Source organism: Scleropages formosus, chromosome 10 (genome assembly GCF_900964775.1).
Source record: "Scleropages formosus chromosome 10, fSclFor1.1, whole genome shotgun sequence".
Taxonomy (NCBI): domain Eukaryota; kingdom Metazoa; phylum Chordata; class Actinopteri; order Osteoglossiformes; family Osteoglossidae; genus Scleropages; species Scleropages formosus.
The window spans coordinates 27730184-28018541 of NC_041815.1; the positions used below are offsets into that span (position 1 = coordinate 27730184).

A 288358-nucleotide genomic window follows, 5' to 3' on the forward strand; every position below is an offset into this window, starting at 1 on the left:
GCTAAACAGACGGAGTCGGATTCGGATTCGGGACAGCTCAGAAGCTGTACGGGACCAGCGCTACCCGCTGTGCCGCTGTGCTCCATCCGCTTAGCTGTTTAATGGTCCCAAAAATGTCTCGGAAGCGTCCGGAAAAGCACGGGGAGAAGGTCGATTCGATGTCCCATCAGCAGACACACAGCACAGCAGCCATAGTCATTAAAACACCCCGTCCTGCCACATTAAGACGTGCCGGAGCACCGGAAAAACCGCACTCTGATAATTTATGGCACAGCTGACACTTATTACTTCTTATCTGCAACCAGGAAATGATGCAGAGTTGTGTGGCTCTTATCAGCAGCGCTTTTCATATCGGAGGGAAGAAGTCGCACAGATTTTAATGTCGGGGGAACACGTCCAGCTGCCGGAAATATGACCGAAAGAAGGCGGCAGCCCTCGGAACGCGAAAAGTTTTGGCGCGTCGCGATTTCGTGTTTCTGTCATAAAACTTTTATGGCTTTTTTACAATGGACATGTGGGGTGGGGGGGGTGTAGGACTTAGCGTGACGTTATGATATAATAAAATAAAGAATTCATTTGAGCCCTAGCGGTGTCTGCGGAGAGGGATCCTCCATCCCCCGCCGCGGTTAAATAGCAGCGCCCAGTGTTTGCACATGAAATATTAACAATTCAAATTAAGGGAAAATGTCGCGTCTAATTTCACAGCACTACATCTTTCCGAGTTTTACTTGCATTAATAACTTAGAGGTTCAACAGGGCTGATGGATTGTTTCTTATTAAATTCTCGTTATTTTATACGAGGAGCGGGGAAGGAGCGATACGTCGTGCCGGGGAAGCGCCGAGCGCCTATATTGCTTCGAGAGCCCCGACGTGGGCCGCGATGTAACGATCGCGATTTTTCCCTCCTTTTCCGTGAGCGACGGCGGAACGGCGGACGAGGCCACTTCGTCAACATCAGCCGTCGCGGTGCGGAGCGACACCTGGGCGCCTCCTTCCTTGTAATTATTCTTTATATGTGGCTAAATGAGCGTGGGTACGAAATCGGCGCGGTGAGGAAAAAGGATAACGGAACGGCTTTCGTTACCACATTACGTTGGCTGTGAGCTATTTGCTCCTCTCGCTATTAGCGCCGAACAATATGTACGGAACGGAAATGGAAATTGAGACGCGGAGCGATAAAGGTGTGCGGTGTTTTATGAAAGTATATGAGTCTCCCAGACCTGAACAAATGCAAAATTTGCGATATCGTTCCTCTCGGGGAGGCCACAGCCGCCGCCGCCGCCGCCGCGTTCGGTTTGTTAAGGAAATTTCATTACTGCGTTACGGCGCCGGTGACGGGCCCGGCAATAATGGAAAGACACAGGCGGGGAGATCGTTTCAACAGCCGAGATATTAAGGCTTTATGTGTGAAATAAGGTGAGGCGGCCGACCTACTTCCCCCCCAACGCACACACACACACCTGCCAATACAACACCATTGCTCACGTTTCCAGCATCGTGACGGTTGCAGGGAGAAGCATATGGTCTTCAGTGGAACAGGACTTTAAGGCTCTTGAAGCTCTAGTTACATTTTTTGAGTTTCTGATTTTTTTTTTTTTTGACACATTCTGACACCTTGACAGTTTTTTTTTTTTTTTTTTTTTTTGAGAAGGGGGAGCTAAACAGGAAATTGAGGTACATGTTACACATTGAGGGGACCACGACGGTGCAGTGGGTTTGGCCGGTACCTGCTCTCTGGTGAGTCTGGGGTTTGAGTTCCTCTTAGGGTACCTTGCGATGGACTGGCGTCCCGTCCTGGGCGTGTCCTCCCACCCTTGTGCCTTGTGTTGCCGGGATAGGCCCTGGCCTGCCTCGACTCGATCCTGCTTGGGACAAGCGGTATCAGACTGTGTGTGTGTGTGTGTGTGTGTGTGTGTGTGTGTGTGTGTTATGCCATGATACACTGAGAATGGCCTCTAAATGGGAAGACTGTGGTTGAAGAAGTGTCCACATGGCACCTCTGGTCCTTCTCTTATGTTAATTTGTGCTGGCACCGTTCCATGGGATGGATGGATGGATGGATAGATAGATAGATAGATAGGGCACAGGTTTAAATTTTACCTCCTGCTGTAGTACCCCAAAGCTAGGGCCATACCCTAAATTTCTGTTGTGAAAATGCCCAGCTGTGTATCTTAACACGTCATTTTGGAGAAAAGCATTAGCTAAATCAATAAATATGAAAATAGATAGATACATACATGCATAGACGGATAAAAGCATTATTGATCCAGAAGTGACCTCCATAAGGTTGCATCAGTACACATGCACAGTGCGCCATGTAATATAGCGGTCGCTGGTAGTATAGTGATAGGATCTGCTGCCTTTGGCTCGAGATACTACAGGTTTGAATCCCACCTCTAGCTGTAGTTCCCTTGAGGAAAATACTTACCCTAAATTACTCCAGTAAAATTACCCAGCTGTATCACACACACACACACACACACACACATTTTCAGAACCGCTTGTCCCATACGGGGTCACGGGGAACCAGAGCCTACCCGGTAACACAGGGCGTAAGGCCGGAGGGGGAGGGGGACACACCCAGGACGGGACACCAGTCCGCCGCAAGGCACCCCAAGCGGGACTCGAACCCCAGACCCACCGGAGAGCAGGACTGCAGCCCAACCCACTGCGCCACCGCCACCACCACCGGCTGTATCAATGGGTAAATAATTGTAATATGGTGGTTCCTGGAAAAGGTAGCTATTGCAACTATAAGAGGTACAAATAAATCAGTAGCAAAGACAGATGAACTGAATGAGTCCATAGTTGGAGAAAGTCTCTGTGGACTGCAGTGTATGGACACAGTGAGACAGATCACTTGTCCTTACATAATACCATGCAGCTCTTTTACTGCATTTGGGGAAGTGCCCCCACATCCCTCTGAAATGCTGCAGCTCTCAGGCACCTTTCGCATATTATGCTTCTGAATTTGTAACTAATTTGTAAAATGCAACATCCATTATGCGTTGCTGCCCCCTTAGCTGAGGAATAGGTGGGATAATAAGTGCGCGAGAGAGAGACGGAACGAGTATCACAGCTTCAGCTGTCAGCAGAGTGTGTGCCTGGTCTCCTGGGGCGGAACGAGCCCACGCTGCAAATGCGAGGCTCTATGCCTGGTAAAGAATGATGGTTACCACACAGGGAGGCTGTTCAGTACAGAAGAAATTTTTACTATTATGGTCCTGGCCAAATATATCGGCACCTGTGCACTTTTTGCAAATAACTCCCAATTTTCTTTAAAAATAAGTTAAAACTGATCAAAGCAGCTGGTCTCCACATTTATTTATTTCCCTCTAAGTACGATGGAACCATTGTTTTCGATTCAGAGCTTAATATGTCCTTTTTAATCAGAAAATAAGAAGAAACGGAATTGACTGAATTATTCACGCCCCGGACTCAATATTTTGTTGCAAAAGTAACTGCGGTCAAGCACTTCAAAGAGCCATTGATGAGTTTCCTACACCTCTGTACTACCAGTTCGACTCACTCTTGTGAAAACTTCTCCAGCTCTCTCATACTCGAAAGGTACGTTCTCCCAACTGCTGTACTCGCATCTCTTCAGGTGTTCAGTGGGATCTAGATCTGATTCCTTGCCGGGTAATTTTTACTGTATCAGTTCAGAGTAAGAACCTTGATCAAGGCTACTACAACGGGAGCGGGATTCGAACTGTGGACCCCCTTGAGACACGCCGTTGTTCTTCTCAGATGACCGAGGCGCCACATTGAGCCCAACAAGGGCTCCTAATGAACAACAGGAAATCCTATTAGGCAGATAAGACGAGTGTCCTCGTCCTGAAGAGCCCCCATCCACGGCGTCCCCGAGGAGCCTTTGTGAGCTCTCTCATATTTTAATGAAAATGAAGGCGGGCAAAAAGGGAATCTCCGGCAAATGTCACGAGTGTAAACGGCAGATAGATTTGTTCACCTCGCCAGTCTTTTCCTTCTCGCTCGGCTCACTTGCTGCACGGCGGCAGGCAGAAGGGCGCGACGCCGGAGCCGCGGCAATGCGTTTCCCCTGCTATGTGTGGAGGCCGGCCGTCGAACCCACGGCACATAATAGACGCCGGCGCCAGGTGCTGAAACTGTCTCACAATGCAGCTGTCGGCGAGCGCGAGGTTCCTGCGTTACCATGGTCCTTGGAAAGCTGGAGAGCGCTGCGGTTAAAAGGTAGTCGTGAAATAATGGGAACATAAAGCAAACACGGCCACTCAACTCGTCGACGGCTGTCGCCTTCAAGTAGCTCTCAAACGTTTTTCCTCGATGTTCGACACCCTGCGGCCTGCGAAAGGTGGATACTGTAGTGTACACACGGTAAAAGGCCTGACAGAGGAGTGTTGGAACCAATATCATGTATCGCTTCCTTTCTGCATGAAGGGACAGTGGGTAGTGTAATTGTTACGGCTGCTGCTTTCAAATCTCAAGGTTGCAGGTTTGATTCCCAACTCTGGCTGTCATACCCTTAAGCAAAGTACATACCCTAAATTGTTCCAGTGAAATTACCTACCTGGCTAAACGGGCACATAATTGTGGGCTTGTAATAACTGTAACCTTAACATTGTAAGTTGCTTTGGAGAAAAGCATCAGCGAAATGAATAAATGTGAAGTATTGACATCCCTACCTGTATAAACATACTTTATCTACTTACTTTTGTTATTCTTTATATCTATTTTGTCATTCTATATATGTCTGTAAATATATGAGACATGACATATGTACATACATACAGTATATCTCCATATGTATGTACATATTGTGTGTATGTACTGTATGCTGTATGCCATATGTATGTATTCATGTTGTATGCCACATGCTGCTGTAGCTGAGTCTAATTTCCCTTTTGGATTAATAAAGTTTCATTCATTCATTCATTAAGCTGATGCTCTTCCCCAAAATAATTTGCTGTGTATTGCAGTACAGTTGATCTATCTATCTAAGTTTATTCCAACCAATAGGAGGAAGATTTTGATTAGACCATGGCAGCTTTAATTAAGCGTAACTTCACATTAGTTCAGCATTTCATATTCACATATTCACATTTCTTATTCAAGAACACCAGGTTTTGATGGTATCGTATCTTCCCGTGTTGGTTGTTCCAGAAGCAATGTAGGATTCTTTCCATGTCGCACTGCGGTGAAATCTCATCAAAGGCGAAGTGATGCTGCGGCACCAGCGTTTGGTGATGGGCGCTATGCACTCGCTATGTAGGCCTCCTTTGAACCCGAGCAGAGCCTGGGATTACACAGCAGACGGTGTGTGCTGCCAAAGGCCTTAATTGAGCAGAACTCACCCCCTGCAGATGCTGCTGTTGCCGTGTTGCCAAATGGCTGTAAAAGCACAATGGAGAGGAGGAGCCAAGGCTGGACTTCGGCGTCTCCGGACCCCGGGAGCTTTTACTCCGGAAAGCGTAAAAGCAGGAGTAAACGCTGATCGACTTACACTAATCGACATGATGCACCTGCGAAGGACTGGTGTCCTGTCGAGGGTGTACCCCCTCTGGTCTTGCATCCAGTGATTCTGGGATAGGTCCCGGACCACCGCAACCCTGACCAGGATAAGCACTTACCAAAAGTGAATGAGTGAGTGAGTCGATGCACTTCAAAACTATTCTGACGTTTAATCGCGATGATGGAGAAGCCGCAGTGAGAAACTTTCTTAGGGAATGCTTAGAAATTGCGTGGGGGCCGCAGTGGGGCAGTGGGTTGGACCAGGTCCTGCTCCCCAGTGGGTCTGGGGTTCGAGTCCCGCTTGGGGTGCCTTGCGGCGGACTAGCATCCCATCCTGGGTGTATCCCTTCCCCCTCCGGCCTTACGCCCTGTGTTGCCCGGTAGGCTCCAGTTCCCCGCAACCCCGTATGGGACAAGCAGTTCTGAAAATGTGTGTGTGTGTGTGCGTGTGCGCTTAGAGATTCTGGAATGAAATTTAAAAAATTAAATAAAAATGGATTAAAAATAATTCATTTTGATGATTGAAATTCCTAAATTCCTATGCTTAATAATGAAGTTTCAGTTGCATTAAATTTCTGTTATATTTCTTTTTTCTATTTTTTTCCATCTTGCATAGACCCTAAAAATTTGGCAGGCCCTACGCACCGCACCCACGGTGTCTGATGGGGAATCCGGCACTGGGAGGAGCACGGTACCCGCTCAGCCTCTCCCCACCGGGAGCAGGAGGACAAAAAAGGGGCACTTGGAAAGCACCGGAGGCACGATGTCCTCCGTCAACAGGGGCCGACCGATTGGTCGGCGCGCGGCGGCGTCAACGCGTTTGGCGGGTTTTTCCTGCTGTTGCGAGACGAGACATTAAGTGCTTGTCTGCTGTCTGTGTGTCGCGTACGCGGAGCCCGGTGCCCGTTTTGAGACGCTCCGGGGCTCCGGGTCCGCTGTCGGCGACCGCACGGACAACACCTGCACACACAGCCTCTCTGTCTCAGAGGGAAACCCCTCCAGATGAACACTACAGGACACACTGAGGGGAGGTGGAAACGGACAGCAGGTGGCGCAGCAGTTAGAGATGCTGCCTTGCAATCATAGCACTTAGAGTGAACTGGTATAGTAAGAACCCTGCTGTATTTACACTGTTTCATTTTGTCAGGTTCACCCACAGTGTGTGAATGATGGAGAGGGTGTGTTCCACTGATGTATGGATGAGTGCCCAGTGTAACCAGTGTATCTAGCAGTGTAAGTCACCGCGGTGAAAAAGGTGTGTGGGCTGATACTACATAGAGTTTATTGGAAGTCACTTTGGAGCAAAGTGTCAGCTAAATACATAAATGTAAATATAAATGTTGTCGACGCTGTTCCCCACTTACCCTGGTTCCCCCATTTCCAGAGTTGGGTACTACTGTACTGTAGTAATTTTTACGGCAAGTATCTTGTTTAAGTGCATCAGGAGGTGGGATTTAAACTTGCAACATCTGGATTAAAAGGATGACTGCTGCTACTATACCACCCACTGCCCTTGTAGAAACACACACACACACACACATTTTCTGAACCGCTTGTCCCATATGGGGTCGCAGGGAACCGGAGTCTACCCGGCAACACAGGGCGTAAGGCCGGAGGGGGAGGGGACACACCCAGGACGGGACGCCAGTCCGTCGCAAGGCACCCCAAGCGGGGCTCGAACCCCAGACCCACCGGAGAGCAGGACCGCGGTCCAACCCACTGCGCCACCGCGCCCCCCCTTGTAGAAACATACACTGGAATCGCTTATAATGTGGTGAAGGGTTCCACCCCCCCCCCATTTTTTAAAATCTGTTTTAAATCAGAATTTATTAGAAAATATATGTATTTTTTAATTTGTGTAAATATTGTATTTTGTTGTAAATATTCTAAATGCTGTATATATATATTATTGTCATTGTGTGTAAATATGATGTTTGTAAATGTGATGCAACACAGACACACACTCAGGTATCTTGAACCCCGACGTTGTACCGGGTCTAAGGTGTTTATAGACGTCTTCCTTCGTTGGTGCAGCAGGTGGCATAGTGGTTAGCGTCATTGCCTTGCAGTGAAAAGGTTGCTGGGTTGAATCTGTGCCCCAGCTGTAGTAGTCTTGATCAAAGTTCTTACCCTAATTTAATGCAGTAAAAATCACTGTAAATCAGTTTGCAGTTATCTAATGTTGTAAGTTGGACAGAAACCAGAGCTCCATGGCAGTTATTAGTGATCGGAAAGGCGGAGTGAGCGCAGCCCCCTGTTGTCCTTTTTCCCATTTTGGAGGACAAATCTCATTGTGATCCTACCATCTTTATGATTCTTTACAGTTCACGATTTTGAAGAAATTGATCAATAAGTGCGATAAGTCGGCTATTACCATGCAATGGAGTGGCGTCCCATCCAGGGTGCACAGCTCCCCCCTCCCCAGTTTTGTGCCCACTGATTCCGGGATGGACTCCAGCCCACCGTGACCCTGTCGAGGACAAGCAGTTATGGAACGTGAGCAGGTGACGGCGAGTGGGTGCGACACGCCTGAATCCTACTGGATGGCGGGAGGAAGCTGAACGCTCAGGATCGTTTCCGCGGCTCTTCTCTGCAGGTGCAAAATTACAGGCGTCTTTGGCAACAGAGGCAGTCAGTTGCTCATCAGCAAGGCTTCTAATTCCCTAGTTATTGTGATATTGAATCCTCGTGATTACTGCTGCGTTCTGTTCCAGGAGTGCTCAAAGGCGTTCCGCACGTTCCGAAACTTTCGAAAAGAGTCAACGACGCTGTTACAAGAGAGACACTGTCGGCACTGGAGGATACTGGCTGCTGTCGGGACCGTTGCCCTCTAATTCTTCTCTTAATAGTATCAATTATTATTTTTATCTGACTGCTTTCTGTAAAGTCACTTTACTGTATTAGGTTTGTACACTAAGCTACTTTTTTATTTACCTATTCATGCAACAGGGTTAATATTTATGTCTATTTCGGGGTAAATACACTGGTCAAGGGTGCTACAGTAAGAGGCTGCAACCTTTGGGTCCAGCAGAAGGGGCTTTAACCCAGACACTATCAGTTGCCTTGCATAATTACATTCAAACACTCCTCTACTTACGTGAATTTGACTTACGTCAATCTGGATTTACGTAGAAAATTCCCGGCATACACATTATATACTGATAATAAAAACAGCGTTTTTATTTTACGCAAAGCATCTGAAATACATTAAGCGCAAGTCGGCGTAACCAGGCAAGGCAGGAAGCCGCATCTTCCCAGTTCTCGCGAGTTTTGGGCCGTGAACACATCTCCTCTCGTTAGCGTCGTGGTTTTTTTGCACATTTTTACGCTTTTCATTATTCGCAACGCCTGGTGGGAAACGCTCACTTGACGGAAAACGAGAACCGTCTCGCAACCGTACAGCAATCGATTTAGAGATGAAATTGAACATAATAAGGAAGCAAGAAGGTGGACAAAGATGATCCTGTAGCACAGATCCAGGTTTAGCCGTAACGACTGTGAATTCGATAGTGAAGGATGCTGCACGTATAAAGGAGCGGTGAAAGGAACGGCGAGCATGAAAACAACAATAATAACGAAGAAATGTCAAGGTGCAATAACTGAGATGGAAAAATTATTCACGTTATTATGTTGAACGGTGGGGGCGTGGAATCCGACATACGGAAATTTTGACTTACGTAAGGAGTTGAAGAGCGGTCTATTTGCGCAAGTCGAGGGGTGTCTGCGTAAGGACAGCTGGTACTGTAGTGGTAAGAGCTGCTGCCTTTGGACCCAAAGGTTGCAGGTTTCAATCCCACCCGTACCTCTAATACTCTTGAGCAAGGTACTTTTACCCAGCTGTGCAAATAGGTAAATAATTCAAAGTGGTTTTGGAGAAATTTGTGGACTAAAGTGACTTAATATAAAGATTTGTATGCAGCGACTCCATCGCCCAACCCTGAAAGGGTGAGAAAAATACCACGGTTCAGGATAATTTGCATGGTTTTATCGAAACGCAGTATCAGAAGGGAAAGGGTTGTGGGGTCCAGTCCTTGACGATCTTACAGGCGATACTGTGTTTTATCAAGCTACGTCATCAACTCTGCTGCATTCGAGTGTGATTTTGTTCTCGGCTGAGCCCCCCTCACCTGGCTGGGGGTCCTTTTCAATTAGACTGAATGAACCTGATGGTTGTTTGCATTTTTTTCCCCGAGAATTTCAACCCCGAGTTCCTTATGGGGGGGCTTTTATTCAGTTTATTCACGGTGACATTTCCACTGGCGGGTAGATTCGCGCTTGATGTCTGCGCTGCGAGTTAAATGATGTCTTGTGCGTTCTCTCGGCCTGTCTGTCAAAAACAGAAAACATTTTGAAAAAAGGCGTCAGCGCAAAGATCTGAGATCGTTCGAATAATTAGGTCTCGTCGGCCCGTACTTTCCGACACTGATTTCGCTCGAGGTGTTTAGAAGTGCAGCGGCGGCGAGACAAAGAGCAGAACCAAGTGGATTACTCAGCATCCATGTGAGCAGGATGTCATGGGAAATGAAATGAATTAAGGCGCACGGGGATGGGGTGGGGGGGAAGACAAAGCGAGGGCTTTACCGGGCCTCGAATTCCCACCCCCTCCTGACCGCATTTTCCCCGTAACCGCAGTACCGGGGACCTCTTCGTCTGTGCGCTCGCTTTAAATGTCACTTGGAACAACAATTACATTCACATTTATTCATTCGGCACAATGTTTCCTTACCTACGGTGATTATTAACTAGTTACGGGAGGACGTTCGGGTTAGTTGGTTAGGGGTGGTGGGTTGGGGGTTATCGTTAGTGTTTTAGGGTTAGGTGGTTACAGATAGTGCTTTAGGGTTAAGGGTTATGATTAGGGTTAGTGGGTTAAGGTCAGGGTTAGGGTTAGTGAGATAGGCTTAGGGTTAATGCTTTAGGTTGTTAGGGTTATATGGTTATGCTTAGGGTTTGGATTAGAGGGTAGAGTTAAATGGTTAGGGTTAGTGGGTTAGCTGGTTAGGGTTAGTGAGATAGGGTTAGGGTTAATGGTTTATGTGGTGAAGGTTAGTGTGTTAGGACTATGTGGTTAGTGCTATGCTTCATACTTTCATACTCGTTATAGAGCAGATGACAAATTATGACATCATAGCTGTTAGACAAACAGCTCATGAAGGAACTTGGTTGAAACACGTTCATATTTGGTGCAAATTAAATTGCTCCCACTTTACTAAGTCTGAAAGTTCTGTCCCAGTCATTTTTCCCATTATGATGCCCTCAGTTCATCTGAAACACCAAGGCACCTCCGGCGGTTCCGGAAACTTGACCGGTGCACACGCACTACTAAAACTGACCAAAAACATTTTCGGTAAGTAAATGCGAGAGGTGTCGCCGAGGGAGAGGAGCGCGGGGGGTCGAGGGTCACGCAGATGAGTGGCCCCAGTGTGTGCCGGAGCTCAGGGGCCCCGAGGACACCCTGGAGGACAAGGAGGATGCCGACTGGGTCCTAGAGCTCTAACTATTATGACTCCGAGCTCCACGGCCCCAGAGGACATTGGGATGCGAGAGGAGGGGGCGGGGGGGGGGGGGTCTCAGGCGTCGGGGAGGAGCAGACGGTTCGGAAGCAGCCGTTGTTGTGTGTCTGTTTACTCCCTAAAGACGCTTCTCCGTTTCGTGGGCCGGGAGTCTCCAGGTGAAGGCATGGGAGCCGCAGGCGGGAGGTAAACGCAGCCGGTGTTTCATTACCTCTGAACGGGTGGGAGGGGAACAGCCGGGCGCCGCTTCTCGTGGGACACTGCTGGGGAGGCCCAGGAGGACCTCTTACCGGAACGCGTCTCAGGATTCTGTGTTTACACCCGTGTGCCTTCGGTGAGGCTCCCGGTGCCGAGGAAGCGAAGGTAGCGGCGCCTGCGTGTGCACAACGTCACCGCGGAGGGTCTCGTCTTCCTGTCCCACCTTCCTTATTGTGGTGGTCTGCCTGCTAGAAGTCTTCTGCTTTTTCATTAGGTGCCCTGGGTTTGAGTCAATTTAGCGGTTCCACAAGAGGCCCTAGGAAAACAACAAATAGGTGGCAGAGCACCTATAGATAGGAAACAGCTGTAGGGCTGAGGGACAGAGTCACCTAATGGGTAGTTCTGGTGCCTAGATGTGGACATGGGTTCAAATCCCACTCGGCCTATGTGGAGTTTGCAGGCTCTCCCAGTGTTTGCTTGGGTTTCCTCCCGCAGCGCAAAGACATGTGTTTCAGATGAACTGGTGACTCTAAATTGCCGTGCGTGTGTGTGTGTGTCTGTGTGTGTGTGGTTACTCTGTGGCTCACTGTTGTCCCATCCATTGTTAGCTGCCCCACACTCAACACTTCCAGGATAGACTCTGGACCACCGTGACCCTGCGCTGGAGAAGCACTTACTGATAATGGATAGACGAATGGATGATAGTTCAGACCTTCACGCTTGGGGAGCTGCAGGCAGGTGTTCGTATGAGGTATGAAACCCATAACCTCTGTGCCGCACCCTGGTAATACCGCAATAATGTCACCTTTAATGGGGAACTGCACAGTGATGCGTTTTCATCCTGCTTTGTAAGCAGAGTTCGGCAATAGCGGAGGATCCTGAGGCCCTTCTCCGGCACGCGCTCGGTTTAATGAGGGCGACGCGGAGCTCGTGGAGCCGCCGCAATCAAAGGCACGGCGACCCACCTGATGTCTCGTCCCCGGGCGCAAGCCGCGCCAAACCGAGCAGCCGAGTGCCGGCCCCACCGGTGGCAGGATTTCAAGTGGCGGCTTATGCAACCGCCGGAGCGGCGTAATCACCACCAGAGAAATGGGAAACGGAAGCGAGCTCGCGAGCGCGCACACACACACCGCACACACACACACACACACACACACACCACACACACACACACACCACACACACACACACACACACAGAGTCACGCAGACCCCTGAAGAAGTCTCTACTTTCTACTGTTCCACCTCTACTCCTTCCCGCACTCTTGCATCACACCTTGTCTCTCTCCGTCTGACACACACACACACACGCACACACAGAGGTGTCGGGACTGTCGTCATCGCGTCCCATCGAAACAAAGCACACGTCGCTCGTCTGTCTTCGCCTCCTACTCTGGCGCTCGACAGGGGAGCAAACAGGATGTTGACTCGGATGAGCGAGGAGACCTTCGAGGAGGGCGTGTGTGTGCGCGGCTGCGGCGCCGACGCCTCGCGACACACTCCGTGATGATCCCTCCCATCTCCCGTCGCTGCGGATCCATGACAGCAGGTGCTGTGGACGAGGGATGCGAGAGATGGAGAGACAGAGAGAAAGTAAGGCAAGGAGAACCTGTCATACAGGCCTTTTTATGGAGGCACCAGAAGTTAATAAACTCATTTTGCAGGCGAATTTGACCAATATTAGTGAGGGGTTGGTGGGGGGGGGTTTAAGTAGGAGAAAAAGGCAAATAGAATGACTCAAAGAGTCCAGTTCCGTAATGCATCTGTAAAGATCATCTCCCTTATGATCTCACAATTCAGAATTTTAGTGGATAAAATTACTTTACAGAATCCACATGTATAGCTTTTTAAGACTGTATTAAAAATACTTTTTCAAGTTTAAGAGGGCCCAAACAATCCCCACAGTGAAAAACAGTGTCCAGGGATGCAACCTCCCTCAGTGGGAGTGGGAATACGAAGGAATGACCTCCCTCTGTTACTCAGAACTGCTGAATCCCTCTCAATCTTCAGGAAGGGTTTCAAAACACATCTCTCTCAGACTCACTTCTCCCCTGATCCCCAGTGTGCTTGATGAATGTGTCCTATAATACACACACACACACACATTTTCAGAACCGCTCGTCCCATATGGGGTCACGGGGAACCGGAGCCTACCCGGTAACACAGGGCGTAAGGCCAGAAGGGGGAGGGGACACACCCAGGACGGGACGCCAGTCCGTCACAAGGCACCCCAAGCGGGACTCGAACCCCAGACCCACCGGAAAGCAGGACTGTGGTCCAACCCACTGCGCCACCGCACTCCCCTTCGTGTCCTATAATATCTTTGTTTTTTTTTTTTTTTAACCCTTATGGAGCTACTCATGCAATGTTGCAATGAGAAGCAGCCAGGTTTGAATCCCTGTTCTCACTGTAATACTCTTGAGTAAAGGTCTCCTCTCTGTAGTTTTACCCCCCTCCCCCATCCATTCCTTCTCTCCTTCAGGTGTAAAATAAATATATTCATATGCGTTTTTAATTAGAAATTCCCCTACAACTGCCAATTCAGAATTTGACTTTATAGCCCCCCAGGTACTAATAGATCATCCGGCTCTATGAAGGGGCTGAGGCTTTGAGTGCGGTTTCTTTTTCATTTCACACTCGTTAAAACCCAAAAAGCATCATGCATGTTGACAAAAGTGAACAATGTGTTTTAAAAACCTGGGCTGCTGTGTATCTCCAGTCACATGTTACTGCCCTTTGGATATTAACTCTCGTGTAATCTGGGTAATTATGGTAAAGTAAAATCCTATCATGTATTTGAAGTTGCTTACTTTGTTACATGGTAATGTTACAATGTTGCTACCAATATTTTTACCATTTACACAGCAGGGTATTCTTACTCTATCAATTCAGGGTGAGCAGGGCTCTTGGATACAACCTTGATGGACTCTACTGCAATAGAAGATGGCATTGAAACACAGTTACTTTGAGTGCCAAGTGGTTAACCACTATGCCACCTGCTGGCCCAGGCAGACATTACCAAGGAAGTTGGTAACCATGAACAAATACTGTGTGTATGGTATAGTACTGTATTTATTTAGTAAATAAATACATGTACTGTGGAGCAAAGAGCAGAGAAACGTGGTGGACGGGCACAGAATTTCAGAACGGACGTTCTCTAGGAGGTGTTCAAAGCCAGGTTGGACCCTGGACGGCCTTTCTTTGTGATGGAGAGTGTCATCCCCGCACCCTGGTGTCTCCACGAAGGAGAACGTGGTAGAGGAACGTTCCTTCTGCCTTCTCCCTCTAGAAGGTAGCAACAGAGATCCGGCTCTGTGTGAATCTCAGCCCACAGGCCGTCCCCGAGATGCAGGTATCGTCCCCATGGTGCGGCTGTTCCTTTCCTCTCTGACCTGGGCTCTCGGGAGCGCAGCTGGTGTTTTAGCAGCTACGTGAATAATGGTGTTCGCTCACACCTCAACACACACCTTCTCACACGCATCACCAGATGTTCGCTCTTCACATCGTTATGTCGGCCTCGCTCACTCATCTGGCGTCAATAATTTATGTCCATTTGTGAAGCGCACCTCAACTGCTGTGCCACGATGTGCGCGGTTTCCATGTCGTCGGTACGAAATCATGGACGGTCTCCTTTCGCACTGAACGCGGTTAAGGGTCCTGCGAACCCCAGTGACTCGCCGTTCCCTATTTCTTTCTCACGCTGCCATAAAATGTCACACAGCACACACTGTACACTGTCAGTAAATATCCTGATGCTTTTCTCCAAAGTGCCTTAAAATTATTTACCCGTGTGGGTAATTTTAATGGACCAATTTAGGGTAAGTACCTTGTTCAAAGGTACTACAGCTGGAGGTGGGACTGGAACCTGTGACCTTTGAGTCAAAAGGCAGCAGCTTTAACTGCTAAACTACCAGGAATCCTGTACATATACAGTATGTACATGTATGGAAATGTAAAAAATATTTGTAAAAATATGGAATGCAAGAATATGTTAACAATACGTTGACAAATATGCGAAATATGAAATCCCAGAAATATAATAACAAATGACCTTCTTTAAGGTGGCGGAACCATGATTAAGTGTTGATGAAGTGACCAGCTGACAGTGAAGGAGAGGAAAATGTAAACTCCTGATTGACCTTAAACTGGAGAAAATAAACCTTCCGGGTGGCGGGAGGAGGGGAGAACATCCAATAGGACTGACCGAGACTGGCTGTGTCGCTGTTGTGTGTGTGTGTGTGTGTGTGTGTGTGTGTGTGTGTGTGTGCAGGTGTGTTTGCTCATTCCCCAAGCTCCTCCGCATCTCATCCTTGGTCCCTCCAGCTGGTGGAGTGCAAGACAAACCCCAGATGATCCGTTGCGAGGCCCCGCGAAGGTAATGAACAGACGGAACACCTTCAAAGTGCCACAACTGGCGGAAAAAGTGTATCCGCCATCCCTACGGATCAACCCCAAAGTAAAATGGCAAAAAAACCGAGGAGCGGGATGAGTTACTGTACCGCGTTCCGCTAACTCGGCCTTGAACGCATTCCAGGCTCGATGCAAGAAGCCAACGTGCTCGCGATGAACATTTCCATCACAAAGTTTACAGCAACACAATCAGCCACAAGACGGATCTCTGCCTTCCGGAAGGAAAAATCTGGACGCTTGCAAAAGTGTCCACAACAGTTTCCTTATGGCAGCGACCTATAGCCTAATTCCGTCATTAACATGTGTTTATTAAACAAATTTCCTAAATTACGTCTCATTCAGCCACCACCTCCTATTGCACTGCTTTGTTTACCGTCCGGAACCTGCATTATGACATTTTGCAATCACTGCAATTCACTTCCTCATGCGCTTCAATCAGAATGCGGCATAAACTGTTTAAAAGGAGCTGACGTGTTTAATTCCGTTTTCAGAAATATTGCGTTGAATTGACACGTTTCGGCATTATTCTCGCCCCGGACCGTTATGAGGCACACTATGGATGGAAATTCATACAAGACGCTCGTTTTGTTCCCAACGAAGGCTGGTGGAGCCACGTCGAAACCTCCTGGAAGTCATCTGGATTAGAAACGGCACTGAAGGCATTTCTGTAACGTCCGGTCGTCGCCGTGAAAAGGGTCACTCGCCAAGACATGTATCTGTTGTAGTTTTTTTCTATGGGGAAATGTTACACCTCTGCATCTGATGTTCGAGGCTTCCGTTCTATATGGTGTCAGGCAGCAGCTGGAGTAGAAATAAGCACAGGTGGAAACGCCATGAATCATCCCTGTTCGAACGAGAGACATTGAAAGCTGCACAAACGCCCGGGCGCCTACAAGGACCACTCGCTGGGGTAGCCTTGAACGCAGCGTCTGTGAATTAACTCATTTTAGCTGTAAAGAAGACAGGGGGAGAAATCGTGTCTTCGGAGACAAAGGGGCGTTTTAATTAAGCGACGGCGCTGTAAATTGAGTTATGCGTGCGGACAGGGGGGATGAAAGAGACTGAGACTTTGGTAAATAAGACCTGGACTGGCGGCGGGTGCCGAAGTAGGTCATCCCTCGCAGTGTGGGTGGGGGGTTCCAAGACGGCGGCGGTGTCGGCTGCTCGGGAGCCAGGAGCGCACAATTAAACACCTCAGTCGTGGGTTTCGCCCAGCTCCCCAGGTGCCCCGCGACCATTGGTTGCTCCGGCGACTGGCAGGTTAGTAGGCCAGTAGGAGCCCATGGGGCGAACGACGGGCGTTATCTACACCGGCGCAGGGCGCTTCCCCGAGCCCGGCAACATCCTCCAAGCAAGGTCTGGGATCGGGAACATTTTCATAGCCTAACACACTTACAGTACCTGCGTGAAGAAACACGTCCACTGAGGAGCCTGTTAACACGTGACCTGCTCCTTTATATCCCCAACCGCCCGGCCGTTGGGAGTCGCCGACCCTCCTTCTGGAAAGAGCTGAACCGTGTACTGAGAGGCATATGAAATGTATTGTAATGGCAACAGCGGCTCTTTCAGAACTGAAACACACCCTTAGAGTCTTTCCTTTTTTTTTATATATAGGTGCCTTTCACAGTTTTCCTCCTGCAGTCAGGTTATTTACTCTGGAAGGGATTTGAATGAATGAGACACACTAAGCGTGCACCTATTTCTCCCTATTTGAATGCAGCGGACTCCAGAATTAAGAAGCTCGCCGCTTGCTCGCTGACGAGAAGAAGGGAAGGAGGAGTTCACATGTACATATAGATGTATGTGGGGGGGCTTAGAACCACAGCTGACCTACTACTGCAGCAGGTGGTGCTGTGTGTGGAGCCCCTACCCTTCATTCAACACACTTGGGTTCTCACCCCACTTCTTACTGTACTGTCAATGTAGGTATTTTCCATAATTTGTTTCAGTAAAAACAGCCCAGATGTTAAACAGGGTAAACAAGTGTAAGTTGCATGATGTTGTACATCTGTTTGGGGAAAAGCATCAAGTAATTAAATTCAAATGAATTTTTTCCTCATTGATTGGAAACCTTCACCCCAACTACCTTCTTTTCATGAGGTTCTCACCCCTCTTTCAGCCTTGACCTTCAGTGTGGGGAAGGTGGCCATGTTGGAGACAGGTAAGGAGAATGGTTGTTGCTGTGGTCTTGCAGTGGAAGAACCTCAGTTCAGGTTGTAGCGCTGGACTGAGATTTGTTGAACTCAAAAGCAGCCTTTATCTACAAGGTTCCAGGACCAGAACATGGTTTGTGTTAAAGGTAACCATGACATATAGAGTTGGATTTCGGAACTGTGGTCCTTGGTTACTCTCTTTCTCTCATGACATTTCTTCATTTAGCTGATACTTTTCTCCACACCAAATTCTTGATAATTATGAACCACTTTCGGAGGGGTGGGCAGTGACTGTCCTGCTTGTATCTCTTGTTCAGTGCTCTGTGTCATAGTTGAGAACAGCACTCTATAACAATAATCTGAAATATTGATTTATACATCTGGGCAAATTTTACCTGTTCAGTCCATGACAAGGACATTGATCAAGGGTACTGCAGGAGGCTGGTTCCAAACCCGGGTCTTTTCGATTACAAGGCAGCAGCTCAAATCACTACCCTACCTGCTACCCTGTAGGCAAAGGTGAATAGTAAGAATATTGGGAGCTATGGCGACTAGACGTGTGTTTCTTTGTTTGCACTGAGGGGTGTGTTTGTGTGGAGATGCATGGTACCCAGGTGCAGGTGAGTTACCATCTCCTTCCCCTTATATGACGTACCCTCCCTCTGCTGTGCTACCCTTGATCATGGTACTTACCCTGAAGTGAAACAGTACAAGTACCATGCTGTATGAAAGGGTAAGTCACAAGCGCCACATTGTAAGTTATTTTTTAGAGAAGAGCATCACTTAAATGAGAATTTTTAGAGACAGTTGGTATTGTAGTGGTTAGGGCAGTAGATCCGAAGGTAAAGGTTCAATCCCCACTGCTGGCTATAGTACCCTTAAGCAAAGGACTTACCGTAAATCCAGCAAAAATTACCCTGTTGTATGAATGGGTAAATAATTGTAACCTTAACTTTGTAAATTGCTCTAGAGAAAGACATCTGCTAAATGAATAATAACAATGAAATGTCAACGTTCACTAAACATATGAGATTGTAAAGCTTTCTTTCTGCTATTTGTTTAACAAGACTGTTCTCTTCTCTATTATTATGCCTGAGCTGAGGAACAAATGACATTTTCAAAGCCGTGCAGAAATCCAGATTATGCCATGAGCTTCCAAACGCTTCCCCACCACTCTACCCGCCACCGTCGCGGTACCACTATCTCACACATGGCAGAGGCGCGTGTGAGGCCGAGTCACCAGCTGGGCTTTGCCATTCCCTCCCAGTTTGCGGCACGCGCTCCGAAAATAACACATCGAGCGCACATCTGCGTTTTCGGAAAACAGCGCAGGAAACCTTTGAACCGCACGGCAGCTTATGGTCCTATGAATGTAGGGTGGGTGCGTTTTTCCTCTTGGTGCCGCTCTCCATGATTGACGGACAGTGTCTCGACCTGTCCTGGCAGCTGTGTGCAAGCGCTGCTGCTGACAAATGGGGGCTCTGTGACCTCCCGCAATTAGAGATTATGATTACTTCCGCTCGGCTTCGCCGGTGCGCCGGACCGTGGAGCCGACCAAGCGGCCCTTCAAAGGCAGTGTTCCCAAGTGGGAGGGGGAGTGATGAGGAGCTGGGGGCCACGCCACTGCTTTTACTCCCAAATTCTCAGTTCTTCTCATGTGGCCGTTTACTTTATAGGCCGGTAATAATTCATAACACCCTCTCTCGTACAGGCACTATATGTCTTCCTCTCTCTTTCCATCTGTTTCACTCTACAGCTCTTTTTGTCTCCCTCTCTCACACGGAGTCTGCAGGGCTGTGTTTGGCCTCAGGATTACGCAGAGGCCAAGTAAATTAAATGTGAGCCTGTGATATCTGCATCAGACCAGACAAATTCAGGTAACGTCCGTTTTTGAACGTCTATCACCGTCACTGGAAGTGCACATAGGACCAGGACCAGGACTGCCCAATTCTGGCAATTTTATTTTTATTTTTACTTAGTTAGTCTTTTTTCTAGGCATTCTTGTGCTTGATGTAATTTGGCCATGTTTCCAGTGTCTTTTCTCCTGGGGTGGGGGCTGGTGCAGGGTTTGTGTGTTTTGGATGAAGGAAAGGTGTTACCCTCATTCTCTCCATCCTCACGGAGTTCTTACAAATCCGTCTCCGACAAAGTCCCTGCTATGGCAACTGAGAGCAAACAGGACATTTATGGGTGATCGGGGGTAGAGTGGGATTTGTACCACACTCCCAGAGACTGGATAAGGGACAGACAGGCTTGCAAATAACAACATGGTACTTCTTTGCTGTAAAACCAGGGAAATCAACAAATGCTTGCATCTAGTTTGTAGCTGCGGATCTAAGCTGCATTTAGCAGCTCCCTTTATGTGTTTTGTGTTTCTGTAATAATAATAATAATAATAATAGTAATAATAATAATACACATAATACACATAATAATAATAATACATATAATGGCCTAGCTGTCATCCCACTGTCATGAAGCACCTGGGACATTATATGCAGTATTAATATGTAGCATTTTGATTAGTTACTATTATGGTCACTATTTTCCCTACAAAAGTTCCTTCCTTTGTCAAGGTACCGAAATAATTTCTAATTACAAATAATTTAGGAAAAATGCCCTGTTTAAATTTAGAAGTGTCTCTGAAAATCAGTTTTTATATCCAGACACTTTGAACGTTCTGTAAAAGGCAGCCTGGGAACTCAGTGATGAAGTAAATGATGAAGGATAGCATGTAGTTTAGCAAGTTCAGAAGTGTTACAAGTGGGTCTGGTGGAGACTGCCAGAGCAAACTTAATCACTGGTTTAAAACATGACTGTCGAGGAGGATGCTCACATGGCCTTGATTGAAGACGGCTGCTTAAATTCTGGGTCTGCTCTAGAAACCCAGACCCAACCCACAGAAACCCGGAATGCCGATCTTATTCTCCCACATACAGGTAGTTCCCGAGTTACGAACGTCTGACTTAAGTACAACCCGTAGTTACGAACCACCCCCCGTAAACCCTATTATATTAAAAATTCGAGTTACGTGCAATGATTCGTAATAACAAACAGCACTACTTTGCAATGCACATCAGAACATTGCGTGTCTACAGCGGTTCGTCGGCTCGTGAACCCGAGGTAGGACTAACGCTCCCTTCTTTTCAGTCGGCCCAGGTTGCTGTTAACAGTGTATCGTGTGTCACTGTATTTGGAGTTAATTTTTTTGTTTTTACCCTCCTAACCATGGCACCAAAGTGTAAATGTGACGCAAGTGATGGTGACGCATCAAAGAAAAGGAAAACGATCACGACTGGAACTAAAGTGGACATAAAGAAGTGATCGGAAAAAGGTGAAAAACCAGCGAACATTGGAGAAGTGAACTTTAAAGTACAGTACAGTAACGTACGGTAAAGTACACACACACATTCTCTCTCCTCCTCTCTCTTTCTCTCTCTGTTATAAATACTGTAGTTACATTGATTATTATTATTATTATTATTATAGAGATATTTTATTGTATCCAGTGTTTCTTCAATGTTTTTATGCATAGAAAGGTATACAACACAATATACTATATACTAAGACATCTGACTAACTGATGTTAGACACGAAATGAGCCTAACTGTTCAGACTTACGTACAAATCCAACTGTCCCTGACGGAGTCCCTGGAACTCGTTCATAATCCAGGGACTCCATCAGGCACAGTTGACAGAGTTCATTATATTTCGCTTCAAGGATGACAAGGAATACCCAACTGGTCATACAACATGCCAAAAGAGCTAAAGAAAAGGCGCTTGGTCCGAAGATGTTGCTATGGATGCTCCTGAAAAATATTGTTTTTGGCCTCCCAGCTCTGCTTCCTGTCGTACCAGTGCGCCGTTACACCTTGTCGTACGGATGAAAGAAATATCTAGCCAAATGAGCCATGTGAATGTTATGAAAGAAACGTCCAGCCAAATGAGCTGGAAGCTCAGGTCACAAAGCTGGATGCAGTCAATGCCAAACTAAAGAAGTTTCCATGTTCCGTTGTAACTATGGAAACATAAGTTAGTGACTTAACCGACTGTGTGAAGAGTGTTGACGGCTGGATTGCCGAGGCTGAATTTGGGGTTTCTGCTATCGAGAATTTAGATAAATCGCAAGCGGAATCAATAGCCACCCTGGAGCGAAAACAAGTTGTACCAACTGAAAGTGAACGAAGTTGAATATAAAAATCGTTGCAGTGGTTTTAAAAAATGTTAGTTTTGCATGAGAACTTTGAAGGGAATATTCCACTCAAACCATTTCTGCAGGTGAACTGCCGTCACCGTTGAGTCGGCCAGCTTATCCGCTTTCAGATGAGATGGACTTTGCGCGTGCACCTGACCAGAACGTCTCACGCTGAGGTCGTACAGTGGCTTCCGTGTTCCTCCGGTGAAGATGACGCGAGAAAAGCCGCAACGAGAGAACAAGACATTGGGATTCAAGTTTCCGGTCTGCAGCTCTACCTCAATTAACCTGCCGGTGTCCAGCAAAGACAAAGCAAATCCAACAAAGTGTCTAAAACTTTCATCCAGCACAGTATTTACCATGGTTTTCACCTTATCCCACCAGACTTAGGTGTTTGACAAAGAGATTTGACTGTTGGACAGTCTGGCATCAGAGATCGTCTTTCTAGAAACTTTAGAGTTTTAAGAAAGTTTCATATAAGGTTCATAGTATTGGAAAGATCTGAATTTCTTTGTTGCTTTTGCTGGTGTTCCATATTTATATCCTCTGTTGTGCTTTTAACTTGTTAGGTGGTTTGTACTTTTCAGTTTTTATTGTGTTTGTGTTGGGTTCTCGGTTCAGCTGGAGATAATGGGGAGCAGTAAGAGGTTGGAGTAATCTCCACCTGGCACCCATAAATCACAACAATGAATGACAGCTTTCTTTGGTGGGGGAATTGCTGTCGGGGTTCTTGTTCGTAGCTTAGTTTTTTCTCTTTGGGTTTTAAATACTCTCTTGTTTCTCTTCTGCTGTCTACATCATTTGCCTACTTGTTTCTGTTTATTATATACATATGTGTGTATGTATGTATATATTGTATATGTGTGTATACACACACATACTATATAGTGTATATATAATTTTTTTTTAAATATGACAGACCGTAGTCTCACAAATACATCACCATTTTACATACCATGCGCATATATTGTCATAATTCATATGCATGTCATAATCATAAACTGATTTTTACTTCAATGTGATACCAGCATAATTAGGAGTTACGTTCACTTCCCTTTGTTTTGCTTTGTCATTAAAAGTACAGCCTTTTTTATTGATGGGAATATCCTTTGTATCCTTCGTTCACAGAATTTACTTTATTCTGGGACATCTTTACAGGGTATTTCCAGTCACATCCTCAGTGTCCTTTAAGCGCAAGGCCTCTCCATGCACTTTCAGCAACTTGTGCTACAGCAGCTCTTCTGAGGGGGATGTGGTGGCACAGATGGTTTGGCCGAGGCCTGCTCGCTGGTGGGTCTGGGGTTTGAGTCCTGCTTGGGGTTCCTTGCGATGGACTGGCATCCCATCCTTGGTGTGTCCCCTCCCCCGCTAGCCTTATGCCCTGTGTTGCGGGGTTAGGCCGTGACCCTGCTTGGGACAAGCAGTTTCAGACAGTGTGTGTGTGTGTGTGTGTGTGTGTGAGTAGCTCTTCTATGGGATGGGACCAGACAGTATAACCTTCTCTCCCCATGCGCATCAGTGAGCCTTGGGTGCCCGTGACCCGGGCGCTGGTTCACCGGTTGTCCTTCCTTGGACCACTTCTGGTAGATACTAATCACTGCATACCGGGAACACTCCAGAAGACCTGCTGTTTTGGAGATGCTCTGACCCAGTCATCTAGCCATCACAATTTAGTCCCTGTCAAATTCGCTCAGATCCTTACACTTGAACATTTCTCCTGCTTCCAACACATCAAACTGAAGAACCGACCGGTCGCTTGCCGCCTAATATATCCCACCCCTTGACGGGTTCCATTGTAACGACACAATCAATGTTATTCACTTCCCCTCTCAGTGGTTTTAATGTTGTGGCTGATCAGTGTATAATGTTAGAATGTGACAGATACCAGTTTACTGGACTGACATTCATTCAGCTACTCAAAGCACTGTAAATATAAAGGTTCATCTATACCCTCCAGTCGACACCAGAAGTTCCATCGATAAATGTGTGTTTGACTCAAGAGTCGAAAGAAAAGTTCCGTTTCAATCTGTAGGGTAAGGTCACAACTTTGGACCTTGGAACAGCTGCCTGGCCACTAACTATTAGACCCTGATAACTATTGTGCCCTTTGAGTTACATTTTACACTTGGTTTCTATTTGCATTTGTTTCACCAGCTCCTGCTTCATCGCAAAAAGACGCCTCTTTCACACAGTGTTTTAGCAGTAAAGAGAACCAGCACAGATTGTCAGAAGCTCCAAACTCACAGGAGCACAACATGAACATGAAACAACGGAGAGGAAGTTTTTAAAGGTCGCACGGAGCGGTGAAAACACGCAAAGGGCTCATTTTCCGCAATTACAGGGCTGTATTTGCCTTTTCGCCGGAATAAGGTAACAATGAAAAACAGAGTCAAGTGGTTCGTAGCAAATGAGTCACTTGGAATCATGCAGACCTGCTTCCTTTTCAGATCTGCGATACCACAGTCAAATGTATATTTTGGGTTTCTAAATTAGCGAAGCTCTCGTGGCGCAGCAGGTGGCGCAGCGATTATGGCCGTAATCCCACTTGACCGCGGTACTTCCTCTGAATTGGTACAGTAAGAGTACTTTGTCAAGTAACTGGCAAGTAACTGTGAAGGGCAACAGGTAGTATAGTGGTGAGCGCTATGGCTTCAGCTTCAAACATCAAGGGTTTGAATCCTAGGAAAAATTAACCCCCCCCCCCCCCTTATATAAATAGGCGGAACATTATTAGTTGCTTTGGAGAAAAGGTAAACGGTAGTTATGTTGGAGACAGGGGTCAGTTAAATAGAAATTAATACCGATTATGAGTCACTCCTGTATGCTTTAAAAAAAAGGAAATATACAGTAATACTGTCCTCCGTCAAGATCGCTGCTCACTGTCTGCACTCTTCGGGAAACAGCTCGACACGAAAAGTCTGCTATAAGGGAGTGAGTTCTGGACGGTGTCCACGGCCCCTTTGTTTCAGTCGACAATCCATGTTACTGTGCTGTATACACTGTACCCACTGCTATTATAGGAGCATGATCTATTAATAAGGAACAGCTATACGACTATAACGATCTAAAATGTCAATCTGGAAACCAGTAGTGTTCTAAGTGGTTGTGTAATGACCAAAGCCATTGCTTTGGAGTTGAGGGGCGTGGGTTTGAATCTCCACTTCTACTTGATGCACCTTGGTGGCACAGCGAGTACTGCTGGTGCCTCACAGAGTCTGGGGGGTGTGAGAGGACATGGGTTTGATCCCCACTCAGTCTGTGTGGAGTTTGCATGTTCTCCTGTGTCTGTGTGGGTTTCCTCTGGGTGCTCTGGTTTCCTCCCACACTCCAAAGACATGCAGTTCAGGTTCATCCACATCAGTTTAATAACAGTTCATCCACATATACCTGGGTTCTGGAATGAACAAACACTATATATAAAACATATTTTTACATTTAGCGAACACTTTTTCAACTCACAGTGTTAAGAGCTACAATTATTTGCCCATTAATATAGCTGCGTAATTTCTCTGCACTGGAGCAGTTTCGGAGTAAGTACTTTGATCTAGGCAGTTAGAGCAGGAAGTGAGATTCGAACCTGTGACCCTTCTAAAGCAACGGCTCTAACCATTCCACTTTCAGCTACCCTCCCGCAGAATTTTAAAAAAGGCAAAGTGGAACAAAAATTTAAATTTTAAATTTGTTTTTCTTTAATTTTATTCACCTACTCAGTTCATTTGACTCTGTTTCTTCGCAGTACATTTTATTGTTTTTAAATAAAACGTTATTTACATTTAATAAGATTCCTATCATGCCGAAATGATGCTAAACACAATTTTTTTTTTTTTAATTTAAATATGTGACTTATTGCAATAACCAATATAGTTTTTAGTTTCGACTCGTGATCTCCAAGAGAAGTGTGAAGCTTTCCCTTAATAATAAGGCCGCGATCCTCCCCGTTAGAGCAGCTGCTCGTCTCTCTCCTTATTGTCACAGCAGTCGCTTTGATTGTTATATGAACAATGGCTCCAATAATCTCCTGTATGTTGTTTCCAAAATAAACAGAGCGGTTCCTGAAACCTGCGTATGGCACCAGTTTGAAGCGCCCAGCAGTTGACCTTGGGGTCATCTCTCTCTCAATACCTGACGGAATGCAACCGTTTCACCCATCAGCAAAATACATCTATGTAGCTGGACCAGGTAATGAGGATCTGGAAGAAGGAAGAAGACATAATGTGAACAATTAATAATGTCCACGCCTGAGGGTATCTTTAAAAGAAGTAATTCTTGTATTAATATTTAAAAAAAAAAAAAAAAAAAAAAAAAAAAGCACTTCGAGGTGAATTTCGGATTTGGTTCATTCTGCAGAGGGATTTTTACATTTGGGTTTATTCATTCTCCAAAACAAAGTGCATCTCAGAGAACAATACAAGAGCGCGCTCCACCAACAGATGGAGAGATTTGGATGCAGACGAATGTGATTCTGGAATACAGTCCGTTTGTCTCATACCGCCAAATAAACCAGCAGACATTGCAGAGCTTCTGTTCTGTTCTTTTCTTCAAAACACATAACATGGTATATATTTATGGAGCATATTGAAAATGATGCAAGCAGATGAGTTTTGATCCCATTCTTGAATGTTGAGAGGGATTCAGCAACTCTGAGGAGAGGAGGGAGATCATTCCATTGCAGTGGAACGAGAAAAGCTTGGCGCTTTAGATTTCGGCGTGTTGGCTTTGCAGGAGGCCGAGATCTCAGTAACCGTCCGGCATTTCCAGCTGCCGTACCCCCCGATCCCAGTCCACCGGTCATGCAGGTGACCCAGTCGGCGATCCATTTGCCTGTAGCAGCCATTCGAGGCCCGGAAATCACCGGAACTGGGTGGCAAAAGGCAGCTGAAGGAAGGTCAGGTGGCACAGTGAGTAGCGTTGCTGTCTCACAGCACCTGGGTGGCACGAGAAGACGTTGGTTTGATCCCTACTCAGTCTGTGTGGAGTTTGCATGTTCTCCCTGTGTTTGTGTGGGTTTCCTCTGGGTGCTCTGGTTTCCTCCCACAATCCAAAGACATGCTGTTGAGGTTCACCCAGAGAGTGTGTGTGTTCCACTGATGTATGGATGGGTGACCCAGTGTAAGTAGTGTATCTAGCAGTGTAAGTCACCGTGGTGAATAAGGTGTGTGGGCTGATAACACTACATAGAGTTCATTGGAAGTTGCTTTGGAGAAAAGTGTCTGTTAAATAAATAAATGTAAGGTTGAGTAGATTGTCCCATCCTGGCGAACAAACAATGATTTGGAATGCGTGCCCACATGTGCGCTCCGCACCACGTTCATTCTTAAATAGCAGAGTAACAGGGCCAGATAATGAATGCTGATAGAAGCAAGTGAGCTGTGGACGACAATAATAAAATACCATTATGTCAATTCTCTCCTCTCCTTGTGTCAGCAAATTGCTTCGGCGCAGCTCACGCGCACTTTCTGAAATCCGTCGGCGATTGTGATGCAACGCACTCTTCGAGTCAAGGGTACAAGCATCTGAGTTCTCCAAATCACCGTCACTTTTCTTTATATTCGGGAGCTTAATCAGTTTTGAGCAAAAGTGACCTGAAGCTCGTCAGAGAAATTGCATTTTGTTCCCCTCCGCGTTGCCATTTGCATCCAGGACTTCGCCGAGTGCCTCTCCGCATGTCATTGGCCGCATTAGTGGTGTGCTTGAAGGGCGTTGAGCAGGGCGTCCGCTAAGAGACTAACGGCAACGGCAGCCCAACAAACAGGGAAACGACGACAGGCCGGAGGAAGCGGAACTGGAAACAAAATGCCGGTGTCGCAAGGCTTTGTCGAAATGTGTCCGCAATACCGTTCCTAACAAATTCAGACCACCACTGAGGATATTTTTTTTTTGGATTTATACACACTATCTGAAACCACTTGTCCTGAGCAGGGTCACGATGAGCCGGAGCCCAACGCAGGGCTCAAGGACAGAGGGGGAGGGGACACACCCAAGACAGGACGCCAGTCTATCGCAAGATGCCCTCAGCGGGACTCGAACCCGGATCTGCCAAAGAGCAGGACCTGGCCAAGCCTGCTGTGCCACCACCCCTCCAGTTTTTTGGACTTAACCTCTAGCTGAACTTCACAAGTTATATTTTCTGAAACGCGACACGAGGCGAACGCGATGTTAATGGTGTCCTCTGATGGCAGCCAGGTCCCGTTTCCCATGGTGATTAAAAAACTGCCCGCAAGACGTCTTTCCAAAGGCCACTCGCACACTTCCCGAAGGAGGGCTGTGAGAAAAGGGCTTCTGCTTCTTCTTTGAGCTCTGAGCAGCGGCTGTTTTTTCTTCTAATTTTCATTAAACTCTTCCATTTCTAGAATGGTATTTTTTACATTTGCTTCTCCATCTTAAGAGGAAGGATTAGAAACCGTGCAAAAAAAAAAAAAAAAAAAACTCCAGATACGGCACACGGGGCAGAGCGACACAACCGTTTTTACTCCGCTTTCTCACATTTTATCTCGTCTTTATATTTTGCATTTTGGAATTAATGACAGATCAGACGAGAAGTGGATCAAAACAATATAGAGAGAAGCAACACTGTGAGAAAAGGCAGATACAAACAGATATGCGGTACAGCACGAGGGCCAAAGGTTACCGTATTTAGAAGGTTTTTAATCGTTTTTAACATTACTGACCTTAATGCTTTTGAACTGAAAAGTGCAGGGAAAATGATATATATTATAGGCAGCAGATACAATTATTAACATTTATGTTAATATCTTTGTTCATGGTGACTTGCAATGTTAGGCAACTTTCGGAAAAGTTACTCATTTGTACAGCAGGGTAATTTTTACTGTATAAATTCAGTGTAAGTATCTTGATCAAGGGTGCTACAGCACACTAGGGGATCGAACCCTTGACTTCCAGCAATTAAACCAACAGCTCCTTACTACTGTTCCGCCTGTCTTTCCCACACATCACATGGCATGGCGGCACAGCGAGTAGCACTGGTGCCGTGCGGTTTGGCTATAAGTTCATCTTTATCTCAGTTTGCATGGAGTTACCATGTTCCCCATGTGTTCGCACAGGTTTTTTCCTTCACTCTGAAGACATGTACGGAAGATGGGCAGAGTAAATCACTTCGGAACCCCCCCTTTACCATGCACTAACAGCTCTTACCTTATTACACACTTTAACTGTCACTAATGCATATATTTGCTCCAATACATGTATTATTCATAACTGACACACACACACACACACACATTGTCTAAAACCGTTTATCCCAAGTGGGGTCGCAGCGAGCCAGAGCCTAACCTGGCAGCACAGGGCGCAAGGCTGGAGGGGGAGGGGATACACCCAGGACGGGATGCCAGTCCATCACAAGGCACCCAAGTTGGACTCGAACTCCAGACCCACCAGAGAGCAGGACCCGGCCAGGCCCGCCATACCACCGCACTGCCGTGCCCCCCCTTAACTGAGACAACATGATAAAAATACACCCCTTTAAACCAGTTTTGGGAATTAATTTACACAGCTACCATAATGTTGGGTGAATATGACATGGGACAAAAAGAACTTCCATAAAGATTATTTAATGTCTATAAATAAAGCAAGATGCTGTATATTCTTTGCTATAGATGAAAGGAAGTCGAGCAGAGATTTCAGAATTCAACACACAGCTGCTCGACACACAAACACACACACACACACACACACACACTCCTGTGAAGACAGACTTGTGCGTGCCCTGCTCTCTGTACAGGTATGTGTGTTATGTAGATGTGTGTGCCGACGTGAACTCGGCTGTGGCTTTAATTCATGTTTGCCCTAAAAAAGGGAAGGAATGCAAGAAGAAATCTGCAGGAATGGGTGACGATATGACTCCGAGTGACCGCACCCCCCCCCCCCCCCAACGTTTACACAGCTCTCCCAAATTAAATGGCGCTTAAAATTGTACTATTTTAGGCAAATTGTTATATTTTAAGCAACAGTTTACATATTCATATTCCAGGTCCTTGCAAGGCACTTTTGTGGAAATGAGACTATTACCCACAATGCACTTGTTTAAAACATGCACACACACTTATCGTTGATCTTTTCCATTTTGTCACACTGCATCCAAAGCCCCAGTGTGACCATGTGATCTGATGGTAGAAAGAAAATCCAAGGAGCAGCTGGAACTGCTGGGTAACTTTGCAGGAATTTAAAACTGACAATGAAAACCGTACTTAGAAGGTGCGCGAAGGACAAAAAGCACAGCGCCCTGTTTGTGCGTTCAGGCCTCATGGGAAGTTGGGCCTCAACTTCAATGAGCCCGAATTGGAAGCTCTGCTCAGTTCTGCACCAGGAAAAATTATTTTACACTTTCCTTGTCAGCAAGCTGTGTATGAAATGTAAGTTTTTCGAAAGTATTTTAAAATGCACTCACTGTTTAATAAGGCTAACAATAGAAGTTGCCTTGGGAAAATGAGTCACATGAATGAATGAATACAAATACAACATTTTTAGTGCAGAGTAAAAATAGAATAGGGCATATTATATTAATGTCCTATTATATAGCCTATTAAAAATAGAGCATATAATAAATAAATAAAGGTGTCGGCGCAGCAGACAGAAACAGTGCTTATGAGATGCACGTGCACACACCTTTATGCCTTTTTCGTGTTTGTGTGTGTGTATCTGTGTGTGTGTGGACACACTACGTCATTCGGACCCGAACCCCGAACCCCGCGCTCCGCACTCCCGTTCGTCCGCGCTCCGGTAGGCTGCGCTGTGCGCGCCCGCTGCACTCACACATACGCACACACTCACACTCACACGCTCGCTCGCTCGCTCGCGCGCGCGCGCACACACACGCTGCCTCACGCGCTCTGCACCGGAGCGGTGCGCCACAGGCGGCGCGCGCATTTGTCGCGAGGACGGGACGGAGCGGACTGCTGCGCGTGCTTTGCTTGCTCGCTCGCTGCTCGCGACTGCTGCTGCACAGATCCTCGCGCGCACCCAACTTCCATGGATACTTAAAAGTGGCTGTGTTTTTTTTTTTTTTTTTTTTTTGTGCACAGAACGGACACGAGGACTGAGCTGCAGCACTGCGGGAGGTACGTGTCTGTGGGAGCGGGTTCGAGGGTTCCGTTGTGAACGCGCCGTTTGGTTCGACAGGGAGCCCTGGCTTCTTCTGCGAGAATCATCATGCACGCGGCTCGCGCGCAGCCAGGGACTGAGCGACCAGCTCGCGTGCACACGCCGCGTGTGGCGGGACGGGGACGGGAGGGCGAGGTTCGAACCCCAGCGCGGTCCGCGCAGGGGTTCGGCTTCGGCGCCTGGATGCGGGGGTGGGCAGTACCGAAACCCACCTCCTCCCCCCGCCCCACACGTGCTTTAACGCGTGAAATTGACAGGCAGGTGTGACGAGTGCGGAGCTCGCGCTTCTGTGATCGCCGCATCTTTAGTTTGAAAAAAACCACCGGAGGCTCTTTGGTTTCGTTACGGAATCAAAGTTGTTGTTTGGTGTTACGCGGGTTGATACTCTCACTCACGGCGTGCCGCGCGCGTGTCTGCGTGTCGCTGTCGGTGTGTGTGTCCGTGTGCTCGCTCGGCGACACATCACATCCCGCCGGGTCGGGCACGTTTCAAACTCGTCCCACAAGGAAAGGACCGCTCGGCACGCGGCGGGGTCCAGTGGTGGTCCGGAGACCCGGGGGGGTCCGAATGCCGGAGAACGGACGGGGACGCCGGACGGGGACCGACCGGCCCGCTGAGGAGCGACGGCAGCTGCCGGTCGGGGACGCGCTTCGGCTGTCGTCTCGCTTGTCGCGGTGTGGCGCGCACGGACTGACGGACGGACGGACGGACGATCACTACTCCGCGCAGGAAGGACAAAGACGGAAGATTTCCAAGTGGTTCGAGCGGCTCGGTTCTGCCGGTTCCGTTGCCGAGGAACGCGGCTGTGCGACGACGATGGACGCGGTTCGGCGCAGAAGTGAGCGGCCCGACAGAATAAAGTCGCAGGCGGTGCTGATGCGCGACGAAGCGCGAGACGGTGCCGGATCGACGCGAACATGTGCGGAACCGAGAGCTCCTCTCTGATGTAATTATTGCGCATCGGTGCCAGTCGGGTGTACGGCAGCTTCAAACGGCGCGCGCGTACACACACACACACACACACACGCACGCACGCACGCGCGGTGTATGTATGTCCACTGCGCTTGAAGGTCTGGATATTTACCCAACTTAAAGCACTGGTCGCGTACAGTGAATCACTGATCCAGTCCAGTATTGATACTGTACATCAGCGCTCCATTCCAGTGCGCCACAGCTGTGTGTGTGTGTGTGTGTGTGTGGGGTTCACTGATCCCACATTGTGACTGGTTCATTGCAGTAAAACACTGCTCTGATTCAGTGTCACCAGTTAATTGCAGTGAAGGCAGTGGTCTGATACAGTGTGTCACTGGTTTGTCACAGTGATCTGCTGCAGTTTGTCACTGGACTGATACAGTGAATCACTGCTCCTTCACAGTAAATGCATGGGTTCAGTGTGTCGATGCACTGGAAGTGCACGCAGCGACACACTGCCGGGCTCTAACACACCGGGAACAGAAACTCCGGTGAGTTCGGACCTTCTGAAACACGGAAAACCCTCACGCCGGCCGGTTCTTTGGCGTTGGGCCCACGGCTCGTCGAACGCACAGTTCGCCGACTCCCGGCGGCGCAGTGACTCCGAAGCGCCGCTTTCCAGTTTGTTTTGTTAATTTTTTGTTTGCAGATGTGTTCTTTAGTATCTGGCGCACTTTGGGGACGAGAACACACCTGTTCACACTGTGGACTCGCCGACTGCACTGGGGCATTGTGGGGCTTTTTCATTGATTCTCCTCACCGTCCGTCACGACGCGCCTGCCTGCCAAACAGCTGTCTGCTCATTATTATTATGTTACTGACACTGGAGTAAGAATGTCCCCCCCCTGCCCCCCACTGCCCCTCCCCCACCTGATGTGTAGTCTGGTATTTGCCTCCATCAGATGCGACTGGAGTACACATGTGGCGGGGGGGGGGCTCATGCCTAGGCTTGTATCCCTGCGCTATTGATTCCTAGGCACAGCCTTCCTGACCCCCTCTCCAGACAGGTGACCCCCGCCCCCCCAACCCAAGAGGCACTGACGGGAGGGGGTTGTCAGGAGGCTCAGAATCCACCTCTGTTTTTTTAAACCTCTCTGACGTTGGTGTTTGTGTGGCTGCTTTCCCCACGATCGTGGCCGGGGGGTGTTTTCGGTGAGGGCTTGTTGACCGGCTCTCCCGACCATCCGCACGGGGAGCTCAGCGCTGCCCCCACCCCCCTGGGAGGAGTTCCTGCACCTCTGTGGCAGGGAACCAGGCGGCTGCTCACGATGATGCTTCAGCCATCCCGTCTATTAAAGAAAACACCAAACAAGGGCTTGTTTTTTTTTTTTGTTCTCCAACACGGTTTTTGTACAAATTAATCGGAGCCTTCTGTGTGGCCATCGAGCGGCGTCCCGACGCACTTCGCCGGCGACACACCGCAGCCTAATGAGGGACTATTAGCAGCGCAGGGCTGCGTCTGACGGGTTTCACTCGACTTCCAGGTCTTTAAAAGGGCCGCAGCTGCGCGTCTTGCGGCCGCCGACGTTGACGGAAATGCAGCAGGGCTTGTAATTTCATTATGAACAGGTTGTTGAGTTAATGTTTCTATGGTGTAAAACAGCCCGAGCGGAGATTTTACCTGCGGCAGGAGGCGGGGCCTGAAGGCCGGGGGCGCTCAACAGGGAATGGGGGGACGGCACCGCGTTTACGTTCACTTTTACTTATTTGGCCGACACTGCTTGCAATTATTTACCCGTTAGAAATAAATCCAACTGGGAATTTTTTTTCCTCTAGGAGAACAAAGAAGTTGAATCCTGCGATGTCATGTTTTTATTCAGCCTTATAGTATCCCGTAATAGCGACTGTCTTGTTAATTTGGTCTTTGTCCATTGCGGATAGTTCCGGAAGGCAGCTGGGTGAGGTTGAGGGGGACTCCCTTCTAAACGACACCCCGCTCTGTCCCTGGGTGCGTGACGCTGAACGCGGCTGACAGTTGACGGGTATCGATTCTGCTTTCGGGTGCAGAATGTATGTCCATAATGTCCATAAGCACGGTCGACCCTGGGTCACGAGGTCAAAGCTGGGGGACACCCTGGGGATGTCTGAGTGTGATGTGCCAGTCCCACGGCCCCATTCACCGCGTGTTGGTTTTCCCGTGGGCATGCAACTTATTACAGTGAGAAAAATATAGAAAAATTTGGAGAATATACATCTCTCTCTTTTGGAATGTATTCATGCTTTTATTCAGATTTTGTTTTTATATATTCATTATCGGGGGGGTGCGGTGGCGCAGTGGGTTGGACCACAGTCCTGCTGTCCGGTGGGTCTGGGGTTCGAGTCCCGCTTGGGGTGCCTTGCGACGGACTGGCGTCCCGCCCTGGGTGTGTCCCCTCCCCCTCCGGCCTTACGCCCTGTGTTGCTGGGTAGGCTCCGGTTCCCCGTGACCCCGTATGGGACAAGCGGCTCTGGAAATGTGTGTGTATTCATTATCGAAGAGTCAAGACACTTTTCTGACTTTTTATCATTTATTTCCACCCATCTGTTATTAAATTGTGAATCGCATGTCCAGCGTAGGATTGTGGTGGTCCAGAGTCTAGGGTGTGAGGTTCCCTGGATGCAGCAACAAAGCAGTCACTCACACACACAACAGGGCAGTCCACCTGAAACACATGTCTTTGGGCTATGGGAGGAAACCAGAGCACTTGGAGGAAACCTATGCAAACTCCACACAGACTGAGCTGAATTCAAACCCTCAGGACAGAAGTGGTGAGGCACCAGTGCTACCCACTGTGCCACCATGCTGCCTTTCTCCAATTATTTGCATATTCGGAACATGTGCGCACAGAACGGCACACGCCATATGAGAACATGGCCCAGCGGAGGGAGGGAGCACATTGCGTTCTCCCGCTTCATCAAAGCAATCATATTTTCCGCACAACCAATAATCAACTTTGCTTTCAGTACAAAGAAACATTTGAAGGGTTGTGATTTTCTGCCGCAATGTCTTCTCTGTGTGTGTGTGTGTGTGTGTGTGTGTGTGTGTGTGTGTGTGCGCGTGCATATGTGTGAGTGCGCTGCTACTTCGAACGGCACCATGAAAGACAGCGTCTCCAAATGCCATCTCTCTTTGCGGCTCTCGTAACGCTTTAATCTCTGCCGTTTGTGCACCGAGCGGCAATTTGCAGGCCCAGAGACGTTAAAAACGGCAATTCGCTGTATAAAAAGTAATTTTTGAAAAAAGTGTCGTTTTGCTGAGAAAGTGCTGCTCTGGGATAAAATTAAATAAAATAAAGTAATAATAATAATAAAAGGTACTGCTTTGGGGAGTAGACCCAGTGGATTTGCGATTAGAGAGACGTGTCCATTGGTCCCTCCCTCTCCGATGGATCTTGTTGCCTGGTGTTCAACGCAGGGGGACGGGGATCGGGCTTGGGGGGAGGGGGATCATTACATACTTGACGACCGGTCAATAGCTCGTTAGAACAGGATCTGATTAGCTTCCCGACTGGCAGTAATTTAGCTTTAAACAGCGGTGAAATAGTGACCCGGAGCTCGCGGACGCCTCCCTCTGCAGATGGGCTCCTGTCACGAGACATCGATCAGCTGTAAAAGTTCCAGTCAGAGACGGGACAGAGAGGATAAACGGGTCCATCGTTGCATCTCTGGGGCTTTAGTGGGGCAGCTTGTGGCATGTTGGTTAAAGCTGCCTCTGCTTGTGTTCCCAGGGGGTCACTGGTTCAAATCCCCCCTCCAGCTGTAGTAACCTTGAGCGACCTACCCTAACTTGCTCCAGTAAAATTACCCAGGTCTATAAATGGGTAAATCATTGTAGGTAGCATTGCAAGTCATTTTGGAGAAAAACATGAGATACATTTATTTATTTAAATGTTACATATTAATTTATCTGACACTTTTCTGCAAGGCAACTCACAGTGTAAGGACTGTACACTCAGCTGCTTGCACTGATTTACCCATCTACACAGCAGGGTAATTTTTACTCTATCAATTCAAGGTAAGTACATTGATCGAGGGCACTACACTGGGAGCGGGAATACACACCCAGGTCACGGAGGCGACGTTAACCACTGCGCCCCCTGCTGCACAAATGCTTAACTGTGTGCGAAACAAGAGGCTCCGTTGGGGGTTAAATTTATTCATTTCGCTGAGACTTTTCTCCAAAGTTACTTAAAATGTTAAGGCACTTAATTATGTACCCATTTATACAGCTGTGTAAGTTTACTGGAGAAATCTGGGGTAAGTACCTTGTTCAAGGGTACTACAGCCGCAGGTGGGATTCAAACCTGCAACCTTATGGTCCAATGGCAGCAGCTCTAACCACTAAATGACCACCTGTCAAGAAGGGTTACTTAGACCCTCGGTGCAGGAGTTACTCTGTCGCACCCACGGCCGACAGTCTGTAGATGGGGGGGGGGGTTGTGATACGGCGCTGCCACACTGCGGAGACGCCGTTCCCTCACCTCGTCACGGCAGCAGCTGCACCTTGAGCTGATTATGTTTGTTTGAGTGGGCACAGGATTGGGCGTCTGCCCGGGTAGCTGGAGCTGAATAAACAGCGGACGGCCGGGGGGGGCCCGGTGAGGGGGGAGGGTCTCTGCGGCGTGCCGGAACGCCACTGTTTATTTGAACGGTAATTGGTTTAGGGCAATATTATTGTAGGGTTAGGCTGCAAGTCCCATCAAGTGCGCACCAACCACCCCCCCCAACCCCCCATCGATGGTAATCTCGCCGGCATCTCGGAAATATCGTTAAGAAGGGAATAAAAGTAAAAGAGACATTTTTCTGCGCTCTTGTCATTCCTCTCCCGCTTTGCACATTCAAGCCTGTCAGAAAGGCACTGATTAGTTCTGTTGACTGAAAATACAAAGACGGCACAAAAGGCGAAAGTTTCTCCACGCAGGCGGCGCTCGTGAACGGTGGATGTTACCGCGGTGAAACTAGAGGCGGTCAGAAGAGTCTCACCGCTTTCTTTTTTTATTTATCCAAAATTTTTCTCCAAAGGTGTTCAGCCAGTTACTGTGATTTACTCTTTTACACAGGCAGGTAACTTTAACATGATTACATTCATCCGTTCGGGTGCTGCTTTTCTCCAGCGCAACTTTCACTGTCAACGTACTTATTATTTACCCCTTTATACACTCAGGTAATTTAGGGTAAATGACTTCATTGATTCTGCTCTAGTTGGGATTTGAACCTGCAAGCTTTGGGCCCACATCAGCAGCTGTAACCACTACGGTACCAGGTGTCCCGTTTACTCATCGCTACAGGCCGGTAACATAAACATCATTAATTGAGGGTAATTACCTTAATTAAGGGTACAAGAGCAGGTGGTGGGATTTGAACCTAGGTCATTTTATCAGCAGGCAAGGTCTTGAACCATTGCACCAGCTGCTGTCACATGTTTCCCTACTGCTTAAATATGCATTGGACACTTACTTCTATTTGATGACTCACAATTTCCATATTTATATCGCAAATATGGAAGCGCATCCTTGTGTCTGGAGAGGACCTGGGGCTTGAGGTGTTATCTGGACCCTGGGTCAAACAAGGGGACTCGAACCCTGGTGTCTTGATCTCAACCTGACAGCTCTAACCACTGCACCACCTGCTGCCACACCTGAGTATGAGGATATTCGTGGTTAGGGGCGCCACGCATTCTCGCTCTCGAACTGCTACTCAAATTGGGGAGAAGCAACAAGTTGAGCCGAGCGTGTGATAGATGGGCTCTTGCAGCCATATCCATTACCATCCAAGGACGGAAGTGCTGGGAAAAAACGCGGGTGGGGAGGGGGAAGAGAGCAATGAATCAACCCCAACGGGAGGGCGTCGGGTCCCAGCCGTCCTCTCGATAGACTCCCACCCGGGGGGCCCCTCGCACCCATACATCATTCCCTTTATTGGAAAGAACAAATCAGGTTAGGGTTTCCTTTCCAGGTATGAAGCTGCTGATACACCGGTGATTCTGCAGTCCCTCCCCAGAGCAGCTCCTCGTTCGATCAAATCTCCTTTGATGTCGACACCGGGGGACTGATCTCTACGTGCAGCTGTGAGGAAAAAAGCCCGGAAAACGAAGGTCCGCAGTCTTGAACGTGTTGGAACCGAGCTTGGATGATGGGGAAATTTTTTACAATTTATTAATCTTTTATCTGAATCTCATCCAAGGTGGATATTTGGTTTACTGACCTACTCTTGTCAATAATGGTAATTCTTACTGTATCGAGTCCCTCGATCAAGGGTGCGACAGCCGGAGGTGGGATTCAGTCGTTAGAAAATACATTCCTTGGGTTCTAAAAGGGATTTGAACACAGTACCTTCAACTGCAGGGGAAAGTTGTCTGGATGAGGGAGTTTGGTAAGAGGGGGAATAGGAACAGCAGGCAGAAACTCGAATCCCGAACTCTGGTCTCCGGTGCCTCTCTATCTCTTAGTCGAGGAAAAACGTTCTCGCTATCAAAGAGGCTTCGGTTGGGGAGTCATGGCAACCAGGTGTCTGTTGATAGCAACAGTGTGTCGGTGTTGGGGACGTATAGTAAACAGGTGTTGGTGTGAGGACTGCTGGTGTGTGTATGCTCCATTCTGTATCCTCTCCCTGTCTCTCTCTGTCTCTCATACACACGCACGCACGCACGCATGCACAATGCCAACAACAACTGAGCAGCAGCTCAAAGCTGCCTTGACCCTTATTGGCTCCTGGAACAGCGGTGCCAGGTATGATCCAGGAGGTGTCAACACAAGCTTAACAAGGTTGTTAACCAGGACAGAGGGAGCCACGTGGATCGGAAAGTGGCGCGTGGTGCAAGTGCCCCCCCCCCCGAACTACTGCGGAAACTTCTTACGGTTAGAAAGCGAGGGCGATGTCGGAAAAGCGTTAGAAAGCCCCCCTTGGTGGCTCTGAAAGCCTCCGCGCTTCCTTTTTAATTCCGGCTGGGGACGTTCGGCAAATGTCAGCTGGGCGAAGGACGGCGGACCATCAAGCCGCGGCGAGGCCGGGGATGAAGAATTGCGACAGACAAGATTTAAGAAATGAATAATGAAATGGGGCGATAAGTCAGCTGAGCGGGAGATGTGAAGTGTCTCCATACTCCAAATGATGGGCTTCGCTCTGGGCCCCCCCCCCCGGGTGTGGGGGCTCGGCTGTTGGGCACAACAAAGCAAGAACCGGTCCGGCATCCATAAGGGGTTAACATACACACACACGACAAAAACATACATAAAGGTCAGGAGAAGGGGGGGATAACGTTAATTTTATGTTTTTTTTTTGTGTAATTAGGGTTCAGCCCCTCACCCTAAGTGATAACATATGAATGTTGTATTGGCACAGGACACACGTATATAATTTACATTTATTAATTTTTAACGACTGAAAATGCTCTGAAAAGAACACTTGTGTTCCAGACTCAAGTTTAAGGGACCAAACGGCTATAAGCGATTTACCGTATTCACCTACAGCCCCTTTCAGATGAAACCTCACCGACAGAGCTGCACTATTTCACACACGCGGTCCAGCGATGTGTCGTACCGTGTTTGCATAATTAACGTAAGGCACCAGATCTTAAGCAAGTTTTTTTTTTTTAAATCCAATATTTCAGTTTATTTCCCGATTTTAGCCAAATGCGGCACCAATGACTTTCGGCACCCCTATGAAACCGCTCTCGCTGGATTCTCAGACTCCGCAAACCTGGAGGAACCAAGAAAGACAAAAAAAAAAAGAATCACAACTGTAACGTCCCCATATTGAGTCAGATTTTCCCAGTTATGATCCATTACTCAGGATTGTTTGTCTGCTGGTCCAGAGTCTATCCTGGAAGCACAGGGCACGAGGCCGGGGTCACCCTGGATGAGACACCAGTTTGTCACGGGACAATCTCACACACACACACACTGCAGGCAATTTAAAGTCACCTGCCTGTCTTTGGGCTGTGGGAGGAGCCACGAGGCTCCGGCGCTACCTGCTGCGCCACCATGCAGCCCCTTTTCTCTCGATTAGCCGTCTCAGATTTGTCTACCTGCTCAACTTCACGCCTTCCGAAGGTTCCGGTTTCATCTTCGGTCGCCATGACAGCAAAGAGTTGGGCTGCCGTTGCGGTGCTGGGTGCCATTTGGGTGGGAGTTGGGGGGAGTGGGGGGGTGCGGAGCCTGTTAAATTACCTCCCGGTGAAGCGGCTCACCTCCTGGAGAATTGCGTCTGAGTGCGGGCCAGCGCATTACCCAGCGCTCCGGGCGCCCATTACTCACACCCCCTCCCCCCCCCAAGTAGGGTCTCCCCCCTTATCTGATCTCCCCAGGCGGATTTTTCCGGAGAACAAGAAGCTTGAGCAGCTCTCCAGGTGAAGGCGAACAGCGCGGGCGCATTGTACTCTGGTAAATCACGCCTCGGTGTTTTTACCTCCGAGTCCCATTCGATGATGGACAAAAATAAGAAAATAACTATAATCCCCTTGCAGTGAAACTAAATTCAAAAACAAGATTATTCTTTCTTTTATTGGGGGGGCAGATGAAAAGCTTTAATAAACCATTACGGTGATGCTTTTGAGAAAGCGGAGCGTTGGAGTTTGACGCACAAAAAAAAACACCCCCCCACAATCGATACCCTTCCCTTCGCTGCTTACAATAACTTTGAAGACCATATTTTCGCCCAGAAATATGTTTTTGAAAATTAGCGTTCTGTGATTGCTCTCGTGTATCGATTTCGGCTGCTTTTGTGCTTCAGACACCGGTGAGTCGTTCGGGCCTCTTTGTTTCGTGGGGCTTTGCTGCGGCTGCCTGGCTCCTATGTGTGTGTGTGCGTGTGCGTGTGCGTGTGTGTCTACACGCTCGACGGCAGCTCCAGTATGAAAGTGGAGGGGGTCCACACACACACACTGTCCTGTGCGTGAGCCCTCTTCAGAGCAATAGAAGTTGAGGGACTTGCAGTGTGATGTTTGTACACTTTTACACTGATTTACCCGTTTATACAGCAGGGTAATTTTTACTTAGTTTTCAATAATTTTGGTAATTTTTTTCCCCACGTTTGAATGGCTGTATCTCAAAACTGTGCATAACAATTTATAATCTCAACGTTCATTACTTCTGTTTTCATTCTTTATTCAATAAAAACCATCATCTGCATTGACTACAATCCATACAGTAAAAATCCATTTAATAAACTCAACAAATATATATATATATAAATATGCGGTATGCCTTCAAATTAGAATCCATACTCCGAAGGCATTTAGATCTATAAAACCGGTTTAGAAGGAAACTTGCCATGGTAACTCCACCGCTCCGGACGGGTGGTCCCCTCACCTGGTCCTAGGGTACCAGTAGTACCGCCCTTTAATTACATTTATTTATTTTTATTCGTTTATTTATTGAACTCGACATATTTCTAAAGCAGTTTATAATATTAATGTACTCGGTCATGTGCCCATTTATACAGCTGGTTATCTTTTACTCTATTAATTCAAATACCCTAGTAAAGGGTACTATAGTAGGGGGTGGGATTTGAACCTGTGGCCTCCAAGCGCAAAGGCTATGGCACTAACTAGTACAGTGTCCACTTATCCTTCAATTGCGTGTGTTACGGTGCAGGGCGTCATACGGTTTGTGCAGTGACAGCTGCGTTGGACGTACCCTCCTATGGACAGGAGGTCGCTGCGGTGGGTGTTCGAACCCGGCGCCTGCAGGCGCTTGGAGTGAAAGTGTCGCAGAAGTTGATAAACGCGAAGAAGCGAAAGTTCTGGGGCCGCGTTTGCGTGCGAGATCCACACGGCTGTTCCGCACAGCTGTCGGAGGGAATTCGGCTGGCAGCTCTTCCTGTTTGGCTTGGTCACCTTTCGCTGGGCGGTGCTGTTCCGCAGGGCGCAACGCTTCTTGGATCCCGACCGCCAGATGGACCCGAACCCGTTTTCGGAGGGGGGCGTTCCAACACCCAGCCGAGAGGCGAACCCTGGGGCGGGGCGGGCCTCAGGATGCGGGCGGCGGAGGGAAGCTTCGCTTCATTTGAGTTTGAACCACGAGCTGCGCCGACCTCGAAACAAACGTTGCGTCAACACTGAAAGTGTTTTTTACCGCGAATTTAAATTTCTATTTATTTATTTGTTGTTGTGGAAGTGGGGGGGCTGTCACTTTGGCAGAACATTTCCATTTTTCTCTTGGAAGGCATTTCACTTGAAGAGTTGGACTCATCGCAGCGCTTTCTAGATGTACTTTTACCCTGGAAAGGAAAAGTTTATTTTTTTTTTACCCCCCTCGTTAACATTTCATGGTCCCGCAGCCAGGAGGATCTGTGTGTGGGGAGGGTGTCTCCGCCGATCATCCCGCCTTTACATTTATTCCTTAATCTGGTTTAAGATCATTGACCATTTTAGGTCAGTTTCACTGTATCGATTTAAGTTCCTTGATCAAGGGTTCCACAGTAGGGAGTGGGATTCAACCCTACATCCTTCAGAAAGGATGGCAGCTCTAACCCCTAGGTTACCGGCTCCTCCACGTTTCAGGTGCTCTGTAATTGAAGTTCCCCCCCTGGAAGGAAGCAGAATGCAGGGAGTGGCGGTGCGGGGTCGGGGGGGGCGTGGACCGCCCGGGCCCGGTCGTTGCCGATGTTGTCCGACCGCAGCCAAGGTGGATGAAATGCGGCACCGCTTGGTGCTCAGAATCGACCGAAAGGCCACGTCTCCGTCCCGTGTTGTTTTTGGATGCAGCATCAATCTTTTTTCTGGCTGGGCTGCTCCTTCTCGGGCTTTGGCAGACCTGCTGTGTGTGTGTGTGTGCGCGCGCGCGCGTGTGTGTGTGCGCGTGCGTCCGTGCGCGAGAATCCAGGAAGACGACCTCTGTACTCGCACAGTTCAAACCTGGGCACCGTCCCCAGAGAGGAGAGGCCCCGCTGTCCTGGTAACCGAACAAACGTCTCCCGGATTGTTTTTATTCCCACGAGGCCTCAAGACGCCACGGTCACTCTTCGGCATCTCCATGACATCACCGTCTCTTGGCTGCGCTATTGGCTGCCCTGAGAAATTCAAAAACCTATAAAATAGAAAAAAAAATCCCCACATCTGTCTGAGTGACTGACTTTAGAGCGGAGCTGTCAGTTAATATTGAGTTTAATATTTTATTTCTGGGTTTAATAACTGCTTTACTGTGTGGGGCTCAGTAACTGACGACCGCGGTCCGATACGACGGAGCGGCGTCACGCGTGTTTTACTTACTCCTTGGTGTGATCGTAGAAAGTCCCCCTTGTTTGGTGCATGAGCCACAATACCATGGTATGAGTTGTTTGACCTGCCAAAACCGTTTCCCGTATCTTCAACCCTCGTCCGTATCCGTCAACTTTCTGTAGCCACTTGGGTCCAGTTTTTGGTTCCGTTTACGGCCGAGAAGACGGTCAAAGGACCTGCACCTCGGTACCTACAGGACTTACGCTCTTTACACCCCAAGAAAAGTGCCGTCTTCCTCCACATCTGGCCACTTGGTGTTCCCACACACAAGAGTCCAGAATCTTATGTTTCCTCAGTTTTGGGTTCCATCCCTCTGTCCCTCAGCGCTGCTGAATCCTTGTCACCGTTGAAAAATGCTCTCGGAACACATCAGATCCTGATCTTTTCGTCGCTTTGGAGTAAAGCGCCTGCGTAAATATAATTGTACTTGGGACTCACAAATCGGCTTAACCGCACTCGCTGCCGGTCACGTTCGGCAAGGGTCTGTGTGGGCCGGGGGCCGGGGGCCGCGCCATCTCCGATTTCGCCTTTTCTCCGCTCTGGAAAACGAGAGGCACTAAAAGCGAGCGATGCGAAGGATCTTTGCGAGGAGAGCAGACGGGCGCGGCTGCTAATGAGCTTTGCTCTTTGTCACCGGAAGGTTCTGGGCGCAGACGGCTGGAGTCCGAGTGACTTGATACACGGAGACGTTGTGTGATTACTTTTCAAGCGGGGGGAGGGGAAGAAAAGGGCACTCTTTCACCGGGAGCGACTCGCAGCCGTATCGACGAGAAAAACCGCGCCTTGACGGATGGTCGCGACTGAAGTTTGGCGCTGAAGGCCCGGCCCATGAATTAGGTGTTGGGGAACCGTGAAAAATGACTTAGCAATTGTTGGAAGCAGTCGCCATTTGATTTCTTTTTGGAGGTTCTCGCATCTGCAATCCGCTCCTCTCGCCGGCGGGGTCGTGGGGTCGAGGCCCAGGCGGGTTGCTTGTTTGGGTTGCCCCGGGGTGACCTCCATCGGCCCGTTTCTGTGTGGTTGAGTGAGGTCACCAGACTCACGACAGGGCTCCTCTGTTGGAACCGATACCCATCACGGTCAACCCCCCCCAACCACCACTACTACCACGTGGCCCCAGAGGTGGAGCTCTTACCAAGCACTGTCAGGTCCGCATGTCCTACATCTCCCAATTCGCTCAGCCGTCACGCCCACATCTCCCCGATGGATCCGGTCATCGGCGGCACCGTCCCGAGTGGGGTCGCTACACAACCGCCCCCGGCGCGGAACCAAAGCCATCGCTCCACGCTGCTGGCTGCCCCTGAACTTCCAGCACATCAAGTCAAGCGCTGCGAGAGGTGGTTTTATTCGAGAGACGGCGCGGCGAGAGGAGATCAATGTTGGGATTATGAATATATTAAAAATATCTTTATCTCTGTGGACTCGACGTTTCAAATGTTCAGAAATGAATTCTCTGGACGTTTTCTCTAAGCTCGAATACATCAACGGCTCCGGGATGCATTATGCATGATTGCGTTGGAAGTGACGGAATGGGGGTTGCGCAAACCCCACGCGGTCATCGGCGGGGGGGGGGTGGGGTGGGGGGATCGGGGGCGGTTCCTCGCGGTGATGGAGTGGAATGCAGCAGAGCCATTGAGCCACTCGCAGCTGCTGGCGTCCGTCACTCAGCGCTTAATCCGGTCGGTTTGGCGGTCAGAGGGCGGTCCCGGTCGAGACACGCAGCATCTGTGGTCGGCAGCAGGAGCTGAAACCCTTCAGGAATCACCTGGGGGTTTACAGCGTTTTACTTTTACTCTCCGTTTCTGTATCATGATATAAGTTTCCAAGATGATCGGTGCTGTAGGTCATTGCTTTTCGGCTCTTCGCACCACAAACACACGTTCATAAGTCGTTTTGTTCTTAAATCCAGAGTCACGGTCAGTAAAACTTTAGTAATCCAGCCGTTCATTCGTTTAGTCAAGGATTTGCTTCTATGTATAAATATAGTAGAAAAAGACAGTAGGAATCATGATGTTAATATCTCACTGAAAAATGTTACTACATTTTGAGCTGCATTTAAATCAACAAGAAATTGAAATGAATTAAAATAAAAACACCCCGTCTCCACAAACGTGCGCATCGCCCCTCATCGCCTTATTGATCACCAACACTGAGAACACGAGACGCAATCGGTGAACACCGTGGAAGGGAGTTGAATGAAGGCGGCTCCACGCTCCCGTTTCTCTGCGTTTCTACCCCATGGGCTCAGCAGCTAAACAGAGGCTGCGTTCGCTCCGCCGCAGAGGGAAATTTTCAAAAATCGGTAAATGAGGAAAATGCAACGAAAAATAATAATAATAAAAAAAAAACTAACATTTTTTTTGTCTTTGAACATTTCTCGCGTTACCCTTCGTAACACGAGGATCCGGAATAGAGATGTAACTGCTAATGGAGCTCAGCTGCTCAGCTACAGAACTTCATCTGAGCTCTGGGAACCCTAGTAATCCTGGCTCTCCATCTCTTATGCGCCGGTAAACGGTGGCGGCGCTGATTCTCCTCCTGACCTGTCTGATCACGTCCCGTTATTGATCTATTGGCTCTGTGGCTGGAGCGCAGTGATGGGTTGATCTCCCAACTGGTTTTTAAACACGGCGAGGCTGCGTGCTGAGTAAGGCGCGTGACTGAAGAGAGTTAACTCCACGCCCGGCGTTGTCCGTCCTGTTATTCGCATACATTGAATTACCGAAGACGCGGTCAAGTCGGCGAGATTGAAGAGCTCGAGCGTGGCCTGTTCCGCCGAGTTCACCGCGGTGTAAATGAAATGCAAATGTCATTATTTTTGCATTGGGGGATTTCGCTGCCTTGTGGACACGTATTGTTTTTTTTCTAATCTCTGGTGTGATGCATGTGAACGTCCATCGACAGTGATGACCGCGGTGGTCGACCTTTGCGACCGAGGTTGATGTTTGACATCCGGGGTGGACCGTGAGTGTTTTCCCAGCATGCTGTTCTCGTTTCCTCACCTGGCCTCTGTCCGTCACCCGTAAGCCAGTCCCGCGGTCCTGCTCCGGGAGCGAGTTGCGGGGGGGGGGAAGGGGGGACTGCGGTCGCGGTATCGCCTCTCCGTGTTTCAACGGTCGGCGCCGCAGCTGCCATTGTGCCGTCAGCTCACCTTTCAGTTCAACGCAGGAGACACTTCTACTTTGGAAAGCCTTTAATCGCAGGATTCCTCCCGTCCCGACCCTTAATCCGCCTCTCGGAGGAGTTGGCCGATCGCCGCCCGCACCCGTATCAACCCAACATCCATCCTTGCCGCAGCGACCGAGCCCCGCTGAGATATTGTTCAATTCCCCTAAACTTCCTCGGCCCCATAAATACCCGGGTGTCTTCCCGCAGGCCCGTGTGTGGTCGTGACGTTGGGCCGACACTCTCCGTTATTTAGTGTTATTGCAGTTGGCGCGGGGCTCCTCGCGCCTCCCGGGGCCCCCGGTCCTCGCCGTCCGGTGGGAGAGCTCGACTTGACAGGGTGCCAGGACAGCACTATTTATAACAAGGAGCCTCGTTCCAGAGAAAAGAACCGCTGGTGCATTTTATGGAAAAAGACGGCGAGAAAAAAGAGAAATGTAACGGCTGTTCTGGAGCCAACCGCCACCCCCCCCGAAAAAAAAAAAAAAAATTAGATTTATGAACAGCACTGGATCGCAGCAATGTGGAGTCAATAACAGTACAGCCATTCCTCGACTTACGACGACCTCATCCCCTCGATATTGCGCTCGCGTCCGGACACCTCCGACCGAACGCTCCACGTGCTGCGCGACACCATCGACCGTCCCCGTGTCTTAACGTTCGGGCCCCGATCACGGTTCGGGTGTCCGTTTCGCTCACGACCCTTTGCGCTCCTGCTTCCTTTCAAATTACGTTTTATTTAAAATAGCGAGCGGCTGAAAAGGTGGGTGTTCCGGTGGTTCTGGAAAGAAAAAGCAGAAGACAATATTTAGAAATGAAATAAAAAGGGAGCGTGAAACCGTAATGCTTTACTGTATTATAATTCTATATGAGTTTTAATTATTCACTTGGCAACTGCTTTTCTCCAAAGAGACTTACAATGCTTAGGTAACAGTATTTTACCCATTTATACAGCTGGATAATTTTACTGGAGCAATTTAGGGTAGGTACCTTGCTTAACGATACTGGAGCAGCTGGTAGTGTGGTGGTTAGAGCAGCTGCCCTTGGGTATTTAATTATTATAAAATATTAGAAAATATTACAATATTAGAAATATGACAAAATATTACAAAATTATATATAATGATTATACATTAGAAAATATTACAAATATTACATTGCAGTGGTATAGCGGGTTTGGCCAGGTCCCGCTCTCTGGTGGGTCTGGGGTTTGAGTCCTGCTTGGTACGCCTTGCGATGGACTGGCACGGACTGGCACGGACTGGCACTGCCATGACCCTGCATGGGACAAGTGGCTTCGGGCAGTGTGTGTGTGTGTGTGTGTGTGTATATTATAAAATGTAGCATTGTTAATATGTTATTTAGTGCACACACACAATGTCTACAACTGCTTGTCCCAAGCAGGGTCTCAGTGAACCAGAGCCTAACCCAGCAGCTCAGGGCACAAGGTCAAGGGGAGTGGGGCCAAACACCAGACAGGACACCAGCCCACCCCAAGGCACCCCCATCAGGGATCAAACCCCAGACCCACCGCACAAGAGGACCTGACCAAAACCCACCGCACCACCAAACTCCCCGACATGCTTGTTACGTAATTGTTTATTTATTTTTATGGTTCATATAATGATGTATAAGGGGATTTTTGACTGTCCTACCCTGAGGATCACCTGTGCACCGAATCTGCACATAGACACAAAATGATGAAAAAGGTCAAAAGGTTACAGTATTTCAAGTATAAGCATGAGACAGTAGAGGATGTTTCAGAGGGTGTCCCAATATTTTTCAACTCAAATGATAATTTAAGTGGAAGGAAATTATTCCGTTTTATTTGAATTTCATTTATTTATTTATGGGGGGCACGGTGGTGCAGTGGGTTGGACTGGGTCCTGCTCTCCGGTGGGTCTGGGGTTCGAGTCCCGCTTGGGGTGCCTTGCGGTGGACTGGCATCCTGGCATCCTTTCCTGGGTGTGTCCCCTCCCCCTCCAGCCTTTCGCCTGTGTTGCCGGGCTAGGCTCCGGCTCCCCGCAACCCTGTATGGGGCAAGCGGTTTCCGATGGTGTGTGCGTGCGTGTTATTTATTTATTTGTTTTTTTATGTTCCGAACAGGTAGAATTACCCAACATGGCAGCCCATTAGTGGCGTGCGCTTGGGTGTTTCCGCACGCGGGATTACACCCCTCCGCTCCGGAACGAATAAATTTGGAGAGCTTCTGCCTGTGCTCCCCGCACAGCACACCTGGTGTAATGCGGCACGTAAACCCGGCCGAGTGCGATTTCGGCGCCTGGTTACCGCGCCCCGTTTCTTCCGGCGACTTGGTTTCGCTCACATTATTGTGCGGCGGCCAGCGCTTAATTGGAGTCACCGTTACTAATGTCAGTGCCGCTCGGCGGCTTTGCGCAGCGTCAAATGAGGCCGATCCGGAGAGGGAAACAAACGGCAAGCACAAGGGCGGGGTGCCGGGTTCGAGCTAATCCTGGAACAGGTGTTTCTCCGGACCCTGCTGGTCTCCTTCTCATAGATCCTGTTGCGTGCTGAAGGTTTTTGGATGTTTTCATCTAAAGCATTTGGACAGTGAGCCAGCAGGTGGCACGATGGTTGAAGCCATCAGTTTTGGACTCAAAGGTCACGGGTTCGAACTTCACCTCCTGCTAGAATAGCCTTCGCTAAGGCACTTACCCTCAGTTGCTACAGCTGCATAAATGGAGTTAAAAAAAAAAAAATCTTCTCGTTGGAAGTCCCTTTGGAGGGAAGTGTCCTCTAAACGAATAACCGTGAATGTACACACGTCTCCGCCCCTAAAGGCGCCTTCTGCTACGAAGGAAGCAGGCGGCCGAGGCCGTTTCTCATGACCGTCGTCTCCTCGCCGCACGCAGTTAACATCCCTCTCTTACACACTTGCAACTGAAATTACGATCTCTTACACCCATATAATTAAGATCTCGCTCGTTTTATTTTAAAACCATTTTGCTGCGCGGAATTTGTCCCGAAGCCTTTATGGAGACATAACGCAACACTTAACGTATAATGGATTTTAAAAAAGCAACCCTAAGGTTCACGCCCAAGGGCTGCAGACTTAAATACTTCCGTTTTATCCGGTTCGGTACATTCTTCCCCATCCTTGTGCTTATACATCTTGTAAGTGTTACATTAAGCTCTTACATCTTTTATTTTAACCTGCTGCATCGACACAGAAGCTCTGCTCGGTCACATAAATTAACATCTGTGTATGCGCACTGAGCAGCAGGTGGCGCAGTGGTTAGAGTTGCCACCTTGCACCTGAAGGATCCGGGTTCGACTTCCTGCTCCTGCCGTAGTACCTTTGATCAAGGTGCTCACCCTGAATTGATGCAGTAAAAATTACCCTGCTGTATACATGGGTAAGTCACCGTAAGTAGCTTAACACTGTAAATCGCCTTGGAGAAACGCGTCAGATAAATTAATAGTAATTAAATAATTAACTTTTCTTGTCTGGAGCTGACAGACGTCTGTTTTTTTTTTTTTTTAATTTTTAATTTTATTTTTTCAGCTTTTTTCCTAGTGTCCTCGCTGTATAGGAGGAGGAAAGCGAAGCATATGGGCATGCTGGCGGGATGGTCGCGCAGTGGGCTGCCACCCTCGGGCGATGCCAGCAACACGAGCTTAATCTGCAAGCGAGCAGACTTCTGCTAGCTTTAAATACTCCGGCACCCGCCTGGGCGCCAAACGCGGCCTCTTCAGCAGCTCGGCGAGCATCGAACCCGCGCCGCAAGAAGGTCTTTCCTATATGCTTCTCGACAGGCCTGGGAAGAAGCCGCGTGCGTCTCCCTAGTAGAGGGTACGGAACTCAGTCCGTCGCTGCAGCCTGCAAATAGTTTATAGACGGGTACAGTAGGCGGGAAGGAAGAGCGGAGGGGAAGGTTCGAGAGGATGACCGATAGCCGGGAGGCAGAGGCGTGGGACTGTGCGGTTTGACGACAGCTGGCGAATGTACACGGTGATTGAACAGGCAGCAGATGGTTTGTGGATCTGTGCTCACGCATCCCCGTCATTCGGTCTCCAAGTGTCTCGTCTTTCATGTACCTGGTGCGCGGTTATTGATGTTCTCATCGTTATTTGGTCCAGATTGTCATCTATTCGGTTGCTGCGCCCTGTCCCAGCCGCGCGACTTTCAGTCTCAAACGGTGCGCCGGTAGCACATTTGAAATTGTGCCGCGCAGCTGTGAGACGCAGTGCATTGTGGGAACAGTGTACCCGTGCTCTCAGCTCTCACAAGTCCCACAGTAAGGTTACTTCATAAACTCATGCTTTCAAAGATAAATTTCTGCCTTTTTTGTAAAGTACACGAGAAAGAGAGATGAAATACAGTGAAATTAAATGAAAATTCATTGTTATGGAGGAAAATCTCATATAATATGGTGAGGAAGCTGTTTAGATACAGGCCCGTTTTTGCTACGACATCCATGTGTGTGATTCGAAGAAGCATCACGGAGGCGACAGAGTAAAAGAATGATTTTTTAAATTATTTTGAGGGGAAAGCTATGAAAAAGTTAAACTGCGCCATTTTTATTGCATTACAATACTTTTTCCCTTGTTATATTTGGTGTCATTTAGGGTGATATGGAGTTTATTTGGGATGGAGTCGGGACTAATTGTAACTTAGCTGTTAAAAAAAAAAAAACAAGCTGAAATAATGGAAGTAATTTCTTTTGTTTTTTAGTTTTTAGTCAGTTTTAATGAATGGGAGCAGTTAATGAGGGACAGGTGTACCGTGGTAAGGATGACGAAGGCTGATGATGCCACGGATGCTGTGGTCGTGACAGGGTCTTGGATCCTCTTCATCGTTGTCAGCAACCCAGTCTTCATGAAAACAGAACAAAACGAAAATGTACAAACTCCGTCGAATTGAGGACAATGCTCATTTTTACGAGCCTGCTTTTCACCAAGGCTTTGTCTTCAGGCGTCTCGCGCAAAGACGGAAATATTTTACGGGCCAATAAAAGACACTCGCCCAGGTGTGCCTGTGAAATTACACGGTCAGGAATAGGGGGTTGTTTTCTCCCGCTCTTCTTGGAACGGAAACCCCGGCTTTTCGAATTCCTTGGCGTCATCCGCAAGCACGGCGCATTCCGGCACCCTTAGCCGCACCGGGGCGTCGCGCAGCGAAAGCGGCGCTCGTCTTTTTTTGAATTTGTGGCCGCCCTGAGATGCATAAAATAAACTCTTCCTGTGGACCTTACAGGTGCGTCTTTTCCAGCGTGCACCTTGTCTCCAGTTGTCAGCTTTGTAAATTATTACCAAGGGCAAACCGTCCTCGGCTCCGGCGTGATCCGTAGGCCTTCACCTTTCGTAAAAGGATAATTGCAAAAATATTCAGTGTTTAATTTCCACGCTTGCTGTTGTTTTTTTTGCAACCGTGGTTGACTGGAGCTTGAAGATCCGTCCACCTCGGGTTCACGGTTCGTCTCGGCAGACGTCGCAACTGTTGCGATAAGGCGGTCCGTAGCTGGTGGCTGGGAAAGAACAAGCCGTTCTATTAGTGTCCATTAACCCTCCGCTCACCGTTATCATAGTGTCTTCTGGGTCTGAGGACCTTCCGCATGTATAAAGTCAGCATCATTTACGTTTATTTATTTAGCCAAAATTTTCTCCCTTATAATTATCAACCCATTTGTAAAGCTTTTACTGTACCAGCTGTATGTATGGCATGGTGGCACAGCGAGTGGCACTGCTGTCTTGCAATGCCTGGGTGGTGTGAGAGGATGTGGGTTTGATCCCCACTCAGTGTGGAGTTCGCATGTCCTCTGCGTGGGTTTCCTCCGGGTGCTCTGGTTTCCTCCCATACTCCATAGACATGCTGCTCAGGTTCCCCCATAATGCGTGAGAGAGAGTGTGTGTGTTCCACTGATGCACAGATGAGTGACCCAGTGTAAGTAGTGTATCTAGCAGTGTAAGTCACCGTGGTGAATAAGGTGTGTGGGCTCATAATACTACATAGAGTTCACTGGAGTTGCTTTGGACAAAAGCATCTGCTAAATAAATGTAAGTACCCTAATACCCTGCTGAAGGGTACTGCAGCAGCAGGTGGGATTTCCATCAAGTGCGAGATGTCGACTGTAACCACTACACCACCAACTGACCGGCAGGCAGAAATTCCCGGTTTTAATAGTGTTGCTTTAATTTATTTAAAACGAAAAGAAGCGTCACGAACTTTTAATTCCTCTTCCAGCCTGAAAATGGCATCATTACACATTAAGCCACAGCTCTATGGGGATAAATGCTGTCGACCACCTATTGAAAATGTCCTACGTGCGGACATATTCCCTCGAATCTCATCCGGCATTACTAGCTAGTAATCCGCTAATTCATCCAGCGCCGCGTGATCCCCTTGTCTTGCCAAGCCTTGCGGAGACTCGGAGAGGACCGGCGACGAACTGGCGGACCGGCAGCTTTAACCCCGTCGCTGAAGGAGAGGGACACTTTGGGTCTCCCCGTTGCTCGCTCTACTCTTCGAATGGCTCCCGTTGACCGCACGCGGTCAGTAGGACCTAGTTCCGCTGCGTTCGTCTCCCTGCACGCTCCTGGGTACGACCTCGACCTTTTCGTGCTGCTTTGGCTGCCGGATGAAGCCGTTATGTTTTCCTCTCGCCGCTCGAATTGTTCCTCGGGCCCGAGCCAAGAGCGCCAGAGCCGTTTGTCTCATCAGTCGCTGTAAACCTCTGGGATTCGGGAGACTTGCTGTTGACTTAGCAGGACCGCCGAGTACCTTCGCCAGGCATTACTCTGTGACACAGACACGTCTGTAACCCGAAACGTGCTACAAACGGTCAGACCGCTTTTAAATACGTACTTTGTCATTATTTGCTCGTTCTGCTCATCCCTTTGTCAAAACTTACAACGTGAGCTTTGTGCGCTAAGACACTTACATCGATTTACCCATTTTTTCCAGCAGGTAATTCTTATTGTATTAATTCTCGGTAGGGGGCGTGGTGGTACAGTGGGTTGGACCGGGTCCTGCTCTCCGGTGGGTCTGGGGTTCGAGTCCCGCTTGGGGTATCTTGCGACAGATTGGCATCCCGTCCTGAGTATGTCCCCTCCCCCTCCGGCCTTACGCCCTGAGTTGCCGGGTTAGGTTCCGGTTACCCGTGACCCCGTATGGGACGAGCAGTTCAGACAGTGTGTGTGTGTATGTGTGTGTGTGTGTGTGTGTGTGTGTGTGTCTATACCTTGATTGAGGGTACTACAGCAGGAGGTGGGATTCGAACCTGGGTCATTCAATGGCCTGCTGTCCTGTTATGCCCCGCTCATTAAATGTCCATTTGTTGGGCCCCATGTTTGTATCTGAATATGTATTTGTGTGATGATTCACATTTTACGTTGCATATACGGAAGCTTTTAGGACCGCCCCCCCCCCCCCCCGGCCCAGTTGGCAGCGAACTGCTGGGAGACGCGTCCCCCGCACCCTTCGGTTTGCATTTTTAATGAGCGGTAATGACCCCGGCTCGTCCTCGCGTCTGGAGAGGATTGGGGTTTGAGGTGTTGTCTCGATCCCGGAGCCATTGAAACGTTTTCGCCCTCCAGCACCCGGTGAGATGATGCATTTTTAATGGGGGGGATTTTCAGGACATCTGACGTCCCGCGGACAGACCGGAGCTCTCCGTCCCCTCGGGGCTTCCGACGGCCCCTCCGCAGCTTTATTGATCAGGGAGGGGATGGAGAGATGGAGGGAGCTCTCTTTATACGGGCCGACGCGGTCGCCACGACTCCAGGGCGCCACCCGCGAGCGAATCCATCGCCTCCGTTTCACGACGGACTCCGGAAGGCCTCGCCAGCTCCGGCTGCGACGCGTCTCTCTCTCTCTCTCCCGCTTTGCTCTTCCTTCTCGCCGGCTTCTCTTCTGTTTGCGCCGCTGCGTCATACACGGGAAGGTTAACTCTGTCTGTCTGCGCGGCCTCCGCGTGATGCGTCGTTGCGCCTGCAACGAAAAAGCGCCAAAGCGCAAGATGTCTGCGGCGCCGTCTCACCGCGCGTCTTTGTTTCGCCGCCTTTGATCTGCGGCGCGGCCCCGGGAATGTCATGAATTATTAAAACGCATTCTTCGTTTGTCGGGGAAAAATAAACAAAATCCCAACAAGCCAAGATATTTGCCACTTTTAAATGTTATCCGATTATCGCCGTCATCCTCTTTAAACAAACAAACTGGCGGAATTGGCAAAGCGCGACTGGGTGGCGAACGGAATGATAATGAATTTGCACAATGTGCGTGAGGCCAGAAGATGGACGCGCGTGCGAAGAAGGCGCCGCGCGTGCTTGTTTCACGCTGACGACACGGATAACGTCTCTCGACGTGTTCTGAACGCGCCCCGTTGTTTACGCGTTTCATCATCATCCCTGCGTGTGTTTCATCACTCCGGCTTTTCTTTTGTTGTGCAGCCCCTTCTCGGCATTCTGACCCGATAAAGGTTCATTCCGGTGAAATCGCATCAGCACCAGCACCAGCAAGGAGCACGAGCGAGATTACAAGATATCTACTCTTGGGGACTGTGGGACTCTGGGTGACACAGTGTAACGCTGATTTCGGCTGCGGCTCCACACCTCGTCTGCTCCGATTTTGTGTGTGTGTGTGTGTGTGGGCGGCACGGTGGCACAGCAGACGTGGGTTTGATCCCTGCTCAGTCCGTGTGGAGCTTGCATGTTCTCCCCCTGTCTGTGTGGGTTTCCTCTGGGTGCTCTGGTTTCCTCCCACACTCCAAAGACATGCAGTTCAGGTTCCCCAATAGTGTGTGAGTGACAGAGAGAGAGTGTTTTTCACTGATGTATGGATGAGTGACCCCTTGTAAGTAGTGTATCTAGCAGTGTAAGTCACCGCGGTGAATAAGGTGTGTGGGCTGATGACACTACACAGAGTTCCTTGGAAGTCACTTTGGATAAAAGTGTCTGTTAAATAAATAAATGTAAATTGTATGTGTGTGTTTTTCCCCTTCACTTCCTCTCCTTTGTGGCCCTGAACGCCGCGCACCACCCTGCTGACCGTCGCTCCCCGTTTGCCCTCGCCATGTGACTGTGGTGCGATGGAGCATTAGCATCTGAATCACCCGGGGACCATTAAGATGCGGTTGCTATTGACAGCCAACCGCTTTACATCGCTGCTCATTATGAGTTCTTGTGCCATTAGATTATTAACCCCCAACAACCTTGAGAAGGACGTTGCTTCTCGCCGCCGCTCCTTGTTCTCTCGCTACCACCTGGGGCACTTGATAGTGTGCTAAGGTCAAAAGGCACAGTGATGCATACATCCTTGTGGAAATATATTTCCAGGACCAGACAGGAGAGCATCACTGACCTTTCCCACCCTGGACATCACGTGTTCCACTTCCTCCCCTCTGGGAAGTGTTGCAGGACCCAGACAGCAAGACAGCTTTTTCTCTCAAGTCATGTCCCTCACCCACCTCCGAAGTGCACTTCACAACCCAAATTCACTCTCAGACGGACATTAAGATTGTTCTGGTTTGTCCAGCTCCTAAACTAGAAATGTACAGTTAAGACTTTGCACTGGTAACATACTGTCGTTATATCCTAATGTATTTTTATAGCGTCACCTCTGTTTACATTCATTCATTTCGCAGCCCCAGGTCTTCAAAGTAAATCACCTGTCACATCTGTTTATTTAGTGCTGGTGCTATTTTCACTTGTTTTCTCATACAGCTCGTGTGTCGATACACACACCTCCCTGTGAATAATTGCACTGTTTGTATGGTATTAATTGTGTTCTCTTCAAATTTACATGACTTTTATTTAGGAAATGCTTTTGTCCAAAGCGACTTCCAATGAGCTCTATGTAGTGTTATCAGCCAACACACCTTATTTACCATGGTGACTTATACTGCTAGATACACTACTTACACTGGGTCACTCATCCACACAAGAATGGAACACACTCTCTCTCTCTCTGTCACTCACACACTATGGGGGAACCTGAAGAGCATGTCTTTGGACTGTGGGAGGAAACCAGAGCACCCAGAGGAAACCCACGCAGACACAGAAGAATGTGCAAACTCCACACAGACTGAGTGGGGATAGAGCCCACATCCTCTCGCACCACCCAGGCGCTGTGAGACAGCAGTGCTATTTGCTGTGCCACCTCCCATGTATAGTCTTAGTGCTACTTTCACTTCTATTCTCATATAGCTTATGTATATGGATACACACCCCAGTAAATAATTACACTGTTTGTATAGTATTTGTTATGTTCTCTTCAAGTTTAGTCATTTTACACTTACTCTGTTATGTTAATGTTTTCTTTTTTTCTGTGCTGTTAAGTGTCGGAATGAGCACCCGCCAAGTTGAATACCTTGTACGTGTGAAACTACTTAGCCGAGTATTATCTTGTATGTGGGTATAAACGTCTCCTTAAATCCATTCAGCAGGGTGTCTGTATTCAACATTATGTATTCTATAATGCATTATCGTCTAAAAGCATAAAATCATAGTTTAATTCATTGCAAAGGACATCCAATAATTAAAAGAAGAGCTGATATTAGAATGTTTTTTTTTTTTTTTTTTTACTTTATTGCCGCCTCTTAATGCAAAGCTGTGTTGCTTTCCTTCGCTGCTCACCGCAGTAATGGACAGCACTTAAACGTTGCTTATGATCTGATGAGCGCTCAAGCCATTTTAAAATGTCAGCAGTAGTAAAGATTTACGGTCGGATGGATTAGAGCCGTACTATTGACCCGGGCGCCGTCGATACCGCGCACACCACTGAGTCAGTCCTCAGGTTAGAGTGCGCCACGCAGCTCTTTGTTTATGCCGAGGAGTTGTGCCGCATCTCGAGCGAATGAGTCATTACACACAACCTCCCTTTAAAGCCTAAATGAATTGCCAAATAAGTTTGCAAATTGAATTACAACCCTTCAGTACAAGTGGGTAATTAATATGTAAACAAAAGCGTGAAGACAGTCACACTGGATAGGAGCATCTAACAAGGACATAAATAATGAAGTAAAAAGGAGAAAGAGAAATTGAGGTGTACAACTGTAGGGCGGCAGGTAACCAAGTAGCTGTTGCTTCGCCATCGAAAAACCCAATTACATTTATTCATTTAGCTGACTCTTTTCTCCAACGCGACTTACAATGTTGAGGTTACAATCATTTACCCATTTATACAGCTGGGTAATTTTACTGGAGCAATTTAGGGTAAGTACCTTGCTCAAGGGTACGACAGCTGAAGGTGAGGATCGCACCGGTGACCTTTAGATCCAAAAGCCTTAGCTCTAAAGCCAAACCCAAGCCAAAAAACCCTGCTCTTCTGTAGTACCCTTGAGCAAGGTACCTACAATGAATTGATAAAGTACCAACATGCTACTGTATCAATAGGTAAATTACTGTCAAGTTCATTATCTATCATTGGAAGCAACCTTGGACAAAGACATAAATAAATTGGCAGGACATAACAGGACGGGGCAGAACGGAAGCATCAAGCAACAGGTTCTAAATAAAATGTTAAAACACAAAAACATTTAGGGTGGGGGGGGGTCATCACCTTTTAAATAGTGTGAAACAAAGCAGGAATCGTGCAATTTAAATGGGGTAAAAGAGAAACAAAGCGCAGCAAAGCTTTGCCTCGTTCCGTTCGGTTACTCCGTAATCGTCAGACCAGCCGCCTCCCGTTTGGGTTCTGATGGTGCCTTGACAAGAGGCAGCTGGTCTTCACTGCTTTTGTTATCTGAGAGAAATGGCGCAGGTCTGTGATGGAGACGCTTCTCGCCACATCCAGCCCATCTGCACGCCTGGGATCAGCCTCCAACCAGCTCGTGCAACGTTTATCCAGCCGTGACGTGAAAAAACGACCAGCGTTTTCTCCCTGTGGTTGTGCCAGGGCCTTCTGGTTCTCCCGGGTTCACCGCAAACGTTCTCCCATATGGTACAACTGTTCTATAAATACCGCACACCCCATTAGAGATGTGAATCATCTGCCAAGTGCAGTGCCTGCTCCATATAGGGGATGCTGTAGCTTGACATATGTTCATCACATATGGTATTGGGGGGGGTGGGGGAAAGGGTGGTCAGATGAAAACTTCTGAGCGCTCGGCAGCACCGGGGAATTTTCTTGGTGCTTACGCTGACAATGAAGGGTACGATGGTACAGCATGTAAAAAAATACAGAAAGCGCCCGGGAGAATTGAAAGCCTGTACAATGCCACCAGTTCACTTTCAGCCTGATTTAAATCCCAGCAGTAGTAGTTAAGACTTGGGTGGGAGGGTTTGGGAGCTTGCAGTGCTTGGCGGCTCGGTCGAGTCCTCTCCAAGTGTTAGACGTCGGTGTAGAATTACCCTTTGCAGGGTTTGCAGACGTTTTCCCGCACGAGTCAATTTTAACTGCAGTAGATCGTTTCTCACGAGGCCAATTCATAAGCGCATTCTTTAAAGTATGGATACAGAGCCTTTGATAAAAAGATGCGTGCGCATCCACGGGGTTCTGACACCCTCAGAAGTCGGCTTTTGTGAAAGGGATGAAGGGGTTTTCTTATCCAGCCGTCCGTTTTTTGGTGCAGTGCTTTGCATGCGCCGCTCAAGCTGACTACGGATGAGACGCTCGCGCGGTACGCAGGGTTGGATCGACCAATCGGAGCGAAGACGACCGTGAAGCAGCCAATGGGAAAATAAGGAATGGGGACGCGCAAAGCAAAGAAAGAGTTTGCCGTCATTGAGTCAGATCATCCGGCAGCAGCTGGAAGAAGGATGTGGAGCTCGATAAAAGGCTTCTGCTCTACGGCTTAGTCGTTTTCCCACGATCTCAGATGTTATTCCTGCTACATTTATATTTGCACGTTTGCTGAGTTGATTTACTGCGGTATAACTGATGTTTAGACCTGGGACAAATCATGGAAAGCCACATCCGACACAGAGTAAGGAAATTGCTAGAAGCGGGGCTGGAAGTGCACTGTGCGAAAACGTGGAATCCTCAGGAGAACGGCTCTCCAGCGACTGAGCACACAGTTACCGTTAAATATCGTTTTAGCGATTTTTAGGAAGTGCGAAAACCGGCTTGTACTGGCACGCCACCCGACAGCCTTGTCTCACATTAGAGGGGATGCTGAGTCCCTCTGGACGTCGGGCTGACATTGTGGAGTCCGTCAAGGTTGTGCGGCACGCGTGAGGGGACCTCCGTCGCCGGGAACGCGAACGGGCATCGAGCTGTAATTCGTTCTCGGCTGGAGAAAAGAGCGAATCCCCTGATCAAAGTGGAAGCTCGCTTTGAGATGCTGCGAAGCGTTCGCCGCTGCCTCAAGTGCCGGGATTTGTCCTTGAAACTCGAGTATCACATTTTTCCTGAAATGTGAAAGCTTTTTATTTTTTTTTGTCTATTTTTTTTCCTTCCCAGGCCCAGATTTTGTTCAGAATTCATGTCTGCTCCCTTATTTTTTTCCCCAGTTAAGAACAAACACGCAATCCATAATCCTTTTATCGGGGAGATATATATATATATATATATATATATATAAATCTCTGCCTCCGCATGAATCATAATGCTGCTCAGAGCTTCCAGTCACGGTGCGGTTCTGCACACACGGCCCGTCTCGGACCGGTGGCGTTCTGTGGGCAGGACCCTTTGCAGAACCATTGGTGCGTCTTTGCACCGTGTTATCGCCCTCCATGCAACTTCACTCCATGGCTCTAGGGTTCCTTCCGTACCACAGAATAGTCCGGAACATCCGGAAAGACGCAACATATTCACAAACTTTTACATTTCTTCTTGTATTGAACGCCTTTCTCCAAAGCAGCTGACAACTGAGAAAAAAACCAAAGAGCGTTTCGCCAACAGAACGAGTTATAGATGCAAACGTGATTATGGAAGCACAGTCACTTTGTGCAATTTTACAGTTGTTGCTGACAGATGCTACACAAGTAACTGCCTGTAGCATTAATAGGAAATGACGGCGATTGTCACAGATGGTGTGAAGCACATTTATTTGAAGAGACCGTTCTTGAATATTAGGAGGGATTCAGTAGCTCTGAGGGGCAGGGGGAGTTCATTCCACCACATCAGAACCAAACCTGAGAACCCACAGGCTTTGTGAGTGGGCCAAAGTGAGCGGAGGTGGAGGAGCATAGCGCTCTTGCTCATTTGGGTCTTGTAGGTGTATCACATAGAGACATTAGATCTGCGAGCGGAAGACATGGTCCAAACATCAGTGTCTCGCAGGCTTTAAAAACACGTCTTTTTCCTTCCTCGCGCACAGCGGTGCATTTGCAACCTCTGCTAATAGCCACGTTTCAGCGACAGGTCATTTACCCCCCTTGTATTCCCTAAGGGAAAGTGGTATTTTAAACAAGGGACGGGTTCAAATTTTCCATGCAGCGCCGTGCTGCAATTTTGTGACCACAAGCACAGCCTCACGAATCGTGATTGCTGGAAAAGTGCACGGAACAAGGCCGACAAGAAACGGCTGCCGTTTGTTACAACCGTGCAGCAAATGAGTCCGCTGCCTCGATTTTCTTTTGTCCTCAGTCTCGTGTGTGTCTTATAGCTCAGCGTGAGAGCGGACGCGTCTGGCCGATGATTTAGGGATAAGAGCAGCCAGGTGTGTGGGGGCGGGAAGTGTGTGTGTGTGTTATATGAGGGGACTTAACGGGGCACTGGCCAGAATCAGACGGGGATTGACTGACAGCATGCCACACGGCTCTCACGAACGCACCCGTTGCACGCTGGGCGGAAAGGAGGTGAAGACATTTAGCTGTGATTGACAGCCCAGCTGGTGGAGGGTGGGGGGGACCGGAGCAGTGGGGGTTGGAGGGGTGGCGGTAATTGGAAATTCATCGGCCATAAATCTTGCAGTACTTATCACGAGAAACGAAAGCAAGAGAAGAAGAAAAAACAGACTGAATGGGGGGGGATTGGTCAAGTGTAGATTGGATTAACCCTTTCGTTGCATTTGGGTTTCGAAGATCTGACTTTGCTTGTTTAGCTGCAACTTCGATCTAAAGTGACGTACAATGTTAAGCTACTCGTATATGCATTTTCCAGCTGGGTCGTTTTTACCGTATCCGTTCAGGGTAAAGTACCTTGATTAAGGGTACTACAGCAGGAGGTAGGATTCAAACCTAGCTGAATCCTGTTTCCCGACCGTTTCGCTGCCTCACTGACACTCCTTCCTGGTGAATGTAACTACATATGTAGAACTCCGATAAAGCCCATAATGACAAAACCATTCGTGCTGCGTGAATGCACAATCGGTTTCACGGTGCTCTCGTGCGGCCGAGCGCTTGAAATTCTCAACGACAGTTAATACTCCAGCCGTCCGTTTTATTTGCATTCCCGTGCGAGTGTTTCTGACCGCTGACCACGGGGCTTATTTTTCTTGTCGATCCTAAAGAATGCGTCCATGTATTCCTGAACAATGTGAAGTTTGTGAAGCTCTGAATGGGCATAGATTTCGGATGCGGGGCGTTGGGTAAGCCGTGTGGAAGTTCACCGTACTGCGACGGGCCGCCGGCACTTGGACCAGGGACGCAGAGCCACAGCTCCGGGCGGTAGCAGAAAGGCCGGTTTTGTGGAAACCCAAGGTAATATTAGATGCCCTGGCTCCAAATAGACGCGGATGCAAACCCATGCAGCTGAATCAGCAGGACTGAAATTACAGAGGAACGCCCGCTTGTTTACCGACAGCGGCAATAAAGGGAGGGTGGATCCGTGCGCGGCAAGAAAGGAGCGGTAATCTGACCCGGCGGGGGCACAGCCAGCGGTGCGGGCTCTCAGGCAGGGAGGGGGTCATGCACTTGGAGGACCCCCCTCTCCCCCTCTCCCCCCCTCCTGCAAGGGTAGCATCCAGTGTGGTTTAACCCCAGCTGCTCTATGGTGAATACACCCCAGGGGGTTTGAAATGTGTGAGCTCCAATCACATGTTAGCGTTCACAAGTTGCTGCTTATCACTTTCATGTGGAAGTTTTTTCCTCCTGGGAGTGATAACAATAGATCCCTACTGCGGTAATTTGACACCTATTTATACCTGAAAGATGAGGACGAGGCGCTCGTTATAACAACGGGGTTAGATTACGGCTTTCCCACTGCTTCAGTGTCGATCGTGTGGGCAGTGGATGTGTGTGAGTGTGAGGGAGAGCGAGAGAGAAAACCCACTGTGCAGTGTACTGGCTCCTCAATTTACAGTGATACTTAGGACCGGAAGTCTGTCTGTAACTCATTTTGTTCATAACTCTAAAAATCCACTTTACCACATGTTCACACTCAGTAGAAGGTTAACAATACATACACGTTAACATTACTATGCAGGTGTTCCTTCATTCATTCGTTGGTCAGCCTCTGTAAAAATCTCGGATAATGCTATTATCAATAAAAAATACTTTGCAAAATTCTTTAATATTTTTCTAGACTTTAAAATTAAAACCAATTTAAAATGACAGTAAATACGTCATCTCCCCAAACTCCTTTTCGGTGGTGATCGATTCAACCCATAAACACGTGCAACGCTCCTCATCTTGTTATTGATCACTGACACCGAGGGGAAGACCACACACAAGCCGTAAACACTGTGGAAGTGAGTTGACTTAAGGCGGTCCCGCACTCCTTTTCTTTTTCCATGTTCTTTACTTCCACCTTCCTGCTTGGAGGGCAAGCTTAGGTCTCGTTCGCTGCGTTACAAATTTCCAATAAAAGGCAGATGAAGAAAATGAAACTAAATATATGAACTGGAAGAGATTTGTATCTTCAGAAAGTTGGAACTCAAGGAGCCAGCGTGTAGGGCTGTGTCAGTGTGCAGTATGGCTGCGTGAACATAGTGGACGGGGATGTATGAGCGTGTGCCGTGTGTGACGAGCAGCGGCCCGTTGGCGTGACTGCACAGTGTGCGCGTGAGCAGCGTTCCTCTCCCACCCCATACGCCCTGGCGCCCCTCCATCCGAAGCAAAAGAGCACCGCCGCTCCGCTGACAGATTGACTCCCAGCCCTTACTGTCATTCGTATCCATAGGTCTCGCTGCAGTGATTATCTTCTCACCCCTACACCCCCCCACATACGCACACACCTCCCGCCGGCAGCTTCCCAGTCTCGTCTAACAAACCCCGCAGGATCGAGCTGCGGAGCTGCCTCATTATCGCTTCCTTTGGAAAGCGTGTAAAAGTCTTCTTCTGAGGGAGCGGGTGGCGACGGCTACTCTCTCGCTCCATCCCGCCATAATTCCCCCCCCCCCACCGCCCACACCCCCCTTTCCCGAACCCTTCCTCTGAGCATCAGCGCTCTGGTTAAAGAGAACTACACCGGGGGACGGTGGAATAGCGGGAGCCGATGCCGCCCGCTGCTCCCCTATGCATGATTGTGCACTTCTTCATACTCTAATTAGAGCCAGAGATACCTTAATGTCACGGTTAGGGGGAAGAATCAAAGGTGCCCAGGTTGCGAGTGCTGAACACACACAGACTCACGTGCTCTCACATGTACGCCGGGTGGGTGGAAATCCAAGAGACGGAGGAGACCCCAGGGTTGTGAGCTCCTCAGTTCGCGTCCCCGCGAACAACACCTTTAAGTGTTCGGGGCCTTTATTCTAACTGCCATGTTTGTAAATGGGCTCCTCTGCCCCGCCGCCCCCCAGTGTCATTATCACATCTTTATAGCCCAGTTTAAACACAGTCCAGAAGAATGAACGTGCAATTAAAGGGCGAGTGCGGTTCCTGAGGGCCGCCCGCTGTTCCTCACGTGCAGTTTTTTTTTTAAAATGTTATTCTTATTTAACTAGGGATGTTGAGCAGGTCCGCAGGGCTGTCTCTGTGTGTGTGTGTGTGTGTGTGTGTGTGTGTTGTGCCTGTTTTATAGCCCTTTGCATTTCTTCAAAGCTGCGCTGAAGGGCGGCGCTGCCGGTGAGATCATCCAAGCGGACCGTATTTTCATAACGGCGTGTGGGAATGTGTAGGTATCAGTCGATATAATTTAATAAATAAATGCATGACCCCCCCCTTCTCCTTCACTAATGGAATGAGGCGAAGGAGGGGCTCCCGAGGGACCAATCGGACGGTGGCCGAACCCGGGGCCTCGCAGGGCGTTCCACGCCGGCTTCTCTAACAATCGGACACAAAGGATGATTCCCTTGCTGTGTCCCACGTGCTTTCACAGGCAGGCTGCTACGGGTGGGGGGGGGAGTCCCCGCAGGCCGTTATGGATGCAAGACCGCCCTCCCCGCTCCAGTCCCCCCCACGCAACCTCTGAAACCCCGTTTCCCCGGGCAGCTGTGTGAAGTGCCGTTGGTCTGCACATCGTGTCAGCATTGTTCCAGCACTCATTCCTTATGTATGTCACATCGGCCCCCCCCAGCAGCCCACCCCACTCCCTCTCCCTCTCCCTCGCCTTCCCACTTCTCCGCACTCTGCCCTTCCCCCCTCCTCTTATCTGAGAGGGGGATTGGCTCTGTTCGCTCCCGGCCGCGCTGCTGCAGAGCCAAATTAAAAGACTTGAAACAAACCAAGTGCGGCGCAGCTCCTACTTTGTGTGGAGTTTTTCTCTCTCTCTCTCTCTCTCTCTCTCTCTCTATCTTGCTCACTCGCTCCATCTCCCCGTGCTCCCCGGCACATTTCATTCGAGCGGCACAGGGTACGACGGTTAGCGCTGATCTTGGCAGCCGCTCCGAATTTGTTTTCCGTCCCCCCCGCCCCCGGTTTTTAATTTTCCTCCCCCACCAAGTGCACGTCGCCCCTCTTGAACCCGTGCCGCCACGGAGCGGGCTTACCGTGCTGTCCGAGCCTCCTGTCTGCGGAAGTGCAAGTTCTCCCGTAGGAGCGTGGTGTGCGTGAGAGTGTGTTTGGGAGAGAGGGAGCGCATCGTGTGCCGAGGGGCTGCAGTTTGTCGCCGGTGTCAACGGTGGGATCGCACGTTCGCCATGCGGCCGCTGGCGTCTCGGAGTCCGGATTCCAGTGAATTTCTCTCCCTGCCGGAGGTAAGCATCCCTGTCCGCTCGGTCTCCACGGCGCCGTCTGCATGCCGTGACATTTTTAATTTGCTTCACGCGATGCAGGAGCCCGGTTCTTCCTCCCGCCCCGCCATCGCCGAGACCCTTCCGTAAGCCCTCGCTCCTGTGACAAACAGTTGTTCTGTCACACTGTTAGGCCATTGTTTCTTTCTACTGTAAAGAAACTTTTTTGCGTTTCCGTGGCTCCGCCCCCTCTAACCACCCCCTGCCCCCCGCTGTGGAGTTTGAATACATCCGCCAGGTGACCCGCATTGGTAAGGGTTAAAGTTAAGCCTTGGTTAGTTAGGCACTGGTAAGAGTTAGTTGTGCATTGTAAGGATTACAGTGTAGCACTGGTAAGGGTCAAGGTAGGGATTAGGGTTAAGTGTTAAGGGTATGGGGTTGGGGTTAGGGTTAGGCATTGTTTGGGGTTAAGAGTTTGAGTAAGAGTTAGGGGTTAGGGTTAGGCATTGGTAAGAGTTTGGCAATGTTTAGGGTTAGTGTTAAGGGTTGGGTTAGGGTTAGGGCTAGTCATCTGCAGGACTAAAGGTTAGGGTTAGGTTCAGGTGGGTTCTGATGTGTACACCTTGTTGGAAGTTTGATTCCATCAATTCCTGCCCATATCCTATCGGCATCTCCTTTCAGACTCCGGCCCGACGGGGACTCTTCAAGTTCCACCCGGTTGAAGGGCACTTGCGTAAGCCGAAATCGGCACTTAATTAATAATTCCTTTATCGATTTGAGCTCAGGCCTCCTGAAGAGTTTAAACTGTATGTTTCTGACTTCTTTGGTGCAGCTCTACAGCTGTTTGTGTCTACAAGCTCATGCATTATGCATGTCCTTCGCAAAGCCCCTTAGAGCTGCTCTTCGCGTGTTACTTTCAGATTGCCCGTGTTTACCGCATTTTCTGCTCCCTGTGATAAGCTGCCCTATCAATGCCTCGGTGACCGACACCAAACGGCATTTGCTTAACCTTGCGGCGAGTCCCCTCCCCGCCTCGAGGAAACGCCTGTGAGAATGGGGTGTCGCGACTCGTTCAAATGTGAACGGGGTTCCCCTTACGCGCTTATCAATGGCGCCCAGATAAGCGTGAGGAACGGGCTGAATGTCGGCTGATAGCCTAATCAGATCTCCTAGTCCACGGGACCCGAGTAGGACGCACTCGCCGGGTTCTTTTCACGCTGGCAATCTGGGGGATTTGCCCGCAATCAGTTCGCGGTGATTTGCATCTCGATGCTCGGCGGCATCATGGGAAGGTCAGGTGTCGCATCTAGGAGCCCAGACCACAGTGTGTCCCTAGTTGAAATGGATAGCCCCGCGTCCCGGTCGGCTGTGTCCACATATGTCGATGTACTAGGACCACCATGATGACCGCCGCTCGGAGGCCACGCACTCCTTCATTCACATCTATTTACTTTCTGTCCACTTCTTCTTTTTCTCATTGTTTCCAAGAGGCTCATCGTGGAGGTTTTTCTGGACCAAATTAGACCGCGCTAGACTCTGCTGTCCTGTGTTGGACCATGTTGCACTACATTAGACCGTGCTATGCCATGGTGGACCATATTAAGCCATGTTGGGTCACGTTAGACCGCACTGGGCTGTGTTAGACCGTGTTAGGTCTCGTTGGACCACGTTAAATCATGACCATGTTAGATCATGCTGGACTGTGTTACACAATGTCCGACCATTGTTGGCCCTGCTGGACCGTGTGGGCCTCGTGGCACCACGTTGGCCACATTGGACCGTGTTAGAGACCATGTTATTCAACCATGCTGAACCAAACTACTGAGATGTTCACCTCATCTATATCAGAGCCTTTTTCTCCCTTTCCATCTTTAAAGCAAAAATCTGGCCATGAATCCCGTGTAGCGGTGAACCGTGGGGATGCGGTCCAGAACGCTTCCTTAACAGCAAAGCTCCACAACAACACGTCCCATATCGCACAATTATGGAGGTTCTGCCGGGTCAGAATTAATGCGCCGGGTACCTCGGTCCTCATTGTTGTCCGCTCATGTTTCCACATAAAAACAGAGGATCCCGTACAAACGCCATGCGAAACGGATTAATTATCTCTGACGCATCGGGCCTTTCACGCGGGGCTGGGAGAGTGTCGCTGACGGCTCTGAAAAACGCATTTGTGTCATTTAGGGCTGCGAGTAAAATAAATAAATAAAGTAAAATAAAAACACACGCCGGAGCGCTGGTGTGAACGCGGGCCGTGGGCGGGTGTAGGAGAAACTCAAAAATCATCCCTTTCATCTCGATGAATATGCACTCCCGATGCGCACGCTGGCTCCGGTGTGTGCGCGCGCGCGCCGCTTCGGACAGCTGTGTGTACATTTCCATAATATTCTCAGAAAAAATGCGCGCTGTGCATTTCAAACAGGACTGACTAAACATGTTTCGTCGCTGCGGTGGGAGAGTTGGCGAAGGAGAGTACGAGCGATGCGAGGCATGCGGCTCGGCCAAAGGCTGCGCTAAGTGACGAAAGTTGGATGTTAGGTTCGAAATGGTTTGGCGGGGCTAGGGGCTCGGGGGGGGGGGGGGGGGGGGCACCAGGGCTTTTGAACCCGCATTAGCATGATAATGAGGGCTGATCTGGAGACGGTACAGCGGTGTAGGGGAACAACCTTGGGGGAGGGGCTGGGGTGACCTCAGTGGGGGAGGGGCCTTCGGGGCAGCCTGGGAAAAGACACCGTCAGGTGGAGGAGATGGCGGGGAAGATTTTCAGGGTGTCGGACGCCTCTGATTCCTTGAGTTGTTCTTTGTGTCGCTTCACCTGCTCAGAAACCAGTGTAAAATTGGCCAAATTTACCCCATTTTTCTGCGTCTATCGCTCTGATGTTGTGATAGCGCTGGTGTGTCCGGATGGATGGATGATGCAAGAATAATCACTGGATACAAATAATGTAATAAGTACCACTGACAGCTCAGTACCACCTTTTACCACACTAGAGCTTCATGAGCATTGGCTGGAATGACCTCAAGTGGCCCCCTCCGCAAACGGACCAGTGTGTTGCCAAGGGTTTCCTTGTTCTCGGGCTGCCGTGCAGCAGGTGCAAGTCATTGTCCACCTTTGGAGATGATCAGCAGGTACATCCCTCAGCTGTCCGGTCTTTCTGGCAGGCCTGGTTTTGCCAGCGCCGAGACGCACACGGAGCCCGGCTGTTACACGGCGAGCTCCGTAGGAACGCGGTCCTCGAATGTGTTGACGGCGACTGACTGTGACGGAGGGGAACGCGGATACGCCTGTGACTGACACCCTCACTTGCCCTGCCTGATCCTCCCCAATACGCCCAGACACCCCAAGGAGGAGGAACGACGAAGCTGGTGCTGAAATGGTGTTTGAAAAAGAGTGTAAAACCAGGAATCGCCCTCCCCTTCCCCATTATGAACGGTATGGTAATCGTAGCACAATCATGGTATGATTATCATTTTATTACGACCAAATGGGCTCAGCGAACATCTGTCTTTGCAACGTTTTTTGTGATCCGGCTATTAATCAATTGCGCTCCCTTTAGCCAGTGTTTCATCAATGGATATTCAGTTTTTCATTGTCTTTCCCTTATTTTGAGTGTTATTATTGCACTCATAATCCTCATATTACCCGAAATACCTTTTTTTATTGTGGTGACCATTTTATTACTGGCCTCAGCTGGCATGTTCACGCTGATGAAGACAACTTGCCGAAACGCATTCGGGTTATGCAAATTAGTGTTGATTTGTTCTCGCAGTAATTTGCAGCAGCTCTGGCCACTGCTCCACCTGGTGGTCCACACATTACCGTAGTATGTTGTTGAAAATATGCGATGCTCTGCTGTTCCTCCTTCCGTCGCCTCCTGCTCTTTGTATCGGTCTCCTCGCGGACGAAGAAGATCGTTTTGTTGGCTCTTATCGGGAACAGGACTTCCCAGCGTGACTCGCGTTGTGTCCTCAGCCGCGCCAGAACGGTGGGGGGTGGGGTAGAAACCCGGGTGGGAACTGTAGCCCAAAGACAGAAGGGTCAGGGAGTGCCGTCTCTGGCAGGACTTCCCAAGGACACGCGCGTCCTCTTGTCTCAGACGTTTTATTTGTCCGCTTTGCTTTGTCTGGACGTCAGCTGTTACCCGACGTCTGCGAAGCCCTCGTGGGCTTTCGGATACACAGTAATGGTCTGGAATGTGCTGGCTTTGGAAAAAAAAAAAAAAAGCATAAATCTTAATTTGTAGCCGTGCTCTAACTTGTAGCACTTTCTTTTCTGCAGAAAATACAGACGTGACGAATTCACCGTGTGCATTTGTTTTGCTCCGAGCGATACCTCTGCGCAAGGCGCCTTGCAATGTTGCACCACCTTTGCAATTATTTGCCCATATATGCAGGTGGGTGATTTTTTGCTGCATCACTTAATGTTACTTTGGTCATGAGAACTACAGCAGGAGGAAGGAACGGCCTTAACATCAGTGCATCCAGCTGCTCATTGTTCTTTCACAACTTTACGTTTGCACGTACAGTATTCATTTATCAGACGCTGTTCCCCAAAGCGATGAACATCTCATAGAAAATACAATGTGTTCGTTACATGAGCAGGAAGAGACACTTAGATCCAGACGCGTGATTCTTAAGTGCAGTTAGTTTGTTTCTTTCCACCGTATGAACCAACGTTCATCACACGAGTAGCTGCATGAAACTCAAAATACTGATGATTCCCGATCACATTCCTAGTAGCTTTTTTTTGAGATACATATAAACATTTACGTTACATTACAGGAGTAGCTGTGTAAAGGATCGATCCGGGGATGATCTTAAATGTATGGTGCATGAACATTTACACCTTACATGAGCTTAAGAGATGATGGGCGAAGTGAGTCTGGAAGAGGTGAGTTTTCAGATCCTTTTTAAACGTGGACAGAGATTCAGCAGTTCTGAGTGAGAGGGGGAGGTCGTTCCACCACATCGGAGCCAGAACCGAGAACCTTCGTGCTTTACCTACCGGATTCCTAAATACCCTACGAAACATGAATTGCGAAAGCACGTCGACTCTTAATGCGCAGCAAATGTAACAATTACACGTTTGTCACTTTCTGCGTAACCTCCGGCACACATCGCCGAATTAAAAGCGTTTGCGGTGAAACGGCGTTCTCTCGGGGTTTTCCGTTCAGGCGCTCTTTTAATTTCGCCGCGATGACTCTTTTAAAATATGCGTGACATTTTGACCCCGCAGTTCCTCGCCGATGAAAGGTGCCGTTTTTGCGCGGAAAGCGCTGTATTACCTTATCAAACGTAACTCATTAGGCCACTTTAACGGCGGTCCCCCTGGGGGCCGTCGAGGGCCGTGCGTTAATTTTGGGCTCCGACACCTTTCATTAGCGTGTCTTGTACAGTGCTTATGGAGGTGTTTCCGTTTGCACCTTTAAAGCGTTTAAGCTCCAAGCAGGGTCCTTTCAGGGACACTGTGGTAATTACCTCATTCTTTGAGTCTTAAGTGTGACTAGGGGAAATGATACGGTAAACTTCCCACCCGTCACACCCTGTAGATATGGCTGGGGTGCTCCTCAGGGGTTCGATTCATACGGGTTTTAGATTATTCTTGAATTAGTGCTTTTGTGACACTTGACAGGCCAGGTGAGATGGTATCTCTGTTTATATATACAGTTATTCATCTGGTTGATGCTTTTCTCCAAAGCGAGTTTCAGTGTTAGGCTTTTTACACTAGCCTAATAGCGTAAATATTTTTACAGTCATAATCTCTAATCCAACCCTAGTGTTACATTTACATTTATTCATTTATGTGACACTATGGTAATGTGACTTACAAAATGAAGCCGCTTGTGGTTATTTACTCATTCATACAGCTGGTCGCGTAGTGGTTCGAGCTTTTGCCTTTGCCTTTGCCTCTAAATGTTGCAAGTTTGAGCCCCACCTGCGGCTTTAGTACTCTTGAGCAAGGTACTTACCCTAAATTTTTCCAGTAAAGTTACCCTGCTGTGTAAATGGGTAAATAATCGTAACCTTAAAACTGTCAAGTCGCTTTGGAGGAAAGCATCAGATAAATGTAAATGTGAAAAAAAGACAAACTCGGCACTATTAGCACTCGAGCAGAAAGGTGTCAGTCAGTTATCGCTCGAGGACACCGAACTAGGGTCCCTGGCGTTGCGTTGAGAAGCTTGTCGGAAGAATTCTGTTCTCTCCACCGAGGCTGCGAGAAAAGTCCACGCTGATGCAACGTCGGCAAGGATTTTTTTTTTGTAGAGATACGCAAAATAATGTAAGTAATATCCGGAGGCAAACTTGTTGGAGTTTAATGCTGAGTGACATGCTTTAGACACAACACGGGCGTCCGTGGAATGAACATCAGACACTCAATGTGGTGCTGTGGCCCCAGAAGTCGCACGTGCGTATAGCGCCGTGATGTGGGCTCCAGACCCTGTGAAGGGGTTTGCCTTTCAGATGGGCTCCTCGGAGACTCATTTCTGTGGTTTCCACCCTCAGGGGTGCAGGCATGCAGCACGTGTCCAGACACACAGGAGACAGGCGTGGACTGGTGCTGCGGAGATGCAGGCCTGAGAATCATCCAGCCAAGGACTGGATCACAGTGACCGTCCGGCGAAGTTGGACACCAGGCAAGGTCCACATCCTATGGTAGCCAAGTCAGTCCACCCCCATTAGGGGGTGTCTCCTCACTGGTGGAAGTTTGATCGTTTGCAGCAGGGGGAGGCTCAAAGCTGAGGAAGAAGACAGCACCCAAAGCCTTGTATGTGTGTGTGTGTGTGTGTGTGTGTGTGTGTGTGTGTGTGTGTGTGTGTGTGTGAGAGAGAGAGAGAGAAGAGTCAGGCAGTGCTTTGGCTCCGCCAGGTGAATCCAAAGCCGAGCCAAAAATGCGCATCTTCAACACGGTACGGGTGCAGCAGGCGGACGGCAGCTCTGGCCAAGCGCCGTCCGGACATCAGCGTCCGTCATAAAGTTACAACTCATGTATTATGGAGAACGTTCTTCCTTCGCATAACTCGGCGTGAAGGATCTTTTGAACTCGCCATCATTTTTAAAGCAATTTTTTCTCCCGGGGGGATGTTCTCCAGACCTTTGCGTCTGTGAGCGGCATACAAACCAGGGCCTAGAGGAGCGTGAGATAGGCAGGAGACGGACTTCATTAGTCTCCCGTGTTTGTCCAGCGGACCCCTATGCGTGAAGAGAGTGTTTATTCGGGCTGCCGCAGGATCGCGAGACCAAGGGACGACACTTCATTTCCGAAGTTAAGACCCTCTAACAGATGCCTTTTTGATACGACTGCGGGTTCCTCGCACTGCTTAGAGTAAAACCCAGACACCACCGTAGACCCTCATCTCTGTGCTCCTGCTTGCAAGGGCAGAGAAACTGCGGATGGATGACATCACGAACCGGCGAAAATATCATTTAATATGCCCATCGGCTAATTGGGCTAATTAGTACCAGTACAGCCGAACCAAGGAAACAAGCCAAGTAGTAAATTCTCATTAAAACCAAATTACTTGCTCCCTTTGTTATTTGCATTTGCTGTCTAATGCAGAGTTATTAATGTGTTTTTCTATGCCAGACAATAATACCAGTAGTGTTTTTTTTTTTTTTTTTTCTTCACCTGGAAGGAGACATTCTCTGCTCTCAGTGTCTGTCCACTTCACACTTCAGTTACGAGCCCGTCGTAAACGTTCGTTCATTTTCATGTCGAAAGTGCGCGGTCCTTCACATATGCATGGAACACAATGGGGAAAGTATCATGTATTCGGAACGTAATCATTTTTGAAGAGAAAAAATGCATTACTCATGGAATTTATTGTGAAATACACTACTTCGAACATGGTGAAGTGCTCTCGGCATTGTTCTAACTGTAATTGAAACTGACTTTAAAAAAGAAAAAAGGCATGGTTTTATTGTAGGGTTCCGATTTAGCTGCGGGTATGAAAAAGCACGTTATATTTGGACGCTTGAGGACAGTTACTAAAGGGGGGCGGGACGCTGTTCTCCTCCAGGCTGTTATTAGACGTGGACTCAAACACGGGAGGCTTTGCCAGTGGAAACAAGGGATCATCGTACGGTGACCGTCGTGGGTTTCCTCTATCTCTCCAAGATGGCATTTACCGTACCGTGGCTTCTCTGGGCTCCGGGAAGCGTACATATTTGTGGCCATTTATTTTCGAGTTGCCTTCGCTGTTTGGAGATAGAGGAAAAAAGTGCAACATTTGATTTCCAGTGCTGAACATGACCGAGATGATGTGCGTATGAATGTTTGCATTTGGCTGGACTCGTACCCGCGTGCTGCTTTGAACTCCCGTTGTGTCGTAACCGTTAGTATTTCGGGATGTTAGCCGTTTGTTGCGCTCAAATTGCTGTTGTGACATTTTGCATTTCCAGCCACCAGCCATACAATTATCATGTTCCTTCCTAGCGAGTTTCTGGTTTTTCTCCACCGTGCAATTGTAGCGTCATTTATAAGCGGCCCGCAGAAGTGATCTCACTGCCCCCGGTTGCTCGGCTACGTGACAAACCCAGCGCCACGATCCGTCTTATTGATTGAATGAATAATTAGTGGCTTGTCAGTCGCCAAGTTGAAAGGCCAAGTTCCGACCCGCGGTGCGTTTTTTAAACCATGCGGGATCACTGTATTGTCCTGTTGTCAACCCCTCCGTGACAGTCTCTCCCGCTCTCTTTGTTTCAGGATGGAGGAATGATGGCATGGCTGTGAAGATGGGCCCACGGGCAGGCATGCAGACCTTCCTCCTTTGCCTGGCCCTCCTGCTCCTCCGCATCCTCTCCTGCTGCTGCCAAGTCCTGCAGGAGCCCGGAGGTTCCCTTCCTCGGTTCCTCTTCACACACCCCCTCTACAATGCCACTGTGTACGAGAACTCTGCGGCGCGCACCTACGCCACGAGCAAGGTGAAAATGGGGATTACGCTCATGCACCGCTCGTGGGACATCAAGTACAGGATTACCTCGGGGGACGAGGAGGGCTTTTTCAAAGCAGAGGAGTTTGTCCTGGGAGACTTCTGCTTCTTGCGCATTAGGACTAAAGGCGGGAACTCGGCCATCTTGAACCGAGAGATACAGGATAGCTACCTGCTTACTGTGAAGGCGTCCGTGAAGGGCGACTCCCTGGAGACGTGGACGAAAGTGAATATACAAGTTCTGGACATGAACGACCTCAGGCCTTTGTTTTCGCCCACCACGTACTCCGTGACCATTCCCGAGAGCACGCCTCTGAGGACCAGCATCGCCCAGGTCACAGCCACCGATGCGGACATCGGCTCCAATGGGGAGTTCTACTACTTCTTCAAAGAAAAAGTGGAGCTCTTTGCTGTCCACCCCACGAGCGGGGTGATCTCCCTCAGCGGAAAGCTGAACACGGAAGACCAGAGCAGGTATGACCTGGAGATCCTGGCCGTGGACCGGGGAATGAAACTCTATGGTAACAATGGCGTGAGCAGCACCGCCAAACTCTTCATCCATGTGGAGCGCATCAACGAGCACGCGCCAGTGCTAAACGTGGTCACCCATGTGCCATCCTTTCTGGATAAAGATCCCGTCTATGCGGTGGTCACTGTCGAGGACCTGGATGAGGGACTGAACGGTGATATAGAGTCTGTGTCTATTGTGGCAGGGGATCCTTTGGAACAGTTTATTCTGGATAGGTCCCCTGAAGGCAATGAATATCAGCTCAAAGCGTCAGAACCCATAGACTGGGATAATTTCCCTTATGGGTGCAATCTCACTCTCCAGGCCAAAGATAGGGGTTCCCCTCAGAAGTTCTCAGCAGTCAAGATAGTACATGTGTTGGTGAAAAGACCCCAGCCCGTAGAGGTGAAGTTCGAAAAGGCAATGTATGAAATTAAGCTCAGTGAGATTTCTCCCCCTGGCACCATAGTCGAGGCTGTGAAAATTTTCCCAGAACCTGATGATGCGGAGTACGTTCTGAGTCCAACGGCAGATGCCGTATATTTCAACATGAACACCTTGACTGGTGTGATCGCCACAGCTCGTCAGTTTACAGGTGTAAACCAGGAGGTATTTGAGCTTGAAGTCGTTGAGGTAGACAGTAAGCTGAGGGCAAACGTTCGTGTCACTATCGAGGACGCCAATAATAATACCCCCATGTTCACCCAGCCTTCCTACGAGGTGTTCGTCAACGAGAGCATTGCCATCGGGACGAACATCCTCACAGTGTCCGCCGTAGACGGCGACAGAGGAGAAAATGGCTACATAACGTACAGCATCGCCAGCCTGCAGCCTCTGCCATTCAAAATCAACCAGTTTTCTGGTGTCATAAGCACAACGGCAGAGCTTGACTTTGAGTCGTCGTCTGAGAGTTACGTGTTCGTTGTCAGGGCCTCCGACTGGGGCTCCCCGTACAGGCGCGAGAACGAAGTCAATGTCACGGTCCACTTGGAGAATGTGAACGACAACCAGCCGCTGTTTGAGAAAATTGCCTGTCAGGGGGTGATCTCCCGTGATTTTCCCATCGGGGAGGTGATCACCACCATGTCTGCTATAGACATAGATGAACTGGAGCTGGTGAAGTACAAGATTCTCTCCGGAAACGAGCGCGGCTTCTTTGATCTTAACCCCGACTCTGGGGTTCTGACTTTGCGTAGGTCTCTCGCAACTGCCAATCCGAAGAACGGCGTTTTCAGCCTGAAAATAACTGCCACAGATGGTGAGAACTTCTCAGACTCCATGTTTGTTAACATTTCTGTTGTCCACACAAAGGCACCTTCTAAGAGCTTCAACTGTAAAGAAACGAGGGTGGCGCAAAAGCTGGCAGAAAAGCTGCTGAAGAAGGCCAAAGCTAACAGCAAACCCAAAATCGAGGAAGGATTCATAGATCTCTTTTCCGTCAACAGACAAACTCCTCAGTTTGACAGGTCTTTCCCTGCTGAGATAACAGTGCGAGAGGACCTTAAGGTAGGAGCAAGTGTGTTCAAAGTGAAAGCGGATGATGGTGACACCGGCTTCAATGGTCAGATTGTCTACTCCATCGCTGATGGTAACAAAGATAGCTGTTTTAATATAGATATGGTAACCGGCCTCATAACTGTGTTCCTTCCAATGGACCGCGAGAAGACCGACAGGTACCTTCTTAATGTCACCATTTATGACCTGGGCCTGCCTCAGAAGTCCAGCTGGCGCTTGCTGACCGTATTCGTGGAGGATGCGAACGACAACACGCCACAGTTTCTTCAGGAAAGCTACAGAACGGTGGTGCTGGAAAACACAGCCATCGGGACGGAAGTGATTCAAGTGGAAGCCACGGATAAGGATTTGGGACTCAACGGTGAGATTTATTACACTCTGCTGACAAGCACAACTCAGTTTGGAATTAACAGCACAAATGGAATTATTTATGTTGCCGGGCAGCTCGACAGGGAATTTATATCGACTTTTACCCTCAAAGTTGAGGCTCGCGATAAGGCCGAGAAAGGGAACCAAAGGTTTTCGGTGGCTACTCTGAGGATATCTCTGGAGGATGTCAACGACTGTGCCCCGACCTTTATTCCTAGCTATTACAACGCACGTGTCCTGGAGGATCTTCCCGTGGGCACCATTGTTGCTTGGCTGGAGATTCAGGATCCAGACCTGGGACTTGGTGGCCAGGTCAGATACTCGCTTATGAACGACTACAACGGGAAGTTCGAGGTGGACAAAGCCAGCGGCGTGATCAGGCTCACCAAAGAGCTGGATTACGAGACGCAGCAGTTCTACAACCTAACCGTACGTGCCAAGGACAAGGGTCGCCCGGTCTCCCTCACGTCCGTCTCATTCGTGGAGGTGGAGGTCGTGGATGTCAACGAGAACCTGTACGCCCCCTACTTCTCCGATTTTGCCCTTACCAGCTCCGTGAAGGAGAACTCGCGGATCGGAACGAGCGTCCTCCGCGTCACCGCCAAAGACGACGACACCGGGCGCGATGGAGACATCCAGTATTCCATCCGGGATGGAAGTGGCTTGGGGCGGTTCTCCATCGATGAAGAAACAGGTAAGCGCTTTTGGGACGAAGTTGCTGTTAAAGCTAGATTTTGGTTTGTCTGTGTGTTTACTACACGAACAAAAGGTCAACGGCATTCGCTGAATGCATTTAGCTCTCTTGTTCTTTGCTAGTGGGCTGTGAAAGAGCAGTTTGAGTCGGACATCCTCTGCCTTACGAGTTCCAAAGAGCTGCATACGCTGGATCGCTGCCTAACAGATGACAAAGAATCTAATTGTAGGACGGGGGCCGAAGGACATTTGTTCTTAAGAAGGTTTAAGCTATGATTTACAAGCTTAGTTTTGCTCCGAGAGAGCCGGGTGGCAGATTGAATTACTACTCCGGGGCTCCTTATTCGCGTTTAGTGCAGTTGTCGTGTCATTCCTCCTTGACCCAGACTTTTGACTTCTGCTTCCCGTGTTGGCGGCAGCATCCTCTCCTGCTAATCTGCTGGGGGGAGAGTTTGAGGGCTTGTGTTGCGTTGCGCTCTGCTGAGACTCTCTGCCATTTCTTCGCATGATGCAAGTCGGTCTGCAGGTCCCAGTCCACAAAGCCCTGCTAAAGAATTTATCTCGCGATCGCGATGGGGAAATTCGGTGCTTGACAATGGAGGATGAGTTCACGATCAAAGCATCACATTACACACCCATCACGCTGCATAAGCTCGTGCTGGAAATGGAGTAGAATGTAAAAAGATCCTTAGACGGGGAAAAAAAAAAATTAAATAGCTATTAAATAGCGTTGCTGTTAGAACAGTGTATCAGATGGCACAGTAAATTATCTTGACATGATGAAATTACCCTCAGATAGACTGCGAGGTGCATTGCCTGCCAGTGTGATTTTTTCATCCTGCGTGGGATTTTAAGGCGTCGGGAATGAGCGTGGAGACGGTGACCCTCTCGGACACCTTTCCGCTGACGACGTCCCCGACAATGCGGAATGGACACAAGCGGAGTCACGTTTCTGTTCGACACCGCAACCTCGCTGTCAGCGTCCAGCTCCTGAAGAGCTATTACAGCGAGTCGTACTGTAGCTCTAAACAGTGCTAAAAGCTTGCCAGGGGACGAGGGCTAAAAGCGAAATGGCGTGCTCCATTAACTGCAAGTGAGAGGCTCTAATAAAGAAAAAGAAGCTGCGTTTAGAGAGGAGCGCTGCTCGGGGGATAAGCCACGTTGGATGTGGCGTGTCGCAACGCCCATGCCAACTGTGGAGAACAGAAAATGTCGTACAACTCTGGATGTCGGTGCCTCCATGGTGTTCCTTCTCGGTGCTCGCTGGTGCTCGCACGTGGCCAACCTAGACCCCTGGGTCTCGTGCATTTCTGATTTGCTTCATCGACACGTTCCGGGCAGTGAAGAAGCTCTAAAAATTCTCATAATGCAGAGTTGTTGCACTGCAGTTAACTTTTGAAATAAGCTCCTTTATGTCTGCCCACCTCCCACTCCTATAAAGTAGGAAAAGTTGTGTTAATTATATCTTCCTCCTGCTGACTCTGAGTCATGATGCATCCAGCAGAAGGGAAACGGAGCATTTTCTATGCAAGGCAGTCATGTTTCAGTGGTTGGGGGTGATGTCTCTAGATGGATAAGAGCTACTGTGATCGAGGTAATAATGGTTCGCGTCGCCTCGCTTGGTCCGTATTGTGGACTGAGGCTACCTTGTCAACCTGACTGAAGACGCCTCCCATGCTACTTGGGTTAGGAACATGCTTTCTTCATCTCGGACCTGCAACCATCTGCTGCAATGCAAGGAAATTGTAAGTGGGGGTGGCCTTCAATAATCTGTATGATTTTACAAAACATGTAGCACCCCGCCACTGAAGTTCTCCCTGTAAGTGATGGGAGGCGCCCCGTGCCGTCTCCCCATCCAGCAGCTACAGTCAAGGGATGTTCGTAATTTATGACTCTTGTTAGCTGTGAGCTGGTCGTTCCCATAAATCAAATGGGCTACGATGAAATGTTGAACACAGTTATGACCCAAAAACCGTTGTCGCCGTTGCGGCTGAACCGGCTTCAGGAAACACGGGTGTTGGTTTACCTGATGGCAAAGTGTGCACGGGCCAGTGGAATTAAATGGGAGTCATACCTCAACCTCCGCTGGCTGTCGCGGAGACGCTGCGGTGCAGCGGGAGTCGCTCGGCTCCGTCCGCAAGAAGCCCTACGGAGCGTACCGCACTGAACTCTGAAATCTGAGTTACATTTCTTCCTTCAGCCAGTTGAGGTAAAACTAATCATTTGTTTGTTTCTGATTAATATTAAGGGTGACATGGTGGGACAGTGAGTAGCATTGCTGTCTCACAACATCTGGGTGGTGCGAGAGGACGTAGGTTCGATACCCGCTCAGTGGAGTTTGCATGTTTTCCCCATGTCTGCGTGGATTTCCCCTCACAGTTCAAAGACATGCCATTCAGGTTCACTGGCAGTGTGTGAGCGACAGAGAGAGTGTGTGTGTTCCACTGGTGTATGGATGAGTGACCCAGTGTAAGTAGTGTATCTAGCAGCGTAAGTCACCGCGGTAAATAAGGTGTGTGGGTTGGTAACGCTATGTAGAGTTCACTGGAAGTTGATTTGGAGAAAAGCGTCTGCTTAATAAATCAATGTAAATATTATGAGTGGGATTGCCCTGCAATTTACTGCTTCTGGGATAGACTCTGGACTTCCACAACCCTGCACTGGGAAAGCGGCTATTAATAACAGGTGGATGGCTGGACGATATTAATAATAAGAAATTATTGTGGTGTAACAGGCATTTCATTGTGAGATTCAATTCTCACACCTGTGCCGCTGTAGCGTTTTGCTGGCAAAACGTCATCGTTCGCTCCCGTGACGAGCGACCTTAGCCCTGTTTTGCTTATCTCCGCGACGTAGGTTGGTTGGGTTTCTTTTTACACACGCAGAATGATGAGCGCGCCTCTGATGTTCCTCCTGGAATGAAGCTGATGTGGGAAATGTGACGTTGTCGATGCGAAAGATGGCCAACGCCTCCCTGCGCTCCAGTGACCCCCCCCCCCCCCCCCCCCCCTTCAGAAAACCTGCTGTTTTCCAGTGTCTTGCAAAACAAAACCTCCCCGCTGTAACCGTTTGGCTGGCTTTCCGGGCGCGTTAAAAGGAGCTTTTTGATGGCGGCTTCCCCTTCAGATGCTCCGCAAGTCGCACAGGCTCTTAATGCGGCACCCTGCCTCCCCTAATGCATAAACAGGAAGCACTTGGAAGTCAGAACGTTTAATCTCAATGTCACCTTCCTTGGGAAAAAAAGGTGAACACGAATTCGAGAAAAAAGGAACGAGGCGATTCGGCTGTTCGGGGCAATTCGGCTCCGGCTGTTTTGTCTTCTTTTACCAAAGGAGTACAGGCTTTGCAGCAAAAATCCCAGCACCGGTGGAACGGAGGACCCTCCTGAAAAGAGGAAAGGCCAAGAGATGAGTGCACTGAACTCATGTCGTCAACAAGTGCATCTGTTGTTGCCCTGCTGCGCTTGAGTTACGTTAAATCGGCCTTGTTTGCCGAAGGTCGAGGTTCGAAGAACGAATTACTTTCTGGTTAACGGTGGGCCGGGATGACGTTGTTATAATGTCATGGGTTCGACCGTTGCTGTTGAAGGCTGCGAAATGCTCCTTGTGCGTCTTTCCCTGGCGAGTGAGGTATCGGCTCCAGCCGACCCGTTTTGTGTGCGTGTGTGTCTGAATGTGTCTTGGGTCTCCCCTGAGAATAGTATGTTGTCAGCTCACATCAGACAAGGCAGAGTTGCTCGTCGGCCCGTCCGTAATAAAGAGCTCTGCCCAGACAGCGGGTCGACGCCCACATCTCGACCGTCGGGTCAGCCATCGCCCTTCTACCGCGTCCCTGCCGCCATTCCGAAAGCGAGGTTAAAAACGCGCTGAACCGGGCCGGCCGGGCGCCGCTCCGCCGCTGCCTACGTGCTGACAATAACATTTTTGTCGTAATGCCCCGAAAATGTGCAGTTTCTCATGAATATTGTGAAAGTGTAATAAGTTCGGTGGGGACTGCTGCCGAGGGAGATGAAGTGATAATTCTCCCATTTTAGTGCTGCATTCATAAAGAAGTGGCAGCCTGTCTCGGCGCTTTCGTCCGCAGTGTAGCCCCAACGTACGGCCCCCGCCACGCCATTATTACAAGGTGACTGCCAGTCCGTTGTTACAGTATTACCAGCTATTTTCATAAGTGTACAGTATTTTACACTGATCACATTCATTGCACTGCCGTAATGGGAGTTTACCGTCATCATCATTATCATCATCATTAATAATAATAATAACAATAATAATAATAACTTGCTTACTTTGTCAGAGAGGACTTAAAATGCCAGGAAATAAACTTTAAAATGATTTGCTTATTTATACCGCAACTGTTTCTCACTGTATCAGCCGTACCTTTGTGAAGGTACCTTTATTAAGGGTACTACAGTAGGAGAACTCGAACCTGGGACCTTCATATTATTACTTATTGTAGCAGCCCAAACACTACACTTCATGCAGCCCGAAAGATAAGACTGAGGCTGAGGGGAGGTATGATCACTCAAGTTCTCACTCCAAAGCTGAGATACAGAAAGGATGCATTATTAACCGCAATTTTCTGTATTATTAACCATAATTTGATGCCTGTGTCCAAGACAACATTGGGGGTTATATAATCAACTTTGCAGTAATTTATCTACTTATATAGTAGGGCTATTCATACTGTAACAGGGTAAGGACCTCGATTGAGGGGGATTAAATCCAGGACCGCGGACTGAAAAGCAGCAGGGAAAGTGCAGCTGTGGCTCTCATTTTTTTACCACGACTGTACACCCTTTTAGCCACGGGCCCAGAGGACAGAGCGTCGGCTCCGCTGTCGGGTCAATGCTGACGTTTTGAGCGGGTCGTATCGATGCATTGAGATAAATGGTTTAACATGGAGGCATCTGTTAAAAGCCGCAGCGCCTGTGTGTGCGTGATTGATCCGCGTTCGTCCCGCTCTATCTGACTCGCTGATCTCTCCATTGACCAACTCTTCATTAGCCGGAGAAGGAAAGACACTGTCACCTTGCCCTCTTTCCACGGATCGTATCCGCAGGTGTTCTTCAGAAAGGGAGATGGACAGCATGGTTTTCATCATTTCAATCAGTCCCAATGTTCAGTTATTATTATTATTATTATTATTAACCACTATTTATCAGGCAGCTCGCAATGTCTGTGCACTAAGCTACTTACATCGATTTACCCATTTACGTGGCTGGGTAATTTTTACTGTGTCAGTTCAGAGTAAGCCCTTCAGCGACTGCAGCAGTGGGATTTGAACCCGGGTCCTGCGATCGCAAAGTAATATTCGGAGTCACGACACCACCTGCTGCCCCGTTATTGATTGCAGTTAAATTTAGCATCTTATTTCTACCATCACTTTATCATTCATTTATTCGTTCAGAAGACACTTAATTTATCAGCTTGTCGGAGGAAGGTATCGATTGGCTTTTCTGGTCCATACTATGGAGGAATTCTGTGATCGGTTCTGTTTTCCGGTATCCGTGCGGCGGCACAGCTCTTGGTATTATGTAAAGCGTAGCCCTTCCGAAATATTGCCTTTGAGAAGTGACGAGCGGAGCCCACAGCAGCAGACTTGGGGGTCTCGCAGTTCCCGTGTCGAAGGGCCGAGCGCTTCTGCACTTCTGCTTTTATCGGGTGACCTACGTGTTGCCGCGTGGCGTTCTGCCTCCTGCCGTCTGTCGCCCCCCGCGTGACCCGCGTTCACGGCGGGAGGGTGCGAGACGACGGAGAAGAGCCACCAACCCCCCACCCCCTTCCAGGGGCCCGATCTTCACGCGGGCACAGCTGCTCCTCCAGTGACTCCCACCGAAGGTCACATTAGATTTACCAGGATTCACCTCCTTGTGTTTAGACGGTTTGCGGGAAAGTAACAGGATCCGCTAAATCCGCAAATTTCCAAATATATGCTTTATACTAGTTTCCTGCGCAGAACAAAATAGGCTCCGTAATGACAGGCTGCGGCCGAGCCTGCGCGGCGGCGGCGGGGCCGCTGCTTTTTTTTCGGCTCGGGGTTGGAGCGCTTTGCGAGGAGATGTGGTGTGTAATTCTGCGAGGGTGAGTTACACTGCAGAAACCAATTAGGATTAAAGGGAGCCCATTTGAATGGCCTCTCCGCTCGCAGCCGAGGTACTTGCCTGTAATTGCCCGCAACGCGGCGCGGCCCAAATCTCCGGTTTAAACCTTTAAACGCCGCATTCGGGACAAGGAGAAGGACGGCTGACCGCCGTGAAGAGGAAGGCCTCGCGTCTCGCCGCGGTCGGAGCCGAAGGCGAGAACGTCCTTCCAGTTCGGACCGAGACGGGACCTCCCAGTATCTGTCCTTTTCCGTTCTGTTTCTTATTATTATTATTATTATTATTATTGTCCATCCATCCATCAACAACCGCTTGTCCCGCGCGGCGTCGCGGTGAACCGAAGCCTAACTCGGCAACATAGGGTGCGGGGCCGTAGGGGGAGGGGACACACCCAGGAGGGGATGCTAGTCCATCATAGGGTACCCCAGGCTGGACTCGAACCCCAGACCCTATTATTAGTTTTGTTGCCCTTATTATAATTCTTATTATTTGTTCATGTATATTCCTAAAGCTGCTGAATGACAAACTTCGAACCCTAGCTGATGCTTTTCTCAAAAGCAACTTATAAGACTTCTATACTGTGCTCCTTACATTGATTTACCCATTTATACAACAGGGTAGTTTTTTTCTGTATCCATTCAGGGTAAGTACTGTTGCTTGGGGTACTACAGCCAGAGGCAGGATTCAAAGCCGACTCCTTTCATTGTGCGAAAACAGCTGTAACTGCTATGTTTCAAGTGGTCCAAGCAGCGAGGGGAGTGGGATTTGAACCGATAACCTTTTGGGTGCAGAGGGTTATCGCAAACTGCTGCACCACGTTTCACACCAGTATGGTAAAAGCACCCGAGTGCCATCGGGGTTCCTTCGTAAGATGTGGTCACATCGTGTTTCTAGGGGTGTCGACTGGCACGGCGAGTCTTGGGGAAACACACGTCGCCCAACTCTGCCGCCGTTTCAGCGCTGATGGAAGCTGCTGCCCTTCTCAAGTGTAGATTTCTGCTTTTTAGGCAAATTTATTTAATCTTCATCTGAATGCCACACAAAGCATGGATTCTTCAGGGATGTTTTTTGTGTGCGGGTGCCTCTGGTTTTTCCTATTAGTCTCAGCTCATATTCTCTGGGAAATGTAATGAGCGTTAGCGGGGCTTCGCTGAGAGGTTTAACACGACTTTCTCAAAGTGCTTCTCATTTCTGTCAGTTATTGTCATGAGATGTTGCTCACGTTACATGCAGGCAGCAGGGGGCGTACCGGTTAGAGCCATTACTTTGTAACTGAAAGACAGCTTTTAATCCCACTCCCAACCCACAGGTACTTACCCTGAACTAATACAGTACAAATTACCCTACTGTAATGTGTAAATCATTGTAAATAGCCTATTGTACAAACCTCACATTAGAAGTAGCTTTGGAGGAAACTCATCGACGGAGAGCTGATAGTGTAGAGGTTAGAACTGCTGCCTTGGGATTCAGAGATTGTAGGGTTGAATCCCCCCTCCAGCTGTAGTACCATTGAGCAACGATCTTACCCTGAAGTGCTCCGGTAAAAGTTACCCAGCTGAGTAAATAATTTTAAATAGCTAAACGAAGAAATATAAATAAAATACATTTTGGAAAGACAAGATGAGAAATAGGGCGATTGCAAAAACCCAAGAAAACTTGCACTCCTTTATCGCCGTGTTTCCTGCCACTAAGTGCAGCTATTAAGTGCATCGTCCATGAGCTGAGACCTTCGACCTTTGCTCTTTCTGCGGCACCCACCTATCTAGGGCGATCCAGAAGAGCGACAGCCGAAGGGGGTTATTACAGAGGTCAAAGGTCAAAGGACCCAGACGCGGAAAAGGCCTGCAAAGGCTAACACCGCAGCACGTAAATTTCAACACCTCCCCTCATTCTTACACGGAAATAAAGTGAGACTTTAATTTGCGAATTGTTCACATAATGAACAGCGAGGTAATATAACGCGCCTCTCTTTTAAATGGGAAAGCGAGACGCGGAGAACGAGTTACAAATAGCGCGGTATTAAAACCGCCGCGAAACAGCCGGTTGAAACTCGGCACAAAAAGGGACAAATTAGAATTGTAAAGGAAAGGAAATGATAAAAGGGCGTAATTAGTGCTGAGCAGAGGATCCTTCTTTCATTCGGAACATAAGGACGGGAAAAAAAACATGTAAAGATGGTCTCCGTGTTATGAAAGCGGTACCTGCGAGAAGAATGTTCACGTAATTGTAAGAAGGCTGGTTTTCCTGTGGCTATTGATCAGAATGACTAAGTTGATTTTCTTACCCTTGAGACGTTCCCCGTTCCCCTTTTAAATTAAACCGCTGCAGAACAGACACTGAATCTTTTCATTTCACGTGACTGAACATTGAGAAAATGATCCTGTGTACCGCGGTTAGAAATAAAGATGGAAGTTCAAATGTCTGGAAGGATTCTGCTCTTTTGTTTAACTTATTTTACATACCTTTATGTTTCAGATCTGCAGCAATTTTTTGTTTTTTTGGACTATTCATCTGATACCTCTGTCCAGGACAACGTTGTTGGGTTTGTACCCAAAGCTACTTACCGTGGTTTGCCTATTTATAGTTTCTAACATACTAATACTGTACTTTGATTAAGGGGCACTATAGCAGGAGGTGGGATTTGAACCCATGTTAAGGTGTGAAGCAATGGCACTATTTGCTGGTTTACCCACCGCACCGGGATCGATGAATGCTGGAGGGCACCTCTTGGTAGCTGACTGATTATGTTCTAGATACTCGGCGAAGGCGTGACGCCTCGGTGCTACTTTACGATGCACACCGGAAGGCCTGACGACAGGTGGCTGGTTTGGGAGGGTGCGGAGGAACACCGGACTTGGGTTCGACCCAGTGGGTCGTTGCATGGACAGCTTTGAATAGGCCCGTTTACGTGGCGCTCCTACTCCGCTCCAGGGGAAACGAATGGCGAACGAGCGGCCGTACATCTCCAGGAGGGGCGTCAGGGCAGCGCGGGGACGAGCAGAGCCAATTGGTTGGAAAATAACTTGCACTTTCGCAGCACATTCCCTCCATTTTTTTTTTTTTTTTAAATTGACCAAATTATAGAGGCCAGTACAAGACAAAACATGTTTGTTACTTTGGTGTTTGTGGTCATGCTCTAAATGTACACTTTTAAAGACAGGGCGGCACATGGCATTCATGAAAAGTGTATCTGCAGCTCGGAAGAAATCCAGTCCAATGAATTTTCTTCATTGCAACAACAGACAATAACAGTGAAGCCAATTAAAATGATATGTAGTTGAAAAAGGACCATTGTACGGGAATGCTCATAAGGACTCCAGCTTCCCCCCCCACACACCTCGACACCCACAAACACACACACACATCACCTTCGACTAGTTTTTTAAAAAAAAAAAAACGGTCCTTGGAATTGATGCATAGTCTTGTTTACCTAAGTGAAGCCTCTAATTGACGAAAAACAAACATGGCTTTTTAATTTATCTTCATTAGATTCCTCCAAAAAAAAAGTTTACTGATAGTTACTTAACAAATGAATTCGGCGTGTTCATTAGAAGTCTAAAAGACTTAATTTTTTTCCCCCGAATCCTGACCGTTAGGGTCGAGACGTGGACGTCTAAAGGGATCTTTGTCCCACAGCGAAGTGTTAATCAAAAGGAGCAACTTGGAGAACAGATGATTTTCAGTGCATAGTGTAGCGGAGTCCAATTATTGAGCCTCTGACTGAGTCGTGCGCATCGAGCAGCGTCTCGTCTCCGGAGGCCACGGCTGCTCTGCAGCGGAGCAGAATGAGCACAGGAGGCAGCGCTCGGCACACAGTCCGAAGGCGGAGAGCTGCATTCCCACTGCAGTCTTACTGCGGTCCCTCGAAAACGCCTCTAGGATCCCACTGCATTCCGACTGCATACTCTCTTCATTCATACTACAGTCCCTCTGTATTCCCAGCTCATTCCCATTGTCATCCTGCTGAATCCCCACTCTAATCCCACTACATTCCCATTGCATTCTCAGGTCATTCCCCCTACAGTCTCACTGCATTCCCACTGTATTCTTATTACGTTCCCTCTTCATTCCCCATCTGATCCTTGTGCATTCCCAGCTCATCCCTGATACATTCCAATTATAATCCCACTGCATTACCAAAATCATTCCCACTGAATCCTCACTGTATTCTTACTACATTCCCCATCTGATCCTTGTGCATTCCCAGCTCATTCCCATTGCATTCCCACTACATTCCCATCATAATCTCACTGCATTACCAAAATCATTCCCACTGAATCCTCACTGTATTCTTACTACATTCCCCATCTGATCCTTGTGCATTCCCAGCTCATTCCCATTGCATTCCCACTACATTCCCATCATAATCTCACTGCATTACCAAAATCATTCCCACTGAATCCTCACTGTATTCTTACTACATTCCCCATCTGATCCTTGTGCATTCCCAGCTCATTCCCATTGCATTCCCACTACATTCCCATCATAATCTCACTGCATTACCAAAGTCATTCCCACTGAATCCCCACTGTAATGTTACCGTCTTCCCACTGCATTTCCAGGTCATTTCCATTACATTCCCACTGTATTGTCACTGAATCCTCTTCACAGTCCTGCTGAATCCCCACTAATCCCACTGCATTCCCGTTGCATTTGCACTGTAATGCCAGTTCATTGCAGGGTAACATTAATATCTGCAGCTAATAATTTTTTTTTTTTTGCAACTCCATATTTGAGACTTTCTGGTGATCTTGGGTTTGGCAGCGCTCACAAATACACGTCAAAAATCCCTTCCTGTGAAACACTGCAGAACTTGGTCTGAGGGCCCAGTTTCTGCTGCTTCTAACAACAAGGAGAGGATGGAGTTGTGCAGCTCAGATGTTCCTCACCCACGGGATGCTCATCCTGCGCGGTACTTCATTCGGAGACACGTCTCGCAGGACGGGCTGTTGACAGACACTTGGCGGGTGGCGCACGTGTGAGATGCGACCGGCAGGGAAAAGGGGCTGCGCCGGGCGCTGACACCTATTCAGCTACCGAGAGCATCCCTTCTGCGCGGGTCGCAATCGGCACGCTGTCTCCGCAGTCGAGTGCTGAATCGCCCGGCGCCACATCGTCAACATCTCACTCAGTTTACTCACATTTAATGTAGTTCAGCTCTTACTGGGGTAAAGAGGGGGATGTTCATTTTCATTCTCCTCATCTCTCGTTTGCTTGGGTTCAGAGAAGGACTCCACTGGAAGGCCTGTGAGTATAGAGAGCTGAATCCTCTTCTTCATGCTACTCTGTCCTAGGAGGTGTGATGAGCATTAATTTTATTTTAATTTTAATTACACATGTAGTTGTGTTTGGGGCCGGATTCAGCCTGCATGGGAACATGAGATGCTCTTCTGAGAAAGTCTCACGGTGGGATGAAGACCTGTCACCGCCTGAGTTTTGAGCTTCTCGAATTCCTGCTCCCATCTACCCGTTTCCTCCCACGGAGGATCTTCCTCACTGCGGGGTCTGGTGGGAAGAGCGGGGCCCTGTCGGACGCCCGCGAGCCAGCGAGAGAGCGGGCCGCCAGCCCTCGGCCGCCCTGCTGACTCCCAGCTTTTCCTGCCAGACCGAAGTTCTCTGTGGGCCAAAGCCCTGGAGCTCGGCGTCCGTCAGCAGGAATGCCCACATCCCCCCGTCTGGCTGTGGCCACGCCGCACCGGGGGGGGCCGTGGTTCCGGCGGCCTGTCTGTCTCCGCCACCCCAAAAGTCCACATTCAGGGGAAAGAACACGGACCGATGGTTTAGTATTTGGAAAACAAACATGCATTTCCCGTAAATCACACACAGCCCAACAGTATTAACACATCCGCTCGGACGTATGTTACGTGCTGTATGATGTACTGCTTGGGCTGCCTTGCGGTGGACTGGGGTTCCGTCCTGGGTGCCCCCCCTCCCAACCAACCCCCAAGCCCTGCACCCTGTGCTGCCGGGTTAGGCTCTGATTCGCAAGGACCACTGGTTTCAGATTGCGTGTGGTGTGTGTGTGCGTGTGTGCGTGTGTGTGTGTGTGTGTGTGTGTGTGTGTGTGTGCGTGTGTGCGTGTGTGTGTGTGTGTGTGTGAAAAGCAATAGGTGTATGCACATATTGAAGAGTTTTACCTGCCTGATGTACTTTTTTGACATATTGCTGGATTGACAAGAAAGAAATTTTTTCACATTTTTCTATAGAATGAACTTGCACTTAAACATGAAATACAGGAAAAACACAGACAACTGATATATGAATATGTAGCATTAAGTAACCTGTTTGATGAACAGTTTTTTTTTAACTAGTTACTGGATTATAACACTAAAATTACACAGATACGTAAACTATACATATGTAAAACAATTCAAGGACTGATACATATAGAAATATATTGCCTGCCTGATGCTCTTTCCTTTTCCAGTTCAGTGGATTTTAAAGGAAACTTTCTTCACATTCTTTCTTTTGAATAAACTCGCACCCTTATACATAAGAGGCGATAACACAAACTCAGCTAAACTGATATGATCTTTGAGACATGGAAGTGACCGACTCAACTGCTTATCTCTTCCTGGTAGGAAAAAAAAGTGCTTTTTATGTATAAATCAACTGAACAGATTCCAGTCACATCTGTGCCTCTTCCCACCTAATTGCCTCTCCTTGGGCATTTCACCTTTGTGACGGGAGGGGGGGTGCCTCCTTGCTGGGCCCACATGCGTTAGCCGTGTGTCTTCTGCGTGCGTTTGCGGTGTCGCGGACACGCCCCGAGGGAGCCCTAGGCCCCATGCCATGCCTTGTCTCCCAGGCTCCTGGTGCGTTCGAGGCTATCGCTTACTGCCCCGCTCTCTGAATGCACGTTTTTGCATAATAAAAGCTGCTCTTTTTAAAAATGTGTTTTGAACGAGGCGATCGCCCGTTTCCTTTTCTTATTTATGCCGGCTCCGAGGTTTCTGCGTCAGTCTCGGCCTGGATTAGGCTCTGGGGAGAGAAAAGGCCGCCGGTTTGACTGACAGCTCCTTTCTGGCGCTGCCATTCGATACGCCCTTCTTCCGTCAAACCCCCTCATCCAGTGACATGGGCCGCCTGTTTCAGGCCCCGCCTCCGCGCCGTTAGCCGCTCGTGTTGTTTTAGACGCTCGTTGCGTCGAGGCACATTGGCCGTGTTGTTCGTACTTAGTGGGAAGCGCATTTTGGGACTGCGCCATTATTTCAGAGACGAAGGCAACAATTTATTTAAATGTCATCCCATTGTTCTCGTGTGAAAACCCCTGCTGGGGGGTGATTTTACCTTCTCTGGTAAAACTTATTAAGGCCTCGCACACTGTATTGCAGAATTGCACACGGTATTATTATTATTATTATTATTATTACCAAGCATAATAATTATAATAATAATAAAATTTTACACAATGCTTTTCTCCAAAGTGACATACCGAGTTCAGGTACTTAGTTATTTTGGCTCCAGTGTGATGGAATGACCTCCTTCTGTCCCTCAGAGCTGCTGAATCCCTCTTAGCATTCACTAAGGGTCTCAAAACACATCTTTTTCAGACCCACTTCTCTCTTGATCTGTTTGATCCATAAGCCTTCATTAAAAAAAATGTTTCTCCATCAGTTCTACATACAGCTAATTCCTGATGCTTCTTGACTTTGGCCCCATGTGGTGGAATGATCTCCCTGTGTCACTAAGTGTTGCTGAATCCCTCATAGAACAAAAGGCATATAGTCTCAAAACAGATCTCTTTTAGATCTACTTGTCCCCTAATCTCCTGTCTGCTCCATAAACTTTCCATAAATTTTCTGCTAATATTGAAAAAACATATATATATTAAAAACTTGCTTCTTATGAATTCTATATACTGCTACCTGTGTAATATGTGTTGGTAAACAGTGGTTTGGAGCTAAATGGCTGTACTTGGACAATCACACGTCTCTATCTATGTCTCTCCATCCAGCGTAATGATTTATACACCAGGGTAATTGTCACTGTATTAATTCAGGTTAAGTTATTTGATCAGGGTTACTACAGCAGGGGTGGGATTTAAACCTGGGTCCTTTTATTGCAAAGCAGTATCTCTAACTGCTGCGCCACCTGCTGCTTTGCTGAGGGGCACCACAAGGTCACATGTTTTGTGTAAAAAGATGTGGGCTTCCTGAACTCTTCATGAGGCACAACCCGAGGTCATGAGCACCCCCCCCCCAACATCCCTGCATGTCGGTTTCCTGTCTTCGCTTAATGAGAGAGCATGCCGTGCCACTGGAAGGCAATACGGGCTCTTCTTGAAATAGCAGAGGACGGTTTGGTGCACCGATGAGCTCGGATCAGAACGAGTGGACCTGGAACCGTTAAGGGGGTGGGGGTTGTCCCAGCTCCTCTGGAGACACATTGTAGGGCTACTGGGGTCCAGCTCGGCGGAGGGGCTACGGTACAGCCCCTTTGGGTTTGGGATTTTGTTTTTGCCTCGGTGCAAACCGCCGCCACTGGTTAATGACAACCAGTGCGCCAGCGCTCTTGTAAAGCTGTGATTTTCTTCTCCGCTTCTGGATGATGTCAGCGAATTTTGGCCGTCGGGCCGAAAAAAGATATTTTTTTAAAAATGTATATCTGCGTGGGTTGTGTGTGTATGGAGGAGGGCGGTGGGGGGTGTGTGTATCACATTCAAAACGGAGGGAAAGGAGTCCGTTGGTCCACGTTTTGAAAGTTACTGGAAATGATTACCCGCCGCCTTTGTTGAAGTTGCTAGGATACGGCTCGACGTGGAGGAATGTTCCCTTCGGAGAAACGGCTCTGTGCGCCCCCCCCCATCTTATGTTTAGCTCATGAGCTGTGTGCTAAACAAACACTGAGTGCCTTTTTCTCACCCCCCCCAGAACCCCTCCCCCCACCTCTCCCACCACCACTCATCCCCCGACCTCCCGAAAGCCGTCTTCTAAGCAGAGGCAGCCACAAATCGTCACGGTGTCCGCATCCGAGCGCTGGCTCCCGCGCCAAGCGAGGCGCCGCCGGCCGTCCCCTCCCCCTCCCCGTCCCCATCCCCGTCCCCATCCCCGTCCCCATTTGCAGAGTCCGCACAGAAGTAATTTCGAGTTTGACTTCCTGCTGAAAAGCTGCCGTTCAGCACCGGAGAGCTGCCATCTTTCTGGGAGGGTGGTTGGACTTAATTACTGCGTACGATAACTGCAGTGTGCTATTTCGAACCCGGAGCCTTGCGTTTTACCGCTAACTGCAGGGCCACTGTTATGTCTGTGCATATTTTCCATATTTTGTGGCAGTCCCTGCGGTGTATTTATCTGTCATTATAATTTTTAAAAAAGAACAGCAATTAAAAAAAAAAAACTTTTTTGTTTGTTTGCTCGGTTGGGTTTTCTGCATGTGCTCTTAACCCCTCGCGACATGACAGCCGCATTCAACAGTGGGAGAAAACACGGATACGAATGCAAATGCTGCTCAGAGATGAGTGACAGGGCGAGAATGACTCTGCAGGTGGTCTCACAGAAAAGGCTGGTGGGATACGATGTCGATGACATGGAGAGAAGAACCAGAATATCATGTTGTGGTTTAGGGACCCTGGGAGGGTCGGGGGGTTGATGGAAGACAGAACGCTGCATGTTTGCCGCACCCCTTTCATTAGAGACACCCCCACTGTTGCCTCGGCTGACGCCCCAAGTCAATAATACCTTCCACACTTGTTCAGTAGAAATGTTGTGCTTAACTTATGGGTTCAGTACCTGGGCCACCAGGTGGCGTGGTGGTTAGTGCTCTTACATTACAATCAAAGGACCCATGAACATGGGGCTTGTAAATCAGTATAGCAGGGGGACAAGCCATCTATCTCACTGGTCAGTTCTCTTTTTAGGGCATAGCCAATTAGTGTAGCCAGCTCAAAGATCCAGTAGAAATGCTGTGTTTTTTCCCATTGATCCAGTAGACAGGTTGAAATTTTCTCTTCAGTCCGGTAGACTGAGTTTACTTTCTTTATTGGTCCATTTAAAATGTTTTTTCTTCCTCATTGGTTGCACAGAAAAACTGTTTGTTTTTTGTTTGTCTGGTAGAATTGTTGTGGTTTCCTTACTCATCCAGTTGAATAGAAGTGTGTGTCTTTCTCATTGGCCCAGTTGTAATCTTGTGCCTTCCTCATTGGTCCAGCAGAAAAGTTGTGCTTCCCCATTGGTCCAGTGGAAAGGCTGTGATTGATGTGGTGGAAATGCGTTCTTCATCGGTCCAGCAGCGTTCCAGGGATTAATCCGCCGCAGTTTCTCAAGATTCCGTTCTGCACTTCCCAGTGAATTTTAAAATCCACGTAAAAAGTAATAAACCCATGTCTGTGTGCAGAAACACCAGACCACTGGCTGTTCCAGGCCTTGCGTATTACACACTGAAACATTTGTTGTTTGCATAAAACATTACCACCACCTCTGATGGTTTCCGCATTTTGTGGAACGGCAGTTTGCGCATATTAAAGATGTTGGGCCATTTCGCCTCTTAATCAAGGAATGGGACAGAGACACTTTTCCTAGGGCTTTGGGTTAATTTGATCTTGTAGGCCACGTTGGTTGATAATCATAATGATGAAATGCATTATCGGCATGAATCAACCATAATTTGATCACCGGGCGCAGCTTCACATGTGCCGCAGCCCGTAATTAGCGCAAGCACACGCAACGGGTCGGGGGTCCACCCGGTCCGGAGCGGAGGGGCGGTTCAAAGAAGGCCGCCAATAGCGGGAGGCCCGGACGCAGACAACCCCCATCTCCAAGTGGGCGGATCTGATTTATCTGCGACCACACGGAGAGCGGGTGGAGTGGCCTGGCTCGTAAATCACCGGGAGGATCCATCTCTCACAGCTCGACTGGCCACCGTCCCCCCGCCACGAAGGAGGACTGTGTACAGATGTCAGCCAGAGATAAGGACCCGGCCTTGGGGGACGTATACGACGAGTGTGTCCCAGTGTGTACATCTTCATCTGCTGGTGCAGACAGATACACTCAGAGGAGCTCAACGCTGGAAGGAATTAAGCTGGTCGTTTTTAACGGCCGCGTTATATAAATACGATGAGGTTAGTTATTTAAACACGGTCAAATGAAAACGAATGAAATGTGTCGTTTGCCCGTGTGAGACACGCCAGGATTGACCCAGCTGAGAGGGGCAGTGGCCATAAAATATTTATTAACTATTATTTATCGGAAACCTTTGTTACGGTGACTTACAACATGACGCTTGGACTCTAAGCTACTTACATTAATGTAGCCGTTTATACAGCAGGGTAACTTTTACTGTCAGTTCAGGATAAGTACCTTCATCAGGAAGAGGGATTTAAACCCAGGTTTTTAGACTGCAAGGTGTGGACTTTAACTAAAACACCACCTGCTGCCATAATCCTCTAATTGTAACTCGGCGTTCTTGATGTGGGAAGGCTCTTAGTGTAGTTAGAAAAAAGACAAACACTGTAAATATGGCATTCTGATGTAAAGTATGTTTCTCTCAGTGTATCTAAGCATAGTAGAAAATTGGGTACAACACAGAGGTCGCAGGGGTCACGGGGTCGAAGGTCACAGTGCAGTAGGTCTATTTCTGCAGCAGGACTCCACTCATAGCTGTGTTTCGGTTCCTCCAGGACCCTGACCTGCCGCCCCGTCTTCGCCAAACAGCCCCCCACCCCTGTAACTGAAAAAAACACAGGGGGCCAGACTGCGCTCATCCTGCCCCCGCAACCGGCACGTCACTCCTTTTAAAGTCAGCCTGTCAGCGGCGAACTGCGACGGGTGTAAATCAGACGAGCCGTTGGTCCAAACCCACGGGTGCCCCACAGAAATATGGTTGCGCTGGAACTGCTGTGATTGTTTACTCAGACGTGGAGTGAGAGGTGGGTACCGGTGCCAGGCAATGTTTTTTCAGTCACCTGCCTCTCTTTTGGAAGGACATGTGCCTCTAACCAGAAGGTTGTAAGTTCATGTCCCACAGGGGTGTTTGTTTTTTTGTACCCCTGAGAAGTCCTTGTCCTGAAACACTGGAAGCCTTTCTGGTTGCTTGATTCAGCATCCCAGTTCTGTATATTCAATCATATACAAGTTTGAGGTTTTTGCTTGAATGGTAGGTGATCAGTATTTTGATGCACTGTTCCACCTACTGGCGCAGCGGGTTGGACCGAGTCCTGCTCTCTGGTGGGTCTGGGGTTCGAGTCCTGCTTGTGTCGCCTTGCGACGGACTGGCGTCCCATCCTGGGTGTGTCCAGTCCAGGGTAAGTACTATGATCATGGATATTACAGAAGAAGCGAGGATTCAAACCTGGGTCCTTCAAGTGCAAGTGAGTGGCTCTAACCACTGCGCCACCCGCTGGTTTTGCAATTTCTGTATTAATCCATGCAACTCTGTCTTACAAACTGTAAGCAGATATCAGTGAATATGCAGGTCTTTATATATTGCATTTTTTCTTAGCTAGTCATAGAATTGACCTTTAATCAGGTTGATTGTCTCTGTTGAAGTGGGGTGGGAGGATTTTTTTGACCGTATAGCTAGTATATTTCCATTTATTCGTTTATCTGATCCTTTTCTCCAAAACAACATATAATGTTAAGCTAATTACCGTGTTTGCACAGCTAAGTAACTTTTACTGTAACAATGCAAGGTACTTAATGCTGTAGTAAAATTACCCAGCTGTATAAATGGGTCGATAATTGTTGGTAGCTTAACACTGTAAGTCGCTTTGGAGAAGTGGCAGCTAAGTGAATACATGTATAGTGCCTTTTTCAAAGTATTTCATAATATTTTTTCATATTTCAATGCGATCTTTATCTGTGACTTAGCTCATGATGGGACAAAGCCTTTGGAGCCTCACTCCTTAAATAGAATAACAAGCTAAAGATTTCTTGAGGAAACAAACTGGCACATGTAATTCATTCTCCTGATGTCAGATGCTTTTTGTAATTCAAATAAAAATGAGGAGCGCGGAGACCTCGCTTCTGTTACTTTCTGATCCTAATTAAATTAACCATTTCATGGCCGGGGGCTCGGAGCGACGAGGTGTGGCCTTTCGAAAGGCCTAAATTAATTAAAGGGACACGGTCCAGTACTCCAGTCCTGCATTCTTCTGTCATATTTTCTTCCTGGGCTGTAAATTAACCTCTTTGAGCTGTGGAAATGACTACAGGATTTTAAGCATAAATTTGCAGCCGGGGGAGGGGGAGAGTCGATTCAGACCCGTTCGGCTTGCACTCAGATGAAAAGGGAAAAATTGAGAGCTTAAACTCATCGCTTTGGAAGTCTGTCTGGCAGATACTCTCACTGGGCAAGCACGACTTTGCGAGGGTGACTCACACGGAGCACGATGGCCAACTTCCCTTCGATATTTATGGCGGTGCCTTTGCCAGCCAGGCCTAATGTAGACTTTAAAAGGGTCGATGTGTAACCGAGGTTGTCTTTGTTTATCGAAGAGGGATCACTGGTTTACTGGCTCGAGCGAGGTTGCCGTTAATGGTTATTAAGCAAAGTTTGCCTTTTCGCTCGAATGTTAACTGCCATAACGAACCAATTTCTTTACATTTTTTCCCTTTATTTTGCGGCCACTGGAGGTGATTACCTCATTGAAGGTGGTTTTGCAAATGAAAGCTGGGGAAAATAAACAAGTCTCATTCGGATATTTTCTCCATTCGTATTGTGGTTTTTTTTCCTTGGCTGCTCCATATTTCCTCGGGCTGTAGGTATGGTGGTAGGTGTGTCAATCGTGGCCCTGATCCACCGGTGGATCAGCCATGTCCTTGACTACTGTCATCCTCAAGATAACATCAGGACTCTGGATGCTGACCCTCTTACTGACTGGGATAAGATAAGACTCCCTCCGCAAGGCCAGTCCACCTGCTCTTACCCATCTTCCATTGAGTGTCGCTCCCCCCCCCCCCCGTTTTCTGTAACTCTTGTGGAGAAGATGAGTCGATTATCTAGTGCTGTCATGTCTTGCACTTGAAAACAAGAGGAGTGAAAACAGTCTGCCGCTGTGATGAAATAACACACACAGGCATGTGTAATTGCTGTCTTTTTCAACTTGGTACCTTGTGTGGGGATCAAGACACCAAGAGTAGGAAGCCTATATGAATGCGGTAACCGTTGCCAATGGACACGGGAGGCGAGAGCAGAGATGTCTTGGAGGGCCGACAAAAGTTGCAGGCCTGCGGAAAGGGGCCGAGCTTTGAGTGTTTGTTGTTAAAACTCTATAATCTGGATGGTGGGCCCAAGAAACGCGTCAACATCAAGCGAAGCTTGTTGGCTGAATGAAATGGGCTCCAGACGCAAACCCGAAAGATTTGGGCTTCAGCAAAAGGAGAATTAAGACCAGGATTACGGGTGAATCGTGACTGGGATCCCGGTCTGCTTACAGTAAAGAAACACGCATGTGTGACACTCCGCGGTAAACCATTCCCTCGATGTTGTTGTCGAGTCCAATTCTGTGGGCAGTGAGTCTGAGTCTGGGTCACGAGTCACTATGGATCATCGCCCAAGTTATTACATTTAAGAAGGATTATAAAAAGTTTCACATTGAAACTTGTCAAATTGTAAAAAAAAAAAAAAAAAAAAACATATAGACAACTTTAATAGAGCATTTTTTCCAGCTGTGTGTAACGTCTCTCTGAGCTGAGCTTCTGATAACTCCTGCTCTTTAAACTGACAGGCTTCAGAAACATTTCACTTTAATGTAGAACGTGGTACCGCAATATTAATGAATCAGTGTAAATTAACTGTATATTTACCCGACACATTTCTCCAAAGCAACTGGGAATTTTTTACCCAGCTGAGCAATTTCACTGGCTCAATCTAGGGTAAGTACCTGGCTCTAGGGTGCTACAGCTGGAGGTGGGATTCAAGCCTGCAACCTTACGGTCCAAAGCTGGTAGCTTTAACCAGTACACTAGCAGCTGCTGCACTAGTTACTCCTAATACAAGTCACCTTTCAGCCTTTCTGTGCAATATGTGCTGCTGAGGTCTTCTCACAGCCTTTTTTTGGTCACCTTGGAGGAGTACATCTAACAAATAAATATTTTATTAAGATCAGCACTCATATGGTTGTTTAAACAGTGCAGTTTTCAATACTGAACTCAGTATCAATCTTTTAAAAAACCTTGCCACTCATTATTTTTTATGTCTGATTCTTCAAAGAAAGAGCAAACCAAGTTGGACCGGAGACTGCGTAACAGACACAAATGCCACAGCACTTCTAGTCCTACACAAATCCTTTTATGCTGTTTTTTTAGTGCCTGGCTATGTGATTTCCGCTCACAAATGAGATCATCTATGCGGTGAGCTGTTTGTTGATAATCCCTCGACTGGAATCGACTGTGTTACCTACTGACTCGGGAGCGTGAGCGTTCACACTCCGTCGGATGGCAGGCCTCCTGCTAACCGCTTAATAGCCACACTTTTCTAACATTTTTAACCCCTTTGTTGCCTGATTTTATTTCTCAACAATTCTCCCTCATTTCTTTGGAAACGAGGAGTGAGCTGCTCTGTGAAGAATCACAGAATGTCCAAGTTTTCCCAACACATGTAGCTAAACACCCCTCCCCATGACATCTCCACGTTAGCTCCACGTTAGCCCAGCGTTAGCATCGTGTTAGCTCTTTGTTAGCCTTATGTTAATCCCATGTTAGCTCCTTGTTAGCCCAGTGTTAACCTTGTGTTTGTCTAGTCCCCCTTTTTAGTGTGGTATTGGACCCGTGTTAGCCTTGTGTCTGCCCCATTTTAATCCCTTGTTAGCGCTGTCTTAGCCCTGCGTTAGCCGCATGTTAGTGCCTTGTTAGAACTGTGTTAGCCCTGTATTTGCCCCGTGTTTGTCCCACGTTACCCCTTGTTAGTGCTGTCCCTCTACTCGCCTCATATTAGCACCTTGTTAGTGCTGTTGTTAGCCCCAGGTTAATCCCATTTTACAGTACAGAAGAAAGCAATGGTAAACTTTTTCTATACCCTTTACAACTGTGAAAACCACCAGAGTGGTTGGCATGAGTCAGCTTTCCCTTGTTAGGCCCGTGTTGCCTTATTGTAAACTCCCTGTTAGCCCTGTGATAGACTTGCTTTCGCCCCTTGCTGGCACCATGTTAGCTCCTTGTCAGCTATATGTTAGCCCATGCTAGGTTCACGTTAGCTGCACTGTGGCCTGGTGTTAGCCCCATGTTAGCCCCGTGTTAGCTCAGTGTTAGCCCAGCGGCACTCCCTTTGTTCCGAATCTGCTTCGTGTCAGCTTTGACAAGACTGTTTCAAGTGGAGACAGTGAGTTTGGGAAGTCTTATATGGGTTTGCTCATAACATTAAGTACGGTGCCGATGATACGCCAGGGCATTCATCAAGTTTGCACAGGCGTATCGTGAACAAAATGTGGCAGTCATAAAACAGGCCTGAGTGTTGCTGCATTGCTCCCAGAACTTTACGGAAGACTTAAGTGCATCGTGATTTTCTGTCAAAATACAGACATTCGCAGTGATCCATTATTCATCACAGACACAAAGCATGAAAAAGCAGACGTCTTGCAGTTCCTGTACAGCGGGAAATCATCTCATTAACTCGTTTCCAGTTCATATAGATGGTCCTGGTCCTGTTCTTTCAAAACAGGTGTCTAGAAACATCTGGAATAATGCATCAGCAGCATTGGTCTTCACTGAATTTCATTACGCTTTCATGTGTTGACCTGCACTTGTTTGAATAAATAACGAATAATTAGCTAAAGCAACAGGAGCAACAGTTTTGTGGGACCGTGGTTAGGCAAACAGACCCTGTGACCCGGAGCTTGTTTATTCAGACCCACAGAGGGTTTATCCTTGGGGAAGGCCCTGAAACAACGTGTATACAGGCCCAAGGATCCTGCCGTCCATATGGGCAACTCGTAGGTAATTAAATAATATCAGGCCTTGCAATACTTAGTTTAGCAGTCACGTATGATGACTTTACAAGCATATGGATACAGGAATGGCAAACAGAGCTGGTATGTTATGAATGGGTAATAACCCTGAATTAAGAATAGGGAAAGAAAAGTGGGTGGCATGGAGACACAGCGAGTAGCGCTGCTGTCTCACAGCACCTGGGTGGAACGAGAGGGGTTCAGGCCCCACTCAGTCTGCGTAGAGTCTGCATGTTTGCCGTGTCCATGTGGGTTTCCTCCCACAGTCCAAAGACATGCTGTTCAGGTTCCCCCATAGTGTGTGAGTGACAGAGAGAGTGTGTGTGTTCCACTGATGTATGGATGAGTGACCCAGTGTAAGTAGTGTACCTAGCAGTGTAAGTCACCATGGTGAATAAGGTGTGTGGGCTGATAACACTACATAGAGTTCATTTGAAGTTGCTTTGGAGAAAAGCGTCTGCTAAATACAGGTGGTCCCCAATTTACGATGGTTCAACTTGTGTTTTTTTCGACTTTATGATGGTGAGCTGGCAATAGACATTCAGTAGAAACCATACTTCGAATTTTGAATTTTGATTTTTTTCCCAGGCAAGCGATATGTGGACCAATACTATCTCGTGATTCTGGGCAGCGGCAGTGAGCCGCATCACCCATTCTGTCACGCAGAGGTGTGTATTAGGTATACTTAATGCATTTTTGACTTATGATGGGTTTCGGAAAATGTAACCCCATCGTAAATCGGGGCCCGCCTCTAAATAAATGTAAATGTAGAACAGAATAAAACCTGACATTATCCGAGCATCTGTACCATACTTTGATGCTCATCTAGAGCTCATCAGTGCGGTGTAAGCACCTGTTTCTTGTTAGCGCTGCTCGCAACTCAGCACTCTGTCTAATTTCATTAATAAATATATACGCATTTTACCATCTCCCAGTATTTTTGGCCCTGCACTGTAATAAGTGTCTCCATTCCTGAGAGCCGGTAAGAAAAAAAGGAAATAGAGGCGGCAAAAAAAGTGAACGCACGCAAACTGTTCCCTGGTCTTGAATGACAAATTAGACGCTGGGGATAAACAGCTGACTGTGGCATAAGAAGTGGTTTTAATCTGTCATTCACCCGCTGACAATGAGGACAAATAGGTGCATCTCCTGCGAAGCTGGAAGGAAAAAAAAAAAGCCTTTTTGTGCTCTTATCACTTGGACAGACACCAGTGCCTCTATAACGGTGGTGTCGTTTTACTTAGCCTCGCTGATATTTATGGCTCAAGGTGGTGGTCCCTGTAACTGCACCAAAATGTTCAAAATGTTTGCGTTTGGAGATGAATTATTGCTTAGAACAAGGCTGGGCTGCCCTTCAGGTGTCCTTTTTTTTGTTTGTAGCCGAGTCGCAGTGCTGCTAAAGGTCAGCGGTGTAGGCACTTAATAGGACTATGCCTTCATCCACTGCCAGGTGCTGGACTCGGTTTTACGGTTGAAGCGTCGCGCGAGGTTTGCCAAAAACAGTGGCGACATGATTATAAATATTTGCAGTTAATTTCCTCATCTTCATATCGATCTCCCGCTCCGTTCCAGTTTGCTGTGTAAGGCAGTGTGTTGCAATGCGGGTTGCGATCGTTAGAGGAAGCACTCTTGAAGTTAATTGATCGCGGTGAGTCAATAGGCTTTTCGGAGCAAGAATGGCACACGTTACACTGAGCTGCCGGTCCTGAGATACTCGGCTTTCTTCACGAACAGGAAATAGAGGATCACGTGCAACAGAAGGATCATTAGGAAGAAATCTCCCCGCAGCCCCTCTCCTGCTTTCCGAAAAAAAGACCTTGTTCGGTTCGAAAATCAAGGCATGAGATTCGTCAGCAAACCTTAATTGGACTTAATAGATTTCCTTGTTCCGGCACAGAATTGGATTGAGGAGGCAATCGGAGACTTTACGGCAACCGTGGGGGTTCTTCGAAATGGATGCTGATTGCCTGATGATTAGGGGAAAAAACGGCAAAACGAATACCTGGTTTTGAAGCCATGAACTAATCAGGTCTCACTGGCCAGTACTGGTGTTTGTGGTCTTTGGGCTTGATTTCAGGCCTTTTAGCGAGGGCCTGGGGTACAAGGCGCTCCATAGAGGAATGATGGGCTGTGCTGATTAGTTTACCTTACAGTCTTCCCCTAGCCCCAGCACTACCGACTTCACCTCGCTGTTATGAGCATCTGATACGGTCCGAATGTTGCCCAGTCAGCTCCGCGCCTATGTTCTGGGCACCAGGGATGCTTTAACCGTTAAACATGGTGTGGAACTGACATGGGCACTTGGCTGATCTCCAGCCGAAACGAGAGTTTGAAGAGGTGTTTTTATGTTCTGGTGTTGGTGCGATTTGGCTCCGCTCTTCGTCTCAAAGCCGGAACGCACTGGCGCAGCCTCTGTAACTTGTTTTACCCTACTGAATGCTTCCCTCATAACTTCAACCCAGTGACAACAGACAAGGTACACCCTTTCTTCATATAATGGGGTCCTGTACACTGAAAAGCAGCTTGTGAAATATGTATAATTTTTCATTGAATGGTTTATCGTTCAGTACAAGGACATTCTGTGATCCTGGTAGTGTGGTAATTTTACATCCACATGTATTTTTCTCACTCCCTACAATGTGTTTGACTCTCTAAACCACACGGGTGCTATGCCTTGTCCATAACAAAATGAATTACAGTATATACTTACTGCATCCAGTCACATGACATTCTCAACTAATCACAGAATAGATTACGGTAAACCTAAGTCACATTTAAATAGATTCAATACAATTTTTTACAAATACACTGTATAATCCTATAACTATTAATTCTGCCATTTAAATGATGTAAACAGCTTTTGCAATAATGTTACACTGCCGTAAATCAACTTTTTACTCTTCATTAAATAAATTACTTTATGATTCAGAGTCTGAAGGTGACGCTGACAGTCCAAAAATTTTTCACTCCCCTGCAAAATTCATGTTATCAGTTTTAATAATTTGGATAATAAGTGATTTTTCAAAAATATTGTCACAAATATTTAATAGAATTTAATAATTCTATAAAATATGTTGATGTTATCATTGTCACGCATAAAAATACCTTTTATTTTGGTTCATTTTTCATTTTAAGTGACATAATGATATTTTAACCAAGTAGTCACGGGAAATTGTCAAGTGGGGTGATTTCATGCAATGGAATAACACCATTGGCTGAGGGCTGGGTGTACTAATAAAATCGTAAAGTAAAAATTAGATGTACACTACAATCTATTAGGCCTACTGCAGCAGTGCAGCTCAGTTTAATTATTATTACTGCAGTATGACAGGTGTTCATACTCATACATTCTGGTATTTTATGCTAATATATTTAAACTGCTGCTCATCTAGCAGACAGACAGTGATGAACTCTTCAGATAATTTTTATCTTGGTGACAGGTCTTCATGTACTGCACGCTGGCACTTCCTTATCAGCTCGGCACTCCCACACGCCCACCCGCAAAAACACTACCTGGAAAACTAGCATGATATTAATTTGGAGCTGATGTGACGTGAGATTAATGTCGGCTTGCGGACCCTTTTATGAGGGAGCCGGATGCCTCGGCTCGGTGGGTCTTCCGCCTTCCCGAAGTCAGTAGGTGTGACCTTTGTGCAAATGGCACCCCAGGAATGGGCTGCTTTGGGGGGCCGCGTTGCACGACCCCCCCACCTTTCCCACCGTGTCTGAAATTAATTGTGGCTTTTAAAATGTATTTTTAATGAATACTTTGTGCTTCTGTATGTACATTGGGGGTGGGCTTGTGAAGACACCCTCCCTGTTACCCCCTGGCTCAGTCCTTCTTCTTAAACCTCCCACGGACACCCAGTGGTCTCCATCCCGTCTCCATCTGCGCTTCCCCTCTCTCCTGGAGCCCCGATTAGCTGGGAGGACAGCAGAGGTGTGAGCAGGTGTGTGCAGGGCAGGGGTGGTGGACGGCTTCCCAGAGTTCCTTGGTCTGTTCTGTCGCTGGTCCAAGGGGCGCCGCTGCAAATATGCAGAAGTCCTGCTGGATGCAAGTAACTCCCTGACTGCCGTTTTCAAAGCGATAATCAACCATCGCAGCGTTACCGTATCCAGGTGTTTAGATAATAATGTCGAGGAAAAGGGATTGTGTCTCCACTTTTAATTTGTTTTGAAAAAATGTAGGCTTTGCTTTAAAAAAAAGGGAAGGGAAAGGAAAGCTCATATCAAGAGAAGAACAGTATACATGTGATGCACCGCATTTGGCTCGAGCCGCCGATGCGTAGAACTGTGGTTCCGGTTTTCGGAGGGCGTTTCCTTGGCTTTTCGTGGGTCTGACAGGCACCGAGAAGGGCTGTCTACACCGCATACAGTTTTATTTCCCAGGAGACTGTCAAAGTTTGAAAAAAGGAAAGAGAAGCATTTGGTTGTTACAGTGAGCGGCAGGTGAAAAGCAGAGCGGCCTGCAGAGCTTGGAGGCCGGTTTCCTGAACACTTACGGCTGCTTTTGTTCTTTATGAACTCGAAAGGGGGGTAATTGAGTGTGAGAGCTTTACGAGGCCGGTCCCTGCACATGCCCCTGCTTCCGTCTTAAATTTCCTTCAGGTGCGGAGACGCCGTCCGATCCGGCGCGCAGATTTCCGCAACAATCGCTCGCGACTCAGATGTCATTCCCATCCGTGGCTCCGGAGGGGGCGGTGTTTTGCCCGCCGGGTTTTCCCTGCAGAGTTTCACCCCGTGACATCATGCAGAAATGCAAACTGGGATTTCACTCTCTGGCCTGCATCGGTAGGCAAATAGAAGGTCAAGTTGTTTTGGCGCTGTCACAAACCAAAGGGTATAGTTGGTCTCCGTTGAGAAGCATCTGTCCTGAGTCTTATAAATAACCCAGAGCTGGAATCACTAATAAGCAGCCGGCATGAGCGCCGCGGTGTCTGCTGAGCTTCTTCGCAGGTCACCCAGCTGCTTGCCGGATGACAAAAGACCTGTTTGTGGATGTGTGTGGGGAAAATGCCTGGTGCCGAGCTGGGATTGTGCAGAGATAGTGGAGAGGCATGCCTGTGATGTTTACTTTGTGTTCCCCTACAGGGTCTCGTAGGAGCCGTCAGTTATCTCAGCTGGCGTGGCGGTAATAAATGCCGCAAAGGTGCGGCGGCATCGGCCACATGGGTCGTGGAGAATGTCGAAGTTACCGTTTTGAAGGGGAGCTCACGAATTCAAACAGCGGTCTTTCACACGTCTGCACCGCAAGCCACGTGCAGCAGACCTTGGAGCGTGCTCACGTGACCGTGTGAAGTCTAGCCGTGAAGTGGCTGCCCGGCCGAGGAGATAAGAATCCTTGGCCCGGAACCAGAAACTCTACCGCAAACTCCTGCCAGCGTGGCAGGTGATTAAGGAGCTGGGCATGTCCATTCTCATTAGTCCAAGGCTTGGCCGTTGTCCTCTAACACCTTCGCTCCTTGACACACATCTCCATCCCCCTCCAGATGTTGTTCTGCCTTAATTTGGACCTCATCTCACCCGTTCGCTGCAAATAGATCAGTCAACTTGCTGCCCTCGCCCTGTATTTTGCAGGCTTTGTGTAAAAACACGAGTAGACGCGACTTTGCTCGACCTTCTGTGAGCGAGGTGGTGCGGCACCCACAGAACTTGCATGGGTGGTCACCAGATTTGGGAAATCTGGCAAATTCCACTGAGGAAAAGCCCCTCGGATCGGCAGCGCGTTCTGGCAGCCCTGCTGAACTGGCTGTTTTTCTGAGGCTCCCTGAGTGGTCAGATAAACTTCGCAAGGCTTCCAACGCTTGGTGTGCTGCACTCTTCATTAATACCTCCTGAAGGTGCCAGGCCTTCCCAAGGGAATAAATTAAGGTGAACGATACAAATGTTACAGGATCTGGTAACAGATTGTAGCTTACAGGCTTTGAAAGGGGTTTTGTTACAGTTTTTATCTGGGTTTTATTTATTGTGTGTTGAAATGACCCGTAATTGCTCGACGCGGTCAGTTTAAGGGGCATCCCGATTGTGCGTGTGTCAAACGGGCGCACTGATCCGATTGACGGTGCCGTTTGACACACAGCTACGGTTTATTTGCGATCATCCAAATGGTCAGAACTTATTTTTCAGTAGCAAACGGACAGAGGACCTCCGCGGCAGGGGCGGGAGGGACGGGTTATTTAAGGCACACGATGACCAAGCGACTGCCCTGAAAGCGGGTGGACCTTTGGGGGGTGACAGAGTCGGGGCCCCAGGTCAGCAAGTGGCTGCACGCATCACGCCATCATCCTTCTTGCTTTGCCCATCGCCAGCAACGTACCCTTATGGTTAACGATAATTACACCCTTCTCAGAGCACGCTTAGTGTGTGAGTGTGTGAGCTGAGCTGGGGAGGTAAACTCAACACCCTCGAGCTCAGGCTGCCCCCCGGAACAGGGCTACGAGGAGTAGGACAGAAGCCGGGACTGCGGTCATTAGACCCGATTCTTGTCATTGCCGCCTGGCATTGTCCACACAACAGAGAGGATTATTATGGGTTTTTCCCCTTAAATCTTCTTAGCAGATTGTCCTTTGCTCCATAATGCCATGAGTTCATTTCCAACAAAGGCACATGGAGGAACGACAGCGCTCGCTATCGGCGTTCACTCGGATTGAATTTGACTCGTTGTTTCTCCTCCGCGGTGCAGTTCGGTGACGTGCGCGAGACCGCCTCAACTCCACCAGGTGTGAGTACCGTGCCGTGTGCAGGCCTAATGGGAACCGAGGGCCGTTTGGCCCGATGCGTATCCGCGCTGTCTGTGTTAGCACCATAACCCCCGCATTCTGATTTGCATGTGTAGTAGTTTCTCTAACATTCCCCCCGGAGCAATGTGCCCCTTCATTATCCCGCATGACATGACATCGTTTTGGGTCTGTGGTGATAATGAGTGGCCCAGCTAACCTGCACTTTCCTGTCTACCACAGTCGGGTGACATTCAAAGACCCTTCAGTCCCCTGATGCCGCCGTTATATCTGAAATCATAATCCAACCCTGAATATTGACTACATGTTTATACACCCTTCGCTAAAAGCTTAACTGTGGGCTGCATGTTGTAGCCTTCCAACCTGAAGCTCCTTGGTTCAAATCCCATTCCTGCTGTACCATTGATCAAGGTACTCACCCTAAATTGATTCGGTAGGAATAAATTGCTGTATGAAGTGGTAAATCGGTGTATGTCTGCTAATCCAACGTTTGAAGACATCTTTGTCAGGGGTCTCAACTAAATTAAGTTTAACATTAATTAAGGAATAAGGCATGGAGCACCAGTGGTGCTGACTGAAGTCACAGGCTGAAACATGTTGTAAAAGCGCTTATAATAGTAAATATCCAGCTGTGCTTGTGGATTAAGTAAGAACTACGATATGTCCACTGGTTTGGATAGAAGGGCAGTAGGGTGTGCAGTTGTTAGGGTATCTAGAACTCACACACATACACTGCCTGAACCGCTTGTCCCATACGGGGTTGCAGGGAGCCGGAGCCTAACCGGCAACACAGGGCAAAAGGCCGGAGGGGACACATCCAGGCAGTTGCAAAGCACCCCAAGCAGGACTTGAACCCCAAACCTACTGGAGAGCAGGACCCAGCCTAACCCTCTGCACCACTGCACTCCCCTAGAACTGATACCGTTAAAAAAAAAATTACCCAGCGTTATAAATGGGTAAATCAGTGTAAGGGTTATTATCTAATATTGTGAGACATTTTAGACATAAGAGTCAGATAAATAAGGTATAATAATAACATCTGAGAATCCTGACTCAGATGTTCATGCGTCCCAACATCAGGAGTTGGCCTGTGCTATAAAACGCTGCCAGTTCGAATCCGTCTGCGCCGCCGTAACACGGGAAGCTGGACCGAGCGAGCCAGAACTCAGCACTTTTTGGGGTTGAATCAGCGCCTGCAGATGAACGTAAGGAGATGGCGTAGATTGGAGAGCTCACCCAGCGGTAAATCACATAAATGAAACATCTGATGAAGTCGCGAGGCGATAAAGTCAGCTGTTTTTACACTGTTTCAAACTCAGTGAGCGTGAACCCGATATCCGCTTGTCGAGCAGCATTGCACCGGCACAGGATATTGAGACAATATTTATTTTTAATTCTACACACTCCATCTCTCTGTATCACAGCAGGCAGATAATTTGGAGGCTTTACAATAAACGGTGTAGCCACAAAAATCTGCATGTGTTCTGGCAGGAGAAGGTGTTCACACCAGTAAAGCCCAGGCCTTTCATTTCACCCTGTTTCACATTTGATTCTGCAAATTTAGATTGGTTACTGAAAAGGGGCCTGAAACCAATTCAGTGCACTCAGGAAGATTAATCCTATTAGTTGCTGAGAAATACGTTTCCTGCACTCCTGATTTTTAAACCTGTGTTTGATTTTGCGTGATGTTACTGGGAGCTCTGGGGTTTTGCTGTGAGTGCTGCGATATCGGATCCCGCAGTTGAACCATTTATTGGCATTGGACTTGTGACAGCAGAGGATTGAGAGGGTTTGTTCTGAACCACTCTTTAGTCCATTGCCTGACATGTACATTTATTTACTTAGCAGACACTTTTCTCCAAAGCAACTTCCAGTGAACTCTATGTAGTATCAGCCCACACACCTTATCCACTGCGGTGACTTACACTGCTAGATACACTACTTTCACTCATCCATACATCAGTGGAACACACACACTCTCTCGGTCACTCACACGCTATGGGGGAACCTGAACAGCATGTCTTTGGACTGTGGGAGGAAACCAGAGCACCTGGACAAACCCCCCCCCAGATACAGAAAGAACATAAACTCCACACAGACTGAGTGGGGATCGAACGCATGTCCTCTCGCACCACCCAGATGCTGTGAGACAGCAGCGCTATTCACTGTGCCACTGCTTTACACCAATGTAGTAGTGAAGTATACCGTGGTAATTCAGAGAAAAATCTGACAGCAGTAAAGCTACTAAAACACCAAATACACTGAAAAAAGACAATACATAACCACTTGAGTATATTAGTACACTCATGTTGCCATCAGACCTCCGCTAAAAAAACTTTGCATCAAAATGTATTAAGAGTAGGGGGTTGCGGGGGTGCAGTGGGTTTGGCCAGGTCCCGCTCTCTGGCAGGTCTGGGATTCGAGTCTTGCTTGGGGCGCCTTGCAATGGACTGGCATCCTGTCTTGGTTGCGTACCTTCTCATTCTAGCCTTGCGCCCTGTGTTGCCGGGTTAGGCTCCGGTTTGCCGCGACCCCCCTCAGGATAGGCAGCTTCAAACAGAGTGATTGTGTGTGTGCGCATATTGAGAGTTATTCAATCAGAAAATAAAACACTCAGACTTTACACTCTAAGACTTCTAATAAAAGTAGGAATACCCTATAAACAAAGCAACAGCAAGAGGTGAACATAGAGTGGAACAGCAGACCCCTTCATGGTGAGTAACACAATATTGCAGTGGAATACTGCAGACAGATATTCAAAATAACCCAGCTCTGTAACAGAAAACATTATTTGCACAGCAACAATTAACACAGCGCATAAAAAATGTTTGTTAAATTTCACAAAAACCACAATGCCATGCAGCAAGGGATGATGGGAACACTCCACCCACACTGCTGCTTCATTATTAGGGCATTCTACCAATGCACGACAACAAGAAGGACATTACACACACACACACACACACTTTCAGAACTGCTTGTCCCATACGGGGTCACAGGGAACCGGAGCCTAACCCGGTAACACAGGGCGTAAGGCTGGAGGGGGAGGGGACACACCCAGGACGGGACACCAGTCCGTCGCAAGGCACCCCAAGCAGGACTTGAACCCCAGACCCACCGGAGAGCAGGATTGCAGTCCAACCCACTGCGCCACCGCACCCCCCAAGAAGGACATTATTTACCTTAAAATGATCTCTTTCTTCTGTTTTTCCATCTTGTGGTCAGTTGTTGCCTTTGGACATACGGCCATTTACCGCCGTTATCGGAAGAGCCGTTTTCTCTCCTTCCGGCACTAATTACAAGTGCTGGAATCCTTCACGGGACACTAATTAGCGTAAACCTTGAGAATTCAGTGGTCTTTCAGGGCCGGCTGAACCTTTCTAAATAAATCCATACCATGTGTCTGGACAGGGGTGGGAAAAGGACAGCAAGGCGCTTTTAATGATATAAACATGGTTTCTCTTCAGTTTCGTCTCCGTTTATATCTCCCAGCGGATAACGAGGGTATAAAGGGCAAAGCGGCCGTAAACCAGGAAGCCTAATGGTTACGGTGACGGCCACAGTCGGCATGGGAGCCCCTAAATTTTGCTCTGTTTTGGATGTTTTTAGTCTGTTACAAGCTCATTTTAAATGCAGCACTACATCGCCCACTGATGACTGTCAAAGGTCATCAGTTGTGCAGCGCAGGGGTCTTTACAAACCAGAGGAGCACTGTGCTCCTCCACCTCTGCCTGGTGGTTCTACCTGCGACGGGTCCAAAAACGAACATGCAGTTTTTACTCGGTTTTGGCACCCACTGTGGTGGAATGAACTCCCTCTGCCCCTCAGAGCTGCTGAATCCCCTTCAACATTCAAAAACGTATCAAACGCATCTCTTTGAGAGCCACTTCTCTCCTGATCTCCTGACATCTCCAAGAACAAGTTCAACACCATCTGCTTTGATTACCTATGTATTTGCTGTTTTAACGTTCCTTGTATAGGAGCTGCTGGAGAGACGGGAAGCAGCAACATGGTGGTGCCAGACAAATAGTTATGTGTCTGTGTCTAAAGCTCTATGCTGGTTGTTGATACACTTTTGCTGGCATGGTGAGAGCATCAGGTGAGCTTCACCAAACAGAGTCATCTCCTGAAACATCTGATAAAGGTTCCGTCCGCCTTCCTCTGATTCAGTTTGTGTGTTCGCATCTCCGAGAATCACCTGTGCTTTGATCGGCCTTGTTTGCGGCAAAGATCCTTGCCTTCCGGAAGATTCCTGGCGTGGTCGGGCCAGCCATAGACGCGGAAGGGACACGGACGCCACGTTCCGAGGTCCTGCGATGGCGAGGCAGGCCTCGCTCCACGGTTCCTTCTCTGCACCGCGGTAGAGAGGCTCTGGGAGGGAGACGCTGCGGCAGGGCGCTGTGCGTCTCCGTATCTAGGTCATCCGCATGCTGAGGCTTCGCGGTTAAAAAAAGAAAAAAATAAATAACTAAATAAAATTCTCTATCTTTTTTCCTTCAGGTTTCCTGACTTTTGACATGACTGCATAGAACGGAAGCGCTGGTTATTTCCCTCCGAAATCCTGGCTTTATAGCGCATTTCGGGAGCAGAAATGTAATTTCATACACAGACGTGCTTCATGTTTACTTTTCCCTCGCTGAAATGGTCCTAAAGGAACATGTGCCGCGGAATAATAATTAGTATTTAACATGGAGCCACAAAAGGCGCATTCCTCAGGAATAACGGTCGCGCCATGAAACACCCCCGACACGGTGTCCTCTCTCGGTATGATGTTCCGTGGCTTCGCACCTCCGTACACACGAGCGTTATTAATAATTCATGGTGCGAGGAGCTGCGTGTCGGCGCCCCACGCCACTCCGCGCTTCTCCGGCACAGCCCAGGGGTCCGTGTCGGGTCCCGTCCGGATGCGCCTCTTCATTCAAACCGCAGGCAGTCCGGCGAGCGTAAGCATGGTAAAACAGGGTTTTTTTCAGGTGGAAGCGGTGTCGGGCACAAGCGCAGTCGTAGGTATAAAAGGTGTATCGTCTCGGAGCGAGCGTCGACTGGGATTCAACGGCAAGGCAGTGGGTTCATCTGTTTGCAGAAGGCCTGCACCCCCCCCCACACACACACACACACACACACTCACACTCGCGGCACTACCCTGGAGCTCTGTTGCTCAGCGGCTTTCGCATTGCGACTGGGGGGAACCTAAGAAAACTGCTGAGATGCGGAGAGAGTCGACTCATCTCTGCTAGCGCCCCCCAGGGGATCGCGAAGGGGATGCGACGCTGCACCTGCTGTCCGTGTTCGTTTCGAGAGCCCTCCGCTAGGAGAGTTTCCTCCTCCTTTTATTTGGGGTAGGGGTAAGGGGTGGGGCCCGGAGGGGGCTCATTCTCCCCCGTTCCCTCTAGGGGGCGCTCTGGTTGCCGCATGAGCGGGGGTGCATCAGCGACATGGCGACCCTCACCGCGTTGTAAATGGGTCACCCAGCGAGCGGCACGCGCCCCGGACTTCCTACGGGTCGCCTCGGGGCGACATCCGCCCTAATGAGGCTGGAGTGGAGGCCAGCAGGGCGGCGAACTAGTGCTCAACGGGGCCGGTGGGGCTGCTGCTCGGGAACCCACAATGCACCGCTACGCGCAACAGGCCCGCAGTGCTCCACTGTACGTCGCAGGTCTGTAATGCCCCGGTCTACACCGCCGACCCACGGTACACCACTGCGCAGGACAGGCTCCCGGCACACCACTGTTCAGGGCAGGTCCACCACCCACAATGTTTTTTTTTTTTCTTCACTTCAAGTTAAATGCCAGTAAACCATAAATGTTGAATAAAATCTGTTAAAAATGCTTCTCCTGACCCACAATTTTTTCCCCCCAGTTTCCTCTTTATTGGTGTATCATGTTCCCTTTTTTGTCCTTCATTAACTTAGCAATTAAAAATAATAGGTAAAATCAGGGTAAAAGTGCTTTCCTCATATATTTCCAAGATGTAATACCGTCATTATTGCGAAGGACCGTCCCGCACTTGTATCTGAGACCGTTTCGCTTCTATAAACCCAAAAGGACCATTTTGAGTCCACGCTCAGTCCGCCTCAATACATTCATTGAGAAACATTAATACCCACAATAATCCCGGAATAAATCTATAGCCCCAAAAATCTCACATTAGCGCGTAATGCGATCTCACGATTTGCACATTCCCACACGCTCACATTAACTCCTTATTCTTTAAACAGAAGGAGCACGACGCATCTCGCTGCGTGGGTCTGGACCGCAGCGCGCCGCCCTACACGGTTGACCCACAATGCACCGCTCTGCCAGACAGACCCACAATGCATCACCGCATTCTTCAGGCCTGGAAAGCTGCCCTTTGTCTTTTAAATATCTCATAATCTCTGCTGCTCAGTGGCAAACTGCAGTGGAGTGTAGCCTGTGGTGAGCAACGTGCGCGCGCGCACACACACACACACACGCACGCGGGGCGACTCCCACTGGGCCGAACTGCAAACTAGTTTTATAACTTAAGATATTTTTCACTTTCCATAACTTGAGTGCATATTTCAAGCCGAAGGATCTTACGTCTTTTGGAACGGTGAGGAGTGACTGCGATGCTGCAAAGCCCGGCTCAGGCCTCGCGGTACCGTTGGTCACCGTAGCAACCCGTAGCGACACGTCTCAGTTAATACCCCGTTTTTCTCATTCGTTCAGCGCTTTCTGTTTGCCGTTTAATTTTGAACATCTCTCGCACATAAACACCCGAGGCTTTTCCCCCCGTATGAAATCTATATTCATTAGACAAGCCTGAGTTGAGTCTTTCTTGACTAATATCGAACCTTGACGTGACTAATATCGCTCATTATTGCTGCCTCGGTAATTTATGGGCGCCGTTGGCAGCAGCGGCAACGGCAAAGTTAATCTTCCCCCATTGAGCGCGAGGCCTCGAGGGCCGGGCTCCTCTCGCCGCTCCCTCGGACGGCCCCGCGTTAATGGCCGCCCCGACTGGCATCGGCGGCGCCACAATGGGGCCGTTGTTCTCGACGAGCCGGTCGCCTTCTCCTCACCTCCCGGCTTTCCGTTTCTGTCTTTTACAGCAGTGTGGGGGAGCGCTGGCCGAGGCGTGCCAAGCGCGTTTGCCAGTTTGGACTCGTTCGGTCTGGCTCAGGTCCGGGCGGCTCAGCGCGCAGCGCTCCTCGCTGCCCCGGGGGCAACTTGACCTCGACGGGACGTGTTTACTGTGGCAATACCCCACGCGGGGGACCACCGGGCATCACAGACCTCTCCTCTGGTGTTATCAGCAACTTAAAAGCCCCTTTGACATTCACTGGTTTATTTCGTCTTCTGCCGTGTTCTGGCCTTGGAAATCGCACACAGTGCAGCCTGCGATTTTTAGGACCATGAAAGATAGATTTAAAAAAAAAAAATCTCCGGTAACTTTATTAGGGGAAGGATGGCCAGGGTAAACGAGGTACTCGACTCCGAAGTAATCCCTGTTCAGACCCTTCTGATCATGTTGCCAACGAAAGCAGGCGGAATCTAGACAGCGGTGCTGAAATATTGGAGACTTCATTATGATTAATTATTATTTCTTTAATGGGGGGTGCGGTGGCGCAGTGGGTTGGACCACGGTCCTGCTTTCCAGTGGGTCTGGGGTTCGAGTCCCGCTTGGGGTGCCTTGCGGCGGACTGGCGTCCCGTCCTGGGTGTGTCCCTTCCCCCTCCGGCCTTACGCCCTGTGTTACCGGGTAGGCTCCGGTTCCCCGTGACCCTGTATGGGACAAGCGGTTCTGAAAATGTGTGTGTGTGTGTGTGTATTATTTCTTTATTTTTCTCATGGTTTTACTCAGCAACTTACAAGATGAGGTTTGCACACTAAGCCACTTCTTGTGATTGACGCATTTACACGGCAGGGTAATTTTTACTGTATCAGTTTAGGGTGAGTACCTACAGTAGATCAAGGATACTAGAGCAGGAGTGAGGCTTCAAACCCGGGTCCTTTGGTTACAAGGAGATGCTGATTAATAGTGTTTCTGCCCCCTTCCCTGTCCACCAGGTGTCATCTACACAACAGACATCCTTGACCGCGAGACCAAGGACTCTTACTGGCTGACGGTGTACGCCACGGATCATGGCGTGGTGCCTCTCTACACAGCCATCGAGGTCTACATCCAGGTGGAGGACGTGAACGACAACGCACCGCTCACCTCGGAACCCGTCTACCACCCGTCCGTCATGGAGAACTCGCCCAAGGACGTCTCCGTCGTCCAGATCCAGGCCCAAGATCCGGATGCCACAGCGACCGGCGACCGCCTCAGCTACCGCATCTCCAGCGGGAACCCACAGAACTTCTTCGCCATCCACTCCAAGACAGGTGAGGGTACTGGCAGCCTGCCTGCGACAGTCTGCGTGGTTCAAACCGGAGGACCGCTCCTCGCCTTCGTCGATCAGGGTAATGATGTAGAGTGGAAGCCGCCATTCAGAATGATGGATGGCAGCCGTTGCCCCGAGTTCATCTTCACCAAGAGGCCCCCGGGTCCTCATCTGCTTTAGTGGTGGTGCTCGTTGAATTAACAGCTCATCCTTTGACCTTGATGGAGGTTGGAGGAGGAATCGCCCTTGAAACCAATACACTTACCCCCCGTTATCCGGTCCTATTTCGTTCCTAAAAATTATTTTCGTCCTATTCGTTCCAAACCCATCCCAAGTTCACCCCAAAGTCATCCTAAATGACATCATAAGTATAAAGCTGTATTACACATTATAACTGAATAAACAATTAATAACATTGTGTGTATGTATATACTGTATATACAGTATGTATATATATATATATATATATACAAATATGCTTTGCTTAACAACGAGCATATGTTCTAAGAAACATGTCGTTCCGTGATTCTGTCGTTGTGCGAACATCATGGAGTGTACTTATACAAACCTAGATGGTATAGCCTCGATCATAGAGTGTACTTGTACAACAGCTCCATTAGAATCTTATGGGACCACTGTCGTATATGCGGCGGTCAGTTGTTAAGGGAAACATGGATAAGCGCCACATGACTGTATATATATATATATATATATATATATATATATATATATGCATGCATATATGTGTATATATGTTATATACAGACACAGGTGGTCCCCAATTTGCGATGGTTCGACTTGCGATTTTTTCAACTTACAGTGGTCAGCTGGCAATAGACATTCAGTAGTAACCGTACTTAAAATTTTTAATCTCTGTTGTTTCCCGGGCAAGAAATAAGTGGAGCGATACTCTCTCGGGAAGCTGGGCAGCGGCATCGATCCTCATCTCCCGGTCTGTCACACAGAGGTGTGTATTAGGTGTATTAAGTGCAATTTCAACTTACGATATTTTCAGCTTATGATGGGTTTCGGGGAACATAACCCCATCATTAATAGGGGACCACCTGTACATAGATATATGTACAGTATATATATGTAAAATAAAATTTAAAGAATAACTATTTCAAGTAAACTTTTGGGTATGTGTCACATTCAGATAAATAATTATAAAATTAAAGCTTAGCGGTGCAAACCAGAGGATGCGGACACAAACTCGTGAATATGCAAGCGAGACCACAGGGTGCCAGAATCCATGTGAGAGCATGGGTACACTGTTCCCACAATGCAGTGCGTCTCGCAGTCTCTCTCATACAGCCGCTTGGCGAGGCTTTTTAATACGGTCTCATTTTATTGCTGGATCGAATGTCGCAGACTGGATAAATGACAGTCTGGACTGAGTAACGATGATTGTTATTAATAATCACAGACTGGAAAAGTGAAAAATCGGATGTTGGGATGTCGAATATCGGGCCGAGTGTACATGTTCAGATTTTCACTGCTGTATCACACGCTGCTTGTGCTCATTCACATCCCGAGCGAGACACACCGGCCAGAGCCCCATAAAGGGCTCAGGGAAAAGCAACATTTATTGTTAACTGTTTTGGCATGAACGTATACATCATTCGTTCTAGATAATTAAAACCACTTCATTTCTCCACTAATAATCAACAACCGACAGAGATATGAGCCTTGGCGTGTTTCGGAGCGCCTTCGTGTGAAAGCGATCCAAGTTTCGCAAACATATGTTACAGCTCAGCGCGGCACGCCTGTTAATTTAAGTGCCGTTTAATGGCCGCGGCCGCAGAAGCGGGAAAGTTTCTTCGCGAGGAAGTAAACCTCCAAGATTTCTTGTTCCTCTTTCGCGTGTTTCGTCTATTTCATGTGTTTCGACGCATTGATTGTATGTGTTTAGCCAAAAGGCGGCTCCGCATTTGGACTGCGAGAGACAGGCGCCTCTCGCTAGCAGGCGGCCGAGGAGCGGGGCGACTCCTTCGGCTACCCGTCTTCAACCTTCTCCTCCGCCAATGCAAGACAGCTACTCGTCGTCTCACCTCCGAGTTTTGCCTCACCCAGGCGGTACGGTTAACAAGTCAAAGTTCGCCGTTTATCTGTTTGTGACGAAACCTGATGAACTTTCCAGAGCTCAAGGCCCATGGATCCATGAGACAAAGATCGGTTGCCTCTGGTTTTTACTCGTACCGGGGGCCCATTGCCACAGCCGGCTGTTTACGTGCGTCGGTGAACTCCTTGTTTCGGGACTCACACGGCGAACAAACGAGGACACGTGTTGGACATTATCGTGCCACATGTCCATTCCAAGACACACCATTCCAAAGTGTTGTTATGTTACCGTGACAACGAGCCCCTCCCTGTCTTCCATGTCTTTGTGTCACGTGTCCCCACGTCCATGCCGGTGTCCTTCTGAATTAGTGTCCGGCGTTTATCACGTCATCGCAGTTCCCGTGCAACTCCCTGGCTCCTTATTCCTCGTTTCCCAATCAGACTCCTCAGCCAGTGCTTGCTGAATATTTCATTCTCAAAGGCTCGTTCCATTATGAAATTTTTATTAGTAACTGTTTAGTTCATCTGCTTCCAGCCTGAGTTATTCTGCACACTGCAGGGAAGCGGAGAAAAAGCGCTACCACGGGGCGTCCTGAGCTCCAGGAGCCCCCAGGAGCCCCCAGCCAGGTGCTGCCCACCAATCGCCTTTCGGTGAAATTTCTCTTTGGAGAAAGCGACGTACATCTCATGAAAAATACAGTGTGTTCATTACATTAGGAGAAAGAGAGAATTAGTTTCTGACGTGTCATACTTAAGTACAGTTAGTTTGTTTCTTTCCATCATATGAACCAATGTTCATCACACGAGTAGCTGTATAAAACTTTATCCAAATATCGGCAATTCCTGATCACCTTCCTAGTAATATATATATAAACATTATATAATAATGTAAATGTTACATTATATAGTTTACATTTATTTATTTAGCAGACACTTTTCCAAAGTGACTTCCAATGGATACTATGTAGTGTCATCAGCCCGCACACCGTATTCACCGTGGTGACTTACACTGCTAAATACACTACTTTACAAAGGGTCACTCATATACAGACACACACATTGTCTGAAACCGCTCATCCCAAGCGGGGTTGCAGCAAACCGGAGCCTAACCTGGCAACACAAGGCGCAAGGCTGGAGGAGGAGGAGACACACCCAGGACGGGACGCCAGTCCGTCGCAAGACACCCCAAGCGGGACTCAAACCCCACACCCACCAGAGAGCAGGCCACCACACCCTCCTTGTCACTCATATGGTGTATATTATATTATTATAATGTAGTAATATATTATAGAATAATATATGATGCTGGGGTGCGGTGGCGCAGTGGGTTGGACCACAGTCCTGCTCTCCAGTGGGTCTGGGGTTCGAATCCTGCTTGGGGTGCCTTGCGGCGGACTGGCGTCCCGTCCTGGGTGTGTCCCCTTCCCCCTCCGGCCTTACGCCCTGTGTTGCCGGGTAGGCTCCGGTTCCCCGTGACCCCGTATGGGACAGGCGGTTCTGAAAATGTGTGTGTGTGTGTAATATATGATGCTTATGAAGAATACCAACAAAGAATATGAAGATACTGATAGTGTTTTATTGAATCATTCTTAAATGCATTTTGATTTTATGGAGTCATCTACTATTTTCTGAAAAATTGAAACCTGTAGCAGTTTGTGACTTGTATCTACCCTCCCAGCCCACAGATGGCAGTAAAGAGCACCCAAACTGAATAGTGTGGGATCACCTTGATTCAAATTATCTACAGTGTTTCCGCTTGTGATGCGTCACTGACTGGCGTCGTTCATGTCGGTGACATTCTTATTTTCAGTCAACTGAAATCAGTTTGAATTTTGATGTGGCTCAAATTTAACAAAATACTAACGAAAAAAGTCTTACAAAATATTGTTGATTAGTAAAGCTATATCTGAGATTTTTACAAAATCAAACCCGAATATAAATTAGTTGTCCTCTGTATTATTAAGTGTTACTATTGTTATTGTTATTAACTCTTGTTTGTGAATTTCTTTGAATTATTGAATTACAGTCATGCACCACTTAACGACGTTTCGCTTAACGACTGACCCCATATACGACGGTGGTTTAGATTATAAAAATAATAAGATTATAATGGAGCAAAAAAATTTTTATCGACTGGCGACATCGTAGCTCAATGTATTACTCTTCTCTTCGTGGTGGTGCTGCTGTAAACCTACTGTACTCGTATAAAAGTATATGCAATTATGCAATTATGTACAGTTTGTTATACTTGATAATAATAATAAACACCTATGTTACTGATTTATGTATTTACCATACTATACTTTTTATTGTTATTTTACAGTGTACTCTTTCTACTTACAAAAAAACTTTACCGTAGAACAGAATGTTGCGTTACGTCAGCAACAGCGTCATAAATCTTGTGTTTACCGCATCTCTTGACTGCACCAAGGCTATACTATCTAGGTTTGTATAAGTACGTTTTATGATCGAGGCTATACCATCTAGCTTTGTATAAGTACACTCTGTGATATTCGCACAACGACGAAATCACCCAACGACGTATCTCTCAGAATGTATCCCCGTTGTTAAGCGACGCATGTCTGTAATTATATTCTGGTCCCTGTCATGTTGAGAAGCCGAGGACCCAGCAAATATGAAAATATATATTACATACTGTATGAGTTTCACTGGGTTCGCTGAATTTTTATCACGATCACCACCACAGTTCAGCTTTGTGGCAAAGCTCCAGTGTCTTCAGCTCGTCAAAATTATGCCAATTTCAATTCCCGCTCTACTTTTTCATCTTCTGACCTCTCCGTAGCACAACTTTGTGCGTTCAAAGGTGGAAGCGGACCGTTTAGCGCTGGCTCCGAAATAAAGGCAGGTCCCGCGGCCCGGTGCGGCCGAAATAAAACCCGTGGGTCAGCACATAAAGAGCCCGTCGGACTGCAGATGTGGCTTTGAGCTTTTACATATTCCCGTCCTTTCTGTTCCCTCTCCGAATTAGTATGGCCGCAAGCGCCTTGCCGCACTATCTGTAATACGCCATTCGGCCTGAAAAGTGGAAATTGCTTTTTGCCTTGTAAAAAAAAGGGACGGTGGGGATCTCAACTGGCGGTGAGCCGTTGTGACGGTCAGCCGACGCCTCTCACAGCTCCGAGGCCTGTAATTAGGAGTAAGTAATTGCTCGTCGTCTGTGTTTACATAATAAGACGGTAATAAGGTTAAACCGCTCCGTTATTAGGTGATCTGGCTCTGTTTTCACTTTTTAAAGATGGCAGCGCTTTAATTAGTAGTTTCCCCAGTTTTACCCCAGTGACTGAAAGAGCGGGTGTGGAGAGAGATAATGACTGGGGCGAAGGCAGGGGGTTCCAGAATGTTCCGGAACGGCCTCATCTGTGGATGGATTGACTTGGGCGGAATGGCAGGGGTTGGTGGGAGTCTCTGGCTATAATCCTTATGTTGGGTCTGATTTTTCCTGAAAAGAGAAATGCATTGTGGCTAAGAAAATGTTTTCCAAGCAAGAGTGCTATGCTGCATCTTTTGGAGCTGCTTGGTGGTCCTGCTCACAAGGGTCCAGAATCCAAACTTTATACATTTACATTTATTTAGCAGATGCTTTTCTCCAAAGCGACTTCCAACAAACTCTTTGTAGCATTATCAGCCCACACACCTTATTCACCAAGGTGACTTACACTGCTAGATATAGGTTCTCAGTTTTCTTTTGCTGTGCTAGAATGAGCTCCCTGTGTCCCTCAGAGCTGCTGAATCCCTGCCATATTTCTTTGAGAGCCACTTCCCTCCTGGTCTCCTGACAGCTCCCTAGATGAGTCCAACACCATCTGCTATGATTATCAATGTATTTTATACTTGAATGTCAATTCTATAGGAGCTACTGGAGGGATTTGAACCGGCAATGTGCTGGAATCTGACACACAGTCCAGTGTCTGTGTCTAAAGCTCTTTGTCGGTTGCTATCGATGCACTTTTAAAGTTCACTCTGACTGTACGTCACTTTGAAGAACAGGGTCTGAAAGATGAATAAATGTGAATGTTTCACAGCTGCTGTCAGACTTGGAACAGTTGCTGCTCTCCAACTCTGCAAGGATCCTTTCCTTACCCACAATGCACTGGTCATACAGTGCATCAGCGGCAATATAAATGGCTACAGAAATGCATCCGTAAAAATTGTGATCGTCTGCCTGTTGAGATGTGCTGTTGCCCATTGGCCGAGTGACGGGGGGGTGAAACGTTTTGCAGTTCTTATATTTTTGTTTTGTGTTGCTTTGTAGCGCCACTCTTATTTGGGGTCTGGAACTCTTCTGGTCGTGAACAGAAAGCCACCTGGGGTCTGGAAACGTCTGCCATCGATCAGTGTGTGTCCGCACCGTTGGCTGTGTTTTAATTAGCCTGGCAGGCACACGGAGTGGACTCGGGGTCGGCTGCACCTCGGCTCCGCCGTGGCCCCGCACCGCTGTTATTACCGTAATCTGACACCGTTCGGGAGCGGCTGAGTAAACTGGGAGCTGCAGGCGAACCGGGCCACGGCCGTGTTCATTAACCGCGGTCGCAGATCACGGAAACGCATTGTGGAATGACCGCGCGGGGGCCGGCGTGCTGCGACAGATCGGTTACCGTCCGCTGGTTCGTACCCCTCTCACCCCCGAGAAGAGGGTGGGGGTCTTTCACAAAAACCAGACGCACGGCGTCTAGCATTTCTTCCAAACCGGACTTAAATCTCTCTCTCTCTCTCTCACACACACACACACACACACACACACACACACACACACACACACACACACACACACGCAGTGACTTTCATCGGGAAATTTAATCAGAAACTTCTGTCACGCAATAAAGACTCCGGCGTTGATGAATGTGCCCACATGGCACCCCGGCCGTTGGGTCCACATGCCGAGTAATTAACCTCCATTTCCAGCCCCCCACCCTTGGCTGGGGGGGGCAGGGTAATTCCATCACTATGCCCCCCCCCCCCCCCACCCGTCGCTCACACAGATAGACCCTCTCATTAATGCCAGCCGTGGCAGGGCCTTTAGATGTGTGAGATGTGCACCACAGCATCACAGTGAGGTCAGCGGATTCACACACACACACACACACACACACACACACACACACACACACACACACACACACGGGATACATCTGCAGGGAATAGAACTCCTCCAGTTATACTCTTTATCTTTTTGCGAGTAATTTGTACCACTTAGAGCCGAGTCCAAGGGCCGTGTTTTGATGGGCTGAGGCCCTCGGGAGGAGGGGCTCACACCCGTGTCAGGGCTCCACACCAGCTCATCGCCTCGCGCGCTTGGGATTGATGGCTCCGCTTATTCGTTAATTGCGCCCGGGCAGCCAGAGCATCTTGTTTGTGCTCCGTGGGTCGGAATCGTGGGCTGAGCAGGAGCTCTGGTTTTCCACAGAGGATGCTGATGCTGCACCGCATCCAGGCACGGTTGCCCACGGTTACCTATGAGCGGAGTGGGTACCTCTTCAAGTGGGTTTATTGTTTGTGTTTACATTCATTGAGCTGACACTTTTATGAAGAAAAATCTTCTTACCCTGCTAAGATACTTACACTGATTTCACCTTTTGAACAGCTGGGTTTAATTTTTACTCCATCAGTGCAGGGGAAGTACTACATTTACATTTGCTCATTTATCTGGTACTTTTCTGCAAACATACAATCTTTAGCTTCTCACAACTTTCTATGAATTTATACAGCTGGGTAATTTTACTCGAACAACATAGGGTAAGTTCCTTGCTCAAGGGTATTTCAGTTGGAGGTGGGATTTGATCCTGCGACCGTTGACGCAAAAGGCACCACCGCTAACTACTATGCTACCATCTGTCCCTCTGGTCAAAGGTACTGCATCAGGAGGTGGGATTTGATCCTGGAACTTAAAACACCTTAAAATACCTACCCCCTTAGCAAAGTATGGCACTGCCGCACTACTCTCTTGAAACAGCAGGTGGTGCAGCGGTGAAGGAGCCGGGCTTCACTTATCCATAAGAAGGCAGCAGGCGACAAGGTAAACACCACGGTGAAATGACAGGTGCAGTGCGCCCACCGCCAATTCGGGGGCCGCGGGTTGGAGCGTGATTAGGGGAGCAGGGTATATGTGCGGTAAAGGTGGAATGCCCCCCAGCTGTTCTCCCTTTCGCTGTTTAATATCACCGCGGCGCCATATTTCTCCACCATGGCCTAATCCTCATGAAATTCGCCCTCAGAGCCTCTCTCTCTCATTACTGGGGGCGTGCGAGGAGCGTAAAGGGCACGGGAAGGGAAAAAACAACCCCGTCTCCAGCTTCATTACCAGGCAGGATCAGGATTACATCCTGCTGGTTTGGTTCCGGGAGCGAGGGCGTAATTGACACTTTAAGTTTAATAAATTACCCAGCGCTGTTTGTGTTGATTGACAGAGCGGTGCCTTAACCGCCCTTCCGGCTCCTGATTCGCTCTACTGCCCCCCCCACGATCCCCCACCACCCGTTGACTCCAAACATGTGAGAGCCTCTTCTCTTTCTACACCGGAAGGGAGGACAATTGTACAGAAGAAGTGTTGAACGCTGCTTATTTTATCCAATTGTTTTTATTGTTATTATTTATTAATTTATTTAATTCATTTGACATTTTTCACCAAAGCGATGCGAAAGGCTACGTTTGCACATTAGGGTGCTTACACTGATTTTCCCAGTTTATACCGCTGTATCTGGCTAAATGAAGTGGGGGTGGCAGGTGACGTACTGGTTAGATCCGACTGATTCGGGCCCTGAAGGATGTAGGTTCAAGTGCCGCCTCCTGTTGGAGTACCCTTGATGAAGGTGCTTACTCTGATTTGGTACAGTAAAAGCACTGTAAGACACTTTGGAGAAAGATGTCAGCTAAATTAATACTGCATCAAGGGCTTTATAGCAGCTTTGGGGATTTGAACCCAGGCCCTTCTTGTGAAAGGTAAAGGCTCTGATCACCTCACCATCTGTTAGTCCACGTTTACACAACTGCTACAGTTCCCAAACCACACCTATCGTGTTGAGATTTTGACTGGGCCTGTCCAGATGAAGATGATGATGATGATGATGATGATGATGATGATGTGTTAACCATCAGGAAGGATGCAGTGTCAGATCCCTTTGGTCCCCCCAACCTTCCTGTTCGGTTCAGTACCTTGTGTTTGGTGCTGGTGGAGAGACGGCCGTTGCAAGAGCTCGCCTGTGTGTATCGATGCGCTTCTCAAGGCAGCTGTTGGCCAGCGCATTGTGGAATCGAACCCTGTGTGTGTGTGTATTTCTCTAGTTGCAATTGTTTGTATTTCCATCTATTTTTCTGTTGTCTGCGCATATTTATGTAAACAAATATGTGAGGGTTTTGCTTTAAGTGTGTTTTCATTTATCGGTGTGCCTGTTTCTCTGACACCGTGTGTATTTTTATCTGGTGCTGCGTGCATGTTTGGGTCTATTTCTTTTGTCGTATGTGTGTACTTGTGCACGTGTGTGTGTTTCTGGGTAATTGTGTGTATTTTTATGTCGTGATGTGTGTGTGTGTGTGTGTGTCTGTATGTGCCCATTGGGGCAAGACGTTAGATCCACCCTGTAATTACAGGCTAAGATTAATGTTCAGCAGGGCTCTGCGGGGAACTGCTTAAAATACACACCATGCTCCCCCACTCCTCCAGCGCCATCGTGCTGCCCCAGCCCTCCCCTCGGCCCCGCGGACCCGACGCCGCGGTTCGATCCCGCCGGGCCGTGGCGGGGGGGAGGAATGTTCGCCCGTCTCCTCCCACGTCTGCGTTTGGATCGATGACCCGGGGACACGTATGAAAACGTCCCGTTCCCCGCAATTTATGACCTCTTTTCCGCGCTGTTCGCCATGGAAACGGCGTTGGGACGCGACGCGATGCGACGCGTGCGAGGGGACCACGGCATCGGCCTGCAGGGGCCGCCCCGCGACCCCGCCCTGAAAGCCAACGAAGAGCCTCCCGTTTGCACACGCACATTCACACGCCCATCCTACAGATGCCAATTACGTCCACAGATGTTGACTGCGTTTCTCTTTTTTTCAGCAAAAAGGGATGAAATGATTGCAGGTTGGTTTTTCACTCCTGCAGAATCATCTCAAGAAACCCATAGCAGCCAGCAGGTGGCATAATCACTAGAGCTGCTATATCGCCATTGTTTATATGGCACTTTTCTCCAAAGCAACTTACAATTACTTACACAGCTGGGTAGTTTTACTGGAGCAATTTAGGGTAAGTACCTTATTCAAGGGTACTACAGTGAGGGAGGGATTTGAACCTGTGATCTCTTGGTTCATAACCAACAGTTCTAAACATTATACTACCAGCTTTCCCATGTGCGTTAGCAGGTCCTGGGTTTCAATCCGACATCCTGCTGTAGTACCCCTGATCATGGAGCTTACACTGAACTGACAGGGTATTACTACAGAAATTACCCTGCTGTATAAATGTAGTTAATAACTAAGTAGTTCAGTCGGTTTGGAGAAAAGTATCACATGAAGGAATAAATGTAAATGGAACACCTGACACCCTGACTGTGTGTGTTGGGTCACGTGACATGATGTGCACAGAGCTCAGTGTTTCCCACCTGCAGTCCAGCGTGGCACATGTGGGTCCCAGCTGCTCCATCACTCCATCTATGACTCTATGCCCCCCCCCAACTTCCACCTTAGCCACTTGTCGGTGGTGCAACCCATTAGCCCACCTACCCCCCGCGCTCGCCCTGCGGGTTAAATACGTCCCATTGTGGGCCGCAGCCGTGGCGTTGACGCCGACACCTCTGCCGCGGGTCTGTGTCCTCAAAGGCTTGTTGTCCGTGCAGCAGGACCGTCCTTCAGCCCCCAGGAGACACCTCGGCAGGTGCGGCGACCTGAAGCACGGAAGGTGGCGGAATCCCGGGCCGTCACATGGCTCCGGGTCGCCAGACCCACCCCCTCCGTTGTCCCCGCCGCCGCCGCCGCCTCTCCCTGTGCGCTCTGCAAGTAAATGGAGGTATAGCCGCCACCTTAATTCCCAGTTCATCTCTTTGAGCTGGGAAAGCTATCTATATGGTAATCAACAGTTCTCCCCCGGCTCGTCCGCGGCATCCGTCACCGACTCATTAAAACACGCCACTCTCGTTCGCCTCCGAGCCGCCACGCACTCCAAACATTGTTTGGATTAAAGCGCCGGGCTTCAGGTGCGGCTGCTCCTACCGGTACTTTGAAGGTTTGTCATGTAATAAGGAGGCTATGGACCGAGGTGGGGGGAGAAGTAATTAAATACAAAATATGCGCCTTCATAAGGCATGCAAATGTTGCTGAGTTTGGCGGGCGAAAGTGGGTTAACGTATTTCGTGGCGCACAAAGAAAATTATTTAAATCCATTCCCCGTTAAGCGCTCGGTCAAATTATCTTTTGTACAAATAGCCTCAATGCAGCTTCGCCGTTAATTGAGTTTACTGGTATTTTTTACGTTCACACCCATGGGAAAGAGCCGCGTGGCTGTGGGGAAAATATTGTTTCTGCAGATACATCCTATTTCTGTATGTATAGATATCGCCGTACGGAGGAAATACTTCTTGCCATTTGCGCTATTGTGGAAAATTTGCGGATTATTCTGGCGTGCTCAAACCCAGGCACAGATGGGGGGCCCGTCAGCGGTGTAAGGTTGCTGTAAGGTTAGCGCGCCCCTCCCCCGTTCCCATTTGTCCACAGGCTGCATGGTAACGTTGGCACAGCACCGTGGCCGAATTGGATCGGACTCGCGCTGGAGCGATGCCAGCGCGAGATCCGTCTCTTTCGACGGCGGGACCGGAGACGTGGTGCCAGCGAGCGCCGTTACTCGCGGCCGGGTTGACAGACCGGCTGACACGTCCTGCCGGACCCCTCGGGTTTTCTCCGTGGGCGCCTGGGTCAGGTGACCTCCAGGTTGCTATGCCCTTTGGCAGCCCCGATCAGGTGACCAGAAGGTCGCCATGGTGCTTGGTGGCATCTGTCAGGTGATCCACGAGTTGGCAGGGCGGCGGCGACTCCCGGCCCGTTGACTGACATTGTTATTAATTATCTGGTACCGTCCCTTGGGGTTCTCTGGAACCATGGGAAAATCTGCACGAATCCTGAGTTTTCGCTCTGGCACAGGGACCCATGTCGGAAGGTCATTGCGGCGGCTCCCGATGAGCGATCTGATCTTCGGAAGGTCAGTCAAGGCCCGTCCTGTCCTTCCAGAACTTCTTTCACCTTTTTTGTTTACCTGTGTCTAGAGTCCCACAGTCACGTTTACCGCCATGTGCACAGTCACCTCCCAGGCTCCTCTCCTAGCCATGCATGGCTCTGCCCCGTTTTTGCGCTCCGTCCTTCCTGGTGAAGGTGCCCACCATATTTCCAGCCACCATTTGCACCCGTATCATGAAGCGGGCGCCACTGATAAAGCCATTGATAGCAGCTGCGTCCCCCCGCACCATTTTGGGGCTGATTATCATATTCAGGCAATTAAGCACCTTTGACCTTGGCAGATGGTTGAGGGAATTAATGAGCACGCCGATGTGTTCGGCTCTCCCTTCGGAAAGGTTACGCACAAAGCACATGTTCCTTAAATGCCACTCCGGCTCAGGATGCAGACATCATATCGAGTCATAAAACCCGCCCGCACCAAGGATTCCCGAACCCGTGCCAAGGATTTCTCAGAGGCGTTGCTGCTGCCACATATGCTAGTTTTTTTTAATTAAAATTCCCGGAGACGGATGGTGGATGGCGGAACGGCGCAGCTCCGTGTCGTCCAGCACCCCGGTCAGCAGGGACTCGGAGATTGCGACTCCGCTCTATTTGCGGATATCGTGTTTCCCTCGCTGCGGTTTTTCGTGTTGGCGGTGCAGCGTGCGCCCATGCGCCTCGCCGGTAATTTACGCCTCTTCCACAGGCTGTTTTTCATCAACGAGCAGGAGCGCTCCGCTGTCAACGGCCCACCCCCCTTCTCCCCCGCCCCCGACGGCCTAAACAATATAGTTTGTCATTTTGAATTCAGATCAATCCCTTTACAGGATACCTTGAGGTGTCTCTTTGCCGTGATTTCGCATGTACCTTGGAATGGATTGCCCTCCACGTGCTGTTATTGCCGCTGGGTTGTTTTCCGCCGTTGAAGAGCCCCATGTCTCTTTTTGGCTCATGTCCCCCCCGCTGTCCCCCGATCTGAGGATTTTTCCGGGCGTATAAATATTGCAGGTTTGTTTTCTAAACATGACTCGGGGCGGAGGCCGCCCGGCGCTGTCGATTTGTTTTGATGCGCCAAGTTATTGTGGACCCCTCCCCGCCCGTCTGACAGCGAGTCGCTCCCACCGATGTCTCGTGCTCGGGGGCCGGCGGCTCGCTGCGATGGCCGCTGTTCGCTCACCGTGCTGACCCCTCGATCCATCTTCGTCCTTTTAATTGGCCCGGGTTCACACCAGCAGCTCTGGAAGGCAGTGGGCGGAGATTGATGGAGACTCTGCCGGCTTGGTCTCGGCAACCAAGAGTCTCAGATCCCCAAGGCTCCGCCCCATCTCCCCACCCCCTCAAATGCATTATTCTCTTTGGTTACAGCAAATTTGTGGCAGAAGGACCCCTTCTAGCTTGCTTCTTGTGCCAGAAGGAAAGCCCCAATCTTATAATGCAGGGGTGGGTTTGTGGAAAGGACGTCCTTCTCATTTCCATCCCACTGTCGTCTCCCAACCCACCCCCCTAGTAAAGTGGCGAGGGGGTGATTTACAAGGCGCTGGGGAGACCTTTTTAGGGATGCATCAACCTGTCAGCGGTCGATCCTAATGACACCTTACAGGATCCATTTATGCTCGGGGACATATCCCTGACATGTGGGCGTAGCGCTGTCCCACCGACAGCCCGCAGACGTCCCCTCCTCCTGTTGACCTTGTTTAAATAAGACAGGTCACCAGACAGGGCCTGGAAGCTGGAGGGGAGGTGAGCCTGAGCTTCTTCCTGTCAGCACGTTCGTCCCGCAGTTTAAGGTTTATGGCGACTCTCCGTCGAGAACCAAGTCAGCGCGGGACACGGATGCTCGGCCAGACAAACAGCATCGCATAATTTCAGCATTCAATAGCAGAAATGTAATTCTGCGAGCAAAATGGGTCTATAAGTGGCAGATAAATATGTGCAACCACCTACCCAGTGAGCACGAACACTTATGGCGACACATGACTGGAAAATTATGAAAAAATCTCTCTCAGTCTTAATAGTTCTGGCCTGTGGTTGAGGGGAAATAAGTCATTGTTTGTATGTGTACCACGCCATTCTGTGTCCTGTGCCCGCGTTTTTGTGTTTCTATCAGCCGGTGACTCTCGGTGGGCTGCAAGAGCCCGATAAGCGGGGGTCATAAAGAAGGCAGAAGGGAGGAATGGTGGAATGGCGATGCAGTTCGGAGTCGCGCGAGCCCCCGCACCAGCGGCCTGCCCACCAGCGAGGGGATTGATGTCAGCCAAGGATAGAGTCCTGCAGACACCGGGGGTAATAAACGGATTTGTCTCCCTGATTTGGGATTATCTCTGGAGTTCGCTGTCTCTGCCAGTAGACAGAGGTGTTCTGTGCGTGTTTTTGTGTGGGGGGGTGATAGCGGGTTTAGTCCTGGCCCTTCCCGGAGGAATGGCGGCACGTCATGAGCTCAACGGCGTCCCTTTCAATTGGTCTTTGGGCCTCATTGAAAAGCCTCGCCCACTTGAGCGTAAAGGTGGAGTGTGACTCCTGGGAGTAGGCGGGGTGGTGTTTGCGGTCAACATCTGGTTGAAGTTTGGACGTGTTCTCCCGTGGATTGACATGCTGTACCCCCGGCAAGTGACTGGCGCTGTGATTCCTGCGTGTTGGACCTGCATCCGGACTGCTCCTCTTTGAACAGTCCGCAGGCAACGCGAGCCTCATGTCCTCGGGTACGGTACTTTACCCCAACATCCTCATTAAAGTGCGACTGGAGGGGGTCCAGCGTGAGGATCGCCTGCTGCTCGGGCCCGTCTGGATCCCGTGTCAAGGTTCCGGCCGAGCACCGGCTCGACGTAAAGCGGAACTACGCAGAAATACTCCCGCTGTTCGAATCGCTCTGGGCAAAGACATCCGCAAAGCCGATAATGCTAAGCTAATAACTAATAATGCGTCTGTAATGTGTTTGTTCGTCTTCCAGCCGAGGAGCGCTCTGTTTGCTGTGGGCTGCTGCCGACGAGTTGCCGAGAAGATGCGGGCAAGGGGATGGGGCTGGTTCGGGGAGCGCCGGACGGATTCTTGCCTCGGGGTTTACAAAGCGAGGCTCGGTTTTTTACAGCATCAGCCGTAGGAGGCGGCTCAGGGCTCCCTGCTCTTTACGCGCTGCTTTAGGTACATCAGATGGACCGTTTACCGTAAACGCTCGCAGCACAAAGATACCATCCAGACTGACTCTAATTGCACCTGCCCTAGACTACCGTGTGAGGCTTTTACTTTAAGTGAATCCTATCGCTAATTTAGCCTCTTATCTGGCGGCCTTTTCCACTGATCACTCGAGGTTAAGTATCTTCTCTCCAAGCAGCGCCGGAAGGTGTCCAGGTTGGAGCCTGAGCCAGGGTTAGACGGCCTTCCAAGCGTGCCCGCTCCGCGATGAGAATATCGACGCTCCAACGGCAGATCCACGCACATGTTGCGCCCCAGGCACCGCCATCAGTTAGCACACTGGCGGCCAATTGAGTCCCTCGCAGCGCTCATCTTTTCACTTCGACTTGAGTCACGTGAGCAGAAATAGGCGTAAAACGTGAGCGACGTTTCACTGCCACATTTACATTTATTCATTTGTCTGAAACGCCAAGGTGACTTACAGTATGAGGTTTGTACACTAGGCGATTTTTACTGCATCAGTTCCAGGTAAAGTACCTCGATCGAGGGTACTATGGTAAGAACAGGGGGTTTGAACTCTGGACTTCCGGATTGCAAGGCAAGAATTCCATCCTCAGCACCTCCTGCTGTCTTTAGTGGCCTCGGTGGTACAGAGGTACAGTTACACTTTAATAATTATTAATCGTAATAATGTACCCCAAGCCTTCCATTTATCTTTTGTCGATTTATATGTCAAAGTTTGTGCTGTAATAGAGGTGGTGGACACTGCAAGGCGGTTGGCGAGGGCCGTAATGCTGTGTATGAGTGTGTACATAACAATAGGCAGCTTCCATATGCCAGAAAAGTCCAAAGTGATGCTCAATACCGAGCGTCTGGACCTGTGCGCCGGCCATGTTGGCGCTGATCTGAATACCGAAGAGCGCTGCAGGAAGAGAGGAAGAAGCGTCAAATATTGAAATGGGCTTGACATTTATTAGCTTATTTGCCGGGGTATTAATTTAATGGGAAAGGTCAAGAAGAGCAGCGAAGCTCTCCTCGTTCCTTCCCGGTTTCAGGCGGCACAATGGATGGATCGGGGACCATTTCGGTGCCCGTAAAAATAAAGGACATCGGTCCCTGCAGAAGGACGTACACGTTCCAGCCGCCCCTTATGAAGCAATCAAATTAACGACCGGAGAGAATGCTATACGTTCTCCGGCCTGTTATTGGTTCAAGCCCCATTGCATTCCAATTGCACGGAAAGCGTAAGCACGGGTGGCACCGAGAGGAGCGGCTCGTGCCGGGGTCGATCCGGGTCGGCCCTCGAGTCTCCCGTGGGGGTGGGGAACGGGGATGGAGCGTGGTGGCGGGGGTGGCGTGGTCCTGGCAGACCGCCAGAAACCCGTCAAGCGTGTTGTGAAGGTCGGGGGGAGGGCGGTGATCCATCTTGGAGGGGGGTTCTATGGATCCTGAGAAACTGCTCCTCCCCGGGGCTGCCTGCTCACCACTGAGACATTAGAGCCTGTTTCGCTCTGTGATGCAGACAGTACGCTACACCTACGGTGTGTGTTGTATGGTTTGCATATTGCTTGGTGATTAATGGACGTTGCGCGAGTACAGCAGGGCCGATTACTGTTCGCCTTATTATCGTTTCTAATTACCTGTAATTGCTCTTCTCGTGAAAACATAACTTTAGTTAAGCAAATAATTACCCGTCGAGCCGACACATGACCACGGGGCATTCCTGGCTCTGGGAGGTGTCAGCGCCCCCCCCTCCAGGCCCATAAACAGCAGAAACAAAAAATTTTTTATGTTTCCTTTGTTTCTGCAGTTTTTTTTGCCATGAAAATTTGATTTTGTGCCGTTTTTAAGATTCCAGCCCCCCCACCCCACAACAGTGTTCATATCCAGAACTGGGTTCGTTCTATAGTGCCCTATTTGTGCCACTTCCTGGGGGGGGATCCGGTCTGGCTTTATTGGCTCCATCCCCACAGAGTGATGGCCTTACCCCAACTCCTCCCCCCCAAGCTGATATCTGTAGTATGGCAGTGCACGTGCTGCTAATAAAATCCATCTTTCCGCAGCAGGAGACCGAAGGCGAAGGGGTGCATTTCAAAGGACCGGGAGCATCAAATTGATTTTCATGCCACTTTCCTTAATTGAAGTGGCGGCAGCAGCACAACTGGTGGAAAAGGAAAGACGTGAAGCGTAATGACTGTCCTGGGTTGTGTGATGTTGTCTTTGACAGGTGGTTTTCACCATGGTGATGTCCACCGGTATCAGCAAAATTTAAGACACGAGCAGATAGGGCAGCTTGACAGTGGTTGGGTAATTCAGGGGTCTGCAATGTACTTAAACGTGTTTGCGAATGTAGCGTGTTGATGTTTGCTGTGCAGAGCTCATGTTTCCCAGCCTCCGAGGCCTGTCAGCTTTGATTGACAGCTTCCGCGTAGTGACGATGGAGCATCGGGATGTTGGAGCGTCATTTTTGACAGATCAGTTGGCACAGTGTGGGCTTTACGGTTTGTAACCACACCGTTGTGGCAACCTGCATGGCTGTAAGAGTCATTTCACATGGAACGTTCTTCACTCGGAGACATGACCCATACCCTTCACGACCCACTGAGAACACAAATTGACGTGAGGGATTCTCAGCCTTGCCTCCTGCAACATTCAGCCTATTGGACTCACTTGCGAGAAGGGGGCATCTGCACAGGCCTCCATGGGGCACTCTGTCCTCCCTTTGCCATGTGTTCACATCTACATTTATTTATTTAGCAGACACTTCTCTCCAAAGCGACTTCCAATGAACTCTATGTAGTGTTATGAGCCCACACACCTTATTCACCACGGTGACTTACACTGCTAGGTACACTACTTACACTGGGTCACTCATCCGTACATCAGTGGAACACACTCTCTGTGTTACTCACACACATTTTGGGGGAACCTGAACAACATGTCTTTGGATTGTGGGAGGAAACCAGAGCGCCCGGAGGAAACCCACGCAGACACGCGGAGAACATGCAAACTCCACACAGACTGAGCGGGGATCAAACCCACATCCTGCCACACCAGGTGCTCTCAGACAGCAGCACTACTTGCTGTGCCACCGTGCCACCCATCCGTGTATTACACTCATCGCGTAAATCGAACACTTATGCCTTGTTTTCTTAAACGCCTCACAGCATGGGATCCACGAAGGAAGAGAACCGTGTTCGGTGGGAAGGAGACACCGTCCCACTGAACGTGGCCAAGTGCAGTCGCTCTCCCCTCTGTCGAGCAATAAATCAGCAGTGGTGCAATTAAAAGCGATCTCGTGTGTACAAACGCCCCCGGCTGCACTAATCAGCGGACGAGAGGCTCTTGACCGCCGCTCCAGATAGATCAGCTGGTTCAGGCTGCCGACGAAACTCTGCGGTCATTACGTCCCCTCTTGGGCAGCTTCGCAGTCGTACCTCAGAGCATCTGGCTTGGTCTCAAGCGCTTGAAAATAAACACAGGTGTTATTTTACCACTGTGTTCTCAGGCTGAATCGGTGTGGGATGTGGTTGAACATAGCGAAGTAGGGTGGGGCAGGGCAGGCATGTAGCTAATCCTCATAAGCCCCATTTGTGTTCTGCTCAGGTCACTGTTGAATTTGTTGACTCAGGGGGCAGCACCCACCTTGACCCCTTGACAGTCTATGGTTTGAATCCCTGCTCCAGTCTCCAAAGCGACTTACAAAGATTCACCCATTTATACAGGGTGGTAATCTTACTGGAGTGATTTCAGGTAGGTGTCTTGTTAATGACATTACAATCAGAGGTGGGACTGAAACCTACAACCTCTGGGTTCAAAGACAGCATTTCTAACCACACTACCAGCTGTCCCATGCCCATCAGCAGGTCCTGGGTTTCAATCCCACATCCTGCTGTAGTACCCTTGATCAAGACACTAACCTTGAACTGATACAGTAGAAATTACCCTCCTGTGTAAATCATGGTTTCTTTGAAGAAAAGTGTCAGCGCCATGAATGAAAAGCTAATTAAATAACTTTCGGGATGGTAAAAAACAGGCTTCAGGTTTCGGTAGTTATAGATGGATCCAAATTGTTTCTAGCCGGAGATCAACGGTATTTTAGATTACCCAAGCATTCGGAGCTACCCCCAGCCCTCCGTCTCTTCCCCCCAGATACACGAAACCAGGTCGCTTTCACATTCACAAATTAACCTGACGATCGACTCAACCACACCCCCACTCGCTCATCCTTGCGCTCGCCTACCCAACTCTACCCAACCATGTGCTTACCTACCCAACCAAACGCTCAACCGTGTGCTCAGGCTCCTAATCACGCACCCCGACACACAACCACATCCAAACACGCACTCATCCAGGCACCCACACGCCCACCCGAACGTACACCCACCCAACCACGCACCCTTACATGGAGCCACCCACTCAACCGCACGCCCGAAATTTGCTTCAGTTCCCAGGAAAATTAATGAGGAATGATGTGAATACCGCTAACTTCTCAGCCTGTCTTCTCGAGCCCTCTTTCAGCTTCAGCTTAAGAATATGAGAAAAGGTCAGTGTTTAATTTCATCCACACACCCCCTCTAAAGCCTGAGCTTCTCTCTGCGCTGTTCTCCTTATCCTTTCTGACTCTTATTGTTTCATGCGCTGAACAAAGTTATTATGTTGACGTAATGCTCGACACAAATGGCACGTTGACTTAAGTGAAACATTCGCCATCATCTTCTAGATTCTATTCCCAGCAGACCAGGAGATCTGGCGGAGGTCCGCTTGGGCTCCTTCCGCTGTGTTTCGGACAATCGGAGGACTCGAAATCGCACGCTAACCGGGCTCGTCTTGCTAAGGCGCTTCGAGGCGAGTTCTTCCGCGCGGCGGAATTCTTCCTCGGTCCTTCCAGATGGAACGGGATGCGGCGGAGAACATCGTGTGTGGCACTTCCCGTGCGGCCTGGAGAGAGGGCACCGGTTCTGCTGAGCGAAGCACGTCTCTGCGGTTGCGCGTAGCATCACTGCCTTCATCTCGAAAAAAAAAAAAAGCAGTAACAAACCAGGCGTATGAAAATGTTCATATCAGCCACACGTGTCAAAGAGTTCACGCTGGCATCCGCCCACGCTCCTTGTGCCTGCAGCTTTTCCCTTTTTTTTTAACGCCGAATGCTAATGTATCGGTGCGGAGATGTTCAGCTGTAAAAATAGAAAATGTAACTAGCAGCTCCAACTGCCTGGTGGTCGTTGCGTGAAGACGATGCGTGATTCCTGCCGAAAAGCACAACACGTCCCCATCTGCTTGCAAGGTGTTCGAGGGGAGTAGCGTGTTTCTCCTCCCTCGTCTGAAACCGACATTTCTGCAGTCTGAGTAATTAATGAATCCGTATTTATTATTGTATCAGCTTTCATTATTTGAGTCTTTTCAGGAGTGTTCAGAGTAGCTGGAAGGCACTACGGGTCATATGATATATGGTTTCACTTTCAGTACTTTAATATCCCTAAAGGAGCATTAGTACTTTGCGTGTGTGTGTGTGTGTGTGTGTGTGTGTGCGTGTGTGCGTGCGCGAACGTACAGTAAGTGATGTTTGAATCAAGGCCAATGCTTGGCCCCCTTTCCTCCCGCAGTCTAGACCTGCACTTAAATGGAATTCATTAAGTGCCACTTTACATTATAAATCACGGTAAACAGGAATAAGCCTCTAATTGCCTGTTTAAAAGGCGACGGACGCCCGTTGGAACACGTGCTCTGTGATGGAGGGTGGTTTCTCCTTCCAGGAGACATGTATTCCTCAAGGGCCCGAGAAAATTAGGCTTTAACAGCCGAAATGGAGCCGCTGTTTACCTAACGGAGGGGGGCGGGGGGCTCGTGGGATGACTACCTGTTTCTGCGGGAGAACGAGCGGCGGCCTGCATGAGCAGGGGTGTGGTGTGGGTGGGGTTGAGCGCTCCCTCTCCGAAATCCAACAGCCGGAAGTCACGCCCCGGACACGAAAATAACCCAACGTGCCGAACTCTGCTGGAAGCCGAAGGAGCCGAAACGCCACATAACAAACGAGTTCAAATTGGAAGCAGATTTTTCTGGAAGGTTCCCACCCGTTAGCGGCCTTCGACCGCCTGCTCTCCGGACGTCAAGTTTTCGGATTTATAAACCGTTTTCCCTCCCTTTTCACAGGTGCGCACATGAAAAGCACCGAGCCCTTTCCAGCCCCTCGTCTTCTCGCCGATTTTACTCTAATTCAGACTGACGTCTGTATCCCGGAACCCGAGCGCACAGATGGGCTTTATCGGAGCTGTCCAAAAAAACACATTTCTCCTTTAGCCCTTCAGCTCCTATTTTCTCCAACCGTGAGTTAAACCCTGATCGTGGCCTTTTACTCCCGGTACTTTGATGGACGTTCCTTTCGTGTTATTTCAATTGGTGCGCCATCAGTTGTGGTTGTTTTGATTTAAAGTGAGAGACGAATGTAAAAAAAAAAGAACGAAAAAAGCTAATGGAAAAATCGTGAGCGTCGTAGCAGATCGCTAGCAGAAACCCGGCCGTGTCTCAGTCCAGCAAGGGAGGAGTTAATGGAATCCGTTCACTCGCGGGGGTTTGTTCTACAGGCCGTTTCTTGTCCTCCAACATTGGAGTCGATTAACCTTGAGAGGAAGCGGGGCTGTGCTGAGACCGACAGGAATGTGTCTTTCCATCGTTTGGCTCCCGGCACCTTCAGGATACAAAGGCTGGCTTGGGTCCAAACAAGCCGAGTCCTGGTCCTCAGCATTTCGGGAGTTCCTGAGATGCATTCCTCTCGCAGCTCCTCTGCTTTCTCTCTAAATATCCGTCTTCGCTACAGTAAATCCTCCTCAAAATTTCATTTCGACGACTTTCTGTCAATAAGTGAACGTCACCCTGGCGTGACATTTGCATAAATTTTCTGCCTGAATTCTGACATTTCCAGTTGCATTTTCACAGAAGTGACTGTGTTTGACCTACTACTGCGGCGCACTTATCATTCTAAAGGTGACCCAAAATTTTAGGAAAGAGGGTAAAGTACTCCGTACCTGCGACTGCGTTTGTCTTGATTTATGCTTCTCGTTTATTTGTTTAGCTTTTCCCCAAAATGGTCTGCAGTCCTGAGCTACTGGTGCTAATTCATCCATTTATGGAGCTGGGTATTTTTTCCTGCATCAGTTCAAGGAAAGCACATGGATCGAGGGTACGACGACCAGAGCTGTGGAGCCGGTACACAAAACCTTCGACTCCGACTCCAGTAACCCGATACATGCTTCCGTCTCCCCGACTTCGACTCCACAGCACTACCCAAAAGTTGCACATTTTTTTGGGGGTCGGGTTATCTGGCAAATATAGGCCTAAACCTGTATTACACCTCTAATTTTTGCGGGTCAACTTATACGTCAGCATGTACTGTAAATTTTTACCAACTCCAATAACCCAATAATTGCTTCCAGCTCCAACTCCACAGCACCAACGGCAACAATAGAGGGGATTTGAACCCAGAGCCTTTCTAGCCAAAGGCAGGGGCTTTAATCGCTATACCGTCCGCAGCGCTTGGCCCACATGCTTCCACATACAGGGCATGCGGTCCTCCGGCGGTTCGACAGCATTTACGGAGACGTATTGGCCGTGCCAAATGGCCCGAATAGCGTTGCAATACATAACTGTGTCAAAAAGCGGGTGAAATTGGGCGCCGGCGATGCCGGATCAATTAGTATGCGTGGAGACGCGATGCACCGCTGATGACCATCTGGCTCCTACCAGCCCACGCTGCTTCTAGGCTTCTGTAATCATAGCGGTGGGAGTGTGGTTCTCTCCGGTCCACGGGGATCTGGAGGCCCCTCACCTCCAGCAAAGCAGGCGCTCCGGGTCCGAGTGACTTAGAGCACACCTGTGTCTCCGAATGGCCCCGGTGCGCAAGCGTTCAACCCACTCACCGCTTTGTTTACTCCCAGTCTGCTAAGTGTCCAAAGCGGTCGCATCCGCCGGCTCATGGTGTCAGTGCCCCCACCCAGCGCTCTGTGTAATCCATGATGGCACACAAGAACAACATCGAGCTCAGAGCAGGGTCCGCCAGCAGAGCATAGTGGCGGCTCAGGGTCCCCGTGAGGCATCGTGGGAGCGGAGTTGTCGGCAGGGAGAGTTATTAAAACGGGAGAGAGATGTCTCACACACACAGAGTGATGCCAGGAACCTGGCGGACATCCAGCAGCGTTTCTCACGCACCGTTTTTCCGCGGATGCTTCTAGAACAGGTGGTGACGGGGAGGGCACCACGTGTTTCTCGGCGCAGATTTAAAGGACGATGGCTCGTGGCTACATGGCGGACTCGTACCCGTCTGCTCGGCGGGGGGGAGTGAGGTGAATCTGCTCAGCAGCCTGTCTTAGTCTGAGCGGTTTCCCGAATAAAGCCGTCGGTTAAGTGTCGGTAAGGAGTAACAGACCTCGCCCGAGTCGCGGGGTCCTCCGGGAACGATCTGCCGCTGCGGTCACAGCGATTCGCTCTAATAGCTTAACTCGCTTTGATGGATTGTGCTAAACGCAGCAGCTTTTAGTGCTACGATCAGTCCACTTACTCATTTTCAAAAGTAAAAGGGAAAAAGGACCATTTTTTTGTTTTATTTTTAATTATTTTTAATTTCCTTCGTTGTCTATTTTCTAATATCCTTGTCTTCGGTGGAGAGAGAGTGCAACATGTATTGACATGCCCGGCCAATAGATGGCAGTAAAGAGCACTTGAACAGAAGTAAGTAAGTAAGTAAGTAAGTAAGTATGTGTGTGTGTGTGTGTGTGTGTGTGTGTGTGTGTGTGTGTGTGTGTGTGTGTGTGTGCGCCTCAATTCAACTCACTTCCACACTGTTTACAACTCTGGTTTTCCTTCGTGCTGGCGATCAATGACAAGATGGGGAAAATTGCACACGTTTATCACATGAATTGTTGAACAGATGGTGTTGAATAGAAGTTCCTGGACAGACTGTGTTTCCAGTCATTTTAGTTTTAAAAATGTAGCGCAAAGTAAGCGAATAAAAAATAAAATTTTGAAGTCCTGTTTACGTTTTGCTGTCGCTGCTCCCAAGATTTTTAGAGAAGCTGGGGCCAGCAGGTGGCGCAGTGGTTGCTGCTGCTGCTTTGCTTTCGAAGGTGCGGGATTGGAGTCTGCAGTAGCCACGAGCAAGGTACTTACCCTGAATTGCTAGGGTAAAAATTACCCTGGTGTGTAAATAGCGAAGCATTGCAAAATAACGAGGAACATCCATATTATATAAAATGTTATGTTGATTGATTGATAAGGTTTTACTCCGTCTGGGGGAGGTAAAGGGTACAAACGACGGAGTTACAAACAAAACAAATTTACAAACGCATTATGCTTGTAAGCAGAGGTTCGGCAGGCTGTGGACAGGCAGCGGCTCTGTATCCCGGCCAAAGAGAAGGATTTGCTGCGGGTGGGATGGCGGAAAACCCCTGGGAGGCCATTTGTGGTAAAGTGGACGTTTGACAGTGGACACGGAGCGTGTCCGTCCTCCCGGTCCCCCTGCCGCGCCGCACCTGTACAACATGAGATCGGAGCTGAGCGTCTGTCTGCTTCCACAACCCCGCAGGGCCCAATAGAGGATGGACCCGCCGTCCGCCGGCTCATTAGCTCACCGCGGACCCACACCGGACCTGCCGACACCGGGGCCGAGGGCCGCGGGGCTCCCCACCTGGACCCCCCCCACGCACCATCGTCTTTATTAAAGGCTGTGCGTCACCCCTGCTGTATGTAGCAGGACGCTTTCTCGCGTCTGGAGAGCAGAGAGCGTGAGGGGTGTGACCACAGGGGGTTTCAGCAGCGGGGGAGGCTGTCCGCAGGGGGTTAATGAAGAAGTCTCCGTGTTTGCGCGCAGCCTTTTTCCAAACGGAAACAGTCTTTGTTTCCTCTTTCTTTCAAGTCTCATAGGATCTTGACATTGCGGATCGGGGTCCCAGTTTGGAACGGTGGCCCGGGTCCAAGTGCCCCTGAGAGACCACAGGAGGGGTTGGAGGGGAGGGGGCTGTTTGACAGGCCCCCCCTGAATTGAGGCTCCTCCAGTGAAAGGGGGCAGCTGTGATTGATGTGCCCAGGAGCCCCCCCCCCCCTCACAAGGCGAGGGGGCTGGGAACAGCATGATGTCATCTTGGCCTGGTTAGGCCTAGCTTGGCCAAGCCCTTTTCACGTTGGACCACTGCCTGCCCCCCCGTTCCTCTTCCTCCCTCCCGCCAAGTGGATTTCACACATAAACAAACAAATAAATATGTGGGGGTGATTTGGCGACCAAAGGGGTCAACTATTAATCCTGCCAGGAACAGTGTTTTTGGGGTGTGAAAACAACGACCTTTCCTCCTCCTATTGGGGGTCCGAACTCCGACACAGATCTTTCCAAAGAAATGCAGCCAGAAAGTGGCGTAGTACTTAGAACATCACATTCCAGCAGAGGGTCCTGGGTTTGAATCCCACTTTCTGCTGTAGTTTCCTTAATTAGGGTACTTGCCCAGTAAAAATTACAATGCGGTGTAGATGGGTAAATCAGTGGGAAGCTGATTATCTAATCCTATGTTTTCTTAAAGAGTTAAAAGTAAAACCACTGTTTTTACCAGGGCACACTACACTAGTATCTGCAAATAGATTTTAGACGGGGGACGTTTTTTAAAAACGTAATGCAGTGAAATTCGTGGGTAGGAGATCGGGAGAGAAGTGGGTCCTGAAGAGATGGGTTTGAGACCCTTCTTTAACGGTGAGGGGATTCAGCAGCTCTGAGGGGCAAAGAGAGCTCATTCCACTACAATCAAAACTGGAAACGTGGACTACTGAGTGGGACCACCGATCGACTAGAGGTGGAGGAGCGTGGCGCTCTTGCTGGGAACCAATGAGTGATCAGGTGATCAGGTCCCGGAGATGTCAGAGAGGAGATCCGTTGATGGTCTTGCAGATTGTCGAGCATCAGAGCATCGTGATCTTCCCCGAATCGCATTTAATATCTGGTTCGTATTACATTTAGTCACTCTGTGTTATATTTTGAGCATAAATAAATGAATACACATGCTGTTTTTCCTTCTGTAACAGGAAATGATGGCAGATGCGAGTTTAGGGGGAGATTGATCACCGTCACGTTGGGAGTCGCGTCGCCCCGACACCGGAGGACGGCGTGTGGAGACAACCGCTGTCACTTTACACACATAATCTGTCTGACTCACACTGCGGAGATAAATTAGTTCTGGTACAGTTTAGCAGAACGGTTACGACTGGCCGCCTTGGCGCCGCCGAACGCCTTGCGGGGTTTGTTTCGACGCGCCTCCGTGAGATCAAAGTGCGTCCCGCCGCTACGCTCACCTGGTCGTGACGCCTTCGATGACTAAAGGGTACCAAAAACATGGTACGGCACCTCCGTGTCGGTTGTATTGACCTGTTCTGGCTGGATTCCCTTTCAGCTGCAGTCATCCCGCCCCCAGAAGTGTGGGGGCGGAGCTAACAAAGTCCCACCCTTTGGGGTTCTAGCGGAAGGGCGGTGGGTACTTTATCGCTCCGGTAAGCAGCGGGCCTTCGGACAGTCAGGCCCACGCGGGAACGCGGCTCGAGTGAATTCAATTGGCGAGATCCAATCTCCCGGGTAATGACTGCTGATTTACCCTATTCTTACTCCACTCACCACCTTGGAGAGAGACCTCGCGGCTGTTGTGTCGTCGGCCGGCCGGCTACACCCCATCGAGTCGATAGCGATTGCTTTTTAAGAGGCTGCGCCATGTGGTCAGTCACACAGAACCCGGTTACGGGGCATTTGGACCGCCTGATTTGCTGCAGTCAGTTTACCACGCTTATTTATTTTTTTCCTTCATTTCTTTTGTTCCGGTACCTTAACATTGGGTCCAATTCCAAGCGAGCTGATTGGTTGGGAGTGAAACCTTTAAGGGCAATTGTTGCATTTCGTGAAGGACTCAGGGGACAAATTGCCACTGTCTGGATGTTTTCTATCCCCACTGGAGTTTAGTGTCATACAGGGAAACATCACCTTATTTACCCAGAAGTCTTGGGTCTTTAATGTGTTTTTACCTTTATTTGTTTACATGGCATTGTTCTCCAAAGCAAATTAAATTGATTTACCCATTTACACAGCTGGGTAATTTTTACTGGAGCACTTCATAGCAAGTACCTTGATCAGTGCTATTCTACATTAAAGTGGGCTTTGAGCTTGTAACCTACAAGTCCAAAGCAGCAGTTCTAACCACTGCACCACCTGCTGCCCTTTTCCAGGATGTTCTCATGTTTGGACTCATCCAGGTGGTCAATTGAGAGTTAGAATTAGACAGCCATGCAGTGGGTGTGTTAATGAAGGTGACCCCCCCCCCCGAGGTGTGTTCCGTTCACACCATCAGCATCTGGGGCCCGTTGACTCGAAGAGCAGGAGGCGGATTCTCTGGGTAATTTTTACTGTGTCGCTTTAGGGTAAGTACCTTGGTTAAGGGCAGTGCAGCAGGGGCTAGAGTTGAAGCCCGGTCTTTTGAATGCAAGGCGGCAGCTCTAACCACCACGCCACCTGCTGCCACACACCGCACCTTGTTAGCTGTCAGTCGTTTTGACCGTGCTGCTGAAAGTAGGTCACTGGGAAGAGTGCGCCATCCCCTCCCTCCACCGGTTTCTCGTATCCTCTCGCCGAGCGGCATTGAGGCGGGATGCCGGAGTCCCCCCCCCCCGCCCCAGTGTCTCGCACCGTCCTTCAGGAGCCTTCGCACTGTGTCTCCCCCACATCAAGGGGAAGGTCTCCAGTTTGACCAGTGGCCAAAAATTTTCTCTGAGCTCCTTTTTCCCGCACCATCTGGTCAGACCCTCCTCCGACACGCCCGCTGGCGGCCCCCGCTCTCCCGGTTACTCTTTAATTATCTGCCCCCTATCATCTCCTTCGTGACCCAACACCCCTACGATGAGCTCTACCCACAATGCACTGTACCTTCAGCTCTTTCCTTTTGCTATTCCCCAGTGGGGTGGGGGTGGGGGGTCCTCACCAGACAGGGAGCTGAGGAGTTGTGAAACACATCCACAGGTCAAACCCGAAGCCTGGTCATCTGAGGAGCGACACGGGTGGCTTTTGGGATGTTTCTTTAGATCGCGGTGCAGTTTTTTTGCATTTTTTTATCCTTTCAATGGAGGGAAGGGAGAGATGAAAGAGATGTGCAAAAAGAAGATGTTTGTGTGTGTGTGTGTGTGTGTGCACAGAGAGAAGGAGAGTGTGGGCGGATTCTAATTAAGTATGCGGCGCTTGGGTGCTGCAGGCAAATTGGCCGCTGTTCTGAGAAGACGCAAAGATGGATCCTGGGAGAGGGACCGAGAGGAGGGGAGGCGCTCTGATGTGTATCTGTGTATCGCGCTGCGTCTCTGTTTGTCCATCGCTCTAGAAATGGCATAAAATGCAGCATCTCGAACCTGCACTGGCTTCTGTTTCTCTGACCTTGCTCTGTGTGTGAGAGAGACATGCTGAAAGGACACTTGGCATCACCACTGACCTCTGTGGGAGCGACACGTTTTGGGTCTTTTCGTTTGCAACGTCAAGGCCCACACCTGCCTGTAGGGGGCGCCGTTGCGGCGAAAGGTTAGCGGAAAGGGACGGCATGCGGTGAAGAACCCAAAGTTCAGGCAGCAGATTAGCTTGGAGTCGGCACCATGGCGAAAGCCCTTCCGGCAAAAACCCACAGTTCCCGGGTTCGGGTGGCGCGTTGCCGCTGAGGCCGTGTGCTGCAAGCGCTCAATGACATTTACGGTCCGCTCATCGTTATTTTAAGCGGGTATTTAAATTGAACACGGCGGAAGGAGGCGACCCCACACCCACCTGAGATGTAGAGAGAGATGCTTTCAGTCATGGAGTCTAGGACCTGAAGGAGGGAAAACTGAAAGTTGTGCTCTCTGTCTGCTTGGGGAAACTTCCAGGCTTTGGTGGTCCGCTTTGTTGGTTGGTTGTTGGGTCCTACCCGGTCGGCCCCTCAACACCTTTCCCGACGTCAGTTCGCAGCCAGCGACTTGAGTGATCACAGTGATGATAAAGGAGACTTTTACTGGGAGATTAATTAGCATGATAAAGTGCTTGTGTTGCCCAACGGCCACACACCTCAGGACGAGTCTTGATCGATACTCTTATGTTTTTTTATTTGTTTGTTCATTTCTTAATTTTTCTGACACTTGCAACAGGAGGTTTGTACGCTAAGCTACTTACACTGATTTACACCATTTAAACAGCTCGGTAATTTTCACTGTGTTAATCCTGAATTACTAGCTATGCCCCCGATTCAAAGGTACTATGTCATGGAGTGGGATTCGAACCCATGGCATCTGAATGCAGGGTGGGGGCTTTGATGGATGGATGGGTGGATGGATGGAAACTGTTAATTCCAGAGGCCATCTGTACAACATCAACAATGCCTCATATAACATACAACATACAACATACAACACACAACATACAGTGAGAGCAGGACGTGCCGCAATAAGGCGGGATGCGAAGGTACTTTATTACACTCCAGGGAAAATCACGCAAGCAGCTTAACACATGACAGCAAGGCGTGCATTTATAGTCAAGTAAATAACTAACAAAAAACATCAGATTACAAAACTAATAAGAAAATCGACATTTGCAAACAAGCAAGCAAATAAAAAATGTAATAAATTAATGCATTTTATATTAATTTAATAAATTCGTATAAAAAATAAACAAAAAATATAATTTCTCACCAGGCCTCATGCTGCACCCGCTTCACCCGTAAGTTAATGCGAACCTCAGCCCATCCAGTAGGTATTGGGGTCCATACATGGCGAGCTCTACTGTGTTGTGTGTTTGGGTAGAGGAGGAGACGGAGAGGTGTGTGCTGGAGAAGGTGTGTGTTAAATGTCGGAATGAGCCTGTTCCGCGATCCGTTCCCCGAATTCTCGACACCGCTGACTCTTGATTCTCGTTAATCGTGAGGTTCCCGTCCGGCGTCACGCAGAGCCGCTTGGCGCTGCGGTGCATCGATCCCGGGTACGGGGGTTTCGCTTGTCAACGGAAGGTGGAGGATGGAGACGTATTGACTGCTGGCCATGGGTGCCCCAGGCGGGAACCAGCAGAACGCAGCCCATGTCAGCCGCAGGAGCAGTTTAAGATGCGCTCCGGGGATGACGGGCCTCTCCCGTGAATCCGTTTCCTCATCTTCGTGTCTCATTTTTCTTCTTCTTCTTCTTCTCGCTTTGTGGGGATTTTCCAAATCCTTCCCTCTGACCAAAGGCTAAAAACCAAGTACTGGTTTCTTAAGCGTAGGAGGGTGGAGGGGGAGGGGCCTCAGGTGGTGGGGGAGGGGCCTCAGATTAAGGGGAGGGGCCTCTCTGAGGTGACCTGCCAATGGCCCCTGTCCATCTGTGCTGGAGATGTGAACTTTGTCACTTAACCCCACACCTGCTGCACTTCAGTGTTTTTTGATCATCGGCGCAGTGGTCACTTTGCACTCAAAAGACGCAGGTTCGCATCCCACCAGCTGCCCTTGTACCGTTGATCAAGGTACTGACCCTGAACCGACACAGTAAAAATTACCCAGCTGTATAGGTGGGGACACTGTAAAAAGGTCAGTGATCAGTGCAAGGTGTAGGTTTGTGGTTCCAATCCCTCTCCTGCTGTAGTACCCCTGATCAAGGTACTTTCTCTGAACCAACGCAGTAAAAATTATTCTGCTGTGTAAATGGGTAAATGAGGGTGAAAATCTTGGTGTCCAATCCTAAGTCAGCCAAATAAAGGCTCATCATAATACTTCAGAGGTGAGTGACAACACTGTTAGTTGATGCAGCAGGTGGCAGAGTGCTTAGAGCTGTTTCTTACAGTCAAAGGGCCTAGGTTCGAATCCCACTCCTGCTGTAGTACCCTTGATCAAAGGTATTTGCCCTGAATTGATACTGTAAAATTACCCCGTTATATAAATTAGAAAAAAGTGCAAAGTTCTGTATGTAGCATTATATTCCGCCTTGTTGAAAGGAATCGATCAATAACAATAATCGTTATTATTACAATAATAATAACATTCAAGAATGTTATTGGGTCTTTGTTTCATGATTTTAACAAACCACTTGCCAAAGTATAAATATGTATCATTTCTAAGATGTTTTTTCTTATTAATTTTTTCTTTTTAATCCTCGGACCCCCCTGTTTATCGCTCCAGATACATCAGGGACAGCTGGCAGTGGTTGGACCTGCTGCCTTTGTACCCCAAGGGTCGCAGGTTCGAATCCCACCTCCGGCTATAATTCCCTTGAGGAAGGTACATACCCTAGATTTGTCCAATGAAAATTACCCAGCTGTATCAATGAGTAAATAACAGTAAGTTGCTGTGGAGAAAAGTGTCAGATACACGTAATGGGTAAAGCAGGGGGCCTGGATTGTCAGAGTTCAACCTTCCCCTGTGTTGGACCAAGTCATCACGTGTCCCCATGTCCCTTCCGCTCGGATTCCATGACTGCGGCTCTTGTCTGTTTCTTTGGAGTTTGGGCCTTCGCTACGGGAGCGTTCATTATGCGGGTCGCGCTGGACGAATAATGGCCCTCGTCTCCGGGGGGGGGGGCGTCCCTTCGTTAGGATCCCAGTAATTGGCTTCTCTCTTCTGTTCCTGTGGCCTTCTGGGCATCGCCTGAATATTTATGCCCTGACTGACGGAGTCCCCCCCAAAAAAGGGAGAAAATTGCTGTTTTGTTATTCAAATGTTCCATCCTCCGTCATAAAAACAGTTTTTGCATCATTAAAATTCTCGCCCGCCGCCACTTCCTTCGTCCACGCGGCTCCGCATGACTGTTGTCCACTTCCCCCAGGACGCGTCGCACGCGTTGAGTTTGTGTGGCGTGTTCGAGCCACGCGGTCACATCGGCGACGACCCCGCGCGACACCCGACCGTCCGCTCGAGCGCCGCCGTTGCCCCTGGACGTCCCGCGTCCCCGTCTCCAAACGTGCGCTGCCTGTCTCACCGCACACAGTAATTACATTAATCCAAACAAGAGAGCTGTCAGATGTCTTTTGAAGGAGATGTGAGATGTTTTCACGTTCGGTCGTAATTACCTTGTTGGTATTTTCATTCACTCATAAAGTTTTTTCCCGTTGTTTGCCGTTCCTCGCACGTTTCCATGGCAACGGCTGATTTATGGACGCCGTACGCCGCGCACGAAAACGAGACGCTGATCTCGTTAGGCGGAAACTTGTTATCCGGTTTGTCTCCATTTGCCTCGCGCCGTCCAAATATCCCTCACGCTGTTCTTTTCTTCCTCCAGGTCTCATCACTACGACTTCCAGGAAGCTGGACCGGGAGCAGCAGGCCGAGCACGTTCTGGAGGTACGTTCTGGATCATCTGTGTGTCGGCGATGCCGGGGCAGTTTGGACACAATCAGTCCTTTTCCGCTCCCAAAAACGCAAAGTGTAAGCAGCGCTTAATGCTCGACTCTTGCTGTGTGGGCCAGCAGGTGGCGCAGCGGTTGGAGTCGCCACCTTCCAGTTGATGGGGGCCGGATGGAATCCCCTCTTGTTATTTATTTATCTCACACTTTTCTCCAGTGAAATTACAGTGTCAAGCTACTTGCACTGATTTACTTATTTACAGAGCAGGGTAATTTTTACTATATAATTTCAGGGAAAGTACCTTGATCGAGGGTACTGCAGCAGAAGGTGGAATTCGAACCCAAGTCCATTATGTGGAAGGCAGCAGCAGCTCTAACAACCGCATCAACCATTGTTTCGCTTCTTACTCTCCTTGCGCTCGACTGATACAATACATGTACATGTATAAGTGGGTAAATCAGTGTAAGGAGCTGAGTGTAAAAAGCTAAAAGAGAAAAAGTAATAAATGTAAATATTGTTAATAAGCTTGGAGCCACTTGGAAAATCAATACCGTCGGAACAGAGTCCCAACTCATTTCATTTACATATTTAACGGATGCTTTTCTCCAAAGCAACTTACCGTGTTAAGCTGCTTACACCGATTTACCCATTTATATAGCTGGGTAATTTTACTATATCAATCCGGAGTAAGTACCTTGACCAAGGATGCTACAGCTGGAGGTGGGATTCAAACCCGGGTCCTTTGAGTGACAGGCAGCACCGTGAGTCGTAGCGCCCCCTGCTGCCCGGTCCCGCTGCAGTACCCTTGATCAAGGCACTAACCGGAACGGATACAGTAAAAATTACCCTGGGTAAATGAGGAGTAAATAAACAGCGAGGTCCCTCACGACCATAGTGTTCCAAGAGATGTTCCTCAACATCAGATCACCTCCATCAAAGCATCTCTCCATTTTCTGTCCATGTGAATGACCCCCCCCCCCCCCTTTTGCGGGGCTGATGGCAAAGGGGTGCACTCGAGTCCCATTGGAAATACCGTGTTGTGGAGTGGTGGACGGATACTACACCCCCCAGCCCCCTCATGCCCCAGATTTTACCATTTCCTTCGACCGCCTCTACGGTCGCCGGCCACTTCTGCGAGATCGAACTCTTACGAAAATACACTTATCCATCCGCAGGTTTCCTCGAATTGATCGCACGTCTGATACATCGTTTCGCTGCGTCTGAGCGAAGTCCCCCCCCTGAAAAAAATCGATGTTGATGTCACGTCTCAGGCGCCGTTGTCAATGCACCTTGTTATTAACTCTGAATCGCCGATCGACTTCCCGACCCGCGCTCGTACCGCTCCACCGACGTACCGGTCGTGGGATGTCAGATGCGGAACCCCACTCCCAAACCGGTCCCGCCCCACACGTGACACATGGACATCGTTTACATTTTCCATTTACATGACACTTTACTCCAGAGCAGCTTAAAATAATTTATTAATTTATCCAGCTGCGTAAATTTTAGTGTCTCACTTTACTATGACAAGTACCTTGACCAAGGGTACGAGGACAGGAGGTGGGATTCAAACTCGCACCCTTAGGAGTGTATAGCAGTAGCTCTAACCACTGCGCCCCCTGCTGCCCCAACCAAGACAAAAACTTTTCTTTTCCTCACATGCCCAGTGAAATTGTGTGATTTAGCATAATAAAAAAATCAATTTTCATTTGTGCTGCATCTGCAATACAGATCAATAAAATAACAAGAATAAAGTAATGATGATTTTGTTGTCCCGTGCAGTAAAACATATCAATATTCTTAGAGAACATTTAATGGCCTTTGATTTTTTTTTTTTTTTTTCTCCATTCTTGGTCTGAATCTGCAGCCATCAGCAGCTGTTATTAGAACTCAATCAAAGTGATTTGAAGCTGGTCTTCCCTGTCATTGCCCTCCCTCCCTCCCTCGCCCCTCCCCCCCACGTCCCGTGTTTATATTTATTCATTTATCTGACACTCTTCTCCAAACGTACAACAGTGAGCGATTTACAGTGATTTACCCATTTATACAGCATGGTCATTTTTACTGGGTCAGTTCAGGGTAAGTATCTCGATCAAGGGTGCAACAGCAGGGGGTGGGGTTTAAATAATGTAGCAGCATTAACTGCTACACCACCTGCTGCCCTTGGTAGGTCTTACAGTGATTTGGAGGGATGTACATGCTAAGATATGCTAAATTAAGGTAATTTACGTTGTCAAGTATATATGTAAGCTGACATGTGAATTCTCCTTCACACATGTTCATCACAGACCAAAAATAGAAGGTTTTTTAAATTTTGAATAAGGTTCCATGAATAAATAATAAATAACCAGTGCAAACAGTATATTAACAATACAGTAAACGGCCCAGTCTGGTTAGAATGACCGACGCTCTTGTTTTATTCTCTTGAGTAACAAGGCAACCGACAGACCCTGCTGCACGTGCAGCCTGGGTTCGAGTGTCCCTCTGCCAAAGGAGCTTCACTCAGGAAACACGCAGAGCAAATTGAGGATAAGGTCAGGTGGAGGTAGGGGGTGCGGTGGTGCAGTGGGGACCGGGTCCTGCTCTCCAGTGGGTCTGGGGTTCAAGTCCCGCTTGGGGTGCCTTGCGACGAACTGGTGTCCCGTCCTGGGTGTGTCCTCTCCCCCTCCGGCCTTGCACCCTGTGTTGCCGGGTTAGGCTCCGGTTCCCTGCGACCCCGTATGGGACAAACGGTTCAGAGAATGTGTGTGTGTGTGTGTGTGTGTGTGTGTGTGTGTGTGTGTGTGTCAGGTGGAGATGTGGTTGAATGTTACACAGCTTTGGAGAGGAGTATGCCCAGCGAGCTGTACCCCATCAAACCCTGGTATTTATGACTCCAACCAGGTGGGGTTGGGGTCGGGGTTGGGGGTTCCAGAGATGAAGTGTGCATCATCCATCCTTAAGATGGGTGTTCAGACTTGTTTAGAACCAGCCTCACACTGGGTCACGTCACCAGTGTGGAACAGTAGAAGGGGGAAACATGGTCATTTTGTTCGTTGTACCGTGTGTGGTACAGGTTATGTACATTTACCTGACACTTCCCTCCAAAGCAGCATACTGCCTTGAGCTACAGTACTTACACTGATTTACACAGTTGGGTCATTTTTATTGTTTCACTTCAGGCTAAGCACCTTGGGTAGTACAACAAAAGCTGGGATTCAAACACAACTCTTTTCAGTGCAGGGCAGCAGCCTGAACCACAACACCACCCGTCCTGGAGCGAGAGATGGAGAAGGAGCAGAGAACGGAGTTTAGAGTCCTGATCCTTTTCAGCTTGTTCCAGCTCAGAGTTTGGGGAAAAAAAATTGTCACAGTGGGATAACAGGGGCGACACTATTGGTCACACGCACCTCCCCACTCATGGGTTCTGAACCAACTGTTGTCTCTTTAACCTTTACAAGGACCTGATTGTCCTCCACTTCTGGCCTCTTGGTGGTCCAGTTCACAAAGGGCCCAAAATCAATCATTTTTCTCGGGTTTGTCCCCAGTATGATAGAATGAATTCCCTGTGTCCCTCAGTGCTGCTGAATCCCTCCCACATTCCAGAATGGTGTTGAACCCATCTCTTTGAAAGTCACTTCTCTCCTGATCTCTCAACAGCTCCATAAATGAGGTCCAACACCATCTGCTATGATTATCTGTTTTTGATATTTGAATGTCACTTCTATAGGAGCTACTGGAGGGGTGTGAACCAACAACATGGTGGAATCAGACAAAGATCCAGTGTCTGTGTCTAAAGCTCTTTTTCAGTTGTTGATGCACTTTTGTTCACTGCGTTATATGACACTTTGGAGAAAAGATCTGCTAAATCAATAAATGTAAATTAGAGTCTGAATTAATTTTTCAGAGGAGTGTGATGGGAAAAGTTTAAGAGCTCAGTTTTGAGCACATTTCCTTCTGCTTTTATTCTCCTGGGACCGGTAGGACTTTGGATCAACCGTACATGAGAGTGCAGGAGAAAGAGGGTGACGGCTGATCCTTGTCAGACGTTCCTCTCAGGCCTCATTTTACACTCTTTAACTGGAGTGTTTTTCTTCTCACCCTCAAACACTGTGAGCTCCGTGTCTTTGTGTGTGTGTGTGTGTGTGTGTGTGTGTGTGTGGGGGGGGGGGGGGTCATCGCCCGTCCATTGGTGTTCCCGCCCCTCTCACATAATGGAGCAGCACGGGGGGCGGGAGGGCTGAGGAGTGTGGAGCCTTTAGAAATTCAAATCACAACAGTGAACTTTCCTCTGAGGCCCAATGCCGGGGAGACGAACCGCGGTTCGGCCGTTAAACTTCGGCAGAAGATCATCAAAAATTCATATTCCGTTTGGCTCCTGTTTTTCTTCTTTTTTTTTGTATTTCCTGGTCTACCAAGCGTATGATTTGACATATAAGCAAAGCTTCGTCTGCCGCATCTCCGCAGAGGAAATCGCCCGTGATAAACTCGGCGATGTCTTCGCTGACCCCGAATAATTACCACAAATTATGGGGTGTTTTGTATCTATTGAGCGCGGCGGAGAGCGTCGTAAACATGATCAATGTGCTTATCGTTATCGACGGCTGCTTATCGTTAAAGCTTCAGCTAACAGGCAGTAGAGGGTGCAGTGGTTAACGCCATCGGCTTTCAGCTGAAGGTCCTCAGTTCTAATCCCACCTCCTGCTGTAGAATGCTTGATCACAGTACTCACCCTGAATTGGTATGGTAAAAATTACCCTGCTGTATAAATGGTTAAATTAGTGAAATGGAGGAAAGTGTCTGAAAGTCTATGTATAATAATGACTAATAATTGGAAATTCCTGCTGCTTTGGCTGCAGAGTTGCGCCTCCTCCTGGCCACTGGGACCCTGGGAAAAGGGGTTCGAGTGGCACTGGGGACACAGGATCCCTCCACTAATGAGACCAACGATGAGAAGGAAATGAATCTAATTAGTCCTGTATTTGGCTGTATTTTTGCTGCCGCTCTGATCTCCTCTCGTTCCTTTATTCTTCCTCTTCTGGGTCCGAGGAGGAGGAGGAGGAGGAGGAGGAGGAGTGCGATCTCCCTCTCCACCTGTGGCTCCGACTGCGGTGCTCGGCCAAAGCTCGGTCCACTTCCAACCTCATCGTTTTTTATTGACACAAAATGAATAAAACGCTCTTTTATCTACGGGGAAGAGAGTTTTTAATTATTTATGCGTACTGTGCTTTCTCACTCCCGTGCCCTTGACTGTTTTCCCAGCTGTTTCCATGCTGTTCTCCTGTTCGGTGCTGGGCGCCGCCGTCTCTTTCTGGGATTAGACTCAAGGGTTGCATGTGTTTGACCGCACAGCCGGGTCACACACGCTCATCTGTTTGTGGACCGCTTCAAGCTTTGACCGCCACTGCCCGTGGGGATCACTGGAGGCCTGGTGCTGGGAGTACCGCTGGTCCACTTGGAAATCTGGGTTACTGTACCAGATCTGTATGTGTGTCACACCCGCGTGGGTGGTGGTACATTTGGAGCATTGGATTTTGTTTGACCGGAGGCCCTCGTCTTTGATTCTCGGGCGGGGCATCGATCCTATTTCCGAGCACCGTGCCGCACCGGGGCGTTAGCCACGGTGATGTAAGCCACATAAGTGGCCCTAAGTAATGGTGTCTGCTATGCAAATTAGAACAGTCGTGGAATGTGTGTGATATGCAAATGAGCAGTGCCATGGAACGTGCTTGTCATCAATGAGTCTGGCTTAATGTGTGTCCAGGCCTGCCGTTGTACCCTTGAGCTAGGAAAACAAATACCCAGTCATAGGCCTATAAATGCCACCCGTCTGATGCTCTGGATAAAGGCTGAGCAATATTGTTATATCCCACAATGCCCTTCTGGCACAGATTTCTCACAAACCGCGAGTGAGGAGCTGGGGCCGCAACCGTGGGCGGGCTCTAACGTTAAAGTGATGGCCAGGCGGCCAAATCCAGATTCTCGGAGCCTACGTGCTAGGAAAAGCTTCTTTGGCTGTGCTGAGAGCAGCAGGTGATCCTAAGGAGGTAACCACCCCCCCCGCCATAGCATTTAGTTCATATCTCTATTCTCTGTACATCCTCTATTCCTCCTTCTCAGGGGACCCCTGCTACCTGCCATCCATCGAGTGGGGAAGATGCTCCCTGTCTCCTGCACCATGCTGAGCGTGTGTGTGTGTGCGCGTGGAGTGCCGCCAGGCTGCTCTCAGCTCCTCTGAAGGCACACTTACAGCCAATTAGGCCCCCTTCTTCGTATCATTACCGTCTCCAGCGCTCCCCCTAATTTCAGATGCGTGTCTAATCATGATTAGCCAACACGCCTGCCGGCTCCTCAGAAGGAAGAAAAAAAAATTGGTATATAATTATATAATAATCGGCATTTTCCCTTCCCCCACTTTCACTGTTAGTCATAGGTAGACAGCGATTGAGATTTACATGTTTGTAACAATGGGTTCATTTGGGACGATGGTGGGGAGTAATTTGCTGTGTTCTTGATGCTCATGCGCACCAGAAGAACAGCAAGGCCTTATGGGCCAGCAGGTGGCGCAGTGATTAGAGTCTTAGCCTTCCTATTAAAGGACACAGATTTGAATCCCGACTCCTGCTGTCGTTCCCTCGATCAAGGCGCTTACCCTGATACGGTGAAATTTACCCTGCTGTATAAAATGTCAGAATAATAGTAATTAATAATAAAAGCAGAGCAATGCCTTCTGGGAAGCGGTGTGGGGTTGTTGACAGGGGGCGCTCTCGAGCCAACAGACAGCTGACGTTTGACCTGTTTCTGCAAACATGTTCATTATAACGGCTTCTTCTGGCACTGCAAGTTTGTTATGGAGCTCTGGGGTCAGTGAACCTGGGCTCAGCTCCTTAACCGCATCCCCGCAGCAGAGCGCAGCATGTCATGGGTTTACGACCCCCTCGTGTCCCATCGAGGAGTGGGACGGGATGGCTGGCGTGGGAGAGCGAGGGCCATTGTTCACTGCTATGTGCTGAGTTTGCCTGTGTGTGTGTGTGTGTGTGTGTGCGTTCCTGGTCCAGTACAGCTGTCACACAGCGGCTGTGTTCCCATCACTGCCACGTGACCTTCTGTTCCGGCACTTTCCCCTCTCAGCTGCTTTGTTGGGAGCAACCTTTAGGGAACAGTGCTGCCCCCTGTCGGACGTTGTGCCGACACGCCCGCGTTCCCTAGAGAACATCCCAGACGATGGCGCTCTGCCGCTGTGTTTCTGCTGGACACACAGCCCTTTGTTCGGCATCTTTACTGGGACGTAAAAGGTGCATAAACACACACCCAACACAATTTCCGGTGAGGCCAGTAGGTGGCGTGGTGGTTAAAGACACAGTCGTACGCTTGATGGAAGGAGGTTCAAACACCTGCTCCCGCTACAGTACTTTTTCGGATTGTTACAGTGAAAATTACCCAGCTGTGTAAATGGGTAAATCAGTGTAAACAGCTTAACGTTGTTGATTTAGAGAAAATAATTTAGGTTTCCGCTACCTTATGAAGATAATGCGTTCCTGAAAAACCCCTTTGTAAGGGGTATCATCATAACTCAAGTATGTTATTACCATTCCTTTAAATGGTAAAAGTTTTTCTGCAAGCCTGAAAAATTGGGACTATATATTCCTAAAAGTTACACAAAAGATGCTTAGAGAAGCATCTTTTATTGTGCGCAAAATTATGGAACAAAATCCCACTATATCACAGAGGCAGCCTCTGCGGACACTTTAAAAAGCTCCTAGAAACATATCTTTTTAATTCTGCTTTTGATCAACAGTTTATTTTATTTATTTATTCTTAATTTTATCTTATTTTTATTTACTAATTCTTTAATGTAATTCTCTCTTTGTGAAGTACTTTGAGCTGCAAACATTGTATGAAAGGTGCTATATTAATAGTTAATAATAATTATTATTATTATCCAAACATTTCTGCTAAAATCTCATTAAAATGGACAGTTACTTCAGTAGATATCATATACATAACAATCATAACAACATAAAAAGAAAGTTTCCCTTCATTGGTTACTCTGTATCTCCATATGTGTTCATTGCTACTCTATACTGTACCGTATCTCGGGGTACCGCTGTAAATGTAAATCCGGCCTGTCCACATGGAGTTAAGCGTCGCTCCATCTCAAGTTTTGAAAAATGAATATTAATTAATGTTGGGAAGTGCGGACAAAGTTGTGCGGGACCCTCGTTTCCCAGACGCTCCGGCGCATCTGTCAGCATCACATTGATGAATCATTAAAAGTTGGGCGCACGACTCTGTCATCACCGAGCAGCGCGCCGTCGCCACCAAACTAATTAGCTGTCAGAATACAGGAAATAAGATAAAAGGACGTCGAGCGTCGACTTTATAAATATGACAAGACGTTCCACTTGCCGGGAAAATGCATGGGAGGGGACTTTCCTCCTCTAATTAGTGACGATGCGGAACTGTGCTCCGAATAGCGAAGGGCGCCTCGAACGCTTTCCGTCTCCCCGACAGGTCACCGTGACAGACGGGGGTCCGGCCCCCAGGCACTCGACCGTGTGGGTCGTCGTGCACGTGCTGGACGAGAACGACAACAAGCCACAGTTCCCCGAGAAGGTGTACCAGATCAAGCTGCCGGAGCGCGACCGCAGGCGGAAGGGCGAGCCCATCTACCGGGTGTTCGCGTTCGACCGCGACCAGGGCTCCAACGCCGAGCTCTCCTACAGCATCGTGGACGGGAACGAGGACGCCAAGTTCTTCATCGACCCCAAGACCGCTGTGGTGTCCTCCAGGAAGCAGTTCACCGCGGGGAGCTACGACATCCTCACCGTACGTACCACCTCGGCGTCTCTCTCATTGGCCCGCTCGTCGAGGTGGGCGGAGCTTCTGGTTCCGCCCCTGGTCTGCTCGTGCGCCGAGATCGATCGCTCGTGCCGTACGAACATCCTGGGCCTTCTTTCCCCCGTTGAGTAGCGGGTGGACTTGTTGGACTTGTTCTGCTCACTGGAAGACCGAGCGGTCGCTACGAGCGCCACCGATGGCTCCGCTTGGGTCCGTGAGGCTTTCCGCCAGACTGGGAAACTTCTGTGGTCATATATTTGCTCCAATGGCGACTCGCACCGCATACGGAGCCGCTGCCATCTGTGGGATGAGTAATATCTCGACCGGAATATCACATCTCTGAGCACAGAGGCTGAAAAACACTTTGATAAGAAAGTGTCGCGGTTTCCATAAAAACACATCGAACATTAATTGAATTTCCGCCTCTGGTCTTTCCTCCCTGCTGATAGGGGCGGTATCGGTGTAACGCACTCCGTGGTGCGCTGCAGTTAATGATGCCACAGCCTCTTGGCTGCAGTTGTAACAGCCGCTCAGCCCGTCACCAGGTCAAACTGGGAACCGATGACCGCGGTTTTGACAAGTAAGCGGTTGACCATACGGTCGGGTAGCGGTCAGGATCCGGCAGCAGCGTACAGCTAGGGTCCCTCTTCAGTCCATTTCCTGGAAGAAGTGGGGTCACTTATGTCTTCTGTGGTCGGTTGAGGGTCTCGAATTGTCCAGGTTCACTCGATTCCCACACTCTTCCCAAACGACCCGCGACAACACGCCCCCCCGGGCCATGATGAAGTGGGTTCCAAAGGTCACGGTCAGATATCTCTTTAGGTCGACGTGCTGCATGTCCTTCCGCAGTCTCTCTCAGGTCAGTAGACTGAGTCTCAGCAGAACGACCAGAAAAGTATCCTCCTTTTTTTTTGACCGCAGATATAGCTGTGCCAAAACAACCCGGCCTGCGGTCGGGTCGACCTGATCGCTAGTAGCGGGAAATTAGCTAATCAATCATGAGTTGAGGTCGCTGAGACAAGTCTGGGGAGGTCTGCAGCTGGAGCTTTGTTGTTTAGTTTCTCCTCTGTGTTCAGCAAAGTGCATTTCTGCCTTAACCTTGAGCAAGATAATGAATCAGTCAATCAATCAGTCAGTTAATTAATCAAATCATTCATTCAATCAATAAGTTAATCAATCAGTTAATGACCAAATCAATCACTCAGTTGATCGATCAATCAATCATTTTATCAATCGGCTGATCAGCGACTCAGTAGATGATGTTATCCGCGTCCCTCAGATTAAAGGCACGGACAACGGACGCCCCCAGAAGTCCTCCACAGCCCGGCTGCACATCGAGTGGGTGCGCAAGCCGACGCCCTCGACGGCGCCCCTGCTGTTCGACGAGCCGTATTACAACTTCACCGTCATGGAGCACGACAAGGTGTCCGAGATTGTGGGCGTGGTCTCCATGCAGCAGAGCACCACGCCCCTTTGGTTTGACATCGTCGGTAAGTCCCCGCGGGAGGGCGCGTCTCCGTTAACCCCTCCCCCGGCCCCGCCCCCGTCCAGCTACAGAGCCCCGCCCCAGGTACTGTACTCACTGTGCATCGCCAGCCTGTGCCAGTGTCGCAGTCGCGCGCCACCATCCCATAACCAACATGGCACTCGAGCATGCGGCCGGTCCAGACTTCCGGAGGCTGAAAGGTACGCGAGCAAACGCACGTCGCCTTTAACATCTCCTTTCTCAGCAGACGCTCTCGTCCAGAGCATCCCACACGGACGCCGGGACTCGAACCTGCAACCTTCTGGTTTAAAGCACAGAAACAAGCTCCCAAGTGACCGTATTTCATTGCCATCTTTCAAAATAGTCATTATTTACTTGCATTTTATTTGCGAGCATACATTTAATGAAAACTCTGACTTTTTTTGGTGACTCTCCAGCATATGTCGGCAGCCGAGCAGACGGTGCTTGACGTCGTGTTGTGTGCGATGATCGTTTGGCCAGTTTTGCATCCTGCGCCGTCGCTCTAAAAAAGTTAATTTCCCAGAGGTGACGATGCGCAGTGAGTTGTCTGGTGCCGTGCCCAGCACTGGCTGTTTCATGCTTCTTTTATTAGTTTATATTGTTGTTTTTTTATTTTCGAGGAAGCATTGAAAGTGTGACCGGAGTGGCGATACCTTCTGCCTACGCTTTGGCCTCTCATGCTTGGTCGACCTCGTGTGAACCTTTTCGTTTCCTTCGCTCTTCTGCTCAGGCTTCACTTTTTCTTTTTTTTTGTTTCTCTCCTCGAGTCACCTCTCTCTCTCTTTCTTCCCCTCCCTCCCTCTCTCTCTCTCTCTCTCTCTCTCTCTCTTTCTCTCTCTCTCTCTCGTCCCGCTCTTCCCTCTCTCCTGTCAATGCTTCGCGCCTCGAAGGTGGCAAACCTTCCCGGGAGATGTTCTATATTCTGCAGACAGCTTGTGGCAGGAATTGTTCCACAGAAGGTATCTCAGTTCGACCCGAACTGCATCCACTTTTCCGTTTCCCATCCGCCCGCCTGTGCTTCCCTCATCCGCTTTGTGTTCAGTGCCGCTTGCTTTGCCCTTTGACCTTTGACAGGGAGACACCAGGTCAGTGACCCAGAGTGGGAATGTGACTGGCTGTTAGTCTGTTTGCGCTCCTTTCCTTCTGCAGTACCTTGTTACAAGGGGCCGTGTGTGTGCGCGTGTGTGTGTGTGTGTGCGTGTGTGTAAGGGCAGAGGGCATGAAAAAAATAACTGACTGCAGCAAAAAAGGTAATGTTTTGCCATTATATTCATAATCATAAAAACACATACAGTGGTGAGAGAGAGTTAAAACTGTATAAACCCGGGCAAAAACGAACATATTGATCGATGATTTAATGTCTTTGCTCGTAAAAGTGTATGAACCATTATAGGGGTCGTTTGGGGTCAAAATCATTAGTCTGTGAGAAACTGGGATTGCGTTTGGAACTTTGGTGGCCAAATAGTCTGGTATCTATCTATCTATCTATCTATCTATTGATCAATCGATCGATCTATCGATGGATAGATAGATCTGTCGATTGATCGGTCGATCGATTGCTGAGGAGCCTCCAGCATCTCAAGGTCATGAGTCCACCATAAATTTTACCATAAATGTTACAGCGAACCAGAGTGCAGAGCAGTGGATGTTGGTATCGAAGGAACCGCTTACCTCTGAAAAATGCTTCCTCCTGTCTCACATCTGCCAAGGACCATCTGGATTGCCGACAGAGCGAACGCCATGTTCCGGATTGTTCTGGCAAATTGCTTGAGAGAATGTGAGGGAATCCATCCGCGGGCTAAAGCGCAACACAACGTGGGTCATGAAGCACGACGGCGATCCCAAACACAAGTACTGCAAACCTACCGCAGGTGTTTTAAAGTCCAGGTCATAACTCATAGATGGCAGCCCAGAAATATCAATCTGCCGAGGTGGTTCTGTAAACAGGACCGGGCGACGTGACTCCCGGCCGATCGAGAGGAACGAGAAAATTTTGGGGCGAAGTCATGACCGCTTCGCCGAGGTGCCTTTAGTTACCAGATGTGGGGTTCATACACCTTTTCCAGCAAAGCCAGTAAACATTTCATTGCCGTGTTCCGTGTAAGAATGAAAGTGTACACGCTGGCTCCTCAATTTATGAACGCAGCTGATACCGGAAGTTTGTTTCTATCTCCAAAGTTCATCGTGGGATCACAACCAATGAAATATGAATAATACCGACATCCATTTATAGGCTGATTAGGCCCTGTAAAAGTCCGGGATACAGCTATGATAAATGCAGGTGCTGCAAAAGCTGAAAAATTGTGCATCAAAATGTGTGAAATGCGGAGCCAGTGTATTTTTTTTCAGATTTCTGTAATTCGTTACAGTTTAACAGCCAGTGGGACTTGAAACAAATTACGTTTTGGGTCAAATAAATGCAGATGTTAAAGAATTTGAACTTTCTCCTGTCACGTGCGAGTATACATGTTTACTAGAACATGGCATGGTTTTGTTTCATTTATTGTTGTGAATACGTTGTCAAATATTCATATATATAGTTACAGATATATATATAGAATAGAATAGAATATACTTTATTGTCCCATTTCTGGGAAATTTGTCTTGGACAACCATGACACAGCCAGTGCGCAACATTGGACTCACATAAACGATATATACCATATCGTACGATAAATAAGAAAAAATAAAACAATAATCGAAATATATTAAAAATCTACTGAATACCAATCTAAAATCTCAGTTTTGGAATTCTCTATTATCATGTAGCATTATGTGTATATACAAAGACTCCCCAGCATTACCGTAAGAGAGGATACGAGCTGATGAGGCCTTTTCCCGAGTAGAAGTTTCACCTCCAGCCCAGGGAATGCTGGGATGTGGCATCGCCAACAGCTCTCAGGCCTCCGCCGCGCGGCCCCCACCGCGGCGACACCCAATTAGCCAGCTCAGCGAATTAGCGTCGGCGTGGGAGGTGTGTGTGTTGCCGACAAGGATGGCGGCTCTGCGACGAAGCTGTTAATCAGCCCGGGGGGTCGTTGCGGTCGCCTGCGGGGGAGGCTGCTTATGACGGGCGACCAGGTGTTCGTGGGTAAACACGGGCAGGTGAGAGAGTTCGCCGCTAAAAGCCGTGATTAATTCCGAGCGCCTGGACCTGTCTGCGGGCTCCATTATTCTCCATCACAGAGCCATTAACCTCCGCTGCTTCCTGCCCGTTCCTCCCACCGCAGACGTTCGGATCTCGGCGGCAAACGAAAACACCTCCTTATCGGCCGCGCTCATAAAAGACTAATGTCTATATTCCATTTTTTTGTATTGAGAAGTGCTACGGCGCTGAGATGTGAGGTCAGAGCTGACCGTTGACATCGCCTCTTCGCCGTCCCCTTCGGGGTCTGCGCGGTCGATATCGGCCGTCGTTGAGCGTTCGCTTTGTCGGACGTCGCCGCCGACCGCCAGGGCGATGGAGAAGCCAGTTATTGCCACTTAGGGTGAATAATTAATGCGGGACTGAGAGAGGGAGACGTTGGACGGTCGCCCGCATCTCCGGGGCGTTATCCTCTGTCCAGCCTAATTGAATGTACTTGAAACACAAAGGGACCGCAGTGTTTCGGTACTTGGGCGTCGAGGGGATTCACCCGTATTGCGCAAATCCGGAGGCCTCGCAGAGTGATGCCGGGGGCGAGAGGGTGAGGCCTGTTTTTGCGCAATCGAGCGCAGGTACGAAAAGGTGCGTCTGCCAGCAGGGGGCAGCGGTCAGCCAGCGTGCGGGGGCACGCTTCTTCTGTCACGGTTGCGTCAACCATGTTGACCAGCTCGGGTCCATCAGGTGTCTGCAGGCCGACGGAATGGGAAAAGGGCCCTTTGAGGATTTGTTTGTTAAGCCATTTGAAAATTGTGTGCGCTGTGTGTGTGTGTGTGTGTGTGTGTTTGTTTGCTCCAGAGCAGACTTTCTCATCCCATCTCCGCCTCCGAATGCTGACGCGTTACTCTCCGCGTGATCTTCTTTAAAGGGAACTATGTAATTTTGACGTTCAGTGGAGAGTTTAATAGCTGCTTTGTCTGCAGTTTTGCTTCCCCCCCTCCCCCGGTAATTTACCGTGTTTACGTCGCGTGCCGAGCCGCCCTGCATCTCAGGGGAAGCTTCCTGCTGGAGTCGGGTCTGCTGTGCTCCGAACGGAGACCTCAGCCACACCTTGCGGCTCCCTGTTAAAACGAAGGTTCTGAAGGTCCTGGGTTTGAATCCCACCTCCTGCTGTAGTACCCTTGACCATTCAAAATTACCCAGGTGTATAGATGAGTAAATCAGTGTGAAATTAATTATGTAGCATTGCGAGTTCTTTTAAATAAAGGCAATAGCCAAATAATGTTTCTAATAATAATAATAATGATAAATTAATTACCTATCCAGTTCAAGTTCATGGGAGTTTGAGCCAACAACCTTCAGGTAACACATCCATTCTCTGTAGCCATGTTTTATTTTCTGGAGAACAGCACCTTCCCGATACACACAGCTCTGTGTGTGCGTGTGTGTTTGTGTGTGTCACTGACACCGGAGCCCCCTGGGGTCGACAGCAGAAGCACGGGGCGCAAGCCGCAACGCCGAGCAACGAGTCACACTCCCTTAATTCTGCTCGGCACCGTAATGAGCGGCGGCCCCGTAATTTACTTATTTAAATCAATTTGTGTTGCGAAAAGTGGCACCGCCGTTTAATTAAGTTTGGTCTTGGCGGTTTAATTTGGGAGACGGGCGCATTCTCGGCTGGAACTAAATTGACACACTCGCCGTTTTAATTGTTTCCTCGAAGGTTCCTTCACGGGTTCTCCGCCAGTTAATTGTCGCTGTAGATGGGAAATTAGCATAGGTGCTCGGTGTCTCGGGGGTGGGGCCACGGGGGGCCGGGGGGGTCTGAAACATCTTGATTACAGGCAGAAATGTAAGTTCATCACTGGAGAGGGAAAGCGGCTGACACACGTTGTATGCTCACGCACACACACGCACGCACATTCATGCACGCGTGTGTGTGTGAATAGGGACCTTGTGCCCTACAACAAGCCCCGCCCACTAGCTTTGGTACCTTCTTCCACTCTGGCTTCCGTGTCCTCAAATGATCCGCGACGCCCTCCTCCTTCTCCAAAGGAGACGGCAGTAATTCCAAGTCCTTCTGGAAAGTTCCCTGATTCCAGTGACCGCCCCCCCCCGTCGGTGTGCCGTTCGGGGGGGCACTTTTGTAATAACACATTCATCGCTTATCGCTCACGGTGCGGCCTGGCGGGTGTCACTCGAGGGCCGTACACGGACGTGCGGATGGCGGGTCGCGGGTTCCGACGCCCCGATGGGGGCGCTTGCAGCTGCGGTGTGACCACTTTGAATGTGGAAACATAAGAAGCTGGTTGCTGATAAGCCATTCTTTGAATTTTCGCACAAACTTGTGTTGCGTTTCTTTTTGTTTCCGGAATATTCCGCTATGGGGGGTGGGGGGTGAATTCAGTTTTAGACGGGTCTCCGGTGTGGGGGGGAGTGGAGTGGGACGCGAAGACAGCCTGCATATCAACACCTGCCGCTGAGTGTGTGTGTGCGCGTGTGTGTGTGTATGCATGTGTGCGTGCCCAGCTTTGCAAAGTCCAATTAGCACCTGCCTGCCGAGGAGTCTGCGGCAATCAGCGCAGGAAGCTCTTATGCATCATAGGTAGCGATAATGCGGCGTGGTGCGGAGACGCGGTGCAATCGGAGCCGCGGCGGGATGAGCGCCGATAAGGACCTAATAACGGCGCTGAAGAGGCTCGGATCCCCCTCTCCCATCAGATAGGGGGCGGGAGAGCGCGCGCGGTGACTAATGAAAGCGAGGGCCCGTATCTCCGCATTAGCGCGCCTTATCGGCGGCGGCAGCAGCGGCGCATAAATAAGCGGCGCGTCCCTGAGCATCTATCTGTCTCCCGTCATGCCGGGCAGGTGCCGAGAAAATTTATCGTCGAGCGGGGAAAGCCGTTCTTTGAATTTCATCGCGCCCTTTTATTGTGTTTGATTTTGTTTCCGGAATATTCCGCAGGGCAGGAGATTGATTCACTTCTAGATGGGTCTTTAGTGTGGGAGGAGGGGTCCACGTTGTGTTGTGTTTCTTATCGTTATTCCTCACCTCTGTGCCCCCTTCCCCTTTATTTTGCCCAGTGCATGCCCCCCGCCCCCCAGCGGAGCTTTATGTCTCCATATGTCTCGAACCCTGTCCCCATGTGTTGCCACCCTGTTCAGTTCTTTCCGCTCCATGGTGAGATACCCATCAGAGGGTGGGGATCCTGTAACCCCACCCTCTCCCCCCTATGGATTCACTGCCGCATGTACCGCCGCATGCCGAGAGTGCGAGATACCCCCCCACCCCTGCGGCTTTCGCCAACGTGTACCTGTCCGTCCTCGCGCAGGTGGGAACTACGAGAGCGCCTTCGACATCAAGAAGGGCGTGGGAACCATCGTGATCGCCAAGCCGCTGGACGCCGAGCAGAGGTCCTTCTACAACATGACCGTGGAAGTGACCGACGGCACCAACACGGCTTCCACTCAGGTACCTGCTGGCTCACCTGTGCACCCCTGGGTACCGCGGTACAGCCATATGGTCTCACCTATGGATGGTTGGATGGATGGATGGATGGATGGATGGATGGATGGATGGATGGATGGATGGACTGATAAACTGATAGACAGATAGAAAACCAGTAATGAAGACATTAAAAGTAAGAAAGTTGCATTGACAGCTGAGGGTCAAATGTATACTTTTGTCCAGAAGTGACATTATACCATGATACATGTGATCTTATGGGTCTCATCCTGTCTAATATTTTATTCATTTATTTGTGTCCAGACTGACTTACAGTGTTAGGTTTCTACACTGAACTACTTGCAGTGATTTACCCACTTATACAGTAGGGTAATTTTTAGGGTGGCACGACAGCAGGAGAGGGATTCGAACCTGGTTCCTTTTCTTGTAAAGCAGCTTCTCTAACCACTACGCCACCTGCTGTTCCCTACTGGCAGCTGTCCTGTGTCCCCGACCAAACCCCCCACCTCCTGCCGCATTTCTCACCGCGTTTGTCCTCTTAAATGCCAGCATTGTGCTCCATACCCTGTAATTTGTCTAAATGAATGCGGCCCTGTTGATGGAAGAAAGATCCGGAAGCTCTTACAGGAACACAAGACGCCTTTAAGAAATGGCCTTTCTGGACGACCCCCCCGGTGCCTCAGATCTCAGAGCAAACGTTCAATGTGTGCGATGCATGCGGTCGCTGGCTTTTATCACTGAACACGTCCAGCACCTTAACATGCGGGGGAGGGCGAATCGCAGCATGGACATCCTTCCTTTTTCTTCCTTTACACCTGTCAGGTCCATCTGCGGTCACGGACGATGGTCAACATTTGAGGGACGTTCTGCTTGAGGCTCTGGCTGGTTTTTGCTTTGATTCCGCATCCATGAGGACAGCAGTCAATCACAGGGCAGTCACACTCACACACACACACACACACACACACACACATGCACACACAATGGACAATTTAAAGTCAACAGTTCACCTTAAACACATGTCTTTGGACTGTGAGAGGAAACCAGAGCACCTGGAAAAATCCACACGAACATGGGGAGAACACGCAATTTTCACACAGACTGAGCTGGATTTCAATCCATGTATGAACCCACAGATCAGGAGCTGTGAGGCACCATGGCTACCCGCTGTGCCGCCCCAATTCCAGATTGGTTATCGACTGTGATCATCACGTCATTCCTTCTCCCTCCTCGACTGCTTGAGCTCAAGACCTCGTGAATCCCCGAGAAAATGCGTCACACTCCTCTGTGCAGTCGAGACAGGGTGCGAGCAGCAAGCAGACGCACCCCCCACCCCCTGGCCGTGCAGGCAGATAAACCCTCTGAACAGGAAGCGAACACAGGCTGGATGCTGAGAAGAGGCTTCCGGAAGATAAGGCCTCCTGTGGAAATGTGGGGCCTTCAGATGCTCAGAAGTTCCACCAAAGGCTCCGTCTCCTGGAGCGGCGCTGACCGGTGGACGGACGCTCAACAGGATGCGGTCGCGGTCCGGCTCTGCGGCCGTCCTCCTACCGCCTGCCGCAGTGCTGGACGCCAACCGATTGGGTTCGAGACCCCCGGCGGCGCGGTCCCTCCCGGCAGCCGCTCTGCGCCCTGCAGTCGGTCCAATTAAAGAAGGCACTTTTTGATCTCGAACCAGGAGGAAACAAAATGTGAAGAGAAAAGAAACTCGGAGCGGTAGAGTGAAGGAGTCATTCTGGAACCGTCACACTGCCGCTGTAATTCAGCATAAATATGAAACTTTTTAATGGGGGGCGCAACCGAGCCGGACCGGGTCCGAGCCCCTTCGCTTCTCCACTTCATTTCCGCTCTTTATTTCGTCCCCTCTTTTCTCCTCTTTCCTCCTCTCTCCTCCACCCCTTTCACTTTCTCACCCCCCCAATTTTCCCCATTTCTCTCTCTCTCTTTCCGCCACCCCCCTTTTCCTCATCTCTGCTTCTTTCTCTCTCCCTCCACCATCTCTCTCCCTTTCTCTCTCTTTCCCGTCTTTCTCTTCCCCATCTCTCTCTCACTTTCCTCCATCTCTCTTTTTCTTTTTCATTCCCCCCAATGTTTCTCTCTCCTTCATCTCTCTCTCCTCATTTTCCCATCTCTCTTTCTTTCCTCCATCTCTCTTTCTTTGTCTTGTTCCCCTAATCTCTCTTTCTCTTCCCTTTTCTCCATTTTTTCTCTCCTTCCCCATTCTCTCTCTCTCTTTCTCTCGTTTCCCAGTCTCTCTCACTCTCCCTCCTTTTCCCCATCTCTCTCTCTCTCTCTTTTTCTCCACCCCCCATCTCCACCCGCCCCCCACCGAAAGTCGGCAGGGCCCAAATCCGAGCGACGTCACTCGTCCCCCATGAAAGAGGAGCTGCTCCTCCTCGAGGCCCCGCAGGTGAAGGTGTGTACCGAGGAACCGGAGACGTGCGCCTCGCCACCCATCCCTCACGCCGCGCTCCACGACTAATTAATGCTCCGCGGACCTGCGTCGGACACAACGGCGCTTCATTAGCTCTCCTTGTCCTCCCTCGGCCGCCGAGCCTATTAATAAGCTGCAATAATTACCTTGGATTGCGGCGCACTTTTATTTCTAAAGATACATACTTATCAGCTCATTTCGGGTTATTTTTAAGTAAACATTGCTAATAGAAATAATGAGTCGTTATTAATGTCGGCAGCTACACGGCAAACGATCGCGATTATTCTAATGAGATCTGAAAACGTCTCCCGTGATCCGTGTTTGACGTCATGGGGAAGGGTGTCGGTACTTTCTGGAATTACACAGGAAGGTAGTCCTGCCCCCAGCACTGTTGGTGGTTTGGGTGGAGCCATCGTCCGACTTGAGACCACAGCACGGGTCCTCGTGGTCCGCTGTCTGCTCCTCTATCCTGTTTCTCCTCCTTCCATCTCTGCTGGCTTCCATCTGCAGATCTTTCCATCTTTACTTTGATCTGGACAAACTTACCTCTTCTCCTTCCATCCTCATGGCTTTTCATCTTCTTGTTCCTCTACCTTCATCTTCCACCTTCACCCTTTTCCATCTGCATCGTTTCCCTCCTTTACCAGCTTCAGAAATTCCCATCGTTCTTCATCTCCTTCCAGCTTCACCAGCTTCCTTCCGTGTGCCCCACTTTCCACCTGCACATCCTTCCATCTTCGCAAATTTTGCTCTTCTCCTTCTTCTTCTTCCATCTTTGCTTTCCGTCTTCCCCACTTTCCATCTGCACCACCTTCCATCTTCATGTTTCCATCTACACCTACTTGTATCTGCATGTCGTTCCACCCTCACACGTTTCCCTCTCCTCCATCTCCTTCAATCTTCATGACTTTTTATCATCACCTTCCTCCAGTTTCACCTTTCATCTTCACCTCTGCTCCACTTTCCATCTTCACAAGTTTCCATCTTCATCTCCTTCCACCAGCACCACCTTCTGTCCAAACTTCCTACCATTTGCACCACTGTCCATCTGCACCAGCTGGTTAACAAGCCTAGTTACCCTTTTGCCGGGCCTTGCCCAGAAACTCTTGGGTTCACTGACGGTCAATCCCTCAAACACACACAAGGAGCCACACACACACAGTGTCCAGACTTGGCATGTGATCACACGTGGCAATGGGTGAAACAGTGGGTGAATCATCATTTTGGAGCGGTGCAGAGGCGACTCCGTTCCCGATTTCGCGCTTAATTGGACCCGCCTCATTTCGTCTGAAACAAAAGAGATGTGGCGCCATTGTCTGCGGACATGAATCACCCGGTCGGTGGCCATTGTACATCTCCGTTTCATGGCGGCCAAGTGTGTTTGTGCCCGGCGAATGGGCATGTTGGCACCGTTGCCCTGTTTTCAGCAGCTTCCAGCTTGGAGCCAAAGCGCTTGCAGATGGAAGCCCTGCACGTCCTCGTTGTGGGAAATCCAACGTTTCCAAAAGCAGAAGATGACCGCTGTTTTGGTCATAAATTTAGCCTGGCGCGACACGCCAACGGTCAGACCCCGCTCCATATCCAGTGGAGCCGCTCTTGTGATGGGCGTTGGGAGGTCGTATGTCTTCATTCCTTACTTCGTTTGTCATTATTTCTTTTTCCCTGAACCAGTCAGTCTACTCAGCCACTCGGTCTTGCCTCCCATCTCCAGGATGCAGCTCAGTTATGTAAAAATCATGAATGATAAATTTGCAGATCCAGACGCCCACAGACGTGTTCTGGAATATTCCGCAGGAGGTGTGAATAGCACCAGATGCCCTCACAAGCTCTTCCTCATCCACTGAAGAATGTTTTGCTCCTCAGCAGGGTATTTATTACCTTCTAACCAAGCACACCCCCCCCCATTGTGATCCCCTCCAGGTGTACATCACGGTGCTGGACAACAACGACAACGGGCCCGTCTTCTCGCAGTCCACGTATGACGTCACCATCTCAGAGGACACTCCGCCCGATACCGAGGTGGTCCAGGTGGTGGCCACGGACCGGGACGAGAAGCACCGCCTCAGCTACTCGATCCACAGCACGATCGACCCGGCCAGCATGCGCAAGTTCCGCATGGACCCGGCCACCGGAACCATCTTCACCACCGAGAGGCTGGACCACGAGGCACGGACGCAGCACATCATCACGGTCATGGTTAGTGTGCACCATGGGGTCAACTTACAATGGAGAATCACTGTCGTTATAATAGTTTATTTTGTATTACAATTTATTTTCTCTTTTTGTGAAGGACTTTGAGCTGCACAGTTTGTATGAAAGGTGCTATATAAAGTTTATTATTATTATTATTATTATTATTTTTATTATTATTATTATTATTATGTCAGACCAAACTGTAGAAATATCCTGCAGGCCTTATGCAGTTTGCTTGAATATTTCATTATAAATTTTGGTATGTTCCCCTTCTATACACCTTATCTGTTCAATTAACAACCAAAATTTACTTTTTTTTACAAAGTTACATACTGCAAGTTGATTATTCTAAGAGTTTGAACATGCAATGTATTTTAATGCTCTTCTCCAAACCAGAAGCTCCGCCTACAGATATGTGGCTGATCCAAGTGTCTGCCTTTCCTCAACTAGAAAAAGTTAACGTCATAATTCTTGCATTTTCAAAGGTCTGGTCACGTTTTTGAAATGTGTTGCACGGTGCTGCATGACCATCCCTGCTTAATACCAGAACTTTTTGTCTTTGTGCTGTATTTACCAGCATAGTATCAGTATATATTTGTATTTTCTCTATATCTTGACTTCAGAACCAGAGGGGTTTCGCACCTTTTCAAGGGTTTGACAGCAGGTTCTTGGAATTCGACTTGCCAACAGTCTGGTTTCAAGCTAGTGTTAAATCACAGACCTTCCTTTTCCACAATGCAGCCCCATCTTGATTTAATAAAATACAAATTATTACTAACCTTCATCTGACACTTGATCTATCACTAACCGATATCTGACACTATTGATCAGGAGACTTGCAATGTTAGATGATTAATTTTACAGGGATTTGCCCATTTATACCGCAGGGTATCATTTAGGGTAAGTGCTTTGGTCAACGGGATTCAAACTTTGGACCTTCTCATTGCAAGGAGGATTGGTGAATAAGGTGTGTGGGCTGTTAACACTACATAGTATCCATTGGAAGTCACTTTGGAGAAAAATGTCTGCTAAATAAAAAAATGTAAATGTAAGGCGGCAGCTCGTATATTGAAAGAATGGTAGACACGTTCAACTAGCATAAGAATCCTGATAAGGGAGCTCAGAACCCCCTGGTACATATGTGCACTGGAGCAAAGATGGGAGAGCGCATGTGAGGTTACCAAAATACAGGCAGTCCTCGAGTTATGAACGTCCGACTTATGTACAACCCATAATTACGAACCATCCCCCGTAAAGCCTACTATATTAGAAATCTGAGTTACGTACAATGGTTTGTAATAACAAACGGCGCTACTTTCCTACGTGCATCAAAACGTTGCGCGTCTACAGCAGTTCATCGGCTCGTGAACCAGGGGTAGGACTAAGACTTCCTTCTTTTCAGTCGGACTGCGTTGCTGTTAAGTATCTCGTGTGTTACTGTATTTGGCTTTAATTTTTTTGTTTTACCCTCATAACCATGGCACGAAATTGTAAATGTGATGCAAGTGATCGTGATGCATGAAAGAAAAGGAAAATGATCATGATTGAAACTAAAGTGGAAATAATAAAGTGACCAGAAAAAGGTGAAACGCCAACGAACATTGGAAAAGGGAACATTAAAGTTTCTTTAATGGTTTTTATACCTACACTCACACACACACACATATTCTCTCTCTCTCTCTCTCCTCTTCCTCTCTATTATAAATACTGCAGTTACATTTATTATCTCTTTCTATGTTTCTCAATTCTAAATACTGCAGTTACACACACACACACACATTTTCAGAACCGCTTGTCCCATACGGGGTCACGGGGAACGGGAGCCTACCCGGCAACACAGGGCGTAAGGACAGAGGGGGAGGGGACACACCCAGGACAGGACGCCAGTCCATCACAAGGCACCCCAAGTGGGACTTGAACCCCACAACCCACCAGAAAGTAGGACCCGGTCCAACCCACTGCGCCCCCCCTTACATCATTACATTGTATTATTATTATTGTTACTGTATTGTTAGATTAAAGATGTTTTAGTGTATCCAGAAGTGTTTTTTTTTTTTAATGTTTTTTTATGCATAAAAAGGTACACAATATACTACATACTAAGACAAACATTTGACTAACTGATGTTAAATACCCATCATACCGAACTGTTCCGACTTACGTACAAATCCGACTTAAGGACAGACTGAGGAACGGAGCTCGTTCGTAATCCGGGGACTACCTGTAGTGATAGTTCTTGTAATGTGACGGATGTGTTTCGGCCCCATGCCTTCGTCAGCGTCAACAGCTGGTACCACACCAGCACCAACTGGCTTATCTGTGCCTACCTCCTAGCTACAGGTAAACGATTACTAATCCTTTTAAAAATTATGCAGTATAAATTAGACCCCGATAATGAGTTTTCACATTAATATCATTCCAGTTTCCCTGGATCATTTGTACTCGATCACAGAAGCCTGGCGTATCCACATGTCACCCGACTTGTTTTATTACCCTTATACCAGGCACGCAGTGGAAAAAACTGTTAGCTCATTAAATTCTGTGCTCCAACAAGAGGGGTCTGTCAGACTTTTTGTTCCATAGCCGATGGGGACAGTAATAAGTATGATAGAATCTGCAGTGATTAGCATCTTATATTGGAAAAAATGAGAAAAGCTCGTATTTGTCGAGTTTGGACCAACTTCTGGCTGATTAGCGTCTCGCCGAGACGGGAACGAAAAAACAATTACATGTGAAATGTGGTTGTGCAAATGGCTTTGCTGTTCATCTAATTGATTTTGCAGGGAGTAAACAGTGAGTCAGTTGCAAAAAAAAAGAAAAAAATTGTACTTTCTGTTTCAATGAAAGACTTCTTAAAACTCCAGACGTATATAAAGAATAGTGTGATTTTTTTTTTTTTTTTTTTTTCCCCCCTGTTTGTGTCATGAAGTTGGAATTAATAGAGCAGTTGACCAAATCATTTTATACCCCCGATACTTTATTTTTTAATACCGGGGTAAGGAGTACTGTAGTAAAATATTTATATACGCAGATGTTGGCGACAGTTTTATGAAGTGATCTAGAAGACCTCCACTCAAGCCATTATGGAAATGCGCAGCTATTTTCGTGCAAACTTTTCACATTATGCAGCACATAATCGCTTTTTTCCCCCTCCTTTATGGCTTTTCGTTCGGCGAAGCATTTCATTAAGTTGTTTTTCAAAGCCTCACGTGGGGGCGTAAATATCTATGTTAATAGGCTCCCGTATTCATCTGCTTAGTGAGGGAGCGAATCGCTGCCTGGAGAAGAGCGGCCTGTTCAAGGTGGCAGCTCGTCCCGTACGTCCAGGTTTGACACCACGCCCTCCCCTCTCCTCCCCTCTCCTCCCCTCCCTCCGATGACCAGGTGAAGGACCAGGAGTTCCCCTACCGCAGGAACCTGGCACGCGTTCTGCTCGATGTGGAGGATTCCAACGACCACGCTCCTTACTTCACCAGCACACTGTACGAGGGCTCCGTGTTCGAGTCCGCAGCGGTGGGCTCCGCTGTGCTCCAGGTCACGGCTCTGGACAAGGACAAGGGCGAGAACGCAGAGCTCCTTTACTCCATCGAGGCAGGTGAGATGGAAAGTGAAGCCTGGGAGGCGGCGCATGTTTATATTTCTAATAAAAAGAAATACTCTGTGAATATTACCAAGTTGTTATCATTTATTCGTTCATCTGTCGCTTTTCTCCAAAGCAACTTACACTAAGCTACTTACAGTGATTTACTCACTTTTATACCAGGGTATTTTTTACTGTATCCATGTAGGGTACAGTAGGAGGTGGGATTCAAACCTAGGGCTTCCAGATGCAAGGCAGCAGCTCTAACCACAGCTGCCACAGATATCAACTATAGCCAGAGCATGCCTGACTCCAACAATGTTCTACTAAGTACTTCTTACTTATTAAATGTCTGTGTTCTTTTTTTTCCCTTTAGGAAACACTGGGAACACTTTCAGAATAGAACCAGTTTTGGGCATCATCTCCGTCGCACGAGAACTGGACATCACAACCATCGGTCACTACGTCATCACAGTGAGAGTAATGGACAACGGCTCCCCTCCCTTGGCTGCGACCACCATGGTGCGCATCACCGTCACCCTGTCCGACAACTCGAGCCCCAAGTTCCTGCAGAAGGAGTACCAGGCGGAGGTCAACGAGAACGTGGCGGTGGGCACCTCCATCACCACAGTGAGTGCTGTCAGCCAGTCCACCTTGATTTATGACATAAAGCAGGGCAATGCTGAGAGGAGGTTCCGAATCAACCAGTACACAGGGGTTATAACAACTCAGAAAACCCTGGACTACGAAAGCACGCCCTCATACATCTTGATCGTCCAGGCGTCTAACATGGCGGGAATGGCCTCCAACGTCACCATCAACGTCCAGGTGGTGGACGAGAATGACAATCCTCCTGTTTTTCAGCAGCTTCATTACACTGGGAGCATCAGCGAGGCTGTACCTGTGAACAGTGTGGTTCTAAGTGCTGACAATAGCCCCCTGGTTATAAAAGCGACGGATGCTGACCGGAATCAGAATGCCCTCTTGGTGTACCAGATCGTGGAGGACACTGCCAAAATGTTTTTTACCATCGACTCCAGCACAGGGTCCATACGGACTATCGCCAGTCTAGACCATGAAACTATTGCTCATTTTAAGTTCCACGTGCATGTGAGAGACAGCGGAAAACCCCAGCTGACCGCTGAAAGCCCCACTGAGGTGTCCATCCAGGTGATTGACACCAACGACTCCCCTCCCAGGTTTTCCCAGGATCCTTATGAAGCCATCCTGCTGCTCCCTACCTACGTTGGAGTCGAGGTCCTCAAAGTTACAGCCACAGATCCTGACCTTAATGTTCCCACGGAACTGACCTACTCACTTGTGGACGGGAACTTGGAGCACTTCACCATAGACTCCTCCAGTGGCATCCTGACCGTGAAGAGCAACAACTTCTCCAAAGACCGTTTCAGATTTAACGTGAAGGTCTCTGATGGTAAATTTTCCAGCATGGCACTGATCACCGTGGTGGTCAAAGAGGCCATGGACAGTGGCCTATATTTCACACACAACCTGTATTCCACCTCCATTGAGGAGAACATCAAAAACATCACCAAGGTAGCAGTAGTCAACGCTGTGGGGCACCGCCTCAATGAGCCATTAAAGTACAGTCTGTTGAATGCTGGGACAAAGTTCAAAATCAAATCTACCTCTGGAGTTATAGAAACCACTGGGGTCCCATTTGACAGGGAAGAGCAGGAGTTTTATGAGCTGGTTGTGGAAGCGAGTCGAGAGCACGACCGCTTGAGAGTGGCGAGAGTGGTCGTGAAGGTCCAGGTGGAGGACATCAACGACAACGCCCCGGTGTTTGTCAATCTCCCGTACTACGCTGCCGTCCAAGTAGAGGCCGAGCCTGGGTCTTCCATTTTCCGAGTCTTAGCCGTGGATCGAGACAAAGGCATCAACGGGGAGGTGGCCTACTTTTTAAAAGATGATTACAGACATTTTGAGATCAACCGACTCACCGGCGAACTCCATCTGAAAAAAGCTTTCGAGTCCGACTTATCCAACGTAGAGTACGAGGTTGTTGTGTATGCTACAGACGGCGGCTATCCGCCCCTCTCGACCGCGGTTCGGTTTCCCATCACTGTGGTGAACAAAGCTATGCCTGTTTTTGACAAGTCCTTCTACGCAACATCGGTCAACGAAGATGTTGCGGTCCATACTCCAATTCTGGGCATAAACGCCACCAGCCCTGAGGGACAAGCCATTATATACACCATTGTGGACGGGGATCCGTCCTCGCAGTTTAGCATTGGGTTCGACACAGGCATCATCAGCGTCATTAACTCGTTAGACTATGAAATCACCTCATCGTTTAGGCTGATTGTGAGAGCGACGGACTACCTCACAGGAGCACGAGCAGAGGTCGACGTTGACATAACAGTCGTGGATGTGAACGACAACCCTCCCATGTTCGAGAAGATGTTCTACAAAGCCACCCTGTCGGAAACATCCATGATCGGCACCCCGGCTCTGCAGGTGGTGGCAAGGGACAAGGATTCAGAGAAAAACAACATTGTGCGGTACCAGATTTTCTCCAGCGTATACAACAGCACAGATTATTTTCACATAGACAGCAGCAGCGGGCTCATTTTGACAGCTCGCCTACTCGACCATGAACTCATTCAGGAGTACAATTTCATTGTCAGGGCGACCGATAATGGTTTCCCCCCGTTAAGCAGTCAGGTGTCTGTTACAGTTATTGTGAATGACATGAACGACAACTCCCCGGTATTCAACCAGCTGCTCTATGAGTCCTACGTAAGTGAACTCGCACCCAAAGGACACTTTGTGACCTGCGTCCAGGCATCGGATGCAGACAGTTCTGATTTTGACAAGCTTGAATACAGCATACTGTCTGGAAATGAGAAGATGAACTTTGTCATGGATGGAAAAACAGGGATCATCACCCTTTCCAATCACCGGAAGCACAGGATGGAGCCTGTGTACAGCCTCAACGTGTCCGTTTCGGACGGCGTGTTCACCAGCACTGCTCAGGTTCACATCAGAATCCTGGGTGCTAACCTCTACAGCCCTGTCTTTAGTCAGAATGTTTACGTCGCAGAAGTTCGGGAAAACGCTGCTGTGGGCTCCAAGGTAGTCCAGGTGAAAGCGACGGATGTGGACTCGGGACCTTTTGGCCGCATTGCCTACTCGTTTGTAAATGACCTTGGAAAGGACCAGTTCAGCATTGACAGCAATGGTCAGATCACGACTTTGGAGAAGCTGGACCGTGAGAATCCGGCAAATAAGGACATTGTTCTGACCGTTATGGCCCTGGATGGTGGTGGTAGGGCTTCCTATTGCACGGTAAGGGTGATTCTGGTGGACGAGAATGACAATGCTCCTCGGTTCAGAGCAGTGGAGTACAGGGCGAGTGTTAAATCTGATGTTGGCAAAGGATTTTTGGTCACCCAAATTCAGGCCTACGACTCAGATGATGGGGCCAATGCCAGGGTGACATACTCTCTTTACAGCGAGGCCCATGTCCCCGTGGTGGACATCCTAGAGATTGATCCGGACAATGGCTGGATGGTCACAAAGGGGAGCTTCAACCACCTTAAGAATACCATCTTGTCCTTTTTTGTGAAGGCCGTCGATGGTGGGATTCCGATGAAGCACTCCTTGGTGTCGGTGTACATCCATGTCTTGTCCCCTGAGAACCCCATCCCCTCCTTCACCCAGCCCCAGTTCTCCTTCACCATCCCAGAAGACACTCCCATTGGGGCAGCGTTGGGCTCCGTCCACCTGGCATCCGGTCACTCTGCTATGTTCAGCATCATCAGTGGAGAGACAGGGGAGAACAACCAGGATGCTGTCTTTGTGGTGGAAAAGGAGACTGGAGTAATCAAGCTGGACAAGCCCCTGGATCACGAAGCCATTGACACCTACCGCTTCAAGGTGTCTGCTATAATGAAGCAAGCACAAATAGACTCTGTTTCCATTGTGGACGTTGAGGTGAAGGTCCTGGATCTTAATGACAACAGGCCTTCATTTGAAACAAACTCTTACGAGGCAACTGTTATGGAAGGGATGCCCATCGGCACGAGAATTATACAAGTGAGAGCTTCAGATCCCGACTGGGGCGCCAACGGCCAAGTGACGTACGGCGTGGCACCCCCCCTGACCACGGAAGCTGAGCGATCCGCAGAGACATTCACCATTGACAGCAACACGGGCTGGATCTCCACCCTCAAAGAGCTCGACCATGAAGCGCACCCATCGTACAGCTTCGTCGTGGTGGCTTTGGACCTGGGTGAGGCGCTGTCGCTGTCCTCCACCACCACAGTGTCTGTAGTCATCAGAGATGTCAACGATAACCCGCCTGCCTTCGTGGAGGACTACTACAGGGGCCAGGTGAGGGAGAGCGACCCCCCTGGAGAAGTGGTGGCAGTGCTGCACACGCGAGACGTCGACAGCTCCGAAACCAATCGCCAAGTGAGCTACCACATCACAGGTAGGAGCTGTTTGGGTCCCCTTTATTGCTGCTTAGATGCTTAATAAAAGAAACGTGTTGTGCTCTGGCCTGAAAGCAGTAAAGTCAACGCCTGGGGGATGTATAAATAAATGAAATAATTTTTCTTCGCGCTTCAAACCCACAATATTGATTCATGCATCAGAAATCCTTCAGTGCAAATAATAATGGAAACAAAAAAACAATAAAAGCTTAATACAAATTTTTTTGTTACAAGGTTGAAAACTATTGAGCCTGCGACAGGAGATCTTTCGGATTTGGAAAAAATAATAATTTTATTTATTTATCTGCTGAAAGATCACGGGTCCCAGTATTATTCTTATAGCCAAAAGATACATTTTTGGATGCAATTTGAATGCTGTTGCAATTGCTGTTATTGTAGGGATAGCATTCCTTATATTTCTGGTTACGGTACATGAGGTACAGCCCAAGCTCAGATCGTTCTGGATTATTTGGAAACGGATTGAGAGATGGGGTGAAAGGCTTAGTACATGTTCTGAGGGATGATGGAGAGCCTATTTTCTGATAGTTAACTGACACTGCTCTCTTTTCTGTTAAATCTGCTGTATTTGCTGTGCTGCCTCTTGCTGGTTCACTGTGGGCAGGGTGGTAATTTACCTCCTTTTTCTATCTATTCAGAAAAATCCCAGCAGATGGGCATCAAACACATTTAAGCAGACTGGGGGGGGGGGTGGGGGTTATCTGTGTCAGGACCTGATTGTATGTCTTTATTGCGGGAGGATTCAAATTTTTATTCATACTGTATATGCGTTTTTTTTGTGTGTGTGTGTGTGTGCGTTGTGTACGCATTCTGCGCATAGTGTGTATTTTCCTTAGCAAGACTTCAAGGAGAATAGCTACTCCTGAGACACGAGCGAGGCATTGCTGGGAGACGGATGAATAAATAAACAATATGCATATGAAATAAGAGATTTAACTAAAAACTGTAAGTCGAGGACAAGGACTCATTAATAATTTATGAACGTGTGTAATGGTTTGGTATATTGCGCACATCACGCAAAAGTGATTAAGAAACACTTTGTACGGTTGCAATGACTTTAAACTGCTGACACATTTTTTACCATGCAAGGTAAGCATTTTTCAAAACATAGCATCCTTGACAGTTATTAAAAACGTAGAGCTGCAGACCCGTAGATAGGGAATATTTTCCGGAACCTTTTAAAACACAAGTCAACGCTCTGCATTTTATGAAAGCTGTCACAAATGATAAGTGTTTTTTTTTTTTTTCTCCTACGGGTTTTCATAAATATTCCTCATAAAGCTCATTTAACATGTGAGTCACAGGAGCTGGAAAGGTGGATGCTGACGCTGTGAAAAATCTGATGCATAACCGATGAGTCTTGGTCATAATTTTACTAACTTCACAAGTGCAGAAACTTTAAATTAGGGCTTTGATAAATTCGTAGGAAATGGGGATGTGTGTGGACGTGGAAAGAAGGACTGTCGGGAAATGGGAAAAGGCATCATTTTAGGGTTGCGTGGCGGTAGTGGAAGGCTGGGCTGCCGGGTTATATGGTTGTTATGCTACCGCACATTAGGTATCCACGGTGGCAGGAGACACAGATCCCTCGCCTTCTTTTTGAAGCACTCGGGTTCGAATTTTTGTAAAGTACTCGGTCACAAAAGCAAATTGCAGGCATCCGGACCGAGAGTTTCCCAGCCTTCCTTGGGGTCTCCGGGACCTGCGATTCTCCAGCCAGCCCAGTTACGGTTCGCTCCAGCTGTACTGGATATGCATCGCACTCTTCATTACTGTTGCCGTGAGCAGACAGAGATTTATGGCTCGTCCCGGCTGCTCCACCTGCATTGTTTCAGAGACTCCCGGCCTCGCGATTTGACAGCGAGTCACGGAACGATGACTGGGGAGCTGCCAGAATGTGTCACGAGTGCTTCGGTGTGCCAATAACCTGTTAGGAAGACAGAAGGAGATAAAAAGAAATAACCAAGAGAGTATTCTGAGGATGTTGAAACAACTGTCGCATTAAAAATTTAAGGGAAAAAAATAAATTTTTTTGTAGTACGTGCTGCTAATGAGCAGACTTTCAAATACAAAATGCCAAGGATTATGGGTAGAACTCCTACTGGTATAAGGGGCAGAGCTCCGATGTCTTAAACTGCCTAATGAGTACTAAACTTGTCTCACTAATAAGGAAAGAGAAGTTTGAGCAAAAGTAAAAGTAGGCAGAATGAACAAAAAGAAGCCTTATTTATTTCAAATAGCTGATTTAATGTGTTCCTAGCCACATGTTTACCAATTGTCACGTCTGAAATAGCTGTAGTGTGAAGACGCACCGATCCGAACACCCTTGATCCAGTTCACAGCTTGAGAGCATCTGATGCGTGGAGATCAGACTGTGGCGCAAAAACAACCAAGGGAGAACAAAATAGAAAGAACTCGGCTTCCTCTACGTTTACCGCCAGTTTTTCCGGAAGCTCTATCTGAACTGATATCCCCCGATTTTAAATCGAAGAGAGCGTCTCTTTACTGCTTTCCTGTTATCTGCTGAGAGGATGAAAAAAACCTCTTTATGCATTAATGGAGTTTGAAGACAAAAATCAGACGATCTCGATTTTTCACTAATTTCGAGAGATTTCAAAGCGTCCTCTAGCTAGCTACGGTTTCGCTACCGCACTTGGCATGCAAAATTGATAAACGGGAAAAACAAACAACTTGAGACACCCATAAATGATTCAGGGATTTTTAGAACCATTGTGGCTGAGCGCAGAAGGAGCAGGATCCGACGGCGGTGGCGGAAGCCTTTTTAGATCCGCTCGGTTTGCTTCGCAGCATATCGCATCGATACGTTACATATTAACCACTGACTGATTTCAATTACACAAAAAAAAAGAAAATTAAGTATTGAGATGAATGTGCCCTGCGCGCACACTTCTGGAGGGAGGGAAAACAATTAGGCCGCGCGGTTGCCGTACGTAACAGTTTATAAATTCTCGCTGATTTCCCCTGCGTGTGCCTTTCTGGGGAGGGAAAGTAATTTGACAATAAAAACGTTCCTCCTGACCCACCCTAACAGCTGCGCGGAACAGGCCTCGGAGAACGTATAGCGCTCGGTCGCTAATCCCTTACAGATGCCGGTAGTGGCACCTGGGTCTTATTCCGCCTTGAATGGAACTTGACACCGCAGAGCGCTAATCTCCTGTGGGACATGCCGCGGGTGGCCTACCTGTGACAGGTGCGTGCGGATTACTTCCTGGCTCCTTCTCTGTATCGGCGGCTCCTGTGATAGGGAGAGGTTAGGGTTGAGGTGGAGGAAGGGGCTAGGGTTCTGGAATAATCTGCGACGGACACTCCTAGCTGCTCTTAGGGTGGCGTGGCTCTGAAGAGTGGGCCTCTGTGTAGTACGGACCCCCGGCGGCGGATTTTGCGATGGCGTTCACCCGGGATAAAGCTCTCGGAGGCTGGCTGCCCCCCCAACCCCCCGAGGGTTTCTGTTTTCTCTAAACCCATCTCGCTTGCCGAGTCATGGACGTAGACAGCTCGTCTGTTCTAGTCGCTACACCCTTCATTTCCCTCTTTCTCTTTAGCCGCCTCTCTGGAGTAACGACCCCCCGCGACCCCGTTTCATTCTTTTGAAAACCCGTCTCCGTTGCCGCTGTTGTGTAATCACACATCCTTTTCATTCTCCGTGGCAGCGGACGCAGGGGCGATGAGGCCGTTGACCGAGTGAGGGGTTTTGAAGCGGTCAGTGGGAAAGGGGGCCTCTGCGCTTCCGCTTCCTCGGTTGAGCTCAAAGGCCCGTGGGATCGTACCCGTGCCGCATCACAATCTCTCCGTAACATTAATTACGCAACATCACAGAAATTTTATGTCAGTTCTTTTACATTCTCCATTCTGTTTTTTTAGATTAAACATACTTTTGGCGTTAGTTTGTACTTATGTCGGTTTTTAGAAAAATATTCCACATTTTTGAATTTAGCAGATTTTGGCAAATTTTGTAACCGGGTTCCAAGCACAGGATATTCCAGTATCCTTTAGGATCTGATACTTTCTAGAATGTTTTGGTACTTTCTAAGACATTCTATTGTCTTCTAGAATCTTCCAATGGATGTAAAGTACCAAACTTAAACTGACACTCTCGAAGAACTAGTGGTGTTTCTGTACTAATAAACTTTAACTAACAGTGCATAGGAACTTTGAAAAATTTTGTTGCGTTGTTATTTACATAGAACCTTTAAATAACTGTGTGTATAAATCAGTTGTTATTGGGAGGCAGCAGCTAGTGTAGGTGTTAGTGCCACTGCCTTGAAATCTGAAGGTCCTGAGTTCCAGTCCCAACTTGTGCTGTCATACCCTTGATCAAGGTATTTACCCAAAACTGATACAGTTAAAATGAAATGGGTAGACTGGGGTAAGTAGTACCTTACAGTTCATCAATTCATCTTGGAAAGAGGCCTTGGCTAAATAAGAAATAATAATGTAAAAGTTTGTGCTTCCAGGACAGTAACCCTAAAAATGAGTGAACGTCTTTATCTCCACATGACATTATCAGTATCTGATCCATACCTGTTTACCCAAGTTGTGCGAGGTACCATATGAGCAGGATTACTGGTAACGTGAGAAATAAGCCTCCGGTTAAACAGTGGACTTATGTGGCAGCGACCTGCCTGACCCTCATCTGGGGCTGTGTGGAATGTAAACTGCTGGCATTTTCGTTGCTTTCCTCTAAGCCAGGCGGGCCGAAATGTCACCCCGCGACACCGCTGTGTACGTTTTTCCCGTTGTTTTCGAAAGCCCCGCATCCATTGATGGCACTGAGGTCCAAGCATTTTGACATTACCAAGCAGGTGCGACATCCGTAGCGGGAGAGGGGGAGATGACAGGTGCGTAACGTGTGCCCCACCTTCCCTTCACCTCAGACCATCTGTCTGGTGGTCCGATGAATGACACAAAAAGGCGAGGGCGGTGGCATTTCCAAACAGCGTCCCTCATCCACCTTCCTCTTATCCCCTCTGTGGTTAATAGCGGCGCTTATCTCTGAACGCTTCGCCTTTTAAGGGAGCGAGGTGCCAGCATCAGCACCTGACAGGTCGGATCTCTTTCCTCCAGGACAGGGTGCGTGCAGCGCTAGTGCTGCCCACAGGTCCCCATAATCTCTCACCGGAGCCGTCCGGGACTAATGAAATTGTCTTGGCAGAGCGGCTTGTGGCGAATCGTGGTCCCACAGGAGAGAGCAAAGCGAAACATATGGTTCCCGACGTCCGCCCGGCCTCCGCAACCTGTTAAATTATCATGAAATCGGTTCAACGTGTGGTTGGCGTTGAGGGAGAGCGTGGCGCTTTTTAAACGCACGCATAATTCAAATCATATTGTTACTGAATCGGTGAAAATTAATCATACGGGAGAACAGGTGCTACTTAGATTTTTAATCACTGGGACAAATTTGGGGCTAAAGTTCAGAAACATTCTGGAACAAGGTTTACAGCCAACACTGTTACACTAACATTATTATTTTTAAGATTTTTTTCCTGGCTGCCTCCCGGAGAGTCTTGCATCACTCGGCTCTTGAAAGCCCTGGAACAAGAGGAAATGTGTCGGAGTGTTTCCTACCCCGCTGCGCGCACTGGGCGGGAAGTGTACATGGGCGCTATTTAAAAGCCGTTGCGCTCGCTCCACCGCAGTTCTCCCTAAGGTTCATTATTGTGGGGAAGTGCTGCAAAAAGCGAGGTCCTCAGGGGTGTAACTGCAGCCGTTAGAATCGGAAGGGCTCAGAGATGACAGCTACGCACTTAATAGTTTGACGGCGCCAATTACGCTACGGCCGTGGCCAGGGCAAACACGAAATGTCCCCAAGGGCTTCATGAGTGCGACTCATTTTCTCGCTTCCCTGGGAAAACAGAAAGGGGCAACTTCTGGTCCGAGTCCCACGTCAACACTTACTCCCTTTGATTAATCACGGTTATCTTAAGTTAAAGTTGGTTTTGGATCGAGTTTTCTTCAGTTGCGTCCTTTCCAGGGAGGAGCATTTAGCTGCACCGCGGTTGTGTTGATTTGGTCAGCTGTAGCAAAGTTATTGCTGCTTTTTCAACACCCGTTCCTGCTGGTTTGAAATGGCTCGGTAGTTGAAGTGAAAACACTTTTTTATGGTGCTGGGAATGTGTTTCAAACCGGGGCTGAAGCAGCAGTGTAGACACATGACTAGAAGGAGAGTAAAATGCTCAGGATGACAAATATGGGGCAAGTACCCCAATTCTCTTGTACAATACCACTGGGAGAGGAGCGCTAAAGCGGGCAGAGAGGCCCCGCTCTCTCCTTTCCAGCTGCGGTCTGCTCTTGCACTAAGCTACATGTTTGTTGACAGTGGTTTCATTGAGCAACACGACATAAATAACGGCAATGGCTAATTACCAAGGAGCAGTGCCGAGTTGGGCAGTTTTACAGCAGCTGATAAATCATTGTGTTCATTATGCGAACAACCTTAATTGATGGTTCAGCTGTTAATTTCAACACCAGCTCCAAACAGAACTTAGTTTACAATATTTCACTCTAATGACCTTTTGTTGTCACGCCCAGGCTCTGTCAGATCTCGCAAAAGTCAAGAAGTTGCTGTGATAAATATTGGACGTTCTCCGTATTGTGTGTGTAAGCTGTGTGTGTTTTCACTCTCGGCATGTTCGGTGTTATCAGAAGGACCCGCGCTGAATGGAAATCCACACTAAGGTGGCCGTGTGTGTGCGAGAGTCTAATTTCCACATACATTTGCTAACCTTCCCCACCAGGAGGAAACCCGAAGGGAGCGTTCGCCCTCGGACTGGTGCAGGGAGAATGGAAGATGTACGTAAAGCGGCCTCTGGATCGCGAGGAGCAGGACCTGTACCTCCTCAACATCACGGCCAGCGATGGGCTTTTTGTGACCACGGCAGTGGTTGAGGTGACCGTGACAGACACCAACGACAACAGCCCCGTGTGCGACCAGGTCAGCAGTCCATTCACCTTCCAACCTTTGCGACACCCTTGCTTCCTGGGTCTGGATTGCCTTTGTCCATTTTTATTTCTACCCAAATCAGCATCTGACTGCTAGCTCTTGGTGTTTGTTTTTTTTTTTTTTTTTGTTTTGAAACAGGCTCTATACACAGCATCATTCCCCGAAGACATTCCTCAGAACAAGGTTATTCTGACAGTTGGAGCCACTGATGTGGACATTGGGTCCAATGCAGAGATTCGGTATTCGCTGTCAGGCCCTGGAATTGACGACTTTTATATGGATGAAGACAGTGGTATGTACTGAGCTCTCAGTGTCTAGAAACCATCAGCTTATTAGTGTGGATCTCACTGCATAACCTTTTGATGATTTCTCAGTGGGGCAACTTGTACAGAGAGAAATTTAAAGTTCCAAGAACAGAGCCTTGTGGGACCCCATAATTTGCTTGAGGAAGGTTAGATGAGAAAGGAAAAAAAAAACCATCCTGTTTGCAGATATTCTGCTTGTTTAATAGATGGTCGTTCAATGAAAAGTTCGTGGATGGGACTGTCTAGATTTTTCAGTCTGAGTATAAAAATTTTATTATCAAGTGCACCATCACAAAAAGGTCTAGTCAGTAAAAAAGTACCACCTTCCCAAGGGCAACGTCCCTATTTGTCTAAAATTCAAATTAATTTTTTCAATCCCTGTTGTTTGAACTGCTTTTGTGAAACTGCTCTGTGGATTTTATAGAGTAAGTTTATATATTCTCTGTAAGTTTGTATATTCTCTGTTTCAAGCAAAGGTTCTGCCGCCCCAATATCGAGTCTTGCACAGTGCAGTGAATAAGCGATGTGGACTTGGTTCTAAATTGGATCATGAAGGGCATGTAGCACCTCATTTGCAAGTTTTATGGTATCTGGATCCAAAGAGCATGTAAAGGGTTTTTGAAATGCAGTATTGCTGCTATTTATGAATGTCACTCTGAAGGTCTTGAATAATGCAGTAATGGAGGTGTTAATGGAAGTCCTACTAAGATGATGATGTAAAGGGTGTTTATCTGCTCTTTATGTGGGAGCGGCGGAGGAGACCAGCTGGATGCTGCTGCTGCGACTAAGGGATGCTGGGCCTCAATGAATTGTGGCACCAGCTATTCTTTCATTGTTCTTTCGTTGGGGGACCTGGGGCTCATACACCCACACGGAGCGCATCTGCCGTGTGCTGAGCCAAACCGTTGCCGTTTTCCCCACCTCCCAGGTGAGCTCAAGACAGCCTCGCCCTTGGATCGAGAGAAGACCCCCAGGTACAAGCTGGTTGCCCAGGCAACAGATGGGGGTGGGCTCTTCTGCCGGATGGAGATCGCCCTGGAGCTCCTGGATGTCAACGATAACCCGCCGGCATTCTCGACCCACCGCTACACAGCCAGCGTGTACGAGAACACGGCCACCAAGGCCCTGCTGACCCGGCTACAAGCCATCGACCCGGACGAAGGTGGGTGGTCAACTCTGGAATCCCAACGCTGGCTAACTTTCGCACCACAGCAGCTCGATCTCGGGCACGTGGGTAAATGAACCAGCCACATTTCGAAAATCTGTGTCTTGGGGGAAGAGAGAAGGAGAAGAGAGCAAGTTTCACTTTTCATTTGTCATACATACGTCTGCGAGGTGACGGACACAGACGCGGAACCGTCTGGAAGAATGCGGCCAGTCCGACATCTTTTAAATGGATTTGTCATCCCTAGGAATGCTCTGTGATATCGCTGACATAATTTTACTTGAAAAACATGTTTCACCTGGATAGTAAAGGACCATAAATATGTGGCTGCATCATAAGAAATTCCCATCAATCACTGAGGCATCCGGTTTATCTTGGCAATGGTTGCGGTTCAGACTGAAATATAGAGCACCCTGGACAGTCCACCCCATAACATTGATTTGCCAATAATTGCGTTGTGTGGCAGAGCGCATTTCCAGCGCTGGCCTCTCGAAACGCAGCAGCACTTTGAACGTGATCCAAACCGCTACTTAAAGGAGAAGCACACGGGTTCAAGGCCGAGTGCTTCGGACACTGAAGAACTTGTGGACGCAATTAAATAGAGCTTAGCGTCTTCGGGGTTATTACACCGCGATGAGGCGAACGGCTGCCAAGTCATGCGCCGCCGTCCCGTCGGCACCTGGGCCACGTTCCTCCGCCGCAAGGTATTCCATTACCGCGGCATCCGTCGTCTCTCCACTCGCCTTCGTTTTAAATAGGGGGAAAGAAAGGGAGAAAAAAGAATGCATCCGGTACTCCTCGGAGCCCCCGGCGCAATTTAAAAGTGCGGTGACACACATTTCACAAGTCAGTAGTTTCCTCATGAAAATGTTCCCCTACAGCTAATGACATTGATGTAGCTGCTGCCGGAGACGGGGTTCCTGGGAGGCAGGGGGAAAGCGCCGCATCCCAGTTTTAAAAGTCTAATTTCAAACCGAAGCCGCGATGCCACTCTGAGCAGGGAACGAAACGTTGCCTCGTTCTTTCAGTAAAAAGGAGAAAGAAATCGCGCGCGACTCAGGGACAAGTCACCGTTGGCTGGTATGAATTGGGCAGCAAGGGTTGCAGTGGGTAAAACCCCAGAGCTCTGCCTTACATTGGGAAGCACAGTATAGCCGTCATTCCTGAAAAGTACCGTCCTAAGAAAGGTGTCGGCGGGAAATACGTTACGTTGAAACACACCGGGTGGAGCAGTGGTTCGAGCCACTTGCACTCGGAAGGTCTGGGGTTTGAATACCACACCCGATTATTGGAACCCTTGATCAAGGTACTTATCCTGATTTGATACAGTTAATATTTCCCTGCTGTTTAAATGCGCAAATTCTCGTCAGTAGGTTAGCGTACAAACCTAACACTGTAAGTTGCTGTGGTGTTTACAGTGTTTACCATCCTCTCACCGGTAAACAGCGAATCGTCAGGGTATTATTTAGTGCGTCTTTTCACAGTTTGCTTTTGTTCGTCTCCTTCAGGTGTGAACCGGAAGGTTCTCTACTCCCTCGTGGACTCGGCCAACGGCTTCTTCTCCATCGACAAGTCCTCCGGGATCGTGGTCTTGGAGCACGTCCTGGACCGAGAGCTGCAGTCGTCCTACAACATCACGGTGCGCGCCTCGGACCAGGGCGAGCGGGTCAAGCTGTCCTCTCTGGCGCACGTCACAATCACGGTGCTGGACATGAACGACAACCCGCCCGTGTTCGAGCGGCGCGACTACCTGGCCACCGTGCCGGAGGACGTGCTCCTGGGAACGGAGGTGCTGCGCGTCTACGCCGCCAGCAAGGACATCGGCACCAACGCCGAGATCTCGTACAGCATCCGCTCGGGCAACGAGCACGGAAAGTTCCACATCCACCCGCTGACAGGTGAGCCCCGCCGTCTTACCAAACTCATCGGGCTTGACGGTGTTATTAATTATTAGTAAGTAACCAGGAAATAGCTGCGGCTTTCATCTCTAGTTCTATATTCTCCCACTGAGTCGTTACACAACTGCTCCGAAACTGTCTGGCGTGAATTCCTTCGCAGGCGTCATCACCGTCTCCAAGGCGCTGGACTTTGAGACGTGCAGAGACTACTTCCTGACAGTGGAGGCAAGGGACGGGGGGACTCCGCCCCTCAGTGCCGTTACCACGGTGAACATCAACTTGACGGACGTCAACGACAACGCGCCGATGTTCAGCCGAGACGTGTACGCTGCCATTACCAGCGAGGACGCCACCATCGGGGAGTCTGTCGTCCAGGTGGCCTCATCGTTTGACCAGCAGTCATGTGATTATGTGGTCCAGGGGCAGCTTTCGAACAGCCGTTGCGCTTCATGACCAAATTACCAAGGAGGGATGCTACCTCATACCATTGATCGGTTGATCCACTGTATCATATACTTGTTTTTGTAAAAATCATTCTACATTATATGGAATCTTGTTATATGTAGTAAGTTTCATTTCAACAATTTTTTTTTTTAATAGTTCACCATTTTTAATAATGATTTTAGTCAGAGTTGCATGTTTGCAATTCACTTGAAATATTATAATACATATCATCTGAAACCGCTTGTCCCATACGGGGGGCGGGTCACGGGGAGCCAGAGCCCGTCCCAGCAACACAGGGCGCAAGGCCGGAGGGGGAGGGGACACACCCAGGACAGGATGCCAGTCTGCTGCAAGGCACCCCAAGCGGGACTCAAACCCCAGACCCACCGGAGAGCAGGACCCGGTTAAACCCGCTGCGCCATGGCACCCCGCTAATATTAAAATAGGTTTTTTTTTTAAACGAATTGTGGTTTCATTTTTATGATGCCCCACCAACTTTTTTCCTTTTTTTTAAATTTTGGAATATAGTGGAAATATTGTTTTGTGTTCATATCTCACGGCCTAATTAAGATCTAGGGACAGCAGGTGGCGTAGCAGAGTCAGTACATTTACATATACATTTATTCATTTAGCAGACACTTTCTCAGAAGGTCCTGGGTTTGAATCCCTGCCCCTGCTGTAGTGCCCTTGATCAGGGTACTGTGAGCAGACACAGTAAAAATTACTCTGCTCTATAAAGGGGTAAATGACTGTGTAGCCGCTTTGGAGAAAAGACAGAGAAATAATTCTCAAGAACTCGTCCTCGCTGGTTCACATTACAAACCTCTTTACTGTCATTTTCTGTTGAAAAGTGGTTCATTTCTTGTCGTCTCCGCGGCTCTTTCTGCAGGTGATGGCGGAAGACGTGGACAGCCAGGTGAACGGGCAGATTCTGTTTTCCATCGTGAGCGGAGATCGCGAGAACCAGTTCTTCATTGATCCGATCACGGGACTGATGAAGGTCAATAAGGAGCTGGACAGAGAGACGGTACGAGCCCCGCCCCTCTCGTCGAACGCTCAGACACCCACCTTGCGGAGCCTGGCAACAATGCGACTGTGGCGCCCGCCGCGCTCCCGCTCTTCGCTCGGTTCGCCGTCCTACAGATTCGCCCGTGCGGCCACTCGGGACCCGATCCACATCCGAGGCCTCTTTATTTCTGGAGTTAAAGTCAGAGTGTAAAGCTGGGTGTGAAGAATCAAAGGCCTCGCAGTAGAAGCGCTGTACTTATCAACAGAGAGCAGCTTATTTGCACAGAGGCTTATTTTGATGTAAGGTTATTTATGTATCCTTCTAATCATTTTTTAAAGCGCGCTTTCAGTATGCACCAATTTGTGTACTTTCCCGTAATTTAAAATAATTGTTAAACGTGAACAGAAGCACTTTGTTTGGATATGCACTCGCTGCTCCACTTGCAAACACAACTGGGACACAACTGGCCTGTTTGTAACTGAATCAAAGCTTTATAATAGACACCCCTCTTTTTTTACGTTATGTTCTGTAAAAATCTCAGATATAGTTGTGACGAGTAAAAAAAAAAATACTTTTTACGACTTTCTGATACTTTTATGAACTTTAATCTACGCTGAAATTAAAATAAAAATGGCTGAAAATAAGGATCCGTTGTCTATGCGAACCCCTAGTAAATCCAATTGTGGAATCAGTTATCCCATGAACACGTGTAATGTCCTTCATCTCGTTACTCATCACCAACACCTAGGAACACGAGACACCGGATGTAAAAAACGTGGAAATGAGTTGGATTGAGCCATCTGACATTTCTGTTTTTCTCTTTACTGCCATCTTGTGGCTCGGAGGGTAAATGCAGGTCACGTTTGCTCTGCGACAGGCCAATTTAAAAAGCAATAAATAAACTGGGGAACGTTTCTATCTCTGAAAATCGTACCTTGACCATTCATATCACTGAGCGCCATTGTATCGGTGACTTTGTAAAATCGCCAAGAACTAATTATAGCTGTGAATGGGAACAATAGCCCTGAAGTGGTATTAAGGAAGCTGTTCTTTCAGTCAGAGCACCGTGCCGAGCACAAAGAGAACGTGTCGCACGTGTGTCCGGACACTGCAATTAAGAACGGGAAGATTGATGGACAAAATCTCCCATGAGACGACACAACTATAATATCAAACAGCCGGCAGTGCTGAAATCCATTCTGATTGATTCAAAGAATTTTGCTGCCGGTTTGCTGGATTAAATTAGTCCGAATGCCTGTCAGACCACTGCAGTTTTTGCCTCTGGGCCGATCGTCCTTCCCGTTCTTTCCGGAAAGGTGTCCAGCTACTCATTGGCCGTGAGAGCGCTGGACAGCGGGTCGCCCGCCATGTCATCCACGGTGATGGTCAACATCGACGTCTCTGACATCAACGACAACCCGCCCACCTTCACCCCAGGGAATTACACTGCCGTCATCCAGGTCAGTCCGCTGCGTCAATGACCAATCGGCAGAGGCTCCGCCTCCTCACACTTCATTTACATCCAGTGGCTTGGAAGCTCTGTCTCTGTGCTGAACTTTTATATCCAGTCACACGCAGGCTTCGCTTCCACATTGCTTTTACATCCAGTCTCACACAGGCTCCTCATCTGGACTGTTCTTTTACTTCTGGTTGTATGCAGTCTCCACTTCCTGTTTGCTCCTTTATGTCCAGTCATGTGCATATGCTCCGCCTCCTCAATATGTCTGTGAATGTCTCCTCCACTTAAGATATGGTCAAAATATCCAGTCACTTGCAGGCTGCATTTCTTCTGTGTCATTACATCAGTTCATCTCTATGCTTTGTCTCGATTCTGTCTTTACATCCAGTCATCCGCTTGATCCACCTCCTCGCTGAATATTCATCCAATCATTTGCATGCTCCACCCCCTCACTGAATATTCATCCAATCATTTGCATGCTCCACCTCCTCACTGTATATTCATCCAATCATCTGCACATTCCCTCTCCTTGATGTTTTTACATCAGGTTTTAGAGGGCAGCTGGTAATAGCAGTTGTCTTTGGACTCAAAGGTCACAGGTTCAAATCCTGCCTTGAAACATTTTTCCCTTGAGCAAGGTACTTACTTTAAATGGCTCCAGTAAAATTTTCCAGCTGTTTAAGTGGGTAAATAATTGTATAGTTGCTTTGGAGAAAAGCTTTAGCTAAATGAATAAATGTAAATGTGCATCCAATCATCTTTATGCTCCACCTCCTCACTATATTTCTACCCAATAACCTGCGTGCTCCGCCTCTTGAATCTATTTACGTCCAATCAGCTGCATGCTCCGCCTCCTCACTGTATTTTCATCCAATCGCACTCGACTCTGCCTACTCTGTGTGTCTTTGAAGCCCGCTGCGCTCAAAGGTATTCACCTCCCTGCGGTTCAACAGCTATTCACGGGCCAGGCGTGTACATGTCAGAGCTTTAACAATGTGGGGGGTAAGGGAAGTTAATTTGTCTTCCAGCAGGGTGTCGAAAACCTCATAATCGACACGAGAAGCGCAGTTAACTGTCATGTCGCATAATGAAAAGGCTGAATTAAACACGGCGCACACGGAGGCAACAGCAACGTGAAACGCGCTCTGCAGATAAGCTGCTGCAGTGTAAATATATGTGTAACGCACACAGACGGCGCAGCAGAGAAGTAATACAAGAAAATACATCGGTACAGTTCCGCAGGCAAAGAATTAGCACGCCAGTCATTAAGCACCGTTCCAGCCCGGCCCGGTCTGCGAGAAACAAATTCCGAAAAATTTTTAATTCGCAAGGTTGTCAGAATAAGGGAAAAAAATGCAGCCATATGTGTTTTAGATGTTTTCGAAAAAGATGAGAGCAGGATTGTCCCATACTTGCATGTGTTTTGCTGTTAATTACCCTGTTATCTTTAAATAACCTGTGCTGTTATTTGGCAGAGTGATGCCGCCGTTGGCCGACCGTGTGCGCGACCGTGTGCGTTCGGCTGTGTTATGGCTTTTATGGGCCTTTTACTGCTCACTTGTGCGGGTGCGGTAAGGCAGCACTTATTCGGGACCGGAGGCTGTATGGCTGCAGATTCAGAAGCCGCGTTTCGTGTTTACAAGCTATCGGGGTGACTTAATAGGCAGGGGAGGTATTTTTATAAGACGAGCCTTTGGGCAAACAGCAACAGAAATATTATAGCTTGTGCTCTGGAGCAGATTTTGGGGGGTGGTGCTGAATGAGAAAGGCACGCGTTCCTTTGTGCGGAAAAACATACGTTCGTCTTGGCCCCCCCGTAGTAAAGCGAGCCCAGAATAAATGGCTCCATGTGGTTCCTCCCATATGGTACGAGAGGAGACGGCCTGAAGAATTATACAAAAATAAAACAGTGGCTCCTCAAACTTCGAAAAACAACTAGGACCAGAACACTGTTCGTAACTGATTTTGTTCATAACTCCAGTCACTTTTAATTCACAGTTGGTTAAAGATTATTAATACTGATCTCTGATTATTATCTTAGGCACACCTTAAATAGAAATAAAAGATTACACACACACACACACACACACACACATTTGCTGAAGCCGCTTGTCCCAAGCGGGGTCACGGCAAACCTGAGCCTAACTCGGCAACACAGGGCGTAAGGCCGGAGGGGGAGGGGACACACCCAGGATGGGACGCCAGTCCGTCGCAAGGCACCCCAAGCGGGACTGGAATCCCAGACCCTCCAGAGAGTGGGACCCAGTCAAACCCACTGTGCCACCGTACCCCCATTGAAAAAGATTAAATAAAATAAAAAAGAATACTTTACTTGGCTATTATTTTGCTCAAGTTACATTAAAGTTAAAACTAATTTAAAATTACTCAGTGAAAACTGTTTGTCCTCACTAACTCCTACTCCTTGTTAGTCGTTGACCGATCGCTCACATACACTTTCTGTTTGTCGCCACTTTCAGCTTCCCATAGTGTTTCCACTGTGGTATCCATGGTAACAGTACGCATTAGAATCAGTGACACTCACGAACAGTAGCCTTGAGCTGTAAACACTGTGGAAGAGAGTTGAATTAAGGCGGTGACTCACTCCTATAGTGTTTGGGTGATCTTCTCTGCCATGTGTCATAGGTTTGTGTGTTTAAAAAATTCATAAGTCGATGGTTGATAGCTTGAGAAGCCAGTGTAACCCTCTAATGGTATGTGGAAGTTGCACGGAGGAGCTCATGCTTTGCTCCGGAGGTTATTTGGTCGCTGCTACGACACTCTGTCTTGGTGTTTCCGTCACAGGAGAACAAGCCGGTGGGAACCAGCATCCTGCTGCTGTCCGTCACGGACAAGGACGCCTCCCACAACGGCGCCCCCTTCGAATTCAGCATCGTGTCGGGCAACGAGGGAAGCGAGTTTGCTCTGGACCAGACGGGCCTGCTCACCTCGAACCAGGTGTTCCGGAAGGACCTTGTCACGGAGTATGTGGTCCAGGTGCAGGTGAGGCCCCGTCCCGTTCCGCTGCTCCCCCACCCCACGGCTCGCCCGGCAGCGTCACGACGGGACAAGTCCCCCGGCTGAGCTCTGTCGGGCGCACCCTGGCCTGCTGAGTGACGCAGTCGGCGCCCCCTAGCGTGCAGGAGCCCCAAAAAAAGCACTTACGGCAGCTTACGGCACAGGCAGATCAGTCACAGTGTCATCCGCACTGCTGATGCCATTCAGCTGTCTCCTGTAATTACAAACAATTCTTAGTAATTGGGAACGCCGTGTAATTGCTATTAAAGTATTAAATGGGCGTAATTAAAATTCACGTTGTTTACAACTCACTTTATGCGCTCGTGTCTTCGGGAGCGAACGATAAGGAGGTGGCGGCGCTGCGGAGTTTGGAACGCAGCACAACGTCGAGGACGAAACCCTGCGGAGATCTGGGGGGGCGGGGTTTACAAACACGCCAGGAGATTAGAGAAGAATGGATGGGTAGTTTGTGAAGGATTATTTCAGCTGTTGTGGGAATGTAAAGAGCGGGAGGCGCTTTTGGGCCTGGGCCTCTACGCCTCCATGGGGATCGGCAGCAGTCGCCTCTGGGCTTATTCATATCCGTGGTTTTTGTAGTAATAATCATAATAGTAGTAATAATAATGATAATAATAATAAGAAGTAATTTCATGTAGTGTCTTTACAGCATCCTCTCAAAGCACTTTACATTAAAAAGAATGACATTTATGGTGCAATAATAACAAATTGACAAAAAACAGGAAAATAATTTATTGCTGTTATTGTTATTGTAACAGAATTAAAAATTCCATCTCTATATATACATTTACATTTATTCATTTATACATGATGCTTTTCTCCAAAGCAACTTACACTGTTAAGTTACTTACAATTATTTACCCGTTTATACAGTTGGGTAATTTAAGTGGAGCGATTTAGGGTAAGTACCTTGCTCAAGGGCACTACAGCTGGAGGTGGGATTTAAACCTGTGTTTTTTGGGTCTAAAGGCAGTGGCTTATCATGTTTTTAAGGATATAGTGCCTTTAAAAGTAGCAATTTACATATACATATAAATATATATATATATATATATATATGGGATACAATAATCGAATATATGTGCAAAATTTATTACTACTATTAATAATACCGATAGTTTCCATGTATAAAAATGCTATATTCCAAATCTAATCTTTGATTATTAGATTATTTTTATATATTAGAATTATTTTTACATATACAGTGCATTTAAAAGTAGCTTCTCAAGCACTTTACAGTAAAAAGACATGCATGTGGGTACAATAATAAGAAAAATGAGGATAAACAAAAATTGCAAAAATTGCATCTGCAAAACATCAACAAAATAAAGAAGAGGTGCACAGCGAAACAGTACAGTTAATACGTACGTTATTAATAAGGCCTCTGCTTCCTGTTGTGAGACACTCCCATTTTTACTGGCACCTGAGTCCTTGGGACGATGCATCTAGATGTTGCCATGGTTACCCCTCGTCTCCTCCTCCTCACATGCTGCGTTTGCCGCTCCTCCGAAGGCCAAGGACTCGGGGAAGCCGCGCCTGGCGTCCACGTGCTTCGTCTTCGTCCGCGTCATCGAGGAGAGCCTGCACAAGCCGGTGGTCTTCCCCCTGGAGGTCTACATCGTCACCATGGAGGACGAGTTCCCCGGCGGCGTCATCGGCCGCATCCACGCCACCGACCAGGACGTGTACGACGTGCTCTCTTTCAGCCACAAGTACCAGCAGAAGAGCCTCTTCAAAATCGGCCGGCAGGACGGCAAGATCATCGCGCTGGGCGGTCTGGACGCTGGCACCTACCAGCTCAACGTGACGGTGAGCGACGGGCGCTTCTCGGTGCCCGTGGACGTCGTGGTGCACGTGGAGCAGGCGACGGGCGAGATGCTGGCCAACGCCGTCACCGTGCGCTTCGAGAGCGTCGCGCCCGAGGACTTCGTGGGCCTGCACCTGCGCTCCTTCACGCGCGTGCTGCGCGCTGCGGTGGCGGCCCAGAAGCAGGACGCCCTGCGTGTGCTCAGCGTCCAGCCCGTGCCAGGAACCCCGCAGCTGGACCTGCTCTTCGCCGTGCAGGCGCCCGGCGGGGGCTTCTACAAGGCCGCCTACCTGACGCAGAAGCTGAGCGCCTCCCGCAGGCAGCTGGAGAGCGTGCTGCGCATCTCGGCCGTGCTGGACAAGAACTGCTCGGGTCTCGAGTGCCAGGAGCAGCAGTGCGAGCAGAACATCGTGCTGGACTCTCACACGCTCGCCACCTACAGCACGGCCAAGATCAGCTTCGTGTCGCCGCGCTTCCACCGGAACACGCGCTGCACGTGCAACGGTGAGTGGCGCACCCGCACGCATGCAAACACACGCAAAGGGCGGTTTTGGGTTCGTCGGTCGAACATGCGTCACTGCGCTGTGGGAGGAAACCAGAGCACCGGGCAGGAACGCGGAGAAAACGTGCGAACGCCACATGCAGGGTGAGCCGGATTCGAACCCCACGCTGGAACCCACTGCCCAGGACCTGTGAGGTACACACATGCTCCACAAAACCGGCGCCCCCACCTGTCACACCTAGCGATGGAGAACTGTTGTCTGTCCACTGGCGACACGGTGGTGTCGCTCATCACTGGTAGTCTCCCCCCCTTCAGACATTTACTTTTACGTCTCTTCATTTACCTGATGCTCTGTTCTCCAAAGTTGGACTGACGTCCCATCCCGAGCGTAACCCCTCCTGGCACAGCACCCAGGGATTCGAGGATAGGCTCTGGACCGCCATGACCCTAGTCACCAAAATGTGGATGTTTCCTCCAAAGTGATGAACACTTCCGAGTAAACTAAAGTGCATCAGCATCAGAAGATGAGATATAGATGCTGAGCTATAGATCATGAGACGTAGATGAGAAGATATAGATGAGGAGATAGTGAGTTACAAATGACGAGCTGTAGATGATGAGCTGTAGATGCCGACACAGGTTGTGGAACAGAACAGTTTTTGCCGGCGCACGTTACACACGTAGCTGCACATAGAATTGATAGGAAATAATGAGGTGATGGTGTCGTATGGTGCCATACAAGTTTATGGAGAGATGTTCTGAAAGAGATGGATTTGAGACCCTGCTTGAATGTCAGGAGGGATTCAGCAGCTCTGAGGGACAGAGGGAGTTCATTCTATCACATGGGGCCCGAAACTGAGAACCGATGGGCTTTCATTGTTGGACCCCTTGTGGTGGGACCACTAAGGGACCAGAGGAGGAGAAGAACAGCGCTCTTGCTGGGGAATAGGAGCGATCAGGTCCTGTAGGCATGGGGTCCTCATCCTTTCGGCTGCTCCTCGGCACCCCCTGTGGGTGTGTTGGGCACCTGGACGCACCTGCAGCCCGAATCAGATGGTCGCCTTGCTCACTTTTCCTTCCCACCATCTAAAGTGCTGGGCGCGAGCGCTCTCCAAGGTTAATTACCTTCCCCTGATCGATTTGCACATTTTCGTGGGATTAGAGGCTCCCCCGCCGTCGCCTTCCCAAGTCATCACTCTGGTCATTTGAAGATGGGGGGCGGGATCGTTTCGCTCCAGATTACCTACTTAACAGTGGTCCCAGCAACGCGGATCCAGACCCCCAGATGGTCGCGCTACTGCTGTACCAAATGGGGGGTATTATCTCCAGAATTTATGTTGCTGGCCCTGCACTCGTGGTGATGCTCTGGCCCCTCAGCTGCAGGGGGAGGTGGGCTTCACTCAAAAACGCACTCCCGTGCACATTAAACCGAGTTGGGATTAGTATTTAAGCCCAACCCCACAGCCATGCGGCCAAATATTTGCACGTCGGTGTTTGCGTGCATATTAAGTATGCAAATTCCCGTTGCTTATGCAGATTTTTAAACCGTACATTTGCCGCCTTCCATTACTGGCAGCTGTATTTTTCCGCTCCTGATTATACTGCCCAAAATTTTGGCTTCGACCATTTTAGCGGTGGTGTCCGTTTCAGATGGGCTATGAAGTGTGAGAGCGATCGATCGCAGGGAAGGGTATTGATCGATTCATCACCAGGGTGCGGAGTGGCGGCTTGCGGGGGGGGGGGGGATGGTTAAAGCTCTCTGGGGGGGCTGCGCAAGGCAAGTTGGTTTGTGATCAAATCACTCAGGACGAAAAGGTTCTTTCATTATAAAGAGCGAGGTGGCCTGGGGGTTGCGTAGGGGTTCGAGCCACTTTGGGATCAATCATGAACACAAGACCCCCTCATGTCCACTGCATGCTGATGATTTTTCAAGGCAACTTACAATGTGAGGTCAGGACACTAAGCCAATTACACTGATTTACCCATTTATAAAGCAGGGTGAGTTTGATTATATCACTTCAGGGTAAGTACCTTACTCAAGAGTACTAGAGCAGAAGGTGGGATTTGAACCTTTGTCCTTTGAATGTAAGGCAGTGGCACGAACCATTACGCCACCTGCTGTTATCCTTGCCTCTTTGCGTTTCACTGCGGTTCGCTGTCAGTGAGGTCATTTGACTGACCCTGGGAGTGCTTGCGATGAGTATGATGTTTAAAAAAAAAATCTTTTTTCAGGTATGCAGTTATTAAAATTCACCCTTTATTGTCACGACTCGGAGCAGCTAATTATTCATTGGTTATTTTGGTCACTGGGTAATACATCAGTTGTCTTTGTCGTACACTGGCTTTTCATATTACAAACAGATGCGTTCGGAATTTTCAAAAGATGTGACCGTTTTCCTGTTTATTTATCTACTATCTAAAATTTCTATTTGCTTTGGCTTGGATGTGACCTGCGTTTCGCCCCCGAGCCAAGAGGTGGCAGTAAAGAGCACCGACACCAAACGGGAATGTGGGGCCGCCTTAATTCAACTCACTTCCACGGTGTTTACAGCTCGTGTCTGGTCTTCCTGAGAGTCGATTAAAGCCTGACGTTAAGAAAAGTTAACTAAAAATACTAACTAAACGGTGGCCGTGTTTGTTTACCACAGTACGTGACTCAAGCTGTAAGGTCAAGAACAGTCAGAGCTGTGACTCCCAGCATGCCGCGGGCCTTCGGGTCGCAATGAAACCCATCGGCCGAGACCACCGCAGAGGGAGGGGCACCTTTCTTGTTCAGCGCTTTCATGCAGTTCCCGAGTGGCACATGTGGGAGAATGTGCCTGTTGGTGGGGCGGTACAGTGCCGCTTGACCGCGGGGAATTTTCCGCTCTTGACCATAGGCCTGTTTCCTGTATCGACCGTAGACCAGTTTCCCCTCTCAAACACAGATTTTCCCCTCTTGACAACAGTCCAGTTGCCCAGCTTGACCTTAAACCCCTCTCAACCGTGGGCCAGTTTTGTCTCAACCATACCGGTTGCTCTTCTCGACCACAAAATCCCTCCTCCGCCCTAAACCACAAAGTTTCCTTCTTAACCTCAAACCAGTATCCCGGTTCAACCGTAGACTAATTTTATTGCCACCTTCAAACCGGTTGCCCCGTTGCCGTTCTCATCCCCGCGCTGATGGAGCAGAACGTCGGCCCTGTTGCAGGACGACCGCTGCAAATCCAGGGGGCACCGCGCAGCTTTTGGTCGAGTTCTCTTTTAGCATGTGTGCAAAAACACGTCTGCGAGGGAATCCCAGCGGGCAGCAACCGTTCTTGCTCACGTTCGCTGTCAGCTGCAGGGCTCTTTATTTACATGACTCGCTCACGGTCACTCCCCGGTCAACCACACATCACAATTCTGAGAGATGAGGTCTCCCATGTGTGTGACCGTGATCTGTGTGCCTTGTCTGGACCAACCAATCACTCCTTCCTCCGTCTTCTCCTGGCCCGCTGTGGCATTCGCTGGCGCCCAGGGATTCCTCGCACCGAAGGGCCATTCAACGAAGAGACCCGGAAGGCACCGGGTTCACGACTCGATTCATCTCGAGTATCTGTGCTGCCATCTTGCTGATTTTAGTTTAAGGAAAGTTGTCGTGGCAACGGGAAGCTTCCCTGACGAGGGAGAATGGAGGGCGGAGGAGGTCATAGAGGGGTTAACAGGAAGCGCATCTCTCACCTACGCACACACAGACGCACACACACACATTATTCTGACACACACGCACGCTTCATTCTGGTTTCATAAAGTGGGAAATGTGGGCAAGCAGATGAAGGCAGTTACACAACTTATAATCAAATGTACAGTGAACTGCGTTGTGTCCTCAGAAGGTTACTGGTTCAAATCCCACTCCTGTACTCTAGTACCCTTGATCAAAGTACTTCAACTAGCAGAATAAAAATTACCCAGCTATATAAATGGGTAAATCACTGTAAGACACCTTAGATTGAAGAATAGAAAAATCAGATAAATAAATGTGACCAATAACAATAATAATAATAAATCTGATGGTGTTACACACTTACTAATCTGTCAACCAGGTGCCAGCTGCCCCTCGTCCCCGGAGCTGTGTGAGGACCAGCCCTGCCCGGGAGACATGCAGTGTGTGGGCACGGGGGCCACCTGGGGACCCTACATGTGCCAGTGCCCTCCGGGGAAGCTGGGGGAGTGTGCAGGTGAGTGGGCCGCTCTCTGGGTTCTGACCCGGCAACACCCAGTCGGCGCTCGAGCGTCGGCATCTCAGCCAACGGGTTAGGCGGCGTCGTCCACCGAGTGGATCTTCTCGTTAAAATTCGTTCATTTGGCAGCTCAAGATACAAACATCGGGTCACCTGAGTCCCGAGGGTGAAAAACACTCTTTTCGGTTAGAGTTAAATCTGCTTCCACATGACCGGACCCTCGGTCAAGCTGTTAAATATTTCAATTAAAATATCTATTTTTACAGCGGCTTACAAACATATCAGCTCTTAACATGTTAAATAAAGCTTTTATAAGAAAGAAATATTAATATCATGTCAAAATGTATAGGAATCACAGTCAATATGAGACATTGGAATGACTGGTCAATCACATGACCAGACTAATGGGCGGGGGGGGGGGGGGGGGGGGGGGGGGGGGGGGGGCTCAATGTTTCATACTTTTTTTAATAATTACTTTGACATTACAGTATAGTATGTGAATTAAAAAATCCATATATGATATTTGGGTACATGTGTGCAGGTGCCTTTCCTGACACAATAATAAAGTGGTTTGGATTTGATCGAATGCTGGTGACCGACCCCTGTGTGATCTTGTGTGTGTGTGTGTGTGTGTGTGTGTGTGTGTGTGTGTGTGTTTAAGGTCACACCTCTCTGAGCTTCTCGGGGAACAGCTACATAAAGTACCGCGTGTCGGACGGCAGCCGCAGCGGCGAGATGAAGCTGGGGATGCGCATCAGGACGCTGCAGAGCCGAGGGATCATCATGTACACGCGTGCCGAGCCGTGCACCATCCTCAAGGTGAAGTCGGGAAGTCGGAATGCCGCTCGTTCTCTCTCGCTAACCGGCAAAACACACTTCGTTAATACAGTATTATAATAGTAATATTCCAGGCGTCTCATTATCCTCCCGAGACTCGGCCAACCGCCGTTGTCCGCCGCAGAGGACGCATTTCATTAAGAGCATCTCCCAAACTCCACGAGCTGCAGTACTGAGCACTGATGTACTTTACAGAGGACATTCTCCGCTTTTAAATGATCTCACGTTTTTGGGGGGGAGCAGCTTGGATGACTTTCTAGAAACATGTTGACATTTGTTCATTTATCTGACACTTCTCTCAGAAGCGACTTGCAGCGTGCGGTGTCCGAAAAGGAAGGTACACCGTTCTTTGGAGGTTTCCCTGAAGCAAAGCACTGGAACACTTGAAGTGTGCAAAATAAAGAGTTTATTAAGAACGGTAGCTCGTGTCACAGACTCACTTCACACCGCGGAACCTCATCTGCGTTCGCACGAAAAACACCCCCGTTATATATAGTGCCCCCAATAACGGTTCCCGCTTCTCTTAGGAAAGAACCAATGACAATTATCCTTTGTCAACTTACACCCTACAGGCCGGCAGGAACCTTTCTTTTACAAAACTCTTGAGGATTCGTTCTTGGTGTAAAACACCACACGGTGTTAATTTACCGACACTTATTTACCTCATTTATACTGCTGGGTAATTTTACTGGAGGGATTTAGGGTGAGGGGATGGTGTGGTGTGGTGTGGCGTGTTCAGCCAGTATCCGCTGTGTGGTGCGTCTGGGGTTCGAGTCCTCCTTCGGGTGCCTTGCATCGGACTGGTGTCCCGTCCTGGGTGTGACCCCTCCCCCTTTGGCCTTGTGCCCTGTGTTGCCGGGTTAGGCTCTGGCTCTCCGCGACCCCGCTTGGGAGAAGCAGTTATTGCTAAAGGATGGATGGATTTAGGGTTAGTAGTGGAGGTGGGATTCAAACCTGCAACTTATCGATCCAGAAGCAACAGCTCTAAACACTTTTCCCACTATAACCAAAAAGCAATATTTATCTTTAGTTGAAAAGGGGGGCGCGGTGGCACGGTGGCGCAGTGGGTTGGACCACAGTCCTGCTCTCCAGTGGGTCTGGGGTTCGAGTCCCGCTTGGGGTGCCTTGCAATGGACTGGCATCCCGTCCTGGGTGTGTCCCCTCCTCCTCTGGCCTTACGCCCTGTGTTGCCGGGTAGGCTCCGGTTCCCCATGACCCCATATGGGACAAGCGGTTCTGAAAATGTGTGTGTGTGTGTGTGTGTGTGTGTGTGTATCTTCAGTTGATGCTTTTCACCAAAGCAACTTACAGTATTGAGCTACTTCCAGTTATTTACCCACTTACTATATAGCTGGGTAATTTTACCAGAGTGACTGAGGGTAAGTACTTTTTACTTAATGGTACTGCAGCTGGGATTCGAACCTGTGATCTCAGGATTCAAAGACAGCAGCTTTAACCGCCACATTACCAGTTGCCTGTAACAATAAGTTTATGCTGCATCCAGATTAAAACTAAGAGAACCGATGAAAAATGTGTCTCCGCGAACTCCTGTTCAGTGCAACTTAAAACGATTCGTCCCAGAAAGTCGAATTAAGGCGATCCCGCACGCCTCTCTCTTTACTGCCATCTAGTGGCTCGGAGGGCAAATACGTTCAGAGTTTGTTCTGCGACAAACAAACATTCTCTGAGCTCCTAACAAACAATTCAGATGAAATGCAGACTGATTATAGCTGCTACAAGCTGTTTTTTTTTGCCATCAACTCTATCATTATCATCTTAAAAGAATTGAAAGTGTTTGTCTTTTTCACACGTTTCAAAGGCGTTAATTGGATTTATTCAGACTGTCTGCTTCATTCAAGCTGGAGTGGAAGAACAGCGTCAGAGCTGTTTGTAACTGAACGGAATCACACTTTTCACGGGATTTAAATGCAACACTTAAATAATTGCTTGTTCTGAAATGACGTTTAAACGCGCATCGTTTTCACGGGGTCGAGAAGGACGTGCAGTTAATCCTTACTGTTATTTACTCTTGAAACCAGAACCCCAGCGGATGCCTGAAATCACGGCTGGTACCAAACATTCTCTATATATACGTTTTTCCCTATACTCAAGAAGAAGAAAGAAAACTAAGGACCAATGCCCAGGTCCTCATATCTATTGAGTTTTTCATTTTTCTTTGTTAAAAAAAAAGGGGGGTTACTTGAACACAAGCGCTGTGATACCGCGACAGTGGATCTGACTACCAAGGCGCTACTGAGTGACTAATGGGCAGGTAGCGGATACAGCGTGGATACGCTGGACAAAAGGATGATTCACGTCCCCAGCGGGACGGTGTGAGATTTCATCACGCTGCTCAGAACGGTACGCGATTTGAAGCATGAATTGTTTATTTCTGGAATTTTCCGTTTAATATTTTCGGACCGCGGTAACTGAAACCGTGGAAAGCGAACCCGTGGATAAGGGGGGCCACTGTGTTATTTAAAAAAAAACTTAACTGTTAGATGAGCTACTGTGGAATAAACGTCAGTTTGACAGATGCATTTCAGTTTAATTCGGACTGTTCTAAGACGGGTCGTCGGAGACCTGACATTTCAACACGGCGCTCGACATGTGAACAGAAGGAAAGGCCCATTTCTTAATTGAATTAATGAGGTTTTCCTCTTTGCTGAGCTCCTCTAAATGTCGTCCCTTTCGTTTAGGTCAAATAAGAAACCACTTCGGGTTCGACCCTATATAACCGCTTGATCGGTGTGATCCTGCTGGAGGCGCCGGCATCCTTTGACGGGGTCTCATTCAGCGTAAACTCCTTTATGCCTCCGACCGCAAGTCTGTGTACAACCGTTTCGGTTTGACCGCAAGTCGAGGTGGAGGGCGCCGTCTGTACGTTTTGTGACCAGAGGTCACCGTTCAACACCACGCCGGTGTAGCCGGTCCTTGTCCTGTTTCCCAAGGCCATCCGGACTCGGCTTCCGCATTGTGTCTCCATCCATCGAGCAACCAAGTTCATTGACCTCCCTTGAAACAATGTAGCGCGGTCAAAAATCAGAGGTCCTCTTTCGACCGCGCCAGTTTTTGCTCTACAAACGGGGTGGTGCATTTGCTTCAATAAACCAAATCAGTTATTCCATGTGTATCATAAAAACAAATGCACTGTCTTCATTGTACATACATGCAAACCGACCGACGTGTTTCAAAGTGTAACGTTGGGGTCAAGGAGTGACCAGGTGGGGAGCAGCGGGGCGTTTTCTTTTGTCTTCCCATAATTCTTTTACAGCAGCAAACAAATTTACATTTATTTATTTAGTAGACACTTTTCTCCAAAGCGACTTCCAATGAACTCTACGTAGTGTCATCAGCCCACACAACTTTTTCACCACGGTGACTTACACTGCTAGATACACTACTTACACTGGGTCACTCATCCATACATCAGTGGAACACACACACACTGTCACTCATATGCTATGGGGGAACCCAAACAGCATGTCTTTGGAGTGTGGGAGGAAACCCGAGCACCCAGAGGAAACCCATGCAGACATGCAAACTCCACACAGACTGAGTGGGGATCGAACCCACGTCCATTCACACCACCCAGGTGCTATGAGACAGCACCGCTACTCACTGCGTCCCCAAAAAAAGGGACAAAACTTCCCTCTCGAGTCCAGTTTCCAGTTCAAAAGTCCTCGTCCTGCGGAGTTGGCCGCACCTGGTACTCGTTTCCTCCAAACAAAACCGCTGCACATGCAGCTCTCGGTCCAGGCAGATGCACAGGGGCCGGACATTGACCACACGTGTTTTACACGTGCCTATATGCTGAAATAATGATCAGATCCGCATTTAGGACACATTGACGGGGAAATAAAAGTTAAATAGATAAACGGACCTGCGCAGAGAGTCAAGTGCCGAGCGATCAAAGCCACGTTATGAAAATGGTTAAATTCTTGAAAAAAAGTATTCTGCATATACATAAAATATGTACACCTCGGGCTCGGTTGTTATTTACACATTGCACCGTTTTACCATGCATTTAAACGCTTGTCGACGTAACGACGTGACACATGGGAGGCGTACGTCGAAATAAAATTTTCTTTAATTTAATATTTGCTAAAACGAGCGAGCGATAGATGAAAAGGGTTTTGTGTCGTTTCTGTGTCGACGAGCCGCTCTGCTCTGACGGCCTCCTCGTCTTTCCCGCCGCCGCCGCCGGCAGATCGAGGAGGGCAAGCTGTGGTTCCAGCTGGACTGCGGCAACAGCCCGGGAATTCTGGGGATCTCGGGGAGGCCCATCAACGACGGCAGCTGGCACACGGTGTCGCTGGAGCTCAACCGCAACTTCACGAGCCTCTCGCTGGACGACAGCTACGTGGAGCGCCGGCGAGCGCCCGTCCCCTTCCAGCTGCTCGGGCCCGACAGCGCCATTTACTTCGGCGCGCAGGTGCAGCCGGCCAACGCGCGCAGCCTCACCGACAAGAAGGGCCCTCCGCGAGTGCTGGACGGCTTCCAGGGCTGCCTGGACTCGGTGACGCTCAACAGCAACGAGCTGCCGCTGCAGAACAAGCGCAGCCGCTACGCCGAGGTGGTCGGCCTCACCGAGCTCAAGCTGGGCTGCGTGCTCTACCCCGACGCCTGCGAGAGGGCGCCCTGCCTGAACGGCGGCAGCTGCGCCAGCCTGCCATCCGGTGGTGAGTCGGGGAACTGCGGCTGATGCCACGCGATCGCGATTTTGCTGTAGTTGTAGCGCCTCAAACAATGTGTGTCTGTGTGCCTCCGTGTGTTTGTGTGTGTGTGTGTGTGTGTGCGCGTGCGTGCGAGATTAATTAAAACAAAGCAACGCAGCGGACGCCGATCTTCTTGGGGTCGCGATGTTTTTCCACACGTAGTTAATTTATGACAGCGATACAGAGCGCCTCGCCAGATGATCAGATGTGTTTCGGGGGGAAATGGCAGCTTCTGGGGAACGATAACGAGGGGAAATCAGCAGGTGCCTTCCTCTATATTTCATTCGCTACTCAATTATTCATGCAGCATGCTGGGAACCACCCGATTGGCACATGTGGATGTGCGGAAAACAGAGGGAGAGAAAAAAACAACACACCCTTGTTTAAAATGCTATGAATGGCCAAGTTTGCTCGCAGCTGAGAGCGATGATGATGATGGTGGTCATCGACATCAACGTCATCATCATGACTCGGAACGGGCCTCATGTCTCCTGTCCGGCTAGACAGCACAGTGCAGCCATCCATCCTTTACCAATGTGGTCTCAGGGATGCGATTTTTGCAGGTATCTCAACAACCCCCCCATGTAACCATGACAACTAATCAACAATCTCTGGTCCCCTTTTCCAGTCAGGTACTCATACTCTTTATATTCATTCACGTGATGAATTGCTGTTATTATGATGGGCAGTAGGGGGGGTGTAGTGGTTACAGCTACCACCTTACACTTGAAGGACTGGGTTCAAGACCCCTCTCTTGCTCTAGGACCCTTGATCAGTATAGTTACCCTGAATTGATACAGCAAAAATTGCCCAGTTATATCTATGTAGCTCATGTGGGGTTTGAACCCAAGTCCTTTCAGTGCAAAGCGATGGCAGCAACCGCTGCGCCCCCTGCTGTCCACCTACAGCCATCTGACTGTTCGCTTCCCAGTTTGTTGTCGTTGGCAACGCCCCACCGGCGCTGGCAACCGTCCGGTACACAGAAGCAGCACAAATCTGTGGACAAACACAGCTCCAGTTTGCCGGGATGGTGGAAACAAAGCGGAGATGTTCTCTCTGTTTATCCGTGTGTTTGTGTGTGTGTGTGTGTGTGTGTGTGTGCGCATAAAGCTGTGCTGTGACCTCTGATGCCCAATAAAACACTCCCCAGATTGCAGCTGTCAAAACCAATTTAAGTAGCTGGCCTGAAAATGACCGTTTTGCCGACGGCTTCGGATGCATTTGAACAAATTTCATATTTCAAATTTCTCATCAAATCAGAGTTTCTTTCCTTCTTGGCCTCAACCAACTGACCCGTAACCTTTTTTGAGAATATTTGAACTCTGCATCTTAACGGGTACGGAAATATATTGAAACCGTCCGGCCTCAGAGTGTGAAAGCCTCCTTTTTGTTTCCTGCTCTTTAAATGTCCAGGGTTCGAGTGCAGCTGCATGCCGCAGTTCACCGGGGGGCGCTGTGAGACCGAGATCACAGCCTGCGTCCCAAACCCGTGTCAGAACGGCGGCGTCTGCAAGGCCATCGGCAACGCGTTCCTCTGCAGCTGCAGGAGGGGCTTCTCCGGCCTCACGTGAGTCTGTCTTTCACGCACACGCACGTAATGCAAGGGACCCCCAGGGACCTCGAGAAGGTACAACTCGGCCAGTACTTTTATTTGGGCAGCAGGTGGCGCAGTGGCTAGAGGTAATGAGAGGTTAGAGACGATTGGAAGGTCACAGGGTAAAATCCCCACACCTCCTCCTGTAGTGCCCTTGGTGACGCTACATACGCTGAATTGATACACTAAAAATAAACCTGCTGTGTAAACAGGTACATCAAGTAGAAATTCACTTTGTAATAAATGTGTCTGCGAGATGCAGTAATGCCTCCATATGTGTATAGACGCAAAATATACACAATATATCAAATAAAAGACAGGAAAGATATTTTTCTATCATATACTGCCCAACACTGAACCCAAACACCACTTTAGTCTCTGCTCTCAAATTTGGCAGCTGGATAAAGATTGTCGGTGGTCGCAGTACAAATAGTGACCAGTAGATGGCAGTATCGTCTCGTGTGATCGAGACCTGCTGTTCAGCACTAGTGATAGAAAATAATATTACATTTATTTAATTCATATATACATTTAATTTATTTCATTACTTCATTTCATTTACATTTATTTATTTAGCAGACGCTTTTCTCCAAAGCGACTTCCAGTGAACTCTATGCAGTGTTATCAGTGCAAACACCTTATTCACCGCGGTGATTTACACTGCTAGATACTCTACTTACAATGGGTCACTCCTCCATACATCAGTGCAACACACACACTCTCTCTCCGTCACTCACACACTATGGGTGAACCTGAACACCATGTCTTTGGACTGTGGGAAGAAACCAGAGCACCTGGACGAAACCCACACAGACACAGGGAGAAAATGCAAACTCCACACACACTGAGCGGGGATCGAACCCACGTCCTCCCGCACCACTCAGGCGCTGTGAAATAGCAGCACTACTTGCATTTGCTTTATTTCATTCATACATACATTTCATTTATTTATTTCATTACATTTATTTAATTCATTTATACACGTTTGTGATGTTCAGTTTTAACAGTATTACAGTTGAATACTAGCAGCTTGTTTATAGCTAAAGTATTTAAATTATCCCACGTGTCATTTATAGAAGTCTTTTCTTTTTTAATTAAGAACAAAAACATTTCATGCAGGAGTAATATCAACATTTACTCTCATTATGAATTTTTAGCACATAATATGGTATTAAATGACAAACTGGGACTAACAGGGTTCGTACCACAGTAATAGAATCAAGACAAAGCTTATTTTTCAAAGTATGAATAACAGTGTATTGAAAAATAAGAAAAGAAAAAGTATTAATAAAAGCGAAAGGAGAGCTGAATAGAGGAGTAGCTCATTTTTGTTAATATGTAACAGTGATATATAAAATAAGGTAAATAAATATATATGGTAAATATGTATGTGTATGTATACATACACAGTATATATATATATATATATATATATGTGTGTGTACTAATATGTATATATAAATCCATAAAGGTATATATATTTACACACATGTAAATACATAGATCTTATAAATAGATCAGTCAGTAGTTGTCAGTGAGAATTTCTGCTTAGCAGTGATTTACTTTTCTTCCAGGTTAACTTTTCCTATAAACAAAATATTTTTCCTATATCTATATATATATGATACATACACACTTATGGATGAAAGCAGTGCAGGCTTGGCGACCAGTTGCAGAATTTTTATGCGAAATGCAGCGTAGAAAAGGAGGCCCCCGCGGGGGGTCGCGGCCGAGGTAACCCCGTGCGTGGCCCCGCCCCCCGTGCAGGTGCGGCGAGGACGTGAACGAGTGCGAGCGGGAGGAGTGCGAGAACGGCGGCGTGTGCGTCAACACGTTCGGTTCCTTCTACTGCAACTGCACGGCGGGCTTCGTGGGGCAGTCGTGCGGCCTGCGGCCCGTGGTCGTGCCCAACATGCAGGCGGGCCACTCGTACGTGGGCAAGGAGGAGCTGATCGGCATCGCCGTGGTGCTCTTCGTCATCTTCGTCCTCGTCGTCCTCTTCGTCGCCTTCCGCAAGAAGGTCTTCCACAAGAGCTACTCGCGCAACAACATGGCGCTGGTGCAGGACCCGGCCACGGCGGCGCTGCTGCACAAGGCCAACGGCGTCCAGTTCAAGGCGCTGCGGGGCGGCGAACCCTGCGCCCTCTACGCCGACGTGGGCGGCCCCCCCCAGGTGCCCGTGCGCCCCATGGCGTACACGCCCTGTTTCCAGGGCGACCAGCGCGGCACGCTGGACAAGATGGCCGACGGCCTGGGGGGCGCCGAGCACACGGAGATGAGCACCTTCCACCCGGAGTCGCCGCGCATCCTGACGGCCCGGCGCGGCGTCGTCGTGTGCAGCGTGGCGCCCAACCTGCCCCCCGTGTCGCCCTGCCGCTCCGACTGCGACTCCCTGCGCAAGAGCCCGTGGGACAGCGACGAGGGTGAGTGGCTCCGCCCTCCTCGCCAACAATTAAGCATCGCCACCTTGGGATCTGCAGGTCGTCGGTTCAGATCCCACCTCCTGCCGTAGCACCCTTCGTTGAGGTGCGTACCCTCAATTGACACGTTACACATTACCCAGCCGTAACGATGGGTAAATCGTGGTGAAGTTGGAAGGCACCTTGGAGACAGGTGGATATTACAGTGAATACTGATTCGAAAGGTTTATACTGCGGTAAATATAAACTTAGAGGCATCTTCGGAAGCACCTTGGAAAAAGGCACGAGCCAAAATGCAATAATGAATAAATAATCAAGCGATTAAATTAAATTAAATTGTCACCTAGGTGCCAGAAGGTGAAGGCCCCCGCTAGCAGTTGTGTTCCTGCTTGCAGTGTCTCACATTGACCACTAGGTGGCGCCCTTAGCTCTTGTTGGAGGAGACAGGCCTCCTTTCATGGTCCTCTGCTCCAGCCCTCTTGAGTCCTACACCTCATCTGACGACCCCCCCGACTTTGCAGGAAAATGTCCTTCGCTACAGCTTCTGCGCACCGCCTGAATTTTTAATTTGTAAATTTGCCCTCGGATGGAGTGGCGTCCCGTCCGCAGTTTACTCTGTTTTACACCCTGCTGGGGACAAGTGGTTATTGATAATGGATGGGGGGATGGATTACTAAATCTGGCAGAAAACAGGTGTTTGGGTCGTGACCCCCCCCATCTCTCCAGGTAAAGTGGTCGACATGGTGGAGGAAGTTACCTGTTTCTCGGGCAGCAACAAGGGCAGCAACTCAGAGGTCCAGTCCCTGAGCTCCTTCCAGTCGGACTCGTGCGATGACAACGGTAAGAATCCCGGACGGGACGTCCCGCTCTCGCACCCGACTCGCTCTGTGGGCCATGAGTCACCGATGAGACCCGGTGACGCGTATTCAGGGACCGACTCTCACACGCGTGACCTGTGATCGCACGGCTTGGACCGGGAACGAGCGTGTGTGTGTGCGTGCGTGTGTGACCTCCCTCTCTAAAAACAGTTGGGGGTTCATCTAACCACCTTCAGTGGACACTTGCTCAGCTTGGGTTTCTTCAACCCCCCAAGGGAGTCCATAAAGCATATTTGTAACGTATCGACAGGTTTGCGGTTCAAGCATCACTTCTGTGTTTGTGCACCAAGGGCATTGTCGCTGAGTCACGTGTCCTTATCGCCATGGAAACGACATTTCTCCACCTCTTGCCGACACACACTGATCAGCTCCTCCTTTGGTTCAAGTCGGAGAGAACAGGACGGTGCTTTATTAATTCCTGCTGGGATTTGAACCCATTATCTTCTGTTCACTGCTGAGGTGCTTTAACCATCTCACCACATCACACACCTCTGAGCTATTTGTTGTTAGGCCAGCAGGTTGGAGTAGCAGGCACCTTGCAGTCATTGGTTCTGGGTTTGAATCCCACTCCTGCTGTGGGACCCTTGATCAAGGTACTTACCGTGAATCACACACACACACACACACACACACACTGTCTGAAACTGCTTGTCCCAAGTAGGGTTGCGGCAAACCAGAGCCTAATCCGGCAATGCAGGGCATAAGGCTAGAGTGAGAGGGAACACACCCAGGAGAGGCCTTTCCCGTGCCACACGTGTCCTTCTCACACACCTGAATGAAGAAGCCTGGTACAGCACGGTACAGCACAGTACAGTGTAGTATGGCACAGTACAGAATGGTACGGTAGAGTACATCACAGTGGGGTACAGCATAGGAAGGTACAATAGAGTATCACAGTAAGGCACAGCGCATTATGGCACAGTACAGCATGGTATAATATGGCACGGTATAACAGTGCTGTATGGTAGAGAATAGTACATCACAAGCACTGTGACACTGTATGCCACAGTAAAGTACAGCACTGTAACAGTACAGTGTGGTACAACATGGTAATGCACAGCACAGTACGCTGCAGTACAGCATGGTACATCACAGTGTAGTACGGTTAAGCATGGTACAACACCGTATGGCCTTGGCGCTTTACTCCAGTTAAGTTAAGGAGATCACGGTATCTCTCATGTGAGATGTGGGAAAACCACAGTATCGCTGCAGCTGATTGTACTCATGTGATCTGAGGTCACACAAAGGTCACACAGGTCACTGGAAACAAGTGGAACCAAAGACTTTCACTGTCAAAAGTGTTTCTCTAAATCAGAAAAATCACCGGAGCTTTTCCTTCCCTGACATAATAATCATCATCATCATCATCATCATCATCATTGTTGTCATCATGAGGTCATCAGTCTCATCTCGAGACCACCCATGCCATGCCCTACCCTACAAGAACAAACGAGCCAATCACAGCCCTTGGTGATGAACCGTGTGCCAATCAGCCATTAGGGGAGGGGCTAACATGTTTGCAGTGAACTGCACTCTGCAGGGGGTTGAAGCCGAAAAGTGAATCCTTGCGACCACTGTGTGCGTGTGTGTGTCACCTTGCTCGGGCCCCCAAGCTAAAACAGGTTGACCACAAACCGCTGCGCGGGAACCGTTGCTTCATTCATAAAGCGACTCGCCCAGGTAAGGGGCGTGACTTTTGCGTTTGTGCTTGCTGATTGGTGGGCGGGGCAGGCCAATCACGCATGGGTCCCGCCCCCCTGGTTATGATGAATGTGTCTACAGCCATGTCTCCACCCTTTTATCTTATTCCTCCTTCTCCTGCTTTTCTCCCCTCCACAAGCTTCCATAGTGACCGTCATTCGACTGGTCAATGATGCGGTCGACACAATCGAAAACGAAGGTACTCCTGTCTTCTCTTCGGTTCATCTCCTTTATTCTTATTTTTTATTTTTTTTTTTTATTTTTTTTTTTTTGGGGTTTTTGTCTTAAACATGACACCATATGCATACACACACTTGTGGAGCAGATGGCAAGTGCTGCGATATTTACTGGTATTAAATGAAAGTTTTCTCACGTACACACACGTCACACCCCGCAGAAGCAGGAACGAAGGCGCTTCAGCCTGCGAGCAGCCTTGACTAACCCTCCGCTGCCTCCCGCGCGACGCCTCACCGCATGCATGAGCCCCGGAACGGGGGCGTCCTGCATGGCCTCCTCAACACACACACTACTTCCAGCGAGGACCGCGCTGCTCTGACCCCCTTTACCTTCCCGGACCTCTATCTCGCTTAAAACGGGCTCTCCGGGCGTCAACCCCTTCGGTAGGAGAGCGCGTTGCACTCGTGGGCGCGTAGCCGCGGGACGGGTTGACACGCGGCGGCGTCACGTGCCCCTCACACGCGCCTCTACACCGAAGGCCGACAGAAAGGGGCGGCGCTCTCCGCTCAAGCCCCGACTTGGCAGCGGGAGCCCCGCCCTCCCGCTATTGGTCCGCTCCGCTGTGAGTGACACCGCGAAGCCCCGCCCCCCCGGCCGCGGACCTTACGCGGGAGTCCGAAAATAGGGGTTAGGATAGGATCTAGTCTCCTTACAGACCATCCGTTTAAAAATATTGCGCGTTATTTACGTGTTACAGCAATTTGTACCACGTTGTGGTGTCGCGGCGCCGTTACTGCGGTAATTAGACTTTAATTGCGGGTAATATTCCCATCTGGTCCTTTATTTATATATTATTGTGTGTAAGGGTCATTGATATTCCCGAGGTTGTATTGTCATAATAATTATGTATAGATTTATGTTTTCACACAGTTCCAGTAACAGCTGTCCCGTGATGAAACTATATTTTTAAAAACCGTTTAACTTAATGATTTTGTTCTGTTAGAAAAAACCGAAAGGGGGGGGGGGGGGGGAGGTGGATGGGCCGCAGCGCCTGTGTGTCCTTCACACACACTCGAGGAGAGATGTGCCCGCCTCTGGCCGGACGCCAGCGGCCCGCATTGGCCTGACATTGACACTGGCACCCGGTCACTGCACTATTACTGTGTACAGTCCACTTGTGTGCATACAAACACACACACATACACATACGCATACCCATACCCATACCCCATTACTCCCCCAGTACAGAAGTGTCGGTGGTCCTGGAGAGCCACCCCCACCCTGTCATGACTAGTCACCCTCAGAAGGTGAGACGCACTGCATTTGTAGACAGACACGCGTGTAAGACCACACCGGAGGGGGCGGGGTTAAAAAAAAAAAAAAACACGTACCGTAGCTTTAAATGGTTAACGGTTTGTAAGCTGAGGCTGCAAGTGGCATTTCTGTTGTGCCTCCCTGTAACCGGAAAGCGAGCGGCCGAACTGGTGCCCCCCCCGCGTGCCGTACCTGCCGTGCGAGACCCTGATCACCCCCCCGACTCCCACCTCGCCCGATAAACCCTAAACTGTATCTGCTCTTCCACCTGTCAGTGTCGGTCCTGGACCAGGGACAGAGCTACAACAGAGGTGATCCGTCTCGTTTTCCTGCTCGCTTTCCTCTCAGTGTGTGTGTGTGTGTGTGTGTGTGTGTGTGTGTGTGTGTGTGTGGTACCCTCCATGCATGGTGAGTGTTTGGCCCCCCACCCCACGTTCCTCCTCGTTCTCACTGCTCCTGTTTTGCTTCTTTCCACTGCCTGCATTTGTTTTTGTTTGTTTGTCTCATTGCGCTTCACTCGTTACGTTGTTTTCTCTTTTTCCATTTCCTCCGCCAGTCTTGCGTCGACTCCGTAAGACTTGTCTAATTTCGTCAGTCTTATGGTCATTGGTTCACGTCCCAGTGTTAAATTAAGAGGACGAATTGGAGGCAAAGAAGTCTGGAGACCGTTGGGTGTTTCGATGAGATTGTGTCCTCGTGCTCGTGACCAGCGCCCTCCCCTGGTCCTCCTGTGTATGCACGCCGAGCATGCGCCCCCACCCCCCTGGTGTCCCCGCGTCCGTGACATTGTGTCGTGACGCCCGGAAGCGCTTCGCATTGTGCCAACGTGTGTGTTTCCACCACAATGCCACATCCCGGCCTGCGCCCCCCCACTCACCAGCACGCTGCGTGACCGCCGCCGTCCCCCCCACCCGCCCTGCATGAACAGCGGCGGCGAACGCCGCACACTCCCGGCGCGCAAAGGGGGTAGGTGAGTTTCCACGCACCGGGGCTTCTTCACAAACCAGCAGACATGAATTATGGGTAAAACGCTCCTCACGTGTCGAATTGGACCCGCCGAAGCCCCAGTGTGTGGAAACCGGTGTCGATGGGACAGGAGGGGACTGCACTGCAGGTGACCGTTTCTCACACTTTCTGCCACCCCCACCCAGCCTATCACTGGGACACGTCCGACTGGATGCCCAGCTCGCGGTTGCCGGACATCGAGGAGGTGCCCGGGTACGAGGCGGGCGACGGCTCCTCGGCGCGTCTGGCGGGCAGCAGCCGAGAGCTGGAGACGGACTACTACCTGGGCGGCTACGACATCGACAGCGACTTCCCGCCGCCGCACGACGACGAGTTCCTGAGCCAAGACCAGCTGCCGCTGCCCCTCCCGGAAGAGTTCCCGGAGCACTACGGCACTCTGCCCGCCCCCCAGCCCGTCTCCGTGGAGAGCACCCTGAGCAGCGGTGGCGGCGGCAGTCGGCCCCGCCCACACTTTCACCCCAGCCAGTACCTGCCCCCGCACCCGTTTCCGGGGGAGGGGCAGGGCGGACAGGGCGGGGAGCTGAGCACTTTTAGGGCGGGCCACGAGGCGGAGCCGGAAGGGCTGGACGGCGTGTCGCTGAGCACGCGCCTCTCGGCCAACGCCTCCTCCTCGGACGTGTCCGCCGTGTGCGGCTTCGACGACTCGGAGGGGGGCGCCAGCGACTTCGAGAGCGTCGACGGGCTGCGGTTTGAGGGGCCGCGCACCCACTTCACCGAGACCCAGCAGCAGACTGAGGTGTGAATGTGGCGCCCGGTGGGGGTGGGGAAAGTTCTTGGGACGCCCCGGCGAATCGCTGCGCGGGAAGAAGCACCCGGCGACCAGAGAGCACACGGCCACGCCCCTTTTCTACATCACACCACGAACCGCCACAACCCATTTTTCCAGCGTCTGTGCCTGCAATCCGGTGCGCGCACGTGTTCGAGACCCGCTGACACCTCGACATCCCTTCACAGCCGGAATCACCCATTTGTTTTCCAGTGTTTCCTTATTTTATACGCACACATTAATCATATCAGATGCTGACTGACCCGACAGTAATTATAATAATAATAATTGTTATTAATATTATACATTTTTAATTATTTTTTTAACCCAAAAAAATGTACAAATTGCATTGAGCTAAATCCCCTGGGACACACTGAAAAAGGGGGATGAGTGTTTCTTTGCCGTTAAGATGATGTGAGCACGTTCTTTTTGTGTATTTTTATTAATTTTGGTTTGTTTCTTTGTAGCGCCCTTCCCAGCGCTCTGCTGGCACTAATTTAAAAATAATAACGGGAAAAGCACAGCGAGATGTGTCCAGCCATTAGCATCGCTATCCAGAGCAACGAAACACACTTAATAGTGTGTGTGAATGTGTCCTTGCGAGTTCAACCACTGCCAAGGTATGTTTAGTGGACCGATGTGCCCTTTTGGGTCTAGAACCAAACCCCAGCCGCTGCCTCATCCTGCCGTTGCCCCTTTCAACCTTGGCTTCTGAACACCGTGGAGATGAGAGGATGCGTTTCCGTGGTGATAGACCCCAGGAGCCTCACTGCGCCCCGTTGCACCGTAGAGGGTCTGAAAAGGTGAGCAGGTCGAATCCCACCTCCCCTCCGGTGCCCAGCGTTGGCACCGTTTCACTTTCTGCAGGAAGACGAAGTGGAAACTTTCTAAACTAATTACGTGCCTGTAATCTCGGCCAGTGGTGTGCGGAAAGGTCAAAACCTGACGCCGCACTTCCAGTTTCCAACTAATATACATGTAGATGGTGGAGCCGCGGGGGGGGGGGGGGGCAGTGAGGAATAACGTTCACTGCCCCTCCTCGGGCAGGTTTGTCAGCGACTCCTCGGGGGAGTGATGGTGGAGGGATAGAGGCTCGACACGTCCCATCCTGAATGGTGGCAGTCTGCTGGAGGGGGGCAATAAGGTCACAGCAGCAAAGGACATTTTTAGCCCATTGACCCCCCCCAACCCAATGTGTTATTGGTTTTAGTCCCATTGACTGATAAAGCAGCAGAAGGGGGTCTGGATCTGAATCCACATGAGCCATGGAGGAAAATCAGGGCTACAGGGCTGCTGTGGAGGAGCGGTCGCTTTCATGGACGGCACCACCTTGAGGGTCACAGGTGAGGGGGGGGTCATAGGTGGGGCCACGAAGCAGTATTGACGGATATTTCCTCTCCATTCAAAACCACGTTTGTCTGCCTTTTCCACGGCAGTTTTTCTATCTGCAGTTTCACTTTTTTTCCCGTCTTTTTCTCCGTTTTCCTGTTTTGCACTGAATATTTCATCAAAAGCGACGCCAGTATTTTAAAGCCATAATAACGCAGCGGCGTGGGGCTGGATTCCGTGGCGCGTTTTTTGGGAAAGGGGAACAGAATTCTGGAAAATTCTGGCATTTCGGGCCAAAAAGTGGGAAGAGAGTCACATTTTGGATCGTCGGTCGAAATGTAACGAAACCGCACACGGTCGTCTTCATTTAGCATTTTTTCATACAGCAAATAATAGGAAAAGAGGAGAAATGAAATATGTACCGTTTGATGAGAATCATGGCGTTGTAATATAATATGCCTGACATTAGCAGGCCGTTTTGTAAAAGATGTAAGTTTGTGTCCAGACCTTTGTACAAAGTGTATATAGCTAGGTTGTTAAAATGCAAGATTTTGTAGATATTTAATTCCAATCCCGACTGCCTTTTTCTTCTTCTTTTTTCTTTTTTTTATTATTATTTTTCATTTTTATGGTGTTCTTCTCGTGAATGTGGGCTGTACGGCGGCCGCGTGGAATCGGACATAATTTCCCCACGTTTCCTTTTTGTTAACTCGAGGTTTAGATTTTATTTTGTATTAACGTAACGCTTCCTAAGTATCCTTTGGTAGAATAGATGGATTTTTGCACACTGCCTAATGCACAAAACATATTGACTCTCCTACGTTCGGTTTTTTTTTTTTTTTTTGCATATTCATGGAGTCACAGCAGCTGGAGAAAGGGAACGCTCTTCGCCACGTGCTCTCAGGAAGTGGACGCTTTTACTTGTCTCACGTCTTCTGTTCCTCTTCCACCTTTTAGGCAGTATTAAATTGTGTCTCTTCACATCACGGCAATTGAGTGTACAAAACTGATTTCTTTTATAACTGCTGTTTTGTTTTATAAATCAATGCAGTCAATAAAGAACCTTGATCAATAATACAACTGCTAGTGATGTCTGATATTTAGTGGTCTGTCTGCCTGTCTGTGTCCACTTTCAGCTCCCTGTTACCTACACAGTCAGTAAAAGCTTAATGGAGATGATTTATTTGCAGTGCGGGTTCTGTAAAAATCTCAGATAAAGCGCTAGCAAGTAAGATACATTAGTGATACCTTAGTAATAATTAACTTTGAGCTGAATTAAAAGGAAAACAAATTTTATATTTTCGGAGAATAAAAATACCTTTTCTCAATTAAGAATTTCAGCATCAGTTGTCAGATTCATCGCCATCTTGCTACTGATCAACAACTCTCAGGGATGCCAGACCCAAGCTGTAAACACCGTGGAAAGGAGTTGAATTAAGGCGGTTTCACAGTTTGGGTGCTCTTTACTGCCATCTGCTGGCTCGGTGGGTAAACAAGGGTCTTGTTAGGTCCTCCGAAAACACCAGTTTTTGAAAATAAGTGAAGAAGAGGCAATTAGAAATGTCGAAAATTTGTAACCCGATGGTTTGAACGGCCAGCAGACGCTCTACGCATACGATCACAAATATGTAGCTACGATTGTCACAAGGGGAATGAAATGCCGCTTGTGGCCCAAAGCCGCTGTGCTGTGTTTCCCACGTCACGTGTTCAGCTGCGACGAGCGCAGGAATGCAGGAATAAGAGTGTAAAATAAGGCACTGACATTTTCATTACCCCCTCATACAACCGCGCTATGAATCCGTGCACCTTCAATCTCGCACCCCAGGTAGAACCAATCCATTTCGCCCAGCTCTGTGTTGTGTGTGCATGCGTGCGTGCGTGCGTGCAAGAGACGGAGATGGCAAAAGGCAGGGAAAGGAGTGTGAGATGAGAATAGTGTGCGATTTCGGTCTGCCGCCGTCACAGGATTGGGTTCTGAGCCCCGGTTCCGCATCTCGGACGCGGCTGCGGTCTGAAGACTTTGCTCCTATTACCTCTGTCAACGGGGACGCTGTGTCAATATTTCATTTTAATATTGCTTTTATAGTGTAAGGCACCAATGAGAACGGAAATGCATTTTTAAACGCTCACGCAAAGATCGCTCACGCATCATAACACTTTTCTTGGCGAACAATCGGGGGCGGCTCATAACCTGACTCGGTTTATTACCGGATATGAGCTCGAGTCCCTCAGCACAGCCTGTGGTCCCACCCCCACCGCTTTATGGCATCCGGAGCCTTTAACAACCCGGGTTCGTGAGGCCGCCGGCATCGGGGGGGCTTGGAGGTAATCTCAGCGGAAGCCCCCCCAGCGGTGTCCGGTTCCTGCGCCATTATTTTTAAACCCCCTCCAACGTGTCGTATAGCAGGTGATAAAAAGTGCAGCTTCACCCAGGCAGGTCGTCCACCTCGATAGCATCTCCGATTCGAGGTTAAACGCCGCAATAGGGGTGAACAGCTTCAGATGGAGACGGATGAGTCCCGGTTGCGGCCGTAAGCGGCATTTCGGAGCGCCCCCCCGATCCCCCATCCCTGCCTGCCAACCAGCCGCTGCACGATTCACATATTTACAGCACGGCTCCATACATCTTCGGCCCGTGTTACCGCATGTCTCCGTGACCCAGAGGTGACTTTCTCCAGAGGAGAACCTTTCATGTCCCATCGCTCATAAAGAAGGTTTATGTTCGGAATAAATAACCGTAAAGAAAAAGAGCTCCCTGTTAAACGAGTTCAACCCCATGTCCCTGCTGTTCTTGGGCTCCAGTAACGAAATGCTGGAAGCGAAACAGCCTGAAGAAAAGAGATGAACCCCCCCAGCATTATTTCAAGGCACCAAAGGCTTTTGTCTCATTTGACTTTACACACCTTTAAAGTTTATGAATCCTATAGGGGCTGTTATTACTCTCATATAAAATATTAAAATAAACTTATAAAAGTAATAAATGGCTATGATTTACACCCCTGACTCTCCTTACCAACTTGAAGTTCACTTATTTTTACACCTGCACTACTTGTGTGTTTCTACTACACACGATTTCCTCTTAAGCAAAATATGGAATTGATCATTACACACCTGTTATGTCACATGAGAAATACTGATCCTCATTAAATACCCATTTCGTGGTAAAACTAAGGGGCACAAGGGGTTACCATATTTTCAATCAATACTGTACATCGGTATGTTTGGCATTCAAGATGAACAATCTTTTCGCCCAAGCAGAGAGCAGCGAAAACTGTCCTAAATCCGGGGTTCTGCCCCCCTAACCACCCATCACTCATTAACACTTTGCTGACCCCTTTTGCCTCCTTTTACATATCATGTCTACTACCACTGTCTGGAGTAGGGGGTGCGGTGGCGCAGTGGGTTGGACTACAGTCCTGCTCTCCGGTGGGTCTGAGGTTCGAGTCCCGCTTGGGGTGCCTTGCGACGGACTGGCGTCCCGTCCTGGGTGTGTCCCCTCCCCCTCCAGCCTTACGCCCTGTGTTGCCGGGTAGGCTCCGGTTCCCCGTGACCCCATATGGGACAAGCGGTTCTGAAAATGTGTGTGTGTGTGTGTGTGTGTGTGTGTGTGTGTGTGTGTATACCACTGTCTGAAGTCAGCCAGCAGGTGGCGTAGTGGTTAGGGCTGTCGCATTGCAAGGTTCTGGGTTTCGTTTCCCATCTCCAAGGTAAAGTACTTTGATCAAGGCTAGAACTCGTGAAGGTACTACATGAAGCCACATCTTTTGAGTTCCAGGCAGCAGCTCTCAGCGTCACACCACCTGCCGGAGCCGTCGATGTGTCGATTTGTTCTTTTTCGCGCGCCGTCTTCGGTGACCTTGACGTGACCTTTACTCTTGCCGCACTTTCAGTTTTTCCACCGCTAGCAAAATGGGGGAAAACGACGCACAAGCCTCCGTGTCGTTGGGTCAGAACCGAGGGCCGTGACGGCCAAAGCCGGACCGACGACAGGACCTGCTGCTCGCGCCGAAGGCCGATCGTAGGCCGACCGTAGCGAGTGCTAATAAACGGAGATGTAGAAAATCTCCCTGACATTTACACTGAGCATCAGCAGCTCGGGCCTCCAGCTCGCGAGAGTGCTGCCCTAATTAAAGCCCCCCCCCCCCGTGTCTGTACCGCGGTAAGAGCATTGCAAAGCTTCCATCCCCCGCCACCCCTCACATTCACGACTCGTTGGACGTAACTGAGCTGAAGCACCACTACACTGGATAGAAACACAATTCTGTTGGTTTTTTAAAACTCCAGTTAATATTTCACACTTAGCTCAGCTTTCTCAAACCATTGAAATATGAAATATGTCACTTTCCGCAAAAAGAAATCCAACAAGTCCGCATCGGCAGAAGGTGGGAAAAGATGAACACGTACAGTATATTAATCACGTCAGCTCTTTTAAAACAATACATTCAACACTTTTGTACAATTTTGTTTCTCGTGATTTCACATTTTTATGATTTTTAAGTTTGATTCGCTACTTCCGGCCCCTCTTGTCTTGTTTTTACAAGCATAATTACGGCGAAACGGGCCGAATAATGACACGAACAACGGATCATTCGACGCGCGCGCACGATTAAGCGCAACTTCCGCTTCCGCCTCCCGGACCCGCTCACCGGAAACACGTTATTCATCTCCGAATGTAGACGCTGCACTCCTCACGAGGGTCTCGCGCACGTCGCTTCCGCCGGATCCGTTTGAATCGCTGCTACCGGTCGTGCGTCTCCCTTCCGCTTCGTAGTTCGCGCTTCTTTGTATCGAGATTCTTGATACTTTGTAACAAAGTTGTGGCATTGTAGTGGAACGACTTCTCTCTCTCACTCAGAACTGCTCAATCTCTGTCCACGTTTAAAAATGGTAAAACTCACCTCTTCAAGATTCACTTCACCAATCATCTCTTAAGTTCATGTCTGTTGTTATTTATGTATTTACTTTATTTAATGGTTTAATGTAGCTTAGTTTACTGTGTGCGGGTGTATTAATTTTCTTACATGTACATTTATTTACTTAGCAGACACTTTTCTCCAAAACGACTTCCAATGAACTCTGTAGTGTTATCAGCCCACGCACCTTATTCACCGCGGTGACTTACACTGCTAGATACACTACTTGCTTCTTGTGTTTGTATACTTGGTCAAAATGTATTTGTATCATTCACCTCTTGTGCTAAAATGTCAATAGGGGAGACGTGTTATCCAAGGCAGGTAGGTGTGGTAACACCCTGGGAACAGGCCAGGGGACCCCTCCCCTCCCGTCCAAAGGCGTCCTGTTTACTCTGGTGGATCGTCGCCGAGACGTTCCGACGATCACGATTTTGATCCGTTGCAATTGTTGTCATTGTTGCCGCTGAATAATTGCAGTAACGAGTGGATGGTAAAGAACCCAAAAACAAACAATGGTAGTAAGAGTAACGTGGACGTGCAGCGGATTTATTCCGCCACCTGCCGCCTCGGGTTTCACGCACACCTGTACACACCTAAAGGTTGAGTAAATGCATCCGTCAAGGTGACGTCACCTTGACGGATGCATTTACTCAACCTGTAGGGTGGAGGGGGTGGCTCATTACTCAATGTCGCCAGGGGAGTTGAACTGTCCCAGGAACTTTGTGTGAGATCCAACAAACCTCTGTTGGCACCACCGTGCCGAGTCAGCGAATTAAACCCCCCGGTGACGTTTACTTCCCTCTCTTGGCAAAAGACCAGCTGTGCGGCAGATGTATTAAACTGGGAGCGTGCCAGGAAGGGCCCTTCTCTGTGTGTGTGTGTGTGTGTGTGTGTGTGTGTGTGTGTGTGTGTGTGTGTGTGTGTCACATTGATTGTCAAGTGTTTTTTGTAAGGTAAACATAGAAATGTTGGTTAAATTCTCTCGCCGGAGACACCTTCAAAATGCACGTGATTGATTTGGATGCAGACGTCAGCGTGTTGGTTCGAGTCCCTGCCTTCTGCTTTAGGCAGCCCCCCCATCCCACACACACACACACACACACACAGCCTCATTCCAGCTGGAAGAGAAAGCAGAATGAAAAATATGAAATTAAGAAGCATAAAGGATGAACTTGTCGATTGAGTGTTGGGTCCTGCCCCCAACTGCTTAGCTGCAATAAGTAAAATATATATATATAAAATATGTACATGTTGAATAGTTTGTGGGATTTTGCTATAACTTCTGAGCCACTCCAATATTTCTGAGTGCTAAAAGCTTGTGATTCACATGCATCCCATTAACATCCAGCACTATGGAGTGAATATTAATGCCTCTTTCTGTGCCATAGGTGCGAAGTGCATTTTCCATTCTCTCCTCTGACAGATGGGTAGCGTACGCAAAGCGGTTACCGTGACCACGCTGCTTTCTCGTGTAATTAGGGGAAGCGAGTTGCGTGGCAGTTAAAGTTGTCACCTTGCAGTCTGAAGGTCCCCAGTTTTGCTCCCTGCTCCTGCTCTAACACCGTCGATCGAGGTTCTTACCCTGTTTTACCCTGATCGGTCAACATCTACAGCTCAACCTCTCCAAGACTGAGGTCCTTCCCCTCCCAGCAGGACCGTCCACCTGACGGGGACTCTATCGAAGTGGATGACGCACTCATCTCACCTGCTTCATTGGTGAGGATGGGTCTGGGGGCAGCGTGGTCGCACAGCGAGTAGCGCTGCTCTCTCACAGCACCTGGGTGGTGCGAGAGAATGTGGGTTCGATCCCCGCTCAGTCTGTGTGGAGTTTGCATGTTTTCCCCGTGTCTGTGTGGTTTCCTCCAGGTGCTCTGGTTTCCTCCCACAGTCCAAAGACATGCTGTTCAGGTTCCCCCATAGTATGTGAGTGTCATGGAGTAAGTATGTTTCACTGATGCATGGGTGAGTAACCCCTTGTAAGTAGTGTATCTAGCAGTGTAAATCACCTTGGTGAGTAAGGTGTGTGGACTAGTAACACTAAATAGTATCCGTTGTAAGTCGCTTTGGACAAAAGCGTCTGCTAAGTGAATAAATGTAAATGTTACTTTGTTTCCCCGAACACGTCCGTATTTTCCGCTCTTATCTCACTGCAAACTCGACACATCTTCTGGTCGAGGTCCTGGTGATATCCCAGCTGGACTCCCGCAGGGGGTCTCCACCACTGGCTTGTTGCTGGTCCCACTCAAAAGGGTCTAAACTATAAAGCCCAAAAGTTCTCGGTTCTAATGTCATAGAGTGACCTCCCACTGCCCCTCAGAACTGCTGAATCCCTCTCAACATACCCGATGTGTCTTAAAGCCATGTGTTTTGGACCCACTTCTATCTTGATCTGCTCCATAAACCTTCACAAAAAAAATAAAAACTTGTCCTGTATTAATTTTACATAGATATTTGTGTAATGCCCGCTGGCAAAAATGATGGTATTGGACTAATTAACTGTACTTTGGGAATCACATCTATGTCTCTCCATCTGTTAGTGATGCTCTTTTGTTCACTCTGAGCCAAATGTCTCTTTGGAGAAAAGCATCTGCCCAGTGAATAAATGTAAATGTACTGATACTGTAAAACTTACCCTCCTATTTAAATGGGTGAATTAGTGTGAAGTTACTTGGCTAACATTTTAACTAAGGATTTAAATAAATCTAAATAAAAATTAATATGAATTACTAATAAATGCGGTGACCCAAGGAACTTCACTTGGAAGTGTAACGGTGCTGCTACAAGTCCTATTGCTGTAAAACTGGGAGGAAGATTCCAGAAACATCCGCCTGTTTTCGTGGATGAAGTCTAAAAATTGTCTTGTAGATTCTTTGTGTAGCACCATTAGTCAAGGCAAACCTGAATAGATGCAGTAAAAATTAAAGTGATGGGTAAAAATTACCCTGTTGTATGAAGGGGTACGTTATCAAAAGAAGGAACTGAATAAATGTTAGTAATAAAGGTAATTTTAGTGTTATATTTATTCATCATTTATGATTTAATCTTTTACTCCAAAGCGTGTCGTTAGATACATTAACTATGGAGAATTTCTGGGCGAGCAGCTGCAACCAGTACGCCACCCACTGGCGTACTGGTTTGGGTCAGTCCTGCAACTGGTTGGGTCAGTTTAACAGTGAGAGAGGGAAAAAAAAACACAGACTTCATCTCTCATTTGCCAAGCAGTAAAACCACACATATTCAAACAATCCCTGTCATATTATGTTATCTCTACAAATTATTTTTGATGTGTTCTAATGGGACATTTGGTAGCGTAGTGGTTTGCAGGTTTGAATCCCACCTCCAGTTGTAGGACCCTTGAGGAAGGTACTTACCCTAAAATTGCTCCAGTAAAAAAAAAAACACCCAGCTGTATAAATGGGTGAATAATTTTACTACCTAAACATTGTAAGTCACTTTGGAAAAAAGCATCAGCTAAATGTAATTTTTTTTTTTTTTTTTTAACTGCAGACAGTCCTTGAGTTACGAACATCCCACTTATGTACAACCCGTAGTTACAAACCACCCCTGTGAAGCCTATTGTATTTAAAATTCGAGTTACATACAATGACTCATAATAACAAATGGCGCTACTTTGTGATGCACATCAAAACGTTGCACGTCTACAGCGGTTCATCGGCTCGTGAGCCCAAGGTAGGACTAGGACTTCCTTCTTTTCAACCAGACCAGGTTGCTGTTAACAGTGTCTTGTATGTTAGTATTTGGCTTTAATCTTTTTATTTTTCCCTCCTAACCATGGCACCAAAGTGTAAATGTGATGCAAGTGATGGTGATGCATCAAAAAAAAGGAAAGCGATCACGATTGGAACCAAAGTGGAAATAATAAAGCAAAAGGTGAAACGCCAACGAACACTGGAAAAGCGAACATTAAAGTTTCCTTGTTTTTTATTCCTACACACATTCTCTATCTCCTCCTCTCTATTATAAATACTGTAGTTACATTTATTATCATTACATCGTATTATTATTATTATTACTACTACTGTATTGTTATATTAAAGATGTTTTAGTGTATCCAGAAGTGTTTCTTTAATGTTTCTATGCTTAGAAAGGTACACGATATACAATATACTAAGACAAAGATTTGACTAAGTGACGTTAAATACCCACCATACTGAACTGTTCCGACTTACATACAAATTCGACTTAAAGAACGACTGAGGAACGGAACTCATTCGTAATCCCGTGACTGTCTGTAGGTTATTCTTCTGGAACTGGAAGCCCCACATTTAGGATTACAGTGTCCTTGCGAAGCTCCCACCTCTGGGTTATTTGACTAAATCATTTCTAAGTGACACACACAAAGCAAAGCACTTTGGGAAACACCAAATGGCTTTTTCTTTTCCACCCCCGGAATCAAGCCGGGACTTCGGCGAACGAAGGCTCTCCGGGCCGAGCGGAAGCGGTCAAAAGACCCTCTCCTCGCAGACGGGGGACTCGCGCTGCCACACGCCTCTTAATCATTGTTAATTAAAGGCACAGAATGTCTGGCAGCCCACGCCCACCGGAGACCGAGACGCGAACGTGTGAACGTGGTGCACCAGGCCTGCTGCTTTGAAGTGATAATAGCGCCGAGCTGCACCGAGTGATAATCGGACACAGATGCGACTTCACACGGCACGTTTCTGTCTCTCCCTTTTTTGTTGATTGTAGGAACGCCTGAACAGCATAATATTTAGCTTCATTTGGCTTATTTAGCCAAAGGGGGAGAAAGGACTTTAATTGCCAACTTATTCTGCCTTGTGCGCTTGCCAAATAAGCAAACGTGTACTTTAAATGCAAGCGGCATTAAGTTGTCCCAGAACCGCTTAAAAAAAGCTTTCATGCCAACATCTGTGGGTTTTAAATATTGCTGCAGTGTGACGAGGTTGGTTGTGCACAGAGGTGGAGATACAAAGAAGCGTGGACCCAAAGTAGTTTATTGCCAGAGAAGCATCCAGTGCTCCGCTTCCAGGTGTGAACAACCTAGAACCAGAGAGTTTAAAAGGGTCTAAAGACAAGCAAAACAATCAACAGCACTCTGGTGTACCCTACTCTACTCTACTTTACCTTTTTCTACTGTACCCTACCCTTCTCTACTCTACTCTACCCTACCCTTCTCTACCCTACCTTACTCTACTCTACCCTACCTTTCTCTACTCTACTCTTCTCTAGTCTACCCACCCCTATCTAAACCTACTCTACCATGGTCTATGCTATCCTATCCGAATCTACTCTTCCCTAGTTTATCCTTCTCTGCTCTACTCTATCTACCACACCCTATCTAAACCTACTCTACCACCATGTACACCAATCAGTCACAACATTAAAACCACTGAGAGGTGAAGTGAATAACATTGTTCATCTCATTACAATGGCACGTGTCGGGGGTGGGATATATCAGACAGCAAGTGAACAGTCAGTTCTTGAATTTGATGTGTTGGAAGCAGGAAAAATGGGAAAGTGTAAGGATCTGAGCGACTTTGATAAGGGCTAAATTGTGATGGCCGGACAACTGGGTCAGAGCTTCTCCAAAATGACAGGTCTTGTGGGGTGTTCCCAGTATGCAGTAGTTAGTACCTACCAGAAGTGGTCCTTCCTTGGACAACCGGTGACGGGGTCATGTGTCCATGCTGACCCCTGTCCACTGCTGAAAGCACCTACAATGGGCATGTGAGCATCAGAACTGGACCATGGAGCAATGGAAGAAAGTGGCCTGGTATGATGAATCACACACACACACTTTCTGTGCCACTTGTTCCATACGGGGTCATGGGAGCCTACCCAGTAACACAGGGCGTAAGGCCAGAGGGGGAGGGGACACACCCAGGACAGGACACCAGTCTGTCGCAAGGCACCCCAAGCGGGACTCAAACCCCAGACCCACCAGAGAGCAGGACCCAGTCAAACCCACTGCACCACCACACCCCCTCTGATGAATCATGTTTTCTTTTAGATCATGCGGACGGCCGGGTGCGTGTGCGTCATTTACCTGGGGAAGAGATGGCTGCAGGATGCACTATGGGAAGAAGGCAAGCTGATGAACATCACACACACACATTTTCAGAACCGCTTGTCCCATACGGGGTCACGGGGAACCGGAGCCTATCCGGCAACACAGGGCAAAAGGCCGGAGGGGGAGGGGACACACCCAGGATGGGACGCCAGTCCGTCGCAAGGCACCCCAAGGGGGACTCGAACCCCAGACCCACCGGAGAGCAGGACTGTGGTCCAACCCACTGCGCCCCCCTTTGTGGACATCATTTATATGCATTTCAAGTTTTAATGTAGCTCAAAGGTAATAAAACTTTAAAATAAGTTCTTAAAATCTATTTTACAACTCTATATCAAAGAATTACAGAACCCAACCAGCGAGAAAGGCTTGTGGAATCTTTATTATTGAACTTTTATCAGCTTTGATTTACTGGTATGAATTAACGGAGTTTCAAACTAAGCAACTCATGAACAGACCTTTGATCCCAAGGGTGTTCGTAAATTGAGAAGGCAGAGCATGTTGAGTTAACTGATACTTTGCCACAATAAAGTAACGTAAAATTACTTTTTCACATTAGCTGCAACCCAAACTATCAGTAAGGTCCATAAACCATTCCGCTGTCCTCAGTTTCTGGTCTGAGTCCTTAAACACTGAAGAGAACCAGATCTGCAGCTCATTTATATCAGCCTATATAAGCTATAACCCTATATTAAAAGTGTCTGTTAAATAAATACATGTAAATATCAGTGCTAATCTGGATTACAAAAATCCCAGAAGAGTGTGTGTGTGTTTACTGCAAACAGATCACAACTTTAGAAAGGAGGAGGACCATGAGTTTCACATATTCGTGTTTATTTTAAGACGCATTTTGGTACAATTAACGGGGAGAGCGGGGTCTCGTACCAGTGGCTGAAGCCTGAAGCCGCTGTGAGGAAGAGTGAATTAAGCAGCAGGACTCGAACCCCCTGCTGGAGATGTTAAAGATTTCCATCCTGCCTCACAGTAGGTGCCTTGCACTAATACGGGAATTAGCAGAGTCTCTTGGGGAGACGTTTGGTGAAAACCTGCTTCTCTGCTTAGTTGGGGGGAGGGGCTTCGTGTCACACATCCTGTTAGAAAACCATACTGCCCCCCCCCCCCCCCCCAAAGGGACACCTTGGTCCTTGAGATGACTGCTCAACTATTTTGGCATTTTTCATGAGGACTAATTGTTTAGTAATTCTGGAAGAAACACATCTTGAAGACAGTGAGCTGTGAACATTGTGAAAGTGTGTTGAATGAAGGTGGTCCCACATTCCTGTTCCCTCCAGGTGTTCTGTACTGTTGTCTTTTGCTTTGCTTTTGTTTTCTTTGAAGTGAAGTTCTCCACAGTATGCAGCCCCTCCGCTTTCCATACGAGAACTCTGGCCCCGGTGCAGATGTTCGGGAAGAGGGGGGTCATATTCATCCACATCTGACGTGCAAATGCCGAAGTGCTCAGCCTGACCTCGGTGGGCATCACCGTGGCGCATGACAGCCACCGGCTGCTTGGAGAAACATTCTTTCCAGGCACATGATCGCACTTCCCGCCGCAGCGTCCTCGTCAGCTGACACCCAAGTAGGGCACAGCAGCCGGTATGCCCGCCATGGTGGGGGGTGGGCCGCGTTACACAGCCAGGGACTCAAAGTGTTTCCTGGACGCGACTCGTTGCTCCGCTATGTAAAGCAGAACCGTTGCGTAACGTGTCTCAGTTGTGTGTACATGTTACCACGGCGTCATCTCTGGTGGTCTCCACGTGGTGATGTTAGGGGTCGAAGGTTATGGAGCATTACGGTTTTAAGGAGGGGATATGTGTGAGCCGGAGAGAATCTGTGTTTGTAGCTTTCTAGAAACGGGTTTGGAGTGTCGCGTTTCTGGACGGGCCGTCGACGTGAAGGTCCTGAGATGGTCACCTGAGCCAGGTGATCAGATGCGCTCGTATCACATATGCCAATGACTTTGGGAATGTCAGCCAGATCCCATGGAGAGAGAGAGTGTGTGTGTGTGTGTGTGTGAGACGGGTTTGTTCAGGGGGGCAGCAGATACATATGCGGGCTTGTCGCCTGTAGGTTGTTGGTTCAGGCCTCACTGCCTGCCCCGGCTGCCCTACCCTCGATCAAGGTACTTACCCTGAATTACTTCAGCAAATACCCTGCTGTAGACAGAAAATGGGTCAAATACAGTATGTGGCGTTTGAAAAAGCTAAGCATTAAATTAATAATGGCATTTAAATATGTCATATTGCCCAGTCAGGGAGCTATATCCCATCTGTGGATGGGGGGGTGGGCATTGAAATGGGGGCCATGTGCTGCAGAAAGGAACGCAGCGGGTCTCCAAGGGGCCCCCTGACGTCACCTTCCCAGGTGACACCACTTCCAGAGGAAATGTTTATTTTTAATTGAGAAAAAATAAAAACACCCTGAAGAATTTCCCCACGACACCACCTCCCCCCGACCCCGCGCCTTTTAACTCATTGCTGCGATCTGCGTGTCATCGACACATCTGCGCGACGCTACCCGAAAAACACACTTAAATCCAGCGGAGTCGTCATTTCCAATTCCTGCTCCGCTAAACGGAACCAATATTTATCGTCATCTTTTATTCATTTATTTAGTAGATGTTCGTATCCAGAACGACTTCAAATGGGGTAAAAAAAAAAAAGCCCTATTTTGGAGCAAAAAGACCGACACGGTTGTGCTTATAATTGATGTAATCTGTACGTATGAACTATGTGGGAATGAGACACATTTACATTTGTTTATCTGACGCTTTTCTCCGAAAAAACTAACAGCGCTATTTACACTGATCATACAGCTGGGTAATTTTACCATATTAATACATGTTTAAGCAGCTTCATCAGGGGTTTCGAGCCTGGCTCCTTTCATTGCAAGGTAGCAGCTCTAGCCACTGCGCCATCTGCTGGCCCTGCTGACCCAGCTGCGTTCGAGGATCCCCGGGAAACTCCGGCGCCCATTTATACACATCAAGTTATTTAAGCTCTGGAAGGTTCTTCATCCACAAATGAATAACCGGACAACATTGCATTTGATTCCGCAGCTCCGGCAAGAGACACGGTGATCTTGGGTTCAAGAAAAAAATCGTTACTTCCAATACTGCTGATTATTGCAGTTAGGCAACAACAGCGCGCTTCCTGTGTTGCGCTGGCAGGGAGGTCCAGACAATAACACAATCGGCGTGGCGCTCGGAGAAAGGCATAACATCTGTTTCCATGACAACAGCGTAAGACCCTCACCTCGCATGGTACAATTTTGATCAAAGGTGCAAAAGGGGTCGAGGGGGTGGGATTTGAACCCATGTCCTTTGACTGCATAGTTACAACTCAGACCACTATGCCACCTGCTGCTGTTTGTGTTGCTAAAACACAGTGATGGATAATAATAATAATTTTTACTGTTGTTTCATTCCTTATTATTAATCACTCTTCATATTTACTATTTATGTATTATCACCAAGGCAACAAGAAAATGTGAAGTTTGTTTACTAAACTACTTGCAATCATTTACCCATTTGCATCTGGGGGATTTTTACAATAGTTTTTACTGCATCAGTCACACTAAATACCTTGATCAACCACTAAGCACTATGCCACCTGCTGTCTCACATGGCAAAGTAAGCTCTGTCTATTTCTGTAGGGTATTGGGTCAAATCCTCATGAGATGTGGGTGGAAGGTGGCTCAGAATTTGAGCAGCTGAGGGGTGCAGCTCGGTCTGACCCGTCGGGGGGGGGGGGGGTCCAGCGCTCCACTTCTCGGACCCTTCATTGTATGTCTGAGTTGAGATGTTCTGCTTCCCAGCACCAGAACCTGCAGGAGTGTTTGGGTCCATCTCCTAAAGGGCCCGGCGCCCTTTTTCCTTGCATCATTTCACTCATGTGGGAGAGAACCGACTCCATCCTGTCCTCCGATGACTGAAGACGAGCCCCGAGAGCATCCGTCAAATGGGATTTAAACACGGCGACAGGAACCTTCTCTTGGCACCGCCCGCTGACAGGTGATCCCACCGTGCGCCGGATCCATCTCCCGCATTGTGTGCTCAGTTAATTCTCACCCCCTAGTAATGTTTGCAGATGACTGCAGCTTTCGGTTAGGGTGTGTCTCCGTGAAAATGCTGGTAGGAATTGATTCTGAGGACCGTGGGGGTGGGGGTCCGAGTACCACTCAGACGATGAGTTCTGTTAAATGTGCTTTCCTTTTCACGCAGTTTGCAGGGAGTCTGACAGGCAGTTCGTGATTTGGCAACTGGTGCCAGAGAAGGTCCAGGCGAGGTACATTCACAATATCCTGTGTTCTCAACTTGCAATCGCACCTCCACCTGTTTATAACTCGTTTTGTTCGTAACTCTAAAGTTACTGGCTGTGACTTAAATGCAAAATTGAAAGCTTAATAATACAGATGTGCCTTGATTTACCAGTTGGGTTCTGTAAAAGTCTTTGATATAGATATAATTAATAATATATGATATGATGTTATGTAATATATATAGTAAACATACTATAAACTTATTTGAAAGACTTTAATATTTTAATTAACATCAGTCATTAAAATTAAAACTGATTTCACTAAAAATAAACATACATCATCTGCACAAACGTCTGTGCCAGTTGACTCGTTCGATTGATTAACGTGTTGTTTGTCATGTTATTGATCACTGTACCCAGAAATGCCGCTGTAAACACTGTGGAAGTGAATTGAATCAAGGCGGTCCCACACTCAGGTTCTGCTTGGCGGCTCCTGACTGCCACCTACTGGCTGGGCATACAACAAAAATTTGCATTTGCTTTGCTGTGAATATAAATTTTACAGTGCAGTTACATACAGAAATATGAAAATCCATAACTGAACTGCTTGTGAGGACATGTGTGTGGAAAATCATTTCTCATCACAGATAAACTCAAAGCCCTTTAATTCCTTTTACCAACATATGCGAAAATGACTGCCATCCCCACATACACTCGTATTGTACACATACACACGCGCGCATCGAGGCCCCGACTTCACACATCGGCCCGCAGTCTGTCGCGGTATCAGAAGCTGCTCACCAGGGCACGATGTTCGGCATCTGTGAGAAACAGTGTGTGTGTTCACACACCGGGCCGTGTGGCTGTGCACCAGCGGAATGCGGACGGACGTCAGGTCGGGCGTCGCTCTGCTGTGTCCTCGCAGGGTTCGCGGCCCATCTGGAGCCGCCGTGACTGTACGCCGCCAGCCGGAGCGTCCGGCCTCCGACAGCAGAACTGCGTACGTCAGGCCTGCGTCCGTCCCCTTTACGACCGCGCCGTAATGCGGCTATAAACGCTGGCGGCTGTTTTTCGGAGAATGACCGCGTCTAATTAAACGAGAGGGAGTGAATCAAATTTAAGGGACTTATAAAGAGCTTTTCAAAAGTGATGGTTCTGACCTAACCCTCATCAGGTCTTTTATGTTTGCGTTTATTCGCTGTGCCGGTAGCGGGCATCTTCAGGGCAAACATTCCGAAGGATCTCAGTGGCACGGTGGCTCAGCGGGTAGCGTGGGTGGCGCAACGACCCCGGACTGCAGGTTCGATTTTGGCTCAGGCTGTGCGACGCTTGCATGTTCTTCACCCTTCTCTGGTGGAACGGTGATGCCAGATTGCTGTGTGTGTGTTTGTTTGTTTGTCTGAACAGATGAACAATTACTTCATGAATGCGTTACATAATCGAGTAGATGAGATTATTTGATAAATAGGATATGGCTCTAAAATAACAATTTGAATTCCAAAAGATTATGTGATTTATCTGGTGCCCTTGTCCAAGGTGACTTACAGGGTTGTGTATTGAGGTACTTACAGCGATTTACCCGGTGTGAGTACCTGTGTGTGCGTGTGTGTGTGTGTGTGTGTGTGTGTGTGTGCTGTATAAATGGGGAACGACTGTCGGAGTTTAATGCAGTGTATCCGGCACCGTAAGTCGCCTTAGTTAAGGGTGCTGGCGAAATTAATAATCAGTCAGTATAATTAAAAATCATTATATGTCTCTTTGGAGAAAAGAATGTGCTCAATGAATAAATGTAAATATGTCACTTTTAATAATAGTTATAATCACTTGCAGGAATCTTCCGGATGGTGTCCGTGCGCTGTGCCATCTGGACCGGCCCATTGGCCACCGCAGTACCATTCGTCTCGGCCCGACACGTCGTTCTTCGCCGAACCCTGAATTTGACTGATGGCTTCCACCCCCAAACCCCCCACCCCCCACCTTGAAAGGGGGCCAGTTTGACTCAGAGCTCCTCCCCTTAATGTATCGCGCTGCAGTTTGCCATTTTTCAGGGTTTGAAGGCAGAGCGCAGTGCGGGACGGGGACGGGGACGAGGACGGGGATGGGGACGGGGGGGGCGTTCTGAGCGGGAGCTCATATGCGGGACGCTGGGTTATTTCTGGCCGCGTCAGCAGCTCTTCCGGTGTGTGTGAAGGGAAAGGCCCAGAGGACACACTCCAGCAGGGAAAAGAGCTGGAAATGGACCTCTTTTACACAGAAACTTCTGCCTGTGGCGTCTTCATCAGTCAATGACGCACGTATGAAACGGGGCTTCTGTTGTATGGAGGTGGGCGGAGCTTTCCGTGCTCTGTGTGTGTGTGTGTGTGTGTGTGTGTGTGTGTGTGTGTGTGTGTGTGTGTAGACATTCCCACAAAGAGTGAAGTGGAAGTGGAGCTGTAAGCACTCAGTGGTTATGAAATAAACCAGGGGTTGTCAGTGGGTGGGGGGGGCAGTGGGGGCAGGCAGCACTGAAGAGCTCCCCCACCCTACTCTACTGTACTCTACTGTATTCTTCTCCAGTCTACTGTACTCTATCCTACCCTAGCTTAACCCTACCCTACTCTACCCTTGTCTACACTACTCTACTGTACTCTACTCTACCCTTGTCTACTGTACTCTACTGTACTCTACCCTACGCTACCCTACACTACTCTACCATAGTCTACACTACTCTAGTCTACTCTACTCTACCCTACTCTACCCTTGTGTACACTACTCTACTGTATTCTATTCTACTCTACCCTTGTCTACTGTATTCTACTGTACTCTACCCTACTCTACCCTACACTACTCTACCTTTCTCTACCCTTGTCTACACTACTCTACTGTACTCTACCCTTGTGTACTCTACTGTACTCTTCTTCAAGCTACTGTACTCTACCCTAGCTTAACCCTACCCTTCTCTACCCTTGTCTGCACTACTCTATTGTATTCTATTCTACCCTACTCTACTCTGCCCTTGTCTACTTTACTGTACTCTGCTCTATCCTACCCTAGTCTTTCCTGCTCTATCCAAACCAACCCTACCCAACTCTGCACTCCACTCTACCATCCTTTACCCTACCCTACCGTACCTGTACCCCACGCTGCTCTTCTTTACTCTGCCCTTCCCTAGCTTAACCCTACCCTACACTACCCTGTTTTACACTTCTGCACTCTGCTTGTTCACGCTCTACTTTACCCTATCCTGTGCTACCCTCAATACAGCAGGGCCTCTTTTTTTTTTAAGAGTTGAGTGGAGCTTTCTTTTTCTCGCGCTCTCTCTCTCTCACACACACACATACACACACACATTCGTAAGGACTCATGTTGCAAACACTCGGTGCTGTCTGTGAGATAAACCAGAGGTTGTCAGTGGGTGCTCTTAGGGGGGAGTCTGACAGGGACAAGGGGCATAGAAGAGCTTCCTGGGGAGTCAGGGAGCAACCGGCAGGATGTAATCCTCAACACTGCCGCTCCTGAACCCCCCTCCCCCACCCACTGTGGCCCCCACTGCGAATCCGTCCCGCACATCAAAGGCGAACCCTCCAGAGAGCACAGCCAAAGCGTTACATAAGCAGGTCCTGAGCGGAGCACAGAAACAAACCAACCGACCCAAAGCTTTCACACAGCACCGACTGCCTCCATTCCTCTTGTGGTGGGAGTGGCTCCCTTTGGACACGTCCCCCTGCAGTCCTCGGGGGGGACTCAAAGGGTCCCCAGCTCAGCCATGCATCGAGACATCAGAAAGGAGCTGCTGTGTTATAATTCACGCAGGCTGGAAGGAACGGTTCATTCACTCACACACACACACACACACACACACACACACACACACACACACACAGAGCCATTTCAACCCGTTCATGGCTTCCTGTCCAAGGCCACTCCCCCACTCCCCAGATCGCGGAGTGTGACATGTATTACCTGCTATTAGACAGGGAGACACAGCTTTGATATGAATGATTTATTTAGTGACAGTTTTGAAACTGCGAGGCTCGCAGTTCAGATCACAAAACTACAGGGCAGATAAAGAGCGTCTCCCCCCCCAAAGGCATGCCCATTTTCAGGGAAGAGGCTTTGGAGTAATCCAGAGTAAACTTCTTGTGACAAAACTCATCTCAGCAAGGCGCTGCTCATCCCTGTCAATCACACCCCCCCCAGCTGTGTGTCTTGGGTTAACGGGCTATCAGTGTGTTTAGATGGATCACATCACCATCTGCGGCAAATGGCGCTTCCAGCCCAGCCTGCAAACATGGGTTCGCATCCCGGAGAGTTTCTGATCCCCGCTAGTTGCGTCTTCACCACAGTGACATGAATCCCGGGGGCTACGCTCTCGCCAAGATATCGCCGAAGATGGTGGGGCCTGGGATGAGGGGGGGCGACACGCTGATCTCTATTCCTACCAGGCACCAGGGAATCCCACCTGCAGACAGGCCTGAGACTTTTCCCCCCCGGTCAGTATCTTGATCCTGTCACTATATTTACATTTACATTTATTTATTTATCAGACACTTTCCTCCAAAGCGACTTCCAATGAACTCTATGTAGTGTCATCAGCTTACACACCTTATTCACAAGTGTCACATCAACTCAATAAAATACCCCCCATTTTTACAGATCAGAATGTACATAAGACAGCCAATGCATCTGGATATTAATTGTAACATCAAAATAACACATTCAAATTTTCTTTATTAATGGTAAGAAAATATCAATGAAACAGCAGAAGGTGAAACTGAAAAAATGACCATCGTGGACCAGCGGAGGACAGGAGGTTTGATTCCCCAGTCAGAGTCTTCAGATGTTGAAGGTTTGGAATTTACAGGGATAGGTAGTGTAAGGACCCCTCCCTCCCCTCCACCTTCTCACATTACATCACAAAGTTTTGCAAATTTAAAATAAATGCAGAAAACAACCTGCACACAATATTTGTTTGCTGATTGTGCACTTTGGATCACATTCACATTCGGTTTGTACTGTGTTTCCCTGTGAATTACTGCAGAGACATTCAGAATAAAGGGAGACAAAAGTGACCGGACTTCTGATGAACAGAAAGCAATAAAATTGTCGTCGGTAATAAAGGTAAAGTGGTTCTTATGGGCGAACCTCGGTATCTCTGATGACCTCTAAAGGGAAAAGAACCACAAACCAATTTGGGACTCAGGAACTTAAGAACTCAGCCCTTCTCCTTCACTAGAATAATGTCTATGAACCCTGATTGCTGTGCCAATGACCCCAAGTGTGACCCAGAGTCCTGTCTGTGTCCCCTCCCCCTCCCCCACTGCTCTTTCTCCTCTTTACCACACTTGGGTAAAAGCACCACCTGTGCTCTTGTGTCCAGCTGTAAGAGTGTCCTTTTAATGCCTTCGTCTGCAGGTGTCCCTTCGCTGTACCGCGGCAAACTGGAGGTCAAAGTGCAGTGAGGGGAGCGAGTGTTTGCGTGTCCTGCTCTCTTTGTGACAATTTAAACTTCTGTGACAAATTTTGGTGCACTTGTGTTGTCAAAGCAATGGTGGAGCAGTTGTATGGTCAAGATAATTTTGAAAAAATAAGGAAAAATAATGCACATAATACGCAAGTACAGTAGAAAACCAAATAAACAAATAAAGAGCCTGAGAAGCAAATCCCTCATCTAGTAATAATAACACGTGTATGTGTGTGTGCCTTGTGTGTGTGTGTGTGTGTGTGTGTGTGTGTCTGTGTGCGCGCGCGTACAGTCAGTCACTCCGATTCCCTCCTCTTTTTCCCCCTCCTCCCACCCCACCCCACCCCACCCCCCGGACTGATGCTCAGTAGTAGCTGGGCTCTTCCTCCCATGTCCTCAGTGGGAGTGGGAGCCACCCGTGTGGCTGCGCTGCCGGTGAGGTGATGCGCGCTCTGTGGTCTCAGTCACTCACAGCCAGTCGGAGGCGGACAGAGACACGGCGGAGGGCGCTCGCGCGCACCGGGGGGACCCAAGTGAGCCCAAGTGAGCCGAACCGAGGTCCACAGTCCAGCACTTCGTCCATGGCGCTGGACGGGGACTAGACAGGAGGAGACGCAACTCTGAGCCCCATCAGACCCGCCGCCTCCTCTTCATCACAATCATCACCTTCATCATCACCCTCATCGCCGAGTCCCTCCGCGCGCGCGCAGCTCCGACTCTCCACCATGACCATGGCACCGGGGTGTGAATGACTCGGACCCGACGCTGTCGACATGCCACACAATGTCTCGTCGCTCAGGAACCGCACGGAGCTGGGGCACGGGCGCGCGTTCGGCGCGGGGACGCGCCCCGCCTGGGCGGTCACGGTGCTCGCCAGCGTGCTCATCTTCACCACCGTCGTGGACGTGCTGGGCAATTTCCTGGTCATCATCTCGGTGCTCAGGAATCGCAAACTTAGGAACGCGGGTGAGTGCCGCGCGCCTGCCCATGCGCGCGCGCGCGCGAGTGTGTTTGTGTTCGGGCAGGTGCGGGCGGGCGTGCGTGCGTGTGTATGTATGTGTGTGTGTGTGTGTGTGTGTGTGTCTGCTCCTGTCGGATAAACGGCAAAAAGGGAAAACGCAGAAATGAGCAAAATAAGGGGAAAACAACACAATGTTTCGCGGAAGTTCTCTGCTTGACCCGCAACGCAAAGCGAACGATATGAATCGTCTCATTATGTGATTTAATGACGATTCCTGGCAATCAATGAAAAATATATATGAATGAGGCATCGATGTGGGTCACGGAGGAGATGAACTCCGGCTGGAAACGTCCCGCTCGGGCTCATTCATTCACGTGTTGGGATCAGAACATGAATGAAGGCCAATGAATCCATGAATGGATGAATGACGGAGCGCACGGGAGCGCTGCGCGTGTTTCAATTTAAAAAAAAAGAAAAGAAATTTTGGAACTACATTGTTCTTGTGATTAATGTAACCATTGCATGAGGTTTCATAATGCGCCGCTGCGCCGCGAGACACCGTGTCGCGACTCTGTGTGTGAATGGCGCTCCTCGCGCGCGCCGCTGTGCTACATTGTATCCACTTCGCGCAAACGTTCCGACGCGCGGCGGCGCCGCGCTCCGCTCCTCGCGCACTTGTCAAAGTTCCATCTGGGCTGCGGAGTCTGTAATTGTTTTAATAATCCCACGTGCCGCTGCCCAGATTTGTGAAAGAGCCCGAGAGTTGAATGTACTTTGTGATGAATCATTTTTACCACGGTCATACAGTAAAATCCTCCCACACAGTGTTTGTGGAATTTGGTCCCATGTGGTCAGTGGCCAATTTTACATGTGAGGAATTTCGAACCTGCGACTTGGGTGGATTATTAATATTATTATTAGACATGATAATTAGTAGGATGGAATACGGCACCGGCGTTAGTAACTGTGCGTGTGCCTGTAAATAGACCCCCCCCATCTGGTTTAAGTGTTTATTTACACGACACACAACTTTCCAGGGTGATCGAAACCATGTTTTAGAGGTGGAATCATCATGTTGTGTGTGCGGGTCCCCGAGACTGAGGAGTGTGTTTTTCTTTTTCTCTTGGGTGTCCTGCTGTTTGGAGAGTGTGTGTATCATGTGTTTGTGTCTCCCTCTTGGGGGTCCTAGGGCTGTGGAGTGTGTCTCCCTAGGGGTCCCAGTGTTTTGGGCTCTCTGTGTCTGTGTGTGTGCGTGTGTGTGTGTGCGCGTGTGTGTACCTGTCTCTCCGGAGGGCTGAAAACTCACCTTCAAACTTCTTCATTGTTATCCTTTCTAACAGTTGCTCTTGACGCAGTTTTTCGAAACACTCTGCTGTTGATATTCAGGGTAAAGAAAATACAGTATTTTCGTAAATTCTTGTTTTGATGAAAGGTGCAGACATCATCATGGGAACCTTCTTATTTACAGTTGCTGTTTGCCACTGTGGTCCTTTACTCAGCTGTGGTCACTTACTTCACTGTGTTCCTTTAGCTTACTGTGCTATACCATGTTTTTTTCACTGTTTCTTTACAGTGTGTTCCTTAACTGTACTGTGGTCCTCTACCTTACTGTGTTTCCTTCCCACAATGCCTTATACCATGTTTTGATTTTAATATTCCTTTACCTCACTGTGGTCTTTTACCTTACCACGTTTTACCACACAACTGAAGGGTTTTGCTTCTGGGGTATCAAAAATTTTTAGAATTACTTGAAATGAAATGTGTAGACCCCCAGTAACCTCCTTTCCTATCTCCAGGTGAGGTGAAGACCCCCCCCACCCCTTGCACACATACACACACACACACACACACACACAGACACACTGTCAGTGCTCTGAAAACACACACTTCCATTCACAAAAGCAGGCTGCTCACACACTCTGGGCAGGTGACAGATGTTCTTGTGTGGGAATGCAGCAGATTAGAACAGCTGGGGCTGGGGGGGGGCTGGGGGTCTTCTCAGACATCCATGCGCACCGTGGACGTTGGACCCCTGAGAATTCCACGCTGCTCGCGCGTGTGTGAGAACGGCACGCTGCTCGCGCCCTGTCTGTCACTTCACATAAAAATTAATCCCAGGCTAGGAAATGAATTGCCGAGCAGACCTGCGGATGCACACACACCTTTGCCGCTCTCTTCGGCTCATGAACATCAAGGGCTCTTGCAGCAGTAATATTCATACATCATATAATAATAACAACAACAATAATAATAATAATAATAATCATCATCATCATCATCAATGTTTCTTAGCTTGTTCCTGTTTATCAGACTGAGTATGTAGTTACTTTTAGGGAATCAAGGCACAAGGGACATGGTTGTCTTTCTCTTTCTCTGTGTGTGCGTGAGTGTGAATGTGTGTGTGTGTGTGTATGTGTGTGTGTGATAGGGTTCGAGTCTTTGCAGGTCCTCTGGAAGCCTACACACCTGTCACACACTCAATATAAATGGCACTCTAGACTCTGAGCTGTTTCGGTTTTTTTAGACACAGCCACACTGGAGTTTCCCATCAATCAGCTGCTTATTAATCCATCAATACATATGTGTGTGTGTGTGTGTGTGTGTCAAGGTCACGGGGGGCCCGAAACGCTGTGTCGTGCTCTGGCGTGTCATTGATTTGTGGGCGTCAGCGAAGTGTGTGCAGGGCAGCGTTGAGCCGACTGCACTGTCAGCACAGGGCTCTCTTCGGTGTCCAGTATTAACACCGAAGGAAGATATGGCGACAGCTGGATGGCGAACCCACCAGGGGCCCCCAGCAGACCCCCCCTCACCCCCCATGGACCTCGATTGCATAACACCCAGGCCAGAAGGGGGCAGCGCTGCAAGCGACCGTGTTCGCTGCTATGTGGCATCGCGTCACCCGGCGACTCTGTCATTTATATGCATGTCTTTCCGAGGCGGCACAGCCCCCTGGAGCCGCCTCCCCCCCACCCCATCCCCCCACAACGCTTCCAGTGTATAACGATAAGGGTACCAATTAGTGAGAGGCACAGAGGCAAGCCGGGGGCCCCGGGTGAGAGACCTCTTTAAAATCGAGCTCCGCTTGGCGGGGATTCGGGGATGGCTTTGAAGGCGGATCCACTGCGGCCCGCTCCCTCTGCCCCCGCCTCCCCCCTCCCGAGGGGCGGGTTCTGGGTGACGGGTCCGACGGCCGTCTCGCCTCGTCTATTGCAGGCTGGATCTGCCGTGGAGGAACTCGGCAGGAGCGTGAGGTCGGATCCAAGAAGGCCCGGGAAGGGTGCCCTGAAGGAGTCCGATAGCTGAGCAGTGGGACAATATTTGTTTCAAGTGGGTAATTAAATTGTGGCCATTTCTGGACCCCCACCCCCCGACCCCCTCCGGCAATCGCCTAAAACCCCGCTGGGTTCTGCCTCCATAAGATATCCTCAGGGAGGCTTTTCCAGCCTGTTCCATTGGAAAAAAAAAAATCATCATGCTGTAAAAATGAGTGGGCGGCACAGCGGGTAGCACTGGTGCCTCACAGCTCCTGATCTGTGGCTTCAAATCTGGTTCAGTCCATATGGCGTTTGCTTGTCCTCCCTGTGTTTTGCGTGGCTTTCTTCCAGGCGCTCTGGTTTCCTCCCACACACTAAAGGCTTGTGTTTTAAGTGAATCGGTGGCTCTGAATTGCCCCCTGTGTGTGTGTGTCTGTGTGTGCGCGCGCGCATGCGCGCGCGCGCGTGAGTGAGTGAGATTTTCCTATGAATGCTCAGGTCCAGTGCATTGTGTGTCCCACCTCACACCCTACGCTGCCAGGATAGGCTCTGGACCACTGATACCGGACAGAAGTTATTGATAGTGGAGGCTGTAAAAATGACTCCTTGAGACAACATATTAAAAATATGATTTTTGAGTGTAATGTATTGCCGCTGCGGCGCAGTTTCTCGCCAGCCGTCTTGGGTCGGCCTGAGAACGAAAAACCCTTTATTTTGTTTGCCTTGTTTGTGTCTTCCTTCCATTCCTGTTGCTCCATCAGCAGTGTCCTCAGCGGTTACGGCGACCGGACGCGAACGTCGCGCCTCATTTCTTTGCTGGTTATTTGTACGCGGTGCCTCCGCTTCCTAGAAATTCTAATTAAGATTTGTTTATTTTCTCATGTAATTCACACTGACAAAATAATACACACCCCAAGGGGTTCGACGGAGAGGCCGCGCATCGCCCCAGAACGGACGCCTACCGTCTTTGTGTGTATGGGTTCGCCAAATGTATTCGCACAGTTTTTTTGTTTCCCCTTGAGGCTTTCGACTACAAGCAGTCCCTGGGTTACGAACGTCTGACTTAAGTACAACCTGTAGTTATGAACCACCCCCCTGTAAATGCTATTGTATTAAAAATTCGAGTTACATACAATGATTTGTAATAAGAAACGGCGCTACTTTGCAACGCACATCAGAACGTTGCGCGTCTACAGCGGTTCGTCGGCTCGTGAGCCCGAGGTAGAACTAAGACTTCCTTCTTTTTAGTCGGACCGACCGCGTTGCTGTTAAGTGTCTCGTGTGTTACTGTATTTGGCTTTCATTTTTTCGTTTTTACCCTCCTAACCATGGCACCAAAGTGTAAATGTGATGGAAGTGATGGTGATGCATCAAAGAAAAGGAAAACGATCATGATTGAAACTAAAGTGGAAATAGTAAAGCAAAAGGTGAAACGCCAATGAACATTGGAAAAGCAAACATAAGTTTCTTCAATGTTTTTTATACCCACACACACACACACACACACACACACACACACACACACTTTCTCTCTCTCTCTCTCTCTCTCTCTCTCCCTCTCTCTCTCTCCTCCTCCTCTCTCTTTCTCTAGTATACTATAGTTACATGTATTATCATTACATCGTATTATTATTATTATTATTATTATTATTATTATTATTGTATTGTTATACTAAAGATATTTTAGTGTATCCAGAAGTGTTTCTTTAATGTTTTTTATGCATAGAAAGGAAGGTACACAATATACTATATACTAAGACAAACATTTGACTAACTGACGTTAGATACAAACTGTATTGAACTGTTCGGACTTAGGTACAAATCCGAATTAAAGACAGATTTAGGAACGGAACTCGTTCATAATCCGGGGACTGTACTAATGCTGTACATATGGACAGTAATAGTGAAAAGTGTGACACCACTTTATGGAGATGAGAATTTTTTATTTTTAAAGAGGTGTTCGGTAAGCAAGTTTGATGAGCTCTTGGGGCACCAGGTCTTCCCAGATCTTATGCAGCGGGGACACGTGTGCGTTGTTTTGCTCTCGCTCTCGCACCCCTGTCCAGTTTGTCTCACGTAGCTGTTACCCAGGTGGACCCACACTGACTGGTACTAGGATTTAGACGCAGTCTTCCTGTGTGAGGAATCGGAGACCTGCAGGTTTGACGAGCCCACGGAATCTTCTCGCAGTTTAAGCCAGTTGGCGTTACCCAGAAAGCCGAGGGGGGGGAGGGGTTCGAGCGAAGCTTCTGCTCCTCATCTGCACCACCATGTGAAACGCAGAACAAGCTCGTTGGGCCCGATTCCAGAATCCAAATCCACGTTGAAATCCAGAACTGCGGACTAAAATCCTAACAGGGAAGGAGAGGAAGGACAGATCAGTCATCCAGGAACCCAGCATCCCTCCCGCCGCATCACGAACGTGATGACTGACATCCTGCCGTCTTACGGCCTTCATCTAATTGGCCCTCAAAATCCAGCCTCATGCGTTGGGTTAAGTCCTACTGCTGGAGAGAGAACATGAAAAGGGTGTTCGCACACACACACACACACACACACACACACATACACACGCGCGCACGCTGTGTGTGTGTGTGTGTGTGGGGGCTTCAGAGGAAGCTCATCCGGACTCCATGTTGCAGGAGAGTAAGAAGGAGGTAACGGGAGGGAAGCAAGAGGGAAGTTCAGAAGCTCCGGGGCCTGGTGCTCCTTTCAGCCGCCGCTGCCGCCGTGTTCCTCCATATTTATGCGGCGGCGGCGCACATTATACAAAACACCTCTGTAATCTTAAAGCGCCCGTCACGTTGTCAAAACGCTCTCGCAGTTTCAAAGAATCCCGACGAATTAATTTCCTTTTCATGCGCAGCGCTTGCATAATTTAAGGAGCTTTTCACCGCATTTTGTTTTTGGAGTTTGGCTCCGCTTTAAGACCTTTAATACTTTACCGGAGCACAAGGTAAACCTGGGTGCAGGTGTAGCGTGGGCCCTGCAGGCTGGTGATGAGAGCCCTCCCCCCGCTGGGTTACTCCTCTGAAGGACCCCCGGGGGAGAGATGGAGAGGGGCGGCGCCACGGTGGCCAAACCGTCTCTTGAGTCTCGAGTGTCTGCGTCGCATCCACCCCTCCCAACGTGGTAAAACAGAGTCATGGAGAACCATCGCCTGCTGCAGGCATCCAGCCTGATCAACAAGAGAACCTTCCGGAAGCGCTCTGTTCGTGGACCCCGTCACCGACCTAACGCGATTCATCCGGTTTTTCTTGGTGGAATTCCCCTATTTACCCGAAAGAGCGCAGGTTCGAGTCCCCCCCTCGAGCCGCAGGGCGACCGCCGACGGTCACTCATTAAAGTGAACCGCATATGACTGCAAAGTGGTTAAAGACTCAAGCAGAAGGTGGTCCATGTCAGCAATGAGGCAATCGGAGCTTTTAAAGCGACACCGCGGTGCAACCGCTCACAGTCCCAGCCCTGGGGATGCTGGGCCGCGTTCGAATGCCAGTTCCACCACAGTCTCGGCCTGTTTTGGCCGTCGGTCTTAATACCGATCGGAAGCGGCGCCGCGTTCGCCTTTGAATTATTCAACTAGCGAACGCTCTTATCTGCAATGACCTGTTTGGCTGTCGAGGCGAAGGCGTGGAGATAAAGCGAACGCGGAGCGCCTGGTGTGAGGAGTGTGTCGGGAACATGGGGGTGTACGCTGCCCCCCCCCCTCCTGGAGAAGTGGTGCAGCTGGCAGAAAACCTGGAGGATGTTCTCAGGGAACGAAATCCTGGTCCGTCTTCCTGTTGACGGGGCTCCGTTCAGAACTGAGATTGGAGCTGGTCAACAGCAGGACGACCGTGGCGACCAGGTGTATTTCGCATCCCAAGAAAACACTCTGGATTCTTTCTCCCGTATGTGAGGCTTGGGAAGTGCTCGGCCTGGGTGCGATGGTGGGGCAGGAGAGCCCTGCTTACGCAGCTCCAGAAGGCTGTAGAAGTGTGGGGGGGAAAGTGTTCAGAGCGACACCATTTCCACGACAACCGCTTGATTAATCGAGGGCCCCTGTCAAATGCCTGCAGAATGTCAGGGTGGTTGTTGGGTCTCGACCTGAACGTGTGGCACGTGAAGGGGGCAGAGACAGGTGGCAATTCAGCTTTCTTTTCTCTGACATTCTGTCCCATGACCACCTGTGTGACCCGGACTTTGTGTGGGGGGGCATCTGGAGAGGGCTTTTAACTCTCATCTGACAGCGACTTCAGCTGGTTACTCTAATTTGCCCTGTGTGTGTTTGTGTCTGTGATGGACTGGGGTCCTGTAAAGGGACGTAGCACGAGTGAATGAGTGAGGGAGTGTGTGTGTGTGTGTGTGTGTGTGTGTGTGTGTGTGTGTGTGTGTGTGTGTTTACCCTGTGATGGACTGGGCTCCTGACCCTCAAAACCTGGAGCACTGTGACTCTGCACTGGAATCACAAGCAGTGATTTATAAGGACAGAGGGATTCAGAATCACTTTATTTCAATATCTGATGTGATTTGCTTGCATAAAACTTTCAAAAACCGTTTCATTTTAAATAGAGATTTGGTGAGGAAGTGTCGCAGACAGTGTGTGTCGGCCTCTTGCCTTTTTTGTCGTATTGCTCTGCATTTCCTTAAAACATTTTACTTAGAGAAAATTCAGATTGATTTCTAAAAATCATGTATATGATACATTGGAATGACGCTCAGTTATCTGACTGCACCGCCACACTAGTCTGGTCACGTGAAGATGAATATAGATGGATGATGTTATGCTCAGTTGATGATCATGAACCCAAGCAGCTGTGTAGGAGGCAGCTGGTTGGGTAGTGGTTTGTGCTTCTACCTTTGGACCTAAAGGGGTTGGGTTTGAATCTCACCTCCCGCGATGGTATCCTTGTGCAAGGTACTTACCCTAAATTGCGCTGGTAAAATTTCCCAGCTGTACTCTGTGTTTGTGTTTGTTTGTTTTGGTCGAGGTGCCGGTTTGTCAGAGGGCTCAGAAGTGGCGCTGCTCCGCCCTGCAGCCTTCAAGAGGACGGCCCTTCGGAGCGCCTCTGCTTCCAGGGAGCGTGTGTGAAGGTCTCCCAGCTGCACTGAAACCTCCGTAACCTGCCTGCTAAATCATAACCCACATGGGCAGGGCTGCTTTTCCCGTGCAGAACACCTGGCGCCTCCCTCCTCCCTTCCTTCCTCCCATCATGCCATTCTTCCTCCCTCCCTCCCGGTCGCACCGGGGACGGACACTAATGGAGCCGCAGGCGGCTCGGCGGCGGAGCTCCGTCTCCATCATTACGACACAAGGCTCGAGCTGGATGTCCCGCTGCGCTGCTCAGGCCACGGGCCGGGAGGAGTTAAGTAACTGTTGCTCTTTGAAGGAGGGTTCGAAGAGGAAGCATTAACTCCGGACCCCCCCCCTCCCCCCGCTGCAGGGATGAACTGTTTGGAGGCCCGGCTTCGTTAATTAAAACAGCCACTTTGCATATGCAGGAGCCGAGGGCACCGGGGCTCCGCCGGTATTCCGGAACATTGCGGGTGGGGGGGTTTGGGGGTGGGGGAAATGTGCCGTTGCGATCACAGCGGTCTCCCTTGACCCGCCCGGTCCGTTCATTAAGTGCCGCCTGGCGCTGCGGAGCTCGCCGCTCGGCGTTTGGCACCCCGTCTGAGATAAACGCTCCTGCTAAGATGTGTCTCAATCAGAAGTGTCCCTGATTGACAGCTGCCACTGTGAGTTATTATTAATTTTTTCTCCGTGCCCTGACCTTGATAGGGATGTAACTGCTGACATTTCAAAACGGCGGCCCGCTCCGCCCGTGGACCCGGCTCTGCGTCACCCACGGCGACGTAAATGTCACTCTTTGCCGAGTCCTGGTCTCGAACGACGCCTCATGTGCTGGAAATCCCATTTGTGGCCGGTGGTGTGTGATTCAATTAGAAATGTTTGCCGGCGCACTCTCGCGACCCTGATGGATGAATTAAGGCGGTTAACGCACCCATCTACCTGAACCTTCGGCCTTTTGTGTTGAAGCCCATTCATCTGGGAACAAGACTCATTGGCACTGAAGTGTTTTTTTTTAACCTTCATGGACCAGAATGGATGCACTAAGATGACAAGATTATTATTACTATCTCTCCATTCATTTCCATTTCAATTTAAGAAGTGTTTATTTAATAAACACAAGAGGTATGTGGCTTATGGCCACTGGGACTTATGACAGTCATCCCACCGACCTTATTATATTATTGTCGAGCTCCGACGTTCGGTCGTAACCCCGACCGCTCCATCTTCTGTACCATACCGTCGACAGATCACTCTTCCATAAGGAACCATGTTTCACCATGTTTCTTGTGGACTCAGTCAGTGTTTCGATCAGACACGCTGTCTGAAACCACTTGTCCCAAGTGGGGTCACGGTGAACCAGAGCCTCACCCGGCAACAAAGGGCATGAGGAGACACAGCCAGGACGGGGCACCAGTCCATTGCAAGGCACCCCGAGCAGGACTCAAACCCCAGACTCGACAGAGAGCAGGACCCGGCCAAACCCGCTGCGCCACCGTACCCCCGTAACAATAATACAATACATTATTATATGTTAATACTTTAACATGAATAATACATTAAATTAGAGAAAAAATACAATGTTCAATTATACAGCCAGCATTCATGCATGTTAATAATTTATGTATCCTTATGGTTCCCATAATAAAAACTATTATAAGGGGGTTTCTGATTTATAACGGCATCATCAGAATGGAACCTCGCTATAATCTGAAACCTACCTGTCCTTCAAACTGTGGTGTAAATTTTAAAACTCATACAATAAAAACTCAGTAAGTGAAAGCAACAAACAAATTTCACATGATGGATACTGAAGAGCAAATTAAAAATGATGCCGCGCTGCTCTAAGCTCTATAACACCAGATTAGGAGGGAAATTTACTGCAGTAGCTCTGCCACTCAAAACGGACAATCCCTTGGCCTGTTCTCAGGGCGAGATGCTGCCGGTAACCTTACCTCCTCTTTTCTGGGTCTTTCTTTGCTCACGTCATTCCTCTATTAATATATTGTGACATAAAACATATAAGAAAATTTTAAATATATTTTTAAACAATTTAAACATACTAGACTTTAAGTGCTCGTCCTTGTCAGGATCGTAGCGGTCCGGAGTGTATTCTGCAATCCCTGGGCCCGAGACTAAGAGGGGTAGAGGGGTACATCCTGGATGGGACACCCTGTCCATTGCAGATTACACAAAACAATTAATAAATAAATAATTGAGAAACAGACACATGCAAACAATAAACTAACCTAGTCTTAAACATATACATATGGAGAAAAACACACAAGAATCACGGTAATAATTTGTAGGGCTTCTCAGGTTGGCATTCTGTGTAATAATGTTTCTATAAGCTCTTTGCTTCCGTAAATCCGGGCAAAGACTACCGCGTTTTAGTCCATCATCAATGACCATCATGGGATACAGTGATTTAGAGTTTATCCTGGAAGCACGGGGTGCGAGGCGGGGTACACCCTGGTTGGGACGCCAGTCCAACACAGGGAAATCACACACACTCATTCACTTAGACATTCACACAGAGTGACACAGTCACCAATTCATCTGAAACACATGAGGCACCAGCGCTACCTGCTGTGCCGCCATGGGAGACTTCAAACAGATAATAAATAACCGCAGAGACAAGGTATTTTGTCTGTGTGTGTGTGTGTGTGTGTTTTTGTCATTGCAATTTCAGGAAAGCCAATTTTGAACTGCTTAGGCACTAAGTTATGATTGTGGAGAGAAGTTTTCAATCTGTCTTGATGAGTGTGAAGGACCACGGGAAAATCAGACACCCGCCGACAGGCTCTCGGCGTCGCTCTCGAGAGAAATGGAGAAAATTTGGACTAAAATGACCCTGTTAAACAGGCTGTCTGGGGGAAGGGCATTTCGCTTGCGCGGCGGGGGGTGAGGAAGTGCAAAAACCTCGGGGAGAACGACATTGATGACATATTTATAGAGGACGGGGATGTGTGTAAACAAATCAGGTATTGATTAAAAGAGCATCTCGTGGTGTATTCTGTGTGAGCGCGGCGATGGAGATTTGCCTGCTGCGCGTGGAGCCCGAATAGACATCGACCGAAGCCCACCGGGGGGGGGGGGGTCTGAGATGCATTTTGAATCACCGCGAGTCGAGCAAACGTCCCTGGGCGCTCCGTGCTGATATGATGCCATCTGTCGTAACGGTTTTCCTGGAACTGGACTTTGGTGATGTGTTAGAGGAGCCGTTCCTAGAAGACCATCGCTGAGACGTCCGGCGGCCAAGGCCGGCGCTCTTTGAAAGGACATCGAACCCGCGCTGCCTTCAAGGACCAGCAGCTCAAGGAAGAGAAGGAGCGACAAATGCGTTTGCTTTCGGGTGGTGGAATATGGGGCTGCGTCCGACCCGTGCGGAAGCGCTCGGCTGATTGCTTTGCGGCGACGTTCTCCCGCCGTCTGTGCGAAGACGTGGAGACGGGCAAAGCGAGTTGTTCTTGCTGGGAAACTCGCAAAAACGTGTTTTTTTTTTTCTTCTTTTAACGAGGGCTTCTGCGGCGGTTCAGGCGGTTCAGCTGCCGAGGAAATGAATGCGGGCTGATAAAGGGCCCGTTTAATGCATAGACTTGACACGGTGACCTCCTTGCTTCCATATCGCCTCTTTTATTGTCTGCGAGGGAGTTCCTCGCAGCTCCGATGTTGTCCAGGGTCCGCATGTGCCGAGTAGGTGTTGTCCGGCCATGCATCAACAACAGACAAAGGGCTTTAGACACAGACACGGGATTGCTTGCCTGATACCACCATGTTGCTGGTGCACATCCCTCCAGTAGCTCCTGCAGAAGTGACATTCAGATATCAAATACATAGATAATCATAGCAGATGGTGTTGGACTCATTTATGAAGCTGTTGGGAGATCAAGAAAGAAGTGGCTATGAAAGAGATGAGCTTGAGACCTTTCTTGAATGCCGAGGGGGATTCAGCAGCTCCGAGGGGCAGAGGGAGCCCATTCCGCCACATTGAAGCCGAATCTGAGAATTGACAGACTTTCGGTTTTGGGCTCCTCCTGAGTGGGACCACGAGGCAGACGGAGGTGGTGGAGCCCAGCGCTCTTCCTGGGGTGTAGGAAGCGATCAGGTCCTCAAGGTATTTCGGTGCGGATCCTTGGACTGTCTTGTTTGTCGTAAGCGCAGCGTTGAGCTGATGAGGGCAGCTACGGGGTTCCATCGAAGAGAGACAACAGGATGTGAGAGGAGCCAGGCTCAGCGTGCGCTTCGTTCCCCTGATGACTTTCGCCAGTAATCGCCGAACTTGGTCAATGATATGAGCTGCCAGAGTCAATTTGTCCCTTCAGTTGATTTGCATTGGATTTTCATTAGTGAGCAGAGAAGGGTCAGCTGCTCTGCTCAAACACTGTGAGTGTTTGTGATTGTGTGTGTGTGTGCGTATGTGTGTGTGTGTGGAGTTTACACTGTTATTCCAGCAAAACCCACCCCCCAAACCTTATGACATTTCTTTTATTTGTTTCTGCAGTCAGCTGGTGACTCGCTAACAAAGTTGAGGGTCCGGCGCCTCTACTCTCGGCGACACACCGCTCTTTCAGGCAGCATTAATCCGCTCCGGCTCGTTTAACGCTGTGCCAACGTTGTGCCGTCGCTGTGGGTTCGAGGCTCGAGGGCCATCCAGGAAGAAGGTGTTACATCTCGAGAGCCCGTTCCCTCTTCGTAGCAAATTGATGGCATTTTTTTTTTTGCGTCATCATAGATGTGTGAATCACTCTGGCTGCTTTATGCAATAACTGGGAATATCGTGATGTTTCTGGTCGTTAGTTGATTCGTACCGGGGACCGCCGTGGTTATATAAAGTGCCGCAAAAGTTCCTTTTTTATTAATGCCTGGAGGAGTGGAGTCTGTTGTTTTTGAAGCCGGTCGTGGCATTAGCAGGTGCAGAGGTGTTGGGCAGCGAGTGCGGTGGGAGAGGTGTTTCATCCTATACTCGTGAGCACTCCACACACTCCTCAGTTCACGATCGCAGCTGGGACCGGAAGTCTGTTTGTAATTTGTTCTGTTTGTAAGTCCCAAAGCGCTCAAACCCCCAAGTCACAATCGGAAAAGTTCAATTACAAGGACGTCCGTCAGTTTATTTAGGGGCTTGGCTCTGTAAAAGGTCTCACATTCTGCTATAATAAAAACACTTTGGGCGTCTTTTATATATGTTTTTTATTAACTTCACAATGTACATTCCAATTGCAGATAATTTTATTGAGCTGAAAATGAAAATGTTGCCTCCACAAATTTTTTTGATGCCAGTTGTTGGCAGTTCATCCCATAAACACTTGTGATTTTCGTCGTCTTGTTATCGATCACCGACGCTCAAGAACAACAGACGTGAGCCGTAAACACTGGAAGTGAGTTCAGTTTCGGTGCTCTATACTGCCTCTATGGGCAGGCTGTAAAAGTGCAGGTTGCGTTATTCCTGCAACAAGCAAGTGAAAAAATTGCAATTAAAAAAAAAATTAACTGCAAAACATTTGCATGTTCGAATATTCATAACTCCAACATCCAAAACTCGAGGAGCGTACGTAGAGCTCCCGGCGATACAGAACAGTCGGGGTTTTGGGCAGCGGCACCAGGGTCCAACGTTTGAGGGGTCGCATGTGTTTGTTCGATTGCAGATTCAGCCCTCCTTTATCCCCAACCGTATAATTTCGTCTGTTGTGTTCTGCTATGCTTGACTGACATTCTGATGATGAAAAAGACAGAAGTAGAACATCTATCTTGCATTATTTAAAGCGTGCCTCTGGAGTGTTGGTGAATATCAAAGAAAAGAATCCATTCTGTAACAGCAAGAGAAGCACTTGTTAATGTTTTCACAGGCTAAGAGCATCAAAGTGTACCGAAACGGAGCCCCGGTGCAGGAACCGGCTCAGGTTACGGTCCGACCCAATCGCTCCTGCACGCCACCTTACTCTGGGGGACATTAATTTACACCGTGCGCCGTATCTTAGTGGCTGCATTTTGATTTTTAATTGAAAAACCAGCTGGTGTGAGGGGGGAAATAAAATGTTTTGTACAAATCTTTTCGTTTCAAAAATGCAAACGCGCGTGATCAAAGTGGATGGGATGCTGTGAGCAGTTTCAGACCTTTCAAAACCTCCCATTTCCCTAATTTGGAACATATTCCCAGTCTTGGGTCCTCTTGCTGGTACAGCACTTAAAAACACTTTAACAGCACCTTTTGTCTTCTTGAGGGGAAACGTTGGGACCACCAAGCAGGGCGAAAGAGGACAGATAATTAATCCCCCTGCACTTATTTGTCTGACACATTTCTCAGTTATGACTTCTGGGTCATGATTTCTAAACAGACAGACAATGTTGTTTGAAATACAGGGTGTGGCTGAAACGGTTATTCCACTACTAGCTGTGATCGAATTCAATTTATTTACTTATGTAGCAGATGCTTTTTTCTCCAAAGCGACTTCCAATGAACTCTCTGTAGTGTTATCAGCCCACACACCTTATTCACCGCGGTGACTTACACTGCTAGATACACTACTTACACTGGGTCACTCATCCATACATCAGTGCAACACACACACACTCTCTCCGTCACTCACACACTATGGGTGAACCTGAACAGCATGTCTTTGGAGTGTGGGAGGAAACCAGAGCAGCCAGAGGAACTCCACGCAGACATGGGGAGAACATGCAAACTCCACACAGACAAAGCAGGGATCAAACCCATGTCCTATCGCACCACCCGGGCGCTCTGAGACAGCAGTGCCACTTGCTGTGCCACCGTGCCGCCCAGCAGAAAACTCAACACCTATATTTATTCTACATTTGTGCACCCACATTTATTCCATTTGCAACGTAATTGCCGAGATAAAGCAAGTTACAGGGGAAATAAAGTGCAAAGAAAATTCAGTTAATTCCTTTAGCAGATGCTTTCCTTCAAGGCAGCTCATGACATTAGGGTTTTGGCCACTTTTACTATCGGCCCATTTGCACGGCACGGCAATTTTCACTGTATCAATTCAGGGCGAGTACCGTGATCAAGAGTACCGCAGCGGTGGGGGGGGGGGGGGGTTTCCAACCTGGGCCCTTTGATTGTGTGGTCCTAACCCCATAACCCTGCACCACCTGGTGTCCCAGCAGTTTCAAGTGAGCGGTGGGCCCATCGCTGTACAGTTTGTTCAAGTCGATTGCGTAGAATCGCTTCTTTTCTTAAGAAAGGTAAAATAAGATAAATACAACTCGAAGGGATGCCAGCCCGTCCAGATGAAGCGAATGAAAATAACAAACAACATCATTCACTCAAAATGTTACCCGTGAAAATTTTTTTTTTTTTTTCCCCTCACTCCTTCAGTGTTTCTTCCCGACACTGTGACACCATACCTCTTCAAAAGAGAAGGGATTAATAGGACCAAATTGACTAGAGCTCTTCTAATGGACTGCTTCTTACGATGCGAGATTAAGCCGCGCTCTCAGAAGAGTGGCTAAGAGCGCGCCTGTGATCTGCAGAACATTCAGCTCATTATCTCTTCCGAAGGGTAGATAATGCACGCCATCCAGCTCTGACAGATGAGTAAACCCGTTTTAATTCCCCGGATATCCGAATAAACCTCCCGTTGTCTGGTTTCCGTCCACGGTTGCAAGGATGGGGGCGGTGCACGAACTGACCCAAAGTGCAACGCTCACGATTTTGCAAATGGAAAGACGCTACGACATGTTTATCTTCCACAGCAGAGATGTGTTCAAGGTCCAGAGAGAGAGTTTGTCTTCCTTGGGTTGGCCTTTAATGTATTATAATAATTCTGATGCTTCCACTATAGGCCGGGGCATGTTGGTGGTGCGGTAAATTGTGGTAAAGTGTCGGGCTTCGGTCCGATCCCTTCCTGGATCATACTGTGGAACGTTCGGAACATCATCTCATTTTCAGAGGGAACACATTGAAGATCCATATGGCTAAATTTGATTTTCAACTTATTTTGCATAAATGGGTAACAGTTCAAACCTTTGCAACTTGATGGTAACCTGCAGAGCGTATTAATTTATTTGACGCTTCTCTCGGAAATAACAATGTTAGGCTACTTTTTTTTTTATTACAGTAGGATGGTACTTAATTCCTGCAGGGCAACTTATCACATGGGAAAAGTCTGTGTGGAGTTTGTATGTTCTCCCTGTGTCTGTGTGGGTTTCTTCCAGGTGCTCTGGTTTCCTCCCACAGTCCAAAGACATGCTGTTTAGGTTCACCCATAGTGTGTGAGTGACAGAGAGAGAGAGAGAGAGAGTGTGTGTTCCACTGATGTATGGATGAGTGACCCAGTGTAAGTAGTGTATCTAGCAGTGTAAGTCACCGTGGTGAATAAGGTGTGTGGGCTGGTAACGCTACATAGAGTTCATTGGAAGTTGCTTTGGAGAAAAGTGTCTGATAAATAAATACATGTAAATGCAACAAAATCAGCTTATATAAATTACTCTTACACTAGAGAAAATGAACAAGTAAAATGTTAACAGGTCCCCAAATGTCATTACAGAGCTGGATTGATGTTAGACCCCCCCCTCCAAAAAAAAAAAAAAAAAAAAAAAGACTTTGCGCTCTGTATCCAAATAATCTGGTGGCCAAAAGAGTTTAGGGTGACATCTTCATTTCTCAATTATTACTATTATAATTATCTCTCAGACTCTTTTCTCCAAGGCAACTTACACTGATTTACCCACTTATGCAGCTGGGTAATTTTACTGTATCAGGGTCAGTACCTTGATCAAGAGTACAACAGCAGGAGGTGGGGTTTGAATCTCTGTCCTCTAACCGTTACGCTACCTGCTGCTGAGCAAGTTCACGGTGGGTCGGCACTCCGCAGGCCACCACGGGTAAAACCTATAGCTCGAACGCCACCGTTCCGGGAAGCGTCCCTCACCTTAGGCCGCCGCGGCAGCTCCGGCGGGTCCCGATCGAGACGCGAAAGCAGATGGTTTCAGCTCATTGTTTTTGTATAACGCAGCAAATCAATCGGCGAACGCTCCCTCAGATGTTTCCTTGTTTACTCCGTTATTTATAACTGGGGCGACCTGATGTAACAACTGTGTAATGTGCTCATGGTGCTGCCGCTCTCTCGCTGGTTCGCGCCCCAGCAGCGGCGCCGCCTCCTCGCGCCGTCACCGCGCCGAGGTGGGGCTCATCCGCATACCTGAGTGGCCTCGTTCATTAATTAAGAATCCGAGCGGGAGGACAGGGGTAACCTTGGCAGCGTCGACGCGGGACGCCGTCCCACCCCAAGTCTCTGCCGCTGTCCCCGTTTCGCCTGGCGGGGCCGGGGGGGGCAAGCAGCTTCTTCCCAGCCTGCTTCACGCTGTACCATTTACCTTCGGGTCCTCCAAACAGCACTTCTGAAATGCTGCTGATGTTTGTTTACTTATCCGACACTTTCCTCCAGATTCAATTGCAGCGTTACGCTAGTTACACTGATTTACCCCATGTACAGCGCACGGTGATTTTTATGTCAGGGCAGCATAAATACCTTGGTCAAAGGTACTACAGCGGTGGGAGGAAGCAAAGCTGGGTCCGGTAACGGCAGAGGATGCAGGTTGAACGGCTGCGCCCTGTGATATTTAATGGTACATCAGGTACGATGTATACCCAAATATCGTAGTAAAAGTTAATGTAATGCAGTATATTTCACTGCTTATTGAGGCGTTTAAATGTGACCCGTAAACAGCTGTTTGCGAAACACTTCTCCAGCAGGTGCGGTCACATCCCACACAATTACCTCCCGTCTTCTACACCGTCGCCATCCCTCGCGCGTGCCGCACCACCTCGGTGCCTTGATGGGATTTTAAGTGTCTTCGACAGGGCAAAACAGGGCGTTAAGCAGCCCAGCGCAGGTGAATACCAATGGGAAACCTCACCTGTCACGCATAGTACTACATGTGCTAGAATGTCAGCACTAAAAACAGCTCTGAGTACCTTGATAAGGGGTGCTGCGGCAGGAGCTGGGATTTGAACCCGGGTCCTTGAAGGCCAAAAGAAACAGGTCTAACTGCTGCACCACCTGCTGCCCCCCTACAGCTGTGCTCCGACTAAGCCAAACCAACAATGAGGCACATTATTCCCCATCTGAATGTCACCATCATTGTCCTCAAATGACAGCTGGTGGCTCAAAGAAGGCAACAGCCACCCAGGAGCGATAAGAGATGAAAAGGACAACGAATGACTTCATTTCAAAGTGGGAGCAAATATTATTTTTAGTCTGGTCCCAGGTCCAAAAAAAAAAAAAAAATTAGTAGCCGTTGATGGACGACTGTGGGGCAGGACGGAAGCAACAGACAGCAAGTCTCCCACACAGAATATTGCACTTCAATGCGTTTTCAGAAGTTTATGCATCATCAAACCCTTTTCCCCAAAGCAACATACAGATGAGAGTGGAGAAGGGCATCAATAACAGACAAAGGGATTATAGACACAGACGGTTATTGAAGCACAGCTTGTTTGTTCGATACCTCCGTTGTCATGGTGCACGTACTCCGGTAGCTGCCTGTGGAAGTGATAATAGGTAGATTAAAGAGTAGCTGGCGGTGATGAACTAACTTACAGGGGTTCGGGAGGGAAATTAATTTTAAAGAGATGCATTTTGAGACCTTTCTTGAATGTTGAAAATTCTTCAGCAGTTTTGAGGGCCGCAGGTAGCTTGTTCCACCTGCCAATCAGAAATAGGGACATGGTCCCTTTAAAGGTAGGCTTTAGAATTTAGAGTCATGGTATCGCAGTCAAGAGACCAGGTTCAAATTCCACCTCCTGCTGTCGTTTCATTGATCAAATGAAGCAGCTATGCGGGGACAGCAGCTTGTGTAGTGGTTAGAGCTACTGCACCTGGAGCTAAAGGTTGCGGGTTCAATCCCCCACTTCTGGCTAGGGTACCCTTAAGCAAAGCACACACAGACACAGTCTACAACTGCTCATCCCAAGCAGGGTCACAGCAAACCAGAGCCTAACCTGGCAACGCAGGTAGTTACCCTAAATTGCTCCAGTAAAAATTACCCTGCTGTGTAAATAATTGTAAGTTTGTAATAATAACTAACATTGTTAATCACATTGGAGAAAAGTATCAGATAAATATATATGCATAAATCACTGTAAGTAGCTCAGTGTATAACCCTAACCGTGTTGACTCTCATCCACCAACTAGCTATAACCCACAAGAAACGTTATTTAGTCCGACTCCTCCACTCTCACTCTGCCCAGCTGCCATAAATGTCCATCTTGATTGTCTTTAAACCATCACCAGCTAGTCTTCGTCACCATGGACCATCGCCTGCCCGGCAGACTATAAAAAAACATTTTAAATACACACCCGCCACCTACCTAATTGCGAGACCTGCCAGTTAGCTAATTACGCTGCAATCGGCGGCACGTCTCGACATGACGCCCAACATGTTAAGATAAACACCTAAGAGCGACAGTTTAATCACATGCTGAACCGTGATTGAATTACTATTAATTCTTAATAACAAGTAATTGATCAATTTGCAGCAGCGGCGAGTCACCTTCACGGCCTCCTCGGCGTGCGCTCCGATTAATGTTCCGTCTCTAATGCGTTCGGCGGGACGCGGCGAAGACGACTGAGCACGAGCGCAGGCCTCCCCACATCTCACGGGCAGAGGGGCGGAAATAAGCCCTTCGGATTCTCCTGCTTGTGTTATCGGCAGCTGTTAACATGACGATAACATAAGCAGCTTTAGTTATTACTGCTCATGCTGATTAGGGACAGCAGGTGGCGCAGTGGTTAGAGCCATCACCTTGTAGTCGGAGGGCTGAGGTTTGAATACCACCTCCTGTTGCGGTGCCCTTGTTCAAGGCTCCTGCTCTAAACTGATACAATAATTGTCAAGCTGTACAAATGGGTAAATCAGTGTAACTTAACATTGTAAGCTGCTTTAGAGGAAAGCATCGGGTAAAAAAAATAACTCGATGTATTGACAGTGAGTTGGAGGTACTGTCTGATGACCTTGGGTGGGGTCCACGGTAGGTCTGATCAATCAATCAATCAAAGTTCACTCGCAGTTTTTAAAACACGGACGTCAGAGGCGCCGCCGTCCACAGTGACCGGCGTGGCCGTCATCTGGAAACGATGGAAATTTAACAAGGAAATACACACGTCTGCACTCGCTGATCAAAGGTGCAGCTACCGGGGGGATTTGAACCCACACAGGTGGAGGAGGGTAAACGCAGTGACGCTCGGAATTTTTAATTTTTTCTTTTATTTTTGTTCTCGATGTGCTGAGGAAATCAACAGGGAGTTGCGCGTTCGGGTTCGAGCTGCCGCCGCGGCTGACTGTCCCAGCCAATTTGCACTTGCCAATAAAGCGCCGTACTTTGAAAAACGTAGGTGGCCTCGCTGTGCAGCTGCAAACTGCAGCCGACATTCGCTGTAAAATCACCTGCTAATTGGAGTAGTGCTCATTGCCGTTATTGTCATTACAGCTGTTATTTGTTATGGAAACACTTTGCATAATGAAAACAGGGTTTTGAGTCCATTGAGTCAGTGGTGAACAGCAAAGCGGTGATTTTTGGCCCGGAATGACATCATCATTTACATGACACTTTTCACCAAAGCAACTTAGTGTTAACCTACCTATAATTTTTAATTCATTTATACAACTGGGTCATTTTTACTACAGCAATTTTAGGGTAAATACCTTACGGAAGGTACTAGAGCCAGAGGTGAGATTCGAACCTCTGACCTTTGGGTACAAAAGCAGCAGCTCTAAGCACTGCAGTAGCGTTACTCCCGTAAAGGTACTGTTTTTATTATTATATTTGATGCTTTTGTCTGAAATAGATGTATTATGCTAAGTTTGTAAACGAAGCAGGACAGTTTTTATAATTAGGGGAGCCTCAACTAGGAGCCCCAAAATTTTGTGGCACCATGAAATCAGAAATCAGGAAATAAGTTGTGGACAGACGTGGAATAAATTATGGAAAAATGAGTTAAAAATCTTGCTGAATAGTTAAGAGTAAAGGATCAGCATTGTCGCGAAGGTGACGAGGATCTGTCACCTTGTGTGTGATGTAAACATGGTACGACGCATCGTTTAAATTACTGTTCTGTGCATATATAATGTTGCACGTGTTATCATAATTACATAAAAAAAAGTCCGTTTTTATTTTCACTTTTTTCTTGGCCTCTTTGCATCTCTATCTAAAATAAAAAAGATTTCTAAAACAAACAAAAAAAATCTATATATATAAACCCTGCACAGGACATGCAGTTATTGAAACTGGAAGGATGGACATATATTTATACACATATATTTATTAATTTTGAGATAGAAGTCTAAGAGGTGCCAATGCTGACACTAAGCCACGCTGCTGTCTGAACAGGTAAATCACTGCTATTTTAATGTGTCTCTTCAGGGTAAGTCCCTCAGTTAAAGGTCTAGGCATAAGGAGATGGGTTTGGACCCGGATCCTTCTGGTTCTAAGGTAACAGCAGTACTTACTACACCACCTCTCACCCAAGGGCATCTCTTGTGCTCCCATCTTCCATTCCAACAACCTTCTGCATTTCAGATGTGGGCACCGATGACAAGCTCGAACCCGAGTGAGCAGAACCGCTTCAAACCCCCTAGTAGCATTCCTTCCAGAACATGTGACAAACGCAGAGGGGGTGCAGTTTATATAAAGACAGTTACATTTATTTATTTAGCAGATGCTTTTTTTTCTCCGAAGCGACTTCCAGTGAACTCTGTGTAGTGTTATCAGCCCGCACACCTTATTTACCGCGGTGACTTACACTGCTAGATACACTACTTACACTGGGTCACTCATCCATACATGAATGGAACACACACCCTCTCTCTATGGGTGAACCTGAACAGCATGTCTTTGGAGTGTGGGAGGAAACCAGAGCACCCAGAGCGGGGATAAAACCCACATCCTCTCGCACCACCCAGGTGCTGTGAGACAGCAGTGCTACTGACTGTGTCCCCCAGTTAAAAAGACGTAAGTAAATGCCGTCCTGTAAAAGCAGGGCTTTGGATCAAGGCCCCGTTAGATGCCTTGTTCACCTTGAGTGTAAAGAAAATAGTTTTTCTTTTTACCATTAATATTTTAACCTATTTCAAGTAAATGTAAAAGTAAATTTCATGCTGTAAGAGGAATGCCGGGCTCTCATTGGCGTGTGTCCGTGGGGAGCATCGGTGTCACGTGTGCCGGGCTTCTTCTTAACGCCCTTTTACCCTTTTGAGGGCACTGATACATGATTCTGGTGTGGATCTGGCAACAGATGGTGGAGGTGCAGGACTGGGGAGGAAAATTTGTGGGATGTGACCACACCTGCTGGAGACGTGTTTGACAAACAGCTGTTTCCTGGTTACATTCAAATGGCTCGATGTGCAGTTAAACACGTTAACAATTACTATAGTATTTATATCTACATATTATTTGTCCGTTTGATCGAATATTGTGTGGGACAGTAGGTGGCGTAGCGATTAGTGCTGCTGCTTTGCATCGGGAAGGACCTGGGTTTGAATCCCACCTCCTGCTTCATTACCCTTGATCAAGGTACTTACCATGGATTGGTACAGTAAAATTACCTGGGCAATAGGTGAATTGATGTAAGGGGCTCCTACATTTAATAGGTCATTTCTGTGTTTTTAATGTCTTTAATAGAATTCTCAACACCAGAGGTGATTCTGGGCAATTTTTTTCCTGTTCCGAGTCGTGTTTTTCCACCCAGCTTCGATTTATTTGCTGTAAATCTGCACCCGGCTCTGTGCCCGCCGCGCACCGCTGAATATTCCCTTTATTTTGACACGGAAGATGCGGAACGACCGAAAAACATCTGTTGCGATTATTACGGCGGGCTTGCGCCGCTGGATGGAAGCCCGACCCGCGGTTATCCCAATTCCGAAAAAAAAAAAAAACAAAGAAGCATTGCGCAACATTTTCCTGGAATGGATGTGAATAAATTAGTCAGATGGCATTTCAGATGTGTTCGGCTTATTTAAGACGTTTCGGTGTCACTCCTGCTGTTATTGGTGATTTTTGTCAAATCGGTCCACATTCACGCACATCCCTGAGCAGGGCTCTGAACAGCTGCTAACGCCATCGCTGTCGGGCGCTGATTTTGGGGTCGGACATGTTTGGCCGCTGATGCTGTGTTGTGCAAAACAACAGGCCTCGTGAAGCTACAGTCTGGCCGCCCAGATTGGGGCTCCAGGGGGAAAAGTTTAGCAAGTAGAGAAGTCTGAACTCAATTACCGTGTTAAATAAGGGGGTATAATGCTTTGGGCGTAAATTGGCGACGCGTTGAAATGGGCCTTGATGTTCCGTTCTGGCTACTACGTGACACACCTGGGCTTACAAAAGAGTGCATCTTCAGCTGGGTCCTTCCATCTCATTAATATCAATACTATTAATAAATATCAGTAATCCATCCATGTAATTGCAATAACTCCTTTGTCCTGATCAGGGTTGCGGTGGTCATGAGCCTATTCCAGAAACATTGGGCATAAGGCTGGGGGGGTACACCCAGGATGGGATGCCGGGCCATTGCAGAGTAGCCAGAAACACACACACACACACACACACACACACACACACACACGCAATTTAGAGTTACTCGTTCACCTGAACTGTCTTTAGCCTGTGGAAGGAAACCAGAGCATCTGCAGGAAGCCCATACAGACAGGAAGAGCATGCAAACACCACGCAGGCTGAGCGGAGATCGAACTCTCCGCCTCTTGCACCGCCCAGGCGCTGTTGGGCTGTAATGCTACTCACCACCCGAATCACACGTTTCTGGACCGTGGGAGGAAACCAGAGCACCTGGAAGAAAGCCACACGAAAATACAAAGAACACGCAGACTCCGCGCAGACTGAGCTGCATTCGAACCCACATTCCAGAAGCTGCTATCCGCTGTGCCACCCCTTGAATTGCAGCATTGTATTATTTTATTACAATTTTTAATAAGGCAAAATATTATTTTTGTGCATTTTTTTTTTTCATTTTAAAACATTGGCGCTTGTTCTCATGATGCACCGACGGCGACGTCTGCGAAACGACCTTCGCTTGACCTTCAGCGATAAAGCCCGGCTTTCCGGACGCGCCGAAATTGTCACCGCCTGCGTTCATTTTAGGATTCGCACACACTTTGAAGAGCTTTCACACACTCTGCGTCCCTGCGGTTCGTCTCCACGGGATGTTCCCGCACACCTCTCGTCTGTGTTTTAAATTCGAGGCCGTTTGCGATGCTGTGACTTGACTCTATTGTGATCACACAGTGCTGCTTGAAAGTGTGTGAACCTTATAGGGATGGTCATCATTCTAGTATAAAATCTTAAAGTTAGGGTATAAAATGAATAAATGACCATGATTTACACCCCTGACTCTACTTACCTACTTGGTTTAACCAGTTCAACTTGGGCTTCACTTATATTTACACCCTTTCTACTACACACACGATTTCCTCTAAAGCAACATATGGAATTGATCATTACGCACCTATTGTGTCACATGACAGACACTGATTTTCATTTAATAACCATATCGTGGTAAAACTTAGGGACACAAGGTGTTACCGTACTTTCAGTCAGGACTGTACATGATTGTATAGGATCAGTATGATTTATTTCTGGAACAATGTTCACTGAACCACTCGAAAGACCTTGAACACAAAAACAGTTTTATGCTCCTCTAGATTTCCACAAAACCGCGGCCCAGACTGTTTGACGAAGGCGCGATGTCCGTTATTCGTCATTTCTTTTCTCAAATCTCTATTTGCATTTTCTCTGTGTGCTGGTTCTGTCTCTACTGTCGTGACCCACTTCTGTTCTGTTAATTAAAAAAAAAAGAGCAGAACTTGAGATTACATCATTAAAGTAAATGCAAATAATAAGACAGAGTGAATGAAAAATTTTAAAAAAAGCAAATAAACAGATACAAGTAAACAGAGCGCAAGAGCAAAAGGTTATAATATTTATCCAAGCGCTCATGTGGCGCCGTCGAAAAGGTTCCGGAAAGGTGATCAGACCCTGCAGAATTAATTAAAATTATGATGCAGGTCAAATTAAATAAAAACAATGAGACAGCGGAGTCAAAGATGTTTGTGAAGGAGCTTCTGATCGCAGCAAGAAGATACATTTTATGCGCCAAATAAATAAGAAGGATCAACGTGTGTTCCGCATCTTTGTTAAAATTTGGTTGTGTTATCTGCAATATGTGGAGATTGATCCAGAATTATTATTATTCATATTTCTGATTGTTTTCTCCAAGGCAAATTACAGTATTAGGTTTGTACATTAACTGACTCACGCCCATTTATACAGCTGGGTAATTTTTATCATATCAGTTCAGATGCTTTGAGCAAGGGTCCTTTAAGAGGGATTTAAACCTGCAACCTTGTGATTTAACTGATGCTTTTCTCTAAAGCGACTTACGGTGTTATGGTACCTACAATTATTTACCCATTTTTACAGCAGGGTAATTTTTTTCATGAAGCACACACACACACACACACACATTTTCAGAACCGCTTGTCCCATACGGGGTCACGGGGAACCGGAGCCTACCCGGCAACACAAGGCGTAAGGCCGAAGGGGGAGGGGACACACCCAGGACGGGACGCCAGTCCGTCGCAAGGCACCCCAAGCGGGACTCGAACCCCAGACCCACCGGAGAGTAGGACGGTGGTTCAACCCACTGCGCCACCGCACCCCCCTCTTTTCATGAAGCAATTCAGGGTAATTAATGTTCATCACTGCGTGTTTATTATACAGGAACCGTGGTGGAGGGGGGCTGTCCAATTCTGCCCCTCCATAGTTTATTTATTGTTTGCAAACGCTTCCCAAACAGCTCAATTTCTAATACAAATTTTAAGAATAAATATGAAATATGAAACGCAGGGCCGCACGTATTATACATGGGAGTCACATGAAATATACATTGTCGTTGCTGGTCGAACCTGAACCGCATCGTTGACCTTGAGGAGTAGGTTGACCTTGACATCCATGTGTTATTTCTCCGTGCCGCTGTGCCCTCCACTTCTCCGCGTTTGACTCTTTTGCCACCTTACAGGACTAAGCGTCTTCTCTCTGTATGCAAACCAGTTCAGTTAATTCTGATGAATATTCATGATATTCTAATGAGATGTACTGGATTCGCCCACGGTGAATCACCGGACAGCAAACCACATGCTTCACCCAGAGCTGCTTGCAGAGGTTGCGGTGTTTAAACTTGACTTTACTGTATTGCACAGTACCGTACCGCAGGTTCACGTCCCAGCAGACAGCCGGCAGTCTCCTGGGTTGTGAACCTACACCCTTCTGGTCTTAGATGCTCACGGCAGAGATTGCTGGACTGCAAAGTCTAATGCATGTTTTATCATTTTAAACGCAAAACTGTGTGCCGCCAACCACTGAATTGGTCACGGCTGTGTGTGTGTGTGTGTGTGTATCTTAATAGTTCACGGGTATATTACTACCTGAAACATGGAGGTGGAGCTAAAATAATTATTCCACTCCTGGATATAACGGAACATGAACAACACACACACACACACACACACACACACATTTGCTGAACCGCTTGTCCCATACGGGGTCGCGGGGAACCGGAGCCTAACCCGGCAACTCAGGGCGTAAGGCTGGAGGGGGAGGGGACGAACATGAACAAATTTATAGAAAATTTCCGCATCCAGAACGTACCCAGATTTACTCTTTTTTGCAACTTAACTGCCTGAAAAAATTAGTTGACAGTGAAAAAAATCATGCAAGAAAACATTTAAAATTTCTTCAGCTCATAACTTTAGATGTTTTATTTTAGTACCCCAAGCTACTTACAGTGATTTACCTGTTTATATAGCAGGGTAATTTTTACTCTAGGTCATCAGACAGTACCTCCAACTCTCTATCACTACATTTACAATTGTTTTTCAGCTGATCCTTTCCTCCAAAGTGACTTACAATGTCAAGCTACTTACACTAATTTACCCATTTATACAACAGGGTAATTTTTACTGCATCGGTTTAGGTAAGTGCCTTGATCAAGGGTACTGCAGCAGGAGAGTCTGATTTCAACCTGGGTCTCCTGAACGCAAGGTGGAGCCTCTAAGCACTTTGCCACCTGCTGGCCATTTTCTATTATGTTACAGGTTTAATATTTTTAATATTTAATATTTAAATGAGATATTAAAATATTGAAATATTTCAATCTTTGTAATATTTACAAGAGATGATGTTGTGACAACAGCTGCAGGAGACTGCACTGGCGTTTGCTGGGAAGTTCGCACCTGCTGCGGGATGAGTTCATTCAGTCATCTTGACTTCTACCCTGAAGGTTGGTGGTTCAAGTCTAAGTGTGTGACCTGTTGTTGTACCCATTTATATTTATTCTTTTAGTGGACACCTTTGTCCAAAGTGTCCTGCAGCATTAGATGACCAACTTCACACAGATTTACCCTTTCAGCTCTACAGTTGGGTGCTTTTTACTGTATCAGTTCAAGGTAAGTGCTTTATGGGTACTACAGCGGCAGTGGGACTCAAACCCAGGACCCTCACATTGTAAGTTACAGTCCTAACAAACGGCACGAAAGGACTTACTTTTTTACCTATTTACACAGCCAGGCTTTTCTACAGGAGTAATTCGTGGTTGACACTCTAATGAAGGATGTTACAGCAGGATTGTGGGATGGGGTTTGAACCAACTACCTTCAAGTTACCACTGATCATTGCTCCATATGCTGTCCTGCCCACGAACATCCCTCAGAACCTGTACAAGTCCTAGCAAAATATCATGCTTTGTACCTTCATAAATATATCTGAAGAAGGTGTCTGGTGAGCTGTATTATTATTATTATTATTATTATTATTATTATTAAATCCAACCGCTGTCGATAACCGCTTGTTCAATATAAGGTCACGGTGGTCTACACTCTGTCCTGGAAACACAGGTTGTAAGTCACGGAGCACCCTGAATGGACACCAGTCTGTCATACTGCAATCTCACACACACACACACACACACACACACAAGGGGAATTTAGAGTAATCCGTCCACCACGTCTTTGGACTGTGGGAGGAAACCAGAGCACCTGGAGGAAACCGTGCAAACACACAGAGAGATTGAGCCAAATTTGAACCCATGTCAGAACCTATATCCAAGAAAGTGTGAGGCACCAGTGCTACCTGCTATGCACTTACCATTATTATTATTATTATTATTATTATTATTATTATTATTATTATTATAAGAGTACTCAGTTCCTGAAGAAGGGTGGTTTAGGTCACAGTGAGATGTGTAAGGAGCCTGTGTTGAGATCCTTGAATCTGCTCCATATTCAGACTACAGATGTAACACACACACACACACACACACACACACACACACACAGAGTACACAGCGAAAGTGACTTCATGTACAGTACGTACCGGAGACAGTATCAGGAGTCCCCTGTAGACGGCGAGTGTGATTCACACACTGTCTACTGGGACCTGTGTGTCAGACGTGTCTTTTCCATTCGACAGCATATCTGTGTGACTCTTCACTCCAGCTCGTGTATGTGTGTGTGTGTGTGTGTGTGTGTGTGTGTTTTGGTGCCATATGGAGCTGCCGCGTGCAGGAAGTGATCTACTGTACTTACATGGTAAATAATTACTCCTTAATCTCTTTGGGCAAATTCCAGACAGTGCCCAGTGTCAAAAATCTATATTTTACACCTTTTTTTAAATCCAGCCTTGAAAAGGTGGATGTGAAGATGTGTGGCTTTTGAGTGCGCGCGCACACACACACACACACACACACACACACACACACACACACACACACACACACACGGGGACGTGGAAGAGCGAAGGACCCCCAGGAATTCCAGGTGCACTCACTTCCTTTTGGCTTTGTGCATTCAAACAAAGTGCTGAGATGTTTATACAGCCTGGTTATTGTTACTATATCAATTCAGGGTAAAGATCAAGGTACTTCAGCAAGAGATGGGATTCGAACCTGGGTCCTTCTTGTATTGCAGCTTTAACAAGTACGGAAAAGAGCAGCACAGCAGAGTGACTCTCTCTTCCAGTCCCTCTCTCTGGTGAGCCAGGGAGGCTCATGCACGCGTCTCGGTGTTCTGGGTGCCCTGGCAGAGGTATTTACGGCATGTGGTAAATAAGAAAGCGCAATAAAAACCGCGGCTCAGAGTGACACCAGGGTGTTTGTGTTCGTCTGCAGCTCCGGGATCCATTCCTTAACCCCACACATTGAAATTCACTAATATTCACACAAACATAATAATAGGAAGTAAAAGCAATTAAATGAATGATGTGAAATTAAATATAATAATAAGAGATAATTCTATCTATCTATCTATCATTTTTTTCATATGAATAAATAAATACACACACACACATTTTCAGAACCGCTTGTCCCGTACAGGGTCGCGGGGAACCGGAGCCTACCCGGCAACACAGAGCGGAAGGCCAGAGGGGGAGGGGACACACCCAGGACGGGACGCCAATCCATCGCAAGGCACCCCAAGCGGGACTCGAACCCCAGACCCACTGGAGAGCAGGACTGTGGTCCAACCCACTGCGCCACCGCACCCCCCCATAAATAAATATATAAATACCATTTAAAAAACAATGTAAGTTGTATGCTATTTACCTTGAACCTGGGAGCCACAGGTACTACATGGGGGTGGAGAATGTCGGCGAGGCAAAGCTTCACTGATGGCTCAAAACCGGTAGAGGATCATCCCCAGGGGATCATCTTGCACATGATAATCTGTCACAGTCCCTTAACCGTCCTGCCTCTCAGTCAAAGGTCACGGGTGTCGCGGGGTTAGTAATAAGGTCATGAATCGGGCGGCTCGGCTGACAACAGTCAGAAGTACACTGGCTGCTTGCTTTATGAACGGTGTGAATGGTGGAATGAAACATTTTTAACACATAGACGTTGGAACGTGACCTGTCTTTACCCTCTGAGCAGACAGGTGGCAGTAAAGAGTAGAATGAGGGTGTGGGGTCACCTTAATTCAACTCATTTCCACAGTGTTTACAGGTCACGTCTGCTCTTCCTCGCTGTCGGTGATCAGTAACAAGATGTTCATGGGATGAATGAGTGAACAGATGTTAATAGGAGTTTGTGGAGACTGAATGTTTTTATTCAGAACATTTCGTTTCTTCAATGCGCCCGGTACGCAAATTGAGTCGTCTGGATTATTAAACTTTTATTGCTTGTGACTTGGGGGTAAAAGGAGTTTGATACAGAACTTGGTACAGGGCCGGTTGCCTCCTGGTTACTGGGATCGACTTGTAAGCAAAATTGAGCCCAGTCAGAGTCTGGTGCTTGACTTGAATCGCTTCGGTAAAAAGATGGTATATTTCTGTGTATTAATAACTTCATTGAGCAACCTGGACAGTCTGGCTGTTTTGAAATGTCAAGGTGAAAAAAAAAAAAAACCTCATATTCCTGGAACAGACCCTCTGCCAGAGAGGGAAAAATAAAAAGCGTAAATGAAAATGTAGCAGTCAGCCATGTACCCGTCGGTAGAATTTATGTGAAATGTACACAAACATTTTTTTTTGGCAAGGTGATCATTTTTGGCGGGCGATTACAATGTGTGTGTCACTTCGCGTCCAATTAGTGTCACAGCGGGCGGATTGGCTGCAGCCGCGTCCCAGTCGGTCTCCCAGCAAATCGGGGGGGAGGGGTGGGTGTCTGCGAGCGGCGCCGGGCCGGGTCCCGTCTGTCGAACCCGGGCAGAACGCCTCCTGCTTCTGTAATGTGACTGGGTATGTGTGTTTGTGTGTGTGTGTGTGTGTGTGTGTGTGTGTGTGTGTGTGTGTGTGTGAGTGTGCGTGCCTGCGATCGAAGCCTTTCGATGTGGATTTATTCCAGACGATCGGTCAGTTGAATGTGTGCCTGCAAATGGAGACGACACCATTGATCCGCTGATGGGTGGCGGGGGGTGTCATTTATGCCTGACGGGTCTACAGCAGCGGGAACTCATTTTACCTTCTGTGTGGTATTTTCTAAAGTATAAGGAATATGTAAGATGTGTGTGTACTGGGCAAGACCGAATCGATCAATTAATAGACCAATCAGTCAAATATATACATAATAATTAATACAATAATGGTTGAAAACTGCCGGGAAAAGCCGCAAAAAAACTGATGAGGTGTGAGAGTGAAGCACAGAAAGAAGAATGACTGAGGATTGTCTACCTGCAGCCCTGCATGCAGTGACCGTTCTCTTGTTGTTGACCATGTGTTAACCTTCTTGACCGGGTTCCTCTTTGTGGTCTACGTTCCTCCTTCTTTACCATATTCGTCTACGCCAATAACATCCATTTTTGTTAATCGGGTCCCTTGTTGTTCGCTGTGTCCCTCATAGTTGACCGTGTCTCTCCTTGTTGACCGGGTTCATTGTTCTAGTACATGTCCCTCCTCGTCCATGTTTGTCTTGGTTTCCATGTTCTTCCGTGTTGATCATATCCCTTTTTGGTGACCACATCCCTTCTGGTTAACCGTAGTCCTTGTTGTTGGCTGCATCCCTCATAGATGAGCGTGTCCCTTGTTCTTTGCTGTCTGCATCCCTTTTGTCCATGTCCATCTTTGTTAACCACACCCCTTCTGGTCAACCACGTTCCTTTGTTGACTGTCTCCCTCGTTCTCGATAGAGTCTTTGTTGTCCACATCCCTCCTTCTTTACCATGTATCTCCTTATCGACCAGGTCCCTTGTTGCTGTTTGCATTCCTCCTTCTTGTCCGTGTCCATCTTTTTTGACCATGCCCTCATGGCCGACCGGGTTCCCGCTTTGTTGACCGCATCCCTTGCTGCTGAGGCTTCCCTTTTGTTGACCGTGCTCTGATCTCTCCCTCAGGCAACGTGTTCGTGGTGAGCTTGGCGTTCGCCGATCTGGTGGTGGCGTTCTACCCCTATCCGCTGGTGCTGTACGCCATCTTCCACGACGGCTGGTCTCTCGGCGACACGCAGTGCAAAGTGAGCGGCTTCCTCATGGGCCTCAGCGTCATCGGCTCCATCTTCAACATCACGGGCATCGCGGTCAACCGCTACTGCTACATCTGCCACAGCTTCGCCTACGACAAACTCTACAGCTACCGCAACACGCTGCTCTTCGTGGCGCTCATCTGGCTGCTCACCGTGGTCGCCATCGTGCCCAACCTCTTTGTGGGCTCGCTACAGTACGACCCACGCATCTACTCCTGCACGTTCGCGCAGACCGTCAGCAGCTCGTACACCATCGCCGTCGTGGTCATCCACTTCATCGTGCCCATTACCGTGGTCACCTTCTGCTACCTGCGCATCTGGATCCTGGTCATCCAGGTGCGACGCAAGGTGAAGAGCGAGGTGCGCCCTCGCCTCAAGCCCAGCGACCTGAGGAACTTCATCACCATGTTCGTAGTCTTCGTTCTCTTCGCCATCTGCTGGGGACCGCTCAACTTCATCGGCCTGGCCGTGGCCATCGACCCCCAGGTGGTGGCGCCGCGGATTCCCGAGTGGCTCTTCGTCGTAAGCTACTTCATGGCCTACTTCAACAGCTGCCTTAACGCCATCATCTACGGCCTGCTGAACCAGAACTTCCGCAAGGAGTACAAACGGATAGTGATGTCCGTGTGGATGCCCCGCCTCTTCTTCCAGGAGACGTCCAGAGGAGGGACGGAAGCCATGAAGAGCAAGCCCTCCCCGGGGCTCAACAACAACGAGCAGGTCAAGGGCGAGACTCTGTGACGTGTTCCCACCTCCCCCGCACCCCGGCCGCCCGCGGGGCTCCGTCTCCCCTGGTCCCGAACTTCTACGGAAGGTTCCAGAAAGGCTGTGGGCGGAGACAAGGGGGGGCGGGGCCCACAGCGGCCAATTGACTGTGTTCTCTAAATATCAGAGTGCCATTCATGAACCATACAATCAAACTTATGTATCATATCTTTGCATACACCTCAGGTTGCCTGTATTTTTCTGCTGCTGTAGCAATATGCATCTCAAAGTGGAAGCACCAAAACCTTTATTTATTTTTTACATTGATACATAAAAAAAGATATATTTAATGAAATCATCTATTGCTTCACAAGTTCCTCTAAAAGAGCTTTTGTTCAAATATATTTGGTCTCCTAAGATTTTTTTAAACGCTGTAATGTACAGTTAAATTATAAGGCTCAGCCTTATTGTTTAAACCACTGTTTGTATAGACTTAATGCCAGTTTAAAATGTTTCTTTATTTTTTTGTACATTGGTATGTAGCGACGAACCATCGGATTTGGTATTCGGAACTCACTGTTCAAAGGCCATCCTGCGCGTGTGAATCTGTTGCAAACGCAGCGGCGGCGCCTCACCCCTCCTCACGCCAACACACAGCTCTCTCCAACGTGCTCACGTTTACTTAATTTCATTTTCTCAACTCGGAGGTGGTGTTTTTTTTTTTTTTTCTTTTTTGCCTCTGGTAATCCAAAAATCCGAAATTTGCCAAAAAATATTTTTGTCATTTTCTTCATACCAGCACTTTTGTTAGAACTCTAAAATTTATGAGAACTGATTTAAAGGTTTTTTTTAAAAAAGATATAATCAATAATATTCAATCCACACCCTGTACGTGTTTTTGTCAAGAAGGGGGTATTTTCCCTCCTTTGTTTTTTTGAAAAGCACAACGGAGCACTTTTTTCAAAGTGCTCCCATGCAGTTTTGTGTAAATGGGATTCTTTCTGATTGGCAGGTTAGTCCTACGACTCTGTCTATGCATTGTACACTTTATATTAAAAAGAAAAAAATCTATATACGTATATATGAACTGAAATGAATATACATTCGGTGGATTTTCAATACAGTTGTATTGAACTGTGCAGAACTTTGAAGTTGTTTTCTTCAGGTCAAACCTTGACATCGTTGGGTTCTTTTCTTGAAATAAGGAAAAATCACTGCAAATCCCAAACATGTGATATTTCTAATAACGAATGACGTGCATGACTTCTTTGCTTTTTCTCGTTTGTTGGTTTTTCCGTTTCTGGAAGATGGAGATATATTAATGTGATCTGGCGAACAAAAGCGTACAAAAGGGATTTGAATTATAAAGGGAATCCTGTTGTCTGCTTTTACAGAATGTATGCATGTAAAAAAACAAACAAAAAACTTTAAAACGCGCGAACGAGACTGAGGTCCTTCATTCAGAATGTAATGAAACTGTACGAGTTCTACGGCTGGCATTTTATTGTCAATAAAACGTTTATTTTTAAATTTTATACGATTTTTAAAGGAAACGGTCATGACCTATATGCACTCGGTTCTACTCTACATGGCAATGTGAGCCTGGGCCTCCAGGACCAACAATCCAATGCAAGAAAACGGTTTCCTCGTTCCGTGTGATTTCCTATGTCCGTTGTCTGTTGTGACCGGAAACCCAGTATCACTGGTGAACTTTGGAAGCTATTTTATTAAAACGTTTCAAAGGTTTAAATAAAGTAATGGAAGCACAACGTTGTGAAATTCTGTTGTTACCACATTTTACCATCATGAGGGTTTTTTTGTGTTTTCATTTCGGAGCCTGTGGGGGGGAGGGGGGAGAAAATCAACGTTATGGCATCACAAAAATTCAGTATTTTCTATGTGGTCACATCACCAATAACGATTTGGCCAACAGGTGGCGTAGCGGTTGGACTCTCCCCTTGATCAAGGTATTTACCTGGAAATCCTCCAGGGGAAATTGCCCAGCTGTACAAAAGCTGGCAAATCACTGCAAGTGTAAATCACTTTGGAGAGAAGCGCCACGCAAATGATGGTTAATAATATTTACAGCAACGATTGCTGTGGCTTTGACTCGACTTTCATTCCAGCTGTGCAGCAGCTTCAGGAAATTTACCCCCAGGAAAACAGTGTGAATCTGCTGCTTCTGAACAACTAGCAGGAAAACCAGTAAAACCAGTAAAGCTTTACACCCTCCCTTTACTCACCATCAGACGGCATATCTGAATTATTACTGAGGAAGGAGCTGTTTCTCGCCATTAAAACGTTGAGCTCTGCCACATGTGCGGCACATCACTGATGTGACGGCTGCATATCATGGTTACGATGTCATTGCGCCTTCTCTTCTATGTAACACATCCACCAATGAAAAAAAAGGATGCTTCCTTGCTAAAATTTAAACACATTTGCTTTTGTTACCAAGGCAACAATAGCTTATAACAATGGGCTCAAAGAATATCGAGAGTCGAGGACACCGGTGACTTCGCAGTACAATCGTGGTAAACCACTAACCCTAGAGATAGGAAGTGAAAATGCGAAACCAGCTTCCACAAAAAGTCAAGGTAAGGATGAAAGACTTTGTCGATGCTGGAAATTTCTAAAAAATGTAGCTTTAAGTACAATGTTTTGGAGGAACCGGTGAGTGAAATGAACCAGTCAGTATCTGAAGGTGTCTGGGTGAACTTCTGCTCCAGATGGAGGTTGTAGGTTAGGGTTATGTCGTGACCTCCTGTGAAAGTCCTAACACAAGAACAACCCCCTCCCCTGACCCCTTTGCCTCTCCTCCTGAGTTTCGTGGCCTCTAAACAAATTCATGCAGCTGTGCGTTGAGGAGGGTCCAGTCTGGATCCCTGGGTCCCACCATAAAGGGGACGACTTGTCCCATCTGACCTCCTGGTTCTCGTCCTGTACCTGCCAAGCATGAGTGACCTTCACTTCATGGTAGTCATTCCACATCCGTGCTCCCCCACATGTCCCCAACGTGTCCCTAGCGTGCTTTCGGATCACGGGAGATTCATACGTGTGTGTCGCTCGCACCCGACCCCTTCTCTTGGGAAAAGCAAAGAGAAAACAGCGTTTTGCCTCTTTACAACTTGTGAGCATTCATGCGTTATAGTTAAATGAACGCTGGGAGGCTTCTAGATGAGCCATTAGTGGGGCGTCTATATACGGTGGACACAGCCTATATATCGCTAGGCTGCATCACTGGCAGGTGCACATTTTATGTAGAAATATAACAGACACTTTCGGATGGATCAGAATTCCCTTTGGAGCTGACGGGACCAATACACGGACACACACACACAAACGCACGCTACACTGATTCATTTCAGTACCTTTCCAACGTTGCTATAAGCAACATCATCCTTACCAATGTCGAGGAGAGTGCCAGCGGGCACGTAGAAAGGTAAAAATGCTTGTCAGAAGCTTCCCAGACTGAATCCACCTTCCCTGTGTGTTGCAAGCTGGGCATGCCGATGACTCTTCTTGGGATGACTGGAGCAGAGCGCCTTGGGGATGCTGTGACAGCAAGAATAAATATATACACATTTCATTTGGACCAAATCTATCCAGAACTCTCATGATGAGCACAAATGATGACGGTGAGGTTATCGTACTTTGTAAATGCCATGAGAGGACTGGATTCTCTCATAGAGACAGCAATGACTGAAAACGTTGGAAGCAGCAACTATGGATGGACTCAATCACAGAGACAATCAACACATCCCTGTTAAGAAAAGAACTTTCCAGAAGTGCACTATTTATGTGGTTGACCATGGTCCACATCAACTCAGCGGCAGTAAACAACATCGACCAGAGATACGACCAGAATAACAAATGCTGATCTGTACCGCACTCACATCGTTGAAAAACTCGATAAAATCGTGTGAAGACCATTCCTTATAAACTCCAGGTGTTCCAAATGAAAAGCAGATTTTGATGACATTTGCTTTAATGAACATCCGACAACCATCTCTGGGGTTGATTTTCTCACCAGCCACTTGGAGTGCTAATTAATTCTAATTCTTTAATAAACCCGGTTTGAGGCTTTTTGGCCATATAAGCCATTAATGATCTGCTCATTCGCACGTATCGCCGACGCCATGGGACAGAGCTCGTGGTACGGCTCTCAAAGGAAGTTCTGAGAAGGAAAAGATTTTGCAACGGTTTTACATTTTAACATTAAAAAAATTCTCCCTCAGCTGATAATACAAAGTTAAGGCAATTTGAATTTCATCAAATATGTATGAGTCAAGCTAGAATTGGATCTGATCAAAACTGCAGGGAGAACGAAACGAGCCCGAAACTGCGATGGGATGACAGTTATTACCATGTTTTTTCCCTCATAGCGTATGTGGTGCAGGGACTGTCACGACCTCTGGGGAAAATGCCCCAGGGGACCACAGGGGAAGGTAATCAGGTAATTCCAGGCGCAGGACAAACCCCTTCACCTAATGAAACCACTCTTTCAAAGAAGGAGACCGACCCACAGTGATTGCAGAATCTCTGTGAGAAACCTCCCCTTTCCCTCACGCATCGCTTTGCTCTGCTCCTCGCATCTTGTTCGACCTCCAGACCTCGACCCCCGCCCTTCGAACCACGACCGCAGTTCTTTGAACCAAGACCTTCGGATCGAAGCCACGACCTCTCCGATCTCGACTCCTGGTCTTCGAACCACGACCAAGATCCTTCCATCGAACCCATGACCCTTTGGATCTCGAACCTCGCTCTTTCCTTTGCCGTTTTGTTTAAAACAGTGGCGCGAAAGGTCTCTGCACTTTTCTGAGCATTAACTCATGGGAAGCGGGACAGGGACGGCCTGCTGTGCCAGCGGTGGGTGAGCCCCCTCCTCTGGAGAGCCTTTTCTGCAATTTCATTTTGCCATCTGGTTAATTGAATTTCATGCTAAAAATAACCCTGAGCAACATCTTGTGTGAAGACATAAACATTACCAATTTCCATGTGAATGCAAACATACTTTGAAATGTCTTCAGCTTCATTCGGGGCTGTAATTACAGGAGTCGGCATTAACATCAGCTGGAAAGTCATTTCAGTCTAGAAAAGCCCAGACATCCATATGATGAGAAGCAGAAAAAAATTAAAGTAATGGATCTGAAATGGCACATTTATCACACTGCTTAGAGTCATTACTAAAGAGATTTCACAATTACTTCACATGAGCACCTTAACATCTAAAACCAAACAGACACATGGTAATGGATCCACATGACTACTGTTACCCATTAACATTGTGGGCAGAGCCACATGAGCAGTGTTACCCATCACCACCAGAGACATATCCATATGACCCCTGTTGCCCAACGGACAGATCTACATCATAACTGGTACCCATCAGAACCACGGACAGGTCTACATAACCGCTTTTGCCCCATTAGCTCTATGGGTGGATCTGCTACATAACTGGTACCCATCAGCTCCACAGATAGATATTCAATATTGCTGTTTCTCTTCAGCACCATGGACAGGTCTACACTTCCCCTGTTAACCATCAACACCACAGACAGATCCGCATCATCACTGGTACCCTTCGGCACCATAGACAGGTCTACATTTCCCCTGTTGACCATTGACATCACGGACACACACACACATTGACTGAAACCGCTTGTTCCAAGCGGGGTCACGGAGAGCCAGAGCCTATCCCAGCAACACAGGGTTCAAGGCTGGAGGGGACACGCACAGGGCAGGACGCCAGTCCATCACAAGGCACCCCAAATGGGACTCAAACCCCAGACCCACCAGAGAGCAGGTACAGGCCAAACCTGCTGCGCCACCGCGCCCCCCCCACACCATGGACAGATCCACATCATTACTGGTACCCTTCGGCACCATGGACAGGTTTGCATTCCAACTACTATCTGTGTTGATAGCAGTGCGTTTATGCTGCTAGTACAGTAGGGCTTGAAGTTCTATTAAATCAGAGGTTCTTGACGTGAAGTCCGTGTACCCGTTATTGGTCCATGGACGGACTTCAAGCATAGGCTTGCTTTGAAAATAAAATAAAAACATTATTAAGGTATTATTATCCGTGATTTAATTGTATCGGAAAGTTATGACCTTTCCGTGAGATAAAGTGAGCTGAATAGTTTTATTTGTGAACTTTCTTCGATGAGGGGTCCTTAATTTTGCTACGTTCTTAAAGGGGTCCGTGGCCTAGAAACGGTTAAGAAACTGCATGAAACTAAATTAAAGACCTCCTTCAGACATAATGGGATTAACTCAAAGCAGTTCCGCGGCTGTCCGTTCAACAAGCCAAAGGTGTTGAATAAGCACATGGAGTGGTATTTTAGAAAACCGCTTCAGGAAGTGTGCACTCGGATGGAGCAAATGGGAAAATACTCCCTCGGAGATGCAGAAATCTAAAACCCTGTTCCTGGTTAATATATAAATATATCTAAATTTGCGCGCAAGCATTCTTAAATACATAGCTCCGAGACCTCGCAAAAAAAAGTTTTGGAAATATATCCAGGATTTTGAGGAAGATGTCCTCGCCCCACCCCAAAATTCTGGTATCGTTTAGAACGCCCTCTATAACATACATCAGGACTCAGCATTGCAGCTTGTGAGGTTTGGCAGATACATTTAAGAATGTGTCCTCTACAGTGGACATGTCTGAATGACTGGGTCTGGGGTGAATGTGGCCTGATGCATCTTACACTTATTAATTGCACTTATTAATTAAGTTAAGTTAAATATCTAATGTTTTATTCATCACTAAGATGAAACATTTTCAAACTTTGACATTTAAGTGTTTCCCCATTTAGAAAGCAATTATCACCGTGTGCCCTTAGCTCACAACAATATTCGGAAGATAATATGATATATTCCTATCTATAATAGGAACCCAACTGCTCGAATCGGCCCTTGATTGCATTTCCAAAGCGGATGCTTCTAGAAGAAAAATCGGCCGGAAATACAGAAGAAATCTCCCAAATAAAATGGGATATAGGAGACGCGGGGCCAAACAAATAGGGGGAGAGAAATTAAGAGATTGTCTGTGTGCCGGCGTGGAAATTTCTTGGGTTCAATCAGGCGTTCACCTTGAGATAACACAACGCGGCCTTGGAGCGCACAAACTGGGGCTCCAAGTTCTCAACTTAATGATGCCGAGTTTCCCGAAGACGCTTCTTATGCAATCACATTAAAGTCACATCTGAAAAAAAAAAAAAATAAAAACAACAACGACAACAGCGGGAAAGCACACTGTTTATATACATTCCTTCCAGAGGATAGGAATAGAATTTGTGATATAAATGCAAATGACAATATATGTAAAATAAGAATTCCTTCCAGGGGAGAGAAAAGGGGGGATTTGTTTTGTATGGAATGAAAAAAGACAATCAAAGAGAGCATGTTTTCCCTTATAAAACACAATGCAATCAGGCGCCGAGCGATGCGTCAATGGTGATTTCGCGGTACGAATCTGCCCGCACTTATAATTAATATGAATTTGTCTCTGATCGGTGATCTCAGGGGCCCCCGTGTCTCGCGCTCGCACCCCGGTCGGTCTGGATCCGAACGCTGCAGTCAGACGTCTGCGCACTTGTTATGAATGTCTGAATGACTGGTGTTGTGCTCTATATTTCATCGCTTTGTGTGTGTGGGGCGCGTGCGGCCCGTGTGCCGTGTGTGATCCCTCTTCTCAGCACAGGGCTGGAAGCATGCGGCATCATCGATCCTGGCTCTACTTGTACGGGAGACTGAGGTCCCCGGGGTGGTGAGTACACCAGGGAGAGAGGGATAGGATCTTAGTGTGTGCATGTGTGTGTGTGTGTGTGCGTGTGTGAGAGACATAGAGAGAGAAATAACGAGAGGGGTCCATTTGGCTCAGTCCGAGGTGGACATCCAATTATATGGGATGCTAGTGTATCTGAGGAGGGCGTCATGGCGACTCCTCTCGCTCGCACCCTTTCCATTTAGCGTGTGCCCCAGCGGCAGATCATAGCACGCGCAGCTCATCCGTCCCGGATAACGGGAGTCACGGCCACGCGCGTCGAACTCGGCGCGATGCGGGCGGAGTGCAAACCAGGGCCGTCCTGTAACATCCAGTCAATTTGCATACATAATTTGCGCGATAACCTGAGAACGCAGAAGACACGGGTGCGAGCGTGTGAAAAGCAAGCGGGCGCTCTCAATAGGAAACACTTCACTGATGTCGAGATTTTTATCTAAAGCAACACGACGGCAACGTATTAAAGTCAATAAATGCTCCGGGTGCGTTTCGTCGGAGGAGCGGAGCAGCCGCAACGCTGGTCATCAGATACGTGTAATTAGCCGGTAATTGGAATACGAATCAATTTAGGGGAAGCTGAACGTTTCAGATGCACGTAGCGGCTGTGGGCATCGTGGACCCAACCGAGGTCTTCGTTCGGGTGGGTGCTCGGCTGCTCGGGGAACCGCCGCCGTGTCGTCATGCACGCGTTCTGAGTAGAAGACCGCGACCGCGTTCCCCTCTGGCTGGTCGAATCATAGCCGCCTCCCGCCCTTTCCTGTAAGGTCAACATCCGCAGCACCGGCGATCTTGTCAGCTTTCGTTTCCATCAAAACGGCAGCACTGTCGTGCGGACGTGGTGGCTGAGCGTACCCTCCTCCTCCTCCCCCCCCCGCTGTGTTGAGACACGCCGGCTAGGGGAACCCACCACTCCTTCGGGTCCCTGGAGGGCTGCGGCCACGGCTGGGCCCGTCGTCTCGCAGCAGGACGACGGCGAGCCGAATCCACTTAGCAGGCTGGCTGAAACCAACCGATAAACATACAAACAAAAAGGAATCGACTGGTTTTGTTTGTCAAATCAACAAACAAGCAGAAGGAAAATGTTTATTTTGTTTGCTTTTTATACACACACAGTCTGTAACCGCTTGTCCCAGGCATGGTTGCGGCAAACCGGAGCTTAACCCAGCAACAGGGGGGACGCACCCAGGACAAAATGTCAGTCTATCGCAAGGCACCCCAAGCAGGACTCGAACCCAAGACCTACTAGAAAGCGGACCCCAGCCAAACCCACTGTGCCACTACATACCTCTTTTTTTCACATAGTCAGGGTAAAATATTTTGCTTTTGTCTTTTTCTTCAGTAAAAAGGCCAAACAACTGTTTATATTTGATCTGTCTGCCTCGTTTTGTTTGCTTCTCACCCACAAACGGGAAAAAAAGCACAAAGAAAACGAAGCAGAAAGTCATTTCTTTTTGTCTGTTTCCACACAGAACAAGGGGGGATAGGACCCATGTTCTCTCACACTACCCAGGTACCGTAAGACAGCAGTATTACTCACTGGGCCACCCCTGTTCTCCCATCTCTACATGGGTTTCCTTTGGGTGCTCTGGTTTCCTCCCACACTCCAAAGACATGCTGTTCAAGTTCACCCATAGTGTGTGAGTGAAAGAGAGAGTGTGTGTGTTCCACTGATGTATGGATGAGTGACCCAGTGTAAGTTGTGTATCTAGCAGTGTAAGTCACCATGGTGAATAAGGTGTGTGGGCTGATAACACTACATAGAGTTCATTGGAAGTTGCTTTGGAGAAAAGTGTCTGATAAGTAAATGTGGATACCACAGGTGGAAAAAAAACAAAGACAAAAGTGTAATAGGTCTGAGATTCTCGTAAAAATATTCACACATTTTACTAGGGCACCTTTTTGCAATTATATGAATTGTGAGCGTTTCTGTTAGACAGATGGAGACGCTGATGAATGAGATGAGACTGTTAAAACCCACAAATTAGAGCTCATTTTCCATGGGTTATGTGTATATCCACTGAGGCACATAGATCCTTTTTAGGGGAGCAGCCATTGTTCTGCGTTATCTCACAGGGTGAAGTACGGTCCAGCGGTTCCTCAATTAATTTAATGTTCGCATAATAGCTTGCTGACTGTCAAAGAACCTTTCACTCGGGTAAGATGTTGGGAGGAAAAGCATCACTGGAGAGGAATAAATCCTGAGGATGACTGCATCCCCCACCAGGCCACAAAATGACCCGGAGAACCATGGACCGCAAGACCAGGCAGTCGAAGGTAACAAGGGAACACCGGACCATTGACCACAAGACCACAAACTAACGCCAGACCATCGTCGACCACCACTCCACGATTGACCACCGGCGGAACCCAGACTCATTGATGCAACGGTGCGGTCCTTTGCCCATCACACACCCCTTCCCTTTCATTCCTTTCATTTGTCTTTCTTCTTTGTTTTCAGCGTCGTCGCGGAAACTGTTAAGCAGCAAACGAAAGCAGAGGAGACTTCCCCGCCCGCGTCCCACACGGTGCCGCGCGCCTCTCTTTGATCTGCCATCAGGTGCAATTCAGTTCAAACCCTCCACTCTTCTCACTTCCACCCAGACAACACTAAGTGACACCCAGGTTAGTCTGATATGCCAAGACAAAAGGTTCCTTACATCACTTGGGGTGCCTTAACCGCTTAGCTCTGATTTTACATGCACGGGGAGGGGGGGGATCACCCTCTGCTCTCAACCGCTCCTGGGGACACCCCTCATATGGGAAGGCGGTCAGGACCCAGACATCTGTCCAACTCAAAAAGGCACGAAGTCCTCGCAAATATTAATAATTATATTTTGTAGTTATATTTATACTTAATAGAATTTATGAGTGACGAATTTGAGGGGACGCCCTGATCCTGTCATATTTTATCTGCGGAGGAAAAAACTTTGGTGTTTTGACACTTCTGAAAATCTCATTTGTACAGCTGCCGCAGGAAAACACTTTTATCATTTTTTGAAAGACAAAAGAGGAAGTTTAGCAAAAGAGAAACTCCGCAGTGGAAAGATGGTAATTAGAGTCCAAGTATATCTGGAACTCCCGGTTGAGGTCAGTTTCCATCCCGACTCACTTTCAATGTGTGATTGACAAGAGAAGCTTTTCTCGTGGTAGGAATGGCACCTAGATTCAGTCCTCCGAGCCCCGAATTCCTACAACGCAATACCCAAACAGGGCAGCAGGTGGCGCAGTGATTAGAGCTGCTACCTTCCACTCAAAGGTCGCAGGTTTGACTCCCACCTCGCGCTGTAAGTATCTCCTGATCAAGGTTTTCACCCTGGAATAATGCAGTAAAACTTACTCAGCCCTATGTAATACATTATATAACGTCTTCGGTCATTTTCAAGGCAGGCGTATGTAAACGTGCACATGTGAGCGCAACAACTTTTCAGTGCAGCGTCTTTAAATTAAAACATCAAAAAGTTTCCAGTACAAAGCGGATGGGATCCACACGGCGATCACTGGCCCTTCGAAGAAAGACGACCGTTTTCTGTATGAAAACCAGGTATCCGTTCAAGTGTCTCATCGGCGCCGTGACTGTGATGCTAATGAGGGCCCAATAAATTGAGGGCATCTTTGGAGACTTTGCGGCGGGTCATATCTCACATTAGCGATGTCTGGGAGGCAATCGATGTGGCTTTCCCTCCCACGCCCTGGAAGCGCGTCTCTTCGCCTTCGGTCTGGTGTGAAGGATCGCCTGCGGACACAGACGCCGGCGACGGGAGACGGTCGCCTCATCAGTGTCGGCGCTCCAGACAGAAGGTGTGCGGTCGAGGGCTTGGGGCTGAGCTCAGAATTATTTTTTCATCCGCAGCTCCTGGGCAAGGTGAAGCTGACGGATGTGATTACTGCCTCTACAAATTGCCTTAAATATTAACTCTGCCCAGTGTGAGACGGACCACCGCTCCGGTTAGGACTCAGAACAGGTATCTTTGCAAAGGACGGTGAATAAACCTTAACATTTCTTTTTAATTAATATTTGGGTTTTTTGACCAGAATTATCCTCCGTTTATTAATTTCCTCTCATGCATTGGGTTTGGTCAATGGTGCGGTCCTGGGGTTATGGTCACACTGGGAACTGAACGGCCCCAGACAGAGAACCAGTCGGAGATGAGGGACATGTCACATCACACAGGGCACAGGCGACTCACACGTAACACCGATAAATCACAGGTAACTTACACATTTACTCACTGGTAACCACATCAATTTACAGGTAATTCCTTGGTAACTCTGGTAATTCACTGGTAACTCAAAGCCAACACCGTTAACTCTTACGTGACTCACAGGTAACTCAAGGGTAACAGTGGTAATTCACACGTAATTCAAATGTAATGTTGGTTAGAACACAGGAACCTCATAGGTAACCCACGAGTAACCCTGGTAACTTGAAGGTCACTCAAAGGTACCTAAAACTGCACCAACTGGTGGAGGTACACATGCTGCAGGTAACCAACATCCAAGCTCATACTGCAGAGCTCTAGGTCAATTTACCAACCTTGATGGGGTCAAGCTGCCAGTTAGGGGTGTGACTGGTTGTGGCAGTGGTGTCCATATGAGTGGAGTTGAAGCTAAGGTACAAATATGAATTTTATTGACTCAAAAATGGAAATGTGGCCCCTCGAAAAGAAAAATAAAAAGTAACAACTGGGCACCAAAGCCAACAAGAGAGTCTTCTATGATTAAAGCAAAAGTAAACACAAAATAATCCATTGTTCCATCGAGACATCCGTTGAACTATCCATCCATCCGTAGACCGTGTTTCGACTGTGACACAGGGAAAACTTGTCAGTCCGTGAGCGAAGAGGGCGGCAGAAGGGTGTCAGTGTTTCAAAAGCGAACTCAGGCGTTTCATCAACTCTGTGATAAAATTCCACTTTTAAAGGTAGATCCCACATTTGAATGTGCGGGGGGTCATCCAGAGAAGTGAGCGGCGCCTCCTGGTCGCTGCATCATTAAGATCAAAGGCAGACATGTAAAGTCCATGTAGAGCGGTTCAAGCAACACGGTCCGCCAGGTGCCTCTTTGAACTGAGCTTACCATAATGAAATTAGCCAGAGCGTGTGACACGGTATCAAGGTGATCTGGTGATACGATCAATGAACATATCGGGGGAACAAGGACGAAGTGAACTCATGGCCACGTTACATGTGTAACAAGAGTGGCTTGTTTGTAGGAAAGGGTTTTTTTTTTTAAAAAAAAAAAGATTTGAAGCGACTGAGTTGCAAAGGTTAAAAACTCATTTACTCCCCTACCTGCCCAGCCAGCAACTAACCCCCCTTGGAGCGAGGCGACCCTCCACAGAGTGGAAGCGGCAACCGCGGGGTGGCAGACAAAGCCCCATGGGCGGGGCTTCCTAAGGACCACATTTGATTGGTCACGCTGTCTTTGAGAGGCGGGGCCGGCCAAAACAATGGGAGGGGGGGCATCTGAGGACAATCAAAGCTGTGTCATATTTTCCCTCTGAAAAATTCAATGAGCATCAGTTTGATTCCGTCTCATTCAGAGTCTCTGCCCCTCTCTGCTTCTTTCAGCTGTTTATCACCACAACGGAAGCTCGCGAGTGGGTGAGTGGACGTTCCGGAACACTCCGGAAAACACTCCGGTACGCTATGTTTCAAAGCGGCACCGATCGAACGGAACTGTTTTAGGAAACAAGACACACACACACAATACACAATATCCCTACGGAGTCCAGGGCTACATTCATGACATATTTTCACCTTAAATACACACAGTGTGTGTTTTGTACAATTGTACTTGGGTACACTCAATACACTATTAATTTTTAATTAATAACACACACTTTCAGAACCGCTTGTCCAATACAGGGTCACGGGGAACCGGAGCCGAACCCGGCAACTCAGGGCGTAGGGCCGGGGGGGGGAGGGGACGCACCAAGGACGGGACGCCAGTCCATCGCAAGGCACCCCAAGCAGGACTCGAACCCCAGACCCACCAGAGAGCAGGACCCGGTCCAACCCACTGTGCTACCGCACCTCCCCCCCTAATTAATAACAATTTAATTACAATATCTGACGTGCTTTACCCACAGTTATGTACAGTGAGAGATAATAAACGATAGTGACCTGCCTGTTTATATTCTTTATCAGTTCATGCTAAATAACTTTACCAAGGGCACTACAGCAGGAGCAGGAGTGGGGTACAAACCAACAACCCTGAGGTCACAAATACATGGACGTAAATGCAATACTGCGTGCTGCCCCTGTAGATACATTATTACATAAACCAATTTATTAGTTTGTCCTAACCGCAACAGGAAGTTCATGGTGGTCCTATGCAGACCACAATTAAAGGTCATGACCATAAAACATGATAAGGGCACATATAAGAAAACGGTTCATTTTAAGAGAGCCCCTCTTGTATATTTTACTGGAAGTGTGTGAGATAATTAAATGCTGTGGTACCAGGCAGCACAGGGGTCCTCTGGACCCCAGAAACACAGCCGTGACCCAACCGTAACCGCAAATGAACTGCTGCATCTGCAAACAGCATGAGTGCATAACATTCCCCCACAGAGTTGAACCCAGTGACCGCAACCGTGGACAGAGCCGCAGGGAGCCGCCGCTCTCATTCTTTATGTTTATTTATCTCGTCTTATTGTGGGGTCAGGAAGGGGCCCGCGGGAACGGAGGAGGGATGGCGAGCGACATGGCGTCATATATCTCCAGCTTAATAATGTATGGCAGTGGATTTCGGGGCGCGTTTGGTGCATCTGAATTTTTGACCGCACGGAGAGTCCACATCGAGCGCGGCGCCGACCCCATTTCAGATCCGACTGCGAACCTGAACGAGAGTCTATTTTTTCAGCCTCGAACCGCAGAAATGGCCAAAAAACCTTGGTGAAACAGGACGCTTCGTGACACTGTTGAAAATGCCTTTTGACGTCACCTGAACGATCCCCCGTCGCAGCCCACTGCCTAAAGAAACCGCACACCGGGGTCATTTACACCGATGGATGATTTCTGGTCTTTAACAGTCGGCAGAGTGGTCGAAAATGCAGCATCGGTGGCGTGTGTGAGTCCGAAGGGCACGTATCAGCATGCACAGGGACCTCAGATGAATTGGGACGTGGCGACACGGTGTCCAACGCCCATCCCTGAGAGAGACGCAAAGGCTCAGTGTGACCTGCAGAAGAGTCTCCTTTGGCTGTCTAAGACCCCCTCGTGTGAAAATGATTAAAGCCCCTAGAACAGAGTTTTCTGTCGGCGCCTCGGTAGGATGTATGTTCGGAGATCACAAGCCCAATCGCAAGTTTAGCTCCGGAGGGCAGTTCACACACTCGGGGAGGGGTGGATGAGCTTGAGAGGATTTCACCGAAGGTGCTGGGAGGAACACAGCAAGGTACTTGAACGTCAGACAAATTGGTTTAATTGCATCTCACCCCCCACAGAGCACCCAGAACGAAAACCCGGCCCCGGGTACGGGAGTCTGCGAGGCTGGGAGCTCTGCAACCGCCTTTCAATCATGTAGACCCAGCCTGAACTGGCTGAGCGCGCTACCCGACCGAAAAAAACACCCGGATTAGCGAACAAAAACATCAGTGGAGGAAATTACGTCGGATAAGGATGTTTCTCAAAAATTTGTTTCAAAGCGCAATTCAGTCAAAATCGGCTCTTTTGAAACACTGTGGCACCATGAAGCTAATTTGGCACGCTTCATCGGGCGCCCGCCGCCTACCATTCCGGCTGCTTTCACCGAAGAAGCCTACGCAGTGCCGGCTCCACTCCGCGTGACACCAACTTTGTGCAAATCCGTTTCCCAGAACAAACTCCTACTCGGGCTCTTTCTAATCCGCGCTGTAAGTACCGCGTGTCAACCGCATGGTTCATCATGCAAAGTTAGCTTGTCGAGAGAGCTCCGCTCGGCCGCAGGGTGCCGATTATCCCGGGACATTTTCCAGCCCCGATTTTCTGGTAAGGGCCTTACTTTACAAGAACGATGCATCCTGACAAGAATCCATCCTACTTTTGTCTTTTGGCAAATGACACGAGTTTGTATTGTAGTCATTTTTCATGAACCCCCATCCCTCCCTCTGTTTCAGAGTGCAGTTTGCACAAATATTTTAATGGAAGATTATGAATATGTAATTGCGAGGATGCCGCTACTGGTCCATGTCTGCGTGACCAGTAACAAGCCGTTACTCCTGGTTTCCATGTGGACCATCACTTAAGGGAACTCGACTCACCGCGTTCGTTTACATGGCTTCCCAGGTAAGGGAAGGTACGGAGGTGGTATCCCACAGCCTTCTTTGGCTCACGTCTTTGGACTGTGAGAAGAAACCCATACAAACACTACGAGGTAGGAAAGGCTGCAGTCGGGAAGGCTGAAATACAAGACCCCGGCAAGGATCGAACCCCAGATCCAAAATCACAGTCCAGGAGGCTACACAGTCCCAGTGCGCCTCAATCCAGGCCAAAGATAGGCCACGTCATTCCTGTTTCCAGGGTTACCGCGCTGACCGAGGACTCGGGCTTGACCATTTTGGAAAACCCAGCCAACTTGATGTGTCCTCGCAGAAGGAAGCCCTGCCACGGGCCGTGAGGATGGATCCAGCCACGTGGTTCTACGTCACCACCTCCTATTCAAATTACCTAATTAAAGGGGCTCCCTGCAGTGGAGCGAAGTGCCGTCCAACCGTCCAGCGACAGCATGGTGCCGCACGTCATCACCCCCGGCAGACGGCCCAGACTGCCAT

The 288358-nt window shown here is 48.5% G+C and overlaps 2 protein-coding genes across 2 annotated transcripts; both read left to right on the plus strand.

Annotated features, from left to right (window-relative positions):
* The first annotated feature begins 30979 nt into the window (after positions 1-30979).
* Positions 30980-216138, plus strand: fat3a (FAT atypical cadherin 3a). The gene is made up of 28 exons (XM_029255890.1): positions 30980-31029; positions 74004-77315; positions 115067-115384; positions 148039-148100; positions 156597-156911; positions 158203-158413; positions 164845-164984; positions 169333-169608; positions 172990-173200; positions 173562-177641; positions 184416-184612; positions 184760-184913; positions 185855-186088; positions 187600-187989; positions 188150-188364; positions 189323-189460; positions 190759-190902; positions 193704-193901; positions 195447-196245; positions 200308-200442; positions 201107-201264; positions 205493-205964; positions 207414-207567; positions 209362-210017; positions 210741-210854; positions 212733-212792; positions 214360-214395; positions 215236-216138. The coding sequence occupies exons 2-28, from the start codon at positions 74021-74023 to the stop codon at positions 215850-215852; spliced, it is 13779 nt and encodes a 4592-aa protein (XP_029111723.1). The 5' UTR covers positions 30980-31029; positions 74004-74020; the 3' UTR covers positions 215853-216138.
* Positions 216139-238642: 22504 nt separating this feature from the next.
* Positions 238643-271850, plus strand: mtnr1ba (melatonin receptor type 1Ba). Its single transcript, XM_018748555.2, has 2 exons — positions 238643-238835; positions 270982-271850. Exons 1-2 carry the CDS (start codon positions 238643-238645, stop codon positions 271848-271850), a joined length of 1062 nt encoding a protein of 353 aa, XP_018604071.1.
* The last annotated feature ends 16508 nt before the right edge of the window (positions 271851-288358 follow it).

What these genes read in the sequence shown, in the direction of transcription:
- mtnr1ba (XM_018748555.2), top strand. Translation starts at nt 238,643, where the DNA reads ATGCCACACAATGTCTCGTCGCTCAGGAACCGCACGGAGCTGGGGCAC. An exon ending in TCGCAAACTTAGGAACGCGG is followed by an intron (nt 238,836 to 270,981) that starts GTGAGTGCCGCG and finishes TCTCTCCCTCAG; the next exon opens with GCAACGTGTTCGTGGTGAGC.
- fat3a (XM_029255890.1), top strand. Translation starts at nt 74,021, where the DNA reads ATGGCTGTGAAGATGGGCCCACGGGCAGGCATGCAGACCTTCCTCCTT. An exon ending in GAAGCTGGGGGAGTGTGCAG is followed by an intron (nt 200,443 to 201,106) that starts GTGAGTGGGCCG and finishes TGTGTGTTTAAG; the next exon opens with GTCACACCTCTCTGAGCTTC. An exon ending in CGACACAATCGAAAACGAAG is followed by an intron (nt 212,793 to 214,359) that starts GTACTCCTGTCT and finishes TCCACCTGTCAG; the next exon opens with TGTCGGTCCTGGACCAGGGA.